This window comes from Pezoporus occidentalis, unplaced genomic scaffold (assembly GCF_034315485.1).
Source record: "Pezoporus occidentalis ecotype Australia unplaced genomic scaffold, CSIRO_AGI_Poc_V1 ctg23, whole genome shotgun sequence".
NCBI classification, from domain to species: domain Eukaryota; kingdom Metazoa; phylum Chordata; class Aves; order Psittaciformes; family Psittacidae; genus Pezoporus; species Pezoporus occidentalis.
In genome coordinates, this window is record NW_026914180.1 from 11,301,007 (window position 1) to 11,589,364 (window position 288,358).

The window sequence follows — 288,358 nt, forward strand, 5'->3', positions numbered from 1 at the left end:
TATATTTTTGCATTACTTTACCAGAAGTTAGGGGCATACATGTCTTAGCACTAAAATAATTTCTAGATAGTCCTGCATTGTGAGGTAGAATTCACTACTACCAAAAATGGGAGGTCTCACTCTAACCCACCTTTTCCAGATGTGAAACACTACCTCCTCTTTAGGGATAGCTATGGAATATATTTGGACAGCCCTTCTCTCTTCCCTGTGATCATTTAACTCTCTACTCAGGCAGAAAACTAATTTAAGGAAGGTGAAGAAAAGGAAGGCAGAGGGTTAGATTTCTCTTGGCTTAGTTAGTTAAAACAGCCCAGGGGCACATTCAGAAAATGACAGGGCAAGTGTAAAAGAGAAAGTAGGGCCTTAGGGCTAGGAGCTGGGGAAGGGAAGAGAGTAGAAATCATCAATTCAATAGCAGCAAACTCTTACAGTCTTGGCTGTTCTTAGGACAAGGCTCTCTTCTTTGTATCAGCATGAAGGTAGGTAATACCAATCTAAGACAACTATAAAACCAAGTTAATATAACAAGTTAATATTACAACAGTATCAAGTTGATAAATAATAACTCTAGCAACAAAAAGGGCATAATCACAGTGGGTTTGCTTTTGAAATCATTTCAACATAAAAATCACATATAAGCAAAGCTGGGGGGGGACACATTTAAAATGTGCAAATCAGGCCTGAGTTTATCTTCATTCAGAAGCTTTAAGCAGATTAGCAACATCAGAGCTGGAATGCCTCACTTGAAGATATTTACTGGTGTGCTCTGCCCTTAAAACTTCTTTGACGGTTTTTCTCAGTTGGCCGATTGCATTTACGTCTTACTCTCTTATTCTGCTACTGTTTTCCTTATTCTGCAAACTGACAGGACAGGATTGGAACCTGGATTTCTTGATGTGTTTAATATTGTATTTTTTTACTTTTTCTATGGTATTTTTAAATAAATTATATGACAAGTGAACAACATTAAAATCTTCAAAAGAAAATCCTCAGAATATTTATGCAGAGTCGATCAAATTAGGATATCAAACAGATTTTCTAAAAAGTGATCTTCTGACAACAGGTGATCGTAATCTCAACTTTCTGGTAAGGCACATGGACTGTACACTTCCCGTTTGCTTTTCTTTTTCTCCTCTCTTTTGATTGCTAACATATTGAATTATTTTCTCTCCAGTGCTCAGCCACCTTTCGCTGATTAGTCACTCAACATATTATTTAAAGGATCATTTTGCACAGCTTCACATACAAGTCCAGCAAAAGTGAGAAGTTTCGTGAATCATGTGAGAAAACCTTTCCTTTTAAGGCTCTAAGGCTTAATCAGTCTGGGTAAGTTTTGTATACAGTCGTAAGCACCTCATTTTTTGCACTAAGCCGTCAAAAGTTAGGAAGCAGCCTCTCTGCATTCCACCTTTAAAATGAGGACCGTCAGCTCCACAGTAGCTGGAAACTTTAAAGCTACAGCTAAAACCTGTGCTGCACCTAAAGACAGACTGAAATGTTTTGTGCTTTTTTTTTTTTTTCTCCAGTACTGTTAATACTGTCGCTGCTCTGTAGATCAATAGTAACTTCCTAAACAATAGTGCACTTTGTAAATCAGGAACCTTTTTGGGGGCAATAAAAACCGGTCAGTTTGTGTTAGCTGTTTTTGTGATGTGATTAGGTTTTTTTATAAACTACTCACCACCCCGCATCTGTTAGAAGGAGTGGATTGGTAACAGAGGTAACAAATGGCAGCCTGCCACTCGCAGAGACCACAGACCTCACTGCTTTGCCCAAAAAGCAACTGCCTGAGATTTATCTCTTCTAAAGTTTCACACTAAACCGAAGACTTCGACAAGAACTTCCTGTCCCCTTGTAAAAGCCCCTCACCTAAAAGCTGCTGGAAATCTGTGGCCTTCAAAGGTGAGATCTGGATATCAGCTCTCCCCTTGTGCCACTTTGCAATACAAAGGAAACTCTGAGCTTTAATTGTCAGACAAAAGAGACTCTCTCAACCTACATAGTCCCTTTAATTAGGGTCTGCAAGTGTATACATCAGTGACCTTTAATGGCAGGCCATTAGCACCTTTAAACATTACACCCTGATTGGTTTAGAGTCTGTGTGCAGAGAATGTCTTCGGTATTAAAGGTCTCTTTAATCTAAGAGAAATGATAATAAGATCCATTGCCTGGAAACAAAAGTCTGCATAATTTTGTACCGGTTCGTTTCACATCGAAGACACCTTGCCGCTGAAACACCTTCCTCAAGTCTGGTCTCACTTGGAAGTCAAAGCCCCTTAGTGTTGACAAAATTAAACCTGTAAAGAGTGGTAAATAGCAGGAAAGGCTCTAAACTGTAGAGGGATATATGTCTGTCCACAAGACTGTTTATGACTCAGTTAATAGACCTCAGCTGAATCGGCGTAGCTAGCTCTCCCCGGGGGCTCCCTAATGCTAAATGGGACTGGATCCAGCCCTTCACCCGATTGTACCACCCCACTGGTTATGGGGCTGCAGACTGAACTGAGCAAAGGGAAAAAAGCCCACCTAGACATCTACTCAATTGTACCAAACTAGATTCATTCTTTGATTTACTTCATGGCAAGTCCCCGTCAACCACCGAACCCACAAAAGCAGGGAGAGGGCCTTTGTGGTACAGGGTGAGGAATAAGTGCTCTGGGATAACGTGTTGCAGTATTGCTGCCAAGAATTTTACTGTGTCTTTAATATGTTGTTTCGCAAGGTGAAGTAGTCTAGTTTAAACATTGAAATTATCAGCTTAATTATATGAAAAAAAATTGAAGCACAAAACCCAGTAACAGGCTAGAAGCTTAGAGTTAGCTCTCTGGCCAGGCCTCCTTCTGCTAGAGGATTGCCGTCACTCACAGCTTTCCAGTGAGAAACCCCTACCTCTGTTTTTTGACAAACTCTAGTTAAGTGTCAGGCCCATGTTCCTGGTGACCGTGACTGTTACCGTGATGCTTTTTTCGGGTCTTTGACTAGGAAGTTGGTTTATGGCCCATTTAAAGGGAAGTGATCCAAACCAAAAAATGGCATTAATAAATACTACGAACTTACTCCTGGCTGGATCAAGAATATATTTGCCACTTTAAAATGTATTTTATATTACACTTATGCATGGTCCCCTTCTAATTCAGCTAATAATTCCCTTGATAATTCCCCCACCACTTTGCACCCTTTCAGGACAGGCCTTGTCTGAACACCTTCTAGTCTCTAACACTGTTGTCTTAGAGAGTAACTGTCATTGCCCACTTCATAGTCTGGCACAGAAGCACATTTTCCACCTCCACAGTGATGGAGATTCCGGGATCCTACCTATGCCTTTTTCTCTGTGGTCACTGTGATTCCCCCATCTATCCCTTCAGGGTTCCTCATGGAGATTTTCAAACTCAGTGCTTAGGAGAAAGGTAAAGGCCTAGCAGACCTTAAAATATGGAGTTTGCCAAGCTATTGCACTCCATGTAGATGCTAAAAGCCTTTGGGCAGGGACTTTGAGGAGTTCAGAAGTGGACAAGAAATACTAATCATCATTCCAATGCTAAAGGTGCCACAACCACTTTTAAACAGGAAGCTGGTACAGTCTGCAAAGGTATCACCTCGAGCTACATATTGTTGCAGATTCTGCACCTGACTTGGATAATAGTGGTAAAACAGTGTGTAGGAATCCTCAGGAACCAGGGGTTTTGGCCAGCCGGGAGCCTTTTTAACATCCTCATCCTGCATAACCATTAGATACTTATTCCTGCCAACACACAGCTGGTGCCACTTATATAATTGTGGCTGGATGTGAGAAAATGTTCCTCTACCTTCTTTTTGCTTCTTATTTTTTCTCGCCTGGTCTCTTCCTCACATAGAGGCTGCTGGCCAAACCTGCATACAAAACTCTCTTTCCTTCTCCCAGACTTGTTATCTGGCTTAGGCAGACACCCAAGTCCCTTCAGACTCAAAAGGTTTCAGCATGCATGCCAGGAACCACCCATGCTTGTGCACTCCTCCTCTCAAACTCTCCCTGACTTCCCCAGGCTCCTAACTCCAAAACAGAGTTTTCAGTTATCCAGAGCCCAGTGGTTTATCATGGCAGTACCCACCAGGGTTCCTGGAGGAGTCATGAAGATGAGAACAAGCCTTCTTATTTACTACCGTAAGCACTGGAGAGAGCAAATACAGGCCAGTGCCTGAACGACCATGTGCTGCTGACCCTTCCCCTGCCAAAGCCCAAAATAACACTTTTAGGAGAGTAAAAACATGGCTAGTCACCAGTTACTGCAGATAAGCATTTGTGATCTGACAGTGCTGGGTCATGTTTGCTTGACAGATAAGTTGGAGGCTGAGGCACAGGAAGTACTCTGGCCAAGCTGTAATGTTTGTGAGGATGCCTGGCCTGTCCCCAGTTCCTGAATTAGCAATATCCCTCTTTTAACTCTGCAAGAGCTCTGGTAGCACCAGTTTAACTAATGCAGGGCATATCTTTGCAAAGGAGTCCTTTTGCCAAACTGGCTAAGGACATGGAATGTATAATAGGAATTATCTTTAGCCCTATGCACCAGATCACCTGTATGACACTGGTACAATCAGCCTGCCTACATCACCCCTTTTAATGATCCATTACCACCTGGAAATTCTCCCTTCTTTTCCTCCAATGCAAGAGCATCCCTCACAAAGCAGTGCACATTCCACACAGAGAAATGTCTGGAGCCTCATGGTATCTATCCAGAACACCAGTTACTGTGGCAAAAAAGAGCTCCCAGCATTAAGTCTCTCAAGTAGAAATATTTGTGAATATGACAAACTGGAAATGTTTGAGAGATCGAGAACTTCACTCACAGGCTGCTGAAAGAAGACAGGAAAATATCTTCTTGCTACACTTACCTTTCAGGGTTGGCAGTTCAAAGCATGTTGGTTATTACAGCCACTTGCTAACCTCTAACCTTTAGCCAAATAGGAAGTGTCCAGCAAGAGCTTGTAAAATCCCAACATCACAACCTATATTTTCCAGAAAGATCTAGTGGGGCTTCACCAGAGGTAATGGCAAGGCTCAGAGAGGAATATTGGCTCTCTGGACTTTCATTAGCTGAGCTCATTCAGCTGACATGGTAAAGCATAGTAAGGTAGACAGAGGGGCCCAGGAGGATGCACTGCAGCCAATTAGTGGGTAAAATTGCAGGGTAAAAAAACCAACCAACAAATAACACTTTACACTGTGCTATGAAGAAAGATTTAGTAGTCCTACCTTGAAGAAACAAAATGTTCCTACTCTGATTACAGCCTCTTAAGATCTTAAATGTGCCACATCACTGGTGAGACCACAGCTTCTCTAGGGCAGGCAGGGAAAATAGCAGCTCCTGGCTGCCTCACTTCTAACCAAGTTTGAAGAATTGCTTTTTCATCAGCAGGTGAAGAGGGTTGTCTTGTCATGCACTCACAACTAAAACATGCAAAGCCTAGCTAGTTGAACTAGTGCTATTCTGCATTTGAGCTAAATCCTACCCACCACTCTTTGCTCTTGGATGGGCATTTAAAGCTTTTTTGTACTTGTGTGTGGCACCTATGTCTTAAGGCCCCACCCAAGTATTCATTGCCTGGTTTTGTTCTAGACAAAGTGCTTTTCTTGTGATTCAGAAGGTTTATTACTCATTTCACCCAGTACCTACAGAAATCAGTTGATAAGGGTTTTCATGCAATGGCCTATCCATGTGTGGCAGACAGGCCAGATGTACTTATATTGCTGGCAACCAATGAGTTCATCTACTGCAGACACAAATTTCACATGGGGAAAGATCAATAATTAAAAATAACGATTAGCAGTGAGGTAGAATAATAAAATACATCCACAGTCAGTAGAGATGTGTGCCAAGCTTTTTATAATTTATTGGCAATTTTCTTGACAGGTAGAGACATTACCTTTTCTTTTTTTACAACTGCCTACATTTTGTAATAAGAAGCATCTTGGCTTTCAGAAAGCTTGTGCTGCTTGACAGATGTTGCCAGCCAGTCTGTAGAGCTTTGGCCTTAACTCAATACATAAAGGAGCTCTTCTTAACCATGATGCTCGCCATTACTATCAGTGACTCTAAAGAGGACTTTTCAGCTAAATACAAACTTTTATAGTGACTGTTACCCAGGTTGCCCATACCAGTGGGTAACTGGTTAAGATGTCTAGTTTTTATGGAAGTCTGGGGTGAGCAGTGTGGCTGCATGTTTGCTCTGTGGATAAGATTTAGTGATATGAATCTGAGTTTGTTTGCAGTACAGTCTCTTCCAACAAATCCACCTTTATTTTCTGCATCCTGAACAGAGAGAGTATCAGTGCAAGCCACATTCATTAAGTGCCTGTTTACATTTCCATCTTTGGGCAGATTGCTATCATCCTTCCAGGAAAGGATGTAAATGTCTGGTAAACTAATTCAGAAATCTCGATCTTGGCCCCTTAATCTTGGAGATTTCTGATTAACCACCTCCAAGTATTCCATAAACACTGAGGAAAATATCCCATATTGCAGTGAAACAGATAAGGCGCAATTTGTGGGAATCTTTCCTTCAACTTGAACAGATTTTAATTCACAGCCAATGCTTTCAAATGGAATTGCAATTGGAAAGCCATCCATTTCCATGACATTTGCTAGTCTGGGACATAACTGGAAAGGATCTTAGATATTTGATTTAGTGGGTATGTTCTGCTTTGACTAATTTGGCTATTTGAACTCGCCAGATGCAAATGTGGACATTTGAGAAAGCACCTGCTGTCTCCAGGGATATTTGCGAAAATGAGGTGCTGTCTCTCTTGAGGCTTATCTTGGCAAACAAAGCTCAGTAAACCAAAGACCAATACTGTAAAGCATCTCCTACTCTTTTACATGTCTGCATTAAAAAAAAACCAAAAAGTCTGCAAGATCAAATGGATTGTAATTAAGTTAAATCAATTGAAGGGTGCAGAGAGAGAAAAGGAGAGAATATTTCAAACAAGGTATTTGCTATTTTTGGTCTTGCCTTCACAAAACTCTTTTTCTTTCTCTCTCTTTGTTTATATGGCTGGGCTCAGCCTCAGCTAGAACAGCTGATTTCAATAAGGAAGTAATGGCAGCTTTCAGACCTGCTTTCCCTCTTGACTATAAGAGAAAAACACAAAAGAGTGTGCAAACTTTTCCAAGTGGACCTGGAGGGGATCACTTTCTAGAATTTGAATGTCTGGCAAAAGAACTTGTGCTAATTATAACATCTCAATGCTCTCAGCTTCCCAAACCTTTTCCTGGCCTGTCCCCAGAGCAGGAGGAGGAATGTGCAGGACTCCTATTGCCAGTGAGTGGTAAACTGAGGAGTCCCCATGTCTTCCCTTTCTCCAGCTGAACCCACACCTGCCTTGGACAGGTCCATCCATAACAGATGTGAATTGCATGTGTCATCCTTGTAGCTTGGAATTGCTAAGATGTGAGACCACAGCAAATTGAAAGCCTGTATCCTGCTAAGACAATTTGTCAGTCTTCATTTATAGCAAGCTGTGTGTCAATGCCACTGCTAGTTAAAGGGTCAGTAAGACTTTCATTTCAGATTACTTCTTTTTTGAGAGCCTCTATTGCACTCCCACTTGTGAGATACAGAACTCCTCTTGCAACAGCCACAGATCTGCCTTGAAAAGCTAAGCTTATAACAGAGTGCCTGGGAATGCATGCAAGGATGACATGATTACCTGCTCCTTATTAGGGACTGTCTCTTCCCAATGGTTGCATTGCTGCAGCAAAAAGCAGCTGGAAACCTGCTATGTATTTTCAGGCTAAATCTTTTTTTTTTGCTTAGGCAGACCAATTATGAGAAAACAGCTAAATGTTTTTGGCTGATAACAATGCATTATGAAGGACATGATTTCTGAGTCTGGCCAAACAACACATGGGTTCACTGGGAGAGGAGCATGAAGGATCCTGCTGTATATATGTCTCTGGAAAGCTGGGTACAACAGGGACACAATATGATTCTGGGAACAGATGAGTATACCCCCAGGGGCTCTGATTTGGTCTGAGACCTCAGATGTCCTGAGGAAGAATTACACAGCTGGCCTCACTTCCTTTTCCTAATGTATCTGTAGCACATCATCCACTGCAATCCCTTGGATGTCACGATGCACCCATATGCCAAAAGAATCTGCAACTGCCCAGCTAGGCTGCTTTTTACAGTCTGTTCCATACAGCAGGATGGAAGAAGCCACAATCTGACCCAGAAAGCTTACCTTGTAAAAGAGTCTATTGTTAAAGCAGGACTTTTACAATGCTTTAAATATTTTTTAACTATTATTTTCACTTAAATATTATGCCTTCTATCAAGACCTAGCAGTTTATATCTCATGCAATGTTTCTCCTCTGAACATTATTTTCTGTACAATTATTTCTCAAGTTTCCTCTTTTTTTCTCTTGTTTTTGCATATGTAAAGGACTAATTATATGTTTAATGAAAATGGCAAAACCACAAAATGAATATGTAATAAATCATGTTTCAGCTACCATAGAATCATAGAATAGTTAGGGTTGGAAAGGACCTTAAGATCATCAAGTTCCAACCCTCCTGCCATGGGCAGGGACACCTCACACTAAACCGTACCACCCAAGGCCTCGTCCAACCTGGTCTTGAACACTGAGAAGAAATGGAGAAATCAAATAGAAAGGTGTTACCTTCTGAGCCCTGATAATCTATATATCTTTGTATGCATTCTTCACCTTTTTTTGTCATTCCTACCTTCTGATATTTGTTTGTAATTTGTGTCCTGGACTCCTAATACACACTATTTAAACAATGAGTATCTCCTAATTTCCACTATCTTCTCTTATAACCTTGAGCCTCTTTTTATCTCAAAAACTAAGCCAATGAGGCTGGTTTATTTTTATATGCTGTTTGCTGAGCCTCAGCTGAGCTTCAGGTTTGAAATACTCAGACTTACTGGAACCATAGATTTGAATGCAAACAGGTTAATCTTTCCAACACACAAAACTGAAGTGCAACACTGTTGGTCAATGAATAAATTCTTTCTGAAAAGCACCCCCAAAATGGCGGGTTTTGCATGGCCACCTTAAAAATCATGTTTTCTTAGAAGCCTTCTCAGAGAAGATGAGTAAGTTCTGAAGACAGAGCCCCTCACAAATCATAATCTTCCACTAGCAGTCTCCTTTTTTAATAGAGCTCAGAAGATAAAGAGTGGGTCTGCACAAATTTCTGCTGTATCAGTATAGCACAAAGAAAGAAGTAGTTTCTCAAGGGACAAATTAAGCCAGTTAGTATACTGTAAATCCAAACTAACACTCTGAACTCCACCCAAAAATCAATAAGCAATCAACATAGATTACAGGGTGCCCAAAATACAATCATCTCAACATTCCTTCAGTGAACAGATGGAATCCTTTTCTCTGTATAAACAAAATTATTCCGAACTATAAGAAGCAGAGTTTATATAAATCACTGTAGAGTGTGTTTCCACCTGTGCATAAATATTGCACCTTCTTGTCCACATACTGAGATAGGAAAGCTGTTTCATCTACTCATAAGACAATAATGGAATAACTTAGAGTCAAATCAGACTATTCACTGGTTAAACAGACAAAAAATGCCTGACAAACACCTGCAATCCAACACAAAGATACATAATAATCACAGGGTTTTGTTTTTATTTTTTTTATTTGATTTGGACACAGTGACAGGATGCCAAATTTGCTACAGTGTAGACCATTGCTCTACAGGGAAATCCTGAAAGAAGACTAAAGACAAAGCAACCAATTTTTCAGGGAGGCCGGGGAAATTGTAATACAACTTTTCAAATAGGGAAGACAAAGTAACCAAAGACAGATGGCTAGTATTGTTTTTTGTATATAACCTCTTTCCTCATCTGCTATATCCTTGCTTCCAGGCAACTCCTTTACTATGGAATAGCAACAGACTTTTCACTGTACTCTTTGGGTCTTAAGAAACTTATTTTCATCATCTCTAAAGCCTGGCTGACTTCTCTCAGCACCATGCCACAAAGCCTCTAGCTCCGTTTCTTTGCCAGGTTCATCCTGCACTTTCTCCATCACGTGTCCAAACATGCTCATAGGTCTGATGAGGAGGAACCACCTTCCCTTTCTCCAAGCCACGCATCACCCGGCCATTCTCTTAGGGGAAGATATGTATAATTGTGAAGATGCGAGTAAAGCAAATGCCATCCAACACAAGCCTCCATTAACTTTCCTATATACATGTGGCAATACCAGCCAGAACCCTGAGCAAGGATTTAACCATGCCTTCCGAAGCATGTCTGCTCACTGAAGGCAGCCTAACCAGGTTCATACCAGCACCTTCAACAGCTTGTTTTCAAGCTAAGCAAGAAAAACAGAGCAAGATACAGTCTTTCAAAAAAGTATCTCTCATAGGAGAGAAACCTACTGTCTGACATGACTCAGGAGGACTTGCTCTGGGTAAAGAATAAGAGGAGGCCGCTGCACACAGCTTAGGTTTATAGATATTTTAACTGTATCCCATGAATAGCCAAATGGATATGAATAAATGATCTGATTTCATCCATCAGTACAGAAGTCATCCGCTAGCTAAGCAAAGTCAGTCTTCACATTGTACCCTGACAGGAAGCTATAATTCTGTATATGTGAGTCTATGCAGAGATAAAACTTGTAATTTTTTATCTCACTGTGACCTTGTCAATAAGCTTCATAAAAAATGAAAGAGCTAACAAAAAACAAAGCTGGCCAACCCACCCACCCATGTCTTTTTAACACAAGCCATTATCACTGCTGTTTTAAGCAAAGCTGCTGGCCTGGACTCTTTAAGTATCTGTTTTATTTACATGGGACCTAGGGCCTCCTGTTAGATTTTAATAGCTGTGAAACTCATGTTTACAGCCTCCAAGTCATGGCCCACATCACTAACCTCTTCACTACTACACAGAGCATGACAAGGACAAAAATGAAGCAGAAATATTGTAGCATTTCTGCTGGAACGATACTGCACTCACTCTACATGCATCTAAAAGCAGTCTGATTTTTCTCACAAGTATCTGTCATTCATGGAGTAAGATCAGGTAGGATTTTCCTCCTAGATATCTGCAGTCTAAAGCAACTGGAGGATTTGTTAAATCCCATGGGCATGAATGCTTCTATGATCCAATATTATGGTGCTATTAAGAGTTTGTACCACTTTTTTGCTGCAATCAGTTAGCTTTTGTTTGAAAATCCTCCAATGAGGGCTCTGCCTGCTTTCTGGGCCTCTGGAACTGTGGCAAACAATGATAGGACAAGGGGTAATGGGTACAAACTGTAACACAAGAGGTTCCACTTAAACTTGAGAAGAAACTTCTTCTCAGTGAGGGTGAGGGAACACTGGAACTGGCTGCCCAGGGAGGTTGTGGAGTCTCCTTCCCTGGAGACATTCAAAACCCGCCTGGACACATTCCTGTGTAACATTATCTAGGTGCTCCTGCTCTGGCAGGGGGATTGGACCAGATGATCTTTTGAGGTCCCTTCCAATCTCTAGCATACTGTGATACTGTGATACTGTGAACTGCTCTGGATGATCCCAATCAATGTGATCTCCACGGACAAAGTAACGGAGGGGGATATTTTGGAGTCTACTTGAGGACTAAATCCATCAATAGAGTACCCATGGAGGGAGAAATTATATTCCTCAGGGTTCAAATAGGACTCTCATCTGTCTTTTACAATAAGCCATCAAAAGAGGACTTCAGTACTGGCAATAGAGCCCTGACCAAATTTCTGATTACCAGCCAGAAAAGAAAAATACACCAGTGTCCAAACCTGATCTTAAGTCAGACAACTCAAAGATTCTTCAGACTCCAAGAAACAGCTAACTCGCACCACCGGCTGCTGGAAAGCACTGCAATGCTTTCCAGTGAAGCAATGAAACAGAAAACTTCCCAACTCATACCCCCTTCCTCCCATGGCCCCCCTTTCACAGAGACTGAATGAGTCCCTAGCCAACTGTCAAGGCGTGCCTCACCTCCTGTACCTTTGGCACCTTATTCTTTTCTTCCTACATGTCACTCATGTACCAGCAGAGCTGGCCACCCAACAACTTCTGCTGTAAGTCATCCCTTTGAAAAATATTGCAAACGATCCCAAATTCTTCCAATCATTTTAAAGATCCCTTCAATAGTTTTCACAGTTGGTGGCATTTTTTTTGAGTTATGATTTTTTTTTGTCAGTTGCTAATCTGCAAAGAAGGTTAAAAACTCTGTGAATATATACACTGCTGAAAGCTCTATTGCTGGTGTATGTGTAAGTTATCACAAAGACCCATGAGAGAGGAAAGTGTCTCAACTTCTAATTGCAAAAGCAAAAATATTCAGAAGGGGAGCAGTAGAGAAGATCAAGGAATTTGGCAGTGTATGTATTCTGAAAACAAATGAATTGCATTTCTTTCAAGGGTGAATAAAAAAGAAGTATTAAAAGGGAGAAAAAATTACTTTTTACAATACCTTTAGAGGTTATACCTCATTCTGATGTTTCAGTAATCAAATGCTTTATCAAGCAAAAAGAGATTTTAATTTGTTATTTTAAAAGCTCCCCAGCTGGAAAGAGTCTAATCTCTAAAGGAAGGAATGCCAGATGCACAGGACAAGAACAGTAAAAGCTCTAACCCAGCAGTCTTCCTCTTATCTTCACTGGTAAGAGGAAATGAATGAGTCAGCAGATCAGGGAGTGAGAAACGGAGTGTGTCGCTCTGGTAGTTCTAAAACGTATGAACTCAAGAAAGTGTCTGAGTTATCAGACAAACTTTTAACATTTATAAAGAATTTCATTGGAAGTCAATGGAATGGTTTCAGGTTTGACAGCGTAATAAACCAAAGTTTCTTTGTTTTAGTCATTATTTTGTATCGTGTTTTGGCAATAATACCTATCTCAAAATGCAAGTCTCTTTCAAAGTACTTTGGTATTTTCACTTGTAGTCATAGACATATGTGTTAATTAAATAAAAAATAAAAAATAAAAATACTAATAAAAAATATTCCACTGGATTAAAGATATTGACTAAACCATACCAAGTTGAATTTTTAAGCCTCTATTTATTTAACTTTGTATGGGTAGCGTCTGCATAATAATATGTATAATCTGTATATCAGAGGTACTTAGAATGCACTCAACTAAAGGCTCTTGCCATTTTCTCATTTCCTGACAGTAAATAACTTGAGAAACTCTTACTAGCTGACCAACTACAAAAATCAAAACATTATAGGGGGTTCTTTCCATTCTTAATTTCACATTTTAAATGGCACTCTCTACAAGAAAAAAAAATACAGAAGATAAAAATATGAATAGTCCAAATTTAAAAGGGGGCTTCATAAGGCATGCAGAATTTCTAGCTTTCATTGGTAGCCTATGAGAAGCTGAAATTAGACATTAATAGTTTTCATTTTGCTGTGGACTGGTTAGAGAAATGTGGCCCTAATATTTAGAGCACGTGAATTGCTTTTTCTGAGGAGCTTTGTCATACTGCACCCATGAGAGGAAACATCCCAGATCCTGTTGTTGCACAACGAGGCCTCAGAGATGTAGGGTGAAATTCTGCTCTGCAGAGATCTACCAGACAGATACCACCAGCTTTTTCAGGACAGTTTTTTTTCAAGTGCACATTTGGTTAACTGTTACCTACAAAAATAATAGCATTTATACCTCAACTTGCTTCAACATTTTGTCCAAGTTCTGGTGCTGATCACAGTAGCATGCATTGTAATTGCATTGACATTGTGCTCTTTGAGCATGGAGTCTAGTTTCACTGGAATCACACTGAGCAAATACATTTCCTTTTCATAATGAAAATATATATGCCCACCACTTCCATGGTGCTCACCAGGAAGTAAGGGTGGCTGACATGAATAGCGAATGCTGCCTTCCCACACTGCCTGCTTCTTTCTTTGCTTCATTTGCTTGACTTTCCCTCTCACTGGCAAAGTCAAACGTGGAAAGTGTAGACCCATTAAAAGATTATTCCCAAATTCTTAGACTGAGAGTCATCAATAAGCATGCCTGGAGAATCATTTTAAAATAGCAGCTCCTGGGCATGTCATCGACAGTAGCTAATTCTCATTCAAATGAAACAATGTGAATGAGACTCTCAGCTGCTTTATTAGGAGCAGAATCACTCAGGCATGGAGTTCAGCTTTCAGGTCCAAAATGAGCTTTCTCTAACCAAATGGCTTGTTTTAGCAGGGTAAACAGTGACTACCTGCTATTCTTTGAGCTACAACCGAATCTCAAGGAACACTTTTTTATTTTAACTGCCTTACAGCCCGAGCTGCATATCCCCATGGATATTAATCAGCAAATTTAGAACTGTAGTGCTATCAGAATATGTAACATTTTAAATTTATTTTTGTAAAGTACAGGTTTAAAGCAAATGTTCATCTTTAACGGGATGACAATATGTCATTTCCTTGTGGGAATTAAAAAGTTGACATAATCTATAACTGACTTATAAAGTAGACAACAAGGCAGTCAGCTTTACCCAGGAATAAAATATTTGGCATTTCGGAGTATTTTCTCTGAATTATTCAAAACACAGATAGAACTATGCCTCGGCTATGAAATTATTTCTTGGCATTCGTCAAAGCTCTTTTCCACTAATTAACTAAATATCTTCAATCAGTGATTTCTGTGTTTATTTATTAAATAGACTACAATACATTGTAAGCCACATTGCCAAGTTGTCTTTTATTTTAAAGAAATAACATTTAGAAACCAAATCCAGAATCAGAATAAGTGCCTCTGAATTTCAGGGTGCCATTCAGATATTAGTAGAAATTACTTAGTATTTGCATCTTACTCTTCTATTACCTCTGGCGGGATTCTTACTCTGGAATTCAAAATATTCTCTTAGATGACCTCTCTATTCATCAAACAATAAATTTCTTTACAAAACATAACAATGAGTTCCCTTACACAATTCTTTTTCATAGTGTTTTTCTACCATTTGGTTTTCTTATGGCGAAATAGGCAGCAAAGCTTTAAGAATATATGTATTTCCTGTAAAGAAAGAGAATTTAAGTCCTGACATGTGAGGGAAACTTTTTGACTTTCTTTGTATTACACAAATAGAAAACTGGAACAGTAGTGCCGGTTACTTTTCCTCATTTTAATTATGATTCAGGTGGAATTATTCAGGACCTGCTCACAAGGTGAAACGTTTATGGATTTTTATGTATTAAAATAATATTTCAAAATTTCAGAATGCTGCACAAAAGTATACACTCCTACACAGAAATCACAATGTCCTTTTCAACAGATAATAGCCCCTTTTGGGGTAAAGACAAAGATACCGTTCAACAAGGCACAACGTTTCTACGCAGCAGAATAAGAAATCTGGGGTGCCCAACTCTCTCTCCTATGAACAAAACCCTTCTTTCTCTGCCCTTTTTGCCTTCATCCAAAAAAGTTTCAGGTCCAGATGTGCACAACTCACTACTGCTGTGGAACTTCTGGTGGGACTTCAGCTGCAGACTGTGATTTTTTTTCTCAGAGTAGTAACATTAACCACATTTTCTCTGACTCTGTTTTGTATATATGGCAGAGAAAGTAAATGTAAGTGTCAGGGAGTTGTGGCCCTCCCAAAGAAGGGACACAGGCTGCACAGTCTCCCTGGGGCAGGCAGGAAAGAACCTGGCAACTGAAGCCCATCTCACCAGCCCAGTTCGTGGACACAACAGCTTCTCTAGAGATGGGAATGGACAAGGCTGGGCAGTACATAGTCCAGTTAGGGCTCCCCAGGGCAGAAGGCCAGGCAGGGCACATTTGTGGCAAGGCTGGAGACAGCATCCCATGCTGGGGCAGAGCCTGAAGGCCCTGGGATGGGCTGAAGTGAGGCCAGGGGAGAAGACGCTAAGGTCTGTGTGCGCCCTTAGGGCCCTGATGGAATATCACTTGCTACAGAAAAAAAAAGGGATTTAAAATTATAATTGTATTGTCAGTTGTCTTTGGAACAAATATATTTTGAGGTGGAGTATCAGCAGAAAGGAGACGTAGAGGTGAAAATCTTGACTACCCAAGGGCCAGAGCTTTGCTTTGTGTCAGCTATCAGACAGCGAGGAGGGTTTACAGGCATTCCACTCCAGATATGGGAGTCACAGACTAGACACTCTCACATGCTGACTGTCTTCAACCAGAATTTGGAGAAACACTGTGGATCACAGATAGAGAACCTTGTGCACATTAGAAAGTAAACACCTTCAAGCCAAAGAATGATTGAGTAGGCAGAAGTTTTTCAAAAGCAAGGGCATACCTATCTAAGTTCAATACAAACATTTCCATCATTATGTGGAAACTACTGATTAACTACTGATCAGCAGCTGTTCCACTATACCTTGTTTCTTTAAATAAGCAGTATACTTTTCCAGCTATTGGGTAGGTTACCTTGAAGTGTTGTTGGTACCTTTACTCATTTTTAAAAAGTTATATAAATTGGTCAACTTATGAGAGAAACTTTTTCCACAAATCTTGTTTTGCTCAGTCTCCTTATACCTTTTTCAACACTGTTGAGTATTAGGTTGATGCATTCAGAGAACTACCTCCAATTATTATATCTCATAAAAATATCACTGTGTACCTGGAGCAAAACTTCCTTTTCTTTTGCACACTTCCCTTTCACTGTAATTGAGTTTTATGTTGACATGATAAGTTGTTCTCTAGTTGTTCATGACCGTGAGATCCTTTTGTAGCCTTCAGAGTCAACTTCAAAACAGACTCTGCCATGAATGTCTATATGTTGTAGAGACTTAACAATGACAACACATTCATCCTCATTTTCAGATGCAGACTATGCTGAACTTACATATGTCCCAGTACTGATCATAAGAAGATTTTGGAAATGTTTGGGTACCTAAGCCTTCACCATTTCTTCTTTGTAATAAACATGTCATTCATTTCTAACCTTCTTTGATCACCCTTTAATCCATAAGAAAAATTCCTCTGTTACCCCACGAGTGCTTAGCTTCTTTAAAGGAGATTCTGTCAAATGCTTTTTGAAAATCCACACACATTGCATCCTTTGGATCAGCCATATCCACATGTTCATTTGTTCTTTCCTCAACTATAATAAAACTAAGCCTTTAATCAAAAGCCTGTTCCCAAATATGTCATATTCCTCACTGCTTTCCTAAATTTATTCATTATTAAGGTTTTATTTAATTTTTACCTTTTTGTGGAAATCAGATTTACTGATTCATATTTCCCAGAATCATGAGTGGAATTTTCCTTCAAAGCTTTGATGCCATGTTTCCCATCTGCATTCCTCTGCAATAAGACAGATATAAACAGTAATCACAAGTGTCAATTAGCGTTCAATAATTTTATGTCTACCTTTTTTAGAATTCTAGAGTCAATGCTGCTAAGTTCTAGTGATTTGTTAATCTTAAACATATTAACTTATTTTAAAACTCTTTCACTGACGCATCAGTCTGAAACATTTCCTTGGGAGCATTCCATTTAAAGAACGACTGCGATATGGGAACGATTCAGTCAGCCTTTCTGAAATTGCTCCCTATTACACAAACATTCCTATTATTTCCTAACCATATCTTGGAGCTAGACTAGCTTTGATTTCTGACAGGTTTGAATAAGAAGCAGCATCTCTGTCACTAAAGATTATCTTCTTCAAAATTTTTAGTACCTTTTTTTCTGATTTTGATTTTAAATTGTCAAGGATTATGGTCCTTTCTAGCAATAATTTCCAGTTTTTGTTTTTGAGATACATTCCAGAATTTAGCCACACACCTGTGCTTTCCTTTACTCTAGCTTTCTCCTTTATTTTTAAATAATTTCTTTTTAAAACATTTCCTTTAGTTACCTTTTTAAAAACTTCCAGATTACTTCAGAAATTTAGGAGAGAGAGGAGAACTCTTGCTCTCTCACATGTGAAGTTTGAATATATATAATTTCTCCAAGAAAAAGGAGATCCTTTAGCATTTTTCCCTGAGCAGAGAACACACAAACAGCAAGTTTATTCTTTATGTCTTCAAGTACGAATGGAGCACCCTTAAACAAGCTGTAACACCTTTATGGAAATGAACTATGGAAATGGACCCCCATGGCAGGAGGGTTGGAATTAGATGATCTCTGAAGTTCCTTCCAACCAAAACCATCCTATGGCTCTAATTAACAGTAGGTGGCCTTAAAATCTCACTAACAAAAATCAAATCTCTGAGCTAGAACTTAAGGGTCAAGCCACTTCTAATGTCACATGATTGTTAGCTGTAAAAGAGTGGGACCTTACTCTTCCCTGATTTTTCCATTCATGTAACCCTACTTAAATAATCAGGGCTTTATAGCTTTCTGTATAATTTATAGACTGATAGCTCACATGTGATAAAACTGCAGAATTAATATAACTAACAGATATAATGGATTCTCTGTTTAATAGATACCCTATATCTCTGGCAATATTTACCAGGCAGCAAATAATATATGGCTTTTTAATTAGCACCTACTGAGAGAGAATTTTTTCCATTTCAGATTTTTATGGCTATGATTCAGATCGTTTTTAAGAGTAAAAACTTCAAAAGGTTGAGCAATCTTATTTTGCAGGAACCATAAGATTACTTGAGAGTGTTCCATTTTTTTTGTCTGGTTGTTCTACTACTTACTCCCTTCTGTCATACATCTCTCTCAAGAGAGGTTGCCCTTGTCCCACAGAGATTCTCTACTCCACCTTTAAGCACTAATCTATGTCCTTTTGTCACATTTTTGCCTTTGACATTGCAACTAGCTACGTCTATTAGTGGAATTCTAAATTCAATAAGCATTTTGGCTTACTCATGTAAGTTCTTCCAGGCCTGTCCTACCTTCTTTTGAGGCTTTTACCCTGAACTGTACACTCCTTCCAACAAACCCCATTGAGCTTATTTTTGTCCCACCAAACTCTCTGTGTGAGAGTAACAGATGTTGCAAAGTCTGCATAACACCAAACCTGTATTTTTTTCCCTAGATCTCTTAGTGCATGTGACATTGGACATCAGCAGCCAGCCAAGAGCTGATTGCCTTTTTGGCTAAGGCCCTTCCACAGAGGGGTCAAATATCAGGAGAAATATATTGAGTGGTGTGCAAGTTAATTGTGGGAGGTAAAATGAAAAATTATTCTTACCAGGACAATTACAGAAGCTGGAGGTTAAAATTTCTACTTCAATTTATGCTTGTGAGTTTTCCAAACTGATTTGTCCCTCCCTAATTAATACTAAGAAATAGTCATGAGAAACATTAGAGTGCCACCACTTAAGATAATACTAGTATCCCCTCAATATACATCTATAAAAATTCACTCTCTGGCCAGAGGTGCTTAGCCTTTTGTGCTGTAAAATACAACATTTGCAACTCTGACAGCCTGAGGGTTGAGTTTAATTTGCATACACATTTAAATACATTTACATACATTTGTCCTGAGAAGAAACAGTAAACCCCAATACTTGTCATTAAGATTTAACTGAAAATAGCAGGTGAAGGTTGTATTTAATGACAAAAGAAAGAAGACAAGAGGGAGAGAAAGTTATGCTACCAATAAACCTTATGCAGTGTTCTTCCACTAAATATTTTATTTACAAATTAATTCTGGCTAATCCGAGGCTGATTCCATAAGGAATATTCATTATTCCACTACATATCAAATCATTCATGGCTTAAAATGGACTAAAATGTGCCTGGTATGTTACTAGAGGTTGATGGATTTTTCAATATTATTCAGTAATTCTATACTAAGTTTTCTTTAAGTGACAATTCCTACCAAGAAAATGCAAAAAAAAAAAAAACAAAAACTAAACAAAAAAAGAAGGCAAAAAAAAATAGTCTTTATAATTTTGTTATAATTATCTCTTTCCTTTTTTCTCTCACTGTCTTCCTCCTATTTCATTCTCACTTCTTTATTTGAAACATCACTTACATAGCTTTTGCAATTTCAGCATGAGTACATGTTGACATTCCTGGGTAACCACAAGAGTAGTAAGAATTTCAAAGAGCATCTCAGAAAAGCAAAGCTCATTATAACAACCTGTAATGAGAGCTGGCAGGACCATGCCCTAAGAGCTGCATGTAAACAGCTCTTCTGAACATAGCTTTCTTCCTCCTACAATGAAAGGCCAGTTTCATAGAATCATAAAATCATAGCATGGTTTGGGTTGGAAAGGACCTTAAGATCATCTAGTTCCATGAGCAGGCATGCCTCACACTAGACCAGGTTGTTCAAGGTCCCATCCAACCTGGCCTTGAACATTGGTAGGGATGGAGCATTTACCACTTCTTCAGTGTTCTAATGCTTCACCACCCCCATAGTCAAGAGCTTTTTCTTTATATCTAACCTGATCTTCCCTGTTTAAGTTTGAACCCATTAACCCTTGTCCTATTACTACAGTCCCTGATGAGGAGTCCCTCTCCAGCATTCAAAGATGTTTCTGGAAAGACGCCCACAAAACAGATTCATTCTGGAGCTTAGTCTGCAACCAATAGGTCCAAAGGAATGTGCACTGATGGCTTATGACCTTTGTGATAGAAATGTAATACAGATGGATAATGTAATACAGTGCTGTCATAACCCATTGCTTTACACGTTTGATGATCCCTTAACAGAGGTGGAAGTATTGTCATCCTAAGGAAATCCTGGAGTAGCTTTGAAGAATTTTGGTTATGCTTCATGGTCAGTGATTGGTACTTGCTATAATACATATATCTCTGTCAGATAAGTCTGTTCCTGCAAGATTTTGGGTGGGTTGCTCAGACTGTTACCCAAAAATAGGGATGCAATCTGCTTTTCCAGTGGAATCATTTTTCTTATCCCTTTCCACATATTTCCTCGTGGGAAAATACAGTCAAAAAATGCAGTCTTCAAGCTTCATGTTCTTAATACCCCTTTCTTTTGTTTTACATCCAATTTTAAGACATAGGTGTATATTTGCTTCAATGTAGGTAAAATATATCTGGAGAGTGTGAGCACAATATACTTGTACAGTGCTGCCAAGATGCTCATAGTAACAGTACTGTTTTCTCTGTTTCAGATAGCCTATGAATTTAGTCATGGCCTTTATTGTCTTGAGCTGATAAATGACACCTTCCACAAATATTGCTTTCATTACATCAAGAATCCAAGGCTTAACCCATAACATTGACACTGTCATGCAGAGGAGGGCTATTTCACTTTTAGCAAGCAACAAAGTTATTGATTGTGTTGGTAGGAGCAATTAAATTTTTGTTACATTTATGCTTCAAAGAAGGTATCATGATCTGGAGATAACTGCTGAAGCTAGTCAGTTTTATTTAATGTTCTTTAAACACAGTCATGGGGATCCAGAGCTTGAAACTGGCATTTATTTTGCTTTGTGTAGGTAGAAATCTAAGTAAGGTAAACTCTTTTCCTCTGTCAATGTAAAACCAGAGTAATTCCACTGAAACCAGCAGAGTCAGATTAGTATAAGCACAGTAAGTGCATATTTGGACCTCATAATTTCTTTATGTCTATTCCCAATGTCATGCTATGAACTTGAAAAAGATAGATGGGTCTCAGTTTTCCTTAGCGGTAGCCGACAGTATCTTCAACAAGCACATGCATCTCTATGAACATGTTCATACTTCAGGTAAGAAGATGCCCATATTTGCACTGGATCTCTAAACTGCCACAGTGTGTGGCTAAATTATCTTCCTAAAATATTTCACTGTTTCAACAATCACAAAGGTTTTGCAAAGAAAATGTTACCATTTGTCAAAAATGTTAGTATTTTTTGAGGGTTTTTTATCTACCTTTGGCAGATACAGGAGCTGATCAAACTCACATATATCCTTTCTTTCCAGATGGAAATTTTGCACAAGTGGAATTTGACAACAGTGTACAAAATCAGATTAGAAACAAGATTTCCTAATGTCCAGCAACAGGGTCAGAGCAGCAACAGAGCAGTATGGAAATCCTGGCTGTGCCCACAGCATGTATGGAGATCAAGAGGGCAGCACATGCATAGCAAGAATGGCCCACCCAGATAACACTGCACTTTTTGCAAATGTACAGACTAGTTGCAGGAGCACATGGGCATAAATCACATAGCTCAGATGCTTGCCAGGACCTGCTGGGCTTGTGTACTTCATCCTGCCTGAGAAAACCTGGAAAAGGATATCATCCAGTTCTTATCTGCATTCCCCTCACCAAGGAGGCAAAGAAACAGATTCTACTAGGAAGTGATCCTCTCTTTCTCTCTAATACAAAGCACAGGCAGTTCCCACTGGGAATACTATCTTTTGCATCTGAATTCTTAGAGACTGGAGCATAGGCTGTGGGAGGCTCTGTTCAGTGCCTTTCTCGGAGATTATTCAGACTTCTATTTCTCACCTCCCAGAAGGGTGTCCTAACCATAGAACTAGAAATAAGGAGCCTCTGAGCTCCTTAGTGCAACAGCCATGCTGTAGCTGTATTAAAACAAGCCCACATCTGTCTCCATGAACAGCAACCACTGTGATCAGACTGTTCAGCACAGTTTGACAAGGTGCCCAGATTTTAAGATTTAGATTTACAAATGCTGTCTCAGGATTTCCATGCTTCCCAAGGACTCAGGAGACTCAGTCCCCTGGGTCCCTGGATATCAGTAGGCATCTAGTTCCCTGCTCCAGCTTATGTGGCTGCTTGTGTTCGTGTGTCAGTCTTGTACGTCTGCACAACTTACCCTGTTCTGGAGAGTGAGATGGGGTCTGGTATTGAATATGCATCAGGGACACATGGATCTGAGCCCATGGCAACCTTCACAGGAGTCCTGTGGAGCAGACAGAGAGGCTGTCAGGCTGACACAGCCGAGTGCCTTGCATATTATAATCTGTTTTTTCCAGTCTCCAGCTGCCTCTGTTACTGATGGTGTTTGTCACTGGGGTTTAGATTTGTGGACGACTCCCCTACCCCACCTGTGTCTTCCAATCTGTATTTATGTAGTCAGTTTAGTAAAACTGTATTAAATACCATCATTGCACCACACACTTTCACTTTTCTTTAATGTCTGTAACAGTTTAACTAGGGTCAATAACATTTTTTTAAATGACTTGAAGAAAATATGGTAAGCACTTAAACAATAGACTATCAGTTCCAGAGAAGCTGTTTTATTCTAAGTCAATTATCAATAGTTTCATAAGTCCCTAAATAAGTAGTTGTCTGACATATCATAATGGCTCCTTCTGTTACTCTATGCCAACTCACATACTGCTGCAGAATAATTTGTCTTATTCTTTTGTTTAGGATTTGAAAAACAATCAGGTTGAAAGGAAACAGAAGAAAAAATATAAGAATAATGGAATAAGAAAACAAAAGCAATTCTGAAAAAAAAATAAACTTCCTATTCTAAATATTGCTGGGGTCTTTTAGCAGCATATTTTGCCATATGAGCAATGGATTTAACAAAGCTCTCAGTTCTCTGGCAACCACGTTAGCATGACGCAGTTACACTGGCTGAAATCATCTGCCCCTTATCCCCATCAGACTGGTGTTCACTGCCAGCCGCTTCCACAACTGATGCTGAGCCTTGGCAATACCACCTGGTTGCCTGTGCTTTAGGGGAAAAACCTCACTTCTTGGATCTCTTTTATGGAGAAAGCATTGAGGCTGGAGGTAACACTGCAGAAAAAAAAAAAAAAAAAAGAAAATTGGGTTCCCTTTAGGTGTGCTGTATCCTTTCACTTTCCATAATTGTTTTAGGGACCAAGTTTTGCTGAGTGTTTGCAGAGGCCAAATTTCAGGTCAGATGTGCAAATGGCTGTGGTGCTTGATTGTCCACAGCTCATAGACTGCCCAGTCAAGGAAGAAAGCAATGCTACAAGATCAGTTGTGACTATCTAAACCTGGCAGCACATGCATTAACAAAACCCTGTATGGTAACTTTCCAGGCGGTCCTTGGATAACATTTGCAATGCTACAGGATCCCCATGGATGTTATGGGCTATGGACAGGAAGACAGTTTCTGAGAAAGCAGTGACCAGAGTTGCCAGCAGCTTCAGGGATCAGGCCAAGACAGGCAAACACTGAGCAGTGCTGAGGCTCAGCAATGTGATCTTAGTAGCCTCTGACAGCAATAAAGTGAACAAACTAGTCTCTGAAGTGTTTTCATGCGCTGTCCCAGATGCAAGAAATTTCACCAACAACCCATGGAGACACTGATTACACACAGAGCCACAGCCAAATTTTAAGCTGGGAAGAAGTCACTGATTCCCACCTATAGCAAGAAGAGATAGAAGAGTGGAGTGTTTTCCCTTCCACTGAACACTGAAAGCACCTGGGACTAATGTGTAAAAGAAACTCAGTCATTTAATGACCTGAGGCACATAGTCCTTTGAGGCTTCTTATCCAAATAATCTGCCCTTTCCAGTCAGCATTATTTCAGTCCTGCATGTATTCAGTTTGAGCCACTACATCTCCAGTCAGTATCTGAAGACAGTGTGAAAATATTGTTGTAGGACTAATGCACAATAAGATATCCATTTGGGTGAGGATCATCAGGCTTCCAAACACTGTTTGTATGGACTTCTACTGTCTGCCTTCTCCATCTATAAACTTAGAAGAAGTATAGTCACTACTATAAAGGAAATTATAAAATAAACTGAGGTGGACCCATGCAGACATCTTTCCAAGCAGAAATTCATTTCCCGTGAAATAATAAAAAAGCAGTGCAAAATATAACCACAAATCTTTAAATAATACTCTAAGATAACTTTACCTGTGTTTTTTGCCAAAAAAACAGCCAAAAATTTGACCTAGTGTTTTTGTTTTGTTTACACTTCATATGCAGTTCACTATTTGCCTTCATGCCATTTTCAGAAAAGCCTTTCCCTCTTTGTGCATGATTAATATGTCCCCTGTTTGGTGGTTTTCCATACACAAATAAAATATTTCTAGCAACTCCTGGATAAGTTTGTGGAGAAATCCTTGAAAAAACATACACTTATGTGTTTGTTTCCTTTGTCCTCAGAACTTGTCCCTCTTTCTGTGTGTACTGTGATAGGAGAAAACTGGAGGAAATAATTTGTCTCCTTCATTAGAATTCGAAAACAAAGTTTCTTTGATGCTTTGCTCATTATTTTTATAATTAGCCATAAAGTAGTGCATTCTTTATCCATAATTTAATAGATCACTCTGTTTATGTCCCTGTACTTTTTTTTTTCCCCCTGCAAACTGCAGATAAGGAGTTACTCTTATGTGGCATAAAGCTCTTTTTTTGTAAAAATTAGTCATGGTGAGTAATAGCTGGAATCTTTCAAACTTCTAGCTATTCAGCTACACGCTTGAGATGCAGAATCAAAAAGTCCTAAGAAATATCAAAAACATTTTGTCAGATTGAGAAAACCAGAGGAGTATGAGGTTGTATTATCTCAGGCACAGTAAGATGAGAAACAGTGGCATCCTCCAAATGGGAGGCTTTAAAAGTTTTACCCAAAACTACTCAATGAATGTTGCTTTTTCTTAAGGCAAAATTGTCTGAAATAGTTAATGCCTAAGGTTACCTTTCAGGGCAGAAAAGAGAGTGGCTGTTGTTTTAAATACATTTGACCACAGGGCATTGAAGCAGATGATAATGTTTTTTTTTAGCATGAACATGCTTTCCATGCATAATAAGTAATGACCAAAACATGTGTTAAAAAAGAGTAGTTCAGTGATAGAAGACTATTTACAGTATTTCTTACTGTAGTGGCAAACGGACTTTTATTACTTCTGTGAATTTGTATTAATGAAGATTATTTTTATCTATTTGGGTGTTGCAGTCCAAGTAACCTCTGTGTGAAAAGCTATGCTAATGTTCTCCACATAGATCTCAAAATATCACTCTTTGGAAAAGTAAGTTGAATACACTTTGCTGATATCTGAGACACCTCTCTTTACTTATTTATTTTGAGTGGACTTGCCAGCCACAGCCAGTATGTAGTCTATGACAACTGTTGTCCATTAGAAACTAAACAGACTAACACCTTAGATGCCCTCCTATCTTTTTGACAAGACTGAAAACACAGCTTTTAATCTAAGAGGAAAAATGCTTCCTGGGAGAACAATTGAATGAATGGCAGGAAAACGGGACACATTGTACGCTTTCTGAAAGCTTTTTCTTACAAACTTTGACATGGAAAGGTACTGAAATCCTTAGTTATGTCTCATGAAACTAATCTTGTGTCAGAGGAAACAACAACAGCAACACCACCACAAAAAAAAAAAAAAAGAGAGAGAAAAAACACAGATTTGTGTTTTCTGAGCCTCACAGCAGGCCTCCAGGTTATAATCCAAACTCCTCCCTGAATTTCCCTGTCTGGAACCTCTTTGTACCTCCCTTAGCACCTTCTCTCTTCATTATGCACAGGCTTTCTCAATCCACCTCACTTTTAGTCTTCCGCTCACTGCTTCTCCTATTGTTTCCTTGGAAGTGCCACTATTTCTAAATCTGCTTTCAGGATTTTACCTCTCCATCACATTCTGCTCTCCATGCACTCTTTTCCTTTCTTTTAACGCATTTGTATGACTTATTTTCCAGGACTCTCACCCATTCAAATCTTCCCTACTATTTCCATGCACCTACAGACATCTTCCAGGACCTCATTATCTTCAGTATTTCAAGAGCATGAATGCTCTTCTCTCTGTATCATTTGCCTCATGTGATTGTCCCTTCCTCCTCGCTCTGCTCTGCATACATTCACTGGGCAGCTACAGAAAAGATGAAATGGCCATTCACTTCCCTAAGGACAGAATTTATTAGATGCTGAACTTCAGAAGGTTTGATTCTCTCAAGACAGTTCAAGATGCAGGGCCAGATTCTCCAGAAACGGGGTTTATGGGCCAGACTACACAAGAGCAGTGTTCAAGCAGGCAGTGTGTGAGGAACACAGAAGCAGCGTCTCTCACCTCCTGCAGCTGGGAGCTTGCAGTGTTAAGCAGAGAGATTGCACTCTCTTGCTTCCATCTCAGCTAGCCCAGGAGCAGGGGAGGTACAGGTTTCTCTGCTTTAACTGTTAAAACTGCTTATGAAGCTGCATGGTACCCCTCCAGAAAGCGTTACACCAAATTCCTCAGCCTTTCTTTCTAGGACGTTGTGACCTTCTGCATTTCCCTGGCAGGCAGTGCTGTAAATACCTCTGACTAACCCAGTCAAAGCATGATATTTCTGTATGCAAACCAATGTTTTAGAGTTCCTGTGGCTAAAAGTCTGTTATCTGAAGTCGATTATCTGTACAGGCACATCATCTGCTAGCAAATATACTAGGCAGGATAGAGAAAAACAAGATCCTAAACTAATGTTCAAATTTAGATTAATATTTCCCCAAGCACTATTTCCATCAGTACTAATATAGGAATGCATAGATCATAAATTGTCCTTTCAGGCTGTGACAATTCTAAATTTAGTGCCACTGTTAATTAAGCAAGTGAAAATTAGGCAGTGCAACAGATTTGGGGAGCAGGCAGTGGAAAGGGAGAGCTGGGTCATCAGTTTGAGGACTTGGGGTGGTAATAATTTAGTGCACAAACAAGATAATAAATCTGAATATTTCAGTGTTTTTAATAATTTGTAGCATTTAAGGACAGCAGCTTATTTTTGAACTATTTAGATTCCACGAGTAGGGAATAATCTTGATTTACCCTTCTCCAAGCCTTTTTTTGTGTTGACAGAAAGAGTTCATTTGTTACTCTGACATACGCACTAATTACTATGCCCATATGTACATACTGCTCACTTTATTGACTACTGTAAGAGGAAGATTTCAGAGGGGTTAATAAATGTCAAAAATCTTACAGAAACATTTTCTTCTTTTTTTTTTTCATATAATAGAGGAGTCTGTTTAATAAACCCAAAATCAGCATGAGGTCACAATGTGTTTGGCTTTAAAATTGAAGTTAGGGTAAGTAATTACAAAGGGTCCACTGTGTTCCTTATTTAGTTGCATATAACACAGAACTGAATGGGATGATTAATAATCATGTTGTACATTAAAAGAATGTAATTTATAATAGTTTGTGTAAATACAGCAGCAGTATTAGTTGTTCATTTACCATTGCCATGTTAGCACGTATGGGAATTCTAGCATTTTTAGAAAGCAGCAAAGCCAAAATCCTCACAGGAGTTCTGTGCTTAAATACCTTCAAGAATGCGGGCCCAAGGTATTAAAATAGCTTAACATTATTAAATGTTTAGTCAAAATTAGACAGAATACTGGCATGTGTAGCAATGTTTGCTAAGAAGTCTGTGTTATACTGAGCTGTGTTGGCAGTGGAAAAAGACAGGAGAGAAATAAAAGCTATTACAACATCACTGAACTGAAAAAGGTAAAATAAATAAAAATTAATCATCAACATAACATAAATTACATTTTAAAAATGAAAATAACTCCTAATTCAGTATGGGATGTTCTTTTGATTAATTAATTAATGCAAAAATTTAAGTATAAATTATGATTTTTTTTTTTGAATCAGCATGATCTATGAGAAGACTGGAAAAAAATGACTTTGCTCCAGCTCTGTCCGTAGCCCATGCTGCACTCTCATGACAGCAGTGAATTGGCACTTGCCTGAAGTCCTTGATCAGCAATGAAATCAACAGTAATGTTGCTTTATCATCTTTCTAACAGCTAGCTAGGTCACGAATTTAGAGCACACCAGATACACTTCTCTCACCCTCCGCACGGGTGCTCCTATTACACACAGGTTCACTGGGGCTAGAAAGATTTTGGTTCCTAAGTATCTTAGTGAATCCAGCAATTAGTAAGCACTACATGCAAGGTAGATACAGTCTTTTGAGAGAGTAGAACTTGCTTCTGACTGTCCTTATGAAGTCCTGGGGCTTAATAGAAAGTATTCTGTAATTTTCATTTTGGAATACATGGTTAGGTTTTTATGAAGACTTCCATGTGCTGAGTTCTACTATGCTTTAAATTCATTATACTTTTTAATGCTATTCATTGAGGTTCATGTTCAGGAAAAATAGCAGGTTTAAATCTATTTATGTTTGAGATCATATTAAACTTTTAAATGTGGTGCATAAATGGTGTGCTAAAACAGGGTTACTTTCTTGAATGAAAAGCCCTTGGTAGCTAATTCACCAGGTAATTAATGGGAAGTGCTCATATTCCATACTGCAAAGGCTGGATCATGCACCACCACAGCCAGTGGGAGCTCTGCCATTGACTTTGGTGAGAGTGCAAAATGAGTCTGTTTTGTTCCTCATTCAGTTTGGTTAACAAGATTTGTGCAGCAGGCCCTTTTTACCAAAATGCTGGCAGGCTTCCTACAGCATTACTGGAAACTAGGCCCTACACAAATTACTAAGGCCTTTTGTATTTTAATGTCTTTTTTGTAATGATATTCAGTCCTTCAGGGCAGCTGCCTAAGAGAGACATTTGTCAACTTCACTTTGTTTTTAGGACAGATGAGCCAGAGCCAAAACCATAGACCTGAATAACTTGAAACTCCAGAGGAGTTTGGAACCAGATTTGAGCCCTGTGATTTGAGGCCCTCGCTAATTAGTGGGCCCAAATTTCGACCTCTCATGGTGTGCAATGCATTAACCATAAACTAGGCTTGTGTTTACAAAGGGACTCAACATTTGCTGCCGGCATCATCAGTACAGTAAGAATAGCAAAACCAGCTGAGCAGAGTCAAAATGAAAAGCTCTCTAGCACGGCATCCTGACTCTGACACTGTCCTATAGTTATTGCCTGTGAAAGTGCACAGGAACAGGGTAAGCAAGCAGTGATACTTCCCCAGCACAGTCTCCCCATCTACAGCAGCACATCAGGGTGGAGTCCTTATGTTGGCAGAGAGAATTTTCTTTGTTAGCATGAGCCACTCCTTTCTGAATTACCTATCACTGTTCCTGTTCCTCTTGGTCCTGAGGCAAAGAGTTAGAAGGGAGAGCTTATGAAATCCCAGTGCTGCTATATATGCATGTGAGAAAGCTGAGAAGGGCAGGTCTGAAATATGGGTCATAGGGAAGAATGTAGAGAGGCAGAGGAATGGCTGCAGAAAGTCTGTGTTTGGAAAGACACGGATCGTAGGCTCTAGGATACCCGTGGTGGCTTTTTGCAAATGTGTAACTATATGCAGTTAGAAAATGTCTGGATTTAAATCAGTATGGCATTCTTACTTAGATAAAGCTGTAACTCATAAACGCAATTCTGCATTTTTAGGATAAATTACAAGCACAGAGACCAAAAAGCAGTGATAGCAAGGGCAAAGTGTTTGAAAAGTTGTCTGTGAAATGCATGTGCAAAACTAATTAACTGATAGATGGCATTTGTCCATATCCCCCATGTGATGCACTGAGAATCTCTCTGGTATGGTAGAATGTAAATGCTTTGAAAAGAAATTGCCCAAGGGATTGAATGTCTTTCCTTTGCATTGTTTTTAAAAGGAAGAGTTTCTCGCACTGTTTATTTGCTGCTAAGATACTGTTACACTAGCACTATCACAGCCTGTTTCTCACTGCAGTATCCCGTAAAGTAGATTGTTGCAGAGTATTAAGAATGTGCATACACTGTCTGACTAGAACAATTTTATCTGAATAATATTTCATGACCTTTCTTGCAACAAGGTCCTGACTGGAAAAGCAGAGATTTACCAGGCATCTTGGCTGTACAGAAAGATTGTAATTACCATTCTGTTTTATCAATATTAGTAGAGAGAGTTTCTGCCCTGACATCTCCTCCCCAAACACAAATGAAAAGTTGGGAAGCTGTATGACTCAAGTAATGAAGTATGTTAAATCCAGGTACATTTCAAATCCAACAATTGTGGAAATGATGGAAAGCCATTCCCATCAAGATGACTTTCCAACAGGCTCAGTGAGATGGTTTTGTGGCTTCAGTCCAATTCTTAACAGACAAGAGTCCGTGTCACAAAAAGCAACGCACAACTGGCAGTAATTGATACTCCTTTGGCACTTAACAAAGAAGCAAAGTATTGAATGAGAATGGTTAGTCCATTCCAGGTCAGGGATGAGACACCTGATAGAGCCACACAGGAAGCTTAGGCTGCTGCTCTCTGTGCTGCCCTATGCCATACCCAAACAAAGGACTTCCTTCTTAAAAAACATCAGGCTGACACTTTTCATGAACTCTAAATTTACGTGAAAAATTTGGAGGCTTTGGAAATTAGTGTTTAACCTCAGGATTCTGCCTAAAGAGTACAATCTACCGTTACATAAAGCCATGTCTTTCTGATTGCCAGCTGCATTAAAAACTATTACACTAATTCCCTGTTATGCATAAGCATATATAATGTGTATGTACATGCATGGCAGGAGTAAACGTATTACTTATTCATGTACGTGTACACATAATAGGAGAAATAATGCCTTTAGCTAAGATTGGCTAATACTCATTTATAAGAACTTACTTGCAATTACTTACAGGGTTTGGCAAAATTTGACTGTTACAGTTTAAATTTTCCATGGTGGGTGTCTGCCTCTAACTGAATTGGGTTTGGAAAGTTTTCATTAAAATGGCTGAGATAATTCCAAGAACAGTGTTAGTAAAAATACGTTCTTTTAGTCATGTTAAGAACTCTTGCAACCACCGCGTTGAGAGACTCTAGCATGTCTAAGCTTTGGAGCTAAAGTTTGAAACTCCATAAAGAAATCACTTTGATGTCAAGACTTATCTTCTCTCACTCCTGTGGAAATCTGATCCAGCTCTAATCTCCTAAAAAACTAAATTGTCACACTCTGATGTTCTGTTAAAATATAAGTTCTCCAAATACTCTATTTGCAGTAAGCATGCTGTCTTCTCATACAACAATGACATCTTGGGCACAGCGTATATTTGCCTTCTCTGTGCAGAATACCCACACACACATATGCACATACTTATATACACACATATAAAAATATATAGTTCAAGGCTGCTCACAATGTCATTCATACACATTGCATAAATCAGGAATGATAGTGTGATAGACCCTATCATTAGTATTAGAGTTTCAGCCCTTCTCAAGGACAAAGTAGATGATTTCAGTTACAGCAATAAGTACAGAAGTACTTGCAACAAGGATTAGGGAGCACCTCCATCATGGATCAGTGTGCTTGAGTCTATTCTCAAGACTTCATCTCACAGTGAATCCATTAGATATCAAATGCCTAGTGTCTTAAAGAAGACATGCCCAAAGACATCTGAGGGCTACTCTGATGTGTCTGTGTGACTACAGCAGCTAACTACTTTGCTGAACACTCTGGGTGGACTGGATATTGCTCACAGGGTGCGTTGCAAACAAGTTTAAGGAACCACATAGGAAAAAGGATGAGCAACAGACATATAGAAGGGTCATTAACTTCTGAAGGATTCAAAAGTGAGGAAGTCCTTGAATTAACATTGTCCTTTCAAAAATCCCAGTGTGAGGGAGTAAGACAGAGATCTACAGTGAAAAAAAAAACCAGAAGCTGAAATATCTCAATGCTCTTTCACCCCCTGATCATGATATAAACACACAGGAGGAAGTGTTAAGTATTTTGTCAGTGATAAAGGTTTGAGCAGTGTCTATTAAAACCAAAAGGCTTAGAGACATCACAAAGAGAATTTTATGAGCTTAAAAAACATCAACATCTAATTTCTTTTCTGTGAGTTATCTGAATCTAGTACATTAAATAACAGGAGGGCCAAATGGAAAAAATAAGAAGTTTAACACATGTAATCAAAGCTCTGTTTAAATGCATTCTCAGGGGAAAGACAAATTAAGGTTACATAGGCTACTTGAAATCTAGCATTTCCTCACTTTTAAATCCTTGTCTTTCTTAAGAGGGTTGGACAGGCTGGCCTCCAGGGATCTCTTCAAACTCAACCATTCTGTAACCCTAACATTCTCCTAATACAGCTTTGGTACAATAGATATATGTGTTCAATCTCTAGATGCCCTCTTCCCCCCACACACACAAAAAAAAGTCATCTAGAGAGATGACATACAATATATAAAAAACATAACGTTTTCTTCCTTTTCTGTGCCACATTTTGAATTTCTTTTGTTATGCAAGCTAACCTTCAGGTTGCAAGCACTTTCCCACTTTGCCAGCCAAATGAATATGATGAAAGGACACCTGTAGGCGTATACAGAAGCCAAGAACATTCTGTACATCCATTATTTATTTAGTTATCTTCTTTAGATTCTGTTCATAAAAAAAACAAAAACAAAAACAAAAAAACACAACCCCAAAAAAAAACCAAAGAAACAACAACCAACACGTAGAAATGGGAAAAAAAAGTTCATCTGCTAAATAGTTGCAGTAAGAAAAAGCACAGAAAAGAAACAATTTTGTTACCTTGGTAAATAAAATAAGAATGTTCTCCACTCTGCAGTCTGTGCAAAATAAGTCCCATAGGAATTACACAAGCACATTCTCATTATGACAGTTATGATTTAGATTGCAATACAAAAGTAAAAACAATCATACAAATAGGCTTGGGGGCAGTGATTTGGAGAGAAGCTGCCACTCTGCCAAAAAGAAAAAAAGAGTGAACAGGTGGGGACAATGAAGAAATAAATCCTGCCAAAGTGAACTCATGCATAGGTGAAGCCAAAATGCCAAGAGTACAAATTAAAGGCTCTTATGAATGTCCCAAATGTGTGTGAGCAGACTGCCCAAATAAAGTTTTGAACTGAAAGCTCAGGCTTCTGCTAGAAACACCCAGAAACACACAGATTAGATATTGCTTGAAGAAGAGGATTCTGGTTTGGTTGTCTTGAATAAGCTTTTGAAAAATCACGTTTCTCACCATAGCACATTTTAATGCAATAGAAATGTTTCCAGGCTTTTTTCGGCAACTGAAAATCAGCCTTTTAGTAATTACACAACGCGAGGTAGAGTATCACAGAATATTCTTCCTTTTAATTCCAATTGTTCTCTGTTTGGGTTTTCTTAGTTTGATGCCTGTAACGGCCATTTTAAAAAATGGAATCATTCAGATAATTCCTTACTGGCCCCTGACTTTAATGAAAAATTCACAGGAGAAAAAAGTTCTTATCTTAAACATAGCTGCTGACTTCCAGTATCTCATTTTTCTCTCACAATAATCCCAGTGTTCAAAGTAAGTATTGTATTTATCATCTTTGTATGGAGCTGAATTTCACTTCACTTTTCTTTATGGTCTTATCACATCGTTTACAAACACTTTATCTCTGTAACTGAAAATAAATGAAATCCTGGGCTTTCGATGAAATGCCATGATGAAACGGATGGTCCAAAAATCTATATTTAGATGACTGACTCCTGTTTGTAGAAGACATGATAAATGTTTCATGCATATAAACTGAAGGATGATGGATTTAATGATCACAGTCTAACGGGGAAATGTTATTTTGGAATAATTAAGTGTTCTGTCATTTGCAAGTCCAAATAGTCCATTGTTAGATTGTGCTTTTGTCTGTCAACAAACCATTCAATTTTGTGAGGGTTATTTACCATTAAAACAATTGATGCAATGGAAACACACCCCCAGTATGTGTTGTTAACAACACATTTTCTGAAACCTTGATTTGGGTCAATATTTCAGGGATAGTTAGTTGCTGTGTGCTTCTGTCTTACAGAAGAAATACATAAAAAGAATCATTGAAGGATTGAAAGCAACTTTCTCACTTGAAGTGTTACATGTGAATTGCATTTGTTTTCCTTCCTAGAAATAAGTTCAAAGTTAAAAATGTCTTGGTTTTAAGATTCAAATATTCAAGCAGTTTATACTGCCCAGTTTCCAGCTGTTGCTCCCAAAGGGTGTTCATATCTGGGAGTCATGATTTGTATCTGCGGACCCTTAGAGCTGCCCTGGACATCTCAGATGGTATCTCAAAACAACATCTCTTTTTAGACAGGTTAATCTTGCCATGAGAAATACCTCAATGGGAAATACAGTGTGCTTATGCTATTTTACGATTTTTAACATCTGCATCAAAAAATACAATCAAAATAGTTACAATAGTCCAATTCCCCTGTTGTGCACACACCATTTTTATTGACTCTGTATACAGAATTGAATATGACTGCCTTTTTTCTCTACATTCAGTAGCAAAGCAAACAATAATTAATATTAGTCTTGGAAAGTAACATGAAAAAGGGAATTATTTTGACAAAAAAAAAATCAGTGCCTATATATTTGGTTGTGTGTCTGATATTTAATATCAGAATGATCATCACAGGATGGGAAAATATAAACAATGATTAGTCTCTATTTTAATCACAAAGACTATTTCTTGGATTGCATGATATTTATATACATTGGATGACTTCATAGATCTTCTTGTCTCCCGATTCTAACAGCCAGTTACATTTAACCACTCAATTCCAAACCAGTTTTAAAAGCATTCAGTATTCTTCATGTTACAGATTAAAGACTGAAGCATATGAAGGTGAGATAACTTGCCCAGGATCAATGACAAAATTTGACCAAGGTCCTCAATCTCCTGATCTCAGGAGACTCTGGGCTCTGGTCAGCGGTAGCTCTGTGAAATGTCTTGTCACACCAGTTTCTGTACTTTGCCAGATATGGAAGCCTTTTATCACAGCTCTGAGTAGAACCAACAGTTTCTTCTTTTTACTAGACAGTTAATTACATTTGCCATAAGTCTCTATTTTCTGTGTTTATAAACCCACAAGAATTGTGAGACCTACTGGTCAAGCTGAAATCTCAGCATGCACAAGTGTGGAAGCTGTGAAAGAGATACCTCTGATCATCAATGATTTGCCCGGGGCTGCAGGCAAAAAAAGACATACTGAAAGCATTCCCATAGGTCTAGAGGTAGGAGCAATTGTTCAGATCTTGACAAAACTGGCTGATACATTGTGGCATATATATTTAAGTCTCAAAACTCCTTAGAGATTCTTCTAGCACTTTTCACCATGAGAAAGTCTTCTGCGTCACTGCTTCTCAGGTAATTTTCTTAATCCTAGAGGTAGAGAGCAAAGAAGGTCTTCAGCAGACCCATGAGGAAAGGAAAAAGGGAGGCAAGGGGAAAGCACATCTGTTCCAAGAGAACTTTTAATAGAAGATAATTGGAGCAGTTGTTTTTTTTTTCTAAGAATAAGACTTCCTTGGAGGTTTTGTACTGAAGGACTTTTTCCTAGTACTAAAATATACTAAAGTCTGATATTAATCAGAAGTCTCAATTTAATAAATAGATGGAATTTATCAGGCCTAGGTTATCTTTTGTTTTTAAAAAGCATTTTGTCATAATTTTTTTAACTGTTTCACAGGTGTATATGAGGTTAGAAATTATTTAGATGCATTATACTGATGAGACAAATACCCTGGAGCTTCAATATTGCTTTCAGTATATAATTCTGTTACAATATTATTCTCAATTTATCTTTTTTTGCCATAATATCCATTCCTCATTAATATAAATTCATTTATGGTCATGATCTATTCAATTCTATGCTCCATAACCTAATTACCTAACAAAGATAAACTTTGTTCCTTTTGGAGCAGACTTCCCTGAAAGCCTGGATTTCATATCCATATAGGCAGGACAGTTCTATAGAAATCAAATATACTTTGAGGGCACCATCCTGAACTCAGAGCCATTATAGAACCAGAGAATAGTTAGGGTTGAAAAGGACCTTAGGATCATCTAGTTCCAACCCCCTGCCACAGGTAGGGACACCTCACACTAAACTATCACCCAAGGCTCTGTCTAACCTGGTCTTGAACACTGCCAGGGATGGAGCATCTACAGCTTCCCTGGGCAACCCATTCCAGTGCCTCAACACCCTCACAGGAAAGAACTTCTTCCTTACATCCAATCTAAACTTCCCTTTTTAAGCTTGAACCTGTTACCCCTTGTCCTGTCACTACAGTCCCTAAAGAAGAGTCCATCCCCAGCATCGCTATAGCCCCCCTTCAGATACTGGAAGGCTCCTATGAGGTCTCCACGCAGCCTTCTCTTCTCCAGGCTGAACAGCCCCAACTTTCTCAGCCTATCTCCATACGGGAGGTGCTCCAGTCCCCTGATCATCCTCGTGGCCCTTCTCTGGACTTGTTCCAACAGTTCCATGTCCTTTTTATGTTCAGGACACCAGAACTGCACACAATACTCCAAGTGAGGTCTCACGAGAGCAGAACAGAGGGGCAGGATCACCTGCTTCGACCTACTGGTCACACTCCTTTTGATGCGGCCCAGGATACGCTTGGCTTTCTGGGCTGCGAGCGCACACTGAAGCCGGCTCATGTTCATTTTCTCATCGACCAACAGCCCCAAGTCCTGCTCCACAGGGCTGCTCTGAATCTCTTCTCTGCCCAACCTGTAGCTGTGCCTGGGATTGCTCCAACCCAGTTTAGGACCCTGCACTTGGCATGGTTAAACTTCATAAGGTTGGCATCAGCCCACCTCACAAGTGTGTCGAGGTTCCTTTGGATGGCATTCATTCCCTCCAGCGTATCAACCAATCGCACAGCTTGGTGTCATCTGCCAACTTGCTGAGGGTGCACTCAATCCCATTGTCCATGTCACCGACAAAAATGTTGAACAAGACTGGTCCCAACACCAATCCGTGAGGGACACCACTTGTTACTGGTCTCCAGCTGGATATTGAGCCATTGACCACAATTCTTTGCATACAGCCATCCAGCAAGTTCTTTATCCACCTATCAAATTGATGTCTCTCCAATTTAGAGACAAGGATGTCATGCGGGACAGTGTCAAACACTTTGCACAAGTCCAGGTAGATGACATCAACAGATATCAGGGTGGTTGAAGTCACCCATAAGAGTAAGGGCGTGCAAGCGTGAGGCTGTACCTACCTGTCTATAGAGTGCTTCATCCACAGATTCCTCTTGATCAGGCTGTCTGTAACAGATCCCTACAATAATGTCCCCCACAGCTATTCTCCCTTTAACCCTGACCCACAAACTCTCTGTTGACTGCTCACCTGTCCTCAGAGTTCCATACTCTCCAGCCTACCCCTAACATAAAGGCCAACTCCCCCTCCCTGCCTGCCAGGCCTGCCTTTTCTAAAGAGCATGTAACCTTCCATTCTAGTACTCCAGTCATAGGAGCCATCCCACAGTGTTTCTGTGATGTCTGTTATATCATTCCCCAGTAGATGCGCACACATCTCTAATTCCTCTTGTTTGCTCCCCATGCTATGGGCATTTGTACAGAGGCATCTGAGCCAAGCTCCAAATGAAGCTGGCTCATTGGCTGGAGCAGCTGGAATACATCTACTTTGCTCCAAGCATTTATTATACATGCTGGCAACTGACTGGGAGTGTTGGGATGCCCCCTCCCCCAACACATCTAGTTTAAAGCATCCTTGACCAGCCTGCCAAGCCTCCTCCCAAAACCGCGCTCGACCAGCTCCACCAGCCTCCAGTAGACCTGGCCTACTAAATTGAGTCCCATGCTCTAGATATCCAAACCCCTGACTATGGCATCACCCTTCTAACCATTTATTAACCTGGCCAATCCTCCTAGCCTTTTTAGGGTCCTCCCCTTAATCCCAGAGAATTGATGGAAAGACTACCTGAGCTCCAGAGCCCCTAACCACCTCCCCCAGGGCTCTGTAGTCCTTTATGTTCCCCAGGCTACTACTATCTATATCCCTAGCACCCACATGGATCACTAGAAGTGGGTAATAGTCAGCAGGACTTACTAGAGCAGGCAGCCTCTCTGGAACATCCCTGATTTGTGCCCCCGGTAGGCAACACACCTCCCTTGAGACTGGGTCAGGCCAACAGATGGGTGCCTCTTTGCCTTTCAAAGTAGATTCCTCTACTACTACGACCTGCTGCTTTTCTCTGGCAGCACCATTAGTGATATTCTTTGCCAGTGCATCAGCCAGCTGTTCATGGTGCAAGTGTGTTTCCTCATTAGCCCCCCTGCAGAACAGCAAAGCAGTTCTGGGTGGGGACAATGGATTTAGGAGGTAGCCCCTTGCTTTTAATTGCCCTCTTCCTCCTTTTTATTTTTTGTTGTTGTTGTTACTATTTCCCAGCTTCCCAGGTTAACGGCGTCCCTCTTTTCTCTGTGAGCCACATGAGACACTTGAGGCCCCTGCACAGTTTCGGCCGGGAGCAAGCATTCCTGATTCCTCTCAGCTTCCCCGACATCCTGCAGCCTACTGACAGCATCCCGCAGCTCAGCCACCTGCTGTAGGAGGACCTCCACCAGGGAGCACCGTGTGCAGCCCTGCCCATTGTGCACCCTCCCCTCACCAGACCAGCGCAGGCCCTCTCTGCACTCCAAGCTCTGCGCTGCAGCCTCCCCTCTCGTCGGCTCTGTCTGGTGCCGACGCTGCCACCGCCGGGGCAGCCAGAGCAGAGCTCCCAGAGCGGGCCCTGGTCATAGGACGAGCGCTCACCACCCTGCTCACCCTACCCTCGCGATGCCCACCTCCCTCCTGACCGCCCGCTCTCCCTGGGGCAGGTTTTTACCCAGTGAGGGCTGGCGCCGCCGCTCCTGGCTCCGCCCCCTGTGAGTCAGCTGCTCGCTCTCGTCAGCTGAGCTGCCGGCTCCCGGGCAGGTCCTGTCGAGGACTTGAGGCTCCCTGGGTGTCTCTCGCCGCTCTGAGTTGAGGCTCCCGGACGCTGAGCTTCCGCCCGGTTCAAGGCGTCCTCTCTCGAGCTGCTCACCTCAGCAATTGACTGGCAATGGTTGATGCCCGGTTTAAATCTGCCGCCGCCCCTCCTGGCTCCGCCCCCTGTGAGTCAGGTGCTCGCGTCAGCTGAGTTGCCGGCTCCTGGGAAGGCCTGTCGCGGACTTGAGGCTCCCTCGGTGAATTAAAAATAAAAAAAAAAAAAAAATTAAAGCCAGTAAGGGAAGCTGCTACAACCATCAACAAACACAATTCCTTAGTGACAATAGCACAGAATAAAGAACCAACGGGGTAACATCTGCTCTGCACCCTCAGCCCACCCTGCTTATGCTGAGGCTGCTTGCTTGATGTTATCTGAGCAGAAGTTAATTCCTGCCAGGGCATTGCTCAGCTCCTTGATTTTCCAGATATGGCCTTTATTTCTGTTTTACAGCCAATTGAAGAAATTGCCACTTGCAAGAGAAAAATAATTTTTTTGATCTCCAAAGCAAAAACTAGTGGAGCGCTATTTCACTCATTGCTAGTACTCAAGGACTGATCACAACTCATTTAAAGCAGATGAGGCCCAGAACAGCCCTGATGACCCCGGTCTGTACAGATAGGAGTCTGTAAACACTGAGGCAAACAAATAACCTTTGAGTCCCGTTAAGTCACAGAAATGAAGAGGCTGAAATGCTCCAGCACTTTCAGAATCAGACATTTTGCTGGTAGTCTTCTCTAAATACAGCATAAAGAGTAGGTCTGGAAGAGTGATTACAGTATTAAGTCTATTTTTTCACTCCTAAAACAGTGAAAAGCTTACCAGCAAACCCATTAAAATTGTTTTCATGGCACATAGTGAATATTCTGAATATATCAAGTCAAGGTTGCAGTTAAATATGTTCATATGATGTCAAGCTTAGCAATTTAGTAGAAAATCTTTACCTAATTTGATGTAATTGATGCTAAAGCCTTTTTTCCTAATATGCTGTTTGTGTATTCCTTTTAAATGAGGATAAGAAGAAATGGATTTGTAGATGTTTTTAATTGATTCCAAAGGGAATACCTACCATGGAATATGCTGACGAGTTCTGTGGGGCTCCAGACTCCAATCATTCAGCATCTATATTTTTAATGACAGGATGCTGCAGTGCTTAAAAAACTGAATTTCAATTATAAACACAGATAATTAATGTCTTCTCTCTCCTAATGTCTTTACAATAACCACCAAACTTCCAGTTAGGGCAGGGACCTCTGTGTTGTCTTAGAGACCCAAACTGCATAAACAGCCAACGGGAATACAGCTTTTATCAAAATCTTGGAAAGCCTCAGTCAGACACTGTGTGTTAAATCCTTGATTTTCAATCACAGGATGGAGATATAAGCACAATATATACAATATGCTGCATTATTTGCCACCTCTGGTTATTTTAGCATCTGTTCTTCCTCAGTTTTCCTCAGTTCCTCAGGTCGATATTTGTTCAAAATTAAATAGGGTTAATCCTTTGGCCAGCTTCATGGATAGTCATTCTCTTTGTGTGAAGAATCCCTCTAACTCCAGGAGAACTAGTTGTATGACTGAAGGTTGTTCAGAATTAATAATGATCAGGCGTAGCATTTGTAGTGTGATTTGAGGCTAGCTTCAGGCAATAGGAAGCAAAACTCCTGGGATGCTGCTGGTATTGATTCACTGTATAACAACTGGGCAAGAAGTTTAACAACAAAAGTTTAAAACAAAACTAGCAATGGTGTCATGCATCACAAAACTGTGGTATGATTTAGTGAACACTCTGTATTACATCCTGTAGATTCATCTGTACAAACTGCATGTGTTTATCAGGATATAAATGCGTAAGAAGGAATGTAGCGTATAGGATACATAAAGTAATCTGTCACTTCTCTTCAGCAACAACAAGGACTTAGAAGTCTATCTTCTAGTTTTGGCTACTACACTCCAAAAAGACCTGTCAACTAATTGTGGAAAGCCCTGAGGAGAGCAACAAAAACAATCAGAAGTGCAGAAAATATGATGTATCAAGAAAGACTGACAGAAGAGGGGATGTACAGCCTAAAGCAGAGAAAACTGAGGTGTAACACGATAACAAGCTTCAGGAAAAAGTGAAAAGGAGACTACAGCTGCATGTGAGTAATTCTTCTGATATACAAACCAGGGAAATGCAATAGATTTCGTGGGGATAATATGTTGTATAACTGGACTTCCTGAAGGAGAAGACACCTGCCAGGAATGGCAAGTATAGTAGATGTGGTCTTTTGGGCAGGGACAGTGTAAATGTAACTCCACACAGACTTGTGCTACAATTGTACAGTGAAGGGTGTTACATAAATGTAAATTGCTTTTGTGTTACTGCATTTTCACTGTCCCTTATAAGGGATATAAAATTACTGGAGGTACGGGCATTGTCTGTGCATGGAATCTGTAAAAAAACTCCTATGCACTATGCACTATTCACAATATCAGGATCCCACCTATCACTGCAAAGGTATACTGTGGATAAAGAGTACCCAGAAAAACACAGTAATTCTATGTAGCTTAGAAAGTAGGGCAAAATATACTGCTACTTCTGCCCTGGCAAGGACAGATGGAGATGCACTCTATCCATAAAGGCATAAGCAGAATAGTAGTGACCTGAAGCAGAAGGCCTGTTCAGACTGTCTGGCTGTGAGTTCCCAGTGAAATAACAGTTCACTTATTTAACCCCTCATAACCAAAATGTTTCCAAGGCCTCAAGTATTAGTCAGGTAAAGATCAGACAGAGTGTACCTTTAAAGGGTGAGCAGATGGGCACATCTGTTTGTTTGACAGGAAAACGTATGTCTTGCTTGACCTGGCAAGCATCTCTTGATGCAGTGGAAGAGTCGCACAAAATATCTCAGAGAGTAACTGAAAAGCATTCCCCAGAAATAGCTCAATAATTTGGATATGATGGTACAAAGCCCACAAGAAAATGAGTTTGATAGTTCTAGCTCAGTTAAAGGAACATTGTTGACCCTAAGAACTCTGCAATTATCTGTGCTACCTGTGCTAAATGTCTCTGCCTTGCTATTTTGCTCATGAGAGCTGTTTTGGTTTGGTTTTGCTTTTTTTTTTTTTTCCAGTGGAACAAGTTGAAGGAGAATACGCTATGATGGAAGCAAACCAGAGCCAGCATTTTCAGAAAGGTAATCTACCCATCAAGGATTTTCTGTTTGTTCCTTTCTCTGTCTCTGATGAGGATTTTGGCAGGCAATTGGGTACCTTTCTTGCCAAAGTGACAATGCAGAAGTTAGCTCTTCCTAAGGCCTAGCAACGTGCCTCCAGTCGTAGCTTTCAGAGTCATATCATGAAGCTAGTTTCAATCTAAATCTTATTTCTTTTAAAAAATAAACCTATTTATTAGCCATTATAGTTCCAAAAGAGAGACTTTTGTCCTGTGCCTGACACTTGCGGTGAGATCTGCCTCAGCATCAGTAGCGTCATTGCATAGCATCTGGTGTTGCACAGAAGAGGAACACATCTAGCCCAATATCCATCAGAGGAGATGATCTTTATCTTCTTTCAGAAAGACATCCTTGAGCTAGTACTGTCCGATCTGGTATAACACAGCTCTGATTTTGTTTGGAAATACTAGCTCTGGTCCCAAAAGCTGTATAATTACATTAACATTGTTCCCTGCCTGAGGTAATATGCTCTGCCTCACTTCTCTGCAACCAGCAGAAGCACAGCACTGCTCCAACTGCTGCACCCAAAGTGGTACCCAGTCCTGGCTCAGCAGTAAAACCCTCATCTGTAAGAGTTTTTACAGTTTTCTGTTGGTGTAACATTTTGACCCACAAAAGAAATAGGCTGAGTTTGTAGAAGTCCAGAGTACCTAACTGTCCCTGTAAAATCAGTAGAAACTTCAGTATTGCTGAAAATTGGATCTTGTGCCCATATCATGAGGGCATCTGGAATGCTAGTCACGCAAGTCTTGCTTACTCACAGCACTGTCGCTGGATATTTTTACAAAATCCACATTCTCAGAAATAAAATGTGTTGCTATGGGGCATCTGTTTATGTTTTTATGTGAACTGATAATTACACTGGAGTTCCTTCTGTCTGTAAAAATGTCAGTTTTCCAGTGAATCTACAAACAATTATCAGTTAAATGTAAAGATAATCTTGATTTTATATGAGAGAAGACAAAACACATGGGATAAATCAGTGCAAACGGTTATCCAGGCAATTGCAAGGATGAATCGTACATTTGGCATGTGTGACAAAATACAATTTGTCCCTTTATAACCTTGTAAACTCAGCTCTCCTCTGAGATCAGCAGCCATATTACTAAATTCACCTGTCAGCTCTCAGACCTCATAGCAAACTGTCCTAGGCAGGGTGGATCTCAGCCTGCATTTCTCTGAGCAACAAATGCTAGGCAAGTGTTAGAAATATGACATCATTCAAAACAGATAGGTAGAGAGGTAGGTTTTATATGTTTGAAACAATTCTATTACAAATTCCCAAACCTCAAACACTGCAGAAATACAATGCTTACTATGAATCAAAGAGCAAAAGGGAAGTAAAATAAAACAATCTGTAGTTACACTTAACTAACTCACACACTGCAAACATTAAACCAGTGAGGCAAAATCCACAGGAACAGAGACTTTCTTACAGCCCGGTTTCTTAAATTATGTTTGATCTTTTTGCCCCAAAGACACCCCAGCACTGCAAGCTACTGGTACAGATGCTATTTGTTAACTATCCCTTCACATTCCTTTGATGAACCCAGTCATACTTCGTATGATATTTGTCTGCCTCCATTAGCTTATCCCTCAAAATCACTTACATAGAGGCTTTATGAAAATGCTTCCAATGATCTCACAGTTATATAAGCAGTTTGTGATCCTGAATTTTTGTCAATGTGTCATCGAGAGTCCCTCTGAAACTGAACGAGGATAATGCTTTTTTGTCAGAGCTGGTGTCCACATTTCACTTCCATCTTCCCAGGTTCCTGGGTTACAAAAAATAAAAATAAAAATGAAATCACAGATTCACACATACTTATTCTTGCTAGGTGTTTCAATTTATGTCCAGTTCATTTTTCCTTTAAAAAAGATAGGGTTCTTGTTTTCTTACAGCTTCCCAACTTTGTTCTGTTCTGTGTCCAATGTAATTGATGACAGATTAATGCCCATCTGTCACAGTTCCACACTGTTCATTTTTAGTGAAAATATTCTGTACTTACTTTTCTGGGTGTTACAACCTGAAAAGAACCAAATCTAAATCCGTAATAATAACATTCCCAGAATCTGATAGATATCAATGACAAGTCAAGGAAGTATTACATATGCATATACATATGTGCTTTGAAACACCATGGTTGGGCAGAATAGATTACCAATAGCTCTAGGATAAGGGTGTGAGTAACAGAAAGCAATCACAAAGCTGGCAAGCAAAGACCTTGCAAATGCAGGATAAGAAGAGGACCAGAAACCCAATGGACAGGTACATGGATGGCCATTGATACAGACATGCATAGCAGCCCAGTGAAGCTGCCCATAATGGACAGCATAGGTAAAGCACCTTTACGATCTATCTTTATTAACCTGTTGCCTTTATCCTGTACTTCAGAATCAAGTGTGCAGAACATATGCTCAGATCCCATACTCTGAACTCCTGTCTTTGTGCTGTGGTGGTAGCACAATAGTACTTAGTACGATGGGACTTACTACCATAAACATAACTGTGTTTTGGTTCCTGATTGTGCATGACTGATCTGGTTAACTCCTTTTGAAGACTGGCTGTTAATTATGCATGCAGCAATTGAAGGAGGATGTAGGCAATCTAGGAAAATGAATGTGACTGAAAATCTGTCATGAGTAAGGAAAAATCCTCTACCTTGCTCTTATGATCTAGCTGCAATTCAGCCACAACAGCCTAAGTACCTAACTGAAACATTTGTTTTTTTCGCTTTTACCATTTAGCAATAACAGTTTCAAGTATTCAAACAGCCTATGTAATCAGGAATCAGTTAGCCAAGAGGTAATAACCAGACCTGTAACAATAAAAACTGAGCAATGGATTGAAGGGATAACAACCTTTGTCTTGTTAACTTTAGGACACAGCAAAATGAATTCTTAACTAGAATCACAGATCTCACAGTGGAGCCCAGATCCATGGAGAAAAGGTTTTTGCATGGATCATTGGAAAATGCAGAATAAATTCTTGATGTCTTAAGTGTTAATATAAAATAAAAAATTCAGTTATAAGAATCCAATAATTTCAAAAGATGAGCTATTTGGGTTTTGAGTATACAGGAGAATAAACCAGAAGTAAGATAGAAGACACTAAAAGTAAAGCCAAAGAAGCCAAAAGAAAAAAAAAAAAAGTTAGACAAAAGAATCATGACAAAAAAAAAAAGTAGAAAAAGCTGAAGATGAAACAAAAGGAGATCAAAGAAAATCAGAACCAAAGCCCAGAAGATGAACTATGGGAGTCAAAACAGAAGGTAAATGAAAATGAACCCAGGTAATGTAACACAAAAGGATTATGAGCAACAGAAAAGCTGACGTTTCTAGAAAAAGGAACATAATATTGAAAAAAAAAGTAACCAGTTTGCATGAGAGGAAGCAAGATGTAAACCAAAAATTAAGCTAAGCCCAAGCTACTTTTCAGGTTGCACTGGAAGGTACAACAAGGTGTTTGGTGACAGCCAGCATGGCTTCACTAAGGGGAAATCATGCCTGACCAATTTGGTGGCCTTCTATGATGGGGCTATGGAACTGATGGACAGGGGTAGAGCAGTTGATGTCATCTACCTGGACTTGTGTAAAGCGTTTGACACTGTCCCACACGACATCCTTGTCTCTAAATTGGAGAGACATCAATTTGATGGATGGACTTCTCAGTGGATAAAGAACTGTCTGGATGGCCGCACGCAAAGAGTTGTGGTCAATGGCTCAATGTCCAGCTGGAGACCAGTAACGAGAGGTGTCCCTCAGGGATCGGTGTTGGGACCGGTCTTGTTCAATACCTTTGTTGCTGACATGGACAGTGGGATTGAGTGCACCCTCAGCAAGTTTGCTGATGACACCAAGCTGTGTGGTTCGCTGGAGGGAAGGAATGCCATCCAGAGAGACCTTGACACACTTGTGAGGTGGGCTGATGCCAGCCTCATGAAGTTTAACCATGCCAAGGGCAAGGTCCTACACCTGAGTCAGAGCAATCCCAGGCACAGCTACAGGTTGGGCAGAGAAGAGATTCAGAGCAGCCCTGCAGAGAAGGGCTTGGGGGTGTTGTTTGATGAGAAAATGAACATAAGCCGCTTTCAGTGTGCGCTTGCAGCCCAGAAAGCCAACCGTATCCTGGGCTGTATCAATAGGAGTGTGACCAGCAGGTTGAAGGAGGTGATCCTGCCCCTCTGCTCTGCTCTCATGAGACCTCACTTAGAGTGTTGTGTGCAGTTCTGGTGTCCTCAACATAAAAAGAACATGGAACTGTTGGAAGAAGTCCAGAGAAGGGCCACGAGGATGATCAGGAGACTGGAGCACCTCCCGTATGAAGACAGGCTGAGGAAGTTGGGGCTGTTCAGCCTGGAGAAGAGAAGGCTGCGTGGAGACCTCATAGCAGCCTTCCAGTATCTGAAGGGGGCTATAGGGATGCTGGGGATGGGCTCTTCATTAGGGACTGTAGTGATAGGCCAAGGGGTAATGGGTTAAAACTTAAACAGGAAGTTTAGATTGGATATAAGGAGGAAATTCTTTCCTGTTAGGGTGGTGAGGCAGTGGAATGGGTTGCTGAACCCAGGACAGTTGCCCAGGGAGGTTGTGAATGCTCCATCCCTGGCAGTGTTCAAGACCAGGTTGGACGAGGCCTTGGGTGATACAGTTTAGTGTGAGGTGTCCCTGCCCATGACAGGGAGTTGGAACTAGATGATTTTAAGGCCCTTTCTAACACTAACTATTCTATGATTCTATAAGAAGAGAAATCAAATGAAAAACCTCACCACTTGCTGTGTTACCAGGAAATACGACAGTTTGAAAATATTTTTTAAAATACCAATTTTAAAAAATAAGCATAAAAAATAGGTATTGCACCAGATGTACAAGAGGGGAATAATTTAACTTGAATGGAGGCGTCTGGTATAGCCCAAATGACTTAATGAGAGTCCACAAGAATATAGTACACTCTCTTCATTAAGAAGAGGATGAAAATTAATAACATTAAAACAAACACAAGAAATGGTAAAAGTAGAGATCACAAAATTAATTTAAAAATCAAGGACAAATTAACAAACCACTGTTGGTCAAGAATTGGACACCTATCATTTTAGAATAACCAAAAAAGGACCTTAAACAGGAAAAACCTACAAATTGGCTAGTAGTAATAGAAGAATATCCAGGGCTAAACAATAAATATTGAATTTAAATTCATTAAGAGCCCCAACAAAGTTTGTCTGGGCTTTACTTCCTCAAAAATGCAAAGTAATCCAAAAAGTAAATGTGCATTAGGGAAGGGAACTTGACAGGTGGGAACTTGACAGGTCTGACAGTTCATTTAAGGTGCTGGTAAATTGTTGGTAAGTTGTTTCACACTGCAGAACAAAGAGCAAATTAAAATTGCCAAGGGATGTACACAAGAAAAGAAATTACTGGGGACTGTAGCCAGGTTAGTGACTGAGAACACTGGGGAGTATTTATAAAGTGTTTCAAAGTTAGCTGTATATGAACGGCTAAACCAGGCTGGGAAGATGACTAAGCCCAGTAAACCCAGAAACCGTGAAATTGGAGAATTGTATAGATAGTATTTGAAGAGCTGAAGAAACTTCATAAGAAGGATATGAAAGTTAACAACCTACCAGGCTAAAAAGGGGAGTGGGGGGAAGGGACCTATTCAAGTAATAACCTTCTCTAATCAGTGACTAAAGGGTCAAAAAAGGAATCACAAGTAAAAAGGATCATGAGTAAGACTGTAATAGAAAAAACTGTGTATTCAGCAACCAAGGTGAAAATGTTAGCCTTGTCCTAAAAGATATGGCAAAGAAAAGCACAGGATGGCAAGAGAAACAGGAAAGGAAAAGAGAAAGGAATTAAATGATTGTTATTCTTGAAGGGATGTGAAATCCATGGAGAGAAGCCTACATATGTGAAGCCACCATGGAAAATGAAAGGTTTTTAAATTTAAAGAGTTGCATACTGCACAAATCAACTTGAATATTCCTTTGAACACCAATTTTTGAATTGCCAGCTGGAACATATCTTGGGCAAAACCCATGCAGGCAATGGATTAAAAAATATGTTAGTAGAAGGAAAGAGAGAGAACTAAGTACTTTATTGAGAAGTGTAGGGGTAGCAAGTGGGATATTAAATAGTGTAGATCTCAGATTCATATCTAATGTATTTTCATTTGTCATTGATAGGCAATGACATGATGAAAGCATTCCTATGAGGAAATGGAAATGTACATATTTCAGAACATAACGAAGGAGACCCATGTTCTTTCTAGCATCCAGTTCTTCATTAGTTTCAAATGTCATAAAACCAGTGGAGGAATCCATCTGGATTATTACCAGGCCTGTGTGATTTCCTAGTATGCAAAGCTTGTTACACTTTTCCAAGCCTTAAAAGAAGTGACAATGCAGAAACATCTGCTTTGGAAAGTTTTGTTTCAAAAGGTTGCACACCCTTACACGCAGCTTTACAGCATTGTAACTGGGAAAGAGTACCATTGGTGTACTGTTAAATTGTGAATATTTTAAAATAATTATGTATAAGTTAATGGCCTCATCTTTGTCTTTGGAAAATATTAAGAAACGGTAGAGGCCATAAATTCCCTAACTGTGGAGGTGTACTGATAATCAAAACACTACAAATCTGTATAATATGCAAGCATGTACCAATATAATAGAAAGATTCTTTTTGTTTTCAAGGAGCTAATCAAGAAGCTTTAGAGATATCCAACAGTTGTTCTCCTGCTTCAGGAAAACAGCAGCAAATATCCTTCACCATGAAGAATCACTCAATGCAGAAGTTATCTGTTTTGGTCTGGAAAAAACACACACTTGATGTACTTTGTCATGCGGTATCTTGTCAGTTAGATCACACTTTGAAATTGAAAACCAAACTTTATCCAAAGATGATAGGTGCACAGTGCACTCGGTCAGATGGATTCAAGACCATAATAAAATATATGATTCTGCCATTACAGTAATTGAAACTAACACACAGCTTTATGCTGGATTAAACCTACTGCAACAGTAGGGCCAATAGCTGGAAGAAATTACAGAAAAAATCTTATACCTATGTCTACAGTGAATTATTCAATAACAGAATTCAAGCAAAAGTAAAAGAAGATTGAACAAATCCAGCAAAATGTCACAACTTGGGCATCAGACAATGGATGGTGATTTTTTAATGGGAATATACAATTTACAGTTCCACAGCATCTAAACTAGCACATGTATTATTTCATCCACTTATTGTATTGTTAAAAATACAGGCTGTGATCCTGCTATGTTTTATTTTCAGTGTCTTCTATCCTACCTCTGTTTTATTGTTCTGTATACTGCAATTATAATATTTAAGTGTTTATCAAAAACATTGGCATATTACAGCAAAGTTACTTGCAAATAATTATCAAAAAGCCAGTGTCTGTTGAGGCATTCAAAATACACTGTCCAGTCAGCAGACACACAGCAATAACAAGCCAACACAGATCAGGGAGTGTGTTGTTTAGCCTACTGAATCATAAGACCACGGTTACCTGGATATGTGCCTGTAAACGAAGAGATGGTTGTAACCTGAACAGAATCAAATTCAAGCCCCTTAACTTTGTAATAATGAGATAAACACCTATAAATAAATGAAAATAATATGTTGCATATGTATATGTTTTGAAACACCATGGTTGGACAGAACAAATTACCGGTGGCTCTAGGATAAGGATATATATAGCAGAAAGCAATTACAAGGCTGCAGCAGAGACATTCCCCCCCCCCAGAAAAAAAAAAAACAAAAAAACAGGGAGCAGAGAGCTTGGAAGTACAGGAAGAGGAGGGGGCCAGAGACTCAGCAGTCAGGAAGCATGGCTCCATTGATACAGATGTTTAACATCATAGTGAAACTGCCTAAAACTGCCACAAAAGCCGCTGGTTGCCCTTACCCTGTACACATGCCCAGCAAGTGGGTGTTGTGTGCATAGTACCTTTAAAGGGACCTGTGTCTTGGCATTTGGTCTGATGTTTCATTACTTGCATTTGGCTGGTTTAGTTGCATGCTTTTGAGGACTGACTCTTAAATTTAGGTGCATGGGAGATGAGTGGCTGAAGAGAGATTAAAACTTTGCACCTTTTTGTCTTTTGTTTGTTGTTTTTAAGGCTGCATAGTTCCAGAAATTCAGAATTCTGAGTATGAATGTTAACCTCAGAAGGCTGGTCACCTCAAGACAAGAATGGATTTGAAGAGTTCAGAGGGCAATATAAATTAAAACATTCTCATTTAATTGTGGTGAGGCCGTTGGCTTTTGCAATATTCATTTAAGACTAGTTTGTTATCTGTGTTAGGAATACTGTGTTTCTGGAGCATTTAATGTGATTGCAGGGCGTTTTAAAACAACTTCGAATATAAAATGGAATCAAAGAAGATTGTGGAGCTCTTCAGCAAAGAGAAATCCCTATTGAGTTGTATAAAAGAACGTTATAAATTAATATGAAGCATCTGAGCTGCATCTGAGCTGTGACCAAATGCCCATTGCTAGCCAAATTTATTTTGTGGTGGATTGATAGTTCTTCTTCCAAAGCTCAGCATTCATAAATTGTTCTGGAAAACATCAAAGTAATTTGGAAAGGTCTACAGCAGTATAAATTCCTCTATGCAAAATGGCTGTTTAACAAGATTGCCTCCTTGAACTTTTCACATGATTGTTAGAGCCACTTTCATTTACTAATGGAAATTTTATAGCAGACTTTCCCACTACTCCCACATCTCTATTTACTGTTATTTTATGAAGAATGCTTTACAAATTGGGTCTCTGAAACAAAGGAAGAGATGTTTGGTGACATTCCTAGTCTGCTATGAGACTTGTTAACAGGGTTTCCCAAAGCACAGCATGTAGAACTCCGAGTCATACGGATGGCAAAGTCGGGCTGCACCTAATGGCCCATCTACATGGGTGTTAATTCAGCAGTTATTATAGTCATTGCAGAGAAACTCCCTTTGAGTTAGCCCTGCTTAGATTCAAATTAGGAAGAACAGAAGGCTCATGAGGAACTGCACTCATTTGTTGTGGTACAGACAGCATAAAGACAAGGTGTGTGTAGTTAGGTTATGCAGTGATAACGATAATTTAAATGAAAAAGGAAGAGAGAGAATTAAGGAGTAAGTGGTTAGGAAGGCTTCATGTACCCAACATCCAACATATTGTAGCTGGATGAGTTTTGGAACTGATCAGGAACTGACTATTTTCTCAGCTCACCATGCTTAGAAAGCATTCACTCGGTATTTTAGGAAATGTCTCATATATTCCATCTGGAGAATCCCTTGGTAATTTTACGTTAAACGGTTGAATCCCCTCAGGGCAAGAAGTAAGAATGTTTTCAATTGCTTGATGAGGAAGAAGAGAATAGAAAGGAAGAAAAAATATCTGCAGAAGAGACAGCTTAGTGTAGCATTTAGCAAAGCAGAATAGAAGTACAAGTAATGGAAGTGAAGGAATGATTTATTTATCTTTTATTTTTCCAAGTTATATCTTTGTGAAGTCTCTGTTTCAAAAGACATGACTCAAGTTTGACTTATTTGCCATTTTTCATTTTGTGAAGTTTTATGTTTGGGGTTTTTTTCCAAAGATAGTACTATGCAACTAAAGATTTTTTTCTCCAACAAATTATAAATGTGAATTAAAATAAAATTTTGTAATGGTCTGACTTTGCACTTTGGTGAAAAGTCTCATTCTCACAGGCAAGCATCTTCCTTCAGAGCAGTAAAAAAAAATAATTTAGAAACATCTTTTTTATTTTTTCTACCTGAAAAAGTAGCTTTTTTTCTCAGTGAAGTTCCAAAACTTTGCAGAAGCTTTAGGTTTTTTTTTTTTTATCAGTCCAAAAGAATATTTTGCACATTCTAAACGTGACATGATGAACAGTTCTCAACTTTTGAAGTTGGGTTATCCTTCTGAACCAGGGTCATCCAAGGTCAGTGCTCTATCCCCAGCAGTGACAGTGTGACGCTTCATGATAAATCATTTCTACATATGGGATAAAAACATTAGACTGCATTTTTCTTCCAGATGCACTCATTAAATTACACAAAAATTAGTGGGAAAAAATCAGTCTTGAGACGCACAGAATGTCATGACTCTAGTTGAGATAGCTTGTGCTTACTTCAAGATTGAATTTGATATAGTGGTTGTACACTGCTGACTGAAAACTTTTAATTCTGGTGATGTGTTTTCATAGCAGCAATCTTCACTTAATGCATACTGGTATCACTTTAATTAAATTTAATTCATAAAGAAAGCTAATTTATAACTTTTAATTTCTTTTGTTTCTGCATAAATGCCAAAATTGAAAGTTTTAAGCACATACATAGTAGGTACAGCAGGAGCCAAGCAACTAAAGATGCAGTTCTATCTCCAGACCCCTTAAATTGCCTGCCATCAAGGTACACCATCTACATCAAAAGGACAGAATTCCGGCAGAGTATGTTGTCATTCATTATTGTGGCGAGTGAGGAGATGCATGTTCAGATTGCAGTTACACTATATAAATGCAAAGGATGAGAATAGCACCTCAAAGACACATACTCTGGGCTTCTCAAGTAAAAGGGTTCCTAAAGGTTATGCAAAATAATATGAGGCATTTAAACTTCTAAGAGATATAAAGAAAACGTCTTCTACTTTATGTATTTAAAGGGAAAAATCTTTTGTTCATTACATTGGACAGAACTTTTATCCTTACGCTGTCAGATGATAAAGGTATCAGCATACATTTAAATTCTTTACCTCAAAAGATGGTAAATGATGTATGCAGAAGAAAACCAGAGTGCAGGAGAAATTTTTTACAGTGTTCATACCATGGAAGAAAGTTAATGTAAAATATAGGTGTGGGGGATTTAAGCTAATATTAATGCATGATAAGGCCAAGTGGCAAGCAAATTCAGCCAACTACAGGCTTTTTTTTTTTTAATAAGAAAAAGTATTTTTTTGAAGATAGAACTTTTTTTTTTTTTTTGCTTTGCTTTTGCTTATATTGATGGACTGTGAAGGTCAAGAAGAAATTGATCCACAGACGCCAGTAAAAGTTAGAAGTAATTTAATTAGAGTTGTCCAAATCTGAAACATCTTATAATCCGATTATATACTTATTTCTTGAGGGACAGTATGTGAGTATCTGTATTTGCTATAGAAAGATACTTTTTTAGCAATCTAAAAGGATTCAGTTATCAATTCTTTTTTTGAGAAGCAGAATGATTCAAAAAAAAAAAAAGAGGTGTACTTTTCCATAGTAAAAAAAATAAATTATGTTTATATTAGTTTCTATTTCAAATTAACTGTATGTGTGTGTGTATTTGTTTATACGATATCTACATTACCTAAAATAGTCTTGTATATCCCCAAGTAATCGGAGATACTGTTTGTTAGATGTGTCATGTGATGATATTTTTTAGTGCTGTGCTATCTGCCTTATGTAGCTGGTGTGACTCATCATAACAAAGGACATACATACTCTGGGACATTTAAAGAGATGTAAGTTTGTCTAACTGTCATAATTTAAAGAGGCAAAATGCTTTCTGTGAAGAGAAAGACTCACCCAGATTTTTAATCCCTGATTTGCCATGGTCATCCTTTTAGGGTTTTAAGGGTACAAAATGTACATTAACTGTCAGTACAAAAACTGAGGTGGCTCTTGACAACTGTGAAAGCAAATGAGGCATTATGTGAAGGTGAATATGCTGCAAATGAGGGCAGAAAGGCTGGGAAGCAAATTGCAGTATCCACTGAAGGGCAGTACACTCTGCCTCCCTGAGCTCTGAGCTGCAGAGAAAGGTCTTCTTCCCACTGCTCCAGCAGAGTAATGCTACAGAGAGGTTTCTAAGGATGCATCACATCCTCTGATCTGCAGGTATATTGCAGCCCTTCCTAGCATAGTAGAACAGGATTTGTCTGAAAAGTGTTCAGCAGAAACCGTGAGATAAAGGTTTGGGTGTACAGAAAGCACAGGACTTATAGGTGAATTCCTTCCTCTCCCCGTTTCTATTTGTATCACCAAAACAGAAACAAAAGGGTATTTTTGAGACATTTAGTTATATTTTTCAAAATGTCCCTCACTTTCATTTCTTGAATCAAAAGCCAGAAATAGCAGTGCTGAAATTCTGTGAGAAAGACCGTTCGTGAACTTCTGGGAAATGCCATTGTTATCTCTATAAAGTCTGTTGCTGTGAGATTTGGAGATGCTTTACTGACTGCAGAGATCTGAATATTCTTTAGGTGAGGAGCTGAAAGTTTGTCCCATTACCAGATGCAAATATCCACCCTCTAATAGATTAGACTATTGAAGTATATTAAATATAGAACATTGAAGTATAACTATTGTACAAATCTGGTAGGGTCTCCATGGCATGAATGTTTGTAACACTGCTTTCAAAAGATTTATAAATGTGAATGGACTAGTGATGTTAGGCAGCATGGTTAAGATGCTCCCTAAATCAATGCTACCAATGAATTGCACACAAATGGCACAAAAAATATTTTGTCTTGATAAGTAAAATGTCCGAGATAAGAAGCCCTGCCTGCAGTGCCTCCTGAGCCGTTACTTTTTTACCTTAGATGAGCAATCAATACAAACAGCAATTAAGATTTTACTTTAAGCAAGAACTTAAGTTCCATATTCTCAACTGCTTTGCTAAGCAGGAATGAGGTTACTCATATAAAGATTTGTCTTACTATTAGACAAAGAATTTAAAATTTGAAATTTATACCCATGTAAATCCTATCCGCATATAGCAGTTTTGCAAATCAAGAAATGAGCTGTGCTTTTTGGAGTTTGCTGCTTCCTGGAAAACAGAGAACATATTCTTCTGTCTCACTGGTTATTTCACTGGGCTATTGAATTTCTTGAAGAGTATTAAGCAGACCATGCACTCCTAATGATAAATATACCATCTTGATGACAACTGGTTTTACATTGAGTTTCCCTGGATGGTGCATTTTTTCTAAGCTGCTAATAATATGGCTTAGTCTCCCAGAGGGGGAAAAAGTACTTTCCTAGGATCTGTGTTAGTCCATACTGAATGAGGACTCTAAGAGCAACCCCAGTGAGAAGTCACACAGAAGCTGTTTGGTAAAAAAAAAAAAAAAAAAGAAAAATACTGGCCTAAAAGACTTTACACAGCTGTGAGTGATAAAATACAGCAGCCATGGCAACCCACTCTCCAGTATTCTGATAATGCATCAGAAATGAGGCTATTAGAATTATTAATTCACATTAGTGGCTATTAAAACTATTACCTGCAGATTCACAGCCTGAAAATCCTTTTCTATTTCTAAGAGAAAGTTCAATTGCAGAAGGAACCTTTTTGCTAAATAGGTGCACTGTATTGTATGCCAGACATTATGGGAAGTCCAACAGATAATAAAGCTCATATAGAGCTTTATGTAGCTGCTTTGTAATGCAAGGGTAGCAGATGTAATACTTTATTCTTTTAATGATGGCAAAGAACCAATACAGCCCAAATAGCAGTAACAATATCTGGACTCTTACTGGTTCCCTGGAAGCTAATACTAGAAATCCAACTTACTGTAGAGTATTCCATTAAATAGCAAGTGGCATACAAAATATCCTACTTAGATAGGTAATAAACAAAACCAACAGAAATCAGCAGAAAATCTGAGCCAGACCCATAGAAAGGTTTTGTAGAGATACTGCGGTGAGACTCAGGGAGTCCCACAGAGGTTTGGCTACATCCTTTCCATCCCCCATTAACTTAACTCAAAATGCAATTGCATGCTGTTTTAAGTAAAAGAAGAAACACTATTACACCAAGGCCACAGCGGGAAATAATCAGGGGGAACAGCAACATGGCAGAGAAAGAACATTTTATTTATGGAAATGAGCAGAAAAAGTAACACACAAGCGAGAAGCAGCCAAATAGGTACCAGTAAAAATAACAAGCAAAGAACATGAGCTTGGATCACAACCAGTTTTTAGGAATTCACATAACAGTCTATCTCCTTTGAGATCCCATGTACCAAAAATGGATATGACATCCAGTGTTCTTTCTAAAAATTGTTGTTCTCAGAAAGAGAAAACAAGGGTGCCTGCAAAATGAAATCTAGCACATCCCCACAGGCTAGACACAGCGAATGAAGTAGGCATATACAATGGGGCTTGAACAGCCTTTACACTAAATGCTATTCTGAATTCTCTCCCCCTGCTTGCCACCTAGCTCAAGAACAGCCTGCATTCCTCAGGGACTTGGTTTTTTGCAGAGTTCCCTCTGTGCCTACAGACTTTTCTTTCTAATATCCCTTTCTTATTTCCTGCAAAACTCTTATCAGTAATGCTATCAGTTAACTGGAAGTAGATATTCATCCATCTAAGCTTCCTTTGGAATCAGGCTCCCAACAGACACCCTTCTTTTCAAACATGGTGGCAATTACTTTCCTAACAAATAAAAACATGGTGATAATTAAGGTCATGAATTAGAAGACCTGGGGTTGATTTTTCCTGAGGACATTCAGACTGACAAAGAGTGGATGTCTTGATGGCAGTCTCCCCAATTCTCTTGAGGCCATGCCTGGAAAATTTTAGTTTAGCTGTGCTACCAAAAAGCACCAGCTGTGGGTGCACTTATAATGTCAAGGTAAATGTAGAAATTTGCGTTAGTCCAGTTTGGCCAGCAAAATCAAAGAAATATTAGCTCATTGAGCATGCCATAAAATGTTACTGATAGTTCTCACAAGAGATGACCAAACAATAAAAATATTTGTCATTGACCTTATCTGTAAAAGGGCTATGATTCTGTGGTATCAGTACCCTGCCCTTTTCCCATTTTTCCCATTTTTCCCATTTTTCTTCAGGCATTCAGACAAACATTGGTGGAGATGGTATTATTCATACAGATAACAGAATCCCTGCACAACCAAAGGGCTTCAGGCATGAAGAAAAGTATTTGTTGTTTCTTTTTCACTGCTTGCTGTTCATCAGCTCAAGTTCATGTCAGCAGGATGACTCATGTGCTTCTGTTTAGCACATGTTTAATGCTCAGCTAAGTGAAGCAGAGCTCGCTGTGACCTGCAGAGCCCAGCTCACCAACAGGGAGGGATGAGGAGAACAGCTTGCACCCCGTGCACAGCAGTTAGATGAGCAACTAGCTGAGCTGCCGCGGAGGAACTCCAGCACTGCTCCGCACCATGGCGACTGCTCTCCCAAGTACCCTCAGGTACAGTCACACTTTCTTAGGTCACAAAAGTGTTGGGAAATAGTTTTGCCTAAGAACTCGCTGTCTCATAACAAAATAAAAAGCCTGGCAGAAGTGGTTTGTTTTGGAAAACACTTTGGCAGAGGCTTGACCAAGTCTCACAGACCTACCTGCCCACCAAATCTCTTTCAGAAGTCTCCTTGGTTTCCTGCCATTGCAGCTGCAAAGCTTCTCTGTAGCCATTGTGGGGCATGGAGAGCCTCAGCACAACCCTACAATAGCAGGGCCCGTCACCAAACATCTTTTCTTTCCTTCCTTTGAAAAATCTGATTTTGATTTCTTTTTCCTTTTTCAAAATTGCAGGTGGGAAAAAATATATTAAATCTTTTACAAGGCAAAATTGTCTTTCTCTGTGCAGTTTGTGTGTAATGGACTAATGAGCATTTATATTTCCCTGAGTCAGAAAGGACATTTTTAGGAAATATTTGAAGTGAGAAGCAAAAGAAACTTTTCAGGGACTGGCTGAGAGATCACGTGAATCAGAACAGGCAGTAGAAGATGACACGATCAAGAGTAGGCAAAAAACACGGAGAACCCAAAAAGCAGGATGAAGGGCACAAAGGAAATAGTGGAGGTGATAAAATATTTCCTTTTTGTTTTTTCACACACCATGAGTACATTTGCAGGGATCATCAGTGTGACATGATGAGTCCCTGAAAATGCGTATCCCAGAAAGCAGCCTTGTAGTGGAAGAAGAGGAGCAGCCAAAGTATCCAAACACATTATTATTCCTTATAAAGGTGTCCACAGTTTAATGAAAGAGTCCATTTTTATAGTAAAATTTAGGTGGACAAATGCTGAAGGATACATGACAAAAACCTTCAGTGGGGTGAGGGAGACCAGTTCAACAAATGCATGGGTTGTTCTGGCCATGGCTCCTGGGAGATGCTCCCTATGCCCCACACGCTGCTGCTCGAAAGTGGCTCTGCGGAGGGAGCAGACACTTCCACAGCAAAACAGGCTTTTCCCGGGAAACTATTTCTGCTAACGGTATCATCTGACAAAAACAGTTTAAAATCATTTGCTTCTCTCCATTTTAATGTTTTCTGTATGTTTTCCTTCAGATCACCCCCTTCCATACATTGCACACTGTCTAAATGACTGCTTCTATTTTTAGTCATTTTGATTTTAACTTAATCTCATATTAAAATCTAAATGAAGGATGATTTCAATTTCTTCTTGAAGGCTGGAAGGAACAGCAATGCGGGACCGTACCAGCTGCAGCTTTAGAGCTTTATTTGGAAGGCTACAAGGACACACTTTATTTCCTTACGGATCTCAAAGGCCTGAACTAATTAGTACTTATTAGAAAACAAATTAGAAATGCATTTTATTTCTCCATATGGTGAAAGCAGGAGCTACAGTAAAGGGATAAGATATCAGAAGAGCCGGGATAGTGATTTGCAATACATAGTTTATTTGACTAATTTTGCCTTTTCTTTTATGCCTATGCATTCTGTATGAACAGGTAACAACTTCCTTGAATGTATCCATTGTTCAAAACAATTTGTCAGTTTTTGCTATGTAGCTCATCTATGAACAATTCATTAATCACTGAAATCCAAAACTGTAGTACCAAAAAGTAATAGATAAGCAAATGACCTGATCTTTTTTTTTTTTCATATATGAGCGTGCTTAATTTGAGTTTTTTTTATTTTCTGTCAGTTTAAGTTCTTCAAAATTAACTTAAAACCATTTGATTGCCAGTAAAGTGATACGGAAGAGAAAACAGGCATGACCAGGGTTAAACAGAATTCACAGGAGTTTAGACCTTATTCTCACTGTTTTGTGAATGTTTCTCCCATGATGTACTTTGTGTATGTAGAGGGTGATCCTGGCAAGTGAGTAAACACAGCTAAAGCAATTTGATTTTTAAAAGTTAAAGAATAACCAGGAAAAAAAGGAGATCACAGCAGCTGCTGTCAGAGACATCTTAACTGATAACACCGTTTCTTTGTTTGTAAAAGACAGGAGCTTTAAGTGTTTTTGAGGCTGGAATGAAGAACTAACTGTTCATTATGCCTCGAGTTCATTAGAAACACTGAACACTTTGATGATCTTCTGATATTGTGTCATCAAAATCCTAATGAAGACTCCAGCGCTAACACCTGCAGAACAGCACCACAGAGATGTCTAAGTCCCGGTGATGTTGGATGTCCAAGCATCAAAAATTTTCAGCTCTTACCTCTTTTTCCTGAGTAGGACATAGTGGCCACAAAGCTAAAGCCGTGCTTCTCAGCCCAATTCCTGACCTCTAACCTTAGGACTGGTTAAGGTATTGAAAGCTTTCTTTTCCACATGCCTAAAGTTCAGGTCTTTAATTTCTGAGTAGGCTACTGATCAATAGGCTTTTATATGAACTGTTTCTAGCAACCTGCCAAGCACATTTGTTGAGAAAGTTATGTTGTGTGGAAGTCAGTATTGCCAGTGTGCTACATGTGCTTTCAGCATGCCCACCTACAAAACAGGGTGCCTTAGGAGAGCAAGGGCAGAAATGCCAGATTTCTTCATCCCAAACAATTTCTCCCATTTGTCAGCTCTGGCCAATTTAAAAACAAGAAAATTATTCACAAATAGAAGTGAATAGAATTAATTATGTCTATATGCATGCTAAACATGGAATTGCATGAACAATTGATTCCAAATATTCCTTTTATAGCCCCTACATCTGGCTGACTTTATGCCATCATCTTTAGAACCTAGTGCATGGAGAACAGATGCAGGCTAGTCCCCTTAGTAAGACGTCTGAATCTTTTGGAAACAACCACAGAATCATACAATCATACAATCATAGAATAGTTAGGGTTGGAAAGGACCTTAAGATCGTCTAGTTCCAAATCCCCCTGACATGGGCAGGGATGCCTCCCACTAGGTCATGTCACCCAAGGCTCTGTCCAACTGGCCTTGAACACTGTCAGGGATAGAGCATTTACCACTTCTTTGGGTAATCTGTTCCAGTGCCTCACCACCCTCGCATGACAATTTGGAGGAATTGATTTTACCCCTGGATTAAGTGTTGTTGTTCACTATTTGCAGATTCCAGTCAGACGTAATCTATTTCATTCTAGCAAGAGGAAAAGTATAGGAGATCTGTTATCTTCCTTAAAATGTTTTTTGGCTAGAAAATGCTTCTAATTTGTATGATGCATTACGCCATTGATGTTATAGAACTACATGCTTAATTTATAGAAGCTGTAAGTATGCATGGTTCATACACAGTTTTTTAAATTATGAAAGACTTCTTGACTTCTTGTTTTTCTCTGCTGATTTCCTTTACTTAAAGGACAGCTCACCTTTCAGACACCTCTTTTAACAGCACTTTGCTAATATGTAGGTAGTTTATAAACTCTTTTATCTCTTTGAAAATGTTTTCTCCAATATGTTCCACATTCAGAGCTATATTTCAAAGTGCCACTTTAATCCTTTTTATCTTTCTTATAACTTAGAGTATTGGTCATTACTTGATTATTCTGGTCACATTTCACTGTTCTTCACTGAAATCTCAATAGAGAAAGAATGCTTTAGGCAAAATGAACTCTGAAATTCTGTGTCATCAAAATCTTAATGTAAGTATATTGAATAGAGCCTACACAGCTTAACCTAAAATCATAAGAAACACATTCACATTATAAAGTTTGCACCAGCACACAAATGGAAGATTTTTGTGAAAAAAGAAATTTCATTTCTCAGTGTTATTTCTTATGACCCTAGGTACTTATTAAATCCAATAATAAAATATGTTTGAAAATATTTATATAAAATCCAAGAATGAAAATGCACAGAAGATAATAAGAACTTCCTGCTCCCTCCTATATAAATCATAATGCTCTTTACTGCCTATAAACTATTAAATGATTTGGCTTTCTACAATTACAAAACTATGACATTATCTTCATGTGCCACATTTGAATACTTACAGGTCATGATGACACTATAAAAGTTAATGTGCATATTCTTTTTTAAATACCATTACTACTCCAAGGAAGTAGTACTTATTGTAAGATTATGGTTAAATTAAAAAGAGATTTTAGCATGAGTTAAAGTTTCCTTTTCTCTTTCATTCTTCTAATACCTTATCTTTCAAGGATCTTCAGAAATTCTCTTGTTTTCAGAAACAGCCATTTCTAACATAAGTACTTCAGCTCATACTTTTCATTACGTCAAATCATGATTTTTGTAGAGCATTTTGTCTTCTTCCCTTCACATTCTGCATTAGTTGTCAAACCTGCTGCTCTCTTCTGGTACAGACCGATTTCTCACAGCTTAATACTCAAATTATTATCCTAAAATTCCTAAAATACAGTTCCACCATGGCTTAGCTACTTTTGCTGCTTTTAAAATTGCTACTTATTAATGTTAATCATGTTAGAATACTGGGCTTTCTTAACTACTATAAGAGCTTAAGTTTTTAATCTGACTATTTCTTTCCCCTCACAAATTTCCAGAAAATTGCTAGGATTAAAATACCATAAAGATTTTCTTCCAACCCATGTGAGGCTGTAACCCAGGTTGCTCAGAAGAGAATCTTTTATCCTATTCAAATGACATACATGCAGTCTGATGGAAAAAGCACAATCTGTAGTACATGTGTATTCACTCCATCAGGACATTTGCACATCTTGCATGCTGCAGTTAATAAAAAAGTAAGATCTGAGGGAATTTTGTTACAAGCACCTATATCTTCCCTTCACCTTCATCCTCTGTCTATGTGTTCACCTTTTTATACACCTTTGGAGTGTCACTTCAGGTGAAATATATAAGGTCTTTAGGCTGTGCATACCCCTAAGGGTAGTGAAGACTGGGTCTCTATTCAGAAGGATAAAGGTGACCCTAGAGCGGAAGCCAAGCCAACCTACTTCATTGCAAGTAGTAACCTGGAGGAAAAGAGATGGACAAATGACCTTTAGTGCTATCCAAGACAAGAAGTGTCTCCACCTGTGATCACACATCTTGGACTGGAAGGGATAAATGTGACCTCTTTTCTGGTAATGTCAGCCATTTTAAGAAGCAGTAATTTTGAAGTTTAAGGAAGACTTCATTTTGCAACCTGCATTTTGGAACCCAGTTGAGCACAAATGCATGATATCAGTTATTTCTGATTTTTCATGAGAACTAAAGATAACATCTTTGCAAAACTATATAGCCATTGGTCCTCTTAAAAAGATGCATGCCTCAGCACTTGCAATTCTGTTGTTATCACATTGCTCCACAATCTCCTTTCTAAGAGTATTCAAGAAGGAAGATGAGGATATATAAACAAATCTGGAACCTTAATCTACCCTTCATACCTTTTTTTCAGGTTAATTTGAGCTAAGAGAATAGGACAGATATTATTCAATCACTGATTGTTGGTTTCTCCTTAGCAGTGGTCAAAATCTCAGATGTCTGTTTCTTAAATGCATCAGCAGGCTTTGATATCCATGGTCCTTGGATGTGATAAACAGCATAGCTTTTATGCAATCATTCACTTGAGTGATTTTGTTCTTTCCTCTCCAAATGTCAACTCCAGTTCCCTCTGAACTCAAATGCAGAACTGCTTTAGGCTTCAACTAAAACAGGTTTGGGCCCCAGGAGATGACAGTGATTTTGATCAATAGCTAATCTGCCCAAAGAACACTTTCACACAGGTTCTGCCAGGCTATATTTTAGCGCCCCTCCTCTATGTGATGCTGAGAGAGATAATAACACAATTTGGGCTGTCGTACTATCAAGATGCAGATGACACGCAGCTCTATGCCTCATTTTCATCAAACCCAGATGGTGCGGCATCTTTGCTTTGCCTGTGCCTGGCAGAGATTAATACTTAGATAAGGGCAAGCCAACAGAAGCTTAATTTGGACAAGATGGAGAAGGTGCTATTGTGTAAAGGAAAATAAGCATGATCTTACTTCTTTCCGACTTCCCATTTGGGAGGATTTTGACCTGGAGTGCGTTTGAATACCTATTGTTATTTGAAATCACAGATGACTTTGAAAGCCACCTGTGAAGCATATCTGCTTCAGTTAGACATGAAGCATATCTGCTTCAGTTAGACATCTATCACATTTCTTCTTGGCTGTGGACAGCGCCACCTCCAATCCATGCCTTTGTAAATTCTAGACTTAATTATTGTGATGTGCTCTATATGGGGCTACAGATGAGGACCAACTGGAAACAATAGTGCATGCTGAAACCAGCTGCTTGCCTGGCTGGCAATGGGAGCCACTAAGCACATACTAGAGAGCTGCTCTGGCAAAAATTCTGTCTCCCCACCAAAGGGATGGTTTCCTCCCTATTGAATCTGATTCCTACACTGAATTAGTGTTAAATGACCTGGGTCCTATCTTCTTGAGAAAACACCTCCTGCCAAATGAAGTCTCAAAGCAATTTCTGACAATATCACGTTAGAGCTCTAGAATTAAACAAATAGGAGGCAGTAGCAATGCTTTTAAAACAAACAGCTCTCAGCTTCAAAATTGGCTTCCCTGACTACTCCAGCAGAGCCCAAATGTGTTAAGCTTGGCACAGTAAATGACCCTTCACTTTTCCCTAGCTTTGGATTATCAGCACGCTTATCATAGAGAACTGGTTTGGGAATCTCACAGCAACTACATCTGCATTCATGAGCTTTTTAACATCATCAGTAATGTTACACTAGAATTATGGCATCCCCATGAAATTACACTAGACTGACATGAAGAACTTGATCTAAGCAGCCTTGAACTTTGGATTCTTATTTTAAAGATTCCATCCATGACCTATTGCTCCTCAAAATGTGTGTTCAGATAAGCCTCCCAGGATTCAATATTTTTCTGACATGCCTCTTGGGTTAGCAAAAGTGGTTTGGAAATCTCAAAAGAGTAGCCTTTTTTATTACATTTCAGCACTTCTTTTTCTAGTTCTAGCTAAAAGCAGGACCTACAGAGAGAAATACTTAGGACATTAAAAAAAATCTTTTGGAATTTTAGAAGGCCTTTATGTGTAGTCCTAAAATGGGAAAAGCCTGTCTTTTCTTATTGCAGCCAAATCAGCCCTTACAGGGGACAGCTTAAGCAGAATACCACAGTCAGAAGTTATACTACTATGTATTTAATGCAGAATACTGAAAAAACTTTTAGAAAAATTTTGCTATCCATATCCATGTCATTTCATGTTATTCTCCATCAGTAGTGAAACTGCCCAAATGGTGTAAGATACTGAGGATCTACAAAGCTACAACTTTATGGTACTAACAATGGCAGAATCTGTTTATTATAACAGACCAGGCACCAAATTCTTTCCTCTGTTGCTCAAGGTGACCAGTTCATACCTTGTTATCCGGATGCAATCTCTCTGTCTCCAATATTCTAAGTAAATGGGATTTAGATATAATTTACAATTGTTGGAAGGGAAATGATTTCATTATTTCCCACCAATAATAATTTAAATTCCTAAAGATACGCAGGTGCTTGGATTGAAAATGGAGACATTTTGATTCCTTGGTCTCTACTTTGCTTAATTAGATTTCACTGAACATTTTAAATCAGCTGAGACTTTTGATCAACTGCACATTCGCTGTCACTTCCAAGAGCTTTCACAACACTGCAGACCTGGATATCTGTCTGACAGACATACTTTTTGAATCTACTAACAGTTTCTTACTAAGATATTTTCATCAAAAATGTAAAACCTTATAAAAAATTCAAATGTTTTGGTTCAGTTGAGGCCCTCAGATAGAGTAATGTCATTTCATGTCTATACGGCATGGTGTTGTTTTTATTTGGGGGCTTTTAACACTATAGTGATAGCGATTTCAAAGGTTCTATCTCCTTTTTAAGAGATAACTGCACTATTCTTGATTTTGATCTGTCACCACCTTGCCATGGTATGATATTCCAGGTTTCTTGTTTTGAGTAAATGCATCTTTTTATCATTGCAGCTTGATAAAACAGAAGCCCATTTTGAACAATAAAGCATAAGTAGTGTATTTCTATTTTTATATGTTTTCTTGGATATGATTGCAATTTATGAGAAAAACCACTATAATTATGAATGCAAATGATTTCACAGTTACTGCAACAGATTTTGTTTATATATGTTAAACTATGCTGAGAAAGAGCCGGCTTTGATCTGGGAAACTCATTAATGTCTTTACAAAACAACAATCAGAACATGGTGTACAGCAGCGATAGTGACCACGGCTCACCAGGATGTGACTCAAACCATGCCAGCTTTGAAATTCAGACACCTTGTGTTGCAGAGGTGGATTGTAGGGAAGCTAGTAAGGCTTTTTAATTAAAATGTTTAAAAAACGTGATTCTAGCCTGATACTAGTAACACTAATTTATTAAAGCAATAGAACCGTGGCTTTTAGAATCATAGAATCATAGAATGGAATCATAGAATCGTTAGGGTTGGAAAGGACCTTAAGATCATCTAGTTCCAACCCCCCTGCCGTGGGCAGGGACACCTCACACTAAATCATATCACCCAAGGCCTCATCCAACCTGGCCTTGAACACTGCCAGGGATGGAGCATTCACAGCCTCCCTGGGCAACCCATTCCAGTGCCTCACCACCCTAACAGGAAAGAATTTCCTCCTTATATCCAATCTAAACTTCCCCTGTTTAAGTTTTAACCCGTTACCCCTTGTCCTATCACTACAGTCCCTAATGAAGAGTCCCTCTCCAGCATCCCTATAGGCCCCCTTCAGATACTGGAAGGCTGCTATGAGGTCTCCTTTTACCAAGGGAAGTCAGAAGCCCCAGCGAAGACTCATGGTGCATTACCATACCCTGTGAAATTAAAAAAGGTGAGTGTGCAAGCTTGAGCATTTGGCTCTTGATGTCCACTTTCTCTGCATTCTGCTTTGTAATGGTTTGGACTATTCCCCTTACTTATCTTCAAGACAAAGCTTGGGTTCATCCTGGGGTTAACTTCCACCAAGGAGCACTATGGATGAGGCCATACGATATTTAGCTATCTCCATCTGTCACCATCCTCCAACATTAACCCAGAAGACCTCATACTCTCATATGCAACCCAAAATATTCACACAACACTCCAGGGCATGTGTATACTCTCCACATCACACATATTAAAATCCCACTCTTGAGGCTGTAAGGCAGTTTCCTCATTAGCAGCCTGGCCTATGGACCCAGTCCTGACGACAAGTGTTGTTAACACCATGTCAGCAAACGTCTGAGAAAAACTGTGGAGCCAGCCTGGGCCTCACAGAGTGTGTAACCCTCCTTCCAGCATGCAAAAAGAAAGCCCAGGAAGGGAGGGCCAGACAGATGCCCCAAAATAAACATCAGGAAATTGCACCATCCACAGGCCATGCTGGTAGCACAACACACGTTCAAAAACAAAAATGTATCCTAAAAGCAATGTTTTCTGATTCCTATCCACACTCCAGTGTTTAACTCATTCATAGTTGGCTCAGGTAAGCTTAGAAGGATCTATCTATACCTTAGCACAAGCATAGGGAATCTGTGGGTGATCCAGTGGCATAATGAGCAACACACTGGACACATTCAGGATCTGGAAGAGGAAGGCAGGAGATACAGCATGAGAAGGGTCATCTCCTACTGCCTTCAGTGTTTTCCGAGAATTCACCATCACACAGCTGTGCTTCTACTGTGTAGTAGAAACATATGCATGCCCCTCTTATGGAAAACATAAGATCAACTCCTGGATTTGGTGGGGGAGCAGAGTGGCACAGCAATATGGGGTGGTGGCCTTCTGTCCCTCTCAAAGGCACCCTCCTCCCTCAAGCAGGGTATTTGAAACTGCAGCAGATACTGGACCCAGTCCCCATTGCCGAAGAGCAATTCACGCTGCTGAATGATGAAAAACTTCCTAGACCTTCTGCTAGCCAGAGCAGTTTGAAGCTGTAGGCACCTTGGCCTGGCAACACAGAGAAGCTGGGCTATCACCTAGTAGCTGAATAACAGGCATTTGGAGGGAAGAGGGATGATGAACCCTTTGCATGTCCTCATGCTCAAGACCCTTCAAGACCCTCTAAGAAATCTTGTCTGCAGTATCTGCAGGGTCTGATCTGTATATAGCAGCAGAGGGACTGCTCTCCACACTGGGGAGCTGAGCAACAGCCAATTATCAGTAGTGCTCAAATATACACCCCACTCTCATTACTTTATCAGTCTGGCTATGGCCTGTTTAATCCAATAAGATATGAAGCTACTTCAAGTTGATGTAAGCAGGGATTGGAATGACTGTAAATTACAAAGCAACACTCTTTCCTGTTCTATCCTTTAGAAAAACATGCTTTTATTTAGACTCAAAAATAGGTTGACAACAGAACAAAATTATCCTAATCTGTTCTCATATATATTAAATTGAATTTTATGAAGATTTATGAAGTTTTTCCATAGGGCATAGGCAAGCAGCAGAGTCTCCCAGAAAAAGTATTTCTCAGGTAAATCTTATGATCAGTTGCCAAGGAATTTCTTTCCAATGTTTGTAATACCTTACCCTTCAACAAGAGCTGATTACGGCTGGAAGCATTCTTATTCTGGGAAATAGGTCAATAGGTTAATATCCTGGCTAAAAGTCCTGAGTGTGCTTCACTTGGCAACACCACAGAGTGATGCCAGAATGCAGCAGCAGACAATAGGAGCAAGCTTAACTTCCCCAGCAACATGCCACCAAGGGAAGCATTGCATCAAATACCCCCACTCTCCTTTAAATACCTGCTACCGTCCTTCTGCTGGGTTTTAGCATTTACAAGCAGTCTTGCCATCATGTCTAGAGATAATAAACTTTTAAGCTGCTTTTTTTTTTTTTTTATAGTAGTCAGTGTATAAAACGCTCACATTTCATCTGCAATAATGTGAGCCATTGAAGGATGATAACCAGCTCATCTCTGGTCTTCTTTACACATAAAAAAAGGCTAATATTTAAAAGCAAAATTTGTTTGTCAGCACTGTTTCACCACGAACTTTCTACTTTCTTCTCCAAGTACCACATTGACATAATTAAGAACCATTCACACACTTTGGTTTTAAATTTTAATTCACCTTAAAGTCTCCAGAATACTGTCTATACATTACTTGCATGAAGACTGAAGAGATTTTGAATATGCTGATGAATGCAAAATGTATTACATTTATACTGATTGCTCTAGGATCATATATGCATGTAATGAAATTAATTATCTTGTAAGACAAAAATCAAGGCAGGAAACATAAAAGATGCATTTTCAATAAATCTGGTAAGTTCCCATCATTCTCAAAAATGATATTTTAATTATATTCAGGGAGTGATACTGCGCATGTCAAAAAGTCAGTTTCATTAATTTGCTAACATTTTATCTAGATACTGTATCATAAAAGTCTAGCAGTCCTTTTCTAATTATGGGTAATTGGGTGAAAGAACATTTGGATTTATATTAACATGTGAACTTTCTGCATGAAGGATACAGAGCTTTCCAGCAAGATGCTCAGTGTTTTACGAAGGAACTGAAAAAGCATCAGATCCTATTCCACGCTGTATGGCAACCGAGGTTACTCAGTCTTTTGTAAGACTGCTCAGTATCTTGCAGGATTAATTTGAGGTGGGGTTCTTGGCCACTGGTCACAGCATGGTATTTTCTACCTAGCTGAAATCTTCTTCATTCCAGTCAATAAAACCCAAGCACCTTTTGGATTCACTACATGGAGTTGCAAAGCCATTAAAATGAGCTTGACCTTTTTCCAGCCTATATGTGGTACATGGTTTTTGTCTGTTTATTACTCATTAAGATCTTGGTGATGGAAGAATTTGCCCCAAAGGAGCAGAAAATAATTGAAAGTTTTATGATATGCTGTGGCATGATGAACAAGCCATGAAGGAAATCTCAAAAACAACATAACATATAAATGTCAGAGAGTTTCCATTCAAACACTTAACTGAATTCAAAATCTTAACAGAATAAATCAAGGACTCTTCTAATCAGAATGTGAAATAATATGAAAGAACAAAGGTGTGCATAAGATTGTAACTACAGGGATGAAAAAGGAGACAAAGTCATGTTTAGAAATTCTGCAATGGTGACAAAGAAGCTTCAAAACAGTAAAGCCAATGGAGCAGTTGAGAACAAAAAAGCAATGTCTCTGGATAGATTTAGAAAAACATTTAATTTTTTTTCTCAGCAAACAAGATGTTCTCTGGCAAATGATATGAATCCTTTGTCAAGGCTGTCCAGATGGCCTTTGTGAATAAAATACTGCACACAGCAGCAACATACTTGCTGGACAGATAACTTACAGATTTGAAAACAGGCTGTTGGAGAGCTTCTTCATTAAACTAATAATGTTTCTGGTTATTTGGTTGTAAGAAGCCAAGGGCCTGGTGACAATTTCACAAAAAGTAAAGTGTTATGTGCTATGACAACCTGAGCAACTGTGTTTCTCCCCAGAACAGCCCAGCTGAATTATGCAAAATGTGAACCCACAATGAAAATGAGATTCCAGAAAGGTCTCTAAGAAATGTAAAAGCATAACTGAGAGATTACAAGAACTCTAACACAATGATTCTGTTACCCTTTTCATGGAATAAGATCGAGAAGATTGTGAAACATGTTGAGAACTGCTTTGGTTATTGCTTAGAAGCTTCTTTACAAAACATTTGGGTTTTTTTTCCCCACAAAGTAGGTAAGAATTATAAATTCAACATTCCTCAAAACAGGAGTTATTCAGTTGATTTTATTGGCAACTAAATGGTCCCAGTACAGGTAAAAATGCAGTAGAAAAGACAAGAGGGGTAAAAAAGACAAACATCACAAATTTCAAAAAAAGGTGGGGCCTTTGAAAACATAATTTCCTGTTCAGTCAGTCAGTCCTTGTTCAGGCTCTCATTTACTTTTGTTTTCTTTGTCCGATTATATACCAGGGAATCTGCCAGTCCAATTTTCTATCACCCCTGTTGACAGGGATGAAAGAGGTAAGGATAGGGATGATAGGGGGATTCTTTGACATCCCTCTACAGCACCCTAAAAATTCATATTTTTTTTAAATTGCCCACCCATATTCCATAGTCAAAATGTCTTTTAACTGCGTCTTCCTGATAAAGTAACAAAACGAAGTATGACTCTGTGGGGTTTTTTTTCAAAGCAATTTTAAAAGACAAAATTTCAGAGCAATTTTTCTACAGACATAACAATAAGCAGAAAATACTGAAAGGAACCAACGCTCTGAAAATGAACCCATTATCAGACCAGTTACATTTCTTGCTTTCCACTTTCAATCCTCAGTATGAAACAAAATTTACCTATGTAGAACCTAAGAGCTCCTCCTAGATCTCAGTCCATGTTCCTAAAGTACAAGACAACAGCAGACACATAAGCAAATATATAATTTATTTAATAATCTCCTATCATTACATGTAATCACCTGAATAAAGATCTGTGTGTTAGGGTTTGCTTCCATCTTCTCCAATGAAGCTGACCAACTGGAGGTAATCCATTGCCTGAGAGTTAATCCCTTTGAATACGATTCCCTGAATTTCTAGTTAATCCACTAGAGTCTACAAATGGGTTCTCCATTTCATGTATAACATCAAAGTATGCCAATGTAAATGTTCTCTAGTTAATAAATAGCCCAAACAGGCATTTAGCTGAAAAGCCATTTAACATCAGCTGTAATAAGTGACAAAGAAAATTATGATAGAGAACATCTCTTGAAGAAGATGAGAGATGGCTGAGAAAGGTAATCTGATCTGTAATGAATGCAGTACGATTGCTTGTTTACAGTGATTGCTGCATTGTAGCTAAAGGGGGTGCATGACAACCATGCAACATCGCTGTGACAGCTTCCATTTCCCTAATAACATCGCACCCTTCCTAGTATTATTCCATCAGATGTAACATGTATAAAGTAGTGCATATAAATTTCAATAATATGATATAATCATATGGCCCTTTACAGATGAATAGATTGCATGAACAGGACACTATTTCTCCAGCCAAAAATAGAGTAAAACAAGATACTTCTAACACCATTTTCACCTACTTCTAAATGATTATATATCTTCAGTCTGGCAAAGCCTTACTTTGCAAAGAACTCCTATTTTGTTTTTTTGTGGCAGTTATCTTAGTGTAAACACAGACATTGATATACCCATTGTGCAACCAAATGGAAACAACTGAAGTTGATAAAAACAAGTTTATAATCTAATGGTCCATTATCATCATGCAGGGCCTGATTTTCTCCTTTGAAGTCAAAGAGATTTTGTCATTGCCATCAGTGGAAATGTGATCGGATTTTTAGCCATGGATGGGTGGATTTCCTATATATTACTTCCTTCATCACAGAAACAGCTACTTCAGAACCCTTGAATTAATCAAGGGGTTTATTATCAAGGGGCATTATTATGAAGGACATTACCATAAATCACATACTGTATATATCCCATACTTCCTATTTCAGATAAAAAGCAGATTACACTAAGAATATACAAATTACTGAAGAAAAGACAAGGAGTGGGAAAATCTTGAAGAACATGATGAACATGCTTAGATTTTGGCAGTAACAATGGAAGCAGAAGAGGAATTAGGCCCAGGAGAGCCCTGATGAGCTTGTTGTCAAGTTGGAAATGGGAGTAGAATGATAAGTGTGATGATTTGCCTTTGACACAGAGGAAAATATTTGACTTCTGATAATCAGATAATCAGCTAATAAAGCCTTGAACTGTGCTAATTTGTTGGAGTGGAATGTGTTTAGACAGAATGATGAACATTGATAAGGCATTTGTGAGATGGCACAGTTATGATTCCAAGGCGTTTGGTAAGATATTTGTTAAGTCACTCTAACCCTAACAATGTAGTCAATGTGGAGAAGATGTAAATGAAGATTAATCTGATCTCTAACCAACAGAGTATAGAATGATCTGAGTGTATTTTGCCATACATGGCCATATGTAAATTTAAATAATGTATAGATCAAACAGCATGGCTTGTGAAAATACATATATTTGCAGTGGTTCTTCAGAGAAGGGTAAGATGTGCAGTGAAAGAGGAAGGAACATTTAGATGCATGTGGTTGTGTGTGGAATAGAGGTGCAATGTGAGAGGACAGGGTAAAAAAGCATTGGGTGTGAGAGACTGAGTAGGAGGATAAAAGATGTAGGAGATAAAAGGGTTTAGAGAGGAGGGATATAGACAAGGGAAAATGTATGTCTGATCTTAAAGATAAGGGTAAATAGCTTCAGTTCAGTACAGTAAGCAACAGGAAGCCAAGCGGTGATTCATATGGCCAAAGCAACAGGAGGGGAGATGACACAGAAGCCTAATTTTGGAGAGATTATTGGGGAAGATAAGTGAAAGAATAGGAGAACATTAGAGAAGGTTATAAATGAGCACCAAACTATATATGAAGATATTAGTAGGTACTAGTCATAAAGCAAATATATTTCTATTCCCCACTAAAGATTGGTAGGAGGTCTCCATTTTCAGGCATTTAATATTATGGATGGGTTTAATTTGTTATGTTTTTTTTTTCAAAATAATACCAAATAAAGGTTCTTCAGCCATGGATTAATCATTTGCCAAACTTAGTTTTTAATTAAATGCGTTACTGTGCTATATGAGTGCATAAAAGAGTAAACAGCAAAGTTGCTCTGTTGTGCTATTGTTAAAATGGAAAAAGTGTTTTTTCCTTTAGAATTTCAAGTTTTATATTGCATGATTTAGCCCAAGGCAAATATTTTTTATGGCTGAATTATAAAGTTCTTGAGAAACAGGTTTATAGCAGAAGTGCAGACAACCTTCAAAAAAGCGTTATAAGCACCAAGTCAAATTATGAAGCAAAGATGGGCCTGAACCCAAACCCCAAAGCTAGCCACTCCATTAACTTTTGAATACACTGTATGCAGATTCAGTCTTTGTAACACTAACTCATCCTTCCCATAAAATCCCATTACTGATGTGAAAATGGAGAGCTGAGCAGTTGCAGGATCAGGACCTAAAATACCGTGACTAAAATGTGAGAAGTGGATTATAAAGAAAGACTTCTGAATGTTTCATTTGATTCCAGTTTATATTCAAGATGATTACAGATTAACCGTTTTCAGATAAATATATATGTAAAGCAAGGATAGAATGTCTTCAGTTAGCATTTCTGTCCAGTTCATATGTGGAAGAAACCTGCACTCATATCTGTGAACTATAGAGAAAAACATGGGCAGAAAAACTGGACTAATGCCATTCACATTATGGTAGGGAAGCACCTTAACGTACCAGACTCCTCTATACTTCCTGGGCCTTCAGAATTCAACAGCAAAAAAAAGTCCCAATGTGAAATCTAACATGTCCACAGAGTGCTGAGGCAGAAGGGCAGAAATCCTCTTTCACGGGCCATGTTAGCCACAGCAGAGGCCATTCCTGCTCAGCTGTCCTTGCAGCCTGGTACACATCTCTCTGTGCAAGAAGAAGCAGAGCTGATATTTGAGACGTGAGCATGTTGAAATAAACCTCGGTGTATGGATTAGTGGTTACAGAGAAGGCTGAGGTGATAAAAGCAACCTTCATCATTAGTCTCACAATTTATCACATTGTACCATCTTGAGTAATGTACATGTTCTGTCTGTATTTAAGTGTTTAATTCTTTTTCAAAGAATGGAATTTCTTTAAAATACACTAGCTACATGCATCTGCAGATGTTCCTGCATCCGCAGAAAGGGACTTCTTAACCTGACAGGAAAACAAATGGAAAAAACTACCACAGGTTGGTTGCTTGGCTGGTTGGTTGGTTTACAGCATACAACTGGAAATGAGTATTTTCTCTCTACAGATTCACAGGAATTACCTGACTAATCGCAGAGTGGCCGTCACTGTAACACACCAAGTGTAACTTCCAGTATACATGCTTTCTGGTTATTTGCTTACTACGTTTCACTTACAGAATTACTCTTGGCTTCTGAGACTGACGTTTTTAAACAAACGTGTATACACTTTGCAGCCCCCCAGTAAGCTACCACCAGCAGGTAATGTCTGTTTTCAAAAACAGATGTATTTTATTTAAAAACCCATGTTGTCTCTCAGTCAGACTATGCAGACTATGAAGTGCTTCAGGACAGAACCAATTTATCTCAAGGACTGTCCAGCAGCATGAGAGTTTTAATAATCAGAAAGCACTGATAACACTTCCCTTCCCCCATGTTCTGGGAACTTCTATAAAAGAAAAAAATAAAGTGGGCTTAATGTGCTAGCCATAAAATATACATCTCAATCAATCAAGGAAACGCGTACGTATTGAATACGATGATCCAGAGACTGCTTAAAGATGGGGAAATGAGACTGAACCCAATAACTCAAGTCTGACTAGTTCCAGTCTGCCTGGTTTCCAGCCTGCCTGCAGACACAGGCAGGGGCAGGAGCAGGGACAAGAGCAAGGGCAGAGGCAGAAGCTAAGGAAGGAAAGAATGAAGCATACAGGGAGTTTAACAGACTCAAACTGCACTTTAGTGCACGATGTTACAGAACTGCAATCATGGAAGGGGAATGTCTGGCAAAAACTCAGAAAGTGATGAGACAGTGTGCAGTATGAAACCAGCAGACAGATTTCCTATGGACTTAATCTCCAGACTTCAGCTGACCTTAATGTCGGGGCTTCAAAAGGGCAGTGAGGGAGAGAGCGTGGAAAGCTCAGAACCTGGGCTAGAGACAAAGGGATGAAGGAGGCTGAATCTGTGTATGATTTCTGAACACAGATGTAACACATTTGTAGTTAATCTGTGTGGCTACAGACTTACAACTATGTTTGAAAACTATTTCAAACATGGTTATATCTTCAGAGTGGACAGGGATTTACTCTGTGGCTACACTTGGAGGATGACCCTGCCCCCAGCAAAGCCAAACTCTTTTCCCTCTGCATCCTTCAGAGAGATTCCTTGTGGAGCATGTGCTCCAACAGGCCTTTTTCCTGATAAAGCGTTAACAGTGTTTGCCTCGCTATGCACCAGTAACAAATTGTTTTCAAACTCTGCTCTGGGAGATGAGTGGCTGACATCCACTGTTGGCTGCAGGTCATTTTCCTAGCTCAGACCCATCTTTGGGGACCATTTAACACAGTGTTTCAGCTTTCAGCCTTTGAGCTCTTCCTCTAACTCCTACCCTAGTGACTGGATTTTCTCCACACAAAGGAAGCTCAAAGCCCTCCACATAAAAGAAGTGGCTGCATTCATCTAGGTAATCACTTCTGGGTACAAGGATAGCTGGTATGGCAGGGCAATGGGACAAGGAAAGGCCCCATAGCTGGTGAGCATCACACCGTTCAGCGAAAAAGCAGGTTTCAGAGCTCATTGTGTCCCTGCGTCCCTGCTTTGTGCCTGTCCCCTGGTGCCAGGAAAAAGGGGGTAGCGGGAGTGATCAGAAGACACACTCCCAATAGGGATTTCATACCACATAGCCTCCATGGAGAGCAGAGCTCGCCCAGGGGTACCACAGCAGCTCCTCAACCGCTCAAGAGGCTTCATGAGAGGCAGACAGACTGGGTGGCAAAGCCACAAGAGAAGCTGAGAGAGGCAGAAATGACAGAGTTGGGTAAGAAGGATGGTAGGAAGAGGGTCTGGAAGGAGAGGGTTCAGGAAGGTGCCCCAGAGATGCAGAAATGCAAAGGGAACAGGGCAGTGGGTCCAGGTGACCTGCCAGCTGGGGGTGTCGCCACGGGGCATCCTCACAGCCCACACCAGCACAGCCAGCAGCCCCTAGGATCACAGGGGATGGTGGTGTCCCACTGGGGGAAAGCTGCGACTCTGAGGGACACGCGTGGGGCTTGGCTGCATATTCCCACTAAACAGAAAGAGAGTGGTTGCAGAAGAGCCGGGAGGGGACGGGGTAGGGTGCCCGCGGGATACCGTGAGGCGAGCAAGCCGGGACGCAGGCATGGTGCATGTGTGCGGTTCAGCCTGCGGAGCCGGGACGATGGGGGAGACCGGGCCGGGCCCGGCCGGGCTGCGCGGGCGCTGCGGGGCGCAGGTGGGTACCTCCGCCCGGATCGGCTCTACCTGCCGTGGCGGGGGACGCTGCCTCTCCCCACCCGTTTCCCCCTCCGAGTGCCCTCGAGCCAGCCCTGCCTCGGCTGAGTGTCAGGGCTGGGGATCGCCGTGTTTGTTGGCTCTTCCGCGCTGCCGAAGTCTTGGGGGACTGAGGAGGAGGAGGAGGAGAAGGAGGAGGGCGTGGAGGGGGAGGGGACTGGGGCTTGGGAGACGGCGGCTCCTCGGCCTCCCTTATTGCCGCTGAGTTGCGCTCCTCTTCCTCAGGCTGCGAGCAGGAGCCGCTTGGGCGCTTCCCCCTTCCCCGTCCTGCCGGGAGTCCCTGCGGCGGCAGCGCGCTCGCTCGCCTCTCGCCGGGGCAGGTGAGTGCGGGGTGCCGGGCAGTGCCAGTCACCGCCGCCCGGGGCTGCCGTCCCCGCGGGACAGCGGGGCAGGCGGGGGGCGACGCAGTTTGCCAAACTCCAGCGGCCGGCTGGTCCACGCTCACGGCCGCTTCCCTTCCTTATCTCCTCTCGCAGAGCACCCCCGCCCCGTCTCCCGGAGCCCGCCCCGGCAGAGCGCTCCCGAGGTGCCAGCAGCCGCGAGGATTTTTGTCTGTCTTGTTTGTGTGTTTGTTGGTTTTCGTTGGGTGTTTTTTGTTTTTCCCCTCGTTTTCATTTGGCTTTCTAGTCTCGCTGGGAATGGCAGGGGCAGCGGCGCCTGGAGAAGAAACAAGTGTGGGGAAAGGGAGAGGGAGCCGGAGCTAAATGACAGGATGCGGGCGACTTGAGGCGCAGAAAGAAGCCAGCCTGCCCTGCCCCCGGGACTGCCCTTTGCGGGCCGTGCCTTCTGCTCCTGACTCCGACCGGAGGATTTAAGACCTAGGAAGAGTTGTGCCTGGAAGGCTTTCTTCTTTTTTTCTTTTTTTTTTTTTCATTTTTTATTTTTTATTTTTCTGCCTCCTTCCCCTGCTGTCGGAAGGGAAAATGGATTGGGGACTTCTCCTGCACTGTGCAGCCCTCACCTTCACCCTCGCCAGGGCTCTGCGAAGCGGTGAGTGTTACGGGGACGTCTGATTTCAGCTTGGGCGGGCAGCTACAAGGCTGGGCTCGGGGCTGCCTTTGGGGTCGGGCAGCGGGTACGGAGGGGGCTGGCACAGCACCGGCACCGGCCCGGGCCCGGCGGGGGGAACTTTCCACCGGGGGTGGCAACAGCGCGGCCCTCACCCCAGGATCGCCTGCCCGGCAGCGCCTTCCGACTTTATTTTCTGTTCTTTTCGGTAGTGGCATAAAGCAGGCTGCTCTCTCTCACTACATCAGGACAGCCAATTATCTTAATAATGTTTCCTCCCATAGGCAATTAAATAAGTCTCGCCTTCGAGATTTGAAAGATAAGGAACCCTTTAAAGGGAAGGCTCCCCCCACCGCCCTTTCTTTTTTCCAAAGCTTAAAATTTCAGATTACTGTGCCTTTTATAAACTGTGCGTGTACCTGTGGGTAGTCTTTAAATGGAGAGCTCTCTACGCTACCCCTTCCCTAAGTCTGCAGTTTACATGCAACTTGTACAGTGCCAAGAGAGAAGCTGAGCTTCCCTGTGAAGACTCCCTTCCAAGAGAAGTAATCCCTTAGCAAATGACTGATGTAGCTAGTTTACTATCAGGCAGTCCTTGAAAACACAACTAATTAAAAGCAGCACGCTCCTCCTTCCCTGAACAATGCCAGGGCACTGTGCATATTTCACTGCATGATGCATTTTTAAAGATGGTCTAATTGTGGGACTGCTTGACGTTTAGCTCTCACACATGAAACAGATCATGTGAGTTTTCCTTCCCTGACAAATCCTGAGCAATTATTATTAAGTAATTATCAAATATTTACTTTTGCCTGGCTGGGTTTTCAATCAAAGTAATTAAAAGAAGAGAGCACCCTCCACTTACGCTGGTATATTGTTTTAATAAGGGACCGCAAGTGGAGTGTCGTGGAAGAGAGAGTATTAAAATTGCATGTTTTATGATGGAAGTTAATCTCTTTCCCAATATGTTTTGAGGAGGCATCTTAATTTAATCAGGACGAGCTGCCTGCTCCAGTGCTGTGTCGCAGGAGCAAAGGCGCTAGAGGAATGTGCCAAGCCCAGCTTGGGGATGCTTCGAGAGGTGAACTTTGCTCATCCCCATGCCCCACATGTGGCTCCCACATAAACCAAGACTGCCCTAGTCCTGCACCCTCTGAGGGGTGGGAGTGGGCCACCTGCTGCTCTTGTTGATCATTTCTCCCCAGTAAAAGAAAGGGCATAGGGTGGGTTGCTGGGCAGAAGGCTTCACTGTTAGCAGTTAATGTGTGGCCCTGCTGGAGTCACCAAGGCCATTAACCTCCTCTGAAACCTACCAGACCTACTAATGCCACCTTCACCTGCATGCAGTACTAGTGTCCGCTAAATTAATTCATTAACCCTATTTAGAACTAATGGTCCAAAGTCATTAGAAACTGCTCTTCTTAATCAAGTGTGAGAGAGATTGCACAGAGCCAGGGAGTCTAGCAGACCGTATTATCTTATTACACCGTCACTTTCCCAGAAGTCACAGATTAAGGAGTGCTGGTGGTAGTAAGTCCACCTCAGCGTCCTCTGAAGTGACTCTGTCAAGTGACTGGAAGCAGCACTGCTTTATTTCAGGCATTTAACATATGCCAGACTCTGCCATGTTGTTTGCAGGGCTGGAGTGGGCTTAATGATACGGGATCACTTTCCGAGTGTGCTTACACAGGGAGGAAAAGGCAAGATTCCCTGAGAGCCCCAGACAACAGATTAGCAAGATCACCATTGACAGCTTTTGGGCTTTGAGTTGCAACACCTTTTGTTCTGGTCAGAGAAAAACAGCCCTTTTTGTGAAGGCAAGGCAGAAATAAGTAATAAGATAGCCTTCCCCAGCAACATGCTTAGCAATATCTGGGGTTTGACCGTACAGCTGAGTATGCATCATCCCCTTCCCTCCTAATTTATGGCAAATAATTTCTATAAGGAGTGTAGCTTTATGCATTTTTTATGTGCATTTCCTCATTCATTTCCATTTGACCTGTTTTTCCTACAATAAAATCCTGTACACTTATAAATTCATGCTGAGAGCAAAGCATGCCATTTTGCTTTCACAGGGGATGTTATTAGATACAGCACTGCAGCCTGTGTATACTACTATTGGGATGTAGTGATATATAGCCTTTCTTTTTAGTGTGGACATTTCTTCTTGTCTGCAGTTTACTGTTATATTTTATTGCTCAAAATTAAACAATCAATGTCTGGAGAAAGTTTTTTCTCCCTGAAGGTCTATAGAAAGAAATCCATAGTAGTAAAAAAGTGGTAACACAAACCTGCACTGGACAGTAAAGTGAGTGACCGTGTAGGCTGGATTTCTTGTCCCTTTTTATTTTTCCTGTAAACCTTAAAATGCAACTCTGACAATGCCAGCCAAAGGAGCAAGATGCAGCATACCACATTTCACAGTCCCACTTGGTGATTCTGGAAACTTTTGCAACTATTTAACCATTAAAAATAGATCTTTGTTGTTGTTGGGGGGAGGGAGGGAAGAGAAAAGGATGTTGTTCTGCTCCATTACTTTGATGCAGTCTCCAAGCATGAACAAACTTCCTTGAAGAAAAACATAGTGGATGATTTCTGCTTCACTAAACCCACTTTGTTCTCCGCTACCCTGGGTTTGAAGAGCACAGATAGTTTCAACCTGCTTAGATTTATGGACTGATAAAACAAAGGGAGGGTCTGCCACAAATGAGATTGGATCCACCAAGGCAATCCCAGCGGTCAGTGACACAGACCAGGCTTATCTCATAGCTGGGCAGGGGGTCAAATAGCATCCTTTTAGTATCAGAAGATTATACTTTTTAGAGACAATTGTGTCTCAGATACCCTTCTGAGCCAACATTAACGCTGTTGTAAGACTGCAAGGTTTTAACACTGTAAGGGGCACTGTTAGCTTGGGGCAGGAGGCTTTTTGAAAGAATGCTGTTTAGAAATGGGGTATCTTCTGCTACTTGCTGTCTGTCCAGCTGCTGGACAAGATGGGCACTGAGAGGCAGGCCTCTTCCTGGCGGTAATATGTAGCAAGTACACCTTTGTGTTAAAAGCAGAAGGATGCAGCAAAAGTTTGCTTGAAGAAGGCTGCAGCATCCCCCAGCAGTGCCACAGCGGTTGGCTGGTTCAGTGCTGCAGGCTGAAACCAGGTGCCTGCCGGAGGGAACTGAGAAAAGCCAATCTGTTTGCTTTTCCCCGCAGATAAGTGCGGCGACACGATCAAAATTGTCAACCCCGGGTACCTCACGTCTCCCGGTTACCCCCAGTCCTACCACCCCAGCCAAAAATGCGAGTGGCTGATCCAGGCCCCGGAGCCCTACCAGAGGATCATGATCAACTTCAACCCCCACTTCGACCTGGAGGACCGCGACTGCAAGTAAGTGCGGGCGCCGCGCTGCGGAGCGCCACGGCGCCACCTGCCGGCCCGACGCTGCCGCCGCCGCCGCTCGGGGCTCCGCGGGGCTCCGCGCCGCGCCCGGGGCCGCTCCCCTCCCCTGCCCGGGGGCTGCTGGCAGTTGTTGCTGTGGGAAGACGCAGGAGGCGCTCAGCGGAGCGTCCTAGCGGGGAGGGAGGGGGGGATGTTGAAAAGATCTTTGCAACTTTTTGAGCTTTATAAATTATATTTGAATCCTGCCTGCCGGATGGACATGCGGGTGGATGGTGGCGGTGACGCACGGTATGGGGGTGCGATTCATTCTGTGTTTGCTGGGCTGCTTGCTCTCTTGAGTAAGTCTCCAGATTTTTTTTAAAAATGGTTCCCTTTCATTTTGAATCTCCACTGCTACAAATACCCTATAGCAAAACCAGGCCAATTATAAATTGTCAAATCTTCTTAATGCAGAGTCAGTCTGGCATTTACTCTCACTCATTAAGGGGCAGTAGACTGCAGGACTAATAGTCATATTTCCCCCTTTCTCCCCCCTTCTCCTGCTCTACAGTAGTGCCCTGAGAGGAGGAAGGGTATCACTGAGGCTCCCTTTGCTGCCCTCAGCTTCTATTCCCTTTGACCAGGAGTAAGAAGGGGAGTCAGAGCCTCCCAGAAGCTGTTCTCCACTTTTCCCCAAATCTGTAAACCACATAGTATAGCTTGCACAAGGCAACAACACATGTTCAGGTCATTGCCCTCTTCAACATGCCCTCTAAATTTAGCCACTGGCTTCATGAAGAAAATATTTTAGTGATTCATTATTTAAAAATTTCTTGAGTATCATGGATTTCTCACCCCCTTCTGACAACTGCAAGAGAGAGTTATTGTTTACTAATTCTACCAGTCAGGGTTTTCTCTGCATGTCAGAAAGATTAAACTCAATAACCATTGGTGTTTGGCATTTCATTGGAGTATTTGGGATTTTACAGGATTTGGTCTTGTAAAATGACGCTCAGCATCATCAGGAGTGGTTGTAACAAAACCATGAGGTTAGAGTGTTGGCCTTAGAGAAAGAGGGTAACTGTACTCAAGCACTTCATTTTTACTAGGCACATCTCTGTTCCTATTATCTAACAAATTGATTACTTAGATCACAGTTATTGATTTCCCTTAAAAATGAAATTCTTTAATGATGCACTATGGTGCTTAGTTGTTTGGTTTGTTTTTATAATCTCTTCTATATCAGCATTTCAGTATCACAGTTGAGTGATAATGCAGGAAAACCCTATGCTCATAAAACTAAACTGACTCTTCATTAAAATGAGGTTTTACTGTGGTTTTGGAGCCACAGCTCATATTCACACCATATGTTCACACTCTGACTTCCCGTTCTTTAATTTTTAATTTGTCATGCTTAGGCAGTGATTCACTTCCTTGTGTCTTCTTGATACAGGTTTTGCTTTCATTCTGTGGGACAGTCCTAATGCTTTAAAATGTTTGTCTGTCTCTCCTTGTCTCTTAGACAGAGATTAGGAAATTGAATCAAGCATATTTCAGTGTCAAGTCCTTTTTGTTCCTTGCTAGAATACGTGTTTTTCCAACGCTGTAAAACCAACGTGGTCTTTGACAGCAATGAAATGGTGTAGAGCATACAGTTATTTGAGGAACAAGTAATCTTTATGGCATAGTGTTGTGCTAAATGGTGCTAGACTGAGCTGAACTGGGTCCAGGGAAGGGATTGAGTCCCTCCCTCCATTGCTCCCTTCTCAATATTCATTGTCCACTGTTCCCCCCTGCATTATTTCTTCCCCTGAAAGGGGACCCAGTGCAATAATGAGATGGTAGTGGGTAGAAGGGAGTCTCTAAAAAGGGTTGTTTGCACTGTCTTTGCAGTGCGCAGTGGTGATGACTTCACTGTTATTTGGTCTATACTGAAATACTGATCTTCTAGATTATGCTAAATTACTCAGTTGCTACTTCACTTATATTAAATATTGCTCTTTTTAACTTGGGAGGAATTGTATTTATGCCAAAAATCTTAGGACCAGAATAATAGAAAATGATTTCAGCAACAGGAATTTGTCAGCCATCTCTGTGGTTTGAAATTTCAGTGTCTACTTACAAAATTCACATTCCCTGTATTAAATATTGGATACAACAGGAGATTAACGGAATAAAACATATCACAAGATTTTTTGGTTTTGCAGCTAAGTACAGTCAGATTTCCTAATATACTTAGTTATTAGCAACTCAGTCTGAAATCTAGAAATGTGCAATTTAGGTTACACTCTGGTTTATTGAAAGGTTTAGCACTGGAAATTAATAAGCACTTAAATATGAAATGCAGATATAAAAAGAGAGATAGGGGAATTCATGTCTGGGAACAAAAAAATGCCCCATACAATTAGAGTAGACTGGAGAAGATTAGCTTGCTGGCATAACTCCCAAAATCTTCTTTATAATGCTGTTCATTGCATCTTGGACCTTAGTTAGCGTTGAAAACAACATTAATAACAAGGATCCCCTGAGCCCAGGGAGGGAAACTATGTGACTTTGGAAAGGTTACCTTCTTGGTCTGTAGTGCCAACAAGAAAATCAAGTAGCCTTATCTAACTTTAAAAAATGTTATTCTGTATAGAGGGGTAGGTGTATTGAAATGTAAAACTGGTGAAAGGTTGATTCTCTGAGGAGAATCAAAAGCAGCAAATTTAAGCATTAGCTGTACTGAAGCTGTTCCCAGTTAGTCTCTTTGTATGTTAGGGTTTGGAATTAATTTTTAAAATATGCCCTTGATTTACCTACTTATTATGCTATGCTTTAATGAATAAGTATTTCTCAAATGACTGCTAATAAAATTCATATATGTATGATTTTCTGACAATCAGAACCATTTGAGTTGTTTTAAATTTCAAGCAAACATGGTAAAAATTCCTGTTTCTCTGGAGCTATTCCAAAGGTCTCAACTTACACAGTTTTGAAGAATAAAGATACGCAAATAATTAAAAATATGTTCACACAAGCTAGGTTCAGCTCATAAAAAACAATCTAGCCAGAAATACTGAACCAACATAATGGAAATACTGGGTCTCGACAGGAAGTATACAGTCATGTCAACCACAGATTGTTATCAAGGACATACATAATGAAAAAATACAGTCTCTTTTTAACTTTTAACTTTAATGAGTGCTCTGCCTCCTCTTCAGAAGGCCAAGAAACAGAAATAATGTTTGTACTTTAAGAGAAAAATAATGCCTGTTTGCCATTTTGTCTTTTCTCAAGCAAGCCCCAGTAATAGCCATGCATTTTTTGAGTCAGGAACATGGTTAAAACGAATGGAAGAGACAAAACATATGGCTACATATTAGTTAAAATGCTCCAGTGTTTGGTGCATGTGGTAAATGCTTTTCAGCATTTAGCACAAGCTGTATGAGTCTTATGTTGCTGAAGTATCCTAATGTGTAAATGTAGCCATCTTGAATCTAGTAAAACTTTATACCGAGATAATAAACACGAATGTCACTGATACAGTACTTAGAATTTATGGAACTTTTCCGGTTTCCCAGCAATGCACACTATCAGCATGATAATTTATAATGGTTTGTGACAAATGTTGCTGAGCAAAGAGGTGTGTAGTTACATTCAGATCAGATGTCATTATCTGGGGAGCAATAAAAATTTCACAGACACTAGGTTAAAAACATTAAGAAAATGAATGTGAAGCTTCACAAGAAAAGGGCTTAAGAAAGGTGGAGGGCTGAGTAGAGAAAGACAAATACCGATTTTCTTACTGACAAATTATTGACTTTGTTGCCAGACTTGACTGTATTGTTTTACAGGGTTTTCACAGATACACCACACAGCACAATTGGTTTATTGTCCATCATTTATAGATATAGGGATGATGGGGAGGGACTCTTCATTAGGGACTGTAGTGACAGGACAAGGGGTAATGGGTTAAAACTTAAACAGGGGAAGTTTAGATTGGATATAAGAAGGGAATTCTTTCCTGTTAGGGTGGTGAGGCACTGAAATGGGTTGCCCAGGGAGGCTGTGAATGCTCTATCCCTGTCGGTGTTCAAGACCAGGCTGGACAAAGCCTTGGGTGACATGGTTAAGTGTGAGGTGTCCCTGCCCATGGCAGGGGGGTTGGAACTAGATGATCTTAAGGTCCTTTCCGACCCTAACTATTCTATGATTCTATGTAGAGAGTAAATATCATCCTTGCTTAACAGTTGTAGAGTGTATACAACAGTGCTGTCAAATCACCTGGAATGGAAAAATCACCCATTTTGGAAACATTCAAGTTGTAGAAGGAGAAATATAATAGATAATTATTCTTTATATTGCATTTACTAGGGATTAGTTACAATGATGAGATTAGAACTGTATAGAAATTGCAGTCAGTTGTAGAATATGGATGGAAAAATACCTATGATTGCTTATACAGAAGAAAACAAATCTTCAGATCCCAGAGTAAGGAAGAAATCATACCTGTCCAGACCTACAGAATGAAACCGTAACCTCATGGAATATAGACCCTAATGATGTTAGAAAGTCATCCATCCATTTTATTTCTAAATAATATCAATGGGTTTACGCTATAAATCTGTAGGTATAACAAACTGAGGCTGGTAAAATAAACAGAAGCAAGGCAAGCCATGGCACAGCCTTTCTTTAGTTTCTGCAAAGTTTAAGATTTCATTTGCTTTTGTCTGAATCCTGATTCCTATTCTTCCATGCAGTGAGGGCTGCTTTGTGCAGACCTTGTGCGATTTTCTCTTGTGGGGGGGCAGTTTGAGCCCTTTGGTTTGAACCAATGGAGGTAAGGGTGCACGTGTCCTTTCTTCCTGTCTAGAGAGCTGCCTGTAAAGGACGTTACTGGGCTGTATGTCAAGCCTTGCCTGTCAGACTGGTCCTGTCAAAGGCTCCACACGTGGTAGATGCTTTCTGACAGCCCAGAGGTGCAGCTAGAGCCTGGCTTCAGGCTTACCAGTCCTGAACTGCTCCCACAGACTGCACCAAGGGCATCTCAGATGCAATGGAGGGTCCCAATATTGTTGGAAGCAGTGGGGATTTTTCCCTGTGCTTCCACAGAGCTGCCTCCTGTTATACTTGAAGGCTGTGAGGAATGATGCAGCACAGGCCCTGTAGGGCTGGTTTATGACTGTATCAGTCATTTTGATGGTAAATGTCAGTGAGAGCTTCCCAATTCCCTGTCCCTCCACCACTGTTGAGCTCAATAGGTAGTGAGATGCCTGCAGCTGACAACATGGGGTAAGCAGCAGAGCTAGCAAAGGAGCAGATTCAAAGGAGCAGGCCTGTGAGACCATATTTGCCTGTAGCTGAACAGAGAAGTCTGAAGAAGCCAAGGCCTCTCAGCTTTCAAATATGGTTTTAATGGCCAGGCCTTGCTCCTCTAAGCACCAGCATTGGGCTTTTAGTGGGTTGCCTGGGGATGAGGTACCCAGGAGAGGTGGGAATGCCTACTGTTCACTGCTGAGGGCAGCTGTTTGCTTTCGTTCAATTAACTCGATTGCCCAGCCCACACACCTTGAGCCAACCCACTGTGTACTTCACTGCAGGAGACTGGGAAAGGCATGAAGCCAGGCTTGACACAGCCATGAGTGGCATGTGGGGTCCAGCACCAGCCTGCTGGGAAGGCTGTACCTGGGCTGAAGGAGAGGCACCTCCAGCCCACTGTCTCCCTCAAAAATCTGTCCCTCAGAAGCTGTTTGGGGTTAATGACTATTTGGGAGTACTAAAGGGATGAAGGGATCATCCTCCATTCTGTCCCCAAAACAAGAAACAAATGGTTTTGGCATAGTTTAGAGGATGAGTCATTGCAGTGGATTTGGGGACCATGTGATATCTCATGTTTCTGGGTGCACTTCAAGGGCATTTCTCTGATTTACATGAAGCACACAAAAGGCTTTCTCAGAGAGTATGCTGCTAGATTCCAGGCAGCCCTGGTGGTGATCACTGCTATTTGAGACCTTCTGGAAGGCTACAGTAAACCTTGTCAAGGACAGAATCGGCGCAGGACCTGGGTAGGATCGTGGAAGTAGCAAACACCTATTGCAGTAGACATGGAGCGTGTTACCTCTCCTACACACACACACATATACACACACTCAAACAAAACAGAAAACCCACTACTTTTTCCTTAACTTAAATATTCTGGATCATAAAAGTATATGCAAGTATGTGTTCTTTGCTACAGGATTCAGCATGTATTTGCACACAAGTATCAGATGCAAGTATCTAAAGATAATGCTGTTGTTTTATTGTGTTTTAGAGACTAAAGAAGAGTTGAAATAAGTTAGAAATGATATTGTTTTTCTGATTACACAGTGTAATAAACCGATTCTTTTGTTGTTCATTCAAGCACTTAACTCGCGAAAGTCTCTATTGTCAGACTGTTTTAACAATTCTTTCTTTTAGAGTAACAGTTTGAGTTTGAGTTTTCTCAGGGAGAGGTGTTAGGGAAACCATGACCAAACTGCCTGATCACAGCTAGGGAGTCTGTTCTGGCCAGCACTCATGGCCATTCATTGCCCTCTGTGTATGGTGCATTCCCTGGCAAAGTAGAGTCTTGACTTGGATCTCTGTACAGTAGCACATTAAAATTACAATAACAATCATATGCATGTGTTTCTGTTAATCCAGACAGTTAAGTTAACTGTGGGCAGAATTCTGTCTTGATGTGTTACAACCAGATGCCCTTTAGACAGGAAAAAATTGAGGGTCAAACATGGATTCTCATAAGCCTATCCTTCAATCTTTCTGTGGACTGAGAAACAGAAATTCAGAACAGAGGGCTGAGTCCTTTCTAAAGTGAAATCCATGGTGGTTGGCATTAGCCCCATGAAACTCTCAATACGTTTTCAGTCAACCACACAGTGCTGTCCTTTCCACACACCCCCCTCCTGTGCTAATGTAATTAAACAAAAAAACTGTTGCTGAAAATTATTTTTTTAATTATATCTTATTGCAAGCTATAACATTGGATCATGATTTGATAATTAGAATATAGAGGGGTTTATACATGCTGATGTAAACCCAACTCAATTATTTCCTTTTGTAGTATTTACAAAGAATGAAATTATGTCTAAAAACAGGATATACATGGTCTCACATGTATGTGTCTAGACTTACATATCACACAAAACTATTTGGATACAGGAATAAATGTTACATGCATATCTCTAAGACCATGCATATATAGACACATTTATGTAGATAGTATAGATTTCTTAGTTTATTTAGAAGTTCCTAAAGTAAATCTACCCAGTAAAGCACTAATACCCATCTTAAGGCTGATAATTAGGTATAAAGAGAAAAAAGAGACAGGATTAGTGTTCAGATCATGTTCCAAATGCCTCTTAATTGGGTGTTTGTAATCAATCTTGATTGCAAGAGGCAGTGGTTTGGCAGAATAAAGAATGAAAAAGGCTTAGCCCTACTATTTTTCTGTTAGTTGACTTGGCCATAGTATTTAGGTCAGGATTTAGCATCAAATAAGGTAATTTTGTCAGCCTTAGTGGTCCTCATAAAACATATAAAAATATTTTCTAACTATATTTTTTCAAGCTAAAAACTCTCAAGCTAGAGTGTTATGTTTATCCAGAATCTTAGAAAATGTTTTCAAGTGAACCACAGAAAAGACTTTGTTCTCCTGGCCTCCATCCACCACTGACTTCTGAAATCAGGTCTGAGTTCACTGTGGGTCTTTCATTAGGTTGACCTTGGCACTTTTCTCACCAAGCCATAGTTTTACATCACAAAACCACACAGCTTGTATAATGATTATTTCTTTATCCCAAGTAACCAAACAATTTTTTAAACAGGGTGACAGATTTCCCTCTTGCACTGTGGGAAGCAAGCACCTGGCTATTTCCAAATAGAGTTTTAATGAACTTCCTGAAGGAGATTTGAGAGAAGTTTAATAAGTCACCTGCCAACTTCTTGGGAGCATAGGTCATTTGCTTTTCTGTAGGAATTCACAAAAATATGAGAGGAACCCCCTACCCAAGGCCTAAACTTCCATGGAGGAAATTGTTTTCATGGGCAGTAGCAAAGGTTTCTAGAAACATAGCCTCAAAAAAATTAGATTTCTGGTTATTTCTCACATGTAAGGTACTGTGAAACTCTGTGATACACAAAGCTGGTTCTGAACTGCCTGAGCTTTGCAATAATTCATTGAAACAGGAAAGTATTGTGCATATTTAGATTCATCTTGCATGTTAATAGCATTACAAGTATTTTACGTAATGCTATAAAATGAAGAATTTAAATGGCTCAAAAGGACCATTGAGAAAATATCTCCATATGTGGAAGAGACACCCATTTGACATGATGATTTCTTCCAGAAGAAATTGTGCACATCCCTGAAGCACAATAACCAGCTGTTGTACAGGAGAAACTGGGCAGTTATCTGCTGCCTTCCATGCTGATGTAGAGCTGCAGTGGCCACATGCCCCATGCTTCCCCTAAACAGAGACAGGCCGAGCCTCCCACTGAATGAGAGCCTGGTTTAATGCCTTACTTACATTTCCAGCAGCTTGGGCTCCATTGCTTGTTTGCACTGTGGGCTGCTCCATGCCCCCATGAAAGACATAGCCCATCAGACCTGTGGGGTGGGAAAGGGTTGGAGCACCCCACTGTGGATGGGGGCACTCACTGCCATTGCGTCTCAGCCCTGTGCTGGGGCCATGCCCTACTGCTTTTCATGTTGGAAAAGAAGATACAGGTAGTCCTTTTTCTTTTTCTTTTTCTTTCTCTTTCTCTTTTTTCTTTTCTTTCTCTTTCTCTTTTTCTTTTTCTTTTTCTTTCTATTTTTCTTTCTCTTTTCCTTTTTCTTTTTTTCTTTTTCTTTTTCTTTTTCTTTTTTTCTTTATTTCTTTCTTTTTTTCTTTCTCTTTTTCTTTCTCCTTTTTCTTTTTCTTTGTCTTTCTCTTTGTCTTTGTTTTTCTTTTTCTTTTTCATTTTTAGTTTTTCCTTTCTCTTTCTCTTTTTCTTTTTTTCTTTTTCTTCTTGACAACACTTTTGAAATTGAAAGTTGGTAACCTAAAGAAGGATAGAGAGGTCTGTTCACACCCATATGATTATTCTGCCTCAGACTTTGAGAAATGCACCCTCACAGCCAAAGTTTTGATCATTCGCATAAACAGTCCCACTGAAGTCAGTTAAAACAACAGACTCACTTGTGCAAGGCTAATAGCTAGGACATACATTTATGGCACTACACAAATTAATAAGTACTTTTTATAGCAATGTATTTCAGATTCTTGCAGAGTAATTTACAATAGAGTAGAAAAAACAGCTTCATTCTTTTTTGTCCCCTCAGTTCATAAATCACTATAAATAAGTTATCGCTCATTCTCCAAAATCTTAGCTCATAATAGTGAACCTTTGGGTTGAGTTGGTAAGTACATGGGTGAGAATCAAAGTTTTTCTTGCTGTAGGATCTTGTGCCAATCTGTCATTAAGCCAGACAACTTCCACCGACTTTCCTCAATGTATTTGTCTGTAACAAGGGAAGCAGATCAGCAATTTAGAAAAGCTTTAGCTTTATCACCATGCAGAAACGTAGGCTATGCTGCCTATTTCCATAACTATCACTCCACTTTGCCAGATGCAAAATGAGAGGCTTACATCCCTTATGCTAAAAACCCTTCTTAGAGGAAATCCTAGGCTGTTGCTCCATTTGAATGGCTTTAGTTAAGTCTGGAAAAATATGCAAAGGTAGCTCTTAAATAAAAGCTCTTTTTTTTTCTGTATTTCACAGCCATCTCCATAATCTGTTTTGGAGATAGAGGCATAAGGTGTATTAACATAGCAGGCAAATGTTCTGATAGCTGAGCATTTTTTGACATTCCCACAAAATCCCTAAGACTTTGTGTCACAATTCTATAAACTGTATCTATTTGTATATTCATATCTGGGCTTAAATCCAGAACTTATTTACATGCATTTACAGCAGACAATTTAGGTTCATCTCCTTGTATTTCGGATGGAAAACAGTTAGACCAGGTACACATACTAATGCATTTCAAAAATTTTCTGCTGTGTTTCAATAGCACGTATGCTATATAATATAGGTATATAAAATAGACACAGGACCACACTGAGCTGTGAAGCAGTGAAGACAGCTCCACTGGTGCCAGTAGTGTTGCACCTGCTCATAGCTCAAACATCCAATGCCATAAACATATCGTGTTATGTTCCTTACTGGTTTCCATTTTTGTTTATCATTCACTGCTATACAAGATGATGGCCTTCAAACAACATAATAGTCTTCTTTATTTCATTTCTCCGACACCATTTTCAAGCTCCTTATTACTTTTGAACACTGCAGCTAATAGTGCTCATATTGCTTCTCATTCTTCCCATCATAGCATGTCATTATTCAAGAAACCAGTGCTCTTCAGCCTTTCACACATGAATAGGTCCCTCCCAAACTAAATTTAAGACTTACTTCCAAGAGCCAGTCTCACATTTCCTGGGCAATTAGGCTTCTTCTACTGGCTATTACATTTTTACTTTGCAGATTTTTACTGTTTTTAATTAACCGTGCCTGTTGTACTCGAGACTCGAATCTTTGTTATCTGAAGCCTACTGATCCTGATTCATACACTGATTTTTGTACCAATTTAATGATTTAAGTTAAGGTTTTTTTTGTGTATAATTAAAACAATTCAATGTGCACTGGTGGATACATGTGTTCTAGTATAAATATGTCTTATGTCAATACTTTTGCAGAAATAAACCTCACTAGTGCCAGCAGTTTGTATCAGGGACTGTACTGCCTTTTCTGTAATGGTTTCTAAACTGGTATAGCTAAAGTGACTGTTAAAGCAATGTATAGACCTACTTCTGTGTTAAATGACTAGTCAGAAATGCTAGGAGAGGTTTTTGGATACCATGTTAGCTAAAGTTGTTAGCAGAAATTAATTAGATTGCTTTCCTGCTGCAAGCTGCAAATTGCGACATAGACACACATACATATATATATATGTGCATACTGTGGGACACTGACACATCCATTTTCTCTCAGCTTTTATTCTTCGAACAAAAGCTTAGGCAAAGTGTCAAAGCTAAACAGTTCCTCTGCCTGCTTTCCAGGAAGTTTTTTTTGAACTTGCCCCACTAGGCAGCTGCATAAATTACTGTGGGGTGACCTTCAAGCACCCTGCTTACTCCATGGAACTTGTCTATATGCACACTGTCACTCCATGATATTCCCTATAATGTTTATTCCTTTTCTTAGTTATTTCTCCCCCCACCTCCAACATTACAAAGTAAAAACCTTCTTATAGGTGTAACCAAAGCTCAGCTGATGCTCTGAAATGAAACTCTGTGTGCTCTGAAAATAAACATCTGATCACTGAATAACTTTTGCATGTCCCCATATGCTCAGCATAGAAAGGAAAATATATCCTTCCTTGCCACATCCCAGCTTCTGCTCTTGCTCATCTGCAAGTTATCAGGTAATTTTTATTTAAATACCTGAAAAAAGAAGCTGTTTTTCATGGGCCATATTCTTAATTTGTCCAGAGATCATTCTACTATAGTGAAGCACCAGGGATTTATATCAGTTGAGTGAGGAGTTGACTCTACATTTCTACAGTTCCCTGGAAATTCTCAGAAGAAAGGCCTGTATTGTAGCTGAAGTGTCATTAACTCAGGGTGAAGTCAGTCAAAGTTTTGCCATTCAGCAAGAACAGACTTCAAAACTCATGCAGAATGAGTAGGAGCTTCTTAAAAGTGGGTGGAATAAAGACCAGTGTCCTTCTGCCATATGTACAAACCTTTCCTTCCACTAGCAGCTGTAAAGAAGTACACAGAATTGCTATTTACAGTGCTAACTCTCTCATGCTGCTTGATCTTGGGCCAGGCCATCATCATCCTTGTGCCTCAGTTTCCTTAGAGAGGATAATATTTCTCTGGTTTGCAAATATCTGAGGATGCTCTTACCAGTGTTTGTGAAGTCCTTAGAGACTGCTGGGTGGAAATGTAGTGCAGTGTAATAGTTATTTCCTATTGTTTTGTATTTATTCATCTTCTAGCTGTTGTTTTTTTTTTTTAACAATATACTGCTGTGTAAAAATGCATGTGGCAATCTTTTGACATTCAGAGAGAAGTGTTATCCAAACAAAAATAAAAAATAGGACTCATGCTCACAAGAGACACATTATCCGTGATGAGAAGAATCTATAACAGACACGGCACTAACTCAAAGCTGAGCACCAAATAGCATCCAAATGCAAGCAATTTCAAATGTGTGCATATTGCCAGTACAAAACCAGGCCATTCTGCAAGCATAGCATCCCCTAAGGAGCAGTGAACCTAGCAGCAGCAATGCTAATGGCTGTCTTCTCATGTGCAGTGGGGGAAAACAGCACTTCAGAGACGCCTTCAGCAGCTGTTAAGTTATTAATTCTTAACTTACTTTTATAAAGCTGTTACTGGGTGGAAGCAGATGACACAAAGATCTTGGGCCTGCCCTATCTACTATGGGGGGAGCATTCTCCACCCTTACACACAGGGTGAAATTCTGGCTTTCTTCTAGTCAATGGTAAAATTTCTCCCCAATCTCTCTTGGACTGAAAGACATTATTTTAGGCTCCATAAAACCCTTTTTTTGAAGAGCCAGTGTAACCCATAGAAATTTTCTTGGCTTGGACATTACTTTCCTTTTGGTGCACACAGTGCTTGTAGAGGAGCAGAGGCCCATGAGTTTCCAAATGCCTTGGTACTGCTAGAATAATGATGAAATAAAAAAAGAAATGATAAAAGAAATTTTTTTTATTGTTAGAGTACACATAATGCAGGAAGTACCTCGCTAGGTGGTCTACCTTGATCCTTAATGTCCTTTCAGAACACTGCAGGCTGGTTTGTGGATCATTTGTTCTACCTGATGCAATGTCTTTCCCTATCTTCACTCTATACATGATATGAAAGCTCACATTCTCCTGAGTACAACATAGCAGTTTTCTTTCTGAATGTTGTCCACTCCAAGTTTTGGACATCATAAGTCAGGCCTCAGAAAATTGTGAAACTTTGTAAAAATCCATGTGTCTCAAAATTACTGTTGATTTCATTCCCATTTTCTATATAGTATGTCTATGGGAGTTCCCTCTGTTATAATAATAGAAAACTCCTTTGCCTCAAATGAGAAGTTTAGCAATACTATGGTATCAGCAGCTGACACTTTAAAACATGTAACCAAATTTCATGGTACTCATGATAAAAATCATGAGAGCTGGCAAAGCTGTATTCTTGCTAAAGTCCCAACTTCCCATTGCTGTTTCTGTTCTCAGTCACAGCTTTAAATCTTATACTTAAGTGATAGACTTATAGAAGAAAAATAGAATTGAAAACAGAATCAAAAGGAAATGGAAGTATTACTTTATATTGATTTCACTGCTTGGCTATGTTTCTTCGCATCTTACTGCATAATCAAAACTTTCAGAAAGCAAAATTCATCCCAGAAAAAAAAAATTCTTCTGAGTTTTACCATCCTTTTCTCTGAGTACGAATAAAATAGCACTAGGAGTCCTATTGTTATGGAAGCTACATGTTTTCTTGGCTTTAAAACAGACTTACACCAATGAGATGAAAATTGATGGAAAGCCATTAAACACAAGGACATGGACTTTTCGCTCAGGAAGATCCTGATCTGTAATCGTTGTCATGTTTGGGACAAAGATCATGTTGGCTGCAGTCAAGATCCTTACAATGTCCCACTGCTATCCACTGGCAGGCACATTGGAGATAAATGAGGTGGACTGACACAGGAAAAATCTTTCTTAAGCCATGTTATTTTGTGTGTTGTGCAGGCTTATGTTTCAGGAGATTGTTCGCTTTCAAATACTACACAGAATTACTGTGCAAAACAGCTAACATTGGCATGAAGTGTCCCATCCTCCACCTAACTATACCATTTTTATGTCTACATGTTTCTAGTGAAGTCAATGAAGTTCTGATTGACTGCTTTGTATTTCCTTTACCATTTAGATCCTTCCCTGCTGCAGTTACAGTAACTGCAGTGGGTCTAATTTAGTGTGCACAAGCTGAGAAGTGGCCATGTAGCTCTAAACTCAGGGGCTGTTCTGAGGACAAAACTAATTTTGAAAACATTTTTATAAACTCATGGAAAACTTAATGTCTTTATTCTGTTATTACTTTAAAATAATAATCCCAAACTGACCTGGGAGCTATTACTCAGTGAGCACTGCCCCCTTGGAAGGTTTCAACTTGTCAAGCTGAAGCTATTTTTTGAACGCACAGAGGAAGTCATTAAGACACATCAGGCTGCTGATTGCTATTAAACTCTGCAGAGAGTTCTTGTAAAAATCAATTCCATAACAGGGCTACAAGAATCTAAGAGGCAGGAAAAGCATTTCTTTACCCTCTCGTAACTCAAAAATGGATTAATAGATTTTTGTGAAGCCACAAAGAAAAAAAAAAGAAAAAGAAAAAAAAAATCACCTATGAGCTAGGGGCCAAATGCAAACCTCTGTGACAAAATAATACAGCTCAGAAAGCTCCTAGCACTTGAAAATGGGATTATAATGGAACTGTCACTGCCGTAACCTCAATTGTATGTTTCTGTGCTGCAGAAATCTCACACATCTGCGCATATGCGCATGCACATGCTTATTTATTGTGTCCAAGGAACATCTTTTTTTGCTCTATTGCCACTAAGGAACCTGGAGAGAAAATGGTATTTTAGTAAAGTGCAGTCTTATATAGCTTCTACCAGGAAAGTGCTACAAAAATTTTCCAGATGAGTTCAGTCTCGGCACCAGAAAAAGTGTTTCTTAGGTGGCTGGTGGGTTTTGCTTGTGTGGGAACTGCACTCAAAAATGCAGCACAGTTTGCACTAGTTGAAGGCTTTTGTGGAAAATGTATTTTTTCCATGGGAAAAAATAGTTTAAATCATATTAGGAAGTTTTATTGTAAGCATGTATATAAACCAGGAAAAATCCATTGTCTTAGCTCTGAGGCCAATTGCTTAAATTCAAACCCGTTCAGTTCTTTTCTTCTGAAAGCAAAGTGGCAGCATTCAATTCAATTTTTGGCATGAATTTCATTTAATTTTTGCTGATAAAATGTTGAAACATCTTTGTAATTTGATTGTTTTTCTTTGACTCCTATATGAAAACAAAGTTTTACTGAGCTGTATTAAATTTGCTTCATTCTACCATGGGATCATTTGGATTGGAAGGGACCTCAGGAAATCACCTCATCCAACTTACTGCTCAAAGGAATTGCTTTATATAATACAAAAGCTAAAATGAAGCAATCCATGGAAAAACAAATGTTTCCATAAAACCAAAGAAGAAATAGTTAAGGTGTTTCAGAACTTTTATTTCACAGCCTATCCCACCCTTTCTGCTCAAGTAAATACTAATTTCTCACCAGCTCTCCTTATTCATTTAGAAATTTTAGATTCCATGCTTCTATTGAAAAGAAGGTTCCCTTCTGTGTTTCCATTGTAAGATAGACGGAAATATCATGTAGGGTTGACCCACTGTAGAAGGAGGGCTGAAGGATAGGGCCCCAAGCATGTCCCTGCATGGTGGCTGCAAGGCCCTACTGGGTCATGGTCTCCCATGTCAGCAGAACCCAGGAAAGACCTTTTAAAGAAAGAGCATGAAGTTGAACTGTCCCAGTATCAGGGCACAGAGCGGGCAGGACTTCAGACCAAAATAGGCAGGTTTGGTCCAGGTGGAGGTAAATTTTGCCCAAAGCTCACTAACACTGAGGGTGTCTTGACAATTTCCACCCTGTACCTAAGAGGCACCACTGTGTAAGCCCCCCAAGTCCATGGTGAGAGCATGTGGTCATGGCCACAGCCAGCATGGCAAACCTTCCCAGAGTATCTGGGCCCAAGACTAAGATCTGGAGGAAAGGATCAGAAATAGGCTTTCTGTAAAGGGCCATATAAAGTGCAAGTTTTTAACAAATGAGTTGTTAAAGCCTGTTTTAGTGCGTATGGTCTGGATAAAAGATGCAGTGAGGGAACAGATTGCAGACCATTTCACCAGCACAGCGTTGGGGAAGGAGGCTGCTATACTCTCATTATAGGGAGGAAGATCCACTTTTCTTGCATGGATAATTTGGAGGCTATGAATCAGCCTGTTGTTTTTATTTCAGTGGAGTACAGACAAGAGTTGTGTAAAATGAGGCTGCTGCCTGTCTGTCAGGCAGCTGTAGTTTTTTGCCCTGCAGCCTCTTTTAATGTGCATTCTTGGTGAATTCTGAAGAGAAGCAGTCACAACTGTGTGCTCAGACATTAGAGCAGATCTTATACCCTAGTCATTGAGCCAGGAACTTCACTCATACATCTGTCTGCATTTGTTACAGCCATTGAGCATCTTGATCCAGTAACCAGAAAACTGAATCGGTGTCTAAACAAAACTGTAAGAATATGCTCTTGAATTGTCAGGTTTTGAACAGAGATTAGTATTTCTTGCAGTGTATCTGCTTTTCCCAGCTGTTAAATAGACCATTTGCTGGTTTTTAGGGTTTTTTAAAGAAGGGGTTAGAGGTTATTCCAGCCTAACTCTCTACAGGGTTTTAAGGCATGAGAGACAGTTATCTGCAGAAAAATGCCCATCTCTTTCAAATAATTAGGAATTATCTGTCAAAAAAGTTTCTGAGCCAACTAGAGTAAGAAAAACACTTTCCGTCTTTGCTTTTTTTTGTCTCCCTCTTTCCCCCTTCTCTTCACTTCCCTCCCACCTTTCCCCCAGCATTTTATGAGCAGCTTTTGCCAAAGGAAACACCGATGAAAGTAACTTTCAGTGACTGTGCAGTTCCCTCTGTCACCTCCTCCCTGTCCACCCCCTTGATTGCAACAGACATCTGCCTTTGTATACACCATGTCAGAGTCCAGCGGAGACATTTTATATTCATCATTTCTCCAAAATAAATAAAAGCAGCACAGACGAGGCGAACTGGCTGTAGACATCCCATTGCTAGTAATGGAGCTATGTTGGTAATTGCCAATAATGATGCAATTTTTCATCATGGGAACACTGTAATGTGGACTGGGCCTGAATAAAGTGACACAGATGGTAACATTACTGCATCTTTCTTTGTAGCAGAAGTTGAAATTTTACTGTGGGGAAAAAAAAAAAGAAATAAACATTCCTACGTTTCCTTCCAGTTACTTCTTTAACATTAGCAGCACTGGCATGCTTGATCTGTGAATTGTGTCCGTGCCACCCAAGGAACTTAAAGAGGAGTCTGTGAAGTGAGGAGAAGCAATTGTTTCCACTTAGCAAAGGAAGCACTTAGATGCTGTTTGACAGAATTGCATTTGCCTCCCTTGACAGGGATGACCCATTCTGATCACACGCAACAGCCAAACAACAAACAGCCAATTTGCAGTAAATCAGACTTTAAACATCTCTGTATCTGCTATCTGAAAGACTGGTTCTGGAGTCCTCTATCATGAACCAGAGCTCCCACATCTGTACCTCAGTCATCTGGGAGTGCTTCATTGCCTTTTTGCAGGCTACCGACAGCAGGAGCACATGCTTTGTGGGCTAGCTCCTGGGCTTCAGCTTCCTTCAATGCACACAAAGCACGTGCTTCTCCAGGAGCGCCCAGCATCCTCCGTGCTTACGTGCACAATCACTTCAGCATCCTGGTGAGCCAAAACCAGTGGAATCACACACTGCTACTTTGTCCCGACTGCTACATTTTCTTTGAAAGGTGTTTGTAAAGCTGTGGCCGCATGTCAAAGATAAGAGAGGCAGGAATTGGTTGCATTTGCCAAGCGCCTGCCTTTGTTGGCTCCGTCCACAAGAGCAGCTACCCTCACTTTTGAACTCTCTGAATTTGCTGCATGTTCATCTACAAAAATTGCTAGCTCACGCAGACCTAGAGTGTCAGGGCCAGAGTTGTCCTTCCTGCAAGATTAGGTCACAGCATTAGATCAAAGTCCTGCTGTGCCATTTTACAGCACGTGCGTGCTACAACCAGCCAATTTCAAGACTCAGGCACAGGTGTCTAGTAGCTACATGACGCACACATGAAAGTTAGAGCCAGAAGCCAAACTTACAAGCTAAATTGCATCTTTTCACCGAACATTACACCTTTCTCATCCACCCTTATAACTACATTCCGAATTGAAATTTCAGAAGATCACTGCTAATGTCTAAAATTGTCTACAAACCTAAAACTAACTTTTCCTTTGCAATTTCCTCTCTTCATCTGGCAATTCAGAACTGAGCTTGATAATGCTCTTTTAAACAGCTAAGGAAGAGTGATCCACCAAAGAGACTTCTTTCTGGCAGAAGAAGTGCTGCACAATGTTAATTACTATGTGGAGGGAGCATGTAGCAAAAAGCAGTGTTGGCAAGTGTGTAGGAAATAATGTATTTGCTGCAGAGTTGCCATGTAGCTGGTAGTGCAAGGCATAAGCAGGAGTGATAAGCAAGAGTCATTTAGAAATAATTATGAGAAAAATAGTGAGAAAGTACAGAAAGAGCACCTAATTTCACCTTATTCATGCTCCAAAAGCTGGATGTCTCCTCTAAACTGGATACGTGGGCTTCTCCTGTGGCTTATGGTGAGGGAGATAACTCCAGCAAATATATATGCCACTTTAAGCTGATCACCAGGATAAATCATTATTTCAAGGTACCTTTATCTCTCTCCCCAGGCTACCAAGGGATAACTAGCTCCAGATATCTCCTTGGGTTTTGCACATCTACTGTAAGGTGAAATAAATTCCACACAAAGTCCTAAGAAATGGCTGCCCAAAGTGGACAGGAAAGCTGGAACATTTCGATAGCTGCAGAAGCTCATTTTTGTCATAGTGGACACAGAGCTGATTGCCAGGGTTAGTACAGTATTGACCATGTCAATGAGGAAAAAAATCTTGCAACTGTTTAGAAATTGTTTGCCATGTCGCAGGCTTAATGCAACAAGCTGTATAATTGGTTTAAAAGTGAAAATGAAAACAGAAAATGAGCACAAGGCCTTGATGTTCTGTTCATACAGAAGTAAGCATTTTCTTCAAGAACGGAAACTGTTGTCTAAAATATACCACATGTTGATGTATTTACAGTGTAAAATTACATGTGCTTGGGCAGTGTTACCTGCAGTTTCCGTGGCTTGGCTCAAAGCCTTTTTGGATCTCAGTGGGGCAGCCTGACAGACCTGTGCTTGCTGGTTTGTATCATTCAAAGTCTCCCCTGCAGAGCACATGCACTGCAGGAGCACACTGGTCAGCAGTTAGAGATCTTCTGCAGCAAAGAAGACACTTGATAGGACATAAGGATATAAGTAACATCCTTAACATGGAAGGGAATGGAAAAGAAAATACCAGAGTATAAAGGCACACAACATAGACTGCCTAATTCAGCAAATGCAATTCATTCAGTTGAGCTTCATCATTTTTTTGCCAGTACACACTCAGCCTTGTTTAACATATGCTTGAACCCTGCTTAATTTAATGTAGCCAACAGGTGCTTACGATTAGGCACATGCTTAGTAACGTGACTGAAATAAGGCCCAAATATTCCTGCTTCAACACATGAACAAGACTGTTTCTGTTAATATGGAGCATTGCACACTAGGATGTGTAATCACTGCAGACCACACCACATGGACGATGAGGCACTATGAAATGCTTCTGTTCAGAAGACTGTTCTCATACTTCCATTTTGGTCTGAGTTAAAAACTTTTTCTTAATCAAGGTCAAAGCAATGACTGTGTCTTAGACCAAGTTACGAAGCCCAAATCCTGAAGTTCCTGTTGCTGCAAAACTCCCACAGACTTGAAACATGCAAATCGGATGCAGTTCATAGACTCCTGGCAGATTGTTAGGGCAGTGTCCTTAAGTTTCTGATGTTTTGCTAAATTGTGTAGTTCTGTAGTTTAAAATTCATGGGAAATAGAGGACACTGCATTTTTACTTAGAATCTGATTTGTGTCTGTACTTTATGTAACTAAATTGGATGGATTTCAGCAGCAATAGGCTAAGCAGTAATGATGCCAGCATTTTCTTTTGCTGAGGCATTAGCCAAGCTAAGGACACAATGCTGATATAGAGTTAGTTTTCTTTTTCCTTAAATAATATTTTTATTGAGCACCAAGCGGATGCCAGAATGGCCTTTTGATCAGCTAAAAACAACAATGTCTCTAAGGGAATCTTTCCTGTTTATTGTGAGCTGCTGCATTTGAAAAATGCTAGCCTACAGTAGAGCTAGACTCCTTAACATACAAGAAGCAGGGCAAAACAGGATGAGGCCAAAATGGGAACTGTATATCACAGGAACTCGGAAAGGCAGGAAGTAACAAAAGAAGTAGAAATTCTTGATTAAAAGTCTAATTGTACCAGCTTGTGCAAGAGGATAATGACTTTCAAATGTCAGCCTTTGTGCCTGCTCATAATGATAAAGCTATTAAACCATATGTACTGTTCTTAATTCTATTTCTCATAGCAAGTCATTTAAGATCCATAACTATTCTGTCCACTAAAATCTAAACTATTTCTTCAGCAGTGTATTTAAGCAGTAGATTAAAAGGAATGCTAACTAGAGCAGCACCAGCCAGGGCTGCTGTACAGTAGTCTAAGACATCTTGGAAATGCTGTTATAAGCCTCTACTTTAAAGGATTTAAATATCAGCCATAAAAAATCACTCCCAGGATAAGTCAGCCAAGGAATGAATATTTAAACCTAATTCATTAAAATAAAATGGCATAATTTTTGTAGTTTAGAAGTTTTACGTCTAAAAAGGAGTAAGGTCTTAAAACATATTTTGCAGCTCTGTAACTGAAAAGTGAATCTATTTCAGAATTTATCTCAGTAAGAAATTAACTCTTAAAGCAGTAAATGGCTGTTATTTCAGAAAACTAGTTATAGCAGAGATAGTCCCAAACAAGCTACCAAGTTGTAAAACCACTGCTGCACATCTGACTTGGCCCAGCTCTGCATTGCTAGTGGAAAAAAAACCATTTGCTTTAGTAATAATTAGATCAAATGCTAACTTCCTCATCAGGAAGTTAGATTCTGGAAGAAGAAGTCAAAGCTGAGTTTGGCAATACTTAGTAAAATATCTGCTTATAATGTCGGTAAATTCAACTCCAAAGACAGGAAGACAAATGTGCTGGCGTCACCATGGGTGCTTTAGCCTTCAGTCAGAAGGCCTTTAGCATTTTTGTCAGAATATTAGTGCCTCTGATTCCAGGCCATGGGATGGTGTTGCTTCCAGGCTGAAGCTGGTAATAACATGTTTTATAATTACAGACACATGACAACACAAAAGCTATAAAATAAATTGTCATTACCAGATGTTTTAATGTTTTGGAGGGGAAGATGTTAGCAGAGAATTCTGCAGCAGCTTCCACAAGCCCCAACCAGCAGGTGATATTTATGGACAGCTTACAAGGTTTTCACATACAGCAGTCTAAAGAGGTTTGTAACTTTTATACTCTGCCATCCAGTTTATTTATTTTACAAAAATTCCACTCCAAAGGTCATCCATGTTCTGTCTGTCTCAGCAGCTCCAGGCCTAGGGAAAAATGCTGAATATAATCTCAGCATGGAGTAGTGAAACAAGTGTGCTTTAAACATGGTGGAGATGGTTTTGTGTCTTGTTCTCATATATCTCAGGTCCTGTGTCTCTTGGCTTTAGGCATCATTTAAATGAGAGCACTGTTTAGCGCCTCTTTCACATTCAAATGATATATTTGTGTTCTTTTGTGTGGAAATGTCTGTATATTTCCAACACTGCTTGGTTCATGTGAAAGCAGACAGGAACAAACCAAGGAGACAAAGATTATGTCAAAGTGGGTGAATAATAGTGAAGTAATCACGATGCATCTATTCTTCTTTTCAAAATCTTCTGAAGAAACCCTTCTTTCCTTTTTCAGCTTCCAAGCAGCACAAGGAAGCTCATTTCAATCCCTTTCAGCCTGACTCTCCGCTCTTGGTGTTGGGTCTTTGAGCCTCCTATTGTTCTTCTGATTCAGACATGAAGTCCAAACCCAGCACTGACTTCCCTCCTTACCTGGCAACAAAGCAGAATACTTTTCCTTTTTCTTATCACATCTTATCCATATGCCTGAATGGATCCCATGCTAAGTAATGAATTGCAGGTGAAATTAGAATAATGTAAATGCCACTAATCTTGTCTGGTCAGTTAATTTGGTGGGTGCAAAACATGCTTGCATATGGGGAAGACACAGATCAGCTTTTTGATTTGTATTCTAAACATCACCATAGGTGGGAGGTATTAGTAACTCAAAGTTATATTTACTGTATGTCATGGTTTACCCCAGCAGGTAGCTAAGCACCACAAAGGCACTCTCACTCCTACCCCCACCTCAACTGGGATGGGAAAAAGAGTTGGGGAAAAAAAGCAAAATTCATGGCTTGGGATAAAGGTAGTTTAATAGAACAGAAAGAAAAGGGAAAGTAATAATAATAATAACAATAATAATAGAATTGGAATACACAAAACAAGTGATGCACAATGCAATTGCTCACCGTCAACTGACCAATGACCAGCCAGTTTCTGAGCAGCTGCCCGTGGCTGGCTTTCTCCCTAGTTTATATGATGATCATGATGCCATATAGTATATAATATCCCTTTGGCCATCTGAGGTTAGCCTGATTGTGTTCCCTCCCAGCTTCTTGTGCTGGTGGGGTGGTGTGACTTTTCACCTTTGAAAAGTCCTTGACTTAGTGTAAGCACTGCTCAGCAACAACTAAAACATCAGTGTGTTATCAACATTATTTTCATCCTAAATCCAAAACACAGCACTGTATCAGCTGCTACAAAGAAAACTAACTGTATCCCAGCCAAAACCAGGACACTGTAGGAGAACAGTGATAAAATGTCAACAATTGATTGAATAGTTGAATCTCTGATTCACAAAAGGAGTATGATTACAGGGCAACTATTATTTATACAATGCTGATTTGTGATATATGCATATGATCAATTTCAAATTATGTGCTTTTCAAACATCTGCTGTATTTTATTGTGAGTTTATTAGAGGAGATCTAATATCCAGTAAGAAATGATGTGTAAGAAATACATCACTTCTTTTCTGGCAGGCTGGCCTTGTAATTCAAACAAAGTTTGTCTTCTTTGCTATATTGACCCTCTGGATTTGAGAATCCAAAGCTTTCTGCTGAACCATGAAAACATTCATGATATTTTCATGTCTGCCATAATTAGCCTCTTTTCTGACCAAAAGTACAAAGCAGCCATACAGTATGCAAAAATGGGCACAGCTGTAAAATGGGTCTTAGTTCCAAGACATGAAATAGTGCTGTTAAAAAAAAAAAAAACAAAATACATGTTTTCAAATGAAAAATCACAATTTTTTTATTTTCATTAGCTGATAATATCACAACTGCTATTTCTTTTAAAAATACTACTTGAGAGTATAGATTCCCTTTGCTTTTAGGAGTCTGATGTGCAAACTTTGGAAGCAGGATGTGCGGTTGCCCGTAGGATGCACAGGGAGGTTTGCAGTTTCCGGTCTGATTCAAGTTTTGTTAAACCACCACAGTACGAATTCCACATTCTTCACTGGAGGAAGTACACTTGAAACCACATCTCAGCTGCAAGGTATAAAAGCAGCTATTAAATATACCTACTGCTACATGTTTATAGGGGCACTAAGAAGGACTCGCCTTGGGCTAGGACTCAGCAGGTAAAATTGCATCCACTTAAATTAATAGAGCCATGTCAGTTTTCAACTTCGACAAAGCTGGAACAGCAGGACAGGGCACCATGCAGGTCCTGCAAGCATGGAGCTATGGAAGAAAGACTTGAACACATTTTTAAATAGCAAATTTCAAATTGCTCTTTAACAGCTGAGATTCTTCAATCAATTACAACTTTTCTTCTCCTGAGAATATTTAGCTCTACCAGCAGAACCTGCATACTGCAATCCCCTCTGCTATCAAAGTCTGCAGCTTCACAAATGCGAGGGCAGAAAGTGCAATTGCCGAGTGTAGGTTTTTCAGGTTCCTTTTTGGGTGAGGTGCCTGCCATGGTCCTGTGTACACGATGGCTGCTGTGCAGCTCCCTTGGAGCTGCTGGTTCAGCCTCATGGAAGGCCATTTTGGTCACGTTTTTTCCTCTTCTTTTCCTCTCAGCCTGGAAAGAGTTCTGTTATCTCTGAGAATTTAACTTATGCAGAGGCCGTGGGATCGGGACCATGGCTTACCCTATTACACTTAATTAACCCTGGGAATTCGTTTCCACAACACAGAACTAGGCCAAGAACATAGGTAGCTGTACAAAAGAATATTAAGGATTTGCAATGAAGATGTGAAATATCCACAATTACATTATACATGATATAAAACATAATTAAGGGATATAAGCTATAATGGTTCATAGCACAATCCAAGTTCTAACAGATGGGGATACGATGAAACTTCCTCATGGGAAAGTGATTTTGTAATTGTAGAGGTGGGTGTATTCCATTTATTTCTGTATTTATTTTAGCTGTGCATTTATATTTGTATAAACATTAAGAAAAGCCATCAATCTATAACCTCTGGGTATTTTTAACATTTCTCTAAAATACACAAGTAATTGCTGCATAAAAGGGAAAAAAAAATTAAAACCCTTGTTTTTTCCCACCCACACATTTCTTTTCACTTCATACATCCCAACCCTCAGGTTGCCCCTCCCTCTGCAAAAGCCTGGGAAAAGATTCACAAGCACATGTGAAAAATGATAGTTTCACATGGCTGTAGTAGGTTCACATCCTTATTATGTAAATGAGTGGTTTTGGTTTGGGCGTCTCTTTTGTGGTTCTTGTGCAGATGGTTAAATACTTAAACGGAGTGGGCCAAATTGTTCCTACTGGAATTTCACTGGCTTTGGCTAAACTACACCAGGAATTGAAATAGGCCGTGGAACCAAAATCTACTTTTGCATGTAATGAAATAGCCAAATGGGTAATGGAATTGCTGCACAGTAGCAGAAAGGAAGAAGCAGCCACACACAGATTTCCCTGTGTCTGCTCAGTAATTAATGAAGTACCTGGTGAATGATAGACCTGAGAAAAGTCGCTTTGCTCCTGTGATCTGCACTGCCTCCAGACAGGTAAGCGCAGAGACGGTGTGCTGGAGACTGATTAATTAGCCCAAGCCAGTTGTAAAATCTTTAGGAAACAAGTGGTGTCTGTTTTCTTTTGCACAGGATGCCATGAGATGTATTTAAAGTGTGAGAGTCAAAGGTCAGTTTGACAGCACATACTCTAAGAAAGGGCCCACGCTTGTATCCCTGTTTGATGTTAGAAATACTGTGTAAAGCCACGAAGCCATTGTACTTGATGAGCGAAGGAGTGGGATTAATCTGCAGCAAGGAGCATTTAGGTTAAATATTATGAAAAATGTTGTAACTGTGAGATCACTTAAGCAAAGTAGCAGGCTGTCAAGGGAGACAGTCAAGACTAGAAGTGACACTCTTCTATCAGAGCTGGTTTGGAGAATCATAGAATAATTAATAAGCATTTCTTTTTGAAAGGGGGGAGGGGCACCGACTCTGCTAGAGGTCTCTGCCAAATCAGATGAGCCTCTGAATCTCATAGACATGACAGCAGTTAATGCCTATACGCAGATAAAATGGAGCTCTCTGAAAGGGCTTTTCCAGCCTCCTCTCAGCTTGTGTTACTTATTCTAAATGTAAATTGAATGCAAACACTTTGAGCTGTTCACCACAAAGCAGTTTGCAGTCTCCTACGCTAAATCTGACCCACTGGAAATTTAAGGGGCTGTAGTGATGGCTCATATAGTTCTTCCAAAACTAATTGGGTTACAAGAGCAAAAAATGTCTCCTCCAATCTCTGTGATTTCTTACGCTTGTTTCATATTTATTTTCACAAATTTCTTGTAATAGTTTAATATTTCTAAGTTTTAACTGATCTTTTCCACTGTCAAAGTTAATGAATGTGTTAACATGGCATTCAGTGCGAAAATGCATAAGCTGGATGTGTGGCTCAGGTTATGCATATTCTGCTAAGGTTTTTATCTTCAGATTATTCAGGCTTATCTGCCTGCACTGAATCAACGATAATAAGGTATCTTTCTTTCTGTCTTTCCTCTGGAAAGATAAAATTTGTCATTTCCTAGCATTATATCCAAGTGCAGCAAATTACAAAACAAATGCATTACCTCTATGTTATTTTGGGGTACAGTGTGTGTTAAATTAATTTTCAAAATCAGATTACAGGAGGTTAAATCTCAGTCCCTAATTTGTACCAGCAAAATTGGCAAATCATTTTAACAGAAGGCCAAAGAATTATTGCCTTGATAATAACAGAAAAGTTGAACTTGGCAGTTTATGGATTGGTCTGTGCCTAAAAAGGCTTAGTAAAGGTTGTTCTCCACCATCTCCAGTAGAGTGGTGCTTCACAAAAGCAAACATTCATTGTGCCCACTAGCAGGGGTTTTGGCAATGTAAAGAGGGGCATAGGCACCACGAAATTTAATCCATAGCTTTCCATCTACTGCACTTTACAGAGCCACAGCCCAGGGAACCAGAAGAAAGAGATCAAAAGGCTTTAAAAATGTCAGGCAACAGGATCTTATTTAAATTATTAGGTGAGATGACCTCTTGTTTTTAACAATAGCAAAACATATCATGTGGCCTGTTTTCTTCTCTCCCTTTATGCCGTTTTTGACAGGCTGGTGCAAACTGTGCGTAGAAATTCTATTTCTGCTTTCCAGCATTACTATGAGCAACATTTGGAAACATGTTTTTGTAAAACAATGTAATATTCAAATTTATTTGAATCATGTAGAAGCTAGAGGATTTGTAGCAGGTTCTTAACCAGTATTAACTGAAATAAAACTAATTTGATTAAAAAAAAAAAAAAAGAAAAAAAAAACAAAAACGAAAAACAGAAATTTGCCTTAGGTGAGGCTGATAAGCATTTAGGGAATATAAGAAGGCTTATCTGTAATTCTGTTAAGCAATTCATCTTTAAGAACTGCACATTTCTAATTCACATACATATGCTAAAATGTTGGTTTTTTATAGCCATATAAGAAGAGATTTGTTCCTGTTGTTTATGTTGGCTTTATTGCAGAAAGATAGATACTGTCCCAACCTGATATCATACTGCAGAACAGTAAAACCTTTTTCCCAAGATCAACCTCAACCTCTATGCTGCTAAATCCTTATGTACAAGAAGTCTCACTAACATCATCAAAAGCAGGGCTGTACAATCTAAGTCTTAAAATATGTCATGTACGTATCAGTCCTTGATGCTGTCGATTTTATCTCAGATTTTGTAAGTTGAAGCATACAGCCTAAATATGAGACCAGCTGAATATTAAACTTCTCAAGCTTACTCAGTAATTCATATTACTAAATCATATGAGTAGTGGATAGTACTGATTTAATAAAACACCAATCAGCCAATACTTATGTGCTTAAAATGAAAGAAATACAAATAGAACATCATCAATATACACGATTAACAATCACACTTAAAAGCAGTTTTCACCATGCCTCCTCATCATGGATTTGCATGTCTCTGTGTATGAAGGGTGGGCAGAAATGAGAGAAAAGAAGTTCTCAGCACCATTCTGTCTTCCTTCCTTATGTTACTGCCTTTGTGATTCTTTCACAGAATAACGCAAATATGACAGATTAAGGAAAACAGGATGGGCTATTTTTAGGATTCATATGAAACCATTTTCACCTTGTAGCAAGTCCCTGATTTCCTTCTCACAATGTTGTCTTAAGTTAGACGGGCCAGGACTGCAAAACTGAAGTGAGTGGGACTTGTATCTTTAAGGATTAAAAGCATCAGGAGACAAAGCACGTGTTGGGGAGGAGCAAACTTAAATTCCAACTGTTAAAAGCACTGGTCATATTGGATGAAAGGCATTTCACATTCAGAATGGCTTGCCTTAGTGAAGTGTTAGCTAATGTTCTTGCTTCCTCTCATGTTGCACCAGTTATCTAAAGAAGTTCCTACATGGCAAACAGAGGAAGAGTCATTTATAAAGTGACAGACTCATGCTAAGCCTGGCAGGGAATATCGTTAACCTCACAAGCCTTGATGTGACTGAAGAGGCTCAAGATCTGTATGGGAGAAAACTCTGAAAATTAACAGCCTCGTTAATCAAATCACAATGTTTTGACAACTTCATGGTGTGTATGTAATCTATCCTGTATACCATTTAGCTAAAGCTTTTATGCAACGAGATTTTTTTGCAATAACTTCATGTGAAAAGACTCCACCCCACAGTCCAATTACTAGATTGTATGCTGATTATCAAAGGGCGAAAAAGCATAATCAGCTGAGATTCAAATAGAAAATACTGCCAGGGTTATGAAGGAGCTAGTACATCTCCTCATTTCCTATTCTGTTTTACTGAATGAAGTGTAATCACTATCATCTATTATTTAAAAACTCTGGGGAAAGGTGGCCAACCTCTCACACCTGAGCTCAGGTACAGGAAAAACTTCTGCTCAAGGAAGAAATCCTTTGAATCCATTTACCCAATGTGTCTAGTCAAGAGTGAAACAAGTGTGGATGTCCTGCTGGGCATCCTACTGTGACACACCAGAGCATGTCCCTCAGATAACCAGTTGTCCACAGCAGCAGGTGTTCAGCACAGGGTAATCCAGGGTAATTCTCGGTCTCTCAGACATCAGATAATAATTTTCTGCTTAAAAACATACTCTCTCTCAAATCCCTTTTTCTTCAGGCTTCTTGTAAGTACCCATCTTAAGGAGCTTAGGGATACATGGTTACCTCTTTCCACACCTAAGGATTTATGTAGAAGGCTTATTAATACTTTTGAGTATTAATCATGTAAATCCCTGCACATGTAGACATCAATGAGTATTTCTGGTTTACAAAGAAATGTTATAGCTTCTTATAATGTGCTTAGGAGAACCAGGTTTGATGTAGAGGCAGAAGTGTCAAAAAATGCCATATTTCACTATGAACATTTTGAAACGGAGGTGCAGAAAAAATACATAGTATTTTAAGTCTCTTTGTCCTTCTTGTTCATTGTCCATTTACAAAGGTAAAAAAATTAAATCAAAGCTAAGGTTGGATCGAGCCTTGGGTGACATGGTTTAGTGGGAGATGTCCCTGCCCATGGCAGAGGGGTTGGAGCTACATGATCTTAAGGTCCTTTCCAACCCTAGCTATTCTATGATTCTATGAAAAAAGGAGCAAGAAAAAAAAGGAGCTGTCAACTCAGTATATCTATTTACAAAAGATGTATTAAATCACAAGATTAAATCACAAGAGGGTGTCACTAGTACTGTAGTTATGTCAGTTCACCCAGTGCCTTTAAATTATTTCAGGGAAATATCAATATCTGATTTTGCAGATGGGGAAACTGAGACATGGGGAAGTTAGCTGACACTTGACTTCATTTAATAACAATGGCACAGGAACGGAGCCTGTACTTTCTGTCTTCCAGTTCAGTCTCTGCCCACTTTCTCCCATCATCTCCCTTAACGACCCAAGCAACATCATACCAAGGGCCATCTAGGCTCACATTTGCTGGATGCCTGCATATGTGCTGCAGTCAAAGATGTGACTGCAGCATCCATAATAGTGCCAAATCCTTTCCCAGTTAGTGGCAAAGCTGTGGTGGCATAGGTTTTATTGTGCCTAGTGGGAACTTTCAACACTGAGCAGTGTCTATGACATTATTAGTACCTCAGCCACTTAAATAAAAATAGTTCAGATATGTGTCCCTGTGTTGTAATTACATCTCCAAATGCAAGAATAGCAATTTTTGGTGGGGTTTATCACTGTTCTGAGCAGCACCGTTAATGAGAAATACTGTGATTTTCCCAGGCATAATACTGCATAGAAACCTTACTCAGGTTCTTTCCAGCTGATGCATACTTTTGTTCCTGGCATGAAAGGCTCTTCCATGATTTTTATCCCTATAGGGAAAAAAGAGAGAATCCTTTATCAGTTTCTCTTATCCCTTTAATAGTTCTGATTTTTGTGAATTCCCATGTGGAATTTTCACAGGGAAAAGGGGCAAAGGTTTGAAATATTTCTCAAAGTTGACTGCTGTGGTCCCTACAATAGACATGCGGCTATCATGCAAGGGCAGGAGACACTTCATGGTATCTGCTTGAGAAGAAATGTGCAGTAATTGAGGAAAAGCTGAAATGTGGGATGTTACATGCCGAATACACGAAAATTCAGTTCACTGGAGCTGTTTTAGAAATCTGTTCATTTCAACATGTGTTGTTACTGTGAGTCAGGCAGTATTTTGCCTCTCCAATAGTCTGTTAGTCTCTTAACATCCCTTTGTTCAGAGAGAGAAAGAAAGCCTGGCTTTACAGTGCCCATGAGACGAAATCCAGGTTAAAACTAATGAGGAATGTGTTCCTTTAAATTTGTTAAAGGGTTTTTCTGCATGTTTCAGGAAAAAGGGGGGATTATTACCATTTCACCCCTGTAATAAAAGCCAGGATCCTGTATCTTGGAAATGTTTACAATGTAACAAAATGAGGTCACATTACATTGTAAAATTTTAAAGGGGACTATGCAGTGACACCTATGCTCAACAGCATGAAACACGTGAGCTATTCAGACAGGAATGATATGTATTTTAATATTATGAAAATAACATTTCAGTTTAAGAAAAACGAGCGCTCGTGGCAAAAAGTTTGAGATTTCCCCAACTACAGATTCTCCTCCTGCCAGGTACCAACTGTTTCATTCAGACTAAGGGGTGAGCACGATGAATGCATCATCTTGCTCAAATCTGGGTAGGATGTTGGCTATTTGGATACCTTAGCACTGAGACAGCAAAACTGCAGGTCCTCCTTTCATTAACATGCTAGAAGGTGACAGTGTCTGATGTACTGCTGGCGAGGGAGGATGGCTGCAGAAGCACACCGTGCGACCTGCAGTGCACACCCCAGGAGCTACATCACCTTGCACACAGCACAATGAGGGTTTGCAGCATCAGAGTGGAGGCCATGCTGCCAAAAGGAGTCCCTGGCTCCTTCTGTGCAAGCCAGACATCTCTGTGAGCCAGCTCAAGGGGCTTTAAGTGAGGAAAGGGATGGGGCATTATCTCATTTCCTTCCCAGACTTCCTACTACTGTTTTGGGCAATTTATACCTTTAAGAATGCATAAGGCAAACAAACCTTGTTCTCCCTAGTGTGTGAAAGCCTGTCTTTTGCATTATTAAACTGAAAAGGAAAGCATGGTGTTATCTTGCTCAGATTCTCTGCACGTACAAGAGAATCCGGTCCAAATATATTTCACAGCTTGTCTGTCTGGGTTAGTGTGCTGCTTGCCATGAGTGAAAGAGAGAAGAGAATCAATGCTTAATACCACAGAGTCTTATACAGATTGTTCTTGTATGCTTATCACTGCTAAGTAGACAAACAAAAGTAAAAGCATTGATACCTGACTAGAAGTGTAAATGAAACAAAAGCCTTCAAATTAGGATTTTATCCATTTAATTGCAGAGTAGGTGTTTTCATCAGCCGTCTAATAGTTTATTGCCTTTCAAGGCTTATTTATTGTAGCTGATTAATGAAGACTTAGAGCACCAGTCTTTTATGGGTAACAAAGGGAAAGAAATTGCAGCACCATTTTATGCTTGCAATGCATTGAGTTACTACATGTCCCCTTAATACATTATTATAGCTCCATGTCACACTGTCCATTTCTCTGAGTAGAAAGCAAGGACAGAAGCCTGACCCATGAAATGCAGAAGACAAATCAACATCATTATCCCATGCTTTCTCAGACCCAGTAATAGCTCTTTCCTGAAGACTCTGTTTTTCTGGATCACAGCTGTTGAAGCAGCTGGGAAAAGGATGGGAAAAAGTGGTTCTAGGAGAGCATTACTGCTGACTTCAAAAGCATCAATTTCTGTGTGAGTGTGTTAGTCCTGACTTAGGTTTAGCACTGCCCTGATTCCAAAGGCAGGGGTCATCTCACAGCCATGTGGTTCCAAACAAGATTTAGCCTTCACTGAGTATAGGTCCAAATGCTCAGCAGATTTAAGAGTATCTCTCAATTAGCTGCACTGATGAGGAAGAAAAGGAAGCAGAAAGAAGACAAACTGGGTCCTATCAAATGAATACTTCCTTGACATTTGCAGAGCTCCTGCTGGGGATTTGAGCTGGTGCGCATGTATGCATTATGGTCCCAATTACTGAAGCCCAAGAGCTGTGTATGTGTTTGTGTTGTGTGTATGTTCATTACCCTGCTTGCTTTCACAAGTAAGGATTTAGTACCAGAAGAAAACTGTGCAAAATTCTTTAGCAAACGCTTGTGAATTCTGGCAGGTTTTAAACTTAGTTTTTCCATTTTAAAGCAATGTAGGCTGATGCACCTCTGATGCAACTGCACTAAACTGTAAATTTGTACCAGGGATGATACTGATGTGCTGTGCACATTGTTCTTCCTGTAAGTCATTATCACATGCCTCTCTTTCTAAGAAAGACATTTTTATGGGAGGTGGATCACTGGGGTGGTTTTTTTTGTATAGCTGGTTTGCCCCACACTCCAGATATAACAATGCAGTTTCACTAGGCACTGGGTCATATGGCTGACCTCAGCTAACAAGCTGTTCCTGTTTTTCAGCTACTGGGAATGTTTATTGGCCACTGTTTTCCTCTATTCTAAACACAGTTATTTCTCAAGACCCATATTAATCATAAGGTCACAAAACTCGTAAAAACTGTGACATTCATTGTGATATAGGATACAAATGAACTAACTTAAGGCTTAGCAGCTTTAGACATCTATGGTATATTTTATCATAATATAAATACATTCATTGAAGTTACATAGACTTTTTAGTTCAAGGATACACACAAAACGGTAATAAAATTGCTCAATGGGACAAACTTTTATATACTGATGTTTCAAATTGGTACAGTTTAACTGTGAGCTCTATTACAAAAATAATATACCATAACTGTATGAAAGTGAGTTTAAGAGAAATAGTAATCTGTTTGCAATAAATGTTAAGTATTCATGGGCTTTATAAGAAAATGATGCTGAGGATGCTATTGAATTTCCTAATGTAGATTTCAAGAGCAGAAACTCATGGAGAGGTCTGTACTAACATGCTGGATTGACACACTGATGTATACAAAACTCAACTACACCTATAAGGAAACACGCTGAGTTATCAGTGGGAGTTTTATTCATAATGTCTGTACTGAAATTGGACAACAAATTAATAGAAAAGGATTGGTAGCAATTACTACAGTGAAATTTGCATAGAGGTTTCCATTCTGCTTCTCTGTTCTCATTTGCTTTAGTTGTTTTGAAATGCACATTTTCCAGGCTGCAGGTTTCCCAGGCTGCTCCTCTGCTTGAGAATTAACTTTGGAAAGAGACAGCTAAAAAGATTCATGTCTTTTTGCTGTACAAAGAGTATAAAAATATACACACAGAAACACGCACACACACGTGCATACACATGTCCCTGTTGCAAAACAGGAGAAGAACCGTGGGACCTTTTTCAGGCAGCTCTTCAACCACACTAAGATCAGAAGGCTGAAATTTGAAAGCACCATCCATGAGTAAATGTTCCTTGCACTTCTCTTATGAAATACCGTTTAGATTTCACAAAGCCAGGGCTTCTTTAATGTTGCCGGCTATGCATATTACTCATGTTGCTTAAGGGCTGTTTGTTAAAGTTGCAATGTACACAACCAAATGATTTTGTGCTGAGATAACAGCCAGCCAGGAAAAATGCTAACATTGAAGTGAGTTGATCTCTGAACTACAAATGCTTCTTATTCAGCTTTGTGTGCCTCCTGTGGCAGAGAGCATTTCTAGATGCTATGGCCAGGCACTTTGTCTTTCCAAGTTCTTATATGAAAGAAGTAAGGAGAGATGGTGTTCATCTTTAAGTGTTACAATGGACTGCCAAAGGTCTTCTCAGCAGTATGAGAATATTTAGCTAATAATGTTGCATATTTCACACACTTTAGGACTCCGTTTTCAAACCAGAAAAACCTCGGAAGTTTTGATCTCCTTTATGTAATTCAAACTCATTTTTTCCTTGGTGAGAGTTTGAGTCTTCTCCCCTCTCAAAAACAACAGGAAAAGCTGTAGTACATGTACATAACTAAACATTGACACATCAAATGTTTCAACAACAAAGCGGTATTTTTTCCATAACTCCTCCTGTTTGTACTTATGCCCAGTTGTTATATACAGGTTATAGATGCAGTCTCAGCAAAAATCAATCCACTCATTTACATGTGTCACACTTTCAGGCAAGGAAGACACATAGCAATCATTTATATCAATACAGACTAGGTATGTGAAGACATTAATCCCATAGTGGAGTTTTCACTTGGCTGGCAGTCAGCCCAAAGGGAATGTGGTGCAGAAATAAGAACAAAAGGAGCAACATTGAGAAATACTGAGTTCCAAGTGCATAACACTGCATCTTTGATACTCTTTTAATATAGTTCCTAACTGGAAATAAATGAAAATACCCATCATTTTACTTCATTTACAGAGCTTCAGGACATGGTTGCCATGGAAGAAAATTGCCGTAACTTGTGTTCTAAAGCTAATATGTATGTCTGCAATTTCCTCTCTCTTTAGCCTCTTTTAGTTTCATTAATTATGGGTGTTGCTCAGAGGTCGTAGACAGCCCACAAGGGACAAATATTAGAGTTTCAAAAGCGTGGACCTTATTTTATGTTCTGAACTTTCACAGTTTCTGTGAAAAGCTAACATCTACCCAATACTTTCAAAAGTCAAGTTCCCAAGGTTATGATTAACATAACGCATAGATCCCAACAGGATAATTACAAATTAATCAGCAGCTCAAAATTCCTAAAGGAGTACTCTAAGGTTGCCATCACTTTTAAGCATTCCTTTCTACTTTCATGGAAAGAAAAAAAAACCTCAAACGATTCTGATCTTCATTTGTTACAACTCTCTCTCTCTGTTCTTCAGGCATTTGAGGAAGCAAACCTGAAGCTTCTGTAACTTACCAATTAAGCAGACTTTTTAGTAAATTCAGCAGCACATGCTAACAGCACTAATTGAACCACAAACCATTAATCTAGTTGGGCTCATGAAAACAGTGTTTAATGGATATAGAGGCGTGCAGATAGTGTTTGACTACTTGCAGCAGTGTGACTGTACATATATGCATGAGTCTCTGTATGCAAGTAATTTAGTTCTTCTACCGAAATCACAGAAATGTATTTGTGAGACTTTGCAGCCTCTTCTTCCCATCATTCTGTGGCTTAAGGAAACTTCCAGGTTTCAAGTCTCAGTTAAGAAGCTTTATTCAAGACCACAGAAGCCGTTAGGAATCTTTCCCTTATTTCAGGAGTAGCTAGACTGGGCTTTTATATTTAGAACATCAGGCTACCCAGGCTTTGTTCCTTGCTGTTTGCAAAATTTCTGGGAGACTGTTGGCATTCACTCTCTCTCTTCTGTCTCCACATATGTAAAATGAGAATGACAACTTTACCTTAGAGGAATGTTGCAAAGCTTCATTTATAAACAGATTGGCTTACTTGGATGAAGTTGCTCAGCTAATGAGAAGTTTTCTGATTGATGGATGTCTCTTGCAAGGTCATAAAAACAAAAACAAAACTGTGTAATAGGGGTTTTGGGCTTACAGGAGCCTACTCTTATGCAACATGACTGTTTGTGCCATTTTTTTCTCTATAACCTAGAATTTCTTTCTAAATCTAACCATGTCAAATTAGTGTCTAAATATCAAACTAAGACAAGGCATAATCCTATACCTGAAATATCCATATGAAATAATATAAAGCTTGACATGTAGATAGTGAGTAATAAGAAAATTACTTTAACTTCCCCCCTCCCCCAGTTTATTAATCCTGTAGCTGGCTTAATGTAAATAAAGTAACTATGAAACAACTAGTAAAAATTAGACTACATTTTATTTTGTGGAGAACATTGGAAAGTTAACAAGAGGTAAGTTTTTGCAGTGAAACAGGAAGGTGAACAAGTTGTAAATGACCCTAATATATTCCAGATGGCATATTTTACTTGGGAACTGAGTTTAGAGTAATTAGAGGCATGTGAATTTCCTATACATACTAAACTTCACCAGTTTGACACTGGAAAGCTCCTTCATCTCTGAAGTCTTTAAACTGCTAAGTGCTTCTTTTTCCCCCACTTAAAGTGGAAGTCATGGATTTGTAAATTGTCTTATTTGACAGACAGAAACCTTTTTTCATTAAAAGATAGCATTTTTCTATACCAGAAAGTTATAAACTCTAATTCCTCAAATAGGAGGTTTAAAATTGAATGTTTCTTCCCAGAAGAGGTTTTAATTTTTGTATACCAGGAACATTATAATGTAATTTATTGCAGTATGTGGTAAGCAGAGAAATCAGTGGAATTTGACCTAACTTCAAGATCAAACCTTTTCATTTGTAAAATGCTTTTTGCAGATAGATATGCTGAAGACCTTAGCAGATGATTTTTGCTTTTAGTTCTCCTAGGACATTGCAATACTAAAATAGCAAAGCCTGATCTGCAGCCTCTGATTCTTCTCCTTTTTCTGCATGACATTGTTACATTCTTTCCCAAAATGAATCCTGGCCTTCACATTTCTGATGAAGAATTTTCCAAGTTTTATTTGGTGCAAATAGAATAGAACTAAGTAAAAATAAGTTAAAACATTCTGTCACCACTTGCACTCGCTTTAGCCATATATCAGTGTAAACTGGCTTAGATCCACGACATAAAGGGGCTAATTTCATTTGCAGCAGCTAAAGATCTGTCTACTGTTCTCAGTGGAGCTGTATAGATAAAAGTGCAGATATAATCTTGCTCATTTAGTTCAGATCTTCAGTTCTATCAGTCCCAGGTATTCCAAAGGCATGAGTCAAACAACCAGAAGCATGTGATAAGATGAAGGATAATCAGATTTTAAAATAGTAGTGAATATTTTTATTGCTTCTGGGTTTTGAACTTTTATTGGTTAAGACATGTTGTATTTCAGATTCTTCTGTTTAGCAGAGAATTAAAAGTTTAATTTTAAAATGAAAGGACAAATCCCAACACATTAAGTGGTTACAGAAAACAGTTTAATAACAAAACTGTTGCTAACGTTAGTCACAATCAAACTGTTACAGTGGGAAACTGTAGATCTTCATCATGTCTTTGTTACATCTTTTATCTTTTTCACTACAGCATTGTCTGGCACTAAAATAGACCCTCACTAGTTCAATCTTAATGGACACCCACTGTCAGTTAGTGGCATTAGCAAATTACTGAATAGTGGCCAAATCCCAATGGCCTTATTCCCAGAAATCTCTTAGTTTGACAGGACCTTTGTATTAGTAACTTCAGTGAATTTTGGCCCTGAGTGAAAACCATAAAAACATTAGCTCACAAAAGACCAATGGGAACAAAGGCCCCCCAGACTGACAGGGATTTCAGTAAATTACAAATTGTTAATCGATTGCAAATTACATGTTTAAATATCCAGAACTCTGGAGAACTGTAGGATTTAGCTTATATGTTGTTTGCCTTAGGGGGCTTCATCTGTACCATGAATCCAGTACAAGCAAAACCAGTTTAAAAGTCTCCTGCCATGGGCACTCATGCCCACCTCCCGCTTTGTCATACAGCTTGCACTGCTTGGCTGATGCTAATTCACCCGTGTGTGCGTCCACAGTCAAAGAAATGATCTGTTGGGCTGAAAAGTCCAAAAGACTTCTCCATTGAGAAGAATGCGTTGTGCAGTGGGAGCAAGCAGCCAGGCAGGAATGCATCACACAGGAACCGAAGCACACTGGGAAGGGAATAAAAAGGAAAAACCACACACAGTTCCCATGCCTTCCAGGGCTGCAGACACAGCAGTCACCCTCAATCATCCATGCTGCTTTCACCTCCATCAAGGTGTGTTTTGAGGCCCATGCATGAGGAGTTATATACCCCCTCCACGTGGATACCTGTACTGACAGTCCGAGCTGCCTGGGAAGGCTGATGTGTCTTCACAGGAAGGGGCTACCCCTCCAATGCCTATTAGACAGGTCACCTTGCCAAGGTATCACAGTATCACAGTATCACAGTATGCTAGAGATTGGAAGGGACCTCGAAAGATCATCTAGTCCAATCCCCCTGCCGGAGCAGGAACACCTAGATAATGTTACACAGGAATGTGTCCAGGCGTGTTTTGAATGTCTCCAGGGAAGGAGACTCCACAACCTCCCTGGGCAGCCTGTTCCAGTGTTTCCTCACCCTCACTGAGAAGAAGTTTCTTCTCAAGTTTAAGTGGAACCTCTTGTGTTCCAGTTTGTACCCGTTACCCCTTGTCCTATCATTGTTTGCCAAGGTAGGGCACAGGAGGCTCTGGAGAGCTGTCAGGTTTCACAGAGGCTCAAATGGAGAGTAACCCAGCAGATGCTGAGGTTACAGGCAGAAAAACAGCCCGTTTGGGGCTGTGCTTAATTTTTTATTTTTAACAGGATGTACTTCTTTTTCTTGTTGCTCATAAACTGGGATTAAGGTTGGTGTCCCTTGAGTGCCTGCAGTTCTTAAGCTTTTAGCTCAGGGATACAGACTGCCTTGTGCCACAGGCACTGCAGTAAATCCCCCACCTCTAACCCTCAGCCACTAATGGGGCACAACTCCATGGTGCAGAACAACTTGAAACCCTTTATTTAGATTTCCTCTTAGAATGCTTTCTGTTCAGCTGAAATGGAACCTTGCAAGGAATAATAATAATAATAAAAAAAAAAAATTAAAATAAAAGCAAAAGAAAGATACATACTAAGACGCAAATTCCCATAACGAAAAACAGTCTGTCCAGGGTGGATAATTTGTGTCAGCAAGAGATTTAGCTGCTTGGTGAAAGTGGAATCAGAGTGATAAAAGAAATAGAGAGCTGAAAAATCCTTTCATTCCAACAGATGAATAACTGAAATACTCATAACCACCCTATAAACGCATATCATAGTAGGCTTCAGAAAAATATGGCATATTCAGATGTAGATTATAGTTGTATATGCTTCACTGATTGTTTCAAAAGGTTAAATGGCAGACATTTCAATTTCAGCTCAGTTCTGCATATGTCTTCAGAAAGAACTTTTTTAGGCAAAAGGCATAAGATCTCACTGCCCTATTAATAGGAAAATGTGTAGAAGCAGAGCATGGCTTGGCAGAGTGGCTGGCTTCAGCAGCAGGCAGGGCTTCCCAGCATTTTCACTTCACTTTCTGCAGTACAACATCCTGTGGTGCATTTCAGGGGTCACCAACATATTCAGAACTGAAACCAGACGTGAGCACTGTTACCACCTACTAGAAACTGGAAATAGAAAATTCACCAAAACCTGTATTCTGCAGCTGTTTATGTTTTTCATTGTCCAGAACTCATTTTGTATGTATTACTTGGCCTTTTCTTCAAATCCATAGCTTACACTCTCCAAAAGAAGAAAAAGAGCAAGCTTTTTGCAATTCATTCAAGAATTTGTAGAGGAATTCTAGATTCCCTCATCTTTCCAATAGGAGTCTGTCCCAGACGTTTTTTTACTGAACCATAAAATTAGGACCATCTATAAATTGCATGTTCAGGCATCAGCTGGAAGGAGCAGGGAGAGCGTGAACTCCGCAGTGCATTTCAGCAAGCTCCCACCTGTGAGCAGCACACCCAGAAAGCGAACAACAATGGAGTATCTGGAAAGACCCAGACAAGCAAAAAGGGAATGTTTTTCACATCATGGCATAGTGGCTCCATGAGCATATCTGCTGGTTAACCCTTCTTTTGGGCAGGCATCTCCTGTTTTCACACAAGAACATGTGCTCTAGTCTTTCACCTTAAACTACACTCAGTGGTTAGCACCATGTTTATATTTACATCTCTGTGCCATAAACCCTAAAGGACTATAACATTACCGGAAATATTTGCCACACCATTGACAGCAGTAACTGAGTGAAGAATTGCCAAGTGGGAAATCCAAATTTGCAAACTCAGTACTCTGGGCTGTACGCCAAGCCTGTCTGGGCGCTGCAGAGGTGACACATTCAGTCTCCTCACAGGGATGTCAGTGTGCCAACTGCATCCCTGGCACAGCATCTTCTCCTGGCAAACTTATGGAGAACTGCTACCAAGTCCAGAGGGAGATGCAAGCTGCTTCCTAATCTTCCTTGGCAGCAACTACGTTTTCAAGTTGTGACTGTACTTTCTCCTATTTACAAGAACTGTTGTTTGTGATACACAGTGGTCTCTGGTAGGATTTTGAAAAGTGCAAAAATGAAAATAGGACATTGGTTTCCAACTATGAACTATTAAAAGTAATGTCACTTCCTGAAGAAAAAAAATGGTACAGATACTCATTTTCTGCAGCCCATATATCAGACGTTGCCACCAGTGTGGGAGAATCCAAATCCATTTGTTAGCTGCCAAGTGAAAGACATGATCCTTAGAATGTGAAAGTTGTAGGCCTGATCTCTAAAGCTTCCCCTTTACAAACTGTACTTCGTCTCACAGCTAAACTTCTTTTCTGTTAGTAATGTTTTAAAACAAAATTAAAAAAATTGGAAAATACTTCAATCTTCCACAGGGCTGCATGACCTATAGCTTGCAAAATCTATTAGAAGACAGCCTTTTAGTAACCAAATTGTGTTATTTGCAACTGCATAGCAGACAGAAAGAGACCCATACATTATAAATCTGTCACTGTAAGAGACAATGGAAAGGTGTGGGCAGGCTATTGCTATGAAGAAGGAAACCTAGGAGAACGATAGAATTTAATTTGAATGGGTTTTGCTGAATTTACTTAGTATAATAGCAACATTGGTACTTGCATGTTAATTTGTGGGTTTGGTTGTATACAGAATGCTTAGTAAGACCACAGAAGATTGTTTATTTTTAAAGTATACCAGGATAAAAATAGCGAGTTTAAATCTTTTGGGGTATTTTTTCTTCTCTATACATGAAGCAAACGAGCATGTAAAAATTTGCTTTTCATTTTTATTCACAATTTTTCATAGTCACAATTTTTTCATATAATTTAATAATTCAGAAATATGGATCTTCTTCATATTCGTTTGAAAATGTATCTGCTGTAGAGGCTTGAGCAATTACTGGTGCCTGCAACACTAGTGAAATAATGTCATCATGGGTAGAAGAGCAAAGGCTGTCACTCAGACACTGTGGTTTTATGGGCAGTTAATTACTTGGAGAAAGGTTGTCTTGTTAAAACTATTCAACATTCATTTTTTTCTAAAGTCTAAAGACTAGCAGCCTGCATCCCTGAGTACTTCCAATAGGTTTTGCAGGGAACCTACAACCAGTATTCTTAAGGATATTTCTAAAGCAAAGAAAAAAGCAAACCCCAATTCTGAGGTCTTTTCCTGAATTTCAAACCCTGTTTTACATGTATCATAAAGAAACTACAGAAAAAGGTCTACTTTTTTTAAATGAAGGCTACTTAAAAATATCTGTAAGATATCTCAGAAATCCACATTTCTGCTTTATATTTTCACCAATCTGAAATGGGGCATTGAAGCTAACTAGCTGAGCAATTGCTACTGGAAAAATCAAATGCATAAGAGGAAATGCAGTTAACACAATATTTCACATATGTTAATGCTTACAGTTCCATCAGTGTCAGCTTTATTTTCTACTTGATATACACCAAAGCTGGCACACAATTTTAACTGATGAGGTAATGTCATTTTTAATTTAAGGAGCCTTAAGCCATCTACTTTAACTAGTGATATCATCTTTGCAGTTGTCTCACGGGATTTCATGTAAACATAAGTAATGTGCCCTGGATGGTTTGGAGCAGAGTTGTTAAAAATGACATTGGTCATCATGAAGACATTTTTTTCCTTTGATCTCTTTAAAAATGTCAGACACGCTTTATTGTCCTGTCATTTTTAGCTCTTCCTCGTATATTAATATTCTCAGAACATTTCAGTGAGCATAACAGTAGATTAAAGGTCTAAACAAATTAATGGCAACATTTTAATGTCAGTCATAGCAGGATAATGAAAAGTAAATGAGATTGTCTGGCTAACAGCAACTTGTTAAATAAAATGGCAGCATGGCTGAGACACAAAGACACAGGGGCAGAGAAAAGTCTTCCGCTGTAGTCCAAAGAGGCCCAGAGCACAACCCAGGGTGCAAAAGCCACCACTTCTTAGAAGATTAAACTGATTCTACAGGTTGTGTTTCCTTCTCCTTCCTGTGATTTCACTGAGTGAAATTATCTGAAATGAAATGCAGCTTCTGCCTCTACATGACTTCATTCTGAAGTCTATTCTCCCAGCTGGCTCAGTACACCAAGCTGCTGGGCTCACCTCAGCCCTCTTAAACCAAGGACCTGCATCTTTGTGACAGGGCTGAGGAAACTTAACATGACTGTTGTTCCCAGGCAAACTTTCACTACCAATCATTATTGCATTATTATATGCTTTTCCTTATGAAGTCCTTAGGAATGAAGCAACTACCTAGGGGAGAATTTAGCCCAGCCTGTTCAGTAATCACATGCTGTACAAGTATGAATATTATAATATGCACTTCTTGATTCAAATACCTAAGCAAAGATGATTTGTAATGCAACAAGTTTTGTCTCAGAAAAACCAAGTGCTGTGACTGACGTGTGGATTTTGTGACTTACCCTAAACTATTTGTCCAGTTAACAAGGAAAATAACAGATTTTTCTACCGCTGCTCTGAAACATGGTGGAGTTTTGAACTAAATCTAATGTTTAGGGATTTATTTATTATTCTGTGAACATATGTTTGGAGGACAGCATATGGAAATCAAAGTATTGTTCATAAAGAGCTCCAGCCAAAAAGACATTTTTGAATTCATAAGAGAACTTCACAGTTTGAAAAGAATGCTATGCATTATGTATTGATAACAACACTACACAGACAAAGGAACACAATTTAGTAATACAGAATTGTGCTCATGAGATTTCCTCTTTTTTTTTTTTGTTAATTGGTTACTTTAGCTGACATTGTCTGCAAGCATAATGGACACTATTCTTCCTAATAGTTCCATGTTGCCAGATGATGTCTACAGACATAATGTAGTCCATTTTAATTATTTCATTTTGCTTACATCTTTCAGCATAATGCATTTTCCAAGCAAGCTAGCATTTTTCTTGATTATCTATGTTGTGTTATGGTTTCTAAATTAATTAGGTCTCCTTCTTTCCTGGAAGTTAAAAGTTTCTTCCTTCCATTTATCTACCAGGTATGATTATGTTGAAGTGATTGATGGAGATAATGCTGAAGGACGCTTATGGGGAAAGTACTGTGGAAAAATTGCTCCCCCTCCTTTGGTGTCTTCAGGCCCATATCTTTTTATTAAATTTGTTTCCGACTATGAGACACATGGAGCAGGATTTTCCATCCGTTATGAAGTTTTCAAAAGAGGTGAGAATTCATTGTTATATAGCTCGTAACCTGTGATTTTTGCTTGCATAAGAAAGATCACCATAGTTCTTTGGAATGCTGGGAATGCACAAAAATGCTTAAAGGAAAAAATTGTATTACCTTATCATTCCAAGGTTGGGCATATATTCAATGGGTGCAAGTTATGAATCTAATGGGTGAGCTCCATCTGAAGATTGACTCCTCTGCGTGTAACATGATGGTCTTCATCAGCTGTTAGTTTCAACCATCTTAAAACCATTAGCTTTCTTCTTTTTTTTTTTTGTTTGTGTGATAATTAATGTATGATTTACAATGTTACTGCCCTAACAGCACTGTAACCTTCTGAGTCCCTGACTTATTTTGGTTAGTGCTTTTCTCTGCATTCCCAAGAGATGGCTGTGGGCTCAGAAAGGAACAGAGTACACATGGGCAGCAGATGATGTTAGTGTTGCTTTCACAAATCATGTTTGGGAGGTAAAGGAGGGAAGGGGCTCACACTGTTCACAGACATGACCTGCTGGAAGCTTGTGCCAGGAGTTCAGTACCGGTGAGCACAGACAGCTGTTTGGGGCACATAGAAAGCCCAGAGAAGCAAACAGTCCAGGATTAACCAGACCTATAGCAGTCCCTCTTTGATAACTCTGAGTCAGTAGCTAGAAAGGCAGTAAGATCATTTCCCTATAGTTGGATGGAGATAAAGAATTCATATATTATATGCCTGGACCAAAACTCATAATACATAAAAGACAGTAAGCTGAACTTTATTTAAAAAAAAAAATAATAATATTGACTTCAACAACGTTTAGCAGCTAAAAATCCCCAGTTTCCAATGTATGCCACTTCCACACAGTGCCCCATTTTCAGAACCAATTCAAGTCCCTTTTGTGCACCTAAACCAGAGCCAAATTTCAACTGTGTTCAGCACACAGGCTTGGTGGAAGCTATATTGTTAATGAGGAAGCACAGTAGAGAAGTCTTTTTTTCTATGACATGCTATTGCTGCTCTGCAGAGTGCTAACTGGGGCCACAGACCTCTTGTTCACCATCTTCCCTGTCTGTAAATCCACTCTTGGCTCCCAGAAATTCTTTTGGTGACCTTCAGGGTCACATATTTTGAAAGACCTCAGCACCCAAATGACACCAAGCTTTCCTGAAAAAATATCTCTATTTACTTTGGTGTCTGTAGGAGGCTAAACTCTTGAAATTGTCTCCTGAAGTTTCTCAGTGCCTGTATATACAAGTACCATAGTACCATCTTTCACGAAGAACGAGGTTGAAACACAAGAATTGAAAGAATGACCCATGAAACAATATATTTTAGCAACAGCGCTTTTCAAGAAAAAAAAAAAAAAAGCTTTTATTTGCTTCCTAATAGTGTAGAGCTTCAATTCAGAGCTCTGACAGGAATGTTGTGTTTATTTCATTGTGTGGTCATTTGCATCTCTCAATGATACACATTAACCAAGATAACCAAGATAGCATTATGAATATGATTTTATACACACAGAAGCAAGGAAACTCAAAATTATGGCTCCCAGAGCAGCTTTAACTCCAGTTCGTTCCACATAAACTGTATATTAATGCAGGGAAGTTATCACCAGGTATTGTGTGAGAAAATGCTGTGTACGCAAAGGAGAGAAGTTACAGTGGGAACACAGCCCTTTTTAACTTCTGAGTTAATGCATATATGCTATTCCAAATCTACATTTTAATATCTGTACCAAATAAAGCTGACCAGCTCACCCTGTTATGCAGGTGAACCTCAGTTGCTCACACCAGACCAATATGCTTCATTTTAGCATATTCACAACTTCGCTCATCATTTTCCAGGTACAAGAAGTATTAAAATGATCCTAAGGTACTATGGTGCTGAGCTGCATTCCAGCACACAGTGTATTTTCACCCATTATTCCTGTGAGAAGCATCCTTAGGGGTTTTGCTTTGGTTTTTGTTTTTGCTTTTGTTTAAAAACAGACCTGCATCATGCTATATGTGTCCTAAGCTGAATTCAAAATCTGATGCTTAAAAAATCACATGCAATAGAAATGGTAAGGAGAGACTAACTGTCGTGGTTTAAACCCAGTCAGGCAATTCGTTCACTCACTTCCCCCCAGCCCGACCAAGCACCAGCTTGCACCAGCTACCAAGAAGGAGAAACATGACTGCTGCTGCTGAACCCAGGACACTAGCATATGTAGTGACTGTAATAAATGAAGTACGGGCTTTAAGAGTAGGAGTTGCCTTTACTTCTTATCCAGCTCCTTAGCCAGAAAGACACTGAAGAAGTTGAGTTCCAGACTAAACCATGAAACCCATATTGCCCAAAGTTTAGCCCATCTGAACTGTTCACCATTTTGGCTTCAGCAGCCAGCCTATCGTAGGATGTGGCCTATTCACTGGAAGAGGTTCTATATGGTTCACATTCAACATTATAAACTTTAGTCAACTAAATTTAGGGTGTAAACTAAAACAAAAGACAGTGTCAACCAAGAAAGCAAATTATTTTTTGGCTTAGTGATACCTATAGAGAGCAAATTAAATTATCGCTAATGTCATCTCTTTCTTTGCTGTTTTACCTCCTCTCTCTCTTTCCTTCAGCTCTTATTTCTTCCTTTATTTCATAAACATGCAAACATGTAGTTTCTTCACCTCAGAAATATCTATTCTCTCGGGTCTCTGCTAGAACCTTTTCTACATTTTCCTTGATGATTGCCCCATGTTGTTCCTCGTAGCCTCAGTGTTGATTTAACTCCTGGAACTTCTTCACAGTGTCAGTAAAGGGTCAAAATTGATAGAGAGCATTTTAGTGAGGCAGCTTTTCTGAAAACAGTTTTTGTTTCTTGCACCAGATTGACATGAACATGTTTAAAATAAAGCAAGCTGGTACTGAGATACCATGTGTGAGTGTAAGGAGCCTAATGATCATGCACTCACAGAGCCAGGATCTGGCTGTATTTAATAAAGCAATAATGATCCTGGCTTACATTTTATACTGCATCTTTTATTGGATTCCAAAAGGAGTACAGAGCACTTTATGCTATGAATGGCATAGCAAAGCTATTTTATCCTGGAACAGCAGCTACTGGTGGGAGTGAGGAGCAACATCCAGAGTATAACCCTCCCATACATGACAAGGAGACAAGGGAATGACAGGGAGAGAAGAGAAATATCTGACTAATGTGTAAGGGGGTGATTTAATTATAGGCAAAATGTAATTTCCCAAATTGGAATGGGTCAGGTTACATGAGCATTAATATCCACATCTTCCAAAATATGCCATGAACTGTGTGGAATATTGATGTGATAGCTCAAGCATTTCTCATCACTGGCTTGAGAAGGACAAAAATACCTGAACTGCGTAAATTCATTCAGACCTCTCGCTTGCATGCTGAATTTAGCTGGGAGGTGGCCAAATCGGGGAGGGGGGGGGATATGTTTGGCACATTCACAAGGAAGGCATCTTCTGTGGTGAAATAAGAGTATTCATATATGCAACAAGCCATACTGTTATCCTTCAATGATCTGTGTTAAGCATTGGAAATCCTGTAAGGCTCCTGACTACAGTCTCTCAGGATTCTGCACATCCTCATCCAAACTGAAACCTCATACTAACTTCTACTACAGCACAGACCTGCCTGTTGCAACAAAACTGTTGACTGTGTCCTTCCTCTAATTTATGTCCAAAGACCTTCATCTAAATCATAGAATCATAGAATCATAGAATAGTTAGGGTTGGAAAGGACCTTAAGATCATCTAGTTCCAACCCCCCTGCCATGGACAGGGACACCTCACACTAAACGATGTCATCCAAGGCTCTGTTCAACCTGGCCTTGAACACTGCCAGGGATGGAGCATTCACAACCTCCCTGGGCAACCCATTCCAGTGCCTCACCATCCTTACACCCTTCTATATATCCAATCTAAGCTTCCCCTGTTCAAGTTTTAACCCGTTACCCCTTGTCCTGTCACTACAGTCCCTAACGAAGGGTCCCTCCCCAGCATCACTATAGCCCCCTTTCAGATACTGGAAGGCTGCTATGAGGTCTCCACGCAGCCTTCTCTTCTCCAGGCTGAACAGCCCCAACTTTCTCAGCCTGTCTTCATATGGGAGGTGCTCCAGTCCCCTGATCATCCTCGTGGCCCTTCTCTGGACTTGTTGCAACAGTTCCATGTCCTTTTTATGTTGAGGACACCAGAACTGCACACAATACTCCCAAGTGAGATCTCACAGGAGCAGAGTAGAGGGGCAGAATCACCTCCTTCGACCTGCTGGTCACGCTCCTTTTGATGCAGCCCAGGATACGGTTGCCTTTCTGGGCTGCAAGCACACACTGAAGCTGGCTCATGTTCATTTTCTCATCGACCAACACCACCAAGTCCTTCTCTGCAGGCCTGCTCTGAATCTCTTCTCTGCCCAGCCTGTAGCTGTGCCTGGGATTGCTCCCACCCAGGTGTAGGACCTTGCACTTGGCATGGTTAAACTTCATGAGGTTGGCATCAGCCCACCTCACAAGCATGTCAAGGCCCCTCTGGATGGCATTCCTTCCCTCCAGTGTATCAACTGAACCACACAGCTTGGTGTCATCGGCCAACTTGCTGAGGGCACACTCAATCCCACTGTCCATGGCACCGAAAAGATGTTGAACTAGACCAGTCCCAACACCGATCCCTGAGGGCCACTTCTCGTTACTGGTCTCCAGCCGGACATTGAGCCATTGACCACAACTCTTTGCGTGCAGCCATCCAGCCAGTTCTTCATCCACCGAGCGGTCCATCCATCAAACTGATGTCTCTCCAATTTAGAGACAAGGATGTCATGCGGGACAGTGTCGAATGATTTGCACAAGTCCAGGTAGATGACATCAACTGCTCTACCCCTGTCCATCAGTTCCCTAGCCCCATCATAAAAGGCCACCAAATTGGTCAGGCAGGATTTCCCCTTAGTGAAGCCATGTTTTGGCTGTCACCAAGCACCTTCTTGTTTTTCATGTGCTTTAGCATGCCTTCCAGGAGAATCTGCTCCAAGATTTTGCCAGGCACAGAGGTGAGACTGACGGCTCTGTAATTCCCTGGGTCATTCATTTTCCTCTTCTTGAAAATTGGGGTTATATTTCCCTTTTTCCAGGCATTGGGAACTTCACCTGACTGCCATGATTTTTTAAATATAATGGACAGTGGCTTAGCAACTTCATTTGCCAGCTCCTTCAGGACCCGTGGATTGGTTTCATCAGATCCTATGGACTTGTGTATGATCTGAATGATGATGATCTGAATGATTTATGATGATCTGAATAATCCTACTCAAGCTCCCCAGGTCAGCTGCTATCCACCAATGCCCCAAATCCTGTAAATCACTTAAATCCATTAAATTTGGAGTGTCAAAAGTCAGAGGGGATACCTGTGCTGACCTTGTGGGAGGATGTGTGGACAGTGCTTGCAGCTGACTTCTGAGCGCACCTGCAGATGTGGGATCCACAGAGAGGCTTCCTGAGGGACTTAAACAGAAGAGATATGCAATCTGTCAACAAGAGAAGGACTCCAGTTCTCGTCCCCTGTATTCTCAAAGGCAAATCTGGCCTTTTATACCCTTACATCTTTACTGCCACTTTCCTTTCCAAAAGCATTGTTTGGAGCATCCCATTATGCAATGGTGGGGACATCGGGGAAACCTGGTATGTCAACATTGACATTAGGTGACTTCTAGAAACACTGCCTGTGTGATTACACAGTTTATCATGCCTGCACTAACAGCAACATTTTACTGGTGCACCTGTGTCAACACCACTCAGAATGAGTCACTCACCCTTGGTTCATGTACGAATTACCTTCCACATTTAGTTTGTCAAGGAGGCATAGGTCACATCTGGCAGAGTTACTGAGTCAGTGCTCCAGGAATCTGAAACCACTACTCCCTCTACTGAATTCACTCACCTGCTTTTGTAAAAAATTCTATTTCACCAATAAAAGGCTGTCAGCTGTAAGATTTAAAGATTTGAGCTTGAAGGGCCTGTAATTATTTCTCTAGGGCTCTGTCGAGATTTCTGCAGCTTACACTTTCATTGTTCCCACATGACTTTGTATTTGTCATAATTTTTTCTAGAGCTGGTACAAGTTTTCATATTGTTCCATACAAATTGAAAATTGGAGATCAGACAGTATATGTGAATTGTGCTTTAAAATCTGACTATCAATAATAGGAACAAGCTGGCTGAATGATTAATGCAGTGATTAAAATGAGGTGTTTCCTTGAAAAGCCACCTTTGCTGCTGGAGAGACAATACAACCTAATTTGTTCTCCAGTTAACTACTTTGCTTAGTAGCATAGTGTTAACCCAGGTGGTTTTGTTTTTTCTCTTGCAGGGCCTGAATGTTCCAGAAACTTTACTTCATCAAGTGGAGTGATAAAGTCCCCTGGATTTCCTGAAAAATATCCCAATAGCCTTGAATGCACTTATATTATCTTTGCACCAAAGATGTCAGAGATTATACTGGAATTTGAAAGCTTTGAGCTAGAACCTGATTCAAATACTCCAGGGGGAGCGTTCTGTCGCTATGACCGATTGGAAATCTGGGATGGATTCCCTGATGGTAAGAGAAAAATGGACTGTGATATGCATAACCATTATGCTGTATGGGCTGCAGAAGGCATGCACTCATTTTTTTAAATGTCACTGTAGAGAGGTCCTTGCTTGATTTATGTGAAACGAGTTGAATTAAAGAGAAATGGGGAAAATGTTCTGTAAATTCATTCAGTAAAGCATATCACAGTGTGAGCAATTTTTTTTAATGAAATATGTTAAATTTTGAACAGTTAGCTTGAGGGAAGCCTCTGTTTTTAGAGGGAATATGTAATGGACTTCCTACACTAAAATAAATTAAATATGAGGCCTCATAATGTGTCCCCAAACTTTCAGAGCTAATACATGAGTATTGTCCAGAAATGTCCAACTTGCACAAATTGGACTTCAGGTACTAACCCTCCAAGCTGTGGAGGATCTGGGTTACAGACCAGCTGTCAAAGCAGAGAATTTCATTGCCAGAGAAAACGTGGTTTCCATACAATTGAAATCATAGTGGATAAATAATTACCCAGGTCAGTAAACAGCCACTGAGTTATTCGTTCTGGCATTTTCAGTGATTGGGCACTGCAGGGTTCCTCCCTCATCGTGTTCTGTCTTCCAGCAGTATGAGCAAATCCAAAGGTTTTATCTTAAATAGATTAATTTATAATCTTTGGTTAGCCAGGCACATGTGTGAGGGTAGGTGTGTTGGGTACCCTTCTGGAGCTTACTTCTCTGCCACATCAGTAATTTTCCACTTAGCTGTTGAACACACTTGACCCTGTGCAAATACACTAGGTAAATAGCTGGATATCAGCTAAAACAGTAGCACCAGTGAGCCCCCATTTCACCCTCTGCCCAACCTCATATCCCTGTTTTACACTGAGACTGATGAGCAAAACAGCTGCATGGTTTCTCTAGCAATGGTTTTCCCAGCAATGGGTCCACAAGATCCATGTCCCCTGTAGGTAGGGCAGCCATGTACCAGTTCTCCAAGAACCTCAGCTCCATAGGCTGTGGCTCCAGCACAAAAGGGACTATTCCAGCTGAATGCCTAACCTTTAGTGTGAACAATACGAATTGTGGAAACAGCCATGTATCCAGCATCTGAAGAAGACCTACAAGGATGCCAGGGGGAGACTTCTTCAGGGACTGTAGTGATAGGGCAAGGGGGAATGGGTTTAAGCTTAAACAGGGGAAGTTCAGGGTAGATATAAGGAAGAAGCTCTTTACTGTGAGGGTGGTGAGGCACTGGAACAGGTTGCCCAAAGAAGTGGTAAATGCTCCATCCTTAGCAGTATTCAAGGCCAGGTTGAACAGAGCCTTGGGTGAGATGGTCTAGCATGAGGCATCCCTGCCGATGGCAGGGGGGTTGGAACTAGATCATCCTAAGGTCCTTTCCAACCCTAACCACTATGATTCTATGATTCTATGTAAACCTGATTGTGATGCCTTTTTCACTTGTTTCTATTTATGGCATAAGCTGATAAAGAGAAGCATCTTGAAGCTGACTTTTTCTTCTTAATTTTGTAACTGGTAGCAAATTTCAACAACTGAAGATTTATGTTGTTTGTGTTGGGCACTAATTACAACTATTTCAATTTTCCACTGGTATGATAACCCATATTAATAGATATTTTCTTTGTTTTTATGAGCAGCAGTGACAGTTTCTAGAAACTGGTAATCCTACATTAATATTTCATTTAAATGAAAACATATAACTTAAGGAACATATTTTATTAACACAGTTAAACTTGCCTGTTTTCCTACATAAATCCCGGATATAATTTTAATTAAAGCTTTTACTGATGCTGCAGTAAATAGGTATGTGCTTTTTAACTTATATCTGGTTTTCTTTTTGGTTTATGTTCAATGGGTTTATCACAGCTCTTTTCAATCCATTCCAATAAACAATGAAGAAAGAGCCATAACAGTAGCTGAAAGACTATTTTGTATTTAATGCCTCAGTTAGGAAAACAGTATTGTAACATTGCAATAATGATGTCTGGAGCATTTAATAATAGGTTTATTTGTATATAGGCCAAATCTGTCCAAGCTGAATTCCTGTAGAACTTCCATTTAATCTGACATGTGAAAAGATGATCCAATCAATCAATTTATGGGTAATATTACCAAAAAGACATGCATTCTTTTTAGTGTCAGAGGGTTTCAAAGCCATAATTTCCTGGTTCAAGATAGTGACTGAGCCATACTGGAGAGCAATTAACAACAGGCATTATCAGCCTTCCAATTCCCTCACAAACTGTCTAAACCCAAAATGATGCCGACATGCAATAAGACTGTTTATATGTTTGTAAATATTCAACTGAATTTGTAGACTAGAAATAAATGTTCCCTTAGTTACAAACTGTTGGAGGTTGTGGCAGTAGTTGGGAAATATTTGCTGCGTCATTTCATGTAGGACAATCCTTAACCAGCAGTCAGACTCTCTTGTTTAACACTACATAGGCAGAAAGAATGTGATTGCTCCTCTATAACTGCATCACAGAATGAGTGGGAATTCTTCTGTCTGACAGGGAGAGCTATTTCAGCTGAAGAGCAAAACTGACACAGGAAACCACTGATACGACCCAGCCATAAACTGAAGACAGGAATTAAAAATGTCCAGATATCAGAAAGAGAGTATCTAGATAATCAGGGGACGGCAGAGGGGGGAAGGAGAAAGGAAGGCAAAATAAATCTAATTTGCATCCACATGGAAGTAGTAAATTTCTGAAAATATTAGACAGTAATGATTACCTTTGATGAAAGGAGGCTCACCCAGGGTGTCTTTCAGCAGTTTGTCCATTTCCCATTGGTCTGTGAAAAAATATTCTGAAGCTGTATGCACACTACTAAATAAAACAGGTCCAAGGCATGGTTGTATGTACTTCTTAATTGCTGGCATACTCTCATGCATTGTTTTAGCCTATATCAGTTTTCATTTTCTCAAGCAATTCCTAAGGACAGTTTGGAGGACAGCAAAAGCCAGAGGTCATTCCCAACAGGCACTTTGGACACAGGCATATTCAGATGGAAGAGCTCTTTGGGAGTGAGATGTGTTACACCATTAGTTTGGTCCCAAGAACAGCCCTGGCTACTGGCTGCAAGTCCAGAGGGTGGCCCCTGGCCCGCTCTGTTTAGTGATGTAGGAAGCTATTTTGCTTTGTTATACTGCATTGCTATTTATATGCCCAGTTGTGCTAGAGGTTAAAGCAACCATTGCACTACACTGATACAAACATGAGGTAGAATGAATTTTTAAATGTTTGGAAAAAATGTATATCCCTCAGTTCAAATGCCCTCCTCCACAGCAATACAGCTGTGATTTGCTAGGATGATGGCAGTATTTTAATAGGACACAGAAAAAAGTTTGATGGAAAACAGTTGTGGCTGCAACCAGGGCAGAATTAGTTGGACAGCCCTCTGAACATGTTGCTTTCACCCAGCTCTGGAAACCAGGCATCAATGTTTGAGCTAGGCGCTGTCAGTCCCTCTGTTCTCAGCAGAGAACAGCACCCCACTCTGATCTGTCTCAGACATTTAAGGTGCAGTTAATGGAGCTCTGGAGGTTCTTATCTCATTGACTGTGCTGGGAGCTATGAATCACTAACTCAAACATAAACTTTAGATACCTGAGTTAGAGCAGATGAAACCCAACATAAGTGGAAAATGTTTTCACTGTAGGATTTTATCAGCTACAGTGAATAGATAGGCAGGAAATGAATTTGCTGGTTTCTACATTTGTGGGTTTTTTCCCCTTCCTTTTCCCAGAAAGGAAAAAACAAACAAACAAAAAAAGGCAAAATGTTCTCTTAAACAGATTTTCACAACAGTGTTTAAAAGGATATGTCAAAGTCAGTATGTTTCCATTTACATTTTGCTTCTATGTAATTGCCATTTTTCTGATTTAAAACAATTTTCTGTTAGACAATTTGACAGCAACTGTAGCAGTCATTCACAAAGATGTTAATCCTGAAATGTTCTGTCACAGTAGCGGAGTCCTCAGCCTACCTGGTTGTCCTTTTAGTGGATTGACTCTGGCAAGTGCTGAGTACTTGCGTCTTGATTCTGCAAACCATGCTCTTATCTTTAAAGCATGTGAGCAGTTAGATTGACTTTAAAAGGAATTCACCAAGGACACATTCACGTCTGAAGTTAAACACTGGTTTAAGTGTTTTGCTGGTTCAGGAGGGGAATGGTAGGCATTTAGGAATGCCTCAAACCTGGCATTTTGTTTCTGCATCACTGTATGTCAAGAGCACCCTTCAGCCTCTTGAGCAAAGCAGTAAGTGAAACAAACCCTTTGGGAAAATATTTGGAAGCTACAGGTACACGCTGCAAATATGGTACAGAAAAGGGACTATGGTTTGATGGACATAACAAGAGGAGTTAGAGCACAAAAGTGAGTAGATCACAGAATAGAAATGTGTGATTTTGCGTGAGTAAACTAGACAACAAAAATATCTTTACCTAAGGCACAAATGTACCTCAGCCAGCCTCAGCTGAGAGCAGTCCATTAATGACTTTGAAGAAAAATAACCCACTCAAAATGAGGTCTAGCTTAAGTGATGAATTGCACATATTCATCATGCAACTCTCTTTGAAGCTCTATAGACTGTCTACTAGGGCTCAAAAGTAATTTAAAGACATTCACATATGGTTTGAGAACCACAGGCTAAGCATTGCTGCTTCAGTCAATACCACAAGAGCTTCCACTGAATTACAGAGCACTACAGAACGCTTTAGTTCAGCCATTAACATCAGTGCAAATGAAGGTTGTTATCAGTCTAAGTGCGTTTCTCCTCCACTGTGGTTGCTTTCTGCACTCTTGTGAGAAGCTATTAAGATACAAGGGTACACACAGTCTCAGTGTAGGTGACTACTGGACTGTGATGATGGGATTCATTTTTCAGCTCTTTTCTCTTTAGCTTTCTAAATTGTGTTCAAATGTTTTGTCAATAACAGTCATACTGCTGTGAAAATGCTGTCCACAGCACACCAGCATACTTTTAAAGGCCAGCTTTAAAAATCAGTAAAATGGCTAGTTAACGTAGCATTCATTTTTAGAAGTCTGGTTACCATTTTTTCTTTCTTGTATTTTGTTGGTTTGGGTCTTTTTCACTGAATTCTAAAAGCTAAGATTGCAGCTGGATAAGCAAATGTGTATTTCAATGAGTCTCAAAATTTTCTGGCATGTATAATCTTTGTACAGTAGAAAGGAGTTAGTAAGGATAAGGTTTCTGTTTAATCTTAAACCACCAGCCATATTCTATATGTTCCAAACTCAGTTCTGTAAGCCATCAAACATACATGTTAAAAATAACGAAGGATTCACTCAAGTTCTGGAATTAGATTCTTTGTTTTGGGAAAAACTTTCAAAACAGGTTTCTTTGTTGTCCCTCTATCTTTTAACCTGAAAATTACTCAGTTTTCAACTATATCATACTATGCTAGTGGAAAGAGGAGCCAAGGTCCCAGAAACATCTACAGCATGGCCAGTCAAATGAAGTAGCTGGCTAACCAAAATGTCATTGTTCTAAGGGTAACTTAGAAGCATCCTTGGGTGAGGACATCTCCAAGTGACTCTCATTTGAAGTAAGCCTTCATGATTTATCCTGACAAAGCAAGATGTTGGCCTACAGGTAGAGGCTGCAAAGAGCTTTCTGGCCCAATGACTTTTCAGCACGTCATGCCCTAAAATTCCCATTTGGGAATGTAAAAAATCTATTTAAAAAAAGAAAAAAGCAGTGGCATAATCTACCTAAGCAGACAGCAGTATCATCCCCCAAATGATCGCTCAGATGGTGTTCCCCACATAGCGTTTATTTGATGTGGTGATACCCAAAACATTTGATAATTTATTGTCATTCAACTGTTTTCAAGACTTGAATGGAAAAAAGAACTGTGTGTAAGAAGAATGAGAATCTCTATTTCATCTGTTTCTGCTCAGATCAATATTGTATTAGCTCCGTAGTCTAAGGTTTACATGTGCAAAAAAAATTCAATAGCACTTTGTGTCATATTCTAGATGATTTTTGCTTTTGCATTTATAGCTAGCAAAGGGAATAGTCCTGTGATAGCAGGGCCAATCTGCAGACTGAAATGCAGAATCAATAAATATGTCTTAAAAATTATAAACCAGTGAGTCATGGGGGATGTTAAAGCCTGTCTGCTTTAAACAAAGTTCTCTACTGTGTCGTTTCAAAGAGGCTTCCCTACAGGAAATGGGAGGAGGGAGGCTCAGAATGCCATAACATGGTGGCCTTATCCTCCTCATTTTCTTGCAGTTCAGAGCAACTTTGGAAGCTATAATATTGAAAGCTATCACAGGAATGAGCAAGATCAGAGTTGTTTGCACATAGAAAAGGCAAAAGACAAATGCAGCAATTGGAGCGGGGGCAGTATTTTGTGTTTTTAGGAAGCCACTAATGGCAACAGTCTAAAACAACTTACTCTAAATAACAAAACTGTAAACCTTTAATGATTTCTAGGACAAGGAAGAAGTTGAGTAATATCCTCTATGGTGTGTTTCATTCTGTCAATAGTGCACTGACCAAGCCTCGTGAAAAGGGGCTGAACTGTCAGGTATTCTAAATGCCATGGGATTGCCAAGGCAACTGAAGACTTTACTATGGCCAGAATAGGGATAGAAAAGCACATACTGGCAGCAAGAGCTATAACATCTGAGTTCCTTCTTTCTGGCAGCTCTTTACAGAAATGTGCAGCAGGGCTTTACAGAAATGTGTAGCTTACATAATAAAGTTATTCCAAGCTGGAACTGTTTTAGTTGCTGAAAAATGCCAGTAAATGACTACAATATTACGTTAGCTGGGGATTTTATTTGAATGGAGAATAATTAGGAAATATAAATATTTTACATTTTACATTTTAAAATGAAATGGACTTCCTAGAGAAAAGACAAGGTGTTAATTTAAGCCTGGAAAGCCAATGGTGTAAGCATTAGAATGATGCCTTATGATTATTTTCATGATTGACTCCATGGATTTGTTTTATCATTATCTTTTATGTTGTTTGCAAGTACAGATGTACCACTATTCAACAGCCTAGGGACCTATCTGTAGGGAATGCTCAAGTGCTTGAAGGCCACATATGTCAGTAGTGAATTGAGTAGCTTGATTAAGGAAAAAGATCATCCCACTGCACAGGAAATCCAGAAAAATAGCAGGAACTGGTTCTTGCATTATTAACGCTGAGAAAGATCATGCATGTGTGTATATATATGCATGTCTGCTGTAACATGGAGATATACTTAAGAAATCCTTGATCTTTTGAAAGGATTAAGATTTTTCTCTTGAATTATTTACAGTATTCTTTAATATTGAGCATATGGGCAAAAGATTTATATGGGTGTGCTGAAAGCCTAAATAGGAGGGGATAAGGAGTTATTAGTTATATCCTCAATATGAGTGCAAATGTGTTTTTCTAAATTCACTATAAAATTAACAGATTATCTGCAGAATTGAGCATAAAAACCTGTAAAGTGCTGTTTGGAATCCTATTCCCAGAGCATGTTGTAGAACGGTGGGCAAATCAGGCCATTCAGATGTCCTTGTCATAAATAGGTGCTTCAATCACACTTTGGAAAATGTAATTTTGTGCATCGCTGCCCTTTCTGTATACTTTAAAGGATCCTTTTTGAAATCCTAGTTCTTTATATTTTCAGAGGTTTATGGAGTGCTATCTGGAACATTTTAGAAGGGTAGGGTAAGCAATTACTAGGGTAGACTAAGCAATTTATTGTTCACTGCTAAGTTATCGATGAAATTGTGATTTTGAACTGTTGCAGAGGTTCACTATTTCCTGCTGAGGGGCTCTTTTTAGGAGGTTATTGCAGTAGCATCTATTGTTGTACCAGAACTGGTAGTTTAGTATTATATCCTGTCTTTTTGCAGTTGGCCCGCACATAGGGCGTTATTGTGGGCAGAACAACCCAGGACGTGTCCGGTCTTCAACAGGGATTCTTTCAATGGTATTTTACACTGACAGTGCAATAGCGAAAGAAGGATTTTCAGCAAACTACAGCGTGTCACAGAGCAGTGTATCAGAAGGTCAGTATTTATCTATCCCGCAGAGTGTCTTGGAAAATATTCTTTGTTATGTCTTCTTGCACTCCAGGTGTTGCATAAAACTTTAAAGAGACCTTAAATAAATAAGATGGTGGGGAAGATTTGCTTCTGTTTTTTCTTTTTTCTTTTCTTTTTTTTTTTTCTTTTAAAGAACAGCAGCCCTTTGAAAAGCAGTGCAAGAAGCAGAATTCTCCTCAATTTTATTCCACAGTATTGCCAGGAAGTCAGGATAATTATTGTGACAAACTGTGCTGACCAAGGAAACACAGGAATGCAGAGCAATTGAACACTCACATTAAAACAATGAAACACGAACAATGAATGCACTCTCCAAGCCTCCTTTTATTACATAGAATAAGCTTTGATGATTGATTTCTTGAATAAACAGAACCCTTTTTATATATGTGCTCTTGTTAAACCATTTCATAAGCTATCTAAGCTTTGTTCTGTCTCATATTTTTCTCCCAGCTGCCCTATTTTCGTGCTTACCTTTTGGACAGAGAAGGCAGGGAAATAATGGGCTGTGTTAAACCGTGTCCTTGCAGATTTCCTTGTTTTGCTTGATGATAAAGTACACACTTTAAATCAAACTCTAGCTCTTTTCTCCAATTTACTGAGTTTTGAACAGATCTTCCCAGATTGGATGTACTTGTTTAGTCAAAGAAGGAAGAAAAATAAAATTAGTAAACTGAAATCATCATCACCATTACTCTGCCCCTCTGCCTCCTTAATAGCTTTCCCATACATGCATAGCCAGGAAGAAGGAACAGGAAATACCCTGCCTCTGTTGATGTGAAGCATCCTCCATCCTCCATCTCCCTCGGATTGTACCTCCAGCTAGTTTGGCTTCTCCTTATATATATAGAGGATGCTCCTACCCCTCCTAGCACAGACCACTTGGTCCCCCACAGTCATCCTCCTGTAGAAAGAACATCACACTGGAGCCACAACTAACCTCTGCTATGCTGGGATGCCTTCAGCTCTTAAACACAGTACAACAGAACACGAGAAGTTAGTATGTGTGAAAACCCTTTTGGATGACAAGAGGAAACAATTTCTGTGACACAGACTTATACAGAGGAATGATTCCTCCCAATTTCAGCCGCATTTGCTCTTTGTGTTGTCAATACAGAGAGGGTCACCTCCAGAGGACAACTCAGCCTACTTGTCACAAAGATGTGAGGTGTCCCCAGGAGGTACTTGTCCCTCTCAGTGGACTACAGGAAAGTACACATGTCTAGAACAAAACTAGACACCTACTTTTAAGATATTTTAATATGACTCCCAGTTACCATGTCTTGCATTCTTTGTAGTGGCTTATAGCTCTCCTGATCCCAAGCAGAGGTTAATTTATTTTGAGTCTTGCTCTTACATAATTCAGCTTCAGTACTTTACCCAAGGCCCATAATACATTGAAGCAGCACAGAAATGTTGGAAAGGTGGTACGACATGGGAAATGCAGCTTGGTAGCAAGTTTAATAATTCAGTTATGGTGTACCCTAACTACTATTCTTATAAAGTACCCTGATAGTGTTTCTGATTAGAAGTTTTTGGATCCCACATAAAACATTTAAACAATTTTTTCAGAATATTTTAATTTTCATTGAAAAATCAGAATTTTCCTTATTAAAAGCTCATTTTTCCAGCTCAGGGATTTTGAAACCTTTTCAAACCACTCATCCCTCTGTTAGAGATGCATCAGCTTCAGAAAAGATGTGATAAAAACGAGTGTGTACTCCACTTCACACACTGGTATTTTACCTTGAACTGCTAATAAAGGAATGGATTACATTTACATATTATGAAGTCACTAAAAAGAAGTGTAGGCACTTGTTATTTTCTCCTGTGTTTGCAGGGGGGTTGGTAGACTTCTGACAGCAGGGTTCATGAACAGCTGAATGTGAGAGTCCAGCTAAAGCCACTGGCCTCTGTTGCTTCAGGCCAGTGCAAGGTTGAAGCCTTTCTTTTTGAAGACTTAAAGAAGAATTTAGTTTCCATGCCCTACCAGCGTTTGAATTCACTATAGTGACTAGGATGTCAATTGATTCTGAATTGTCTGCGTAAGTTTTGTTTCAACAAAAAGATTGGATGGAGACGATCAGCGTTACAGAAGACTTGTTAATTCCCTTATGTTGTTCATCTTCTGGCCTGGATTCAAATTTTGCTAATCTGTTTCTTTCCAGCGTTCAGGATCCAAAGAGAATTGCTAAAATTTTAATAATATTTTTAAAAGATTTTGTACTTTTTCTACTGGTGTAAATAGTTTTAAAATTAAATTATTTTATACAGTCTCCTGGTTTGTCTTTCCTGCCTTTGTGCATAATTATAAATTGAACATACATTGTATTATGAACCCACAGAAGTGCCTGTGCCACCCTAGAAATGAGAATTCTATTGTCCTGTATTAAAATGGCTACAATGCTGGGCTAAAAATATTTGTATAGCATTATTATTGCAGGAATTGCCATGGCAACTTGAATGACAGTATTAAGAATGACACCATAAACCCATACTGCCTCACTCAAAGTTGCTAAAGAATTCAGAGTCACATAAAAATAAATTCTTTAGATATTCCTGTTCAAAGCAGGAAAATGCTCTCATTATTCAAAGCCTAAACCAAAAGGCTGACCATAATAATAATGGTAATTTATTTTTCTTCAGATTTCCAGTGCATGGAACCACTAGGAATGGAGTCAGGAGAAATTCACTCTGATCAAATCACTGTCTCCTCCCAGTATAGCACTATCTGGTCTTCAGAAAGGTCCCGGCTAAATTACCCTGAGAATGGATGGACTCCAGGGGAAGATTCTATCAGAGAATGGATACAGGTAAATAGATAAATTTTAAAAAATATTATTAATAATACTGTGTGGGGAATGCAAAAGAAAAGACAAAAATAACAAAGTAAAGGACTTCCACATAATCTGAGAATCACTGCAAGTGAAAAGCTCACATTCCCTATTAGACACACAAAAAAAGACTAACTCTCAAAGGTATGAAAAAAGAAAAGATCAGGAAGATTAATTCTTCTGCTTCCCATGTCTATTGTTTTTTCAGTCTTCTGGGCACAAATAACAGAGATTTTGGTTTAGTGGAAAAGTCAATATTAGTTTAACATGCACTTAAAGTGGAATGCCCCAGTAAACCGAGCATGTGCTATGTCTCTAGCTGATTACAGTTAAGCATTAATACAGCACGGTGCTTTCATGCACTCAGATTTCACCTCAGAAGACCCGTGTCCCTTCTAGAATATGTTACACATCAAAAGAGTTCAATGGTTTCTGTCTTGTGCCTATTCTTCTACATCCTGAAGCACAGCATTCATTAGCAACATTGGCTGCCTCAGCTTTGCTCTCTTAATACAGGAGAAATCATGCAAACATTTGTTGCCACAAAGAGACTCCTTGAGTTCAGTCAATCTACTTGGGCTTATTATTTGCTATTTGTTATTAGGTCCATAGCTTACTTGTGCATGACCAGGTTAAGTTTATTCATATGAATTACTATATACAAATAACCTATACCAGCAGGCAAGTATTAATATCATTAGGTGGAAAAAAACATTGATTTGTCTCCATTATAGGTTGACTTACATTCTTAGTTGTAACCTAGATTTTATTTCTGTTGACAAAAGCTAAGAGAAACACTTGAGCATATTAGATCAATATTGCTGATATTGAAAACTTGTTCATGTGCTTGAAAAATTCCTCCTGCTTCTGTTGTTTTCTATAGGAAATTACTAACTGACATGTAAAAACAATGCCTTTTTAGCCGTCCTTATGAACGTTCATGTTGGTGTTTCCTGTGAGGTTTGCTGTCTGCAAGAAAACTTAAAACCATGTTGAGTAGTAGTTAGCAAAGGGAGAAAAGAGGGGAAATCTTTCATTTCTGATCCTTGGCACACAATGGGACTCTCAGGTGTCCTGCTTAGGGGTCCCTACACATCCTGAGCTCTTGGCAACTTGGTAATCGCTAATCAGACTTCAGAGTGGCAAAAAAAAATATTCTGTTGATCCTTTTCCTCACTTTGGAATAAATCTAAAAATCTCTGCAGCCATATCTAAGTGTAAAGCTTGTTATTAATCATTGCCGCTTGCGATCCATGGAATGCACGTGATAAAAGGGTGGAATGCATCAGAATCAAATTCCACATGTTTCATCTGGTCAGAGGGCCACCCGCCACTTTTTCTTTATTTCCTTCTTTTCTGCTGTCATTTATGCATTATGACTGGAAAATCAGAACAAGAGAGCTACTCAAACCTCATTCATGTTTTCTGTGTGCTTATTAATGTTATTAATTTGTGATGACTATGTACATATATATATATATAGCTTAATCCTTTCACTTAGAACTAGGTCTCTCTGAGAAAAAGTTTTAAAGGACTTTTTTTAACCAGTAACTTTTTTAATAACAAACACACAAGAGAATCCAAGCTACTCTGGGGTTTATGCTTAACACAGCTCAGGGTACTTCGGGCCTCCTACCCGTGAGTTTCTCAGCCTCCTTAGCCTTCTGCCATAAACCAGAATGCTCAGGGACCGAAACAACCACTGAGCATAATTTTTAGCAGCTTTATGCTGCTTCCAGATACCACATCAGCCAAGAAGCTGGTGGTTGTTCATATGCTATACTCTCATGCCACAGCTCTCACTTATTTCACCCAGGCCCTGGCTTTGAAAAGGAAGCATGAACCATTTCCCTGAGCAGTCTAGCCCCAAGGCATCTCCTCCATTGCCCATGGCCGATATGGAGGGACTGGCACCCCCAAGGCAGAATTTTATGGCAGAACAACTAGGCTGTAGCAGCCTTCTCTGCAGAGCTAGGTCTTGTTTGCATGACTCAGCCTGCAAAGTCTTGCCTGAAGATTCATTGCATTGAATAGGCATTAACAGAAGAGCTGTTAATCATTTCTACTGCTCAACCTATGTAACAGAAGCAGCCAAGCTAGTTCAGAGATTGAGTATTCCACCCTTGTCTTTTCACAGGGTACAACGGTTTATCTCATCTTTGGTTCCATTTGTGTCAGGAGAATATTAATTCTTATTTACTATGGCTTAATTCAATACTGACATTACTAATTAAAACTTCCAAATGTGTTCTAAAAGCTTTCCTGTTAACTTTACTTGGAGATCTTTGAGAAGGGTGCTAAGCTTTTCAGACTACCAGGCACCTCAACAACAGGGTCCTTGTGCATATGAACCTCCATCTTCTACAAAGTCTTGATGCCATTGGCAGTAAGCACGTTGCAAGTTTGTATCTAGATGAAATATTGAAATCCCATATTTCCTCTATACAAATATCCCCAGGAACAGATGTTCATCTCCATGAGAACTTACAGACAAACAGCCAAGGACATATAACTGATAAAACACTCTTAAATTACCTGTAAGAAAGAAAAAAATCACAGTATTTTATAGGAGGAAGGCTTTTGTATAGGAAGGACTGAGGTCACTTTGCTCTGTTTTGTTCTGTATGCTGTTGTAAAATAGCCATTTATGTGAAGTATTTGCTTTTGTGCAGTACAGCATAAAAGGATTTTTGCCACACAGTGCAAGAACTCAAGATCTCTAGAACATATTCAACAGCAAAAAATAGGCTGGAGGATACAGCAATGCTGAACTTGGAACTTCTGAAGTGAAAACTTCTGCCTACATGCCCTTGTGTCAGAGATTTTGCGTGTATCAGTATTCATTAATTTCTTCACAATTGCAGGTTTCCAAACCTTCACACACACTGCAGCTTGTTAAGTAGTGAGGTCTGCCTTCAAACTGCTAATATGCATATGCAACTAGGGCATATATATGAGATATGTACAATCATACATGGGAAAAACAGTTTACAAATTCAGCTCCAAATGTTAATTTCCTTTGTGTACCAATTTTTTGAACAGGAGAAATATTATAGTTCTCCTTTCCTTTTACCCTTGCCTTCAAGGTTAATGTTTTTGCTAAGACAAAAGAAACAGAAAACCTCAGTTACATATCAGCAAAGGGAGATCAGTATCGATAAAGGACGCCTAGAGGGCATGCGATATGATTTTCTCCTTAGAGGTGTTGGCGATTTTTTGGTCTATTTCACTGAAAATACTTAGGAAAATAGTGTTGGCTTGTTGTTAATAATGGATTTACATGAGTTCCATCTGTGGACGTGAAAGCCATTCTTTGGTGGCAAAACGAGGCTGCCCCTTTCTGTTTGACAGCATACTAACTCCTGACTGCATCTGAATGCTGCCTGCTTTCACCGGGCTCTGCTAAGTAAAAGATGTCTTTCCATTCCTCTCCTTAGCTGTTGAAATTTTAAAGCTTATATTCAAAATATCCATAGCACAGTCACACCGTAAGTCTGCACAGTTCTTTCTCCATTTTATTTTTATCCTCAAACACACTTTTGAAAATTGCTCAACTAACGTGAGATTTGGAGTGACTCAATAATCAGAAACAGAGTCACTCCAGATTGAATTTCTTCTTTAAAAACACATTAATAAGGTTTGTGAATTTTCTAATATGAATGGAATAAAAATATGCATGAGGCAAGGGTTGCCAAAAATAAGCATGAAGTTAGTTTATTGTTGCACGGGATGTTATTAGCTTCTCAACCCTAAGCTCAACCTACTTGTTTATTACACTTGTGTTTCACACACTCGACTGCCCTTCAGTGTGAAATAGCATAATTTAAAATAAAAAATAAAACCAACCCTTTAATTTAATCAACAGCAGGGAACTGCCATTGCAATGTAAGTCATTGTCCCTCACTAACATACCCTTTCACAGGAAAAATAGTATAGTGTTTCCATTTCTGTAATCTGAACAACAAACATGTTAATAGGTATCAGTTACCAGCCAGTTTCAGTACTTAGAACCAGTAAGAAGGCCGGTTCAGGGGTTTCACATCTGGTTTTAGTGAAACTGTTCCTGTCTGTGGTATTTAAAATTTAAAGAACTCCTGTTATTGTGCAATTGGGAATCCTAGGGGAGTACAATGTTAATGAAATCCATAACGTGCAGGGATTTTATGATTGCATTTTCAAGGCACTCCTTCAAAAGGGATGACTGATTTCTGCCATTGGCAGCAGTAATTGTATTTTTACAGAGTAGATTTAAAGTTTGCATTTAAGAACAGCAGTTACGTTTACACTTATCTGAACAAAGTAACATGTGAAATCTTTATATTTAGGGAACTTTTTTGCATCTTATTTCTGAAGCCACTGAGCCACGGGCTACTGTGTATGACAAGCCTTGCAACTCGGGGATGCTCCACTGGGTCATGTTCAGCAGCCCTCCAGGGCAGCGCAGGAGCCAGGGGGAGCTCTGGGAGGAGTGCCTGGCTGGATAGGTGCTGTCAGCTACAGACACTTGAGACCCACGTGTGTGTGGTTTTGAAGGGAGACTGATTGCCTATTACCAGGGTCACTGGGAACCTGTGCTATCATCAATCCTCATAATAGTGTGGGTTTTCAAACCCACAAGGAGCAACACCTTCTGGGTACTTTTACTGCAGAATCTGTATGTTTTCTATCAAAATGTTTCTTCTAATGCATATAACACAAACCTTTACACTCCCGCCAAGCTGGATGATAGTTTCTGGGTGGCACAATTTTTCTCTCATCCTGTAACACTGAACAAGACCTTCAGCTTGCCGAGAAAGCAAAGCATGTTTGTTAATAACACAAGCTCCTCAGTTCATATTATGGCTGGGGTTGGACAAAACCATAAATCGAACTTTAAGAAGCCTAGTATCAGATCAAAACTTTGCAGCCATAAAACAGCAAAGCACTACTTCCATATAAACACACTCTGCCAGTTCAAATTTGTTCCAGAAAGGTTAAAAGGGGGTTAATGTAAATAGACATAGTACTCTGGATTGGGTATTATCTGTCATTCTGCAGCTGACGTAAGGCCATACGCTAAGATGAGCTCCTTAGTGTGTGTTCTGCCTAATATGACATAAATGGTTCATCCAGTCCCAATGCATACTGCTGGGTTTTTCAGCAGGGCACACATCTGGTATCACATGTAAACAAATGAAGTCAGACGTTGGCACAGGGAGCAGGTTTGGTCTGCTCCCTTTATCCTCTCCCTGCCCATCTCCACCTCGTCCCCCAGCCATCCCTTCGGCACCTATAACTCTTGCAGAGTAATTCTTTAGACCTCTAGATGAGTTGGCCCTAGGAATATCAGCTGATCTGGTGCAAAATTCCCCCTCTGCATCTTGCAGCATTTAGGGATCTGGAGAAAGGCCAGAGATGTAAGACTAGGCCTCCTCAAAAAGCAGCCTGGGAGACCCCCCTCCCCTCCACTGATTGAAATATCAGTTGTTTATTTAACACTAACTCTCCCATGCAAGGAAAATATACTTCCATTGATTTAAAACACTTCTATGTATACACTACTTCATCAGAATGAGGGGGACCTCTGAGGTGGAATTTTCCTTCCACATTTATCTTCATTCTTTTATATTTGCAGTAAGGTACAGTCTTCATTATTCTCTCCTTTGTAAGCGAAACCCAGGAGCATGCCTTGCTGATGTGAACTGGTATATAGATTAGTACAGATTTATTCCTGTAGCACTTCTGAAAATAATTGCAGTTCATCATTTGGTGTCTCTACCTTTCATCTGTGTCATAGCTTATTTCCTTATCAGGTATTCGCTTAAAAATACAGTCAGTATTTATACATGCTGCTGCAGAGCACATTTGTTTCATTAACAGGTTTATTCTTACATCAGGCAGCTGTCTAGGTTGATTTTACTGAGCAAGCTTATCTAAATATTTCACATGAATGCTCAAGTAAGTGAACGTCGACAATGCCTGTTATTTTTATTCTTATTATTTCTGTTTCTTTTGGAGTTTGATATGGCAGTGAAGTGCATCATATTATTGCATGGAATAACATGGAACCTGGTAAAGTTCATCCTCCCAGTTCTCCTAGCCTTTGAAGGACTGCCTGAGACCTGAATTTCAGAGACTTTGTGGCAAGGCTTGCCCATCATTAGGGAGCACAGCGACGTGAAAGCACAAAAACTGTCAGTCCTTTGTCTTCTCTACCGCTTTAGAATACAAGTCATGTATTTGGTTCATGTCATTTTACAATTCATAACTGCAATCCAGATATTACGACAAGCAGAGTTAGCTTTGTGTAGAAAAATTTTACAGTTATCTTACGGTCTTAACGTGCTTTGCACATGGGCAAAGAATGACAAAAGAATATTCCTTTCTGGAAATCACAGCCAGTACAGACTGTGACACAGCGCAGAACTGGGGTTAATTGACCCAGCAGGATAGATTCGTACCTTTATTTACTGTGACATGGGAATAAATGGTAGAGTTTCACAAAGGCAAGTACTGAAATTGGACAAGAGGGAGAAGGAGAAATAAAAGGGCCCTGCAACGTATGAAGGTCTTTTTGATTATTCGAAGTGCTTTAAGAGCTATTTTAGTGCCAGAAAGTTCCCAGCCATAGATTTGTCACTCTGGGGAGGCTGGAGGGATGCTCAGAGAAATGTGCAAAACCATTGGCAGCCTTCTGGCTCCAGAAGTTCAGGTGCAAAATGCAGTTTAGGAGAAAATCCTCTCTACCTCCCTCTGACATGTTTCAGCGTCAGCCCTAATACAGACGGGAGTCCTGTGTGGCTCCGAGCAATCCTGCACGCAACATATGGAGGAGCAGCAGAAGCAGAGCTCCTCCGAGCCTCCACTACCAGCCTAATCATTATAATAGTTTCAGCTCTTTCAGGGGATCCATTATGCAGAGATCTGAGTAGTTTGTATATAACTCTGTAATTACCTATGCATCCACTTCCCAGTCCAGTCCTACATCCCCTCAACGTCTGCAAGACAGATGGCTCTTTAGAGCTGAGATAGTGAATTAAAAATGTGTCCAGTAAAAACACTAATTCAGCAACTACTAAAATAATTTTGTAAATTTATCTCATTTTTAATAGCTGGTTCCAGAAGGGAAAGAAATTAAAACTTTTAAATATGGCTTTAAACTCAAAATCACAGTTGTTGGGGCTTTTTTTAATCAAATCATCTTTTTCTTCTACTTTCACAGAAATTAAAGCCACTTAAAAAAACTCTGTACAAATTATTCCTCTCCCTCTGGTTTTTCTTTCCTTTCACCAGGTTCACGTTTGGCTTGACTCAAAACATTTGTTAGAGTTTTCTGCTTTTTAAACTGCCATCAAGCCAAAAAATCAGTTGTTTGTGCCATTCTGCTTGGCAGGGGAACTCCCTCCCAGATGGCTTGTGGACCCCATGAAGGATGAGGCAGCTTTGCCCATCCAGCTACCAGCCACTGCAACACATCTGCTTCAGCACAGCCATGAATTTCTGCAGATGTGAAGAATGGTATCTCAGGAGGAGATTTTTCTGAGTCCAGCAGAAATAAATTAATCTACAAGACTAGGCCAGTGTCAAACTGTGGGTGAGGTAGAGCTCAAGGCTAGAAGTTAAGTGACTCAGGGTAGTGGCTAGAAACACAGCCTTGGTTAGGAACGCACAGCTGAGACAGGTTATAATAAGCAGAGTTGTTACTGAGCTAAAGGTCTCAGTTCTCACCGGGCTGACCCTGCGTTGGAGACGAAAGGCGTGCTTTGCAGAGGTGATTGTGCATTTTTATTCACTCTTTCCACACCTGCACAGTAATATGAAACTGAGGAGTTCATGCATCCAATGGGCCCTTCCCCACCCCAGCATCCGTGCTGCAGATAGCTGAGCTATTATTTACCTCCCCTGTCCTTGTATCATCCTGATTTTCTATCCAAGTTGCATTCTGTTCTGCCCCTTAGGTGACATTTTCACAGCAGTAGCAAAATAGGTAAAGTGGAAGGACAAATGAGATTTCTTCCAAGTGGTAAACACCTACCCTTCAGAAAACAACTTGTCTTCTTCTCACATGAAAAAAAAATTATATATATATATATATATTTCAACAAGTAAATGCTTCCTGTTTTGCTTTAATGTTTTCATTCAAGGTTTTCAAAAATGCTTTAAAAAGGCAGAATAAATGCCGTAGCTGTCTAATAAACAACACCTACTAGGAGAGAAAATACAGTTGACCAAACATTAAGCTGAGGTTTGGTTCCTCTGTTCTCAGGAATAACTGGCTTCTCATCAGAGAAGCACTGTTTATACATAACTTCCACCAACCATCTGTACCATGTAGTCTGGTCTTTCTCTGTGTTGCAGCCTCCTCTGTTGAACACTTTGGGCCAAACTAATTTCATGTGTTGATCCTCTGAAGCTGTCAAAAAGATCAATTTGTCCTATCGCATATAACACCAGGGCATATTTTAACTGGACATATTTAGGTTATAGATTATAGTACTGTAGACTAAGGTGGCTTTCAACCTTAACAGAGACTGAGACAGCTCCTCCATTGCAAATCCTGTTAAATTCAAGCTACAAGCTGAAAAGGTGACATAATGCAATTTTAAAGTGCTCATATCAGGCCCTAAAAATCAACTGTCCATAGGAGTGTTCCCCCCTTTCATGACAAGCTTAACTAAGAAAATACATTCTGTGATTATTTTTAAAAGCCACAACACTTAAAAATCAATAGCTTTGCTCTTTACGTAACTGGAGGTAGAGCAACTTTTAGGGAGGCAAAGTGCGGTTACACAAACCAGGCATCATTATCTGGCCAAAGAAACCCTAGAAACGAATTCCCCATGGCTGGACTTTGAGCAGAATGACAGACCTGGGGAAAGGCAGTCTCCCTCATTTGCTTTAGTACCAGGGGAAAGTTGTCTTGGGACTCGGCAGCCTCCACCATCCCTTCTGCTGTCTCGCTTTGTCCTCCAGCACAGGACAAGAGCATAGCTCACAGCAGAGAGAAGGTCTCCCAAATCACAGACTCGGAAGTATTTCATCTATAGATGTGTGTTCAGGGAGCTACGAGGGACATAGCAAAGAAAAAGGAAAATGATCTTTGAAAGCATAGTCTTTGTCCCTCATTTCTCACTGCACATTTACAGTACCCTCACCACACCATCTGACTGCAGCTACCTGACGCTTTTCCAGAAGGCATCAGAAACTCGTATTTTCAAAAAGCAGTGACTTGCTTGGTGACCCAGTAGTAAATTAAAATCATCATACACAATGTGTATGAAATAGAAAATCGAATTCCGGTGCAACAAAACTGACAGTTCCATTTAACAGAAAATAAATGAATGCAGACTCCTGTGGATGAATGACTGATTTAAAGAGACTGTGCCGATTTTCAAAGATGAGAAAGCCAGTCGCAAGAAAATACATGTATGTCTACGTGACACAGGTTATACACTTATTCCTATTGCCAGTGAAATTAGGCTTTAAAAGTTTAAAATCTTAGACACTGACACTTTTTCCTCATTTTGTTGCTACTTTTTTTATAGAAAACCCAAAGCCTGAACTTTAAAAATATCTAAGTGTAGCAAATTCCAGTGATTTCAGTGGAACTCACCCTGACGCAGTCACTGCACAGTCAGATCTATCTATGCCATCAAGGTGTGCTGTCTGAGACAGCGGAGGTTTAATTCTGCATAGTATATCATCCCACCGCCAGCTTCGTACACAATTAGCATAGGTATGCTGTGAAACAGGCTAAGAAGCAGAGGTTATTTCTGTATGTTTACACATGTGTAATATTGTACTTATATTCAAATACCAAAAAGCATTACAAATGAAGTCCTTCTGCCTGTGCCCTCTGATTTGAACAGAACAGCAGCTGGCAAAAAAAAAAAAAAGCTACAGAACTTTATAGGCAAAATTCACTGTTTTCCACCCAAAGCCCAGTTATTCACATGTGAAGCAGTGTGATAGAGAAGCTTTGGATTACTTGTCTCCCATTTGTGCATTAGCTGCTCAGTAAACTTAGGGGGAAAAGGGTCCTACAATTATGTCCTTCTCTCAGAATAGAGTGGTTCTGCAAGTATTGCTATAGAGTTTCCCTTTTCCATAGTTTCTAACACAAACTGGGAAAGTTACATTCAAATTGCACTAAATAGTTGTCTTCATTCCAGATCAGAGGATTAAGCTCAGGTTTAAAATTAAATGTAAATTACAAATAAGTATTCAGAAAACGTTAATTAAAAGTATTACGTTCCTGACTCATTTCTTGCTCAGCAAGGGTTCCTAAGTATCTTAGCTGGAGAAAGGGGCCATTCACATTCCTCCTTTTTTTGACCAAGTCATTGTACATGTCTTAGGTTATCCATTTGCAAGTTAATGTAGTGCAAAGCAAAGGTTTTCATTTTAAAGAAGTAATATTTCACAGCAAGATATGCTCCTGCAAGATGTAAAACATTCTTTTCTCTAAAGCAGTGAGAGTTAATCAGCCTTTCTGTTCATTGCTACAGAGAGGGTTTGAATGACATCAGATGCTGATTACTTAGATCCCAGAGTCTATAGAAATCCCAATACGATTACATTTTCCTCCTTTTGTTATCAGAGTTTATTGTATCTTGGTGTTCAGGTTTTAAGTAGTTTTCAAGCAAAAAAAAAAAAATTAAGAAAAAGGTATTTTCTGAGTCTTCTGAACAACGACCATGTTACATCAGAGCACCACATGAATGCATAAGGTGGAGCTTGCAAACGTATAGCAGAAGGACTGTTCCCTGTCAGTGCATGTGTACTGGATGCATTTCATACAGTAGTGAGCCCATTTCAGGGGAGCACTGCATTGCCCTTGCATTTAAACCCAACTCCTTCAAAGACACTAAAAACATCACACAAAGGTAATGTGTACCAGTGGCAGTACTTCTGCGGGCCCACTTGCAGCATTTCTCTTTCACATTTGATCTTTATAGTTTCCATACTGGAGCGATTTGGTTTGCTGAATACTGGAAATGTCTCAAGTTGAAATGCTAGTGTATTAACCTGCTGTACTGAGTCTCTTTTGTTTCTCTTTACCAGAGTGCTGCTTGCCAATTTTTACAACTACAGCAGATTTTACTATTCAAACAGAACCAGATGGAACACCAGTTCAAAGAACATGTCAGAATTAAATATTTCTTTTTTAATTAGTTGCTTCTGATTTATGCAAAAAAAAATTAACATAAGAGTGGGAGAATGTGCCATGAATCCAGATGCAACACAGCCCACACAAGCATTATCTTTCCTCTGTCAGAGACACAGAGGTCTTTTCTTTCATTTCTTCATTGTCTTTTTTTCCTTTTTGTTTCTGGATTTCATTTTTCTTACACTTTCTGCATCTTTTCCTTATTGAACAGCCCCATAATATTGACTAAGGTTCTCTTATATTCATCAGTCATACGTTTTCATCATCTTAAATTTTCTTTTGTAGAAACTGGCTGATCTTCCTCTAAAAACATTACTGTACTCAATACTGCAATCCCAGCACCAGTATCTTAATGTGGTAGCATCCTTTGAGTCTATTCTTTGTTGTCAGTTGGAGGAACCTTTATACTTACATTTTTTTCTGCTGCAGAGAAGCATTTGGGCAGAAGGTGAAGATTGTAAGGAATATTTCAACTGCTAAAGAAAGTTTATTTCCCTTTTGCTGCCAAGCATTCCTATTTCTTTGGCACGAATGTTTGTTCATCTTCTCTTTCACGCTTCCACATTTTTGCCAAGTCACATAAGGATTGATTAGAATCATAGAACCATAGAATAGTTAGGGTTGGAAAGGACCTTAAGATCATCTAGTTCCAACCCCCCTGCCATGGGCAGGGACACCTCACACTAAACCATGTCACCCAAGGCTTCGTCCAACCTGGCCTCGAACACTGCCAGGGATGGAGCATTCACAACCTCCCTGGGCAACCCATTCCAGTGCCTCAACACCCTCACAGGAAAGAATTTCTTCCTTATATCCAATCTAAACTTCCCCTGTTTAAGTTTTAACCCATTACCCCTTGTCCTATCACTACAGTCCCTAATGAAGAGTCCCTCTCCAGCATCCCTATAGGCCTCCTTCAGATACTGGAAGGCTGCTATGAGGTCTCCAAGCAGCCTTCTCCAGGCTGAACAGCCCCGACTTTCTCAGCCTGTCTTCATACGGGAGGTGCTCCAGTCCCCTGATCATCCTCATGGCCCTTCTCTGGACTTGTTCCAACAGTTCCATGTCCTTTTTATGTTGAGGACACCAGAACTGCACACAAGCACTCCAACACTCACTTACAAGAGCAGAGTAGAGGGGCAGGATCACCTCCTTCGACCTGCTGGTCATGCTCCTTTGGATGCAGCCCAGGATACGGTTGGCTTTCTGGGCTGCAAGTGCACAGCATAGCAAATGGGATAGCGTAGCAAAGCATACTGACTAAAGGCAGTTGTTAGGTACAAACTAGAAGTTGAGCATGTGATTAGCTGCTTTCTCTTCTGGGGCTTTCAGGATGTTGCTGTCCAGGTCAATGAAAAAGACTTTAGTGATTCAGAAGAGATCTTACTAACATCAGTGTCTCCTCTTTTTTTTTACGGAGCTGCCACAGTATCACTGAGAATTTTGCACAAAGATCTAGAACAGTTTACAGCCTTAACTATTTTCACTAAAACCCAAGATGAGTATTTACACCCTGTCATTAAGCAAGGACTTGTGCTTTTGTAACTCATTTCAAGGACAAAGACTTTTGAAAGTAATTTTCCAGCCAAATTAATTAGACTGTTTTCAGAATTTCTACTAAAGCTTGTGCCATTTCTGCTTAGCATTATGATCTTCTTTACTTAAAGCTCAATAAATAAAGGAATTGACTGGTAATTGTATATACATCATGGGAGAGCATGATTGGTCAAATCAACAGCAACAACTAATAAAAAAGATCAACTCTTGCTTAATTAAATATTTGAGAGAAGAACAGTGAAGCATCACAACAGTTAATCTGACTCAGAGCACTTTATGCTATCTAGGGAAATGACACAGTTCTCTGAAAATATTTACTTTGGTATGTTGTGTCAAGTGATAGATTATACAGCTTTTCAAGCCACAAGAGATGCCCACAACAAAAAGCTTCCTGTTGTTAATCAAACTCCAGCACTTTGTCCTTTATTTTCTCAGGCTGTTAAACAGACAGACCTACAGTAGGAGTGTTAAAAGCTGGTAAAACTGCTCCCTTGCTACAGCTCCCTTGATGACTGTATTTTATTTTACGAGGCAGACTTTCATTCTGAAAATGAGGTCTTCCATACTACGACATGGTTATGCATGACGAAAGGAAGCAGCAGTATTAACTTCAAGTCTTGTGTGTTGTGTTGTTCTTTATCCAGCAGTTCACTAAGACTTGCTACATGATTCATTGTGCAGAGCTAACTGTTACTGGTTTTCCTTCTCTTTAACTGGTGTCTAATAAAATGAGTATGTGCATGCCACCCCTTGTATATGTATGCCTTAAAAATGCGTCACCCACCCACTGTCTTTGGAAACAGTAAGACAGCAATAAAAATATTTTTCCTGGATGCTGAAAGATATTTCGGAATAAATAGTGAGGAAGTAATTCACATGTAGAAACAGCTAGCGTCTTGCAATATGCTCTGGCAGGAAAAAAAAAAAGTTGATTTTAGAAGCAGGAACAGCTAGGGCTTGTTTTACATGGACATTTCTCTCCTGGAAAAAAAAAAACAAAACCACACACACACTTGAGATATTCTTTATTTCTTGTAAGTTGGGGGCCCATTCTTATAGGCAAGTCCACTCCCTGTCTCGTACTTGCTAATGAAGGCAGTCACGTTGCTGCGCTGGCAATTATCAAAGGCTGTGGTTTTGGATAAGGCCCTAAGGCATCATTTTCCAAGAGCGATATGCTTTTTTATCTGAATGAAAGTGAACAAATTTTGAAAAAAAAACAATTAGCAACATACTGCAGTTAGTCAAAGCTGAAACTCCAGTCATGGAAATGAAATGTCAAGATTCCAGGTTTGGAGACAGCTGCCTATCTCGGATCACAGCCATACAGCATGCAATAACTTCTAAAATTGCTTGCATCCTCTAAAATAAATACCAGATGTTTGTTTATCATATGTGCAGAAAGTTAAATGTCAAATAATTGCAGGGAAATGCATTTGATGTTCATCTTCAAAAGTACTGTATTTCATCACCACCTCTCTTCACAGTTCGTTTTAATGTGAAACACAAGTTCTTGAAACAAAAAGGCCACAGCAAAAAAATAGTTGTTAAAGATTTGTATTACTACCTCAGCTGGAGGAGACAGAATCTGAGAAAAATAGGTTACTTCTGGTCATGTTAACACTTAGAGACCTCTGTGGAGATGACATAAAAGTTGATTGGAAATCACACAGACAGTGTACTCTATAACCATAAGCTTCCAAAAAGCCTAAGAACTCCTATCTGTTTGGTAGCACAGCTGTACTAGAGATACTACCCTCTGCAATAATTCCTCTGCCTAACGTCATTCAGAACTGTGTCTTACCACAGCTACATTTTGGTTCCTTTAGGATGCCAATTGTTAATAGCAGTTGATATGGTTGAACTTCAACTCTGCAACATTTAGAATGTGCATTTTACACACAATTTTGCATTTTACAGAAAGTAAAGTTTTTAAAATCATTGGAAAGAAAACAAAATACATCACAAAGCGGTTAATGAGAGTGAGCTTAATAGCTCACTAAAATGTCATGCAGTTTCCGAGGGTAGTTCTCTGCATAATTTATTTCTCTCACCTTACTTGGAGAAGGAGACTGGTACATTTAGAGTTTGATTTACAAACATACTTAGGCACCACAGAGGGGTGCTCAGTGTTGCAAATCTGTTTGCATGCACCTGGAGAGAAGCGGTTCCTCTCTGGAGGCCACTGCAAAGAACTGTCAAAGGGAAGAAAATGCCTTAAGCTCTGCCTCTTTCCTGGACCTCTGCATTGACACAGAGTTAGTACTAAAACTCCAGTCCTCCTGCTTCTCTTCTGCTTAACCCCACCTTTCTTATTTGCACTTCTCCTTTTCCACAAAACACTAATGGAGAAAGGTTATTCTTTTTTCTTCTATCAGCTTGTGAGCAAACACCCCCTGGTATGTGGCAGGCCTGGAGTTGCAGCTTGCTTTTCCAAGAGGTTTAAAACTGTGGCACATAGCTAAACACTCAACCCATCAACCTCCAGGTGCTCCAGGAGAGGACTATTGTTGACATAGTTCCAGTTTTTAAGAAGCACATTAGATTCACTGATCTGGATAGAGCGCATCTATAAGAAGGGATGTTCTTACTAACAAGAGATGCCTTCCTACTCGTGTACCTTATTACACAGTTATTGGAGCCATGAGCACTAATGAGGTTTCCCCTTCCCTATCTAGAGGCAATAAATTAGAGGTCTTCTCAGAGTCTTTCTCTCCCAGTGAGCTGAGCTGCTAACTTCTGGCAGGAGAATTTCTGCCTGCATTTTAAATTCTGCCAGATTTCAGGCTATATCCTTTGTGTGTCTAGGACTTAGACCTAGGCAGTGGGATAGATGCTGTGGGATATTCAGTGCCCTGGGAGTTAAAGAGGTATATTGAATACCAGCATTTGGGACCAAGCATAACCTGGGGAACTGAAATTCTTTGATGAAACAAGCCTGAGTTGCCTTAACAGTCAGTGACTGGTAGCTGTAATTGTTAGTTCAGGCATCAACTAATCAAACCTTCCCCTAAAACCCCAATGTTAAATTTTAGCTTGCCTTCAAATACCTAGAACTCTTGTAATAGGCCATTGCTTGACTTTATTCACAATGAAGTACTTACTGTATATTAAAAAGCCCCTACTAGAATCATTTCAAATCAGTTGGAACAGTACAGGCTTGGGACCCTAATCATTTCAAAACTGAAGAGCTGTTTCAAATTGTAAGAGAAGCAGATCATTTAAATAACTTAGCTCTGCACTCCCTCAGACTTCCAGATTTTCAAGTGCACTTCAGCCTGGAAGTGAATGTGGTATTGGACATAACTCAGTGCAGCACACTTTACAATCAGCAGAGTACAGTTTGGAGAGCATTTCAAGTTAAGCTGCGATTGCTCAGTGCAATGATGCCCACATTCCCCCATTAACTTTCAGATTGCAACAATCTAACATCTGAGACTCTCCAGTTACTTTAAATCACTTGATTGTTTTTGTAAGGTGGTGCTGGGATTCTTTCTTTTTTTCTTTTTTTTAAGACTGAACTTTTTTATCATGACAAAAAAAAATATGTTGCAGCATTTCACCCCTAAAGACAAGGGCTAAAATGTTACATATAGAATTTACCAGCCTTAAAAACTGGGGCAGGGGCTTTGCCCTGAGAGCTAGTTCTATCTGTCACACACAAGGCTCCTATTCTTGTGCTGGGAAACTTCAAAATGTCTCGCATATGACATGGGCATTGAGAGAGCAACCAGTCTGTCCTCAAGCACTTCCTTCAGCCTTTTGAGAGAGCATGTTGATTTAACTGCTCCAGCGCCTTTGGATATATGACACACATCCAGGAAAAAGGATGCATGTGGGACACAGGGATTGTATATTCTGCATCCTGGAACTTGGGAAATAATAAAAAGCTTAAGACATTCATGGGACATTCACTTGGGAAGAGTTAATTAACCTATTATTATCCTACTAAGGTCTGGACAACTGAAGTTTAGGGGAATAAATTATTTCAATTAATATTTTATGGGTAGTGTCGTTTTATACTGAAATTAAGTGGTTTGCTTTAGGGAACAAAGAGAAGGTTCTAGCTGCAGAGAGAGAGGGCGATGGCTTTGCTTTTCATTGGTTTGTTGTTATAGTTAAAGAAAGGCTGTAAGGCATTTCAAAGCTGTGTCACCAACCTGGCTGTGAGAAAGTTTTGTGCCTAGTTTCATCCATTTGCCAGCTGGAGTTGTACACTGGGACAAAGGTTTTGTTTGCCAGCAGAACTGACTTTGAGTAGCTGCACTCCTGCACCCCACACCATCCTCCCAGCAATGTCAATACATCTTCTGTCTTACCACATGACGAATTAGATAAGTAAACAGATCTGGTTGACAACCAAATAAACAAGTGGGGGAAGGGAAACTTAACCTAAATCACTTGTCCATTTAGCTGCAATGTAACTTCATGAGAGAAGGAGAAAGAATGAGTGAAGAAGAGCGAAAGCCTCTAACACGCATTCATGTGCACACCATAGCATTCATTTCTCCTGCAAGTTCAAAATGCCATTATTTTCTAATGTTCATTACATTTGACAGTTAGAACAGGATTATTGCACCTGTGCTAATGCTTCTTTCTGTTTTCTTCAAATACATCATACAGTACAAGAAACTCATTTGCTTTTTCCCCAGTAAAATCACACAGTGATTCATAAGTATCTTGTGACTCACTAATACACCACGGGTTTCTTTTCTCCTCTTCTGTTTGCAAATGATAAGCCCCTGGGTTTTTGCAGAATTCTTGTTATCATTCCCTAAGTGCACGACTTTGATATTGAACTATTAAATTTCATCCCATTTCTAATACTGCAGTCCTTAAGGTCGTCATTCGGTTCTCACTGCGTGAGTCTCCCCCGTATTGACAATACCTTGAAGCTTTGTGTCCTTAGCAAATTTCATTAGCATCTATGCAAGGTAGTTAAAGAAAGTATGAAGTAAGATTGTACATGAGACTGATCCTTGAGGAGCTCCTCTATTAATTTCTCTGCAGCCTGGTGTTTTCCATTTGCACTGATGGGGTCTCTTGTTCCTCCCCCACAGGGGAAATTTAATTCTCTGACATGTGAATAACACTTCTGGATAATTAGGCAAATGTTCCCATCTCTTGTGTTGGCACTATTTACCAAAAGAGGACTTTATGGCTATATTATTATCAATAATACGTTGCAATTTCCTTTATATGAAATCCTTATTATTTTTGTAAAACATGGGAGAGGGGGGCAGAGTGGGTGTTACTTCTGCAGTGTTGTTATGCTCTGAACTGATTGTCCTTCTGTCTCAATTCATTGTTACCACAGGTAGATCTAGGCCTTCTCCGCTTTGTTTCTGGAATTGGGACTCAAGGTGCCATCTCAAAAGAAACAAAGAAAGAATATTATCTGAAAACATACCGCGTAGATGTCAGCTCCAATGGAGAGGACTGGATTACACTGAAGGAGGGAAACAAGCCTGTTGTAAGTCTTTTCTCCTGTACCTCTCTTTGGCCAAGAACTGTTTAGTTATTATCAATTGTTTAAAAAAAAAACCAAAATGACAGGAATAAGGTATCACAGTTTTCATCAGATTGCTCAGGGTTAATAATATCCCAAATCCAAAACATAGCTATTGTCTCAGTAGTAATGAACTACAAAAACTGTTTATCCAAAGCACAGAGCAACTGAAAATGGTGCAAGGTGCTGCCCTGTCTGTTGTACCCAACATAATGTGAGTGGTTCAGGTCTTTTCCCTGGAGTGTGCTGCTGTTTCCTATTTTGCCAGAGGTTTTCTATGTGACCTTAAGAAAATCACTGTGGGGAACTTTTTAAAAAATATGTAGCTCCCTTATCTGCAGTAAAGCTGTGGATATGCAGTGTGTCAGTGCCTCAGATCCCCATGCATAGCCATGCTGTCTTGCAGGAGGGCTAGCAAGTGATTAGTAGTTTCTTAGACTTCCAAGCATCTCAGTGATGGGGGTCATGCAGACAGATAATTAGGCACACCTTTCCATCCTTATAGATTTTTAGCACCTTTCCATTTGTCAGCGGATTTGCTCTCTGTGACCTCCCAATGAAACAGCTTTAGACACTCCTAAAAAAATCTTCATTATGTACTACCATGAGCATAGAGCTCATTACTGAGAAGTCAATTCTGCTCCAGCTCTCACATGAATAGTCCCAGTGAGGCTGTGCTTCCCTTCCCACCTCACTCAGGATGTGCCCCGGAGCAGCATCCCTAGAGGCTGCCAGCGGCTGATGCAACTGGAAAGATTTGGTGGTACCTCCCTTCAAAACAGCTTTTTTGTGACCCTTCTGTGAAGACTGAGAAGAGCTGTACAATATTAAATTCTATCAGTGTAACCCTATCTAGCTCTAAATATTTGGTTACTGATATTTGTTCCTGATTCGTCTGTAAGTGCTACGCCAAGTCTGCTGTATTTATCTAAGCAAAATGATAGCAGTGTTTAAAATATGCATCTTTCTTCTTTGAAACACTTTGTAAATCAACAAAAAATGAATCCTGAAAGCTTCTCTTTGACAGGTATTATCCTGTTTTTACAGAGAAGGAACTTTAGAAGGTCAAATGCTACAATGTGGGTACTGTATAATGATGTTTAGAGGTACAATAACTGACTTGCCCAAAGTCACAAAAGGAGCAAACGCTGTGGCCGGTCTCCTGAAACACAGGGTCTCCTGGCTCTGGTTTCCATAATCTGAACAAATGCCTCTTTCAGAATCAGACCTTTCTTGATCTTCAATACCAGCTTCTATTTGTAAACTCTTCAAGAGTGTAATTTACATGAGTTTCTCTTGTACATGATGTCCTTAGTGAGAACACTTACTAAACCTGTGTTATTTGTTCAAGGGGTTTATAAAAGAATCAGGTTCCTAAAATGGCTATGTTTTACTGTTGATCAGGTTAAGAAAAAACTATGCACCAGTCTTCCTCTGATATTTTTAAACAAATGAAAAGTTAAGTAGCCTTGGCTACTAAAGAAACAAAAAAAGCAGGCAGCGGCAAATCTCTTCAAGGCAGCCTCACACGAGAGCCAGGACACGAGAGTTCACTAACTGCATATGAGAGGCTATGTACTTTTGAGAAAAGACTGATTTCCTCTGTCAGAGTCAGACCTTGACAAAACTACAGCAGGTTCTCCCAGAGAAAATAAAAGTTGCTGAAAAGTAGCTCCATCTAAAATCTTTTGCTAGATATGAAACTCCTATGTAAAATTACTTGAGATATAAGTGAGACTGATGAGTTGACAGCTGTGCGCTGCTGGCCTCTGCTCCATGAGTGCAGTTACTGCAAGTAACAAACAGGAAAGTGGACAGTGTATGTATCTCCCATAAAAGGAAAGAGGTTTATATCTATGGGAAACAGGAAATTGTTCCTCTCTACGTGAGGAAGAAGCAGGAAGCTGAATCACCTTCTTTGGGCTAGAACATTGCAAGGTTTCAGCTCTGCTAGGAAAGAGCGTTTCTGCAGGATCCTCAACATGAAAGCACAGCACAATCCTGTCCCTTCTTGTGGAAGTCTCATTGTTCATACAATTTGACTGCTAGCCTCAGGAGACACAGACAAAATCTTAGAGCCTGCTATGTACGTTTTAAATAGACTTCCATCTCAGTATGCAAGAAAAACTGGGTATGTTTATCCTTGTTAAAAATTATTTTAAAACAGCAGGTTAACAAAGCAAGGTTTGCACAATACACTCTGCAAAACTCTTTTAAGCCTAAGGATAACAAAATAATGTGTGTTTTTATTCTAACTCTGTATGGGATATTTACGGTCTGACATCCAAACCTTTAATTTGGCCCAGAGGTTCTGAAGCTTTTTGCATCATTTTATAAATGTATGAGGAATAAATCTGCCTAATGGGACATTGAGAGATTCTTCCAGGACATGGCAGTCCTTGGGTGAGAAAGACCATCGTATGTCATTCCTGCATATAGACCTGGGCGCTAGGAACACTTCAAAATAGGCAGGGAGAGACCCTTGTTGCACTCAGTTGAGCTCTTGCTCTTAAGATGGTCCTGAGCTCTCCTGATCTGCTCTGCAGTGTTATGGTGTGTTATGGGACTCTGCAGCTGGCAAGTATTTTTTAATATTATTGAACATGTTGACTCTTCTTTTTTCCTCTCCAAGGAAAGCTTATCTGTCTCCAAAAATTGGCTTAGAGTTTAATGAAATAATTCCCCACGCAAGTTTCTTGTCTCAAATCTCCCTTCCCTAGATAACTGTAGTTAGACCTTGAATCATATCTGTAAAACACAGAATTATAAACACCATTTAAGAGAAAGCCTAACAAATATATACTTTTTCTTTCTACACAAAGGTGTTTCAAGGGAATAGCAATCCCACTGATGTTGTTTACAGACCTTTCGCCAAACCAGTTTTAACGAGGTTTGTGCGAATTAGACCTGTGTCTTGGGAAAATGGAGTATCACTAAGATTTGAAGTTTATGGCTGCAAGATAACAGGTATGTCTTGATAAGGATTTTAAAACCAAGGGAACTTATTTTGCCTGTGCTGTGGGTTTTATTTTTATGAATGAAATGCATTTTCACTATTTCCGCTGTGGTCTGAGTGGATAAATGAAAAAACAAACCCTAAAGACAATAAAACACTACAACCCAAACATACAGGGTTATCTGAATGTTGTTCTGGCATTGCCTTTTAGGTGTTCAGTTTAATTATCTTATAGATCCATGCAGAATACCTGAAATACACAGACACTTTGCAAATTCCTATCTTGTTTTTCCTTCCTAAACCTCCAGTGTCTCTCTCTCATGCCTGCTATTTATAGATAGTTCTCAGCAGGTTTCCCAAGAAACAAACATCCATAGCTTGCACTGCAAGGTACAAACACTTAGATCTGAAGCCTATTCAAGCATTATCATCAAAATACTAACTTGGATTAAAAAAAAAAAAGACAAAAAACAAACCAGTCACAAGCAGGAATGTTTTCTGAAGTCTTTTTTCCACCTAGATTTAGTATTTCTGTGACTTCTACAAAATAGAAGCATTTTTATATGTAAAGTAAAAATACAAGTTATATTCGAAGAAAATGTTAAGGATTTAATAGATTTACATAGCTGATTTTCCTAAAAAATACATACCATCATTTTACAGCATTTAATACAGTTCATTGGCACTGATTTTAAATAGTTCTAGAGATTATCTTTTTCTTTTTTTTTTTCAGTTAAAGTGTTTCTTTAGTCTTCAAAATGTTTCTTATAACTGGTTTCCATAAAGCAGGAAAACAAGATCACTGATCACTATGTTATAGAATACCAAGTCATTCTATGAAATCTTTTCAGAGTAGATGAAGGTAATATCAGCAGAACTGCTGTACATTCTAGATTAGAAATCTCTATTTCCTGTTAGCAGGAACTTTGAACTTATATTTAGCTGGGACCATAAAAGAAGCAACTATTTAGCTTCTGTGTCATTTGAAAAAGCCTGAAAGACCAAAGAAACACAACATGAAAATCTAAAGTACAGCAATAAATTCTAAGTTACAGAATGTATAAAAGATTTCCATTTCCAGTGTCACCAAAATTAAGTATTCTGCAACCAGGTTTTGGCAGATTTGGGAAGTTTTCTCTAGGGGAATATTCACAAATTCAGCTTTGACCGTGCACTTTTTGCCTTAACAAGAAGAATAGAAAAGAAGAATAGAATACAATTTTCTGATCCTTTTGGTTCCCATCAAGCCAGAAATACTTGTGGTATTTTGTTACTTCCTGCCAAAACTAGGATGTGAAAGTCTGAACAAATGAAAATTATACACGAATCCAGAAAGATTATTTTGGATGTAAGAAAGAAATAAGTAATTACTCATGGTAGCTAAATTGACTGATGGGTCCTGTTTCTGTTTTGGTGCTTGTTCAGATTAACTAGTTATTTGTTTGTTTTTCTGTAGATTATCCTTGCTCTGGGATGCTGGGTATGGTGTCTGGGCTCATTCCTGACTCTCAGATTACTGCATCTACTCAAGTTGATCGAAACTGGATCCCAGAAAATGCTCGCCTCATAACAAGCCGTTCAGGTTGGGCACTGCCACCAACTACTCATCCATATACAAACGAATGGCTTCAGATAGACCTTGGAGAAGAAAAGAAAGTGAGGGGAATAATTGTCCAAGGAGGCAAGCACCGAGAAAACAAAGTATTCATGAAAAAATTCAAAATTGGCTACAGCAACAATGGGTCAGATTGGAAAATGATCATGGATTCCAGCAAGAAAAAAATAAAGGTAAGGAGCAAAGCTCCACACTAAAAAAAAAAGAAAGAGTTGCATTTAAAAGAAAAAAGAAAAAAAGTTTTCATTAAATTTGTACCCATCTATCTCTGACCTTAGAAAAGGCAGACAGCTGGGATGAAGCCAAGCAGGAGGACTCCTAGGGCAGCAACCCTGAAGGGATGCTGTGGGAACCATCCCATGCCTGAGGGCAGGAGCTAGCCTTAGGACATTTGCCTCTCTCTGTGGCAAAGTTTTTGTTTATTCACAGCTAGCTCAAACTTTAGGTCTGACAGGGGTGGTGTGACTCTGTGGCCCCTAGGTTACTTGAAAAATACCATGTGATGGTAATAAGTAACACTGCCAGAAAAATAGTTTCCTCTGAAGTTTTTCTACTGACAGTGAACAAACTTATTTGAAACACTGGATTACTTTTCTTTTGCTTCTTTTTTGTCTGTGCAGTAGAATGAGAACAGTGTTATTTAACTCAGTGGGGTATGTGTTGGATTTCTGAACTGCCTATAGACTACTTTGAGAGCTTCACAGGCTCTCCATAATGGTCTGATCCAAGTCCTGCAAAAAGTGATGGAATTTTTGACTTTTTATTCCATCCCAAGTGAAAAGTACAATTGTACTGTCACAAGTGAAGCATCTTCGAGGTTACTTGAGAATAAAGGGTAGCTGGTTCATAGGTTCAAGAAGAAACTTCAAGACATTTACAGAGGAAGGCTTGCTGAGTTAGATTCAAAGGAGAAGAAAATGAGTGTGGCCCAGAAAACTTTCTGGGAATGTACCTATTTTGGTTTGGTTTCAAATGTATGTTTTTCAGGACAGAAGTTGCACCAAGAGTTCATCTTATTTACCCTAAATCCCATTCATCAGGTCTCCCATCCCATTTTGCTGTCATTTGCATAAAGTGCATTGTTGCCTCAAAGGCCACAATCCTTTTTCAGTCTTCACCCTATTGCTTGAGGAAACCAGTGGGCACACAGTCATCTTCACCAACTGCTGCTGCAATACTGGGATGATCAAGGAATCATATACCATGTTGTGCCTTCAAAAGGCAAATTGGTGTGGTGCTTGGCAGATGAGAATAGAGAGTTGCTCTGTATCTTATCTGCATAAGCCTGAAAATTAGATGTAAAAGCTGTTTTGCTATATAGACTCATCCATTGGACAGACCTGTCTTTCCAGAAAGGAAAAGCTGAGTGGGCCCATGGGTTTAGGTTTTCCAGGCACATTTAGTAAATATTGGACTTCATTCTCTCGTGTTTTAATCTCACTGAATATGTCTGCATTTTCTCACTTTTCATCATTTATTTTGGGGATTAAAACTAAACGAATTCAGCCCTTGCAGTCAGCTCCTTTCTGTTGTTACCATGAGTTTTGACTTCATCATAAAGTGTGAAGAGAGTGTAAATCAACAATGGGATCTAACCATTTTCTTTCTAAAATAGATGTTGTTTTGACATGTACTTCTACACTGTGGCTCAATGAGGGAAAAAAATAATGCCATATGCTTTCAAAGCAGTGCGCCGTCTGCTGCATGGCTTTCTGTTTTCTAATACAAGCACTTGCCATCATTGTCAGAAGTTAGCAGTTTGACAAGAAAACTAGTGTGCTAACTAGTGCAGCGAGCCCATCCTCGGCTTCCATCACTACTGGAAATGAACTTTCAAGATTAATGGAATGGGGAGGGTTGGAATTCAAATCTCTTGTGGCAAAATTATAATCCTTCCCAAAAATTCAAGACATTTGATAAACTTTCTTTCAAAGCACAAGTTTTCTTTAAAGACTATCAGATAAATCCCACAATTTGAGAGTCTGAGGGATTTAAAATGTTAATACTGGAATGTAGTATTTTTAAATGTAAGTGGAGCTGTATGGGACAGCATGCTATAATGAGTCACAGCAGGAATGTGGATTAGAAACAGCCCTGTTATATGAAATGAAACACATCGTTTCACTCGCTTAAAATCTTGACTTTCAATAAAAAAAAACACTGCATTTTAAGAAAGAAAGAGCAGTGACAAGCTAAAATAACAACAGAATATGTCCAAAGGCTGAAACATTACCAAGTTTCTCAACAACGATCTTGTCATCCATGCCTGCAGCTCCTTTCACTAGGACTAGTGTAACTCCTTCCTCTTTGCCTGACCTTATTTCTGCTGGCTTTGAATGTGCAGAATGTTTCCCTTTTAGCAAAGAAGTGAACATCACAAACCCTCAAACATCCATACAGAACCCCATTTTCATTTCAAGATCCAATTAGTATTTTTTGTCCATAGTCTTACTCAAGCTTACTCCATAAAGTCATCTTTTTCTTTCATACTTCTTTCCTCCTTCCACTTTTTCTGGGTTTCTTTACACTTTGTCTCATAATTTCTGGAAAAAGAAACTTCTGAATATCATGCCATTTGGAACAACCTTGTTAGATTTTTATGCAATGTTTATTTTCATTTTAGAAGCTGTTAGGAAGAATTTTTTTTCCTCTCACCTGTTTTGCTTCTCTTTTGTTTAGCTATTATTTATTAGAACTTATCTTTGTAATGAAGTAAAGCAATTTGTGACATAGCCTATATAAAAGACACTCACAAAGGGAAGTTTTACTGTATACTCCTCTCTTCTCCCCCAAGAAAAATATCAGTACGTGTTTTAAATGAACAGTCAAAATTGAATCACAAGCAGTTCTGCACTACAGAGGACAATGATTCAATATCATTCCAGTTGCCTGTTGAGTTCTAATGTCTATGTGTCAGTACTCCAGTACTGATGTCTTTTATGAAACAGTTTTCATTATTATATGTTGCTATTAAGACTACTATTAGAAAAGAAGCAAGGATTCCTCAGATATACGTCTGTCTACTTTTTACACATAAAGTAGCATTCATTCTTTCTCATATGCTAGGTAGCTTTTCAGATCATTTGCACTATATTGCTATTCAAATATAATAATATGTAACTCCATGTTAATTAGATCTGACAGGCCATCTCCATGTGAATTCTTGACATATGTCTTTCAAGCACCGGCAGATCACCAGGTCGACCAGTGTCCCTTGAAGCCACCTTGGGAGTACAATCTCCTCTAGAAAGTAGGAGCAGAAGAATTAATGTTGAAATTATTTTTTTAATTTAGTTATTTATAATCTCCCATCATCATTGGCTTTTGAGGCTGGCAATGTAACCAACAGCCAGAAGGGGCTGTGGACCATTGGTTGATAATACAGAGGTGTGCAGTAAAACTAAGCCAGGCTTTTAGGACTGCTTTGAAAATACGACCAGCAATCAGGTTTACCCATGCTGGTTTTGTGCCTTGGGAAATACAGACAGCTTTTCCCATGGCCTCTGTTTCCTCTGCCCCAAATCAATAAGTGGAGTTCATTTCATCTTGCATTTTCTTCTCCTTCAAAACAAATAGGATCTGGTGTTTTCTTCCTGAAGAAGGCTTCATGCTTCACAGCTATGAGTTGGAAATATCTTATAATAGCACTTCTAATCTTGAATTTGAACTGTAGTTCAAAGACAAATTTTTTTCATGCTTTGCCATTTTAACTAATTTATAGGAAAAATGAAAATACTTTACTTTTACTTCTCTGTTATATACATTTCCGTATTTTGTACTTAAGATAATTCAAGTCATTTTTTACCACAAAATAAGGCAAAAATAACCCCTTTTGCCTGTCTGGGGTTATAAATTCTTCATGGCAAGGACTGTTTCTTTGTACAGTTAATTCATTCTAAGGACCAATAGTCTCCATGGAGGCATTTGAGGTGTTGCTATAAGTACAAATTATAACTTGTTCTATATGCAAAAGATCACTGACAAGAGAAGCCTAAGGTATCAAACAAATGCCATTGAGAGCTGCACCATAGATAAAAAAGCTGGAGTGCAACTCAGAGAAGAGATTTTTCTCTGAAATATACATTTGCTGACCCTGCCTTGCCCGTTGGATTATATTGCAGTTTTGTCAGGAGACAGCTTTCTTCTTTCTTTCTTTCTTTCTTTTTATTCTTATTCAATAGCAGGCTCACTGGAAGAACTCTTGCAGCTACTGGAGTTTAATTTATGCCTTTTGAAATAACTACAACTTGTGAAACTCTGTCACTGGGGGAAATCAGATTGAAATTTTCTCTTGAATAGCTGGATTATTATTGTAACCACTTAAAAAGTGACAGGATCTTCACCTCAGCCTTTTTTTTTTTCCCTGAGAAGTGTTGAAAATGTCACCCAGTTAAACCCCAGATCAGAGTGTCATTTAGAAACATGTCTCATTAAACAGTCAGCTCTTGTTATGACCCTGATGGATTGGTTGCTACTGAGTTTATGAAAAATTAAATACGTTACTTTTCTGAGAAGCTTTAACTATGTATTTTCCATTCTCATTTAGGACAGGAATGCCTGACACTCATTAAGCGGTTAGAATCTAGCCTACTGCTCACCTAATTCAAAGACTAAAGAATGAAGGAAAAAAGACGATTGTTGAAAGTAGCTTTTTTTTTTCTTACAAGTAGCATTTGTCATGCTTTGTAGACTTTTGAAGGCAACACCAACTATGACACGCCTGAACTGCGGACTTTTGAACCTGTAACAACGAGATTCATCCGCGTCTACCCTGAGAGAGCCACACACGGAGGACTGGGGCTGCGAATGGAGCTGCTGGGCTGTGAACTCGAAGGTAATTGCTCTGCTAGAGATGAAATGCACACTATTATTTTCATAAATACATTCTCTACTTGGACTACTGCTGAACAGTGCTGTCTCTGCACACTCAGCGTATCGGACTTTTGCTTCCGTGACTGCCATTAGTGCTGTTTCTTGGCCTAATCAGTTTCTTCTCTTCAGACATTTGAATATGCCAAGGCACAAATGTTATTCTTTCTCCCATTCCTTGCTTGAATCAGAGTGATATTCTCCACATGGTTTTCTGTTCCCTTAAGCAACTTTATGATTATACTTTCAAGAAGCATAGATCTATTAGGAAAGAATAAAGACAGGAAGTTAAATTTTATGTTACCATGATGCAACCCTGGAAGAGATGTTTTCTGAGAATGCAGAGCTTTGCACTAAATATAGCAATTATGTCCGTTGCTCCTTCAAAGGTTGTGAAAATCATACCAGACACTATGGTGGACAATGATTACTTGGCTGGACAGTGTCTGTGCTATTCCTTTAAGGGTGTAATGGGGACCTCTTTATTCCTTACAGAGCTTTACTTTTGCAATAGTGTAGGAGATGAAAGATCAGGAAAAGCAAAGTTTAGACATTTATCTTTGGACTGTGACATGAAGTCAAGCTTTAATTCTTGTTCTGTAAACAATAATCATTTAACTTCATAGATAACTACAGATAACTCTAAGTGAATTTCACAATTTTATCTGGTAGATGATGGTATAGTGGCATGGCTTATAAACCACACAGCTTAACAATACACAGAACAACAAACCATGTTATGCAGGGTTTCATATGATAGCTTGTATAGAAGTAGTTGAACAGGCTCCCAGGATGAATAGAACTGATTGCTCTGCCTCCATTTCTTTCTCACCATTTCTCTCTCAAGACAGCAAAGTGGGAGGCATTTGCTGTGAGGATTGATGAGTTCCGTGTTGATTTTTTAGTGAAGGCCAGATTGGATAATTATGCTTTTTACTTGGCCAGAAAAGTGGGGAGGTTGGAAATACTTCTTAATTCCTGCAGGAAGCACTCATTTCCTGTGGGAATACTTAGTTCCTGCAGACTGTTGTGCTACTTGCTCAGAAAAAAGAAAACCCCTCACCTGCCTTATGTAAAATCACAACCTGCAGACAAAGTCCTTCGGCCACAGAGTTTCTGTAGCCACCTAGATATTAAAAGTGAGTCCATGGACCACCTTACAAAAACATGCTGCTCAATGAGATGGAGGAACCAAAGAGGAGACTGACCAGGGAAAACACCTTTGCTTTTAGGCACACTGCAGCAGCAAGTACAGTTTTTCAGTGGGACACATCTTCCTGCATTTGTCTTTCTGCTATGGTGTACTTTTAAAGCTGCTCACCTGTAGGTCCCCATAGACAGGTGAGGTCAATTCCCATTTACCTGTGAGAGAACCATAATAAAAAAACTTTGTTTTATAACTGTATCTTAAGGAGGGAGTTGAATGAAGATAGGTCACTTGAGATTTATTGAGCAAGAAAGGAGTTGAGATGAGAAAAGAAGCATGGAAGTAGGCACAGACAGGAGCAGAAATCAGCTCTCCAGCAGTAATGAGCAAGGGGAAGTTTTGTGTGCTTGAAGCATCCCATGGGGCTTATATGAAATGATGGCAGAGGTGTAGGCAAGCTTCAGGCTATGCAGGGGCATGAAGATCAAAATAAGAAATTTAACTGGATGTGGAAAGCTAGAAGAAGTTCCCAGAGGGGTTTTCAAAGCAATGTGAGGAACAAATGCTCTCTGCATAATTCATAATACGTACAGAACTTCTTCGGTAACTAGGGATAGATTGCACCTGTAAAGCATAGGTCCAGGTCCTAAAGAGCCATGTTTCATTCCAGAATATAGCTACTAAAGAAACTACAGTCCCTCCTGACATTTTCAGGCCAAAAAGTCATTGTATGTGATTCTATGTGGCCAGCAGCCCCTGGGGGCCTTGGTAAAGGGCAAAGAAGAATCTGAGAAAGGGATGCATTATTTCATAGCTTATAATGAGAGGAAAAGATTGTTAATGAAAATAACAGTAGGTTAGAATAGACAAAAGCCTGGATCACAATCCCAGAGTGGTTATAATAAGCCAAGGAACTATACGTGCAGCATGAATAATAACCTAAACATAACACCAAGTATCTTTATCCAGATTTTCCAGATGTGGTATATTTTGCAGGTACTGAGGTATAGATATATTTTCTCAAGCTTTTAACTCTAATAACAAAGGTCAGACTTTTATTGGTTATACAGCAGCTACCGGAAAGTCATCACCAGTGAGAAGCAGGCAGGTGGCCGGGAGGGATGACTGACATCACTGATGTCTTATTTATAACTTCAATGAAAACAAAAGACACTCCTTCCAGATCTCCTTATTGAGCACAAAGTAATTCTACATCACACTGCCTTCCTGCCACTGTTACAGGGACTCTGCTCAGACATTTCCTCTCTCACATGTGCTCTGCAGAGAGGTCTTCAGCAATGTGGTGAATGATGGAAAATTGCCACTTTAGGCATGCACCCCCCTGACTCCTCTGTACAGGCCTAATCACAGAGATTTTGGTCTGGAACAAAATGATGGATTTTCTACCTCACCACACCTCCAAAAACTCACATTCTGCCAGGCTTTCACTTGTTCCTTTTTTGGTAGGAACAACAAATACTCATCAGCCAGTGGACAGGCCATCAGGGGCTTTTACTGCCCAACTCTGAGCAGCCCTTGAGCTCAGACATTGCAGAGTGCCTCAGTGCAAGGAAGTAGAACAGATATATCCCATTGCAAAGAAATACTAACTAACCTGCAAAGTAAAGTTGCTTCATTCCTGAGATATATGTGAAGACAGCATATGGTGCTCATCAGAATTTTATTGCCACTTGCGTGGTCATTCTCTAGCACATGTTTTAACTGAATGACTTGATTTTGTTTCAGCTCCTACTGCTGTCCCTACCGTTTCTGAAGGCAAACCCGTGGATGAATGCGATGATGACCAGGCAAACTGTCACAGTGGCACAGGTGATGACTACCAACTGACAGGTGCAGAAACCATCCTCATTTCATTGCAGCTTCACTGTAGCTCATATCCATCACCAGTTACCAGCTAAATGTTTGCACTGATTTAATCACTCAACATAAATGGACATTGGTATGCAGTTCGCATTGTCAGCACTGTCAAAACATAGGCATCTGCCTTTTACATATGACAATACTTTTGATTGTTTTCTCAGCTATGTAATTTTTGAAGCAAATAATAGTGCCTAGCTGGAAGAGAGGGCAATTTTTTAAGCAGGAATTGTGTCTAATCAAATGTCCTAATCAAACTTTTTCTTACTAAGAAAAAAGCTGGACAAACCTTTTTAGGTTTCTTGTCTGAGACTAAAGAACTCAAAATGAAATATTGTTTAGGTTCAAGATATGTATATGCTTCCAAACCTAAAATTTAGTATAGGACTCAAATCTCAGCCCCAAACCTTTCCCAGACAGGAAAAAAAAAAGAATTATTTCATCAAAGCGTACTCACACATAGACTGCCAGATGTATTTCCATGAGCTTCCCCACTAACACTGCATTACAGCCACAGAGAGAGTAATGTTCTCCAAGCTGCCATCAGTAACAGAAAGGAGGGAAAGACATAACAGAGTCTGCATATGGAGCAGAGGAAGCTTGCTAGTGTCCGTATTTTTCCACTTTTGCACAGAATCGCTGGCCTTCTGAGAGACCTGACACCGCAGCACTAAATTTTTGATCTCTTCTTGGAGGTCACTTGCTCCACAAAGCTCTGGGTGTGTTTGATGAGATCTTCCTGTAGCAAATCTATACATCTACAGTAATTGAGCTTATTTTTGGACACAGTGACACAAGTTATTTCATCACTGCACCTTAGTATGATTATCTAATAAATGTTTATTGCTTCTTATATCCATGATATAAAATAGCATTAAAATCTGGCAATAGCTGTCCAAGAGGACATTGGGAAACCTTAGGTAAGAGAGACGCTTTTCGGAAGGTGCCAAGTAGACCATCAGACAGCAGATATAAATGAAAGTGCTGTTTCAGCATCAAACCCTTTCCAGCCTTTGCCAATGTCTTCTGTAAATTCATGTTGCAAATCATAAACTGAAAAACAGTTCTTGAGTGGAAAAGGCACTGCATGGTCACTGTCACTGCTTTTCAAATCAGTGTTCCACATGAATCTTATTCTTTTTGAAAAGATCCATGCAGGGAGTCTGATAAAATAGTCAGTATTGTGTTAAGGCAACTCAGAAAGCTTTTAGTGTTACTAAGCATTGTAATTTATTTACTTTTCTGAAAGGCAAGAGCCAGGTCAGGAAACACTGGGGCTTCTTGCAAAGCCCTACACTGAGAGGGCTGGCTTGCAAAGCCAAATAAGTAGAGAAGTATTTCACATAGATGGAGGCTGTGTCAGGGGAAGGAGACAGATCTATATAAACACCTTGCCTGTTCAGTCATAGTCTCTGCACTTCAAGAAGCTCATGACTGCATCCAACATGCCTCTTAGAGAAAGCTTGGAGCAGATGAAACTCCTGTCAATTTTTGCAGGTTGTGCTTAGGTTGTGCTTAGTTTATAATCTCTAAAACAATGGAACAACCACCAGCCTTTCTGAGCACCAGTTCTTCTGGGGAGCTGAACCTATTTTAGTACTAAAATTGAAAATTACTACATTGCCCTTCTACAAATGTGCACACACGTTTATATAATTTATTACTGTACCGCTTAGAAACCATGAGCAGTGCATGCCCAGTTGTTCTGGACACTGCAGGAACACTGCATTGTGCTTATGATGTTACTTGTAACACTAAAATGCACAGAAGTGATTTTACCAATAATTTCTATGTAAATATTCTTTTATTCCTCCAAAATGCTTGGAAGGGAAGTATGTAAATCTCGGGGCCCATTAAGGATAGCAGGGCAGTGCAGAGAGGATTTTGTCAGTGCCTTACCCTCTTTTATCCTCTCCTGGTGCAAGTGTGGCAGCCTCGTTCTCATGGGTGAGACAGTTAAGAGTCGCTTTCCTGCTAGCTCTTGCACATATGTGAGTATCACAGTGAAGACTCCCTTGCAATTAACTGTAATTGTGCTGTAGGCCGGATTCCTTCCTGCTCTATTTGGACCCCATACAGAGCTACTCTATTTGTGTGGCTTATAGCATTTCCCATCAGATCATTCTCACCAACATAAAGCTGGTATTGCTTGGGCATTCATTCTCATTGGAAACCATCATAGTCATCCTTTCTATAATGCTTTAAGCATTTGCTTCCTGTAGAAAAGAAAAGCCATTGACTGGTAATCAGCACCCCGCTGCGCGTTTATAATTGTGCTAATTTACTTTTTGTTTCCTTTATCAATATGAGGCTTGCTTTAAAAAGTCAAGTATTTTTAAAATATCAGTTAGTGAGCTTAGGAGAGGTTTATGACCCCACTCACCTCCTGTTCATTTGCCTGAAGAAGAAGACAAAGCGGAAGTCCTCAATTTCTCCTGTTTTTTGAGACAGAAGTGAAACCTGCCTTCGACTATAGCCTAAAGTTGGGCAATTCCCAAGCTTCTCTCTTGTGAGCTGGTCTCACAGCAGAGCTATGAAACAACACACAGGGAGGACCCAACATGGCAGGAGCTAGAGGACCTCGTGTCACTGATATGAGAAACAACATGTCAAGGGTGAATGCACAAACTGGTGACTGTTAGGAGTGCTATGGAGGTCCGTCGCTGACTTCCCATGAGATCAGCGAATCAGTGTCTATAAAACAAGGATGGCCACTGGGACATGGCGAGGATTGATTAGTTGGTGTTTGCAAGGACTCCAAAGATATACAGCTTTATTAATGACGAGTTCTTGTTTTCTTTTTTGGTAAAGGAAACCAGATCTTTAATGTCATATTTTCATGCTTAAGCTCACATACTCAGTTACCTACATGTCTAATACAGACAGTAATATTTCAGATTTATATATAGGATATTCCCAATGACTGCTGTGTCCTTGTTGTGTCCCATGTATCATGATACACATAATTTCTTTTCCAGGTGGTACTACATTGCTGAATACAGAAAAGCCAACAGTAATAGACAATACATTACAACCAGGTAAAAAAATATTTTTTCTTATTAAAAACATAATAAATTCCATACCCAAATTTCATGCCAGAGAAAAAATAATGAATTGCAGCACTTCCTGACTTCCCATTCCATAGAAGTCTCTGAAGTAAAGAAGCATCTGGTCTCTCAGCTCTGTACAGTAAATATTTTATTCCTTTCATCCACATGTAGAAACAGCAGAGAACAAGATTTCCTTCTGCATCAGCAAATGCCAAATGCTGACAAAATTAAACTAACTTAATCACACAGTGCTTAACATGGCATGTTTAAATGTGGCTTGTCAGTGACACAAAGTATGTTTGCAAACACCAGGAAAACAAAAACAGAGCCACACAGGCCCCCTTGCTATTAATGTCCATGGTTTTACAAAACTGAGGCAAGTAAAGTTTGCCAGTTTCCTTCACCAGGGAGCTGGCAGTTTTACAATATTGTTTTCTAGCAAGTTTTCTCAAAATGGGGTTACATAAACTGCTACCATGAATTTGAAAAGGGAAAAAGAAGTTGTCACTGGCAGCAAGTCCCTTTTATTTAATCAATGCAATAACTATCAGCTTTTAAAATCCTTAGTTTGCTGCTTCCACAGATTTCATACCACTTTTGTAATATCCTGTGCAATTTACTGTGACTGGGGGAAAGGATAGATTTGGGCAGAAAACCCAAACTCCAAAAACTGGGAGCACCAGTTTAAAATGCTTTGCATTCATAATTGTGGAGCAATAAAGAGGTCAGTTTTCAGCTACTCCCATTTCCTCCATTAAAGCACAGGCAGGCAGAGTCTTGCAAGTGATTTATTAACAGGGTGGCTAAGTGTTTATCATTGTTTCCTCAACCATATGACACAATCCACTCTCACTTCAAGGCACTAATAATGCAAAAATTTCCTAAAGGACACTGATGGTGTCAACCTGATTAACAGATAGATCTGACTTATCTCAAGCACTGTTCTCAGCTTCTGCATTCTGATATTGCAGAGGCGAATGCTTTTACTTCCCTCAAAATTTGTCTCCAGGGTCATCCAGTTGGCTTAGTCAGCACACACTATATCTAGCTCTGCCCTGCTTTATGAGCAGAGGGAGATCATGGAGTACTGGTGCAGTGAGAAACGTGACAGCAGATCGGTCCGCCCTTGTGGGACACCTCTCCTCCACATTGCTCTTCCATAGCCAGCATTGCTGAAGGGCTGGAGGGCTGCCGGTGGGCCACAGTTTGAAAAGGTGTGGGGGATGAAAAGGAAGAAAGGGTTCTGTGCAGTGGTTTTAGAGTAAAACATTTTAGTTTATGTCTGAAACGATCTTTCAGCTTTCTATTTGCTGCAATGAAGGATTTTTCACAGGCTTCTTTTACTGTCTTCTTCCATTTAAACAAATTGCACATTCATAAGGTGCCTCCGTGCAATGCAGTTTTCATCCATACTCCCCAGAGCCAGTTGCATTTGAAGGTTTTGTTTAATCCCCTTGGCATGGGTGGGACTCTCCAGTAACACATAGACTTTCTGCCAGAGATTAAGATATCCTCATTTTCTCTCCTTACTTCCCTCCTGCACCACCTTTGCCTGTGACGAGCCAAGTTTTTTTCTCTATTAAAGGAGTCTTCGAGGTTCCCTTCAGAGCATGCCAATGTTACTTCCCTGCATTGTGCTGGTAGGAACTGTTTCCTTCAAGGGAATAAGGAACAAGTTCACATCCCAGACTCCAGGCTCCCACATGGCAGCGCATTACAAAGATCATAGATAGAGATCAGTCAGATGCTAATAAATAGGAATAAGGTTTCCAGAATCCCCAGTTTAAGACATAAAGGTTTCCAGCTGCTTCATAATCCCTCAATGAAAACCAGCCAGAATACTCCCAAAAAGGGACAAGACAGAAATTGCCCTCAACATGGGAAATCCCTCCCAGCATGAAAGTGGTGTAAGCATTTCCTTCTGCTAAAGGGGCATGGCTGGACCTGGCTGGCACCATGAAGCACATCAGAGCAAGGGGGCATGCAGCTGGGAGCAAGAGTCTGCTATGGCAGTCATGGATAGCGTAGTTTAAACTGACCTTAAAGTTACACAGCTGATCAGGGACCCCCTGGCGCTCAGCTTTCTGAGGGTAAGTGCACTCTAGGTCTTTCAGCTATTCTCAAGCTGAATAAAGTACAAATTTAACATGCCAAGCACTAAGCCTTCAGCTTCAGCCTTAATTCCATCTAAGGACTGGTTTATTTTAAGATGTTAGTACACCTCAAGGTAAATGACAAACTCCAAGCTAAAGTGCTATTCCAGATCACCTGCCAATTGCAGGCTTCAGCAGGTAGCACTGCACAAGCTACAGCATGCTGGTGCTGGCCACAACAGCTTGTCCCACAGTGACTGGGGACAGAGATTTACCAGTAACAGCACCTGCTGTGGCACAGGTACTTCTACAAAAGTTGGTAACACCATGTATCACTGCCTTTCTTCCTGCATTTAAGCCTGCAAACACCCCTAATCTTGTTCTCCCAGACTAACATGCTTGTGTGTGTCAAAGCCTGAGATTATCCTGTTCCAACCAGCTTTCGTACACTATAGAAACAGTTAAAAGCAAATAGCTGGAAAGCCTTGATGTATAAGCAAGCTTTCCATCAAGGAGACTTCTACAGTTCATTTCAAGGGGACTGAATTGTAAGAAAACAAAAAAGAATCATGATTTCAAACTGTTAAAAATGTTTAGAGGTTTGGATTTTTTTTCAAGATAGGATCTACTTTCCTCCTCAAAGGGAAAAAATGCCTTTAACAAATCTGTCAAGGTAAATAACTTTCAGGCCTCAGTCCTAAGACTCACCAACATCTAATCTTTATGAATGCATCTTTTTCAATTCCAAAGGACTATTTTAAATGCTTGACTCTTAGCTGTTTACATACAGAGTAAGCTGTTCATTTACGTTATGTGCTCTCAGCATGTAAGCTCAGTCCTTTTGTAAAGCAGACTGTTCGAAAATTATCTTGTTTTTCACACATGTAATAGCTATTGCAAAAAAATATAACTAAGACATCCTGAGGTTAAAATGTATGCTAAGAAATCATTTAAAGGTATGATTCTCATTTATGGCAAGAACTTTGCATCAATAAAGGGATATTAAAGCAGTTATCACTTACTATCATTTAAGGCAATTCTGTGCTGCCAGCATAAGTCACATAGGAAGGTGAAATGCAAATATGTATCAGACCCAATATACCACTTTGAAGTGGTCCAAATTATGTTTGTAATTTCCCATTTTAATGTTGATTTACCCTTTGGCAAGAGCATCCTATAGAGAATTTTCATAGCATCTTTAATGCCATCATGCTCCTTCTTGCCTCATGTTGGAGGAGTTATAAAAATATGTCAAAGTCTGTGGGCCACGAAAGATTAATGGACTTGGAAGAAACTCACTCAACTACATTTTCGAATTACTTTCTTGTTCATGTGCAGTAATGGTTCCAGATGTGAGCAAGATGTGGTCAAGAAATACAGCTGTTGGTTATTGTTTGAGAGGACAAATCTGTTTTAATTCAGTATCACGTACCCTACATTTAGAAGAAGGCATATGGGTTTTCATCACACCTCTGTCTCAAATTCTCATCTGAACTGCTGCTATGTGATTACATAATGGCTGGTTTTCTTCATCTCTCAATACACACAAATACAGAGATCAATCATCTATGGGCAGGAGAATTATCCTAGCAGGGTAATGAGCCAGCAGTGTAGAGGGAGCCCACCAAATGCTAGTCTCCCTACTTTTCTTCCACCAGGGCTGCCAAGCTATAGTTCAAGGACAAAGAAGAGGACAGATTGCTTGTAGTTTACTGTGAGCTACTGTATCAGCCCCCTGGGATTTTTAATAGAAATTTTGAACTCTTTGCTTTTTGCTGGAGCAGATCTATTGTCCAGACGACTAATGAACCCAACCTTGATGCTACAAGTGTCTATTATTAATTAGCTAGCAGGTCTATTTTTTCGTTTTATGGGTCCCTGGTGAAGCATTGGAAGAGACATAAGAATAGACAATAAGAGATGGCATGTTTAAGGAGCCCATAAAATAAGAGCACTCTGAAATTCCTTGCCTTCGACCTTCAATCCCATGGCTGTGATTGTCTGAGGAATATTATCACTTTTAAGAAAACAATAGAAACCAAGCAAGAAATAGCTAACTGAGAGCAGGTGAGTGCTCAAATTCTGCTCAGTTTCAGGGGATTCTCATTAACTTCTGCATGGAAAAGAAGTTCACTTTTATGCTACAGCATGCTATCTCTTGAGTGCAAAGCCAAAGAACACTGGCATGGCCAAAGCATACCAGACCTAGGCTCTCTGCCAATTTCCTGGACTAGATATATTTCAAAGGGAAGTGTAAGAAATTCCTTATTAGATGGTGCTGTGAAATTTATCTCTGTTTTAAAACTATCCTTCTAATCCCAATGTTCAGAGCTGGCTTCAGACCACGAACCAAAAGACTTTTGTCATTCCCTCCATTTCAGAATTAACAATTTAATTCTGGATTTTTTCCTTATCCATTTCAGTGTCCAGTTCTCTTTGAACTGTGTTCAGCCTTAGCAGCATTTGAGGGAAGGAAGTATCACTCACATCATATGAGATTTTTTTTTTCCTTTGATCCACATTGAACTTCACTGGATATCTCACAGTTCTATGAAATGGAGAAAACAGAATAGTATAATCTTCCTTCTCTGGATTCTTCACCCATTTGCATACTTCTGCTGTGTCTTCTGCTATTTATTTTTATTCAGTGTTGAACGATACCAGTCCTTTCAATCTCTTTGTGCTATGTGCTCATTTATGCTGTGTGATATCTTCAGATTGATGTGATCTGTCTACCACTGTTCTCCTTTCTTGTGGTTTGAATACCACAAAGGTTATCACTAGCTTTGCATGATATAATCCTTTGGGATTAATAAGATTAATTTTGTTTTACGCTTTCTAAGACCTTTTCTAAAGTTCTGTTTCATGGCTCTGATGTCAAAGCCATGGAATATAGCTCTCCTAGGCCTCCTTGACAATGAAAGGCTATTTTTCACAAACTTAAAAACCTTTAATTCTTTTCAATGTCACTCTGGTTCTTTAAAATATCCCCTTGATTTTCAGATGTCCCCTTTTGGGCAAGATGCCTTTGATCATGGCCCCATTGTCTAGAAAAAAAAAATATACTGAAGAAAGAAACATAATGGATTGCTTTTCTGCACTCATGTGCACACAGGCCGAGTTCTGCCTCTTCAGCGTTCTGAGGCCAAAGAGAGATTATTCAGCATGATCTGCCCCTTTCCTAGAGAGGGCCAGGTCCTCCAGGAAACATGTTTTCTCCATATTGAATCCCCTTTCCAGACATTATCTGTTTAATTCATTTGTTTCCAGCTAGCGTGCCATATTCGTGACAATGTGGAGCAGACCCCTCTGGAGGCCAGCGGGAGGGAGGGGGGAGGCAGGCAGGATGGGGCAGATGAAAGGAAGGAGCAAAGAATGAGGGCTTAGTGAGAAGAAATGCCACAGTACAGCCGACGTATTAACAGGCAGAGGAGGAGGGCAGGAGCTGCTGTATGCTCAGACCTCTCTGATGACAGAAAGACATTTTGTAGGGGCCAGAGGGGAGAGGTCATAGCAGATGCAATGCACAAATCCAGTGAGTTGAGCTAAAACAGTATCCAGGAGCAAGAACTCACCAAACAAGGACACAGTAGGCAAGGAGAGAAGGATAGATGAACTCTTATTATGTCCATTCTCTCTCAACCTCCTCACCTGAGGTTTTGTCTGTTGATAAAATGATCATTTTAGTTTACTTTTCATTAAAATCTGGGTTGTGAGTTCAAAAGCCTTTCCAGTTTTCCCTGCAGAGCTCACTATATAGAGGAGGTCTTTGCCCCTTCAGACCATAAGAGCTCCACCTCAAAGCCACAGGTCCCAACACATTTCCCATATTTCTCCATATTTTCCCACAATAAACAAAACACATTCTAAGGCTGCATTATCTTTCCTGGCTTTTTTTTTTATTTTAGTAATGAGCAAGAAACACAATTCTTCCCTTAGAGCTGATAGTGATGGGAGCACAAAGTCCTTTGTTCTTAGTCCGTACTTGCACAAAGCATCTCATTAAAGTAAACCTAAGTTATTCTTTTAATAAGGCATGATTAATGCCTGAGAAAAGACTAAAGGATTTGGTCACATTGCTGTGGTAAGGGTATTGCTCTACTGGGAATTGTCCTTGATCAAGGTGAGGTAAAAGTTCATGCCAAAAGGGTAGGAACCAAAAGTCCAAAAGATTTCAAACTGCTTCTGAAAACAAGAAGTGCAAGGGATTTAGGTGATATCTTTGTATAATCTTTCCATTCAAATTCCAAGTTCTACTGAAGAAAATAAGCTACTATGTATTAAACCTTTGGGCAGAATTGAAGAGAAGCTGAAAACAAGATATGATCTCATTCTGATCATAATACCAGACTTCCCTTGTTTTACGTGGAGCTTGTTTTGAAGCTTATTTTGAGTTCATTTGGCAATCAGCCACATTTGTCCCTTTTCTGTCTCAATTTGTTCATTTCAATGCTGCCATCTTGTGGGCTTACTTAACTGCCTAAAACGACGCTGAAATAAGTTCCTTGCTGAAGCCACATACCATATATTTAACCAGAAATCTCTTCCTGCCAAGGACATTCCATTAGTGTTTCTTCCCTTTCTTATTATTGTCCAGATCTTATACTGAGTTGCTGCAAAATGTTGTATTGTTATGGTACAAATAAATATTGACAATTCAGAAAATTCATGTGATAAGAAAATTCACCTGATAAGAAAGCCAGAGCTTTCTTTTTGAGTCATTTGTTATAGCACAGTTATCAGCTAATGTGGCCAAATCAGAAGAACTAATCTAGCCACAAAAATCCCAAAATATGGGTCATAAAGAAAAAAGAAACAAGCTTATAATTTACTAGAAATAGACATTCTTCATCTATTTCCCAGCACAGTTAGTCTTACTGTGGCTTCTCAGTTTCAAAGAGGAACGGTTCTGTTAATGGTCAAATGCATGTGTTTAGTTTTGAAGTACAAAATCTGAATTATGAAATTAATAACTGCATTTCATCCCTCCTTTACCTCTTCCCTTGTAGAGCTGCCACTATACAACTTCAACTGTGCCTTTGGCTGGGGATCCCAAAAGACTTTGTGCCACTGGGAGCACGACAACCAGGTGGATTTAAAGTGGGCAATCCTGACCAGCAAAACTGGGCCAATTCAAGACCACACAGGTAATCATGAGTTTATGATTTAGCTGGTTTACATGGGAAGAGGTTGTTCTGTTTAATACCAACGTGCCCTCCAAAACCACAGGCGTTTGAATTATACCTAAGACATGCAGAGTCACGAGGATGATTCTCTAGGCAACCTCATCTGTTACATGTAGTCACAAGTGACCATAATTGTTCTTTCTGTTGTGAAACAGAGATCGTTTATTGTCAGGAATTGAAGATATTCCCTTGCCTTTGGATAACAATCAGTCTGGGGCAGAAAAAAAATCTGAATGACCAATATTCTGCCAACATCACTTGCCAAACGATACAGTCACAAACAGACCTCACATTATTCCTGTTTGTGGTTACAGGGACTGCCCACCACAAAAAGGTACTGCAAGTGAAACTTCCCAGATGGACAAATTTCCATGCCCCCTCCTCTCCAGCAGGAGTTATAGCTTGCAGGATTATAGCCTGCTATCCCTTCGCTCACACACAGTTTTTCCAGAAATATCACCCTGGGAAATTGATTGGTTGGTTTTGTGGTATCTAACTCATGGCTCTGCATAATTAGGCAATAAATACACTGCTGGCTAGTGGAGAAGGAAGGGCATTATGTGACCTGCACAGCTTCTTGCTCTAGTGTTCTCACTTGCATATGTGCAGATTAATCAAATGTGTTGAGATGAATCTCCCTTCCCACTTCTGCAATCCTTTTGCCTAATGAGAATGACAAGGAAATTAGACAAAATTGGACTTTTTAAATTCTGAGACACTTTCAATTGAATCTTAAGACAAGTACAGTAGTTTCAGGAAAAAAAAAAAACTTATAATACTTTGACTATAAATGGCATTGTACAAATAAATGGCATCAAATTAACTAAATGCAGTTAGCTGAAGTGAAGGCTGTAATGGTGGAAAAATTGATGTGGAGTAAAGTGAAATGGCTCAGTAGGATCTGACATTGAAAGGAGGTTAAAAGCTATGTTAGCCAGAGACTGACAAAATCTAAAAGGCATGCATAAGTAAAGCCCTAATTAAGACAATGAAGACAGAGTTCCTGACCCAGCACTGCAATAATATTCTGGAAATGAGAGCTATCTGCACTTTGCCATGAAGGATTATAGAAAGGCTGAACCTGTCTTCAATCAAGAGATGAAGAAATTATGTTCTTCAAATGAGTTTTTGTTGTTTCCACTGGGCCCTGCTACTGCAGAAGACTTACTTGTTCCATTAGCTGTAGCTTCAGTAAATCTTGCAGGCAGCCTCTTTTTCTCCTTACTGCACTAACTTCCAATATTTTCCAAAATTTTCCTTCAACTCTAAGGGCATCTTCACCTGCCAGGTTTGCCATTCACCTGCCAGCAGGTACAGAATGAATGGAGGTGGGTGTGAATGCAGACCATGAGCAGTTTGAATAGCACTGATGTCTCAAACAAGCCCCTCAATGTCCTTGCTATGCAGCAAGGCTACCCTATATATTGGGAGAAGAGCAGTGAGCATCTCCCAGGCACATCTTTCTCTCAGTTGTACATGTATAAAGCTGAAGAAGTGCCACAGAACTGATCTTCAACAGCAATTGCTTTAAGGCAGCAGGATATGCTGTATGTCACTTCAAATTATACATGTTATGATTAAATCTGACCAGAGTTAGGTCTTCCAACTGAGACAGCCATCCTAATGCTGTGATTATCTTCATTTTTAACTCCCTTTGGATTTCCCTATCACCATTCTCTGAGGATATTTGCAGGTGTTGTTCTGCTCTCTGCATAGTCATAAAGCTGGAAACAACACACTCCTGCTCAAGCACACTCACTCAAGCACAGTCACTCCTGCTGAAGAATCTGGACAAGATATTACTGCATTAAGATAGAAAAAGGGGAAAAAAAAAATAAAAGCAAGCTAATTTTGGGGGCAGTTTAACATCATTTTCCCCTATAAAATTTTTATCAAAGAACAGACACTTCCACATGCATATTGGCCAGGATACCTCTGTTACACCTCTGACAGCCCACAGAAAAATCAAAACAAAAGTTCTTGTGTCATGTTAGAAGAAATATTTGTCTTTCTCATTTATTAGGCTCATTATTTCCAGTTCCTGTGTTTAACCCACTCCTCTTTGTTCCTGGTTCACCTTTACTACCCTGTCCTTGTTATGCTTCCCAGAGCAGAAGTGCTCATCTTCCCTTCTTCATTGGCGCATTGCAATCCAGCAAGTCTCAATTCAAAAATATCTTGTATAAGCAAAGATCAATGGTGAAAAAACACCTTCCAAAATATCTTTTGCCTCTTTGTACTTTTGTTTAAGCATTGGTATAAGCAGATATATGTACACTTATTCCACCAGTTGAGGAACTGAATTTCTTATTCTCCTTCCTAACTTTATCCCGATGCCAGTAAATGCTGTCTCCATCCTTTTGTGTGAGTGCATTCCACATGCAATCTATTCTTTCACATACTGGGATGAACTTCATATTTTTCCACCATAATTGTCTGCAAAGAAGCTGTTCAAAAGCTGACTGGAATGGATGTCTGGCTGGTGAAAATCAGAAGCACTTCTCTGTAGTCAGTACCTTACTTTACTTAGCAATTTTCTGTTACCAAACTAATCACACTCCCATGTGCTTCTGTTCCTGCATGATTAAGCAAGTCATTTTCCAAGTTAAGTGTACTAGGTGTTCAGATTTCAACCTGTATAAATCCATTATACTCTTCAGAAAATACGAGCCATAATCTCACTCTTTCAATAAATGGCTCATAAATAAACAGACCCTAATATATTATTACAAAAATCAAGGGAATAACCATGCCACCATTCATGACTCTATATAGGAACACTGTTTAGAACTCAGTTCCTGATCTCTGACAATGACAGTCCAAAGCTATTTTATCCTCCAGTGTTCTTCACATTCTAATCTCACCTTCTCAAACACAGATTACTTTAAACAGAGATTAAAAATAGCTCTTTGCACAATTAGTATAGAGTAGGCCCCAGGGAGTTCTGTCTAGCCTGCTGAACTAGGGCTGGCTGTCCTTAGGAGGTGCATGCTGACTAATGGAGCATATGCTGTTGCATCAAATATGCTTTTGCCTTCTTCCCTGAGCAAAAGCAGATGCTTTGTGTGTGCCACATAGTGAACATGTTGCAGTTCACTCTCTGCACAAATCATCCCAGTGAACAGCAATGGAGACTGCCAGAAGAAATCATAAAATTGTAAAATCATAGAATCATAGAATGGTTTGTGTTGGAAGGGACTTTTAAATTAAAGGTCATCTAGTCCAAACCCCCTGCAGTGAGCAGAGACATCTTCAAATAGAGCAGGTTACTCAGAGCCCCTTTAAACCTGACCTTGAATGTTTCCAGGGATGCAGTATCCACCACCTCTCTGGGCATCCTGTTGCAGTGTTTCATCACCCTCATTGTAATAAACTTCTTCAATCTCCCCTCTTCTAGTTTAAAACCATTACCCCTTGTCCTATTACTACAGGCCCTGCTAAAAAGTTTGTCCCCACCTTTCTTATGAGCCTTCTTTAAGTTCTGAAGGATTGCAATAAGGTCTTCGCTTCTCCAGGCTGAACAGCCCCAACTCTGTCAGCCTTTCCTCACAGGAGAGGTGTTCCATACTTTGATCATTTTTTCTTTTTTTTGGCCCTCTCCTTATAGCACATCAGCTTTCCTGAGCTTCCAAACCAGCATACTCCAATTCTTGGTTTTGAGGCTTGACCCGTCGGCATGGAAAGAAAGCAAAATGATCGGGGGTGGCTGGGGCTTCTTGGGCAGACAAAATGAAAACTAGTGGCTGTTCCTAACACAGTCCTTCTGTCACAGTAGGAGATGGCAATTTCATTTACTCGCAAGCTGACGAAAGCCAGAAAGGCAAAGTCGCCCGACTGCTCAGTCCCGTGATTTACTCACAGAACTCTGCCCACTGCATGACTTTCTGGTACCACATGTCCGGTGCACATGTCGGCACCCTGAAGATCAAGCTGCGGTATCAAAAGCCAGATGAATATGACCAGGTGCTGTGGACCCTGAGTGGGCATCAGGCAAACTTCTGGAAGGAAGGACGCGTTCTTCTTCACAAGTCTGTGAAACACTACCAGGTAAGCTTGGCTGCTCCTCACTGAGCTACCACAGCTGAGGCCAGTAAGACCTTGCTGGCCGTGTTTTGCACACTGTAGAGGAAGATGTCAGTGAAGGATTTATGCAGACAGTATTATACCTACAGATGAGATGCTGTTCTTGTGACAGTAATAATAGTGTTGTATTTCATGGTCTCTCAGCTGACAGTGATACAAGCAATTTGTTATTGAAGACCAAGTAAATACTTTAGAAATTATTTCTCATCTGTCACAAATCTGCATTCTTCCCACAGTTTTTCTCCTGATGTAAAATTCTTTAATGAAGTCTGACATTATATAAATTCACATTTGCATATATAAGTTCATAAAGGCATGCAGTGCAGATTGGCAGGTCACAATCGAGGTACATGTAGATGTGGCATCATGACAAGTGAAGATGTGTGTTAGCAACTAATTGATATATCCTGAATGCTGCAATTGTGTGTTAACATGAAAATGTGAGCATTGTCTTATTTTACCAGGTGGTTATTGAGGGAGAAATTGGAAAAGGAACTGGAGGAATTGCTGTGGATGATATTAAAATTGACAGTCACGTAGCACAAGAGGACTGCCGAAGTAAGTATGGATAGCAAGAACATCTCATCCAAAACATTTTTTATTTTGTTTTGATTGCTGGTTTTATTTGTGAGAAAGTGATAGATGATTATTGGCTGTATAAGAGGTTTTGCACTGAAAACATCCTGATCTGACCCATAATTTTGTTCATAGTAAGTGCCACTGGTGTCATCTTAGCAATCCACCAACTACAGTATTTTTGATCAGAACAAGCATCCTACTGACATGGGTTACAGCATGTTCATGTTCTTACATCTCTCCCGGTATTTTTTATTGCTCTTCTCTTTAAATTTCTCTGCTTTTCCTAATGCTCTTTCCTGTTTTAACTAATGTTCAGAATCCAATTTCATTTCTTTGCCTACTTGCTTAGTACCAAGCTTACTTGAATTCTACTTTAAAGGACCATATCAAACCCTTACAGGATACACAGATAGGGTGAAAAGGTCCCTACACCGTCCTCTGATGTCCTGCAATTCTGGGTTTGCTATGACTCATTTGCTGTGTTTAATAGCTCCCAGACATGTGGGACCCAAAGTAACGTTAGAACATGGCCTTTTCTACATCTGAGCCAGGCTATTCCTCAGATGCTATTTGAGCCCTTTTATTTCTGGCCGGTCTTGAGTTATTCCAGTCACTGCTGATCATAGGTACATTGCATACTGCACATAATTTGGCAGTAGCAACCCCAGATAAACAAAAGCAACTGAACCCTATCCTTCATGATGGAGATGAAGCAATGACTTTTATGTAGGAGAGGGAATAGAACTGAGAGCCCTCAGCATTAGGAAGGTAAACTTATGCCATGCAAGCTGGCAACACAACTGAGAGCAATAATAGAGGGTGTTCCTCACCTTCTGTAGCTAACATCCTTTTGAGGGTAACATGACAGACTTCAGCTACATTGTAATTTCACTGCAGGGTGAGAAAGCTGTACAATATCTTTTTTTATCACACATTCCATCCTCTGTGGTTCATCATATGCCACCAGAGCGAGAGCTGCCAGGAAAGAGAGGCAGGGCATCCTGCAATGTCCTCATTGCCAAGAAGGGTGCTGGGACCTCAGTGATTGTGTTTACCTGACTCCAAAATGAGAGAGGGAAGTAACTTCTTTCTTATTTCCACATGCTTTGGTTGTTCACACCAAGTGCTGCACAAAGATTTTGGCCTGTGTGAGCTGAAGCCAGAAGCTCGGTCTGAAGCCCAAAAGTGGTCTCACTGTAGTCAGTGAAACTATTCTTGTAATTAACTATGCCTATGCTGATGAAGTGTTATGGAATTGGGCTCCAGAATTGTAAATACAATGAATGAGATGCTAATTCGTCACACTGATTCCTCTTTCCCAGTCATGGAAAATCCCTGCTGATAGCTAAAACTGTGCCAAGACTGGGCAGAGAGGAGTTTTAAATCTTTCTTTTTTTCTCCATTACTTTTCAGAGTCCATCATAATGAACAGTTCTGTCAAGCTGACATAATGATGCTCTGACACAGGAAAATCTGCTATACCATTATTGCCAGCATGATAGTCAATCAATGTTTGTAACCCTAATAATCAGTGTCAATTCTCTTTGCTTCATTAGAATCAACCGATGTGGAGAATGAAATAGATGAAGAAGACGACCCAGAAAGTAATCAAATAGGTAAAAATTGTGTTATTGTTAAAACCGAATGAATTTTTAAAGCGTATTTTCATATGAATTTGTGTATTCTATTCATCTATTTATAGATTAGTTTCCTGTGTATTATATTAAGGGGTTTTTATTTATCTAGATCAGATGCTAAGGAAGCTTACATTTATTTGAAGGACGTAATAGTTTCATTCTTCTATGTCATGTAATTTTACAGACTTTGTATTATTTATACCAATCGCCAAATTTGGCATACATAATTTGTTACTTTGTATAGGTATATAAGCATGCACACTTAGAACTCCTTAATATTTTGTTATATAGAAGGCTTGTCCACAGCTGAAGAAACAGCTATTATTATACCTTACAATTTATGATTCGTGCAGTGCCTATGTAATTAGGCTCAAAACTCTTCAGGCTAATTGCTTCACAGACCTGGCTGAAAAAGTCATTTTATGACCACCCTACCACAGCATTATCATCTTCACTGATGATAGCTGTAAATGGATCATTAAATGGATCATAATTGTTATATTGTCCTAACAATAAAATATACTTGCATTTTTAAAGTGATGAGCTTAACTTCTTTTTCTGTTACAGTCAACGGCATTACTATCATTGATTTCAGCAAAAGTAGGGTTTCCCCAAAAAGATTCTTTGGCTTTTCCTGCAAAAACTGGCAAGGTTTGCAAGCTTATTGGGAGTTTTTCATAAGCTGAAAGGGCTGAGGGAAAACAATACGATACCCAGTGGATATTTTACACAAGAAGCAGAGTACTTTTCTGTGTTAGTTCTGTCACTATTTCCATTTCAACGTCCAGTCCTGAAGTCAGGGAAGTGAAGATACATACAAAATCTCTGCAGATTCCCAACCGATGTCTAAGGGTATGAAGATTCAAACTGAGCTGAATGCTGTTTAATTAACATTTTTGAGCTAAATACTGCAAGCTGCAAAATATAATTAAAAGGTCTGGTTATTCATTCCCAAGACTCCCACTTAATTTAGGGTAGAATCACACCCATACTAACATGCAGCAGATTCAAGTTTTGGAGAACAGTCTGAAAAAAATCAGCAACTAATTGGGCTGTATTACATTATTCAGCTATTTGTGACTACCTCCAAGAAGTGAGGCTTTCAGATTATGTAGCGATTTATGTCAAAAACTTAACATTCTTTCTCCAAATTTCCAGCTCATCAAACAAAGTTCTAATTGGAATCGGTTCTGAAAATTTTGCAATTCTTTACTCCATTTCAGGGATTACACCTCCATACCACACAGGCGAGGACTACGATGATAACATCTCCAGGAAACCAGGCAATGTTCTGAAGACCCTAGATCCAATCCTTATCACCATCATAGCCATGAGTGCACTCGGGGTGCTTTTAGGAGCCATCTGTGGAGTTGTCCTGTACTGTGCCTGTTGGCACAATGGGATGTCAGAGAGGAACTTGTCTGCACTGGAGAATTACAATTTTGAACTGGTTGATGGTGTAAAACTGAAAAAAGATAAACTAAACACACAGAATTCATACTCAGAAGCATGAAGGTATAAAGCAACTGGAGAAGTTTCAGAGAATTGGGATGGAAGGACATAACTCGGTCATGCTGGAGAACTGATGATCTTTTACTGTACAGGCTGAAAAGTGCATTGATGACACTGAGCCAAGCTTTTCTCAGGAGCTTCAATGAGTGTGTAACCAATAAACATGGACAACAATCTGTGTTAACAATCTGAATCATGTACAGTCTGCTTTTTCTGTTGGTTTTATTTGAAATAATCAAATGCTGGTGTTGAGACCAAGTATGATTGACTTATAGTTCATTTTGTCTTTCTTTCTCTCCCTCTCTTTTGTTTTCCGTTAATGGATAATTTTGGTTTTACTGTGCAAAATCCAAGATGCTGTCACGAAATGTATTCAGTGGGGTCCTTTGGATGGACATGCTGTCTGTAGCTCAGTGCCCAGAAAATATTGGAGTAACAGCAATTTAGTGAACTCCTGCACCTGTATTTGTGTATAATTGCTCGTGTTGTGCATAGGCAAAGAAGGGTTAGGATGTTTTTGAAAGTACTGCTGCATCAGTACCAATATAGTGTGTCAGCTCTGTTTATGAAGCAATACAGTCAAATTTTATTGATGTTTTTCAGTGTTGTACTAAATTTTGTGCTTGTGAACTCCATAAAAAAGTATGTGCCATCATCAGACACAACTGGTAACCAAGTGTACTGCCTAAAAACTAAACAAAAAAGTCCTTGGCACTGGCTAGTGTATGTCCTCTCAAGTGCCTTTTTGTTTGTACTGCTTCTCATTGTGTTAACATTAACTACAGCTGTGCTTCTCTGAAGTTGTGCCCTTGTCTTTACTTGGTGAGCCATCATATTCTGATGGCTCACCAACTAAAAAAAAAGTATATTCTAGTGTAAGAAAGTAGCCTCAGCAAAGCAAGGGCAAACCAGATTTGACAACCTCGCTTGATTGTTCTGCTTTCTGTATTTCAACTTCATGTCTCTTGACCCTTTTGTATAAAGCTGCAATATCCCCTTTTATTGTTCTTTCATATAGAATGTATTTTCAAATGTAAAATCTCTCTCCCTGGCTCTTCTCTTTCTCTCTCTTCTTCTCTCTGAGTAGATTGCATAAGCATTTGCCATTGCCAAGGAAAGAAAACTGCAGCTTTAACTTGCTGGTAATGGCAAAGGATTTTATTAGAGTTTGTGTTAAAAAATAAGGGAAAATTCTTAACTTTACCCTCCAAAGTCGAACTTTGGGTTTCTTCTTAACAACATAAAGTGACAGTATCTTTTTTCCTGAAGTCATGAAACATGTCTTTTATCCTGAACAGCTTGCCTCTTAATTACACTGGGGAAAACTTACTGAAAAGATTGCCTTTACAATGGGAAACTTTCCTCCTCCTGCACCTACCTAAACCCAAAGTTCTGTTCTCTCAGTAAGCATGTATTTTCATGCTAATCAATGCTAATTTGGCTTACACATGGGTACTGAGGGCAGAATAAAATCCCACAGTGTATGTAGGGTGTGTTCTTACCATCCTGTTATAGCCAATTGGCATTTCATACCAGGAAGTTTTTGTCTGACCAGAAGTGCAGATAGTGACAGATTCAGTGAGCTGAGTAATGTAACTTGTTGGGAAAATTTGTTTGACAATTATGTGGCCATTTTTTTATATTTTTGGACAAATATTACTGGACAAACAATATTCAGCAGCCTATGCAGCTGGTCCAGCAGGGTAAAAAGAAACAAGAATATGTTTCCCATGGGGGGTGTGTAGCAGGAGGTGATGGGCCAGAGGGATTGCTCCCCTCCTGCAGGTGCAACGGAGCCCTGTGGTTTTCTGCAGTGAAAAAACAGCACAGCAGACAGTACAGCCATAACTGAGAAAGCAGTGGAACAAGGCAGCTTTAACCTTCCCCTGGGTATCTATCAGCCAGCAGAAAAAAAAAAAGAACAGTGCAAAAATGGGGAAAGGAATGTCCTGCAAAGCGCTGAACTCATGTTTTTCCTAACTGAATTCTGCAAGTAGCATCAGGGAAGTAATTTTTGACTTTCTGAGTTAGTCTTTTCCAAAATTGCTTTCGTGGTAGAGCAATGAAGTATTCTGTCCAGGATTAGGACTAAAGAAGGGCTAATTCAGCCTTCAATGACATAAAGCAAAAGGATCCATCTCTATTTATTAACTAAAAGTTTTGAAGCATACCTTTTCACCAATATGAACTACGAAACAGGAAAATCTGTTGAAAATCCACCAGTAACCTAGAAATTGAAGAAAAGGGAGAGAGACTGGATGAAAAAATATGAGTTTTGAAGTTGAAAATATTTTAAAGGAAGACCCAATAGAAAAAACAGTGGGAAGCTGCAACTTCAAAAGAGTCCTAAAGGCAAAGGCAAAGACTGTAGTGAAAATTAAACCACTCACTTCAGGTCATCAAACCTTAGATGCTTAAACTGGAAGAATTACCTCCCCAGGCTCTAGACCTTGGGCCCTCCAGAAGGTCAGAAGACCACCTAAGGCCTGAAAGTTTTGCCTAAAAGTCCATGAAATGTTCCAAGGGACAAACTCACTTTGGCAGAAATAGAATGTTCATTTGTATCTAATACTGCAATTTGACCATAATGGTATCGCAGCAGCTAGTTAATTAACCCAAAGAAATAAAGGAATTTTCAAATCTATTTTCAGCACACCACCACTATCTGATTCAGGTGTTAGGGTCTGTTCTCCTTAGCTGAAAAAACTTCTAGTCCACTAACTTAACTGAGAGTTACAAGCATCTATTGCCTTGAAAAGAAAATCCCACTGGGGAGCCGAAGCCCAAAATGTTTTGAAATATTCCCACAGATTTCAATCAATTCTGGACCAGCTCTTGGTCTTGATTTATTTGAACAGAAAACTGGTAGTTGGTGGTTTTTTTTTCTTCTTTAAACATACTGAGAATAGTGAACATAAAAAGAAATATATCTCCTTTGTGGTCTTCAGACCTTACCATGATAATGAGGATCTAGCACTGAAGATCTGATTTTTCTGAACGTAATAGAATGAAAGTTGCCCTTCAATAAAGGAAAAATGATACTGCAACTTTACATTGAAAAGTATCTTGCACTGATAAATATATTTAAAAAAATTATATGTTTATAAAGTTATTAATTTGTAAAGGCAGTGTTACAAAATGTTCAGTTTATATTGTTTTAGATTGTTTCATAATTTTTAAAGTGTAAAATAACATATTTTTTTCTTTATTGAAAAACTATAAAAATCTTCTGTAGTAAAATGATTTCATTTTACTGGTATATTATTGCTTCATGGTTTGTACCATCATAAAACTTTGTGCAAATTTTTTTTACAGAAATTTTTATTTTCTATGACAATATGACACTTGTAAATTGTTGTTTCAAAATGAACAGTGAAGCCTTAATTTTAAATGACATTTGTATTCTCAGACACTGAATAGCATAAAAAAAAACACCTAGAACTGAATTGTAACTTAAATTTCCAAACTATGACTACTACATTCCAAAGAAACAGTTGAATTAAACATTTTCGTAAAATATCCCATACCTGATGTATTTTATTATACTAGAATGGACTGGTTTTATTAAACGACTGCTTCTATTTAGCATCTTCCAACAAGCACAATGTTTTAGTCATGGTTACATTTGTTGGTAGAAAATTCCAACAAGCAGACACTTCGGTGGGACCATTAAGGTTAGGATGGAGGTTAAGGCTAATGGTTTAAGATGGAGGAATTCACCCTGCACAATTCTGTCTCAGTGCTGGAAGACACTCCTACTACATGCCTAACTTTTAGCCAAACAGCAGTGATTTAAGAGGACAAATCTGCCACTGCTGTTTTAAGTTGTAATTCACTTCACTGCCATGGGAAGCCCAAGCCTCACACCCTATGTCAGTCATACAAGCCCCTTGTGGCTTGCTGTTACGGTGAGATTTACTGTGAAGTAACGTCCGTTTTTGACAAGTTGCTCCACTAAGTCTCTGCCCCAGTAGTAAGATTTGAACAGATAAGCTCCCTGCAAATTTCCACTGAAATCATCAGGACTTGCCCAGCCATGGCCAAATCTCCCAGGGCAGAGCACAAGCTGCTGATGTGAGCAAATGTTGCCAAAGGCAGCTGATTGGGCCTAATTCATCATTCAATTGGATGCTGAACTCAGCTGTGGAACATAATGAGCATGGAGGGAGACCTTCAAGAAACTCTTCTGATTTGCATCCAAATCAGAAGCTTTAGATTGCACATTTCTTGGTTTATGCAATACTTACGTATTTGTCTCTTTCTAATACTGAGCACTCTGCACATTCAAGTTTGTCAAATCCTTTCTTTACACTGCACACATGAACAATGCACATACTGTAAGTATGTCGTTCAGATGAGTACTCATGGACAAACCATTTGTTTCAGGAACTTTAGTCCTCCAGAGGATAAAACACTGTACTTTTTACAACATACTTGATATTTCTCACTTGAAGAGAAAGTATCAAATCTTGTTTCCTCGAGAGAGACATATTGTGGCTACATGTTTAAAATATGAGATGGAACTACAGCAAGGCACCTGAGCAAAATTTTGCTTTGTGGTCAGGGTAAGAATTACTCTCAAAAGACAGTTATGAAGGCTGATGTCCATATAATCACTAAATCTAAATTCTTTAGAAACGTACTGCGTTGCACTCTGCTTCTGTGATAACCAGCCACAGGGCTCTTTGAGGGAAAATAAATATCAATGGAATTAATTAGTGCAAAAAGAGATCTGTAAAGTAAATCCATTGAGGACAAAGTTCAAAAAGGAGAGACAAGCATTTTAAGTTGAGAAAATTCTCCTCCTTTCATTTAGGGGAAATTAATTAGCCTAGAAGATAACAACTACTTAGCACTAAACTGAGTTTTCCACACTACATAGGCTGCATAAAGAAAAGACAAAAATGGTGCGATGGGATGTGAATTATATTTCAGAAAGTAACTTATAAGCCTTTCCTGTAAAAGAAAAAGAGTAGGTGGAAATAACAGATGAGTCAGTGACAGAGAACCAGTGCCAGGAGTGCATAGCTCTGGTGTGCAGATACTAGGGTCACAGTCTGTAAAAAGGGTCTTTGGCAGATAACGACAAGCATTATTATTTCACCAGTCAAACATACCAGCCCTGAGCCAGCAGTAATACAGCCTCAGTGTACATTTCCTTGCCTTTTGGCAGGATGTACAATTACACAGCAAACTGCAGATCTGAAGCAGAGGCAGGGGCAGCACAGCTGACATATGGTTGGGTAAGGTCCATTGGCACCAATGGAAATGGCAGCAGTGTCTACCTGTACAAACCTGCCTGCTGGACTGAACCTGCCAGTCCCAGTAGAGATGAAGCCTTCTCAGACCTCATAAACTACCTTTTATGAGGCATACAAAGATTTAACAGGTATATACTAATATAGTACTAAACTTGCCCCCATAGGTGTTTTCTTATGTACAATTAGCCCATTTCTAAGTCAATTCTCCTAACCTGTTTTGCCAAAGTCAAATGTCAAAGTTGGTTTTGATTTTCAGATCATGGCATCTTGATGTTAGATCCCGGAAATAATTCCCTTCCCATTTCTTAATTGTCCTGTCCTTTGTAATGCATTATACCTAACAGCACATTGGTTTAAGCAACATTAATTTATTAGAGCTTTAATTTCTTCTTTTATACCATTTTACGCCTCAAGTCACCCATAACCACAATTTTATCTACAAGTGTTTGTTAAATTATAATAGACTGTGTCTAATTTTTTTTGCTCTAGGATACTTTGTATAGCAGTTTTATTTGCTGATTAGTCCCCCTGTAGACCCTAATTGCTTTTCCACAGTAGGTCAGCTCTCTATACACACTTCTACTCTCATAGCTACACACAATCAAATTCTAATCTTATCACCTCAGGACTGATGGTTTCTCAACATTTATAACTGAAAACCTCATTAAAAAGTCTTCTGGCATTTTTCACAGGTGAATGGAGTCTTATCATGTGTCCAAACTTAATTCCACCTTCAGTAACCATATTGTCCTATTTCAATTTACATTGTCTTTATTCATCTCTCAAAGATTTGATTCATGTCCCTGTCATTGTACAGCACTACTGTGCACCGTGCTCTGTGTTTTATTACAGTTGTTTCCATAATGGGTGAGATCCAATTGAAACAGGAATTGTAGTCTTACTGGAGCACCTTTGGTACCAGAGAGAGGTCAGGTGGCGCTCTCAAAGGGGCAAGGCAAGCAGAAGGTTTGGCAGGTGTTGCCATGACAAAGACTGAGGGATTTAACAATGAGAGGCTTGAGGATGAAGGGCTTGCCTGAGGAAACAAGTATTTCACGTGACATGAGCTGCAAAGAGAATTATCAAAAAAATCAGGGAAAAAAAATGGCCAACCTTCACAATTCTCAATAAATGTCTGCATTATAGAAGTATCTCTGGCAGTTGCCATGCACTTTTAAATCCTCCGGCTTGGAAGAAGGGAGTGGGGGTACCAACCCGTCTGTTAGCTGAACCTAAAAGGTGGATTTCTACACTCCAGGAGGCAACAGGTGTGGATGTGTCTTTGGAGACCCTGGCAGCATCTCACACTGTAAGATTAACATTCTTCATGCATCATTTTCATCTTGAACACCTTTATTCCCTGTGTAACATGTTGGTTTATGTGGTTTATGCCGTTTGTTCAGAAGTAAATTGCCTGGGCTGACCTACTGTTTTTTATGATTTCTTACTGTTAATATATTTTTCTTTAGTGCAGTTTATGCTTCCCTCACTGCTCAAATACTATTATAAAAATATCTCTATGCCTTACTAAGGCACGCTTAGCATGAAGAAGACCCACCCCGTGCCACACATATCCCATGTCAGAAGACAGAAAAGCACACCTTGTTACACCCTTTCTCTTCCACATACCTGTCAAGGCAGTGTTCTCCATGTCAGGGACCCGGACACTATGCCTTTAACAAATAATCTACCTATCAGGGAGCATCAATGTTTTCTATATCAGGCCTGATACCTTTACATGAATTCATTAATTAAATATTCATACCAATCTTCCTATTAAATATTTATTTACCAGCTTCATAACTGTTAGCATACCATTTCTATTTGTTGCCTTACCTTTTCTTTTAGGAATATTATTAATGATCCCAATCCTATTTTGCCTTTTGAGACTACTAAGTAGACTTCAGTGTCTTATCTTTCTCTGCTTTTAACTTTCTAATGTGACTCTGTTTCCCGTAGCTGTATCAGCAAGGAAAAAAATAAAAAACCCAAAATGAAGGCGTAGATGTGACCACTTTCTATCTATGTGACTGAAAAAAAAAACCCCATTGAATATGTAATAAAAAATAATTATAATTTTCTTTTTATTTTTTACTGTGATTTTTAAGAAGTAAAGAGGAAAGGCAAACTGGATGGAGATGGTAATTGATATGTCTGGGAAGCTGTAAGGAGACAGCCACTGGAGCCTTCTGAAAACTATCCTTCAACATCTGGAAACTCTTAACAACTCCATGAAGTGATGGGAGCACAGGATTATCAAAGTAGGCGGGCTGTGAAGGTATTAGTTTACCTCAAGCATGTTTCACAAGACAGAAATAAAAAGCAGGAAAACACTTAGTGTTGAGATTAGATTAGAAAGGACCTCCTCATTATATGTTCTACTAGTTTCTTTTTTAATCAATCCTCAGAAGATGGCAGGCAAAAGGAAGGAATGAACTTAATTACAATTCAGTCCCACCTACAGCTCATTTTGACTGATTCCTCCCCCACAGCTATCATACGGTTCTGATCCTGAGGCAAGGAGAAGTTGGTTGCCACCACTTTGTGTGAAAGATCTCTGACCCTAAGCACCAACTCTGAACAGTTACATGCAGGAAGCAATACCACTTTGTACCCATTACCCACATATTCAAATGTGTTTTTTCTTGCTGTAGGCCATATTATCTTCCTTTTGCATTTCTTTGGCCTTTCTTCTTCATCACATAAGGCCTGCCAAATAAGCCACATTTCTCCAGATTCTCTGTCTTTCATGGTGCAGGACACTCCGGTTCCCTCTATCAGCTTGGGAAGCACAGAACATCTTTTCACTCAGCTGATGCTGCTCTGATGACCCAGCTACTCATGGCCTGCTGGTTGTTTTGCATCACTATCTTGTTTGCAACACAAGGTCGTTGAAAGTTCACTTGAAATCCAGACTCTTATTTCAATGACATAATCTGTAGGTGACTAATGAAGGATAATCTGAGCTACTTTCAACAAGTATTTTCACAATCTATTCCCTTTTTTTTTTCATGCACACCGAGGTCTTAAAATGGTCAACTTAAATCCATATATCTTGAAAAAAGTGGCTGAATTACTGCCGCTGAATGGTAGGCCATTATCTACAATTAGTTTATGGCTCTTAATAGCTATTATTGCAAAAGATGGATTACCCTATGGCAGAAAGGTCTTACTGAAGATGCTGTTAGTACTCTTGCTTATGAAAAGTTAAGTGGTAACTGCTTTTTTGGAAAAGACCATGTTACTCTCCAAGCTGAAATAAACTGGTACCAGCTTATTACTATAGGTAATAAATAGGTTATATGCATTATATTTGGTTCTTCTTTGCTATGCACTGTATACAATGTAATGTATATTGTAAATGTGCACAACATATAGACAGACTTAAGAAATGCTGTGAGGATGTCACCAACCAGTTTAAGAGAAAAATACCAAACATTTGTCAGTCACAAGCAGAGGAAGTAGAAACTTTCCTCAGAGTAGCAGGTTTTCCTTGTCTGTTTATAAAAGTATGGTAGATAGAACAGTTAGAATAAGTGTGTGCCAGTTCGTTGGAGAAAACTATGGATTTATGAATCTCCTTGAGGAAGTGCCTTCTGATGAAGGACACAAAGGAGCAAAGAGTAGAATCAGAGTAGACGGGGTCATGAACTTCATTTCACTTCTCATCATGACTAATAGTGCTAAACTGATAGTCAGATCTCCCATTTTCTTTAATTTAACGCTGTTCTTGCTCCTTGCATTAGTTGACCCCACATTATAACTGAACCATGTGTTTTATAACAATGCTAAGCACTACTTTAAATGCACATGAGAAGATTTCAGTGCTATTTTTACTGCACAGTTACGTGTGGTAAGTTTTGTTCTTTTCACATAAAGAACCACCCCAGAGCGAACAACTTGTATTATTTTAATCAAGTCTCATTTCACACAGGTTGTGAACCTTAATACAGATTGCCATTTCTTCTGGGCACAGCTCAGCACAAGTCTGACCTTTGTGGTTTCATACTGGCACATACTTGTTAAAGGCACTTAATTAGACACCAATGGTGATAGAGCTTTCAACCTTTTTACTAGCTTGCTTTGGAGCTGTTGATGATTAACAATATATACATTTTAACCAACAACATATTGTGTGTATACTAAATATAGTAAGCACACCTATACACATACCTCCTGAGATGCAACCACAGTTCTACAACAGAAGGTGAAGAAGCTCTAGAAGCGCTAGAATAGAGGGTTTGCCTAAAGGTAAAGGTCTGTGTGATTATTAAACACCTGAAGGTTTTAGTCAGGTTTGGGGATTCCTTGTCACAGTGTAATGCACTTAGAAATGCAAAGATCATCTTTACAGGCAGAAGTATTTTCAGGCTGCTCTCATGTTTCTCTTCTAGCTCACTTCTTAGCTCAGATAGTTCAGGCTAAAGAAAGTCTTTAATATTCAGCAAATATTTTCCCCTACTACTTTATGCATATAATATTCTTTGAACTAAAGGAATTCATATTTAATGTTTATATTGTGATATACAAACCTGTGTATAACAAACAAACTGGATTCCAAACTGTGGTCCCCTAGTGCAAAACAACACAAAAAGATACAGAAAATGTACATTCTTACTTCACAGTCTGGAGGTGTAATGTGACTGGCATGAGTGCAGATGATTCTGAACCCAATGTTTTTGTCAAGTGCCCTTACTGCCGACTCTGTTTTTCATATTTTCCAAAGTTTGTGTTGTTTTTTATGATCAATACATCAAAAGTATGGAATGCTACTACAGATGTGGTCAGTTAGCCCTCAAGGCTAGCATTCAGCTTATCTGCCACTGCCTAAGTTGTACATCATTTCCAAAGTGCAAGTTATATGCACTGTTTCAAACACCTGCCTGAGAATGGGGAGAATTTTCCTGTTATGGTAGCCATTTCACTTCTTTATAGAATAGTTTAAATTAATAGTTCATATTTAAAGATTTTAGATGTGTAAAATTAAATGAATAAAATTCCCTATTTATTTCTAATTATGAAAAACTAGTGGTAGTTTTGTCTGGTTTTCCCAGGGATATAGATCTGAACTGCTTTTACTGATTTTTTTCATAGTTAGTTTTGACATCTGAAAGTATTGGTCCACCTGCTAACCAGATAGCAGAAGCAAAACTTAACCATTTAGGATACAGTAGGACTCTCAAACCCACTGGTTCTATTTCAGTAATGGAGGCAGATATGTAGTATGAAGGTAGGAAGAACATTGGCTCCTTTATCATTGGGTTGTCTGCTGCTACTAATAGAATAGTGATATGCCTTGAAGAAGCCTTATCCTACCCTTACATTTAGTCAGACTTGGGTCCAGACGTGCCTTTATTCAGTCTAGAGCTAAGAATTAAACCTGGATTTTTATAGGTTCTTTAAATTTGCTTCTTAAATTGGTTTTGCTCTGGCTGCTACAAGCTAATTATACTGTATTCCTGCAGTGCTGCAGTTTGGACTGATCATTGTCGACCTCACAGCCATCTATTCATTTTCTCACTTTATCTTGTGATTTGGTTTCATTCTAATCTACAGGAATAACTTCACACAAAGCTGGGGTTTGGTTTGTTTTTTTTTCTTAGAGCTTTGATCTACCTACAATTTTATTCCATGGTACTCCTTGTGACTCCATGAATAAAAAGCTTATAATTCAGCAGTGCAGGTCTCTGTTCTTTCTCAGAAGTCTCAAACTTCTGCAGCTTATAGCTGCATTTCATAACTTCCCATGCATTTCAAACAATTATTTTAGGTGGTTTGTTAACTATTTTTCTTAGCAAGAAACACACTTAAATCCATGACAGGCAGCAGGAAGGATGACCCAAAAATCACTGTCTGTTTTTGATTCAGGAGTCCTAGGGAGTGTATTAATGAAACCTGACAGAGCCTTGAAATGACCTGGAAGAAATTATCAGAAGTGTTAGTAGGCATTATTGCAGATACTATTATTGACACCACTGTGCTTTGCAGTGAACCTCAAGATCTTTTTTGATTACCTTTCATTAGGAAAACTCATTATATCTTATCTGAATATTCATTTTAACAAGAATTACGACATGTCTTCCTTCTTTTGCATTTATGTGGGCAAACAGGACAGGTCCCAGTATATGCCTTGTAAATCACCATCTTGGTGAAGCTTGTTCCGATTTTTTAGTGTTTGCTACACCAAAGAGACAGAGGCATCCATATTAACTTCATGTCGTCACCCTTTGATATATCTGAGAATCTCCATGTTTCAGGTGCTTTGATTTTCATCTCTTCCAAGCCATTCATTTTCTGTTTCTCCATTTTCACTGTGCAGAATGAAGATACAGATTTTCTGAGTCTCTCTTCAACTATTCTAAAAAAAATACCTTTTTTCTATTATGATTATTGCCTTGGGTCAGTGCATGTTCTAAAACAAATATAAATGCATACAAGAGACAGCTGTGATCCCTTAGGTGCATATATTATCAAATGGCTGGAAGATACTGTATAAACAAAGTGCTCAAATGATAGAGAGACAGGAAATGGTTCATTTCCAAGCCCTTTAAATGGGAGTGATCAGCCATCCCAAAATCTGCTAAGCTACCCTGAAGCTGGAGAAAGCACTGAGCAATCAAAATGCCCCTGTCTTCCTGCTTATGGTGCTGCCAGACCCAGTTCTACGGGCCTTGCATAAAACAGCACAGAAACTTAGATAGAGCTTTGTATGAAGGAGAAATGTTTAGGGCCACTGTCCACTGTTGTCAGCTGAAAAACAATGTCAGTGTCCTAGATAACTGTTAGTAGACAAGTAATAAGTGCCATAACAAAAAATTGTAGAAAACCTTGAAAAAATAAAAAATTAATGTTAACCAATTGCAGAAGCAGAGAAAACTGGACATTAGTAATTCACACAGATTTTCAAATATGAAATAATCATTATCATCTTTTGCACAGAACACAATTTTAGCTTTTATCATTATGTCTTAGATATAGCTCCTAGCACTGAAACTATTTTTTACATTAAATGCAGCATAGTAGCTGATGTTATCATATGAAACCCAGGACCTGTAAGTTCATAATGTGTATTTAGAATGTAAGAAATCCCCAACTGACAAGTTTCAAACAACTACTGTTGCTAACAAATTTATAAAGCCACTTTTTACATAATTTCCTAAACTTAGTAGCTCCTCATTCCTCAAGCAGTTGAAATAACTTCTGATCCCTACACTTTTGGTGCATAATAACATGCAGACACTGGCTCACTTTAGTCATCTAACTCACAGAATTCATTAAACGTCCAATTTAGTTCTTCTGAATCACTGTCTGTGGGAGCTTATTTCTCTCAATAGAAAAGAAATATTAGAAGACAAGTCTCCTTTTCTCCTCTCCCCCAAATCAGTTCCAAAGCTCAATGCCTGCTCTAAATTACTATTTGGTGTAAGCCAAAGTCTTGAGAACTTGCTGGCTTGTTTGCTATTGGCAAACATGTGATCATTCAGCAGCTTTTCAGCTTTTTGCTTTTTTCTAATTCTTCTGCTCTTAGTTTTACTAGGAAGAATGAAAACAGAGGCAACTGATTAACATGCACATAGGCTCTGTCCAATATTTTTGACCCAAGAACCTGGTGGCCATCATGTGCAGCAGCATAAACAAGTAATACTTTAAAATCCATCTGTGAGATTTGGCATCATCTCAATGTTCCACATACAACAAAATTATATGACTGTAAAATGTATTTGATGGTCATTGGTAGTGACAGGAATTGTCTTTTTAAATTCCATCTCATCTCTAGAGTAACTGAACTCTGGTGCAGCTGCTGGAAGCTCAAGTTCCACCTTCCAATTCATCATTATCATTTGATTGTAAAGACTTCACTGCCTTTCAAACATTGAAAAGCAACACAAGTCCAACTCTAAGAAGATCAGAGACATTTTTAGATCTTTAAAACAAGCTATGCCTGTGGACTGAATAAAAACATATATTTTCAGCCAATCAAGATGAAATTATCCCCTGAAGCAGGGGTTTGCCATTGCAAGAACTTATTTAAATCTTGTTTTGAAACCTGCTTGAATAAAAATTCAAGTCTATTGAAAGAGTTGCTGAAGAGTATTTAATATACTATGTATTTAATATGTAACCCCAGATTCTACATGGACAGAATAATTAAATAAAAGTTAAGAGAAGGAGTTCATTAAGCAGAGTGTGACTGCAGTTTCTTAACATATGTCTTCATCTCTGTACAGGCAAAGGTTTCTATTGTTTTCTTTAGCTTGTGAAATATAACCATTTGTCACCAAAGCTGTTGCATTTTCAGTGAAACAGATCATTTGGCTGTGGTAAATTGTCCAGTTTTTCTAACTATTCAATGTATAGGTTCAGCTGTCTCTTTTCTGAAGATTTTGCACTGAAGGCATAGCAAGAGGATACACAGCTTAGTCGTATTACTGCCTTCAGTACTTAATTAAAGAGGCTGCTACTAGAAAAGTGGCTTTAATCCCAGTGTTTTAATTAAATTCTAGCTTGGCACAAGTCCACCTGTCTGGATTCAATTGGATATAGCTCTCTTTCCTTCTTGCTCCAGACACTACCATTGCCTGCTTCCATTGAACTGCTGCACTGATTCTCCCACTGCCTGTGAGTGCAAATAAAGGTACTCCTAAAATACAGAAAGCCTATTTTATAAAAGGAATGTAACATCAAAGCTACTATTTAAGACTAAAGTGATGCACCATTTACATGTTTAAATTGTCTGAGGCAGGCACTTCTGTTCACACTCTGATCCCATACTGCGTGTGATGGCCTAGCCATGCGTAAAGCTTAACACAGAGTACTAAAATTAGTTTGGAAAGGCATCATCTGTACTGAAAGAGCCAAGTTATCACTCCAAAATTGTACTGGACAAATTTATATAAGGTGCAGTGACTGCATTATGAATTAGAGAGAGGACAGATATTTCCCACTCAGAGAGTCAGAGAGGGTGATGCCAAAACGATGAATGTATTGAAGGTGGGCAGTATTTTGCAGCTTCATTTTACTCATCTTTGAAAAGCCTAACTACTTACATACAAAAGCTTTCAGAGGAGCAGATTTCACGGGGGCAGGACTGTAACAAGGAAGTTACAAAACTTCTGTTATTAAAACTCCTGTGTCAGTAGCCTGCAGGTGGTAAACGTTCCAATAATAGAGAGGAACTGCATATGATCTAAGATCGTAGTTCAGTTGATCTTACGGTGGAAAGGACTCTGAATCATGCAGATAAGTATAGACACCAGGCTATCATTCTTTCAACAAACTGAAAACAAAGCAACACAAAATTGAGGCCTCATCTTTTTCCACTGCATACAACAAATTTTAAACTTTAACATGATTCTTGAAACAAAAACCTTGGCCATTTGCTGTTTCTTGCCAAAGAATTGCTCAGGCATATGAAGGGGAAGAGGAGAGGACGAGGGTGGAAGAAAGCAAGCAAACAGGCTTGGAAGTAGGGAACTTGAAAGGAGTGAGTTAACATCCTCCTGCAAGACACCAGAGAAAGATCAAGGGCTGAGTCACAGCAATGTGATCCAGCTTCATCCTCTATAAGTCATCCAAAAGAAAGGTCTAAGCCAGCCATCCAGTTTACATCTGTGAGTAGAGATGGGCACCTCCAGATGGCAATTCAGCTCACAATTCTTGGATGTATACCTTAAGAAAAGATGAATCCCTCGTGTGCTCCAACAGCCATGTAGCTACATGCCACCACTGACTCAAGGCTTCTTAGTTAATTAGAATTAAAATGTCAACATAACGCATCACTCACCACTCCCACAGCCTTAATCCTCTCCCACATCTAAATGTTACTGCTCATCTTTTTAATCCCTTCTTCAGGCACAGGAAACAACTGCTGAAAGATATTTGAACTTTTAGAGAGAATACTGCTGGCAGGGAGAAACCACAGAGCATATGATTCATTGTATTTTAGAACTACTGGAAAACAGACTAGATTTAGCACAGATACCAGTCTCTACCAGTATGATGGCTCTGTTTCCCCTTAGGTAACATGAAATACTAAGACTACATCTCTTTCCCACATGAAAGTGAATACTAAGTAGTGCACATGTTAGCCAGCCTGAAAGTCGTGCCACATAGTACCGTTATGACCTGTCAGGCACTCGCTAGTTTCACTCTCTGAAGAGAGCATTTTGCCACTCTCAGTTTGCCTACCCGTCCTGCTGTTAAAAGAAGACTTTTTGTCAAGCAAAAGCACCTAATAAGGAGTTATTAAGGGGGGGAAAGGGAAGCAGAAGGGTGGTGGAGGAGAAGACATTTCTTACTGAAAATAACTGCATAATTGAGGAGCACACCATACCACAAAGTGCATTGCTAGGCTTGTTGAATGTACATGACTCCGGCATATTATGAAACTGAATGCATTCAGGTACCTGGCAGGAGGCAAATATCTAACTTCAAGTTGCGTGTGCCCAGCTTTATCTTTGTGGAAAATTATAAAATAGCCACAGGCATATTTTGTTCTGTTGTTTTAATTTAGGATTCTCAAAAGCTGATAGATCCACAAGGCTTCATACTGAGCAAATCCTGGAGATTAAAAAGCACCTTTTAAACTCACCTAAGCCTCAAGTGAATAATAACTCCACGCTGCTACGAAACACCCTGATTTCACTATTCAACCAGGTGGTCCAGAGAGGTGTTAGCTCTCTGCTCCCTTCTGCACAGAGCCAGCAGAGGCGTCTTCCTAAAGCTGGTGATGAACTATGTCTGTGTTTTTGCCATACTTCTCTCTTTCATGACTTCTAGCTTTAAGAAACACCTCTGTCATTTTCAGGCAATTTTCCTTTCCTCAGTGAGGCAGTTCCCTTCTCTATATCATGTTGTAGACATCTTGTTACTCTGTGAGTTACTTTATTGTTGTGATTAGTCTTCAGCCTCTTGAAAGGCTGGAATAGGGTCTGACTGCTCTTAAAGATAAATGATTGAAAAGTATTTTTATGTTCTAACCTTGTTTAAGATTAGTTACACTATTAGCTGGGCTATTTTTCATTTTACACTGATATGGGGAGGTGTCACAAAAGAGAAACTGCTAGCCCGAATCAAATGGAGATCTAAGAAGTGTCTGTGATCTTTCACCCACCAAGACCAAGAAACACGTTACAGACACTAAACATGAGTCCTGTCAAACTTTCATCAGTTGTTTTTCCCTTGCTCTTGGAATAACCATGCAGTTTTTCCACTCCTTCCCTGCCTACCAATCCCACCATGTCTGCAGGAGACTCGGGTTTTGTCCCACACCTTCTGTGGCATTACTAAGGTCACAAGAGGACTGGGAATGAGAGAAGCTGCCAACACCCAGGTTCCCTGCCTGTGCCTAACACAGAGATTATGCTAGCTGCACATGAAGACGAAAACACTTTGCAAAGTGCAAATAGCCTCCTCTCTTTCAGAGCTAACCTCCCACAGTGGCACCATCACTTTGCAGTCCCAACACTTTGGGACCATAACACAGGGTGTCCAAGCAACTCTGTGATCCACACACAGATTGGCAGCAACTCAGACCACTCTCATTTTCTTACTCCAGATGTGCCGGAGCCAGGGGTAGAACAGCAGGTCAGAACACAGGATGGGGAAAGCCAAGTCTGGTAAGGAAGCCCCCTTGCTCATGGAGGCCTGCTGGCAGCAGGAGGGATGATTCACGCATGCCTGCCTCTGGCCAGCTTGAGGAGCTGCATGAGACATGTAAGGAGCCAGAAGAATGCAAAACATGCCTGTTCTGTGCAGCACCCAGAGGGAGGCAGCATCTGGCACTGCCAGTGCTGGAGGTGCTGCCATTGCCAAAGCCAAAGCCACTGGTGGACCAAGCAGCCATCAGCAGGGAATCTACAGTGGAGACGGTGTGCTGGCAGCTGCAAGGTGTGATCTCCCAGGCTGTTTGGAGAAGTTTGGAGAGGTCTGGGAGAGCAGGGAGGGGTTTGGCTTGCCTGGAGGGAGATAGAGGGGAGACAGAGGGCTGCAGTAGGGTCTGGGGGACATAGGATTTAGGGCAGTGGGACTCACAGGGTGGCTGAGGGAAACACTGGAGAGGGAGAGGCTCTCAGCCAGAAGAAAATTTTAGGCTGTGGCTTGTAGGACCTGGCAATCTGGGCACCCCTGTCATAAGCATTTAGAGGCACTTTGGGTTCTGTCTTTCCCAAATGAGTACTTGTAACTCGCCTTGATGTTAATGAGAATTACATGCACACATCAGGGAGAGAATAGTCCCTCTACAATGGGCATGTGACAGCTAAAGTGCATCAGTCAGCAGGGAAACAAAAGAGGTCATAATTTATGTAAAAGGTTCATTTTTAATGTAAATTCTGCCCCCAAATGCTCTGGTTACCAGCCTGAATCTGTGGTATTTGGCAGTGGAAAATGAAAGGGGTGAGAAACTCACTGCTGGCAGGTAAATGCATAATGTGATAGATTGATTTAAAATCCTTGTCATCTTTCTTTTTCACCTGCATACATAACGACCCTCTGTTAGTCATTAGGGCTGCTTGTACCTTCAGCACTCTAAAAAAATATTGGCTTTGAAATGATACTTCATTGTTAAGGAATTTTTGTCAGCTAGCTCCATTTATCGATGTATCAAACCCATTTTACAAGAGATAGGCTCCACTTTGGCACCAGTAGCGCATACATTATGTGCCTTGTGAGGACTTGCATCTCATTCCAGCAGTGAGTGGAAGAGCCAGTTGCCACCGTGGTGCATAATGAGACATGTCACCTGCACTGGGGAGAGCAGGGAGACGTGAATGAATTTGCCCCCCATGTCCTCTCCTGGCCAGAGATGAGAGGAGAGGGGACATGAGGGGTCAGAGCAGACACATGCTCAGGGTGCAACTCTGCGCAGAGTAGCTGAAGACTCTGCTGCCAGAGCCCCCAGGATGGGGTAACATATGCCACCAAGCTGCATTTTTCTGTTGATCTATTTACACCTCCTCCCCAGACAGCAAGAGCCAAGCCAGACAGGAAACACTCTTTTCTGTAGCCATATGTGTGTCTGCAACAAGGGTTTTTTTCAGTGTACCGGTGATAACAGGGGGTGTCACACTGTTTTGTGAGCAAAATTTTGTAGTGCGAGCCAAACCACAGAAAGACTATTACCAAGCAACTACCTCCAAAGCTGTTCAGGCTGTCTTGTGAATTAAATCATTTTTCTTTGTCCTTTTGTTTAGATCTTTACCTTGTGTTGCCAAGCAACTGAAGGGAAAGTTAATGGCAATGCGTTAGACCAGGCAGGTAGGAGGTCTTTGAACTGAGGAAATCGGGTATGGAAAAGACAAGAACTCAGAGAGGAGAAAAAGCCCACAGTCGTTTGAATCCTTTTGTATTTTCCATGCATCCTAGAAACTGAGGATACTGAAGCAGAGATAGGCAAAGACAAGTCTTTTGTGTGCATAGTTTATTACCATGTCAGTTCAAGGAAACTAAGCAGAAGTGCAAGCTATGTGCTGAAAGATATTAAAAAGAAAATTCTTTGCACCAGTGATTTCCACTCTAAATTATCCTACCAACAGGATTTTTCCCTCAAAAGGAAAATCTCGACCCAGTTCACTGCCACTTAAACACTCATAACCTGAGCCTTTGTAGCCCAAGAAGAAATCTCTGCCTCCATTAAATCATGGAATCATAGAATCATAGAAGAGTCAGGGTTGGAAAAGACCTTAAGAGCACCTAGTTCCAACACCCCTGCCATGGGCAGGGACACCTCACACTAAACCATGTCACCCAAGGCTTTGCCCAAACTGGCCTCAAACACTGCCAGGGATGGAGCATTCACAACCTCCCTGGGCAACCTAGTCCAGTGCCTCAGCACCCTAACAGTAAAGAATTTCTTTCTTATATCCAATCTAAACTTCCCCTGTTTAAGTTTTAACCTGTTACCCCTTGTCCTGTCACTACAGTCCCTAATGAAGAGTCCCTCTCCCTCCCCAGCATCCCTATAGGCCCCCTTTCAGATACTGGAAGGCTGCTATGAGGTCTCCAAGCAGCCTTCTCTTCTCCAGGCTGAACAGCCCCAGCTTTCTCAGACTATCTTCATACGGGAGGTGCTCCAGTCCCCTGATCATCCTCGTGGCCCTCCTCTGGACTTGTTCCAACAGTTCCATGTCCTTTTTATGTTGAGGACACCAGAACTGCACACAATACTCCAAGTGAGGTCTCACAAGAGCAGAGTAGAGGGGCAGGATCACCTCCTTCGACCTGCTGGTCACGCTCCTTTTGATACAGCCCAGGATACGCTTGGCTTTATGGGCTGCGAGCACACACTGAAGCCGGCTCATGTTCAGTTTCTCATTGACCAACACCCCCAAGTCCTTCTCCGCAGTGCTGCTCTGAATCTCTTCTCTACCCAACCTGTAGCTGTGCCTGGGATTGCTCCCACCCAGGTGTAGGACCTTGCACTTGGCATGGCTAAACTTCATAAGGTTGGCATCAGCCCACCTCACAAGTGTGTCAAGGTCCCTCTGGATGGCATTCCTTCCCTCCAGGGTATCAACCGAACCACACAGCTTGCTGTCATCGGCAAACTTGCTGAGGGCGCACTCAATCCCACTGTCCATGTCAGCAACAAAAATGTTGAACAAGATCTGTCCCAACACCGATCCCTGAGGGACACCACTCGTTACTGGTCTCCAGCTGGACATTGAGCCATTGAACACAACTCTTTGTGTGCAGCCATCCAGCCAGTTCTTTATCCACCAAGTGGTCCATCCATCAAACTGATGCCTCTCCAATTTAGAGACACGGATGTCATGCGGGACAGCGTCAAATGCTTTACATTTTTTTACAAGTCCAGGTAGATGACATCAACTGCTCTACCCCTGTCCATCAGTTCTGTAGCCCCATCATAGAAGGCCACCAAATTGGTCAGGCAGGATTTCCCCTTAGTGAAGCCATGTTTTGGCTGTCACCAAGCACCTTGCTGTTTTTCACGTGCCTTAGCATGCCTTCCAGGAGAATCTGCTCCAAGATTTTGCCAGGCACAGAGGTGAGACTGACTGGTCTGCAATTCCCTGGGTCATCCATTTTCCCCTTCTTGAAAATGGGGGTTATATTTCCCTTTTTCCCAGTCATTGGGAACTTCACCTGACTGCCATGATTTTTCAAATATGACGGACGGTGGCTTAGCAACTTCATTTGCCAGCTCCTTCAGGACCCACAGATGGATTTCATCAGGACCCATGGACTTGTGCACATTCAGGTTCTTAAGGTGGTCTCGAACCAGATCCTCTCCTACAGTGGGCCCAAGGTCTTCATTCTCACAGTCCCTGAATCTGCCTTCCAAGACTTGGGTGGTGTGGTCAGAGCCTTTGCCAGTGAAGACCAAGACAAAGAAGTCATTAAGAACCTCAGCCTTCTCCAAATCCTGTGTAGCCAGTTCTCCTGATACCTTCCAGAGAGGGCCTACATTGTCCCTAGTCTGTCTTTTATTTGCTACGCACCTATAGAGTCCCTTCCTGTTAACATCCCTAGCCAAGTTTAATTCTAACTGGGCCTTAGCTTTCCTAACCTGGTCCCTAGCTTCTCAGACAACATCCCTGTATTCTTCCCAGGCCGCCTGTCCTTTCCTTCACCTTTTATAAGCCTCTTTTTTCCTTTGAATTTTCCTCAGCAGCTCCTTATCCATCCAAGGAGGTCTCCTGGCCCTCCTGCTGCACTTCCTTCTACTTGGGATGCAACACGCCTGAGCTTGTAGTAGGCAATCCTTGAATATCAGCCAACAGTCTTGGGCCCTCCTGCCCTCTAGGGCTATATCCCTGGATGATCAGGTAGTGAGGTGGACTGTGACCTGGCTGAAGGAGAGAAGCCAGAGAGTTGTAGTCTATGGGGCGGAGTCTAGTTGGAGGCCTGTAACTAGTGGAGTGCCTCAAGGGTCAGTACTGGGACCGGTATTATTTAATATATTCATCAATGATTTAGATGGGGGAATTGAGTGTACTATCAGCAAGTTTGCTGATGACACTAAGCTGGGAGGAGTGGCTGACACGGCAGAAGGCTGTGCTGCCATCCAGCGAGACCTGGACAGGCTGGAGAGTTGGGCAGGGAATAACTTGATGAAATATAACAAGGGAAAGTGTAGAGTCCTGCATCTGGGCAGGAACAACCCCAGGTTCCAGTATAGGTTGGGGAACGACCTGTTAGAGAGCAGTGTAGGGGAGAGGGACCTGGGGGTCCTAGTGGACGACAGGATGACCATGAGCCAACACTGTGCCCTTGTGGCCAAGAAGGCCAATGGTATCCTGGGGTGTATTAGAAGGAGGGTGGTTAGTAGGTCGAGAGAGGTCCTCCTTCCCCTCTACTCTGCCCTGGTGAGACCCCATCTGGAATATTGTGTCCAGTTCTGGGCCCCTCAGTTCAAGAAGGACAGGGAGCTGCTGGAGAGAGTCCAGCGCAGGGCAACGAAGATGATTAAGGGAGTGGAACATCTCCCTTATGAGGAAAGACTGAGGGAGCTGGGTCTCTATAGTTTGGAGAAGAGGAGACTGAGGGGTGACCTTATTAGTGTATATAAATATATAAAGGGGGAGTGTCACGAGGATGGAGCCAGGCTCTACTCAGTGGCAAACAATGATAGGACAAGGGGTAATGGGTACAAACTGGAACACAAGAGGTTCCACTTAAACTTGAGAAGAAACTTCTTCTCAGTGAGGGTGACAGAACACTGGAACAGGCTGCCCAGGGAGGTTGTGGAGTCTCCTTCCCTGGAGACATTCAAAACCCGCCTGGACACATTCCTGTGTAACATTATCTAGGTGTTCCTGCTCCAGCAGGGGGATTGGACTAGATGATCTTTCGAGGTCCCTTCCAATCTCTAGCATACTGTGATACTGTGATACTGTGAACCTTACTAAGCAGGCTCCTGAAGAGGCCAAAGTCTGCTCTCTTGAAGTCCAGGGCAGTGAGCTTGCTGCACGCTCTTCTCACTGTCCTGAGGATCTCGAATTCAATCATCTCATGATTGCTGCATCCAAGGCTGCCTTGGAGAGTCACATTTCCAACGAGCCCTTCCCTTTTGGTGAGCACGAGGTCAAGTATGGCACCTCTCCTTGTCAGCTCCTCTATTACTTGCAGAAGGAAGTTGTCTTCCACACACTTGAGGAACCTCCTGGATTGCTTGTGCCAGGCCATACTGTCCTTCCAACAGATATCAGGGTGGTTGAAGTCCCCCATGAGAACAAGGGCCTGCGAGCGTGAGGCTGTTCATATCTGTCTATGGAGTGCTTCATCCACAGAGTCCTCTTGATCAGGCAGTCAGTAACAGATCCCCACAGTAATGTCCCCCACAGCTGTTCTCCCTTTAACCCTGACCCACAAACTCTCTGTTGACTGCTCACCTGTCCCCAGACAGAGTTCCATACTCTCCAGCCTACCCCTAACATAAAGGGCAACTCCCCCTCCCCACCTGCCAGGCTTGTCCTTCCTAAAGAGCCTGTAACCTTCCATTCCAACACTCCAGTCATAGGAGCCATCCCACCATGTTTCTGTGATGCCTATTATATCATACCCCAGTAGACGTGCACACATCTCTAATTCCTCTTGTTTGTTCCCCATGCTACGGGCATTTGTATAGAGGCATCTGAGCCGAGCTCCAAATAAATCTGGCTCATTGGCTGGAGCAGCTGGAATATCTCTACATTGCTCCAAGCATTTATTATAGGTGCTGGCAACTGACTGGGAGTGTTGGAATGGAATGATGCCCCCTCCCCCAACACATCTAGTTTAAAGCATCCTTGACCAGTCTGGCAAGCCTCCTCCCAAAACGGCTTAACCAGCTCCACCAGCCCTCAGTAGACCTGGCCTACTAACTTGTGGTGCGTGTTCAAGACACCCAAACCCCTGACTATGGCACCACCCTTCTAACCATTTCTTAACCTGGCCAATCCTCCTAGCCTTTTTAGGGTCCTCCCCTGTATCCTGGAGAATTGACAAAAAGACAATCTGAGCTCCAGAGCCCCTAACCACCTCTCCCAGGGCTCTGAATCATACTGAAGCTATAAAGGATGCCACAGCTTTCTGCCAGCAATACCTATTGTGCCTTCCAGATGATAAAGCCTACAGGATTCCTGTGAACTGGGACATGCATTTTTCAGGCTGAAGGTTCATAACTTAAATAGTAAAACTGAGGCACAATACACAAGGAAACTGCTGCCTCATACTGGCTCCCACACTCCATCTGTACAACCCAGTGAACACAGTCACAGGACTCAAGGAGTCCTGATCATTAGGCACTTCTACCCACAGACACCAAAGACTCATGTGCCTGGTCCTTTCCATTCATTGCCTGGCCTTTTCTTTTAGGAATATTATTGATGATCCCAATCCTGTTTTGTAGTTATACCACATAACTTCTATGCCCTCTCAAGGCCAGGATTTCAAAGGACTGGTTTTACTTCTAATTACATGCTTAATTTTGTAAATTCTTGTGTTTAGAAGGTATTAATTAGATTGGCCTAGTTAGTAGCATTTTCAATTCATGACTTTACCATGCCTCGTACATTTGGCATTTCTCCCAGGAGCTCAGCTGCCAGACTAAGGACGCTGCATGGGGACACTTCCAGCAATTTTCGCAGAGAAGAAACCCTGGGAAAGTTGAAGCTTTTTCTCCTGAAGACTCAGAAGAGCACAAAAGAGGTACTAGTTAAAAAAAAAAAAAGCCTCTTGATTTTCTAAACTAATCAAATCAGTACAGTGACATTAGAAGTCCTGTTTGACTTCTTTTAATACCAGTAATACTAAGTTGATTCAGTGAGAGCTTAAATATTTAAACCGTGGTCTAGACAGAGACAAACTATAGAAATTAATCTCCAAAAGCTGCATGTGCTTCTTGTGCCTCATTTAATCTCTGAAGGCAAATAAATGCATTAATAGGAGCATGCAAGAAGTGTGCATGGAAGCCAGACTCAATAAGAAGATGATTTCGTAGGTCTGCTGCTCCTTTATGGGAACCAGCTGGAGCATGGAAACAGATATGGGAAAGGCAGAGATTTGGTGAGGGCTCATGGGATTAATTTAGCAGTACTGAATAGAGCATGAGCAAAGTCATGCTTCATAAGGGGGCAGAGCTGGAAGCTACCTCTCTTTCCCTAAGTGGCAAATCTATATTACAGTGAACATTATTCTATGTTCATCATTCTCCACATTTGAAAAAAAAAAAAATTATTATTGCAGGTGAAAAACTGTATCATGGCAAATAGAAACTGCATTCAAGCCTGATTTTTGTCACACAGTATTATGGGTGCAGCTGTGAGAGTTATGCTCACTAAAGACATTCCTACCGTATTTTTCAGTTTATAGACTGATCTGACCTGGCAGTTCCTGTGTTTCTATCTAGCCTAACATCCTTTCTCTGAGAAATGCTAACACCAGCAGCTTCAGAGGACAAGAGACAAAACCTCTCACAAGCAGGTGTCACACTCTACAGTATAAAAATATTATACAGAGCTGTAACAGCAAAAGATTGATTACTGGAGACAAACCAGTTCTGTGACAAATATGCAAGAATAGCATGCTCTTTACAGCCGATATGCATCAAAAAATCAAAAAGTCTCTATCATGAGCAGCATCATGCACTTTTAGCCATAGAACTGAACACAGAGACAGCCATCTTATCCACAAGCTGTCAACTCTCACTAACTTTTTCTGAGCACAGTAAAGGTTGAGTTATGTAACCTAGCAAAGTAAATTCAGTTGTGATCTATAAGAAGCAGGAAATCCTCCTGTAGGGTTAAAATCAAGGAGATACAAATTTAAGATCTCAGCTGAACTTATAGAAAGTCATCAATGTGCCAACATTCTAATGTAATTCTACACAGCTTAACTCACATTATTAATATGTTCTAACATTTCCTGAAAATTTTGTCTGAAATTACCAAAAGCTTTATTCTAGTTTGATAATGTTTGATTTAATTGAAAGCATTTGTGTGCATATATACCATATCTGACTGATAGCCCTAGTTCTCTTACTTCTAAACAGGAAATTACACTGTAGATTTTTCTTCTAAGATCACTAATAAGTTTCAGATACGTGTACATCTGTATATATATATATGCACATGTGTATACAGTTGCTGCTAACTTGTTTTTCTGTGTGACAAGATGTGTTCACACCTGATAAGCCCCTTTAGCAGGAAAGACAATAATAAATTTCTCTTTGCACATATTCTGCTTTTTCAGAATCACCTAAACACCATTAAAGCCTTCCTGGTTCTTTGCTGACCTACCTTAATTAATATTAATTATATATTAATAAGAAGAGATGATCTTAAAATCCTTTTCCAATCCAAACCATTCTATGATTCTATATTCTGTGGCAATCATAGTGATTCTAGACAGATCATAGACAGACCAAACTAGATCTTTAATTGTGTTTTTAAACATGCAAACTACAAATTCTATATAACTCTATTGAGAGCTAGGAGTATGTTGCACTGGTCTCTGTCCTCCCTAAGAGACACAAGATAGCACACTGACAGGAAACCACCAGGTAAATATATACACAGAGCTCAAGGAAAGTGCCTCATGAGTTTTATGTTAATTATTGTCTCACCTCCTGCACAATGGTTCTTAGCAGGCAAACAGATCAATGTGGATGACCATATTTCAGGTACATGTACGTTGTTTGCCTAGAAGCACCAAAGATCAACTCTGAAGACATCAGACATGGCCTAAGAGAGGCCTCAGCACTGGGGCCAGCTGCCAAAAGAATGTGGAAAAGACAACAGGCCACCTCCAAAGAAACTTGTAGAATAAAACAGGAAAAAGTCCTTGTAAAGACTGCCATGCTCCTGCTTTTCTCCCCAGCTGGCAGGCAGAACTGGCAGCCTGTGTTGCTGGAATTAAGAACGACAGAGCCTTCTTGTGCTTAGGAGATAAGTACAGCTACTGAGCCTCTGGAAAAAACAAGATGCACATTCTAAGGATTTATACTGAACAATCATGTACATGCATCATCTGTATTACACTATTTGTAGTCAAGCATATTGCAAGCCACTACTTGTAACTCATGGTCTCCTCTGACAAATAAGACAATTTCTTCAGGTGGTATTTGGAGGTGACTTCAGGGCGTGAGGAGCTATTGGGAGCACAGGGATGAGCTATGGAAGAGTGTCTGTAGCCACGTGAGCTATATTTGTGTGTCTGAAGAGAAGAATTTTATCCCCCTCTGAAATTCTGTGCAGGCGGCTAGGCACTCAGTCCCACCAATATTTCTCACGCTGGCTTCTATGCTATTAATTTAAAATTTATTAAAGTCCACTGATTTTGCTATTTGACCCTCCCAGTTGTCTCTGTGTCATTTTTTTCCCCAAGAAAGGTAGTTGGTTTACACAAAACTCCATACCCAGGAAACGAAGAGCTATTCTTTCTGTTCCCAGTTCTGGCACTGCCTCCCTCCATGACATCGACATCAGCACATGCATATGTAAGATGATAACACTTGCACAATTGGAGGAACTTGCTGGTTTGACCAGCTCCATATAAACACCAGGAATTTTAAAGAGCAAGGAACTCTCAATATGCCATATGGCATTGATATTAATATATCAATAAATTCCTCCCTAACTGCAACAGATGCTTAAGTCAGTAGTTTCACCATACAATACAATGCACTGTTGTGTCCTTTTCTGTGAGCAAGAATAAGCCAGATGCCTTTCCAGAATATATTGGCAGAAATATGGTGCTATACAGCCAGAGAAAGCAAACTTTACCTCCACTACAGATGGGCCTTTACAGAGCAGCTTTTTAAATCCTGCTTTCTTAAAGTTGATTAATTTTGACAGAGGATTTACCTACTGATAGTTATCCAGATGATCAAATACTGCTGGAATTGAGACTGATGTATCATCAACGAATATGAAACTCCCCTAATGTCACAATTACATTTTTCTTATTTCTTTTTATAACACCATTAGACAAAGGAAACAAATTAGTGATTTTCATTTTTCCTTCATTAACTATTTTTTTCCTTTTTTTATCTTCTTTATTTACTCTCATTTATCTTCCTTCTAATTTCCTCATAGAGCAAACAGTGTTGACCTGCTTACCTGCTTCCCTCATTAAATATAACTTTGATTGTTTTTATTTCACCCTTACCCATTAGTTCTCTGAAGTTCCCTTCCAGATACATGTCATAGAATCATAGAATGTTTTGGGTTGGAAGAAACGTTAAAGATTATCCAGTTCCAACCCCCCTCCCATGGGCAGGCACACCTTCCGCTAGACTCAAAGCCCTCTTCAACCTGGCCTTGAACACTGCCAGGGATGGGGCATCCACAGCTTTTCTTGGCAACTTGTTCCAGTGCCACACCACTCTCATAGTGAAATACTTCTTCCTTATATCTGATCTAAACCTACCCTCTTTCAGTTTAAATTCATTCTCCCTTATCCTATCACTACATGCCCTTGTAAAAACTCGCTCTCTAGATTCCTTGTAGGCCCCCTTTAGGTACTGGAAAGCTGCTGTAAGGTCTCTCTGGAGCTTTCTCCAGGCTGAACAAGCCCAACTCTCTCAGACTGTCTTCACGGGAGAGGTGCTCCAGCCCTCTGATCATCTTCATGGACCTTCTCTGGACTCACTTGAGCAAGCCCACATCCCTGCTGTGTTGGGAGACCCAGAGCTGAACACACTACTGCAGATGTGGTCTCATAAGAGCAGAGTACAGCAGGAGAATCACCTCCCTATACCTTCTGGTCATGTTCTTTTTCATGGAGCCCAGTATAAGGCTGGCTTTCTGGTCTTCAAGCACACATTGCCAGATGATGTTGAACTTACTGTCAACCAGCACCTGCAAGTCCTTCTCAGGACTGCCCCCAATCCCTTTTCTGCCCAGCCTGTATTTGTACTTGGGATTGCTTTGACCCAGGTGCAGGACTTTGCACTTGGCCTTGTTGAACTTCATGAGGTTCACATGGCCCACCTCTCAAGATCCCTTTGTATGGCATCCCTACCCTCCAGACTGTCAACCACACAGCTTGGTGCCATCAGCAAGCATGCTGAGGGTACCTCAATCCCGCTGTCCATGTCAACAACAAAGATGTTAAATAGTGCTGGTCCCAACACTGATCCCTGAGGGACACCACTCATCACTGGTCTCCATTTAAACCATCTGATCATAACTTTTTGAGTGTGACCATCCAGACAATTCTTTGTTCACCAAGTGGTCCATCTGTCCAATTCGTATCTCTCCAATTTAGAGACAAGGGTATTGTGTGGGACAGTGTCAAATACTTTGCATAAGTCCAGGTAGATGACATCAATTGGTCTTCCCTTACCCACCAACACTGCTTAACACATCACTATTCTAACTGACTTCTGTTACAAATATCATCACCTGATTTTGTCACTTGCATCTCTGCCCTTTGATCCTTTAATTGGCATCTACTATTGAATTCCTGTGGGGCTATACTCTTTCACTACCCACCTCCCCAGTAATTCAGATCACCAAATCCTAAGTCCCCTTACCTGATTATTTCAGGATGTGCTTTCACAAATAGTCTAAGCCACCTGAAAACTATGTGGCCACCAAGAAAGAGTTATCCTGCTGCCCCAGCATCCCTGGGTGCATGTTCTGACCCCATTGATGGCACTGACATTACTACTTTTGCAACTACATGGTCAGCCAGACCACAATTGTTCTTTCAGTTCTTTGTACTTTTATTGGTAGGGTAGATTTTCTTGGAGAGCAGTTAATGCCTGCCCAAGAGAGGCAGCAGGGCTACAAGCAGAGAGAGAAAAGCAGGACTGCCACTTTTGGCTTCAGGGCACACAGATGGATTTACAGCATGCAGGAAACTGCTGGCTGGTAAGTGCAAAAAATGCACAGTGACAGGAAGAAATGTGCATTTAGATTCTTCCCAGCTACCACTTTTCTGTTTTAATCACAATCACAGTTTTATACAGGCAGTGCATTACCCTTTTGGGGAGGTGGTTTCTATTTGCCTTGCTGAACTCTTGAACCTCTCTAGGCCTTCAGTTCAACCAAAAGCAAAACACAGAACAAGAAACAGACAGGTCTGGCAATCTTTAGTTGTCCACTTAAATGAGAGTTTGCCTGGAGGGGAGGAGGGAAAACCACCTGGAGGGGAGGAGGGAAAACCACTAACGAATAGGTCTAAAAATAAACGCAAGGGTTTCCTGACATTGTTTTCTGGTCTTCTGTATTCCCCTTATGAGGAAAAAAGAACAGTGAGATTCAAACTGCATTTTAGTTTGTTGCTAAAATTCAGAACCCAGGAAATCATGTGAGTAATAGCAGGACTTAGAAATGAGAGCGGGTCTTCATTATAGCCATGATGACCTTGACTCCTATTATTCCTGGGGTTTGTGAGAGAGAAAAGAAATCATTTGCCATTACCACTACCCAATGAAATAATTTGTTGCAAGTTTTGGTATCGAAAGACTTAAGGCTTAAAGGATTACTTTTCCTCTAGAACATAGATCACTTTTATAAAATAAAAGCATGGTACATTTATAGGTAACATCTTAAGCTCCTGAATGTCAGAGAATATAATGAAAGCTCTAGTTGTTTCTTTCCGTATCTTCAGGGAACCTGTCAGAAATTCTCTCATATCTGCAGCAGCCAAATACACAAATTTTCTAGCAAAGTATCTGTCTATGTCATAGGACAGGCTTAAAAAAGAAGCAGCAATATCGATCTTTTAGAAATCTATACAAAAACTATTTAGGGTCATCTATCTTGGATACCATAATTATAAAGCACAACTCTGGCTCTTAGATTCCTTGATACATGCTGAAAGCTAGTGGTCTGAGTATTTATTTTCTCCTTCAAAGTATTTCATTGCAAACTGCCCTAAAGATGTTCAAGGAAATACACAAGTTTTCCTGGTGGTTTACAAAAGTGAAAAGGCCCATTTCTTAGGGATTTTTTTGTTATGCAAGATATCTATAACAGCCAAACTCCATTGGGATCTGGAGGTATCTGGGGTCTGTTGTACTGTTGTAGCAGTGTGGAAGTGCTCTTGCTTTTGTCCTTCTGATGCTCTCCCCATGCTGCTGCTGGGGAGTGAATGACTGCCTCTTTGGAGCTGAGCTGCCTACCATGCCTACCAGCATTAGCTTGTAACAATCGATTCTACTTGTTTTGCTGTCCTAGTCAGCTTTGACTTCATTTTACAGAGTTTAAGATCCCAAAGGGCTGTTGGTTCACCTCATATGACCTTCTGTACACAGAAAGAAAGTATAATTCACTCACAGCATTAGGTCAAAGACATTTTCTTAACTAAAGGTTTCCAGCATGAGGAACAAGGGCCAGTTTAACTGGTGTGATATGCTATAGGGATGGCTCTTCACCTGGCTTGCTGTTTGCCAGTTGCTCATCTTGGTCCTCTGCCTCTTCAACACCCACAGTTGCTACAGCTGTTCCCCAGAGTGCTCCCAGGCACTTTGCTACACCTTACATATCTGCTGGGGTCCTGCATCCTTTTGGTCTGGGTGAGCAGCTATTCATCACCACACTGACTTCTGCTATAGAGGCCCAGGACCACTATGCTGCGTTACCTGCTACTCTTCCATTCTTTAGTTCTTACCCATCAAGTCACACTGCTTTTGTTTGTTAGCGGGTAGAGTGCCTTGAACACAAGATGAAGATGCTACCAGTATTATTTATGTGTACATATCCTGTTTTGGTCACTTTTTCTTTAAGTTTCTGCCCTCCTTGTGACTTCTCCATGACCTTACCACTTGCTCTGTGTGAGTGCCTCTGGTTATTGTGCATCCATGCTCAGATGCTTTCCTGTTATTGCTTTACCTTGATCTGTTGTTTGTGCTCCCAGCAGACAAAATACAAGTGAGAGAAGGCTGAAGCTGCCTTCAAAAATGCATTAATTTGGAAGTATAATATATCTATCATCTGAGGAACAATGGAATGGAAGATACCTCAAAACCAAAAAAAAGAGTATACGAGAGAATATCCACCAGTTCCCATTTTTACATTTTTAACATTTTCATCTTTCACATTTCTGATGTAGTTTAATGTGACAGTTCAGCTTACAGAGATGATTTGGGTGCTGTCCTTCACTCTGTTCAGTGAGCATTAGCTCAGGAAAGTGACTGAATATTATGTAAACTGTTGTTATTAGACACAACTTGGAAAATATTCATCTACAGACCTAGGGCTACCTCCATTTGTTTGAATTTTCACTCTACATCTCACTAGCTCAAAGCCTTTGTTTTGCTGCAGGGTAGTGTGTGCCTGACTGGTTGGAGAAGTTAATGCATCCTCGAAGGGAAGCATAACACAGAGAGGAGCCAGCCAGGCCAGGCTGAAGCTGTCTCATTTACACTGATACAGAGACCAGTCACTAGCTCAGATCCCTTCTCCAGCTCCTGCTCATCTCCTGATAATAGAATTATTTGATCAAGTCCCAACTACATCAAAGACAAACTTGATCTCTGAACCATGACATGCTCTTGGGACAGTGAATTTTTTACAGTCAGGACAAAGCATGCAACAGGAGCTTTTACAGTCAGGACAGAGCTGGGAATAGAACATTTTTGGATGCTGAGCATTGACTACAGATATTTTTCTCCAGGAGAAAAGAGCAGTATGAAGTCTGGTTCATTCTATAAAAATAAAAATCATAGACGAATGTACAACTGGCGGGTATTTGCTATAAAGCTATGAATAAAGTTTAAAGCTGGAATGGACCGCTGTGATCTCCTACAGGGCATTAACTATTGGAATTCCACGAATTTTTGATTTTATAGGATCATAGTTTGACAAAATTTATTACAAGCCTGTGACTAATTATCCCCCTTACTAATAAATTGTACTTTTATCAGTGAAAATTGAGATCAAATGTTGTAGTTCTGAAGTGAATGTAACACAGTAAAGCACTGGTTCTTTTTCTCCTAAAAGATTGAATTTGCAGGTTAAAATTCAAATCAAATACGCAAATAGAGATTTTCATTGTTGTGACAGCCTCTAAATACGAATAGTGTTGGCATTATTGAAAACCTCTGTAGAAACCTGGTTTGTATCCAAAGCCAGTTAATCTCTTTGCAAAACACATTATAAATAAGAATTGATTTGGTAACATTTTAAAATTGTATTATCATGAAAGTCAGGTCTAAACATACCATTTTAACTTGATTTGCCATTTCTCATTATCATTTTACTATTTATTTTGTCCCATTTTTCAATTGAGTGACTTAAGTATTGCCCTTGAGATGTTCCTATTTATAGCATATCTTTGAATTTATTAGGTTCACAAAAATTCAGTCAATGATGTTGACCTTTACAAAGAAGAATCACTCAGACTCCTTAATTCTATTTCACTGCATTGCAGCGGTAGCTATCTTTCTCCATTTTAGCTGAATTTTACACATTAATTTCACTATCCTAAGGCTGCCTCAAACCAGAGGACATTTAAAAGCTTAATTTTTTCCTAGATTCTTTATTAAATGAAATTTTTCTCCTTTTGTAGTTTTCCTTTTCATTGAAAAAAAAACCTATCAGAAAATATTGTTAGTTAGTGAGCTCACATTGTAAGATATATTCTGCAAAGACAGAGAAGCTTTACCTTCCACAAAAGCATGGCCAAGTCCAGACCATGGCTAAGAATCAAACTGAAAGAATGACCAACCAGGTCACCTTCAGTAATGTGGGTTTTCTGCTTCAAAATTAATCAAAAGACAAGGAGAACTAGAAATACCAGCATACAAGGAAAAAACACGCAGAACTGAATTAACTTAGTGGATTATGAAGAGGTTAAATAAAATGTCAGCACAGTGAGGAACATACATCACTGAAAAACTTCAGCATACCAAGTAGATTGTGTGACTACAGATTCACAGAAAAGAAGGTGATGGCAGGTTAATTAACCATGTTTCATGTAGCTGTAGAAAGATCACAAAAGGAGCAGAGACTCAGAAATGGTAGTAAAAGCTGTTATATTTTAACTTTCAAAGCCAGAATTGGCATGGATCTTGTTTGTAGTTGCTGTCACTAAGTGCTGACTGTTTCATTCTGGCATTTGGGAGCATGTGCCCAGTGAGCAATGCCTCAACACAGAAGTTCATTTAAAAACTCAAGAGAAGCCAGGACAGCAAGCCTAAACAGAATCACAATATTTACTCAACCAGAGCCAAATTCAAAAGCAAAAGCTCCAATGCAATGACATAATACACAGAAAACGTAGGTATTTACCATGGCCATAAGGTGATTTTGCCATATGAAAGGGTCAGGAGTGTTCCAACAACTCATAGTTCTCACTTTCTTCTCACTTTCTTATCATTATGAAAAAAAGCAGCAAAACAGCTTCCTCTTTGCAAGTATAACTTACTATCTCACAGGGCATCTCTGCCACCCAGAGTCACCCCAGAATCTAGGAGACCCACCAGAGCAGGTGAGCATCCCAGCCCCACTGAGGCATCACAATGCAAATGAAGTTATGTCCAGATCCAGATCCTGGAAAACTCCCCTCCTCTCCAGTTCAGACAGTCAAACCTACCAATTTACAGCATACATTTGCAGACAAATAGATACTATCTCAAAAACTCTGGAGGAACCTGTAACCATGCCTACAGTGTGTGGTACTCTGGGAGAAATCCAGCAGCTGTAATGATGTCAATTACACTACCCAGTGTCTACCTGGTAGTAGCAAATCAGTTTATTACCATACAAAATATGGATAGAAGATAAGGACCATTTCATTTTGGAACACACAGATTAAAACAGAGATCTACAATAATAAAATGGCAACAGGAAAATACAAGGCAGGAATATATCCTTCTAGGTTATACTTATCAGTCAAGATTTCCCTTGTTGCTTGTGAGCAAGAGATTGCTTGTGAGGCAGAGCTATTCACCTCCTCTCCTTGAGGGCAGGGGTTTTCCATAAAGGACAGCACCTTCTCAGCTGTTGTGGTTAGAGACCCCTGCCTGTCACCTTTGCCATTCTAGAAAAATCGTATTTTCTGTCAGGGTTTGAAACTTCATTTTCTGTGCCAAGTCACATGGCAATGTGAAAAACTAGGTTATTATCCTTTCCATTCTTTCTTGATGTTTCCATGAGTCACATATCCATTGGAACCCTCTGCTATTTTTCCCATAAGGAGTACTTTTGAAGGAGGAGGGGTGAAAAGGATAGGAGGGTGAAATTTTTCATCTCACAGACAAAAGTCTCTGGAGTGTGCTATTTATGGGACCCATCTACCTTCTTACTGACCTTGCCTCCTTTGCACATTTATATATCCATTAGAATTTATTAACTATGAATACATTAGGCTTCAGTTGCTTAGCAAACTGTCTAGAAAACATATTTTAATAACATATCCGAACAGCATGTCCAGATAATGTCTGCAATGTCCCCATATGCCTCACTACACAGATCACACAACTTAGTATGACCTGCTAATATGACCTGAAATAGGTATTAGCTACATTCATTACCATTTAAGATAAGAAAGGACAAAAAGGCAAGCTACTATTAAGTGGTTTCAGTTTTCTAACTGTTATAGTTGATACTTAAGAGCATAATATTTTAATTAAGGGTTTTTTTTCCCATTACAGAAATAATTTTGAAGCAGCTTTCCTCCTTGTTGCTTAAGCAGGTTCATTACAATGCAATGCAATTTACCCAGCTGGACAGGTCTGCAGGTGACCAGAAACCCATTAGAGAGGTATCTACCTACTACAGGGGAAACTAATATTCAGGAGACAGGAAATCTCACAGGGACTTCGATTTTGCCAGGCATTAACACAGTTGACTGGGTAGCAGGTGGCTGGAAGCATAAATTTCCCTGTAACTTATTTATTAGAGCTCTCTTGCCTCCCTTCTTCAAGAATTATAACATGCTCTTGGCATTGATAAACCTCAGCAAGGGCACACTCTAAAGATGAAAGTATTAAAGTCTTGATAAATACTTTTTATCTCTTTGACCTAAATGAGTTGAGCCAAACTGGAATCTTACATGGATTTTTTTTTTTCTGTGGAAAAAATAGAGTATCCCTATGATGTAAACCTCCTCATTTAGAAATAATATATAACTGCATGTCTTTCTGAGCAGAACAAGAGTCAAAGAGGAATTACGTTCTTCTGTCACAGCTCCAAATCTCCTTTCAGCCAGCCCTCTGCTTGGAAATCTCTCCATCAGCTTTTCTTCCTACACCATAATTTATTTTTCCTCTGTGGCTTTTACCCCTCTGCATGTTTCCATGGTATTTTCTTCCCCACTAAAGCCCTAGCCCTTATGCTCATTGCTGTGAAAATTATTTGAGCCACGAAGTCCATTTTTCACTCAACATATGCCTGTGTACTGTTTATATGTTTCAGTTATCTAATGCCCCATTTGTAGTTGAGCTCATTTGTAGTTTATGATTTCCCTGGAATGAAAGCTCATCACCACACTTACCAGCTCTAAAAACGTTTACTTCTGTCTTTAATGAGAGCATAGAAAATAAGAAAATTTTCTGTTCATTCTGGGATGAAAAGCATAGAAAACTCTCCCATGAGTGCCTTGGGGCTAGTTATTCAAATTCCCTGAAATATTCTGAAAATGTCAGCATTAATTCACAAGTACCAAGGTCTGTATGATTGCACTGCATCACATACACAGCAGGTTGTGGGCCAGCACTCATGACATCCTCAATTTCACAGCACACTCACTTGTTCTGCCAGAGCAAAGCAGAAACGTTACATTTAGACGTGTTTTTCACAGTTCATTCAGGATAATCTTATATTCCCTTCCTAGCCACATGACCACATGTGCTACATGTGATGGCTATGGATTTGTGTGATCAGGAAGGCCCCATGCAAGGATCCCTGCTGGTGACACAGAGCTGCCTAAGCCCTCTGGCTCCATGTGTCATGAGTGTCCCATGTCACACAATCTGACACACCACTACCTCGGATACTACAGAAAGAGGTCCTGGAGAGGCTCAGGAGTACATGGAGAGCTGCGGTATCCATCTTTCAAGCCCAGAACTTTTGGACAAAGCATTGCCTTAAGCAAATCAAATAAATACTCGTGCCTGCCCACTGCCTGCTAACACCCACACATCTTTTCCTGGAACTCATGGTCTCTAAGTAAGCAACAGATCCAGCAAGTTGATATAGTTACTGTAAGGGGTTTGAAGAATGGAAGTGGTTCTTACGTATAAGAAACTTCATTAATAAGTAAACATATCCATAAATATTCTGAACAAACCAGCGGCAAGAAAGACAGGCATTTCAGCCACTTAAAAGCAGGAAAAGAAAGAAAAGATTTCTTTTTGCAGGCCTTTCCTGCATGTTATATAGGAGAGCTGCATAAATCTTCTTTGACCTGGTTTAGCCATACACTGTGTCTTCCTGTTAAAATATTCGCATATAATTAATTATCCACAGGCAGACAGACTGGAGCAGGGACCATGGAGCTGTACGAGGAGTGTGCCACAGAAACAGTTGCCTTTTCCTCACAATACAAATTACAAGAATCTCTAAAACAGTCAATGTAAATTTAATCTGTGAAAACCGGCTTTAACTAATTGTCATTTCCTTTGTCCTCTCTCCCAAATCCTTCCAACTTTTCTCTGTTAAAGTTAGCAGACAGAAAACAAATCATTAGAGTTATTTTTCTCAGCCTTTTCTACCACACAAAGTTACTAGACAAATCCTTCTGGCTTTATTCACGCATCTCATCTTAATGACAGTTTAAGGCCTTTCAAAATGAGCCATTAAGTAATAAACTCAACCACAAATATACAACCATTGCAACAAATTCACATTAGACGTTCAGACACTATAGCAATAAGATCTTAGATGACTAGAAAGAATGTCTTAAAGCCACTTAAAACACAATTACAAAGGAAATGCTATCAGCTGCGTTTTCATTTTTTTAAGAATGCACTGTTTCTTCAGCACCTTCAGTTCTTGCTTTCCTTCCACATGGAAGAGAAAAGGCCATTTTGTAACCCCTTGGCCCCAGATATCTACATCAAGGTCAGAGACTCTTTGATTTGGTCCCAAAATATTTTCTTCACAGCTGTGTCGTGTAAATGAGGCCCACTTCTGCTTTGGAGTACATAGGGCAAACAAGCGCCTCCAGCATCTGTGAGAGCTGCCCCAAACCTGCATAACAGGGCTCAGCCGTGAGAAAGGGTCACCACAGCCCTGGTGTTTCTTGCTGTAACTGCCTGGCCTAGAAGCTCCTTCCACTCAAAACACACCTGGAGAACAACGTCTTTGGACCACATTATGTTCAGAGCCAGAAACCACTTCTGACTGCTCCCAGGAGTCACTGGGCTCAACACACAGTAAGTGGCCTACCCAAAGTCTTTCTTTTGCTCCTTCCCCACCTTGTGTCTTGTGCTTCACGTTGTGGCTCTGCACACATAGGAGCAAGGTTGAGCACTGCCTCACTCATGATGTCCTACAGGCCTATTGTAAAAGCACTAGCCTGGGAAGTGGAAGATGTTTCTTAGCAAATGCTCCACTTCTGAGCAGCGTCCTGAGCAGCTCCAAGGTGAGCAAATGCCATCACATCCTCAGCAGTTAGGCACCTACCCTCACAAAAAAAAACCACCCAAAAAACAACACAAACTTAGTTCCGCATCATCAGGACAACCAACTCCAAATGGAGCCAAATGTCAGGCACCTTTTCACCATGGGAAACACCCATAGACATAGTCTTTGATGTTCAGTAGTCTTTGAGCACTTTGTCTCACATGCAGGAGCCTTACATCAACCTACATAAGATACTAAGCTCCCTGTTTAAACAATGGAAAAGGCAATTCATTCACATACCCTACACAGGTCTCTAGGGGTACTCTGTCTCTGCAGTGATTGCAGAAGCCTTTGCACCTAATTTCAGCAGTCTGAATTCCCCCAGCAAAGGCTAAACACTCAAAAGGTTTGTCACTGCCTAAATACTGATAGCGAGTGATCAGAATTTTATGTGGCTTAATACCGCATAAAAGTCCTTGGAGCTGAATTACCCCTAAAAATGTATTCAGCTTAATGATCTGGTGGGAAAAACGACTTCACCCATGATGCTGATCCTTTGTGAAGTGGACGCATTTTACTTGTTTCTTCTCTAATATGTTTTATCTTAAATTTTTAAGTCTTTCTATTGTTTTCCCCCCTTTTCATTTAGTGAAAAGTATTGTTTGCCATCTATCTCATTAAGCTCAACTGAGAACAATCACAATCTCCATTAGACCACACTGACAATACGTGGCTTTAATTATTTTTTCATAGAAAACTCTCACACTGCAGCAGAGTAACAGAGTGGTTGTGACATTGCACTACAAATTCCTACACAGGAGTGTGTGTGGTGGGAATGGGGTCTGGGGAAGGCTGATGGAGAGGCAGAAGAAGGCAGAAGCGTTCTTTGGGTTTTTTTTAAGGAGAAGAATCTTGGTGAAATATTTCTGTACACCACATATGCTAAAAGCGCTTCCATCTTTAATGTCATCTGGTCAGAATTATACATCCAGCACACACTAAAATCTCAATTGGGTTATTAGTTACTTCTTGAGATTTTAATCATGCTTCTATTAAAACTTTTAAGCAGTTTTGAGCTGATAGATTTCCATAACAATTAATTTGTAACCCATATTCTGCTATTCTTGTATTTGCTGTTTAGCCTATCTTGTGGCACAGTAAAAAGTCCTGCCATCTGGCAGAACAATTGCAACCTTCCAAATTAGAACACAATTCTATACTTTCTTGGTTTGTTTCCCTGGCAAAGCTTTTGTCCCAAAATATGAATTCTCCTTACAAGCTAGAAAACGTTTCTGAAGATATTTAGAGCCAGAAAAGTTTTGGAACAAAATGTCTCTTTTTACCAACTCATGCTACTTCTAAATTCAGGGGAAAATAAGCCTCAGCATTCTTAGTGCTCTTGGCTTTCACTTCATCAAGGTTTTTCTGTTGAAACATTCAACATTGTTGATATGAGAATTTTTGTGCTGCCAAGACAATTTCCACCTTTCAAGGCATCATAAAATAGTGTTATGCATTGAGAGGATCTTTATTCACATCCCACATTATTCCACTGGCAAGGTTGTTGAGGTCTGAATCTTGGCCTCCCTTTTCCACCCCCAAGATATTTGCCATTACTTCATCTCCAAAGAACTATATATTTTTTTTTCTCCTGTCTTCCCTAAGCATACTTAAAGAAAAGGCTTGAATCCTCCAGGAAGTCATTAAGGGCATATGTGCACCTTGTGTTCCCCCAGAAGCCAGCAGAGTCTGCAGGAAGTCTCAAGGTGGGACCGGGACATCCACACTCAGTTTTCCTACAGGCAAGAGGCTGCTCCCCATGGAGGTGTAGGGCAGCTTTGCTGGGGTCCATGAAAGGTAGGCTGGGTGGAAAGCTCTTTACTTCTTCAGCTTCCTTACAGTTTCCTGATATTTTTCAAACCGCCTGGCTTGGTCTTGTGACTTGGCATGAAATCACTAACTTTCTGGCAATTTAGTGAGGACTTCAGACCCATTGTTTCCATTCCAGACCCCACTTCTTTAAAACAAATAGTTGGTATTTAGTGAGTATATAAATATGCATACAGCTCCAGAAATTTCCAGAATTGCAGTTCGATTTTCTATCATGATCTCTGGATCCTGATGATAAGGATAATTTAACAGATAATTTAATTACCTTGAAATCAGCCTCAGTGTTACCTAGCAATATGTGCATCAAAAGCGTTGTTTTAAAAGCTATTTGAAAGCATGCAAAAGTTGCTAGCTATTCAAATATTGTCATAGTTCCTATTTTTCTCCAGCTTCCTCTCAGAAATGAGACTGGCCTTCCAAGGAAGAGAGAACTGGATTCAAGACAGCTCCATTTATATATCCCAAAACGCTTTCAAAGCAAAGAGCTGTACCTGATCTTGGTTTGGGCATGTGGATGCCCTCACTTTGCACTGGGGAGTAAGTGCCTCCTTCCACTCTCCACTACCTGGAGGAGGCAGGTTCCTATAGAATCAGATGGACAGAAGCATTACTGACCCAGCTTTTATAATAAGGAGGTTTGTCAGAATCTTCCTGATATGCCTGCACGGTTGCCATAGCAATTATATTGTGTTTACTGTGGACTTCTGCCTTCTGGTCCTCACTGAGAAGGCTCAATGTAAACGAAAATGGAAGAGCAGGAAGCTATGGGAAATACTTGAACTATTCACCTACAAGCCTGTCATGGTTTAAAACCAGCCAGAGGGCTCGTTCACTCACTTCCCCCCCTTCTTGCCCTCCCCCTACTCCCGGAGGGACAGAAAGGAAAATCAAAAAGAATGCAACTCCCATGGGTTGAGATAAGAACAGTTTAGTAACTAAGGCATAACACAGATCACTACTGCTACCATCAATAATAATAATGATAAAGGAAATAGCAAGGGAAAAGAATACAACACCTCACCACCAGCCAACCGATAACTCGCCCCCCCCCCCCCCCCCCCAGCCCGACCAAGCACGGACCGATACCTCCTCCAACCCTGCAGTCTCCCAGCCCTTCCGGCTAACTCCCAGTTACCTCCTGGGCATGACATGCTGTGGTATGGAATACCTCTTTGGTCAGTTTGGGTCAGGTGTCCTGTCTCTGCTTCCTCCCGGCTTCCCCTCCTCCCTGGCAGAGCATGAAGCTCACAAAGTCCTTGGCCAAACCAAAACATCATTATTATCAGCTCTGTTCCCAGGCCGAAAGTCAAAACACAGCACTGCACCAGCTACCAAGAAGGAGAAAAATGACTGCTACTGCTGAACCCAGGACAAAGCCCCAATTCATCTTTGCTGTCACTTCCTAGGTTATCTGTCTACTTCAGGCTTGTTGCATCTCACCAGAATGAATCCTACTTAAATGGGCAAAGGGCACCTGCTCTCATCTCGGCTGATGGGCTCTATTCACTGATCAGTTGTACATCCCTTTGCTGTATCCCACCACTGCTCCTGCAGACTTTGGGGCAGGGCCTGTCATAGCAGCACTGAGGCTGCTATGATGGGGTCCTGCTCCAAGACAGGGGCAGCTAAGCTTTAACATAATAAAAAGAAATAAATAAGACTCTGGACAGCCTTTGTTCTGCTTCACATTACAGAGTTCAGACGATCTTTATCATTTGGGTTTTTCTACGTATGTTTGTTCAAGACAGAAACTTACTTCTCACACAAATGTGACTGGCCATGATAGCTCATCCTAAGAGGTTGAGTAATCTTTTCTTTGGATATGTTCTTCATTTTAACACCCTACATTCTCTTCTGTGGAAGCATCTTCAGAGCCAGACAGAACAAAATAGAAAACAAAGGGTAGCTGAGACTGAACAATGTGGAAGGTTAGAAGAAAAGGTAAATAATCTCACATTTACCCTTCCTTCCTGTCCCAGGATGAGGCAGCCCCTCTCTTCAAAGTGACAACAAAACTCCTCTACACAACCTTCTCAGCATTCTCTCTTCCACCACTGCTACCAACCCTCTAAATGCTGCTTTAAAGAACATGGACATTTGAGCTAAAACCCTGTGTTTGTACTGAAACACAAAAGTAGCTCATTAAACTTTTCTTAGGTAAATTGTTTAGACTAAGTAATTCTCTCCTTTCCGCCCCTTGTGTTGCTAGCCTATTGTTTATAGCCAGCATTCCAGGCTGCCGATGATGAAAATGCTGATGTGTTTCCTGAGTTACAGACCCAAGCTTTATCTCATCTTTCATTTAGGAAACCGACTGCTTTATCATTCTATGCTGCTGTGTGCAATGTTTATTTTTTCCCCGTTATTAACATTGTATAGGAGGATGTGCCAAGCCCTATCAGCTGTTAGTTGTATTGTGCATACCGTACACACACACATACACCAAAAAAAAAAGAAAAAGTAATACATAATGTTATAGTTTGGGCAAATCTACAGACACAGTTCACAAATTCCCTTTGATATTGAAGACAGCCTTTGGGTAACTGTGACAATTTATAGCTACGTATGTGCTTCACATACTACTTTTAGTACAGATTTTGCTGGTATTCTCTGCTGTCTTTTACTTCCGCTTCTCAATCAAAATCCACAGGATGTGACAAGAAAAACTCCTACCCTTTGCACAGACTTATATGATGATCACCTATTCATCTGGAGTACTCTTAGAAAGAAATAACTCCTCCCCAGGTTTTCCTCCAGGTTTGAATTCCAGGGGAGATATTACTAAGCAGTGACTCACCCAATGGATCATGAAAGCAGCAAAGAGGACCAGGGCTTATATATGAATATTTGGCTAGCTATTCTGGTCAATGACAAACAAATTGGAAAAGTCAGAGACATAGTCCATGATTTAGAGAAGCTATGGTGTTTGACAGAAGAAGAATCCTGAATTTCCAATGGGATTTTGATTTAAATCCAAAGAATGCACAAATGGTTAGGAAAAGTAGGCAGATACTTATTTTTTGTCTACAAGAGATATCTCTCAGACTAGTCCAAGTGAATTGATTTTTTTTCAATCAATTTTTGCAGAGTCTGTTAAACTTTCTGCTTTAGCTACTGGAAGAAGTACTGGGAGACAAAAGGTACTACAGTACTAGAAACTGGCCCAGCAGAGGTTGTAGAGGCCAAAAGCAACTGAATTAAAAGATGTCATGGTTGTGAAGGCATAAAATTGCCTGATTTTGGCTGTGTGCTGCCCATGATGATAGCTACTAAATCTGAAACATTATCACATGTGGTAGTCACTGCAATTATTTTCAGTAACTGCTGTATCAAGTCTTATGGATTCACAGCATGCATATGGTGGATTGCCCTGGATTTCTGAAGGATCCAAAAAACATGGTTATCATACACTCTTAATGTCAGGCAGTTCAATTAGTTCTTAGTGATTCCAACCAATTGCTGTTCTTGAAAGACATCTCCTTTAATAACAGTAAGCATTCTACTAATAAGCATTTTCATTCTGAACTTTACCTACAACCACAGAACACCCAAAAAATGAGTTACCAGTTCAGTTTTTCTTTCTACATTGCTTATCTACATTTTCTTATGCTGATCTTCCTTCAGAAAGAATTATCTCTCCAAAATAATTTATATTTACCTAAACTGGAACAAAGGAGCCTGACAAAAATACAGCCTGTCAAAATTCAGCTTGAACTTAGACTTGCTGCTCAGGTCTGCTTCCACACACATGGTGTTTTCTTTCTCTAATTCAAATATTCTCAGTTCCGTTTAATGTTCTCTTTCTCAACACTTCTCTTCCTCATTAATGCACAGAACAACGTATGGTTTCAAATGTTTTCCCTGTGGTCATCCACAAAAATCACATAAGCAATGCCAGAGCTAAATGTTGATCTCCGAGGCTTAGCTGTCTGAGACTGGATCACGTGGGTTCAATTTTCTGAACTTTCAGATACTTCTATTACAACCTTGGCAAAGTTCAAACCTCTTTGGTGTTGCTGCAATCTCTGCAAGTTTCACAGCTCCCCAGCCATCTTTACACCGTTTAAAATTAGTCTCTTACAAACTGTGACACCCATCTCAAGGTATTCAGTTTAGTTATTTTTGGATCAGTAAAAACAGACGTACTGGAAGTGAGACATACTAAATCAGAACAGTTTATAAAGACAAAGTATGTAGGCCACTCTCCTCACTGTGAGGATGGTACATCCTGCAGGGTCCATGGACATGAGGCCCATGCAGTACCGAAACAGGATCTGAGCTATACTGAATCTATATTCAGACTTACAGTCTAGCCAGCTGCATCACAGGGATATTCAGTTCGTTTGCTTGAAGCCAAATTTCTGTTCTTCAAGTTCAGATACTGTCACAGCATTGACGTGATCACTGTTATATTCTAGTGCAACCCACAGGTGATACTTAAACCATGCTACCTATCCATAATGTGAAAGAACTACTTTAGTGCTCTCCCTTCCTGCACCTCCATTTCTTCCTGCTCTTTCCCAGACCTGGTGCCAGCAGCAAAGGGAGAACACAGAGGCTTCACAGCTTCACACTTTGCAAGCGTTTTGCACAGGAGGCAAAACCACAATGGTCCTGCAAGCACAGGATGTGGGACATCTGTCCTGTGAGAACTTAGGCGATCCTCCTCAAAAAGTCGGCTTCATATGAGAAACACTAGATGGCACACAACAACCGCTGTATTACTCTTTTTTAGTTCAGAAACCAAAAATCGGTTTCAAAGCAACAGCCTGGAATGTAACTAAAGGACTGAGTGCAAAACACGAGTCTAAGTACGCTATAAAAACCCACTGGGAAGATAACCTTTCCAATAAAACCTCACCCCGCTTCCTCTGTCAGAATTATTTTTCTATTTATAACTCTGCCTAACTTGGCAGCTTCAGAAAGTAAACACAGATTTTATTTAGTGGCTTGTTGAGAAGCAAGGGAATACTGCCATTTCGGTACAATATAAAATAACAGAGTGGCACACAAAGTAAAGCCCACTTGGCTCAGTAACCTCTGCAATTCAAAATGCAACTGCTGGGACAAGATTCAAGTGATATAATAATCCATCACGTGGATTCTGTTAAAGGATCTGTGCTTCAGTTTATAAGTAAAATCAAGTACTCCCTACTCTTTATATACCCATAACCATTTTTCTCTTGTCCTAAGAGATCTAAAAGCCCAGGGAAACAGGTACATTATCAAAACAGTTGGAATAGCAAATTCCAACTTTTTATGCTTTATTGTATCAGTGTTTAATATGGGTCTGTTTTGATTCCACAAAAACACAGCATATCATAAGAGAAAGCATTCACAGGACTCTTCACACTTCAGCTCCAAAACTTTGAAGTCATCAGTTCCTGGTGCCACTACACAAATTCATCACATCAGCATGAAGTGGTGTTAACTTCTGCACATGGGTGAGGTTATGATTTAACTGTAAAGATGTGAAATTTCCGATTCCTGAGAACTGCTAGCAATTGGCACGCTTTTTTGCAAAACAAAGCCATGTCCATGAGTACTGATAGAGATCCAATCCTAAACTCACCTAAGCAGGAAGCTGTAAACACGAATTTACTGGCAGAAGGCTGTAAATTCTTTCTTGCTTGTATTACTAAAAAACTACCTGATGTAGGATCAGGAAGAGAGACTGAGCTCTCAATGATTTCCCTTCTCCTCCTCAGAAGTGGGCTAGAAAGAGGCCTAATGGCCCCTAGGAGGGGTGACTCTTCTGCAAAAGCAACCTCAAGCTGTAGAGGCAAAAACAGTACAAAGCACCTGCCAGGTTGACAATTTACTCATCCAGGGAGAAAGGACCTTCAGTGCTAACCAGAGTCCCTGGCAGAGAGGAGTGCTGGGTTGGGGTTTTTTTTGTTTTTTTTTCCCTTTGTGTATTTTTGCATGCTTTGCATTTTATGTTACCTGTTTTCAACTGTGTAAATAAGTAGTTTCATTTGTTTTTAACTTACTCTGGCTTGTGTCAAGAATAACTTCTGAGTAACTGGCTGAACCTTACGGTATTCAAGTCCTCCAGGACAGCAGTCCTAAAAAAACAAGGTCCTGGACATCTATCCTCTGCTTCTCTTTACCTCATATATTAAGGCATGTTTCCACATAGTTGCACTGACCAGTCTGAGATGGAAAAGCAGCTGCCTTGGGAGAAGAATTCATGCCTGCAAGTATCATTAACCTAGAAACCACCAGCATTAGGTAGAAGAGGGGAGAGAACACAGGTAAATTCATGAGATTTTTAAGAGACATGTAATAGCAATTATTAATGTTGTATTTTTCAATTTAAAATTAAACTCATTTCCTCCTAAATGTAGCTGCCAGTTTGAGCTAAGTAATTTCTGTTTCAAGGATGCCATGGGAATGAAAAATTTTTAGTGTTATGCAAATCCATATTCTGGCTCACAGGAATTACACTCCCAAAAATACTACAGCAAATTTGTGTGTGTTGACAATTTGCTGTAACAGCTGCATATAACTAAGGGATGCAAAGGATCTAAATATTTCTAAACAGTTCTCCCATCTTTTGTAAAGAATCGTAATTTTTTATGTTACTTGGGACCATGGTTGCTAATTCTATGTTGCTTGAAATGAATGGCATTTTTATTGGGTCTGTTATTATCCAAAAGATTTAGTGCAAGATACTGGCTAGTTAAGCCATCTCCAAACCTACTTCTTCTGTATTTATTTCAGCTCCATGCCATGCTACAAATTCATCTCATAAAATCCTCATTTCTTCAGAAACAGATTTTTAATGGCATCACATGAGAACTTAGTATCAGCAAATTAATGAAGAGTGATTGCAGCTTCCTAGCAGTATGGGACCAATTGAACACACCCATCCCAAGCACAAGGATAGACAGTGAGAAGCAACTTCAGGGGCCAGTATCCTATGCTTGGGACCAGTTGAATGACAACCCAGCAATATCACTTTCAGAGCTACACTAGTAACTCCACATGATGTTGACCTGTTCCCATTGTACTGGACTGATGGGAAATAAGTAACTAATAGTCATTCCTTTACAAAGGCAGTGAGGTCTCCGAGTCAGATGCATACCAGCCTGTTAAAAAATACACTTGGGGTCTACTTGCATCTCTAACATATACACAGCTAAATAGCTTTCACTAACATTCCATGGTAATTCTTGAAAATTAGTTTTAGGACTTTAGCAATATATGTTCTAATAAAACTACCCAGACATTAAACGCTAATATTTTTACTAAAATTTTCTCTAAATATACCCTGTTATTTTAATCTGTATTTTGTTCTATCTACTGTACAAGCAAAAGTAAAAAAAGTGACTTGGTCACAGTCCGGAGGAAACGAGAGCAGATTGGAAACAGAAGTGCAGTCTAGGCTGTAAACTAGCAACAGGCTTGAGGCTGGAAATTGCAAACATTAAAAGAACATGCAAAGGCTGTGGTGGCTTCCTCATCAGTTGAGGCTTTCAAGCAAAGGGTGAGAAGCTCTCTGAAAGATATGCTTTATTCAAACAGGCATTTATGCAAGGCTTATGTTATGCAGGAGATAAACTAGATGATCTCAAGGATCCCTTATGGCTTTACAGTCTATGAATAAAGAGCCTCTTTCACTGTAACAGACTCAGTATTTCAGCTACTCTGAACTCAACGTGGTGTTAGAGACTGCACAAAGCAGGAATTGTGTCAGACACTTCTAATGCCGTGAAGGCCCCTGCAGAACACAATGGGAGACAAATGTGTGAAAGAAGTTCTTTCAGTGCCCCATCAGGTCAGTTGTTAGAGCACAAAGCAGTGCTGAGTAAAGAATTATAGTATCTTTGTTCTGTTTTCACATTATGAATCCCTTTCATTGACATATGGACCCATTAAATGTGATATTATGGCTGCACAAACATGAACTCTTCAGTGATTAGTGAGAAGTATATAGGTCTTTTGTTTTGCCATTTCATGCAATCATTACTGTTTGAGTGGAAGAAAGGAATTCAGAACAGAGTTGAATTTCCTCTGTTAATACAAGCTGGCAGGTATTAGTGTCTAGACAATAGAAGAGCTGGGTTATAAAAAAATATCGCATCTGACACTTTGTTTCATATTATAAATATGAAAACAGATCACAGAATGGTTTGGGTTGGAAGGGACCTTAAGACCTTTCAGTTCCAACCCCCTGCCACGGGCAGGGACACCTTCCACTACATCAGGTTGCTCAAAGCCCCCTCCCAACCTGGCCTCGAACACTGCCAGGGATGGAGCATCCACAACCTCCCTGGGCAACCCATTCCAGTGTCTCACCACCCTGACAGAGAAGAACTTCCTTATATGTAACCTAAATCTGTCTGTCCTACATAAGCTCTGAACAATTTCATAGACGTGATCTGCAACAACTTGATTTTAGGAAGTACTTTTAACAGTAACCGTGATATTTTAAACTGTGGATATAAGTTGGCATGAAGAAATCCCAGGTATGTCTTGACTGAGCTTCTGCTAATATGCATAAACTAGCTCTCCCCCATCTGCTTCAGATATTACAAAGAGCGTAACCATGACACCACAGAACTCAACTTCAGTTAACCACAGAGCCTTCCTAGGCATATACTGCAAATCATTCTATGTTTCTTTTGTCAATTTCTATAAAGTTATCAGTAACCAAGCTAATTTCATTTGGAAGCCAGCTCAGATCATTTTTCATTTAACACTAGTTACAGCAGTTACTGAAACACAGGCATACTCAGGGTAGCTGGCAATGAAATACGAAACAGCTCTGCACTGGAAGAGAGCTGTATATGTCCAACAGAAAACTGCTATAAATCTTATTTAAAATATTTATTAAAGATTTAGAAGAGGGATAAACAGTGCATTTTTAAATGAAAATTATATTAAGTTAGAATGGCTGCATATCTATGGCTCACATAACTCACCAGTTATTTCTGGAATGTAAAAAATATAGCGAGCAAAATTATTTGCTCTCCCAGTCCATTCTCAAAGCCCTAATTCTTGTCTTGTTTACTGGTGTAAACTTCAGTTCAAAGTTTACTTCTTGAAGTCCTCAAAAAACAAGCATATTACATATGTCCTTCTTGGTCTAGGATACCTTTATGTGTGTTCATGTTTTTTCGATTTATTAATATTAGGGATAAAGGCCGAAGTCCTCAGATCAGTGAGGCAAAAACTGGGGAGAAGCAGAAGAGGAATGGTCCCAGTTCACGACAGATTTTAAGCATGCACAAGCTGTCTTCACTGTTGTTTTTCCCCATCTTGCCAACAGTGCCACACCATTTCATGAGTAAGAGCTTCCTCTTTGTTTCTGCACCCTCATTTCCTACTGCTTCCATCCTGTAAACCTCCTTCAGGATTTTCAAAGTATTTTGCTACTCAGGCTGGGAGAATGTATTGAACTGAACAGATGGTGGAGGAGCCTATGTGGAAAAAATAGAAAGGGAAGTAAATGAGAAAGAGATGAGAAGGTATGGAAACAGAAAGGGCAGGTATAAATGAAATTAAGAAAATGGGAAGAAAGGACATGAGTAAATGAAAGAATGAGCAGAGTGATGAACAGCAAAGTAGACGCAAAAAGGAAGCTCTAGTGCTTCCCATCATTCCTGAATAATGATCCATGGAATGGAAAATAAATAAAACAGTCTAAGATCCATTATTAGTAAGAAAATTAAAACAGGTAATTTCTCCAAAATCTAGCCAATCTGGTAGCATCATATGATGCAGACAAATCCTCCAAAATCTGATGCCACACTGGCAGCTAAAAATAAGAAAATCTGCCCCTCTGCATGCAGATGTTCTAAGGTGGATTTAGTGAGTATTGAAGGAGTACATCTGTGAGCACAGGTCTTAAGAAAGCCTTAGACTACACCACTAAATACCTCAAAAATAGATAATAGATAGGCTGCCTCTCCAACACTGTGTGCATTTCTGATCCCCCAGTAAAAAAAATTGACTGGTTACCCATACCACAATTCATTTAAGACTGTCTTAGAAAGCACAACTGAGATCGCTACAGATCTCACATCTTCATCTCAACAGCACAGACTTCATATAGCTTTAACTAGGTTCCCTGAATAAGTTATGGGGTTGAACTTCAGTCTTTCTGTACATGAGAAAGTAAATGTCCAAAACTGAAATAATGTGCCCTCAAGCAGTTTTCTGTACAGCTTCTGCACGAAACTCCCATTACAAGGCAGAAAACATTGGTCTGGGGCTTTTTTTGCACTGTCCTGCAATCATTCAGTTTGAGAAAGCTTCTTATTTTCCTAGAAAGGGACTAGAAGGCCAAGCCACAAACATTTTCAGGAGTCAACCTTTTTCAGGCAAGTTACTCAGAAAAATAAGGGGAAGGGCAGTTTATTAACAGATCAGGTTAGTCAGGCAGACAAGTTCATTCTGGTAGCATATAAGGATGTCTGAACACACACTAGCAACCTGTGTAACAAACCCTGGGCTGGTAAGCATTCTTCAGAACTGTGCCATGACTCTATCTTTCACCATTACTTAAACCTGCAACGTAATATCTCTCCCACTTTTTTAAAACAGGACAAAGGCACTGAAGGGGTCAGTTGAAGCTGACGGGTGTTTTCCATCAGCAGTTAAGTCTCCCAGAGCTCCAGATAAACCATCGGAATACCCAGAGCTGTGCTACTACCTCCACGCTCACTAAGTAGATACAAGCTGAATCTGGCTTTCATCACACACGCCTTATTCTGCAGCAGGATATGTAGCTCTGCAGAGCCCCAGGCTCTAGATTTCCATTGGGCTGCATTTCCAGGGGTCACCTCTACAGAAAAAGCTGCAGGATCAGGGCTTTAGGCTGTAATTCCCTCAGGGCATGGATGACGCCTTCCTTTTAGTCTTATTTTCTGTCTGCAGACTCCTGTCCCATAAATGACCAACAGCAAATTTGCCTTTTCCTAGAGAATTTCAGTCATGACTCTTAGGTCATCTTTTCCATCCATCCTTCTACTGCATGCTTCCATCCAGTGTATTCCAGAGGGCTCCATAAATGATGAGGCAGAAGGATTGTATTTCTGAAGTCTCTTCTACAAAGCAGTAAACCTGAGAATTTTTTCCTTCTACTTGTCCAAATACACACTTTTGCTCTATTTTAGCTATTCTTGATTCTAGTATAAGCTCTTGGATATTCCTAGAAAATTCCGTTGTCGACACAAGTGCCCTTTGAGTACTTGTAGGTATTAATCCTCCTCCCTCCATTTTCCAACCAAATTCTGCATATTTAGATTGTTTCATTTTCTGACATATATTGTAACAAAAACTCAGCAGAGAGAAATCTCTTTAGAAAACTAAGTGCCCACAGATTTTACAAAAATGAGCAGAGGAGAGATATTTGTCTAATCTCCCCACAGAGGCAAAGGCTGCAAAATCAGCTGATGTACTGGTAGGCAGCAGAAAATGTCTTTGGAAGCAAATCTACAGGAAGAGGGAACATACTATTGCTCTGTAGCAGAAGGGGCCTCAAAAAGGCTTTGGCCTTGTAAAATAAAAAATGTAAGAATGATAACACTCAGCCACTTAATATATTTCTGTGTCTCCAGCAACGATCAATAGCAAGTGGCAGACACTGCCACTTCCCCAGAAGTCTCCCTTCAGAGCCATGTGTCCAGGGTGAGAGTTCTTCCTCCTACTGATACCAGGGAAACGATGCTGGTAAGCTCCAGTGAGCTGGTACCTGCATCCCAATTTTTATGAAGGGACAGAAAAGCAAAACTATGTTTACAAGCACTATTAAAATTGTTATTTAAGGTAAAATTAGGTCACATCAAAAGATTTCCTATCTCTGTGTTTGGTGCCATAGAAAAGCAAAGGAATTTAAGCTAAAGCTGATTAGAAAATTACTTCTGCAATCAAGTTTTGTAAAATAAATAAATAAATAAATGAATAAATGAATCTGCATTGTTGTATGTGAAATGGTCTGAAACAGCTTTGGCTTGGCAGGCTTTTGCCAAAGCCAGAGTTTCTGAGGAAGCCTAGCAGATGTGGGCTGGATAAGACCAGAGGCAGCAGAGCCTTACAGCCCTGTGGTCAGGTACAGCTCTGAGCTGAGAAGCAGGCAGCTCCAGCGACTTCTAGCTCACCAAAACTATTTCAGACTAAGCTGGGAACAAAAAATGTGGGGTTGGTTGTTTTGGGGGTTTTCATATATAGATGCTGCAAATGAAAAATACTGCAAATGCAGTAAACTCAGTTGACGCTATCGCAGTACTGATGTACATCTCTCCACTACTAGACTCAATTTAGTGCAGTGATGAAGAAGAATACTAGAGTTTTAGGTCTGTTGGCAGTCTTTCAATTTTTGGAAAACTATGGGAGAAACATTTTTCCTTTCTTCCTGCCCAAGAAAACAAAAGATGGGAGGACAGCCTAGTGCCAGCCATGCCTTTTCCCTACTCTCCAGTAGAGGATTACTGTCTCCATATACTAAATTAATGTATTTTTAATTATCTTTTAAAAGTTGCTACCTCTTTTTTTTTTTTCTAATTATATGTGTGTGAAGAATTCTGAATTGTTTTAATGAAATCCAAATTTTAAAACTATTTTGGCAACATTCAGTGGAAAAAAAAAATAGCATAACCACTCACTTAACAGTGTTAAAATGAGACAATCCCACATGAAGCAATGCTGCCCTGCATTGCAGAATTATTACCAGAAGAAAAGCACACCACACCTATTGTACAGTTTCTATCTTTAGAAGTCTCTGCCAGGACCTCTAGGGTGCTGGTTTATTTCTCTGCCAGGACCTCTAGGGTGCTGGTATATGAGTGAGTAACTTAAAAAATAAGGAACTAGTCCTGTATGGTTAAAATAGAAACTTAAAACAAAATAAAGACAAAATAGTGATTTAAGGTATTAGGGAAAAAAAAACAAACAGTTTTGTCATATGGAGTATAATTGTTCTATAGACTCTACATTTTCCATTTTTGTTCTTCAAACTGCTATTATATTAAAAATATATTCTGGCTGAGTTACTAAACCTCACAGGGAATTCTGTATCTTGGAGCTGAATAAAAAATGAGCCAAACATTTCCAAAAAAAAGCTGCTCAGGATATCTTGCAAACCAAAACCATGCTTTGTTTCAAATAATTTCCCTTTTCACTATCGGAATTTAGTTCAGTCTATGAGGCCAAAGAACTCCAGACTAAATGGTTTACCAAACTATTACAACCAAACTGGCAACTTCTGATAGTCAACCCTTCTGGGTAAAGTTTGCGGACTTGTAAAGGACCTAAACAAAATCTTCTGCACAGTAGAAAGAGGAAGGGAAAGACTTGGAAGTCTGTCAGGGAGGAAACTGCTGTATTTCCACTTTAATAGATCCAGTAGTTACAATAGAGATGTGGATGAGAACAACAGCTGGAAACAGAACTGACAGCCCCCAGTTTCCATGGAGTTTCCACCAAGCTCTATTATTTATTCAGAAGCTATTTTCCAGGAAAGAAGCCAGCCAGCCCGCAGAAGTGTTTTCAAGAAAATAACTTTGAAAGGATGGTGAAACAACAGCAGTCCACAGATACCAGGTGGCCAGGTTTTTCTTTCTGGTTACCCAGTTTGCATGTCTGAATCATAATTTCAAGCTTGTGGCAGTCTGCTAAAAAGTGGTATATATGCAATATTTCTACTTTGTATGGCCAAATTATACTTCTACATTATTGTCTCATTTTTTTCAGCCCAGTTTAATATGGAAACATGAAAGTTTTTCATCCTGTCACTAGAAACAGGTGCATGTGTGCCCCACATTGTTTGGACCCTTCAGTGGATTTCCAGAAATGCGGAAAGAGATGAGACATGAATAGTTTTGGTTGTCTGAGGAATACATTTTACAGAGGAATTACTAAATAGCCTTTTTTTGGGTTTGCTTTTCAAGGGATGCCTTTCTTCCTTCTCTGCCCTCAGATCTACTCAGATAGCAGCTTTAGTTCCAGATGCTTCTGTCCAGCACTCTGAAAGCCTTGTCCAAAGTCAGAGACTGAACAGGGGATGGGGCAGCATGAAAGGAGACATCAAGGAGACACGCGATATGGTCAGCAGCACCAGTAGCCAAAAAGACCACAGTAGCTGAGCAGCTGGCAAAGTACTTGAGCAGCCTGGGACAAGGGTTTGTGTGGAGACTGACCTGGGGTGGGGACATAGGGCACTAGGAGTAGAAAAAGGGTTGTGAAAAAAAAATGCTTTGGCAATCATCAAGTGACGCTTCCTCACAGAGATAACTCAAACTAGGGGGCTAGCATGAGGAAAATGGCATAAGCACAGGACTGCCGTGTTATGCCAGCAGTACAGCGTCACCCATCATGCTGTCAGAAATAGGATGCATCAACCATAAAAATAGCAGTTTGTGTGCTACTGCCCAAACACCCCATGGGAGAAGAGAAGAACTGTTTAGTTCCGTGACATATGTTGATATCATATTGAAATGTTACTATAGCTCATTTAAAAAGGAAGGAAGCCATAAGGATACAAACACTCAGTAGAACAGTTTCAGTTTCTCATGAACTCACATGCTCACTAAGTTTCATGATTTCTCTAGAAAAATCATGAGTAGTAGTGACATCCAAGGACCATACAGTAGAATCAGTTACAGCAATTATCTATCCAAAATCTAGTATTAAAAATCTTACTTATTTATAGAACACCAGTGGGCTATGAAACACAGGAACTTAAATGCTGATGTAGGACCTGTCACTCTTCTTGGAGAACGTTGCAACAACACTGCTAGAGAACTTAAAAGGACAACAAATTTTGTCCTGACTTTAGCCCGTAAGATTAACCTATAAAGTTTTAAGTAATCATTAAACAGCTACTTCATTTAGATGAGCTATTTAAATGTTCTGAATCAATAGTAAAACCAGATAATAAAGACAGTTACTACTCTGATGCAGTTTAAAAAAAAAAAAATCTAATGCAGAAGAAAAGCTGGTTGCTTCCTGGAAGAGGATGACAGCAGCAGATCTTTATAAATGATATACATACATATATACATATATATGCTTCTATAAGCATGTATATAGGTCAGGGTTAAGATTTAGGTTCCATTCACACAATAATCAATCCACCTCACTCCAAGAAATGTAAAACCAGAAAATTTTGTCTTTTAATTACCAGTACTGGAAAGAAAGGTGCTGACAGTGTGGCGTGTCAAATTTAAGGAGTCAGATGCAGGAATTCACATTCCATCCTCAGCAAGGAAAGTGTTCTGTGCCAATGTGGGTACACTCTATCACTGGATATAAGCTTGGAATATTACATTTTAAATACCACATGCTGTGAGAAGCCAGTTGGTAGGCTCCTACATGAAATTAAGTGCATATTGTGTAGTGTGGTGGATAAGACCTCCTCTGTCACATAGCAGATCACTTAATAGAACCATCCTGAGATTTCCTTTTAGACATAAGTTATGCCTAAATAGCTGCCTAAGAGCTATTTTGCTTCTTTGCACCAGTCTGTCCATCATACTTCCTCCTCTAGAGATCAAAAGACTAAATCAAATTTCAGAGTACCGCAGACTCAAACTGTAACAAATAACTATTTTTCAGTGCCAGAAAAAAAAGCAATTACCTCATAACTGAGCATTTCTTTTAACAGGCAATTCAGTAATTTCTGCAAAAAGATAAAATACAGAAAAACCTAGTGAAAAAAAAAACAAATAAAAGTCTGTTAAATTATCTCATTTTTCTGCATTCCAGGAAAAAAAAATATTTCCAGAAACACCACAGTGTTTTTATGGTAGTAAGTCCAGTAAGAAAAAGAGAGTAAAGTGGTACAACAAGCTCAGTATATGGATTTATCAGTGCTGTGTTATCTGGTTTTACTGCAACAAGTGAATCAGAGCAAAGGACAAACCTTCTGTTGCAGGTTAAGTGTCACAAGCAAGTCTGGACCTTTTCCCACAGGTGAATCAAGTTCCTGTTTGCACTTGGAAGTCAAGTCATGGTCCTAAGAGTCTGACTGAAATGAAAATGTCCATATAACGAGCATGACAACTTTGTTTTCACTTCAGTCTTGTCCTTTCCCTACAAAAACTTAAAAATCCCACACACAAAAAATGCACCATTTGTATTTGGTTTACCTCCACAAGAGGGAACAAATTAAATAGTTACAGAAATTCCCAAGGGCTGTCTGGTATAAAATTAAATATTAAATAAGAGAGAATAAACAAGTCATTTGAAAGCCTTAAATAACCTGTGATGCTATCCAGAATCAGCTGAGCTGTAAGCATCGTCTGCCCCAACCATGAGTCAGCTTCAGCCAGTTCAGTGTACTTTTATGGTGCTATCACAGTCAGAAAATACAACTCTCAGCGGCACAAAAGAGGTCTCTGAAATATGGAACAAGTATTTGGTGGGAAGGCATTCTCTACTATAAACTGGCAATGAAATTAGTGGAATAAATAAAATGCCAGCATACTTAACATTTCTGTCTTTTTATTTTTAGCTCAAACAGGGGACTGAAACCAAGGCATAAAATGAAAGGCAAATCATGTGCTCTTAAGGCCAAACAATTTGAAACTCTGTGAACTGTTCCTTCTGCACAGCAATTTTCCATCTGTGCAAAGAGGCACTATGGCAATATGGATTCAGTAAACAGGGAATGCTTCCAGCTGTGTGTATCCCTCCCCCTCCCAGTATGTATAATATCCTGGCTGGTAGAACTTGTATTTGTGTTTAAACATGATAAGACTGATTTATATTACAGGAATGTTTCTGATCAATCATTCGTGCTGAATAGTCAGTGACTAAGTGGAAATGTTTCACAGAAAGCACTGCTGATTAAGAACTGAGTAAGAAGTTTACAAATCTTCAGGACATGGCCAACAGTCTCTAATCTGCTTAGTAGACAGCATGCAACTTCCTGTAATTGCTTATATAGGGCACACACACATCTCTTCTAGCACTCAGAAAAGTCCCACTGTTCGGAATTATGAAACATAAAAGGTAGGGAGGGTTCGTCACACTTAACTTTGACAAGTTAGCTACCAAGTACAAACTGATTATTACAGTCAATGTAGAGACTTTTCAGGCACTTATCTTCAGGCAGCATGAATCACTCAGTCCACGGACTACTGTATCAGCCTGGAAACTAATTAGCTGCCTCTGAGATATATACCCCACTGAAAGTTTGGTGCTGTGTGCTTGTAGGATGCATCATTGGCTGATGTTCTCTGTCAACCTGTCAATAGCTATTGGTCCAGTGTAACTATGGAAGCCAGCAGAGATGAAGATCTGCTCCTAGGTCTTTGCCAAGTTTACAGTCCAGTGGCCTGAGTACAAAGGATCTGCTCTTGAGGACTCCTTGCAGAATAGCTTTATAGTGCATGAATAAATATTTATACTAGTAAAACATTTCTCCTTTGATAGCTGCAAAATCATAAAAGAAAGTGATTGAATTTAAAAAAAAGTGTTAGTCTTTTACGATGCTTTCAGAAAGAAAAGTTTAAAAGGACGAGTATGGGGAAAAAAGGCTATACTGTATTTTTTAAAAGACCTGTGATGCCAGTAATGTCAGAAGATGTTAAAATTATGAAAATGGGGATGTTTCAAAGTTAGTTTAAAATTTACTATTAATCATGGCTTTTAAACTTTTTGTGTTGTATCTACTTAGACAATGAAATTACACAGGCCAATTTTGAGTTCACATGTTATTTTAGTGCTATGGCAGCTGAGAGAATTATTTAAATTGCATAGAATCTTCTAGTTTTACAGCTTTTTACAATGTTAGCACTGCAGTATGTTATTTTGAGGCACTAGGAAATTTATTAATGCCACCTCAGCAACGTCCCTGTAAACCTACAAAACCAATGTGTAAGTATTACTGTCTTCAGTCAAGGCCAAATTTCTTTTATAATCCCCTTTTATCTATTGTACAGCTTTGCTATATTTACATATCAGGCTGAAGGCATCTAAGAAAATCAGCTTACCAAAGTTATATGTTTTCCTTTGGAGAGCAAAAATGGACCTGCCATTTCCAAAAGTGACTCAAAAAATGAAAGCAGAATAATTCCTGCAACCTCCTACCCTTGGGGAAAAGGCCTTTAAGCTATTAGAGGTATCCTTGGCCAGCTAGTAAATAAGGCTATTTTATGAGACTGGACTACGTATATTCACATATATTTGATAGAAACTTATTAGCATTTCACATTTTTGCTATAGACAAAGCTTTGTCTATAGCACGCAAACTCCAATCTGGAAAGGCAGCACCTGGGCAGACCTGCAGGTCCATCTTCAGAGGTCATTTTGTGACACAGCTGCTCTTGAAATCCATTTTTCCTGAAGGGAAATCAGTGCAGGTAGAATGCGTAAGCATAAAGACGTAGGTGCCACTAGTGAAAGGGACAGCTCAGAGTCCCCATCATGGACCAGAACAAGGGGACTATTCAAAGCAGGTGAGGAAATCGTGGGGGGGGGGGGTGGAGGGCGCAAGTTAAAATGGGGAAGTGGAAAAGGAAGGACAGGGTAAGATGCAAGATGAATGATAAACGGAACAAGTTTTTTCTGTGATGTAAGTACAAGCCAAGCAAAGAGAATTAAGATTCACATTTACTAGTTTGAGGACAATTTAATTTTGGCTAAACCTCAGCTACAGGAGAAAGGCGATGCCACATATTCAAATATGTGGTTACAGAAAATACCACAGATCCTGTGTAAGCTGTGAGACAAAAGGCTGCAAGCCAAATGCCTTTCCACCACTTGAGCAATGGGACATGCAGCATGGCTTACACGTTCATTATCCTCACAGTAACTTTAAAATAGTTTTTTAACACAAACTAGACCAATAAACTTACCTCCTTGCTATGTTCCACCTCGTTCTTTTTGAGCTTTTCTAAAAATTGCTTGTGGATCTTTCCATTATATATTAGGTCACTGCCAACTGTATTTTCGTTTTAATTTCTTGCTGGTTCATTACACCTAGATGAAATCAGAATGGAACTTTGTTTTTGTAGCAGTTATAATGTCAGCTGAGGCCAGAATAGCTTACTGCCAAGGATACTAGTGAACTACAATACTTCTTACTGTAGTTTCACACCTAGGATTTAATTAATGCTGTATTTCATTTAAGAATCTACACCCGCAGACTGAGAAACCAAAATCTTGTCTTGATGTGTTATGTGAGTAATACAGTTTACTGTTGCAAAATACCACAACCACTGGCAGAGTTGTAAAGAAAGAAGATAAAAGGGGTGAACAGCAGAACAGAAAGTTGTAATTGCTTTGTATTAGCCTCTGCTTAGATGACAAAGCATTGGGATAAATCAATACTCAATCAAAACTGCTATTAACATCCAGCTGTAACATCATAAGAAAATTTACGATACTTGTGGTAGAAAGTTAACAATATATGGGGTTCAGTGAGAGTCTGCAAGCAAGAGATCTGGCTGTAAATCACTGGCATCTTTAACCAAACATCAAGACTATCAAAAGCATTTTAGATATGAGTCTAGGAAATAAAAATAAAAAAGAGTCAGTAAACCATTTATTTGAACAAACGAAATCATGAGTGCAAGGCCAGGTGTGTAGGAATGGGGAGGATAAATTGAGGAGTTCCAAACAAGCTCAATATAGGACTCTTTTCTACTAGACAGAAATGGTATTATAAAAATATTATTTTCTGCCTTTTTGACATTGTTTTTTATTAGAACAGCCAATCGCCTTACACAGAAGTGATTCTATTTACACAAATCTCCTTTTCCAGAGGTACTATTTCTATTTGTTTCCCTCAGACTTTATTAGTCCCATTTCATGCCTTCTAGTCCTGTGTAAAATATGCTCGTTTCCTCATAGCTCCTCTTTCCCCTATATACCAATGAACATAAAATCTGTCCTTACTCCTGCTCTCATGACACAGACTCTCACTGCTAGGAGGTTGCTCCCCTCTCCTACTTTTTCTGCAGCAGATGACATCAAAATCTGCCTCTCTCATTTTTAGCCCTCCTTTTTCCAAATTTCAATAATTTCATGCACTAATAACTACTGCATTGAGTCTAAAATGTTGCAGCATGCCTCTTATGGCAAAACTAAGGCAGAAGTCTGCAAAGGAAAGCTCTCACAACCCTCTCCCCCCTCCCCTCCCCCAGTTCTTTTGGAGGCTGTGGAATTCATTTTTCCCAAATGAGCATGAGCTGCTAGTCTAAGTAGTGGGAATCCCCTGAGAAGGAGTGAATGGAATATGTAGGCATATGATCTCAGAGACTCATAGAATAAGGCAGCACATGGTAAGAATTAACTAACTGCTGAATCTCATAAAGTCATTGTACATTCAGAATTATCATCCTTTGGGGATATTTCTAATCTCCCATAGGCATCTTTTCTTGGGTAATCAAACACTAAAGTATCTTCAAGCCTGAAGTTTTAAAATCAAGGTTTCTAGAAAACGTGCTTTAGTTCAAGCAGCATGAGTAGCTGATGCAGAAGTTCTGTGCCCTGTGTTACTGTGATCATAAGCGTTTCCTGTGAACATAAAGCTCAAAGACATTATTCTCCTCACTTAACTCCTGCTCATTTACTTACTTTGGAACATAGGAGGAACCTGTGCTTCATGCCCAAAGATGAAAAAGGATTCTTGCCTTGCTTACTGAGAGTCAGAATATCTTACAGTTTCTGTGAAACAAATGATCTTCACAATGACATAGGAGTACCACAAAACAGCTTTGGAAGAAATACAACCAGGTGATAAACAGGAAGGAATGTGTATGCCAACAGCAGCAGGGAAAACATGGGACTGTAACAGCAACAACTTAGCTTATCCAAACAAATGCACAAAAAGAGGAGAGGGCAGAAAAAGAGTCAGAGGAAGACTAAAGGAGCACAGGGCACAGCACAGCTGTAACAAAAGCTGCCCGTTAGTCTGCTACCCTAACAGCCTGCTCTGTTCCTGTGCAATGGATGGCATGGGCCGGCCCCACCAGAAGACCCATGTCCTCTGGCTGACCTCTCCCTTCTCCCTGCCTGACAGCAAACGGGGACAAGCTGCTTTTTAGACACCTGTGAGCAGAAGGAAGGGCCTGGTGGACTCTGACCTTTTTAGGCTCATGGTAGATATGGGACTGTTGATTGAACAAAGCAGAGATCTAAGCTTAATGATTGCAGGTTAAGTGCTGAATGTTGCTACTGTGAACAGAAGGCAAGTCCAGCAAGTCATTTGGTGTCTTACAGGTGGACAATCTTGCAGAGCAAACCTTTGCCTGCAGGCTACAGTCTACTGCAATGTTCCAGCTGGACATATCTGTGACTCACTACACTCCAGCCCTCGTGTGGGACATGAGAACCTCACTTCATATAAATGCGGTAAACGTACCACTCCATATAAATGGCACATTGTACATTACTGACAAGCTGCCAGGTTTGCTCACTGCCTGCCTCGAGAAGTGTTCCTCATTGTGAGCAGACAAATAGAGCCTGTTATAAAAAGCAATTATCACAACCGTTTAGCACCATCACTTCCTGTACTGAGTGACCCTATCTTCTAATACTTTCTGTATTAATTTTGTGTCCATGTTTAACATCTCCTTCGTCCTCTATACTGGAAGGCACGGCCAGATGCTGACAAGCTGCCAGCAAGGCCTCAACACTCGCTGTGTTCCTCAGTGACTGCACAGCTGGTGCTGGAATAAAAGAGAAGCAGCAGCTGCTGCTGCTCTGCTCTGAGAAGTGGCCAGGAGAACTCTGTGCTCCCAAAGTTGGCACAGCCCAGGAGATTGCAGCCTGGTGTGCTCCCAGGAGACCTGACTTCTGTTTCCAGCTGCATTGCTATCCTTGGGAAAATTACTTTGGCTTTCTGATAAAAAGATAAGGAGACTTTTTATCTGTCTTTTGTATTTAGACTACGGTCTTTCACCTCAGGTTTGTGAGGTTTTCTTGGTTTTCTTTAGTTTGGAAAGAAAAAAGAACTCAAGCAGGGTAGGAACATTTTGAAGAGGCAGCGAAAGAAAAGAAGAGGGCAAGAAAGAGAAATAAAGTATTCTGCAATGCTGGACACACCAAAACCTGGTTTGGGATTCCTGGGTGCTTCTGTAAAAGTTATAATAAAACTGACATCCATAAGTCAAGCTGTATTTACAGACTGATTTCTCCACAGCACAGTCTGGTCATGCTAATAATATATATTTATATGTATAAAATGACTCAGTGACAATAAGCCAACGACTCTCAGATTACTACATACCTACACACCACTGGTGCTCCACCAACCACTTTTTTTCTATGATAGCAGGGGCCTCTTTTGCCCATGGCTTAGAGTAAAAGATAACTAGATAGAATGAAAAAATATTCTTCAATGAGCTTTTAAAGCAAAACCTTAGTAGGTATAAAATGTAATTCCATGTAATCATCTCAGCTGTACCTACTAAGTAATATAATTTGCAAAATATACTGCAAATACTTTGAAAAGCAATAGCTAAAATATTAAATACTTATTTTTCTGATTACTTGTGTGAATTTTTCAATAATGTGATACACAAATAATCACAAACCAAACTATTTTACTATTTCTTCTACCTGCAGACATCACTTAGCTGGCTGTCCTGTGACAGTACATTGTACAGCTCAGGAATACACTTTTTACATTGGCCACAGAAAACAAATAAATCTTACACATAAAACAAAAGGCATCACTACCAAATAAGAGTCCTTATTATTTTCTAATTATAACCTGAGGGAAAATGGTGTGCTAATTTAATGTAATTAAGCCAATTAAACAAAACTAAGCTAAACTAACTGAAGTATTACAATTCTGATATTTTCCAAATTTTATAAGGGTTTCACACATGCAAGTATTTAGAGAAGGGACAGTTGAAAGCTTGTATCAAAACCCGTAACAAAGAACCCCAATCTCTCAAAATCACAGTAAAAAGCAATAATGAACACAGCAGCAAATCCAGCACTATCGAAAAAATCAGTCTATACACCACGTGAATATATACCATGCACACTACTGTCTCCAGCGTCAACATTTTTTCACCTACTTTCTATAAGATGTAAGGATGTGGATTTCTGATGCTCCTTTTTTCCTTTTTTTTTTACAGTGGGATTGAGTACGCACTCAGCAAGTTTGCCGATGACACCAAGCTGTGTGGTTCGGTTGTTATGCTGGAGGGAAGGAATGCCATCCAGAGGGACCCTGACATGCTTTTGAGGTGGGCTGATGCCAGCCTCATGAAATTTAACCATGCCAAGTGCAAGGTCCTACACCTGGGTCGGAGCAATCCCAGGCACAGTTACAGGTGGGGCAGAGAAGAGATTCAGAGCAGCCCTGCGGAGAAGGACTTGGGGATGTTGATCGATGAGAAAATGAACATGAGCTGGCAGTGTGCGCTTGCAGCCCAGAAAGCCAACCGTATCCTTGGCCGCATCAAAAGGAGCGTGACCAGCAGGTCAAAGGAGGTGATCCTGCCCCTCTGTTCTGCTCTCGTGAGACCTCACTTGGAGTATTGTGTGTAGTTCTGGTGTCCTCAACATAAAAAGGACATGGAACTGTTGGAACAAGTCCAGAGAAGGGCCACGAGGATGATCAGGGGACTGGAGCACCTCCCGCATGAAGACAGGCTGAGAAAGCTGGGGCTGTTCAGCCTGGAGAAGAGAAGGTTGCGTGGAGATCTCGTAGCAGCCTTCCAGTATCTGAAGGCTGGCCTATAGGGATGCTGGGGAGGGACTCTTCATTAGGGACTGTAGTGACAGGACAAGGGGTAACGGGTTAAAACTTAGACAGGGGAAGTTTAGATTGGATGCCAGGAGGAAGTTCTTTACTGTAAGGATGGTGAGGCACTGGAATGGGTTGCCCAGGGAGGTTGTGAATGCTCCATCCCTGGCAGTGTTCAAGGCCAGGTTGGGCATAGCCTTGGGTGACATGATTTAGCGTGAAGTGTCCCTGCCCATGGCAGGGGGATTGGAACTGGATGATCTTAAGGTCCTTTCCAACCCTAACTATTCTATGATTCTATGACATCATCTGCAATTGTGTCTGCTGGCTCAGACACCTCCAACACTTTTTTCTGACATTTTTAGTACTACAGAAGTGTTGGAAAATAATAAATGGCATTCATACACACTTGTGCTCTCCAAAGGAGTCCAGAAAGCAGACAAATAATTCAGTGATTTTTTTTTCAGCCTTTTGGGAGACTTTTTCCTGCCGATTTCCTACTGAACACCACAGCCAGCCACTGTGAATCTGACACATGAATGTCTAAGCTGAGCACTGGCAAATGCTTGAAACACCAGTTTGTTAAACACCAGTTTGTTAAGCAGTTTTATTTACTCCTTGTAGCCCCATCAATCTGAGGGACATTTTTGCCACCGCTTGTTTGCCATACACTATAGTGGACTTCTGCATGTTTGCATATTCTGACAAAAATGTGGATTTTTTTCCCAGCAACAAGGAAGCAGAGGAGAATACATTGGCTAAAAGTCATTTTTCTCCCCCAGTACTTAAAATTTCTTACTTTTTTTGGCAGATCACTATCCAACCAGCATTTGCTTTTATTTTGTATGGCATGCTTTTTTAGCATTTTAAAACTTCGGGTTTATGGCAGCTTCTTTCTCTGTTCTGGCAGAGTTAATATCATATACTAATTTACTTGTAGAAACGTGGTCTCTGGATTCCTTATCTCTGATTGTCAAAGTTACTTCTCTTCCACTTCATTTAATCAGTGCTTGCTTTTGATGAAGCTGCTTGGAGCAGCAGCCTATCATTTCAATCTCATTTTCCAACACCACTAAAACAGTTTTACAGTGACAGTTGTACCAGCATTAAAAGCTTCTGCTAATGCAGCTATGTTAATAGACTACATCCTGAACAGCTGCACTGCCCAAATGGAACAGGGGCTTGAATCACAGGCTCTAGTAAGGCAGAAACAACAGCATTAATTTCTTAAGTGCAGCTACAAACAAGAATGCAGAAAAGCAGTAAAATGACCAATTTGCAGCACCACTCATTTCATCACAGAACTAGAACTGACATCAGCTTTCAGAAAGGTGACCTGGGAGTCCATAGCTTGTGTTTTCCATCACCTCGTATCTCCAAGAAAGTTGCAAGCCTGTTTTATTTTAATTGTATTTTATTTATCAGTAGATCCTCCAAGAACCTACTTTCAGGAGTACTTAAAAACGCTAAAGGCATGTGCCAAACAGCAGTAGGCTCTGGCCAAGGGACTTCGGGAGTTCCGTATCTTAGCTTGGACAGTGCCATCAGCGTCACTCCCAGCTCATCCATCGCTTACTGCCTTCACAGCGTTTGGAAGCAGCTGCCAGCAAGAGGCACGAGCAGTCCCCCCTTTCCTAGCCACCCCTCTGCTCCCATGCGTGTCCGCAGGCACCGACAGGGCGAGCCGGGAGAAACGAGGCAGCGGCAGCAGCAGGGGAAGAAATTGCAGCCCTAATAAAGAAGCTCTGGGCTCCAGCAGCCTTCCGACGCCGCAGCGCCGACGGAAGCGCCGCCAGCCGCCGGGGCAGCCACATCCTCACGGCCTGTCCCAGGGACTGCGGAGCGGGAGGCGGGCAGACGGGTGCTAATAAACCCCACCAAATAAGGCGCTGGCAGCCGCCACAGAAAGATCTGGGGGACAAGCTGGAAGCGGGCTCCGCCTCAGGCCGGGAGACCCCGGCCCGTCCACCCTTCCCCACTGCAGCCACGGCGGAGAGCGCCTCCCCCGACAGGGCTTGACGGCAGCGGGGAGGAATGTGTTTCCGGGGCGGGGAAAGCACGGCTGAGCGCGGATCTTCCCCTCCCCCGCTGCGCCGGGCTCCCCCTCAGCAGCGAAGAGAATAGGCGGTGGTGAGCAGCCGGAGGGGGAGAGAGAAGTGAGGCCGGCCTTCCCGCCGTGCCGTGCTGCGCCCAGCCCAGCCCAGCCCGCTCCCGGGGCGCCAGTCAACTAGGCGGGCCGGGGCCGGAGCGTCCCCCTGGCAGGAACCGGCCGCGCCGCGGACATGGCCGAGGTAGTGGGAGGACGGGGCGGGGGCTGGAGCTGGTCGGTAGCGGGCTGAGCGGTGCCTTCGCGGCCCGGGACGCTGGTATCTGAGCTGGCTCCGGCGGGTGGTGCGGAGAAGAGGGTGGCGAGCGCGGCTTCCTGTCGCCCGCTCTCCCACTCTCCTCGCGCGGGGAGCCGCTGGCAGCACTCGGGAGGAGCCGCCGCCGCCGCCGCGGGGCGCGGGTACCTCGGCGCCCGTCCCGGGAGGATGATGGGGAGTCTCGCCTCCCGCTGTGCCCGCCCCGGCGCCGGGAAGGTGTGCTAGTCCTGGGTCGGCGTTGCGGGCGGGCGGGATGGTGTCGGGCCCAGCCTGCGGCTTCCTGTGGCGGCGGGACGGCGGCATGGGGCCTCCCGTGGTGGTGGGGGTCAGCAAGGCCTTTGTACCCCCGGGGCCCTGTCCTGCCCTGCCCGGGCAGCGTCCGCCGCCGGACCACCCTGACCCTTCCCTGTCTGCGAAGGCGGGAGCTTTGTGCCAGTGCCCCGCTTGGAGCTGCCTTGTGCCGTCCGTGGCTTCCCGCACGGGTGCCCGGGAAGGGGCAGCACTAGGCTCGGAAAAGTTTCGGGCAGCTGCCCCGGGAGGGCGGGCATCCCCTCGGCGCCCGGTCCGGCGGCGGGAGAGGCGAGGAAGAGACTTACCTTCCGCGGGAAGCAGAGTTGTTCCAGGGATGGGATCGTAAGGAGTGAGTCAGTGTCGGAATTTGAGTGTCTAGGGTTTTTGACCTGCACGTGTCTGTTAAAAGTAACTATTAACAGCGGAGTGCGTGCACTCTTCGAAGGATGGCGTGATTGTCAGTGCAGCCTTTTGACTGCTCGATGCGTTCAGTCTATGCAGTTCTTGCTCGAAGCTGCCTTGAGCCTCTGCAGCTCTTTATAAGCTTGTGTTGAGGTGAACGTGGGAATCCGAGGCCTGTGTATGTGGTCTGTTTCACCGAGAGATTTCTGAAATAGCTTGCAGCAATAGGAATACAGTATTACTATCTTCCTATACCGATGGTTGGAAGGAAACATGGAATGATAGGAAATTCTTTCTGACTCACTGTTTAGCCAATGTCAGATGTCTTTATCTTATGGAATAAGTGTCTGACTGCCTGTTAGACTCATTAGGTAGTGACTATTTTTCTGTATGGAAAAAGGTTAAAAAGTGGTTTTGGTTCCTTCTGCATTTGTCCTTGGAATGATAAAATGGTCCATTCGTGCCACCACATGTGCACATACCTGTTGGGTGAAAATGTTGGTTTTTCTTTTGATTTCTGGTAGGTTTGTCACTGGTGCTACAGTCCTGCTCATGCCACACAAACCTTCAGGAGTAAAGATTGTCTCTATGCAGATCATTGGAACTGCTCACGGCTAATGCTGTGTGTGTGCTTAAGTGTTGAAATGGAGCAGGACTTTATGTACATGAGAACAGGTTTAGATAATCTGCATTCCTGACACAACTATTCAACAGGGGATGGTGGTAGTGTGAGAAAAAGCAGGTTTTATTATGAAATGAAATGAGATTACTTGGTATCAGCATATTTTCTTTTTAGAAGTATTATACTACTAGAAAGATGTGAATGAGGCTAAAATAAGCAAGACTCTAAAAGTAGTGAAGACATTCGTTATCCACATACATCCCAGTGATGAAACTAATGATTCATTCTTCTGTCACAAAATATGTTACCTGCCTCTGGCAAATGTTTAAGTAGCATTTTACAGGCCTGCCTAAGGCTATATTTATAAGGGTTGCAAAAACAGTGAGCCATTGGCAATGGGTAGGCAAGACAAGGCAAGTTTAGGATGGGTACACCTTCAACTTTTGTCCTTTTCAAACATGTTTTAGCTAAGAAGTGCAAACCTGACAGGCATGCAGAAATCCTACCTAAGCAAAGTTGGAGCTGGTAAGTGCTGTATCTCTTTGCCAGCCACGTGATAAATGAACCAGACTTATTTCAAAATGAAGTGTCAGCAGTTAAACCTGGTGTTCTTTGTGCGTGCAGCCAGGGAGTTCATTCTGCTCTGTACATTTAGTCATCTAGTCTACATCATATCCCTAGTTATGTCCACCCTTGTGAAGGACTATTTCAGAGGGATGCAAGTTTCTCTAGAATGTGCATGAATTTCTCATGTGAGGGCAGAATGTTAGTGTTTTTTCTTGTATTATAAGTGACTCAAGTGGTTAATTTTCTACCACTTCCTTTGGGAAGTGATTCCCACAACTGAAAACAAACTGTCCGGAAACTTTTCCTGCTGTTCTTTCTTCCTGTTTCATGATTTCATTCCTCTGCTCTTAACCATTCTCCCTATACCTCTCTTGGGGTAGTTCTGCTATGGTGCATTTTTGAAAAGAGCTTGTTTGCTCTAGCAAACGGCTCAGGAAATAGATAACTTGGGTAGCAGAAAGACAGGCTTGGGGAGAGCGATGCAAACATGGGAAGGACATGTGTTCTCCCTTGCTCTGAATATAATTCCCTTGCCACCACTGGTATGACTGCTCTACAGTTGTTTGTAAATAGTTGTCATGCCTACTTTTCCATCCAGTCTCGTTTTAGTTGAGTGATGTATGTGCACTTAGCTGGTGGTTCTTCCAGCCCTCTGATCAGCATGCCACAGGCTGTGCATGACTCTTGGTGGTGTGGCCTTCAGAAACAGTCCTGACTGCGATTGTGCAGGGCTACTGTTAAACATGCTGTCAGAGTACCTCCTTTGGTGGGACCTTTTCTGTAAGCCATCATCAAAGGCTGTAGTTCTGTAATGGACTCCATCCCTGCTCCCTTTCCTTCTTGTGTACAGACACGCAGAGTTCCTGCTGTTTCTCACCTGCCTGTGGCTGGGTCCTTGGGCTTCTTCAGTGCAGAACTGCCTGTGATGTGTGATGCAGCCTTCACTCACGTAACCATTGCATGTAGGAAGTGAACATGTGAGCTGTGCTGCCTTCTGTTCTCTGCTAGTTGCACCACCGCATGGTGTGTTGAGTGGGTTTTTGAAGGCGGAAGAGTAGAGGCTGGATGGGGCTTTGCTGGCAGTTGGAATACCCAACCTCTTCTTCTTCCCCCCTCCTTTGCAAATATATTTTGTACCCCTTCTATTTGAGAGAGGCTATTATAATTGGTGATACATGGCAAAACTAAAGTTAACAGGCAGGCAGGGATTTTCCTAATCCATGTTAACTGTGACAAGCTAGCTAGCTTTAAGATTGCTCATGCCTCCTCACATGGCACTTGAGAGAGACATTAGTTAGATCCAGAAAAGGGGGAATCCAGGCTTGGCAGCCTATTTTGACCTTGTTTGTTTTTCTAGAACTTCAAGTAATTTATTTTATCCTTTTATCCAACTTTTCTTTTTTCTTTTTTTTTTCCTTTTTTTTTTTTTTTTTTAAGATGGCCAGTCCCCCTGGCATCCTTTTCATTCTTAGGAGCTGCAGTCAGCCTTCTGAGAGGGAATCCTTGTTGGGAGTGCCTTTTCCTCTTTTAAGCTTCTTGGGGTCTATTGGTGGATCTCATAAAGCAATTATGTAAATAATTCTTAAAACTGTATTATGTAGTTAGGTTTATTACAAGTGTCATTAAAAAGTACTTGCCACCATGTGTGCTGTTCTCCTATGACTAGTTATTTAAGTCATCGGCTATATTCTATGTTCTGTAGAAAATTTGCTGTCTCTCAGAAGCAGAAAACATGGAACAAAGTCCATGTTTTCCTGTCTCTCATCTGCCCCTGTCTTTATGCTGCCAATCCTACAAATTGTTCCCACGTGCTCAACTTGCCTTGCTTTGAAGGTTCTTACTGGTTGGTAGTGTTCTCATTAGCAGCTCTAACACTGTTGGTTAGGCGTCTCGATTTTTCAGGCTTCTATGTGTGTGTGCACAGGGTTGTTTGGGTTTTTTATACCAACATGTGCATCTTGGAGCTTTACAGGAAAATGAGGTTTTGGTGTAGAGGAGAGTTAGCTGTTGTTTCTGAAGGAGATGTTTGCTTGTTTTTCAAGGGAGTGTCAGGGAGTGTCTGACAGATGAACAAATTCTGTGGCTCCGTCTCCTGGACAGACACTGGCAATATCTCTGTCTGATTTAGGGTTCCTTTTGTCTCAAAAAATTGAAATTTGTTGATTAATTCTAGTACTGAATAGTGTCATTTATGGTGGCTGATACCATCTCCTTTTTGCTGTGTAGTTCATCTTCATTCTGTGCTGCTCTGTTCTGTTGTGTGTTCTGTTGCCAGCTTTCTGAAAAGGGTGGTTACTTACCATGCAGTAACCCAGTGGACCACAACATTGACCAGTATCTTGTCAGTTGTGGTTACAGAGCCTCTCAGGTAGCCTACAAAGTCAGTTTTGTGTTTACCCACAAATGGGAAGACAAATTCTGCTGCCACGTTCTTTTTTCCCTTCTTTCCCTAATTTGACCTGCATAGGTACAGACTTGCTAACCTTAAATTTATGAGTCCTTTGGCTAAGCTTTCTTTTCTCCCACCATGTGGATGAGTAGTTTAAGTAACAGTCACAAGCATATACAACTTCATCATAAGAAATTGTCGTGTGCTTTAGCTGTGTTCATAACAGGCAGTATCAGTTTCTAGCCCAGTTTAAGATGTGTGTAGGCTTGCCAAAGAGCTTCTATTGAGAATGACATGTAGAGAAAATGAAAATTCTGACTTCAGTCAATGCGGAATGTCACACTGAGCACCTTGTTATATATCGCTAACTAGCACAGATTTCTCTTTCCGGTCTATGGGTGCTCTCTTTATTAGAATGTTGCTGTTAAACATCCAGCATTTTTGTAATGACTACCTTCTCTTTTCTCTTAGATTCATCAGGGTGGTTAAATGACTTGCTACAATATCGTACTCTGATATTAGCAGATTGAAGATGTTTACAGAGATGGTAAATTCGCTAATTTAGTCCAAAATTTGCACATAACCAAGCACATTGTAGGGAAAGTAACCTGATGATAGTAGAATTTAATGTTTTCTTTGGGAAAGGTAATAGGATTTGTACCTGACCTGTAATCCTCTTTGGAGTGTCACTGAATAAAGGCTCTATAATATGAGTGATTTTTGTTTATTATCTTTCTCATTTTCTCTTTACAGTCAGCTGCAAAAATCGTTATGAAACATGCTTTCTGTCTTAAAAGCACTTTTATGTCCTTTATTTCTTTTCCAGCAGCAGTAAAAATATCGTTAGTATTCTTGTGGTTTTTATTAGAGAGGGAAGCTTTGAGTAACAAAATTGAAGCTGGAATCTTAACTTTGTTACAGCTAGTAAGAGCTGAGAAGATACTGGTGTCTTCTTACCATCCTTTTAATTCTTTTTTCTCCCACAGAAAAACATCTTGTGTAGCTTTAGTAAATTAATGCAGTTCTCATGTTCTGCCAACAAGTCATTAGTTTGCTGTTTATAGTAGTTTTCTCTAACCTTCTAATTTTTAAAGACCATGTTTAAGTGCAGATTCTTCTTAAAATGCTCATAAACTATAACATACAACATCTAATGCCAGTATTTTATGCATAGACACATACCTCCCACCCCACCCCCCCAAGATCAGCATAATATTTGCTGTTCATTTATTTTGATTTGTGGTTTATACAAGATCACTAATGCTTAACTTAGTCCTAGTTGTGACTTAGCGTAGTTTTAACTTCTGCTCTTTGTACTTTCTAGTGTATAAGCAGGAAGAAGAGCCATTGTTTATATGGATTCTTATTGCATAAAACTATAAATTTCTGTGTAGTATACATTAACTACATGTGAGTACTTAGTGTATATAGTTAATTGTATGTTATGGCTATTTACAGGTAAATTTTTAACCTCTAGAGCTGTGCAAGTAAATTCACTTTTGATGTGGAAGCCGAGTAGAAAAAGTGAAAGCTTTCCTCTTACCTTGACTTTCCTGGTAGATTGAAAAGTAATAATTATATATTGGGCTGAACTGAAACACTGAACTTACCCTCATGCAAAGATGACTGATTTGTGGTTATTTAAAGGAGTAGCAAAATAATTGTATTAGATTACTTTAGAAAGAGTCAGTATTTTACTTAGGAAATGGTGATATTACGAATCAAAGGTAGTATGTTGAATATTAGTGCATACTTTGTCCCCGAGATCAAGGTTTTGAAAAACAAACCTAAGATTGGGATATCTGTTTTGGCATAACCTTGACCTAGAAGTAAATATTGAGCTAAGGATGCAGGGCCATTCCCTTTTGCAAAGGAAAAAAGAGGATAAGCTGTCATTCTAGGGTTTGTTAATTTTCTTTGGTGGAATTATAGTTCAGTGTGTCTTAACACAGTGCTAACCTCAAGCAATGGCACCAAGAGTCCTGTCTGCCTCGTGCACAGCTAGCTACTCTGTGAAGCTGTTTGATCTGTCCTCATCTGCTCTGCATCTTTGTAGGTTGGCAGGACCCCTGGGGAGTGATCTACCAGTGGCCTTGTGCTGCCATAAAGCAGAGGGTCCCAGGATGCTCTCCCAGTGAGTTGTGGGGTGATGTGACTGTCAGGAGTGTATTAGGGTCTGTAGGAGGTCATTTGAAGGACCTAGTATTCTAGTAGCTTGGCCAGCATCCTCTGCAGGTTCAGTTGCTCAAGTATTAAACTGGGCAACATCCAAGCTCTGCCTGGACCCTCAGTTGTCTGGCTTTCCAGATCTTGCATAGAAGAGTTTTGTGTGAAGACGAATACAGCTAAAAGGAAAGCCTATTTCTGAAGTGGAGATAAACACAAAAGAATAAAATCTTTTTGATGTTAAACAAAAAGCACTCTCCTGGGGATCAAAAGATGATACGTTTTAGTAGTCGGTTATCATTAAATTTTGCATCGGTATGACTTCTCATATTATTACTGCATCTTTGCTAGTTGAGTGGCTCAAGTCTTGGTGCTTGTCCAGTCAGCAAGAGAAATGCACCCTGTTCTGATAATAAAAAGGAGAAATGAGGTAATCTGCTATCATCATCCACAAGATTGACTAGGGTAAGCAAGGTTGTGCTGCCAGTATTTTCTGGCTGGGCTTTTTTGTCATTACACTGATGCTTTATTTTCTCGTGTATTAGGAAATTAGTTTTATGGGCAGAGGGTAAAGACCATAATTACCTTCTCTGAGGTTCGTTTTGTGGTTTTTGTATGGTTGTATTTAGCGTATGTTAATGTGTTCACTACTAAACTAGGCTAACTGAAGATTGTCCTGATGCTGGATGGCATACTGTAGCCCATCTACATAAAATAAAAGGCTTGACAGTTTCTGAAATGTCAATTACCACTTTTGTGTCAGAGCAGATTAAAAATCCGTCTTTTGGTTTTGCATAAACGTAACCCGAGTGTGTTTCCAAAACATCTCTAAGTGTAACATTTTGGGAGATAACATTTATTCTTTGCTTTTACTATACAGCTCAAAATAGGGAATAATTTTTTATGCTGTTTTTATAAGTTCTATGCAAATACGGATCTGTATGAGAAATTAGGGTACAAGAATTTCAGTGTAATTTTTCCTGGGTGTGGACTTGAGTGTAAAAAAGGAAACAGCAAATTTCCTTTCTTTTTTTTCAGAAGAACATGCTATACCTATAGGCTGTTTAAAAGGCTTCATAAAACTGATAAACAGGGTGGGTTTTTTTCTACATCTGTAGTAGAGGGAAGTAACACATATGTTGTTTACATAACTTTTCAAAGGGTAGACCAAAATGTTACATAGCCATGTTGTTGATATCACTAGTTTCAGTGAAAAACTCAACTTTAGCTTTAAAGTGCAACTAAACTGTGCAAGATTGCTGCCAGCATTTTTATCATTGCCAGCTGACCAATCTGGAGGGTGTTTAGATAGTAATAAAAGAGCTTGCACAGATATTAGCTCTTTTTGATGCTTAATTCACAATGCAATTTCATTTCTAAATGAATAATGTCTGTATTTAACATAATTAACATTTGCTTGTAGCTGGAAACAATTTTAATACTATGTGTCTGCAGAATTAAGAAGAAAAAAAGAGGTCACTCACTAGCAATAACTCAAAACTCCACAGTAGACAAGTGGTTTTCAAATCTACCTGAATTTCATACTATGTAAAATGTTCCAGTGGCCCTTGAACCATGAATTCAAATAAAAATGTGTTTTATTTTCATAGGAACATGAATCTGCAGTAATTTATACCAATGTATATATTGGTATAGTGTAAGATCTTAACTGTCCTTCATGCCTGTAGCTGTGCAGTCTGGCTGTTCTCCTTGCATCAGCAGTGGAAGTCATAAGGCTGTACAGTAACTCATTGAAGTAGCTGATATGGTTGAAAAATAGCTTGGCAAAAAAATTAATTTGTACAACTCAGTCAGTTATTTCAACTGGGTGACCGCATGTTTTACCAGGGGTATGCTTCAGACCAAGGGGAGAAATAGGAAAACATGCAGCTCTTAGCAAGAGGAGCACAGGACTGTGGCAATCCAGAGATAAGCTGGCATAAACCGCTGTGGGACCTCACAGCATTTGCTTGTGCATGCTTCAGTGCTCTTCTGACTTGAGTAATCCATTTTAAGATTGCTACATCAGGTGAGAAATAACTCAGCAAGTAGTTATTGCTCAGCTTGTTCCACTGTCTCGGTTAAGAGATGAAAGTATCATTTACAATTGGCACCAGATAGATGAAGGGTGCAAAGCGGGGAATTTTAGGGCCCCAAAAAGTTGAGCTGACTCTGTTTAGTGGTGGCAAACTGGTAGATCTCCTTGGCTACTTTGAGAAACTATCTTTTATTATCTTTTGCGATCCTTCTGCAAGTAGTCTGTGGACTCCAGACTTAAAATCCTGCTCTGAAAAGCAGCAGGTGTGTAATATGCAGGTTGTTGTTCAGGCAAGGACTGCTTTTTCGTGTACTTCCATGGGTCTGTTGTTTAAAAAAAATAAAAATAAAATTAAGGTTGAAGTAACTTTTTTTTTTTGCTGAGATTGGTGAACTTTTTTCAGGTGCTTAAACTTCAGGATTAAAACTTCAGGATGAAGTCCACTGTTCACTGTGTGCTTATATCTAGCCATGTATCACAGCCCTTGAATTAATGATCTTTAATATATACACACAATATATATGTTATATATATCATATATAACATACATGTGTTGAATTAAATATATATTAAAAAATCTTGTAGATAAAGATTTATAAAGCTGTATGTAGTTCTGTGGGATGACCAGTCTTTTGTTATTGCTGGATGTTCATTTTTCTGACCACATAGCTGATGTTGAAAGTGTGGTGAGATGGGAGTTTTTTCAGTACAAGTCTCATACTAAATTGTGTTGGAATAATGAATACTTTAAAAGAAACTTACAATTAAATAGTGCATACTGTCTGTAAGCATTAATGTATGTACTTGCCATTCAAATCCTGAATTAAAATTCCCTTCCTCCCTCTCCCCCCAAAAAGGGGGGAGGGGGACACAAATAAAAAAAAACAAATGAAAAACTTTCAGTGTTTTGTGCTTTGCCTCTCTTAATGTTTTTTTTACCAACTAATTTATTAGAATAACCTATTAGGAAAAAAAAAAAAACAACTCGGGCAAGTTCCCTGGCCTGGCTGGCTCCATTACAGAGCATTCATAAGCAGTTCAACTGAGGTTAGCAGAGAAGGCAAGAGGCCCGTGACAGCCTGGATTTAGGGTGGTCTAAAGTGCTGAAAGAGCCTGGTGTAATTTCGGAGGTCCGTCAGTCTGAGCACCACCCACCACTTTGTAGAAGTTGTTTCCTTAGCACTCCTCTGTCCACATGAAGGCTTGGTTCAGTTTGCCGAGGCTTACAGAAAGGGGGTTTTGATGTGGTGGTGAAAGGGATGACTCAAGGTACCACTCTGCCAGCCTGGCAAGCAGAGCTGGAGTGGAGTGGTGTGGTGTGTGTGGAAGGTCCATGAGTTCAAGCAGAGGGGCAGAGGCTGCTTTTTTGGAGGTGGGGATGCTGCAGCACTGCCGTTACTTTCAGCAGCAGTTAGCTTTCATCTTGGTTTTGGTTGCTCAAACCATACCCTGAGCATTAATGATAGCTACTGTGGGTGAACGGTGCCATGTAAAGACAGTTTCCGCTGAGTTTGCCCTTTGTGGTGTGCCAGCTTCTGGCTTCCTGCAGTACCTGCAGCAATAGCCTCCAGGACATTTGCAACTGTTTTCTCTTAAAGAAATAGATGAGCAAGACATTGTATTAACTGATTTTTTTTTTTCTTTTTACTTACAAATGCACGTGCCTCTCTTCTGCTTTTCCTTTAAAAGGAAAACTTGGATTGAAGTAAGTTCAGCTGGACCTTGTGACGGATGTTACTAAGGCAGTGCAGCCTTGGAAGCATCAGTTACTTTCAGCTGTGTAAGAGCTATATTTATAAGTTTAGTTAAACTTTTAGTTTTCCCTGTTGATGAATGTGAGGTTGTTGCACAAAATTAAATACTCCCTTTATGGGAGTAGTAAGTGGCACAGAGTATGAGGGTAATGTAATACTACCACAAGGAACAGAAGCACATGGTTTCTACTAGAATGGCTTAAATCATTACATGGCATTCCTAAGTGTAATCTGAGATGAAAATGCTAAACTTAGCCAAGCAGTCTTGTAGACTAGCAAGACTCATATAAACAAGCTAAATATTCAATTCACACTCTCCCTGGCCAAAAAAAAAAAAAAAAAAAAGTCTTATTTAAGCCAGAGGAAAAATTAAACTGCTATGGCAGAATTATTGATGGGTCTAAAAACATTTGAAAAGTGATGGAACAACAGAGATGTTTATTTTTTTCCCCTGTTTTAATCACAATTGTAGAAAGAGGTCCTTGTAATAATGACAACCCTGAAATATTTATTATGGAAAAATGCCTTCTGAAAATGGTGAGATTGAGCGCAGTGGGAATTCTTACAAATTTATGGAGACTGTGTTTTGAATCATCAGGGCTGTGATGGATTTGACCTGCTGGGAACTTCTGTTGGCAAGAGTATAGAAAAGCAGGTATTTTTGACATAAGCACTTTCATGGAGGGAAAAAATAAGTATTTTGGTTCCTAATACCAAATGTTCTCATTAGATCTTTATCTAAGAGGAAGCTTTCAAGGTGTCCATGTATAGAAGGTGCTGTAGATACAGAAAATAGCAGTTTCAACTACAGTACAGGTACCCGAGGGCTTGGTTTGTTAGCCTTAGAGAGGTGCTATCTTTGTGGTGTGCTTTTATGTTAGCGTGAGAGTGGTGCTGTCTTTGTAGTCTCCTTGTCTGTTAGCATAAGCAGCATATTAATAGGCTTTACTGTCTTGTCCTTGCTTAAAATTCAAGGAGCATCGTAAAGTCCTTGTAGCAATCCCACATCTCTGTGGGCAGGATGAGCTGCCATTATATTTCCTAGGAAGAGACAGGAGTGCAGGTGTGTGGTGATGGGGTGTTCTGCTTTCTTATTCCATACTTGAGTAAGCACAATTCTTTGAGAGGTGCAGAGTAGTAACAAGTAGTTACAAACTGCACATTGCTGGTGTTTTAATTAGCTGTAGCTGCAGGCCTCTGCCTGCTTTGCTTGAGAATATGCAGTTTTATTTCTCTCTTAATCCAATGTTGAATATTAAGCACAATACATCTGTTAGTCTAGTTTTCCAAAATACAGTTGTCAGTTTACCCTGTAAATTGCAGTCTGTGGATAATTGCCTGGCAAAAAATATCTAAATAAACCTGTGTGGAAAAAATAATATTCTCCTGAGAAAGAGCACCTCACTTGGCTTTTAAGCAGTTTCCTGTATGTGGTAATCATACACAGTTTTTTTGTTCACATGAGCTGTGTGTAAGTACTACTTGCCTTTCAAGCATCAAGATGCTTTCCAAAGCAACTCCTAAACTGTGTCATACTGGCTTCAATTGGGATTCAAGACATCAGGAAAGTATTGTACAAATAGTCTCTTTGTCCACTTTAGGACCAAGCTAGGGACAAAGATGGTTAATACATCAAAATAGTGTTCTTACTGGTGGTATGGTAGTACTAAGGAGGTCTAGTGATGAGCTACAAACCTTCTGTGCATGGCAGTGTGTACATATACTAGTTGAAAAATGGTCCCTCCTTCAAAAGTGGTGCTGACTAACCAGTGTTAGCTCTGCCTGCACCGCAGTGCTCTCTGAAAGGTATTAGAACAAAGAGAAGAGATCACTTGGGTTTTGCTGACTTGACAGGTGAAAGGTCTTTGTCAGTGGCAGCGTCTTCATGTTATCACTGAACATCTTTTCTCATTCTTTTACTTTCTGTCACCATCACCAACATGAAATACAGACTTGTGTGACTTAAGTAGAAGTATGTTAATGAAGAAGCAAATTGAGTAGGCTTTAGCAGCACTGGTATTCTTTGCAATTTACTATGCAACTTGGTTTTGCTGGTGATGAATATTAATTTAGGTTTGTAGCCAGTTGCAGGAATTTGCTTGTCATTATGTGAAATTATCAATTGATTTTTCCTAATGAAAATATGTGTAGAAATAAAGTGCCATGAAACAAAACACGGTATGTACCTATCCTGCCTAAGTAGGTTTGCTGTGTTCCACAGAAGTCTAAATTTAGTAGGTGTCTCCTTACTTACCAGAAGCTCCCTGGCTACCTTTAGTTGCTTCGTGGAAGGTATTCATTAACTAAGTCAGTAGGTAAGTCCGTGTAGTTCAGACTGCTCAGGTCTGCAAATGGAGAGGGATTTCAGCTTAGTGTGCACTAGTCATAGTAATCGTGCATGATACAAAAAGCTTGCAATTGATACAAAAAAAGCGGTGCAAATTGATACAAAAAAGATACAGATGATACAAAACTTGATAGAAATGATACTAAAAAGCTGTCTCCCACTGTGTGAACATAAATCTGTTTCCCTACACTTTCCTACAGGTTAGGGCATTTGGTGAGAAAGAACCAAAGCTTGTCCTCTGAATCATGGTCCTAAGACTCTTTGCTTTTATCCACTGACAACATGTTGTAAAATCTCTATATACATTACAGGGAACAAGGATCTAGAACCCCACTTTAAGATCTTTCTTCTACCCCCCCACCATCTGTGCACCAACTTGTTTTCTGTCTCCATGCTTTTCATTCATGATTGCATAGCAGTTTTGGTTTAATAAGAGTGGTGGAGAGTGCTCTTACTGGTATATCCTGTAGGATGATAACACGTTACCAGGAAATGTGAATTCAAACCCTTTGGGACTGAGGAGGGGCCGGAGCCCAGTTGTCATACTTCCTGATATGCCTAAGTATTGTGAAGTATCTGGGAACTATTGCCACCCTGTATCATGCGAACTGTGGGATCTACCACATTTTATCTTTCTCGAGGTAAAGAGATGTCAAATATCAGAAAACTTTATCATCTATAGTTGTTCTGAAATTGGTACCTCTTTTCTTGTGATTATAGAGGAAATGTATGTGTTCTATTAAGAAAAATCTTCCCCACCCCCTTCCTGTCAGCCAGACACCTAACTTGGATGGATTAGTTTCCACTCAGTAATTCAAATCAAGACCAAGAAATACTTTTCAGAAAACATACCTAATTGATTTTCATTCCACTGTTCAGAATTGTCAGTAAATTGAGGGCTCCTGTGAAATCCAGGAACAAGCATTAATAAATTCCCTATAAAAGCAATAATATGGTCAAACAATGTGAGAGCTTTGGAAGTTAGCTGTTCGAAGCAGCTGCATCGTGTATAAGGTAACAAAGCCCCATGCTCTGGGGACACAGGCCAATACCATGAACAGCCTTCCAGATCTGCTCTCATGGGCTGTGGTCTCAGCCTCCTGGTACTTGTACATGAATGTTTTCATGTATTTAGCTAAAGAGGCAATGTGATGCAGGTGCCCATGCTGGGTTCTCAGTAGCGGTTTCAGACCCACAACTCTATTTTAGAACCTAATTCTTATTGGTTATTTTTTCCCCATTGGATCCAGGCCTTTTTGGTGAACTTTAAGCAACTTGATCTCTTGAGAAATTTTTTAAATGTGTAAGTATGAATAAACTATGGGTAGTAATTCAGTATAACTGAGAGTCTTAGTAAACCAGTTGTGTTACTGTTTGTGTTTGTCTGCTTCCCTGTGGTTCTGGCATGCAGAAATCAGTTTCCTGTAGATTTTAACTCATTGTAATTATAATTTAAGTCCTAACTGGTTCATTATATATTATTTTAACTTATGATGCCCTACTTAAACAGTGGTTATGGAAGTGCTTATCGTGAGTATTTGGTGACTGTGTGTGGTTTACTTCCTTAAGTTACAGAAGATAACTGGCAGAGAAATGAAGTCTGATGTGGAACACTGCTGATTCTTTTATCCTGTAGCATCACAGTAGCTGAAGTGGTTATGCTGTATAGCTTTTTCAGGATGCAGTTTGAGTAAGAAGTCTCAATGTGGTGAATTTTTTTGTGTAAAGCTGTTTCAGTGCTAAAGAATTTCTTAGTTTGCATGTTAATCTGGGTTAATGTCCCATTCTTTCCATATTACTGCAGGCAGTTCAAAACCTACTCTGTTAACATCTGCAAAGTTGCCAGGGAGCGAAGGAACATCGTGATCTTGATGAGCCATACTGTTGGTAGGCTGGTAGATAGGCTCTTGAAGACAGGCTTGCATCTAGAATTTCCATGTGGATAAGGGTGTTGCAAAGTCCTGCCCCTGAGACTGCTCTTTTGTTGTCCATGTTGACTGGTTCCATCAAGTTCACTCAAGTTCACTTCCCCTACATAGGGATTCTCCACTAGCTATTTGCGGTTGGTGCATGGTCCAGAGCGGGGCCCCTCTGTGAAAGGCAACCATCACAGGGCTGGTCCACATCTTGAGTACAAACAGTTTTGTGCAGGTTGAGTTAGGGTTTTGGTTCTTTGTTTAAAATGTCTTGCTATTCAACTGTCAGTGTTTGCCCCAGATCTCCACTTCCATGAAGAAGAATGCATCATGTAGTTTTTTGACCTGGTGGTCCCAAAACTTACTGTGCAAGCAGTACATTCCAGCTATTATTAAGTATTGTGGTGACATTTACATTGATTAAGTAAATAAGATAGCTGTTAAGGTCACAAAGAATTACCTAGTTAAGATTTGCTGGAAAGTCTGCACCACAAACTTGGAAGTTTTAATCAAAAGTAACTCCTTCATGTGAAACACTGATATCTGTACCTGTGCCTTTCTGAGAAAAATATTTCTGTCAAGGCAGAGCAGCAAGGTACTATTTTGCCACTTTCCCTTATAGTGAATTCCTGCTTTGCAGTGAATTGTTGTAGAAGCAGGCGTGCTTAGGGTTGTTGCATGTCCAGGCAAATTTAGATTTGTAATTAATGACATTTGTCGTGGGAGTTCTGGCTGTCGGAAGTGGTTGCAGAGGTGTGGGTCCTTGCTAGAGGTCTGTAGTGCCTCTGTAATTGCTGTCCCATGTCACTGGGGTTGTTTGGTCCCTTCCAGTTAAGCAAATGGCTGTGTTCTTTTTTCCTTTTCTCTAGAAACATGAATGCAGTCCTCTTGTCAGCCCATAAAATTCATGCTGAAAAGTGTGGCCCTCAGCTAAAGCTAGAAAACCTTCTGGAGTGAGGGAAGAAGGAACTTTTTAAGCAGGGTAGCCATCAAGTCCTGAAACAGGCGTCTCCAGAGACTATTTAATTCTGCTTATTTTAGAAACATGTCTCTTCCTGTTCTTTTTATAAGCAGTCTTGATGACTGAGGGTGCGGGTTCACTCTGTGACCAGTGCAGTCCAGCATACAGCCATGAGCAGTGGCTGAACAGCAGTGTCCTTTGCCTTTTATCCCCTCAGTTCTCTTCTCTATCCCCATTTCACCACTTTCACCAGTTTCTTTGTTGGATTAGTGTTTCAGCCAGATCTTTTCCTTGCTCCAGTGCTTCTCTGTGGCTGCACCAATGCTAGCACTGGTCAAAAAGGAAAGCAGTAAGAAGAATCAATCAGGAGGTTGATTAAAGAGGGTGAATAATCAACAAGGAGGATGAGGCAGTTCTCTTTGATGACATTCCATCCTTAAGACGGATGAAAGGGGTTGTAAATGTAATCTCAGTTCTAGGAGGGATCAATTCCGTACAGCATTTCTGACTGAGCTTTAAACGTGTGAAAACACAGCTGATGCAAAGAGGTGTCAGTCTGCAGGAAACACAAGCACTAATCCAAAAGCGTGAGTTGCCTGTTCATTTCTGGGTGTATAAGTGTAAGTGGAGTACCATGTGGGGTAATGAAGTAAGTGGGCTGTCCGGTTATTGCCTCAGAAAGGTAAAGGTGGCTTCTGCACAACTCCTCAACTCCCTCCTGTATATTTAAGCGTTTCCCTCATGGCCTGAAGCATGGTTGTGTACTTCAATGGAAAGCTTTGCAGCAAGACACACTTCAATAGGCAGCAAGGGCAGATACCTTGTGGTGCTTTCTTTTGTTTGGTATTGGCTTGGTGAATGCTGGAGTACTGGGTCACATGAGTTGCTGCTTGGCTGAGTGGAATAATACAGCAATGGCCTAGTGTTTTGTTTTTAGTGTTGTCTTAGTACAGGTGTAAACTATGAATGGCATCAGATAGGGTGAAAGGCTGAACTGAAGAGTGGTGAGAGGAGCAGGATAGCCAGTGATACTTCATTTCAAAGGAGTCGATGTTTTTGTAACTCTCACCCTTTTTTCTTGATTCCATTTGCCCACTTAATTTTCTGAGAGATCCTATTGGTGTTCTAATAAATAAGTTTTAAAAGCTGCAAATGCTTCAGTGCTGTGGAGTAGTAAACATTATTTGTAAATATGGCAATGATCAGCTTCTGCAAAGGTGCTAAGTATTTAGTTTTCAAATCCAAAGTTAATCTCGCTATGAAGAAATAATCATTCCTTTATCCTGTTGTCATTTAATGAGGCTTTAATTTCAAATTAGAAGTTCCAGAGATTTCCATCAAAGCTGGTTTTATAAAGAAAAATTTCTCTTCAAGCATTACTCTTTGTAGAGACCGCAAAAAAAACCAAAACACCTTGGAAAGCAACAAGTCCTAACATTCGAGGTTATGTCCATGTTTGTCTTCCTGAAATACTTAACAAAAATAGAGCACAGCTCACAAATGTGCAGAAATAATTTTAAAATCAGTTTTCCAACAGCACGCCATTTGCAGCCTTTGAAAAAGTATCCAACTGGTGATATTGTTAAGGACATTTCAGTTCTTGGCAAGCTTGCCTTTTGTAAGCTTTCAGCTGCCTCTTTCTGACGGAAATCAGTTTTTCAAGGACTCAGGGATATTTTTCAAGGATTTAATTAAAAGGGGGAGAACAAGTATAACAGAAAATAAGTAAACATTGCACAAAAAAATAATTTGTTTCTTGTAACAACGGATTCTTTTCTGTTCCAGTCATCTGTGGTTGCATACTGCTCAGTTCCAGCTCCTTCAATGGTTTCCAAAGGCTTCCTTTAGCTGTCTAGTGTAGTTATTCGTCATTTGTTTTGATTTATTCCCTTGACAGAAGAATCTGCAGAGGGCAATCCACAGTCCTAACCAGTGACTTGCAGGAGAATGTGTCTGACACCGTTGGCACCAGGCTGCTGCAGCGGCCACAGGCTGAGGCCGCGCATTGATTTGCTTGCACTAACCGTCAGAGTTGAGCCCAAATTAGCAAATCTGTACCCGGGTTTTTCCAATGCTCAGCAGATGGAAAAGCCATTAGGCAGTGGAGGTAAAGGAAGTGCTCGCATGTGTTGGGGGCTGGCCCTGTGCTGGGAGAGGTTCTGGCTCAGCCTTATATGGAAGAGGACATTTTCCTTGTTAACTTTATGGGGAATCTGTGCCCAGAGCCGCGTTCATCATGTGGATGCATTTCCACAGGAACATTTCTCTTCCAAATGGTCTTAATCATAGTTTTAGCACTGTGTCACATCTTTGCTGACTTATATAAATAAGTCTGCATGGGCTTGCTGCGCATCTGCTGCTGGTCTGCCCTAAAAAGGTGAACTGTTTATAATTTTCTCGTTTTGGCTAACAGAAAAGATGGTTCTAAACTGATGCCAGCAGCTTAGTTCTGGGCTGAACTTTAAAGCAAAACTGCTTCTCAAGTCACAAAATATCCTTTCATTAGAGGGAAGTAAGGCTTGCTAAACACAGAGCATACCTACTTTGAAAACAAAAAAGAAGGAACCTAAAGTTGAGCAGCCTGGTAAGGCTTTCTCTTCCCGATTCCTACTCTGACAGATGTGCTCCTACACCATGTAAATGCTGTCTTTCTCTAACCTTGATTCAGTCTCTTCATCTGTCTTCCACCTACTTGTGTTTGTTGGGTCTTGGAATGCCCTCTGATCCAGGTTCATGGTTACACAGGTTTGATCTAAGTGATTGCTTCAGAGGAGAATTAATGAAACAGTGTTCATGAAAGAGTTTTTGTGAATGAAGGCCTGATCACCTCTGCAGCAATGGGTAGAGGGAAAACTCAAAGTTACATGCGATAAGTAATGCTCAAAAGTTAAGTGAGGTATTATTCACATTTCTTTTTTAATCAGTAATTTCTTGTGTGCGTATGTATGACATCTAGCAAAGTCATTCCACAGCAAATCTCTTCATTTTCCTGTGTCTAAACTCCCCACTTCCCCCTGGCTACAGCATCCACTGAGGAGTAGGCCAGTATGATTTGTCGGAAATATATGAACCATCTAATACTGTTGTTGGACACAGTTTGTTAGCAGAGGGCTGGCCTGTGTTTGAAACCTTCTCCACCAGATTTTAGAGCAGCTGTCCTTTCTCTGTTAGGTCTAGTTGGATGTGCAAAGTAATAATTATCAATGACATTAAATCGGTGTAGGAAAACCAAAGCTCAACTGCTTTGCTACTTAAAGTATTGCTCACTTTGCTGATGATTTATATGCATAATAGTACATCTTCTAGAGAATGTCAGGTTCATTTTAAAAGACTTTGCCAAATTTGCTTTTCCTTGCAATATATTTTATAGAACCAAAAGGTAAAAAGAATATTGATTTACCAGGATGACTGGTAAAGCTTTAATTAGCAATAGCACTTTAGGATGACCAGGAAAAGTGGCAGCCACAGTCAAAGTTCTCAGAATTCTTATACTGAATAAAAGAAATGGAATTTAAAATAGTACTATAAATTCAAAGACATGACAGCTTACCCCGGCTGACTACTTGCTGTAAGAGTAGGATAACATTTAGGAAAAAACGGTCTATTTGAAACCAATTTTTAGAATGTACAAGTTAGTCCAGAGGAGGTCCATGAAGATGATCAGAGGGCTGGAGCTCCTCTCCTACGAAGACAGGCTGACAGAGTTGGGGTTATTCAGCCTGGAGAAGACTCTGGGGAGACCTTGGAACAGCTTCAGTACCTAAAAGGGGCTCTACAAGAAACCTGTAGAGAAGCTATTTATAAGGACAAGGTGGGGTGGCTTTCAACTGAAAGAGGGTAGATTTAGATTACATGTAAGGAAGAAATTCTCACTATGAGGGTGGTGAGGCACTGGCACAGGTTGCTCAGAGAAGCTATGGATGCCCCATCCCTGGAAGTGTTCAAGGCCAGGCTGGATGGGATTTTGAGTAGCCTGGTCTAGTGGGATGTTTCCCTGACCATGACAGAGGGGTTGGAACTAGATGAGCTTTGAGGTCCCTTCCAACCCAAACCATTCTGTGATTCTATGAGTGTTCAGAGAAGTAATCCTAGCTTTGGAGTAATTAGGGAAAATTACAGTAACCCTAAATCGTAGTTTATAAGCATTTAAATTTTGTCTTGTAAAACATATAAATAATACAGTTTGTTTGTATTTATTTTTTTCTGCCAGGCTTTCATAAAGATTTATAGCTCTGAACAAAGGGTAGGGTGTTGTTTTTTTCTTTAATAAGGATGGTAACCATTAATTCTCTGTTGTCCACAGAATTAGAAAAGGGGCTGAGTTTGTGTCAAGGATGCTTTATGTTGCATAATGTGAGAAGAAAGTTCTAGTTTAGAATTGTCCTGGTTTCAGCTTTAACAGTTAATTTTTATTTTTTTTTTTTCCTAGTAGCTGAGTTGCTGTCTGGGTTTAAACCATGAGAGGAGTACAAGAGGTGTGAAGTTAGGTTGTAAAATGCCCTTTGAAGATTCCAAGGAAAATATTTTGGAAAGGACCTTGACGTTTGTCCTGAAACAGAGACTTGAACGGAGAAGCTCCATTTCCTTTTTGTATTTCTGTGGTATCTTTTAGAAGTGTCTCTCTGATAACATTCAGAGCATTAATATTTTTTTTAGAAGATGTTAACGGATTGGTTTGGATTCTTTCCTTTCCCATCCCCCAACTGAATAGTGTTTTCAGACTTCTCATAGCTTGCTGGTGTATACAGCATTAAAGAGTGTTTCAAAATAATTTTTTGAACCTACCCTCTTTGATGTCTTTTAAATCCAGTTTAGCCCACAAATGTGATTGTATTGGAGCAAAACTGTCCAGCAGATACAGCTAAGTTCATTTGATTTGCATCTGCTCCATGTTCCTGTCTCCTCTGAAACACAGTGGTCTTCTTTTGTATTTCAGACTAGTCTAAAATTGCTCACATGGGCTGGTGTCCTCTGCTGCTTGATATGGAATGGATTTGCTCAGCAAGGTAAGTCACTTGATTTCATTGCAGTAGTTTCATGTTGCTTTAAAACTATATTTATTTAGCACTTACTTATGTAGCTAACTATAACATTATTAGGTGAGTGCTAATGGCAATATGTCAGTCATAACTCATGTTAGTAACCTGTTTGTAGATAGAACTTAGTTTTAAAAAAAACAGAATGGAATAAACTAAAATTCTGTTGTTGTTGCACACCTTTTTATAAATGAAGTGACTGATTTGTGTTCTTTGCTAGGTGGGAGTGACTGCATAAAAGCTAATGCAAAATCATGTGGTGAATGTATACAAGCAGGACCAAATTGTGGTTGGTGTAAAAAAAATGTAAGTGTTGCAAAATACCTTGTATGGTTTGTTTTTTGAGATTTTAGTAAATTCTTTAAATGTATAGAAATGTTTATTTTCCCTAGTAGTAGTTTCCTGTAAGTCTTCAATTTGCTACTTAAAAGTTCAGATACTATGATTTCCCTGATGTTCTGATTCGAGTATAATTGGTTTTCACAATGTGTTTACTTCTCCTTTTGTAAACCTTAAGCATATACAGACCCTACAGGCTGTCTCACAGTTATTTAAAAACATTCCAGCATGGAATCTGTCTGGATATGCATAATTATGTTCTTCCACTGACATTAGAGTAAGAGGTAATTTTAGGCAGATATAGGTGGAGTAGGGGAAGAGACTGGAGGTTTTCTTTTATAAAAGAAAGATGTTAAAATTTTATTTTTCTGTTGTTGGTAGACTTGGGGTGTTGGAGGTTGGTTTGAGTTTGCTTCAATCTGAAATAAAAAAGTGTTTTCTTATGTAATTAAAAATCAAATTCAGGAAATAGAGAATGTAAAATAATCTCAAATTGTGTGATTTAGCCTGTATATGCTGAAGTGTCTTCTTCAGGTTAGAAACAGAAGAAAATGGTTCCTACTGATTGTCTTTAGTTTGTTACTGAAAACTGGGAAATTTTCCTGTTTCTTGCTAGAAGATGATAATATATATTTAGCTCCATATAGTACCTACTTACTGTTCCCCAAAACAGCTTATTAACTTCAGACATTAAATTAAGCTGACTAACTTTAGAATTTGGCCTTGAGCTATCAGATCCTAGTCATCAAGAACTGACAAGCTTTAAGATATATTTATGTATATACTTTTTTTTTGGGGGGGGGGGGTGTGAATCAGAATTGCCAAGTTTCTCAGTTAGAAACCTTCTTTATTTTTATTTGAGTTTAGAGGGGTTTATTTTATACTTGAGGTAATGGTAGTTGGTTGCTCAGTACAAACTTACATATTGGTTTTGCTCACATATCTTTACGTTTGGATTCAGTTTCCCCCAGGTAAGAGTTGTCTGTCTTTCCCCTGCTCTGTCAGCATATTGCCATTATTTTATTATGGAGTACCAAGGTACACTTACATAATCTTTAACAAAGCAATTAAAAAAAAAAAAGTTAAAAGGGAGGATAGTTGCCAAGGGGACTGTACAAATAGGTTAACTCTATAGATTGCTAATGCAGATGAAAGCTTTTTCCAACTGCTGTCACTTTTAGAGTAGCTGATTTAAAAGGATGTTCAGGTTCTGTCAGAGGTGACATTGGGCATTTTGTTTCTTTCATCTTGCTTACCCAATTAGATCTAAATAGATGAATACTCCTGGACTAAGTAGTAGTGGCTGATGTGTTTAGTATAATTTGAATATATTTCAGGACTTGGTGTTTTATTAATGAACTTAAAGAAGAAATAGAGTCATTGTAAAAAGTGTTACTGTGAGTAGAATATAACAAATAGCAGATAGCTTTAAATTTGATCCTTTTTGCCTGTGTTTTTTAGGACTTTTTGCAAGAAGGAGAACCAACATCTGCCCGATGTGATGACTTAGCAGCACTAAGGAGTAAAGGCTGTCCCATGGAAGATATAGAAAATCCCAGAGGTAGCAAACAGGTGCTTGAAGATAGGGAAGTAACAAATCGTAAGATAGGTGCTGCAGAGAAGCTGAAACCAGAAGCCATTACACAGATTCAGCCACAAAAATTAGTGCTGAAACTAAGAGTCGGTAAGGACAATTTCATTCTAGTGGTTGGATGATTTTTCTGTCACCACTACATCTGTGATTTTTGTTTTGAATGTGTAATCTTTTTGTTACAGAAACTACTATTGTTCAGATAACCTGAACGATAGCAGAGCCATTCAGATCAGCCCCAGGTGTTCAGATACTCCAAATACTGTTTGATTTTTATGAATGTTAGATAATATCACTTTTTCCCAATAGAACTTAGGAGAAAATAGGTACAGCATGAATTGAATATATATTAGAAAGGCAAAAATGGTTTGTTTTCCATATTTTGTAGTTTTATATTCTACAGTGTGGCCTCTCAGAATGAAAGTAGAAGAGCATGCAAAAACTTTAGAGCATTTCATTTTCACTGAAGTGCTGCTGTTGCCTAAAGCATGTGTGCCAGAACTGAACTGTTTTGTAGTTATGCAAGATTTCTGGATTGCTATTTAAAATACTTTCCAGAGGCTAAAGATGTGGACACAGGACTACAGAAAAGAGAACAAAGTAGCTGTGTACCATTTCCAGCCCCTAAAGAGAACTTTCATTCAAAGGGGGAGAAGGGCGGAACAGGGCTAGTAGCTCATGCAGTACTTGAGCATAACGGAGATTGTCCTTAAGGAGAGCTCCTAGGTACTGCAGACATATTGAACAGCTACCTTGTTTTTACCTGGAATAAGAGCCTGTGCTCAGGGTTAGCTGCTTGGAGGTGATTGCCTTAATAAATGCAAAATCATCTGAAGAAGTTTAGCGAAATGAGGAGAAGAAAGGGAAAGAAAGGAAAGTTACTTGGCAATTTTGGTATTATTCCTATTTATTTCTAGTGTGACCTTTTCAGCTTCAAAACAAATTACTGTTCCTCTGTTGATACAGAAGTCTCTTCATCAGAACATATGAGGGACCTGGGCAACCACAACCTAATTACTCAAAAGATTATTACTGTGTTTATAAGCACTTCTCTTGGTTTTAAGTTCCTTGATGAAGGACTGTGTGCTTGAAGAGGGGGATATTTGCTTTCTGTTCAGGCTCTTTTAAACAGTGGCTAAGGAAAATCTAAAGCTTCAAGGTTTTGGTTGTTGGGGTGGGCTTTTTTGCCTCTTTGCATGTGTATTGTGTGTGTGTGGGTGTGTGAAAACGGTGTTGCGTAGCTGCACGATCCATATGCTATTCACTTTGCCTGTCTAATGGTTTCCCCAGTTTGATAATTTTGGTCATACTAAGCAAATGCTTGATAATTATTAAGCAGACTTCAGCAGCAGTAACATCACCATTTAACATCAGTGACTGATGAGGGTGGAAGATAAAATTTCTAATTCTATTCCTTATTTCATATATAATTAGGAAAAAAGAATACTTTTCCATTGGGGGTGGGGTGTAATTTTCTGCGCTGTCTTTCAACGTCAGAGTGAAACTACGTATTTCTGTTGGCAAAATTCAGGGTCTAGGCTTACAAGTGCAATAAATAGTAACTTGCCATTACCTCACTGCTGTTTCTGTGCTTTCAGCCTTTGTTTGATGCCAAGTAACTGGAAATACTCAGTCCAGAACTGATTTTTCTTTAATAAGCTTATTTAGACAATGCAGTGTGGGGATTGTTTGCTGGGTTGGTTGGGGGTTGCTTTGTTTTTAAAATAAACTTTTGGAGTCATCTTGGATTCAAATAGATATTGAAAATTTATGCTATTAGATCCTATTGGAATGTTAAAATTATTGCAAGTGTGAAGATTTGAAATTGCAGTAACTTAAGAGAGGCTTGATTTTTTTGATTTTTTTTATTTTTTTTTTTTTTTGGCAGGTTAATGTTGTCTGTGGGGAGATAAAATACCTTAGAAATGTGAAGTTGGACATTTAAAATAAATAGTTCTTGAATACTTGTTGAACTATGCACATGTAGAATTTTTAGTGATTTGTATTTTTGTTTAAAACAGGGGAACCCCAAACAGTTTCATTGAAATTTAAGAGAGCTGAAGACTACCCCATCGACCTTTATTATCTTATGGACCTCTCCTATTCTATGAAAGATGATTTAGAGAATGTAAAAAGTCTTGGAACGGCTCTGATGTTAGAAATGGAAAAAATAACCTCAGACTTCCGAATTGGTAAGAAAGGTTTGTCTGTCCTAATAAAAAAGAAAATATTTCCTTCCTGATGTCTTTCACATGATTACATATAAAGAGTATTTTATTTTTTTTTAAGTTACCAGTATTATGACAGATATTTCTAATAGGTAGAACTTGTTGAGGAACGTAGGAGTACTTGGTGTGAATGCCAGCAATGGAACGTAAACAATTACAAGAACTTTTTCTGATGTCAATTCAACTATAATGCATTTGCATTCTGTTGTGTCATAATATAAATAAGAGACTTCCATTCTTCAGCTTACAGGGTTCTTGTTGTTCTGTCTTAGGCTTTGGCTCTTTTGTGGAGAAAACTGTGATGCCATACATAAGTACAACACCAGCCAAACTAAGAAATCCTTGCACAGGCGACCAGAACTGTACAAGTCCATTTAGCTATAAAAATGTACTCAGCCTTACCAGTGAAGGAAATAAATTCAATGAACTTGTAGGTAAACAGCACATTTCTGGGAATTTAGATTCTCCCGAAGGTGGATTCGATGCAATAATGCAGGTTGCAGTTTGTGGGGTAAGTGTGTATTGGTTTTCTTTACTGCTTTATTAGATCAAATTGTTTGAATATAGCCATAGCATTTTATACTGGCTGACACTTAAACATGTACTCTCATGCCAGCAAGACAAGAGAGATTAGGCAGACTGCATGGATATGTGCATTTGTCTTCTGTGGAGACCTCTAGTGAGTGAATGAAACGGGGAAGTAAAGTGCTGATTAGAGGTCATGTTCATAGCAGATAGATGCATTCCAAAGTACAAAGTTTTTAAAGTTAGATGCAGAAGAAGAGTCAAATTCTGTGCAAAAGCATATGAAATCCTGAGTAAGCAACTGTTCTCCAATTATTTCAAAGCTTTATCTGCTGCTTGTAGCTGTTGTTTCAGTATAGTTCGGTGGAAGCTGGAGAGGGACTTTAACAAGGGCATGTAGTGATAGGAGAAGGGGTTATGGCTTTAAATTGAAAAAGGGTAGATTTAGATTACATATTAGGAAGAAATTCTTCACTATGAGAGGGGTGAGGAATTGGAACAGGCTGCCCCATCCCTGGCAGTGTTCAAGGTCAGGCTGGGTGAGGCTTTGAGCAACCTGGTCTAGTGGAAGGTGTCCCTGCCCATGGCAGAGGGATTGGAACAAAAGGACCATTCTATGATTCTGTGAGTGTCTGTCCTCTCTCTGCTTGGGCTGTTTAGTAATGATATAGAAAGGGACTTTACATGCTGGACTGATGTGCCCAATTTCTACAACCCTGTTGCCCTTTAGATACTCTAGTGAAAACTGAACAAACCAAAGTACATCTCAGAATATTTCTTGCCTGTGGTGAAAAACTTGCAACAGATGTTTTGGACCAGACAATTAAATGCAATTGTTTTGAAGGTTTGAGTGGATTATATGATTTCCATGGTGACTCTTGCAGTGTGGCTTCCCCTGAGCCTGTCTCCATTTGTGTGCATTTATTTCTCAAGTGTTGGTCTCCAGTGCTCTAAAGTAAATTGTTGCAGAATACCAAAAATCTGTTTGTTTGTTTCCCAAGGAACAAATTGGCTGGAGAAATGTTACACGACTACTAGTGTTTTCCACAGATGCTGGATTTCACTTTGCAGGAGATGGTAAACTTGGTGGAATTGTTTTACCTAATGATGGGAAATGTCATCTGGAAAATAATATGTACACAATGAGCCACTATTATGTAAGTCTTCACATCATCTTCTAGGGAAACTAATACTTTGTGATGCTTAAGCTCAAAAAAACATCATTAGGTCATCTCGTATAGTTTCAGACTGCTACATCTTGTGAACTTTACCCATTTACCTCTGTATTATATCAAGGGACCTTAGTTAACTAAAGCAAATGTACAATAATTAATCAAGTCTTAATTGGAAACTTTCAAGAAATGGCAACTTTCATGCTGTGATTTGTGTTGGTTTTTAACCTTTTCAATAATAATTCTACATGTCCACTTGCAAACTTCGGTGGCTCTGTCCCATTATTTTACCATTTCCAAGTCTTTGTGTTCAGAACTAGTGTACTACTGTAAAAGAGAGAGCTCCTTGGCCAGCCTGTTTTAAGATTGCTTGAAATCTTACGATGCAGAGTTTATGGTTAAAGTATGCTTAACAACATTGCCTTAATGGGTCATTGATAGGTAGATCAGACAAAAGGTGAAAAGAAAAATACTTGCTGGATGGAGTAAACACAGTAAGCTTTACAAAGTTTGTGTGTTCATAAATTCCTAAAGTTAAGTGAGTATTGGTCAATATAAACCTCAAATTAGTTCAGTTTTATTTCACCTAATTAAGAAAGTGCAAAAGGTAGTAGTTTTCATAAGTCATATGGAAATCTACAAAAGAGAGTTTTCTGAGAACACTGAGATTAAGGATATAAGATGAAGACTTTACGTGGCAGGGAATATGATAAAATTACTGTGAAAAGGTGTGATAAAACCTGTGAAGATAAGTGTGAAAAAACACGTATCTGCACAGGGCATATATGGAATCTTTTCAATGCATGTTTGTTTGTAGAGGTTGTTTTGGTTTTGAACTGTGACATAAGCTGGCTAGTTACAACTCTTATGTATGTTCCTAAAGGTATTTATGATGTCAAAGTCTTTCTGATTGTTTTCTAGCAATGTGTCCCAAATTTGAATTGCATTTTATGCTTGATTTTTATAGGATTATCCCTCTATTGCTCATCTGGTACAAAAGCTTAGTGAGAACAATATTCAGACAATCTTTGCGGTTACTGAAGAGTTTCAGGCAGTTTATAAGGTAAAGATAAATAACACAGAATTCTGATCTCTACTTTTTTTTCATCGAATGCTAAGACTGACTCAGATTTGCTCTGAAATCATTAAAATTATTTAATTTGAAATAAAAGTTATTATGAAAGTTAGTGATTGTGGAAGTAGTATCTTGCTATTTCTGGTTTTATTATTAAGCCTTTTTTACTTGTTCAAAACAATACTGAGTTCGTGTGTAATTTCCATGGAGAAAGTGCCCCTCCTCCTTGCCCCTCTTTATCCTTCATAGGTAGGAAGGAGTGGAGACAGTGCTAATTTTTGTGAACATTTTTACAGCAAAATAGCTGAGAGGAGTGTGGACACTGAATTAAGAGACGTACTCATGAAAGAACGTATTTTGTCCTTTGTGGTCTATTTATATTCCTGATGTTTAGAATTAACTAAACTGCTGGATGTGATTGTGAAATAGGAAATGACTGGGTGAAGAAGATGCATATTTTTCCTTGTTTTGACTGAAGAAGGTGGTTTGGGTTTTTTTTGTTTGTTTTTCTTCTGCTTTTTTAAACTTTATTCACATCGTAAGTGTCTCTTTTTCATTAGAAATCATCTTTTATCTGCTTGTCTTTTATGCACTAGAAGTGTGGTGCTTCTCTAAGATCATGAAGTTGACCACATACAATATAAGAGAAGGTCTTAGTATTCTGTTACTAAATTTGACATGAAAATGCAAAGGAAAAGACTGGATGTTTGTTTATAGTAGTGTTGTGTATAACCTCAAAAATCATAATAATCACTGGCAACACCATGGGCTTGTCTTTTTGAAGTACTTGGTCTTGACTAGTTAATCAACAGAAGCATTATAGCACTTTACAGATATTTATAGTGCAAATTTTACTTTGTTCCTTATTAAAACTGTAATTGTCCTTCTGCTTTTGTAAATATTGAAAGGAATTGAAAAATCTGATACCAAAATCAGCGGTGGGAACGTTGTCTTCAAACTCCAGCAATGTGATTCAGCTGATCATTGATGCATACAATGTAAGTTCTGATTTTTATTTTGGTTGTATTAATCTTCTTCTAAGTTGTTACAAGTTTTTAATAGCAGGGGGTACTCTAGAGTGGATTTTTATTTTTATTTTTTACAAAATAGTATACTAAACTATTAATATACCACCATTGCAGTAAACCCATGCTAGATATTCAGACACTATGGCAATAAGAGGTTAGGTGTCTAGAAAGACCCTCTTAAAGCCACTTAAAACAATGTTACAGATTTAAAGTCATCATCTGTGTTTTCCCTTTAAAAAAAACACACAAAACCCCACACTGTTTCTTCAGCACCTTCAGTTCTTGCCTTCTTTTCACATGGAGGAGAAAAGGGCCATTTTGCAACCCCTTGACCCCAAAATACCTACGTCAACCTCAGGGACTCCTGGGTTTAGCCCCAGAATATTTTCTTCATAGCTGCATTGTTTGCCCCTTTTACTCCAAAGGAAAAATGGGGCTTATTTACACAAGTGCCTCCAGCATCTGTACCTGCCCCAACCTTGCGTAACAAGACTCAGCCATGAGAGGGGGTCAACGCAGCGTGACTATGGGCAGTCCGGGGCTGGTGTTTCTTGGCACATTGGAATGTGCATAATTCCAGTGTGCCTGTGGGATTTGCACTTAGGCTGTGCATAGTTGTATGATGTCTTTTCTTCAGGGGAATGCTTATGTGATTCAGGTCAAACTTAGATAACAATTGTTGTTCTAGTCCCTTTCTTCAGAGGTTATCCTTGAAAACACCAAGCTACCAAAAGGAGTGACAATCAGTTATAAGTCTTTCTGCAAGAATGGAGTGAATGACACACAAGAAGATGGAAGGAAATGTTCTAACATTTCAATTGGAGATGAGGTAACTTAAATTATATCTGCTGCTACTCAAATATATAAAATTCATTTAAAGTGTCCAGTGCTCACTTGGGGTTTTTTTAATGATACAGGCAAAAGTCCTTTTATTAACATGGCACTCCATTTATTTTTCTTTGCAGGTTAAATTTGAGATTAATGTAACAGCTAATGAATGTCCAAAGAAAGGACAAAATGAAACCATTAAAATTAAACCACTGGGATTCACTGAAGAAGTGGAAATTAATCTCCAGTTCATCTGTGAATGTCAGTGTCAAAGTGAAGGAGAACCTAATAGTCCAGCCTGCCACGAAGGAAATGGAACATTTGAATGTGGTGCCTGCAGGTAAATAGACATTTTCATTGCTTTTTGCAGAAGAAAAATGTGAGGAAGACCTTTGTGCCTTTAATTGGAGGTTACTTGGTTTTACTAATTTTTTTTGTGAAAGGACAAAAATTAGTTCTAGACACCTATTTTTCTAAGATATTTTTACATACTGCCTTATGTCTGCAAATAATCCCTATGCTGGAATTCATAGGAATTTGATCATTAAATTGGCAGTATTGTGCAACTCAGAATTCCAATTTGGCCTTGAGTCAGTACTTTAAAGGATATAGGTCTTACTGCTTTTTCTGTTTCTACATTTAATTTTGAGTTCCATGTAATATGGCAAAATTACAGATTTATGGGATAACATGAATGCGGACACTTTGTGATATTTTTGCAAGTATTCATACTGATCTAATTATATCCTTCCAATGTGAGGTCTGTTGATACTGAGAAATCCAAAGGCTTCATAGTTTTTTTGGTAGGAGTTCCTAACCACATTGGCACCAATTGTTTCATAGTAGGAAAGACTAAAAAGTCATAAAAGAACCATTTTTTGTCTTGGATAACATCCTAGTGTCTTCTCTCTCTTTATTTTTCTGGTTTTATTTCTAACCTTTTAAGGTCCTGTTACAAAATTTCTTCTAATTGCATATACCTATAAATCTTTTACTATATATATAGTTTTATATTAATCCATTATCTATTAGTATATTTTTATTAATTTCTTTTATACTTATACTAAGTATAACCATCACAAGGTTTAGATTACACATGTATTCCTTATTACACAATATTGAGTAAAATTATCTCTGTAATTACACACAATGAAAGCAGAGCAAAATCTTAAGAGTTTCAGTGAAGACTGGTTGAAGATCAACCTAGTAAATCAAGGTTTAAGTCTCCCCACCCCTTCCCAAAGAAACCTACAACAGAAATGAACTGTTTCCTCTTGGAAGCCCTTGAGACAAGAATGATAAGAGCAGAGTGGAATTAAGATCTCTAGGAAAACAAGATCCAGGACTTTACAGTATTGGTTCCTGCTCAGTGAACTGAAACCAAAATAAAGCGTAGCATTCTCATTTCTCATGGATTAATGACTTACTAGAAATAAAGCAAAAGATACTGACTTCAGTCTTCGGGGACTTTTGGTGTAGGATGGACTATCTACCTGGTGAAGGTTAATGTGGTGTTTGAAAGACTGAGTTATGGCCCAGTAACTGCTTAGTATTCTGTAAGTTGGGGAATAAGCTACTTTGTATCCAGTATTTATGGGCCATTGCTCCATTTTTGCAGTCAGATTTTTATGTTCCCCTGAAAAAGATTTTCCTCTTTGTGTAGAAAGACTCTTAAACTTGGTATTGCTGTCACTGGTGTCCCCGTGGTTTCATGCTGGGGAGAACAAACATGTGGGCAAGAAGAACCTTTTGGTTTTGCAACAGTAGCAGTTTCCTGACAACCATTGTCTCTGATACCCCAGAACAGTTTGTCTGTCACTGCTGGGAACAAGAGCAACCTCCATTTGTTCATCAATACTGTAACCTTGATAATGAAAAGTGCTGATGACTGAAGATCTCAGCTCAGCAGCTCTGCACATCATCTACTGGCCTGCCTAATTGCTGTTTATGGGAAATCTTTTCACTGAAAGATGACAGCAGCTACAGTAAACTATCACTGTCACTTTAAAATAATTCGTGTTCTGTCACAGGGTTAATAGTGGTTATATGGCAATTTAGATAGAGGTGGTGATACATAGCTTCTTATCTGGAAAGAGTAATCGGTATCGGAGCAACTTAGTCCAGTTTGCTTCAGCAGCTTCAAGAATGGCTATGTAGCTGTCAGCTGGAAATCTTATTTGAAGTTTAACTTGGAACATCACTTGAGAGAATAGTCACTTCTATTCCTGTTCTTGGTGCTATTTTTGCAGTATTTTTATTGTATTACTTTACATTTTCAGTTGTGTTTTTACCTTGCAGATGTAATGAAGGACGTATTGGAAGACTATGTGAATGTAGTACAGATGAAGTAAATAGTGAGGACATGGATGCTTACTGCAGGAGAGAGAACAGTACAGAAATATGCAGTAACAATGGAGAATGCA

General features: G+C 39.9%; 2 protein-coding genes across 5 annotated transcripts in view; both read left to right on the plus strand.

The window, feature by feature from the left end:
* Positions 1-77,100: 77,100 nt before the first annotated feature.
* NRP1 (neuropilin 1) lies at positions 77,101-194,544 on the plus strand. 3 transcript variants are annotated; one of them, XM_062621593.1, is made up of 18 exons: positions 77,101-77,259; positions 77,416-77,929; positions 81,158-81,332; positions 124,524-124,705; positions 131,067-131,294; positions 139,183-139,338; positions 142,018-142,184; positions 160,229-160,384; positions 163,243-163,387; positions 164,833-165,164; positions 169,681-169,825; positions 172,754-172,858; positions 175,864-175,923; positions 183,038-183,175; positions 186,987-187,261; positions 187,762-187,855; positions 189,433-189,492; positions 190,737-194,544. In XM_062621593.1, the coding sequence occupies exons 2-18, from the start codon at positions 77,863-77,865 to the stop codon at positions 191,024-191,026; spliced, it is 2,775 nt and encodes a 924-aa protein (XP_062477577.1). In that variant the 5' UTR covers positions 77,101-77,259; positions 77,416-77,862; the 3' UTR covers positions 191,027-194,544. The 3 variants fall into 3 exon arrangements, with proteins under 3 accessions (XP_062477577.1, XP_062477578.1, XP_062477579.1); XM_062621594.1 differs by having other exon boundaries at positions 186,990-187,261; XM_062621595.1 differs by having other exon boundaries at positions 172,754-172,837; positions 186,990-187,261.
* Positions 194,545-256,327: 61,783 nt separating this feature from the next.
* ITGB1 (integrin subunit beta 1) overlaps positions 256,328-288,358 on the plus strand; it is a 47,249-nt gene continuing 15,218 nt past the window's right edge. The window contains exons 1-12 of one of the 2 annotated variants that reach the window (XM_062621597.1): positions 256,328-256,588; positions 277,050-277,119; positions 277,370-277,455; positions 278,950-279,172; positions 281,101-281,271; positions 281,580-281,818; positions 282,834-282,989; positions 283,972-284,067; positions 284,988-285,077; positions 285,796-285,936; positions 286,073-286,275; positions 288,234-288,358. The exon at positions 288,234-288,358 is cut by the window's right edge and continues 114 nt beyond it. In XM_062621597.1, the coding sequence (XP_062477581.1) occupies positions 256,580-256,588; positions 277,050-277,119; positions 277,370-277,455; positions 278,950-279,172; positions 281,101-281,271; positions 281,580-281,818; positions 282,834-282,989; positions 283,972-284,067; positions 284,988-285,077; positions 285,796-285,936; positions 286,073-286,275; positions 288,234-288,358 (1,609 nt within the window). In that variant the 5' untranslated portion in view covers positions 256,328-256,579. The remainder of the gene's footprint in view (positions 256,589-277,049; positions 277,120-277,369; positions 277,456-278,949; positions 279,173-281,100; positions 281,272-281,579; positions 281,819-282,833; positions 282,990-283,971; positions 284,068-284,987; positions 285,078-285,795; positions 285,937-286,072; positions 286,276-288,233) is intronic. The other variant, XM_062621598.1, reaches the window with a different exon arrangement.

What these genes read in the sequence shown, in the direction of transcription:
- NRP1 (XM_062621593.1), top strand. Translation starts at nt 77,863, where the DNA reads ATGGATTGGGGACTTCTCCTGCACTGTGCAGCCCTCACCTTCACCCTC. An exon ending in CCAGCAAGAAAAAAATAAAG is followed by an intron (nt 165,165 to 169,680) that starts GTAAGGAGCAAA and finishes CATGCTTTGTAG; the next exon opens with ACTTTTGAAGGCAACACCAA. An exon ending in CCCAGAAAGTAATCAAATAG is followed by an intron (nt 189,493 to 190,736) that starts GTAAAAATTGTG and finishes ACTCCATTTCAG; the next exon opens with GGATTACACCTCCATACCAC.